The sequence below is a fragment of the Anarhichas minor genome, unplaced genomic scaffold (assembly GCF_050575085.1).
Source record: "Anarhichas minor isolate MPS153535 unplaced genomic scaffold, ASM5057508v1 ptg000040l, whole genome shotgun sequence".
Lineage (NCBI taxonomy): Eukaryota > Metazoa > Chordata > Actinopteri > Perciformes > Anarhichadidae > Anarhichas > Anarhichas minor.
In genome coordinates this window covers 15153787-15442144 of record NW_027466486.1, presented here as the reverse complement: position 1 = coordinate 15442144, position 288358 = coordinate 15153787, and the positions used below count along the sequence as shown (strand labels likewise).

At 42.4% G+C, this 288358-nt stretch overlaps 9 protein-coding genes across 15 annotated transcripts; 6 read left to right on the top strand and 3 right to left on the bottom strand.

Annotated features, from left to right (window-relative positions):
• Nucleotides 1-15902: 15902 nt before the first annotated feature.
• On the top strand, nt 15903-17591 carry LOC142968369 (tripartite motif-containing protein 16-like). Its single transcript, XM_076108203.1, has one exon. The coding sequence runs from the start codon at nt 15912-15914 to the stop codon at nt 17589-17591; it is 1680 nt and encodes a 559-aa protein (XP_075964318.1). The 5' UTR covers nt 15903-15911.
• A 28918-nt stretch (nt 17592-46509) lies between these two features.
• vrk1 (VRK serine/threonine kinase 1) lies at nt 46510-57860 on the bottom strand. 6 transcript variants are annotated; one of them, XR_012959022.1, is made up of 14 exons: nt 57746-57860; nt 56965-57124; nt 56659-56714; nt 56238-56307; nt 55519-55606; nt 54936-55044; nt 53925-54017; nt 53140-53272; nt 52229-52349; nt 51977-52035; nt 50438-50607; nt 47696-47795; nt 47132-47360; nt 46703-46841 (listed from the first exon to the last, which is right to left on the bottom strand). XR_012959022.1 is itself a non-coding variant. In XM_076107852.1 (13 exons), the coding sequence occupies exons 2-13, from the start codon at nt 57122-57124 to the stop codon at nt 46675-46677; spliced, it is 1329 nt and encodes a 442-aa protein (XP_075963967.1). In that variant the 5' UTR covers nt 57746-57859; the 3' UTR covers nt 46510-46674. The 6 variants fall into 6 exon arrangements, 4 of the variants coding, with proteins under 4 accessions (XP_075963967.1, XP_075963970.1, XP_075963968.1 ...); XR_012959021.1 differs by having other exon boundaries at nt 47696-47798; nt 57746-57859; XM_076107852.1 differs by lacking the exon at nt 47132-47360 and having other exon boundaries at nt 46510-46841; nt 47696-47798; nt 57746-57859.
• Nucleotides 57861-57901: 41 nt separating this feature from the next.
• On the top strand, nt 57902-125247 carry LOC142968102 (protein phosphatase 1 regulatory subunit 37). The gene is made up of 12 exons (XM_076107851.1): nt 57902-57966; nt 59670-60085; nt 62554-62654; nt 77563-77608; nt 80858-80958; nt 81152-81271; nt 83908-84055; nt 86980-87135; nt 89147-89259; nt 91864-92005; nt 92348-92514; nt 123921-125247. The coding sequence occupies exons 2-12, from the start codon at nt 59926-59928 to the stop codon at nt 124053-124055; spliced, it is 1389 nt and encodes a 462-aa protein (XP_075963966.1). The 5' UTR covers nt 57902-57966; nt 59670-59925; the 3' UTR covers nt 124056-125247.
• Nucleotides 125248-160948: 35701 nt separating this feature from the next.
• Nucleotides 160949-176165, bottom strand: ism2a (isthmin 2a). Its single transcript, XM_076108662.1, has 6 exons — nt 176034-176165; nt 170712-170954; nt 168308-168608; nt 164650-164784; nt 163160-163228; nt 160949-161466 (listed from the first exon to the last, which is right to left on the bottom strand). Exons 1-6 carry the CDS (start codon nt 176163-176165, stop codon nt 160949-160951), a joined length of 1398 nt encoding a protein of 465 aa, XP_075964777.1.
• Nucleotides 176166-184752: 8587 nt separating this feature from the next.
• apoba (apolipoprotein Ba) lies at nt 184753-208517 on the top strand. Its single transcript, XM_076108390.1, is given in 29 exon segments — nt 184753-184810; nt 185807-185848; nt 186483-186589; nt 186699-186832; nt 188954-189101; nt 189429-189581; nt 190965-191089; nt 191176-191252; nt 191351-191807; nt 192083-192227; nt 192358-192504; nt 192629-192840; nt 193412-193619; nt 193715-193885; nt 194027-194230; nt 194504-194677; nt 194776-194981; nt 195077-195259; nt 195474-195604; nt 196127-196337; nt 196470-196642; nt 196743-196912; nt 197214-197335; nt 197511-197884; nt 198207-205769; nt 205864-205978; nt 206925-206957; nt 207087-207273; nt 207363-208517. Coding segments are annotated over 29 exon segments (13185 nt in total).
• A 1513-nt stretch (nt 208518-210030) lies between these two features.
• Nucleotides 210031-214389, top strand: ldah (lipid droplet associated hydrolase). Its single transcript, XM_076108114.1, has 7 exons — nt 210031-210122; nt 210535-210681; nt 211004-211138; nt 211349-211518; nt 211614-211854; nt 212044-212126; nt 212227-214389. The coding sequence occupies exons 2-7, from the start codon at nt 210543-210545 to the stop codon at nt 212413-212415; spliced, it is 957 nt and encodes a 318-aa protein (XP_075964229.1). The 5' UTR covers nt 210031-210122; nt 210535-210542; the 3' UTR covers nt 212416-214389.
• Nucleotides 214390-215137: 748 nt separating this feature from the next.
• alkbh1 (alkB homolog 1, histone H2A dioxygenase) lies at nt 215138-218690 on the bottom strand. Its single transcript, XM_076108113.1, has 6 exons — nt 218549-218690; nt 218174-218282; nt 217892-218054; nt 217583-217673; nt 216790-216983; nt 215138-216619 (listed from the first exon to the last, which is right to left on the bottom strand). Exons 1-6 carry the CDS (start codon nt 218684-218686, stop codon nt 216160-216162), a joined length of 1155 nt encoding a protein of 384 aa, XP_075964228.1. The 5' UTR covers nt 218687-218690; the 3' UTR covers nt 215138-216159.
• Nucleotides 218691-220040: 1350 nt separating this feature from the next.
• On the top strand, nt 220041-221222 carry slirp (SRA stem-loop interacting RNA binding protein). The gene is made up of 4 exons (XM_076107856.1): nt 220041-220128; nt 220319-220377; nt 220478-220585; nt 220773-221222. The coding sequence occupies exons 1-4, from the start codon at nt 220062-220064 to the stop codon at nt 220839-220841; spliced, it is 303 nt and encodes a 100-aa protein (XP_075963971.1). The 5' UTR covers nt 220041-220061; the 3' UTR covers nt 220842-221222.
• Nucleotides 221223-223633: 2411 nt separating this feature from the next.
• Nucleotides 223634-284065, top strand: adck1 (aarF domain containing kinase 1). Of its 2 annotated transcripts, none has more exons than XM_076108111.1 (11): nt 223634-223971; nt 225985-226124; nt 226620-226703; nt 246534-246737; nt 257734-257892; nt 261365-261523; nt 263226-263342; nt 265580-265729; nt 270885-271082; nt 280878-281071; nt 282819-284065. In XM_076108111.1, exons 2-11 carry the CDS (start codon nt 225993-225995, stop codon nt 282976-282978), a joined length of 1557 nt encoding a protein of 518 aa, XP_075964226.1. In that variant the 5' UTR covers nt 223634-223971; nt 225985-225992; the 3' UTR covers nt 282979-284065. The 2 variants fall into 2 exon arrangements, with proteins under 2 accessions (XP_075964226.1, XP_075964225.1); XM_076108110.1 differs by lacking the exon at nt 223634-223971 and adding an exon at nt 224051-224383.
• The last annotated feature ends 4293 nt before the right edge of the window (nt 284066-288358 follow it).

The following is a 288358-nucleotide window of genomic DNA, read 5'->3' as shown; positions in this document are numbered from 1 at the left end:
CAGGAGACAGGAAGACATCCTGTTCTGAAACACTCCAACAAAACACTATGCAAGTCAGGTCCAAGGTATTCCAGAAGCATTTACAAAAGTCAGCGGAGAGGCCATCAATCCCTTGTGCCCGTCTGATTGACGCTTACAGCTACTGTGTCTGACTCAGAATCATAGTCCATGTCTTCTCCACATGACACCTGGCTATTAGGAACACCCTGTTCATTAGTGGTTACAGTGAGATCTCTGCCTCTAACACTTGTGGAAGCTGCTTCCTCCATGTTCTCTGTTGGCTGGGGTTGTAGTTCAGAGTCTACGGACTGAGAGCTGCTGTTCTCTGCAGCTTGGCTCTGCTCTTCCTCATCCTTGTCCTTATTCTCTATGTGAGCCAGTGGCAGCAGCTGCCGCGCCCGCGGATATTGTGGTAGATTGCAGTATTGTGGGCGCAGCCCACCAGCAGCGGACCCGGCCAAAGGGCTGCCAGCCGCAGCCACGGGCCTGTCCACAGGTCCGTTTGAACACAGCACTGCTGATGGATGAAAAGGAGAGGAGATGAAATAGGAGAAAGAAGGAAAATAAAAGAGGAAAAGAAAGGCAAAGGCATGAGAGCAGAGGAAAGGGGTGAAGAGGAGAGGAAGGGGGAGAAGAGAGGTGAAAAGGAGAGAAGATGGGGGGACTCAATGAGAGGAGAACAGGAGAGGGTAAAAGAACGGCAGCGAAGTATGAAGATATGAACAGAGGAGAAGACAGATAGATGAAGAGGAGAGGAAAAGGGATAGGAGAGAAAATGAAACAGGATGAGGAAGAAACCGGAAAGAAATAGAGAAAGAAACAGGAGAGAAGAAGAAAGAGGAGAGAAGACAAATGAACAAGAGAGGAATACGACAGGAGGAGGAAATAGGAGAAGAAATATGAGGAGAGGAGAGAGGAAACATGGGTAAGAGATGAGAAGATGAGGAAATAGGAGAGGATGAAAAAAAGAAGAGAGGTAAGGAAAGGAAAAGAGAGGGGGGGAGAAGAGAGGAAGGTTAGGAGAGGAGATCTGAGGAGAGATGGATGAAAAGAAGAGGAGTTAGGAAATAAGAGAAAGAAGGAAAATAGGAAATTAAAGGAGACAGGGAAATAAGGGGAGAAGAGGAGAACAGAAGTAGGGAAAAAGAGGGCTTTGAGGAAGGATGATAAGAAGAGAGATGGATGAAGATGAGAAGAGAGGAGGAAAGATGAGAGGAGAACGAGAACAAGAGAGAAAGGAGAGGGGATAGGAGAAAGAAGTAAATTAAGAAATGAAAGGAAAGGAAAGGAGAAGCAAGAGGATGAGAGGAGAGGAAATAAGAAAAGAAGAAATTGAAGGAAGGATAGAAGGGAAAGGGAAAAGAAGAGGAGAACAGAAGAGGGGGAAAGAGGAGTAGTGAGGTAAGGGGAAGTGAGGAAAGATGGATGAAGAGGAGAGGAGTAAACGGGTGAGGAGAGGAGGAGAGAGAAGAGGGGAGAGAAGAGGAGGGAACAGAAAAAGGAAACAAGAGAGGATAGACGATGTGTCAGGGCACAGAGTCAGTCGGCAGAGGGCTTGGACAGGATGCCATGTTGGCCGATGGCTGCTGATCTCCTCTCCCTCGCCCACCAGACAGCCTTTGACACCAATGAAATGTGGCTTCTCTGTCCCTAATGACCACATGGCTGAAGGTGGTGGTGGCAGGGTGAGGTGTGTGTGTGGGGGGGGGGGGAAGGGAGGGGGGGGTCTGATGAGGCCGGAGAGGGAGGATCAGTGAGACAGAGAGGAAGCGGATGAGAAGGGGTTACTTCATTATGCATCAAATTAGAAAAATTTATAATTTATCATTACACCCAGCCCGAAATGCCACCCAACTGAGCCTCACCCCCACGAAAAACATCACACCGAGCGGGGAGAGGGGAGGGAAAAAAAGAAAAAGCAAAAAAAAAACTGTCAGAGCCCCAGCAGCAGCCGATGGGCAAAATTAATATGCAAATATATGCAAGAAATTAAAAAGCAGAATTACACAGGCAAATGAGGTAGCTACACTTGAATTGTTAGGATTATGAATAATTACTGTGAATTTCCTGCTCCTAATATAACTTGTTTTTTGATAAACAAAGACTTAATTATCGAGTTGCGCTGGAGAATTTCCGCGGCACTCATTAATCTTGCAGAAAAAACAAGTCCCCAGTGGCCGCCTGTAATGAAGAGAGCGTGCCCTGAATCGGCGCGAGGATCAGAGCCACGGGGCGCCGGGCGAGCCACCACCAGACGCTGCTCTGCCACTGTCCCTCGCCGTACCCAGGAGGGTCATAACTTCTTCCACTAACTATCAAAGGGACTTATTTATGCTGGCAACCCAGCCATAAGTCCAATTTTATGAGGCCTGGGGCTGGGAAGGGAGGGGAGGGGGATAGGAGGGGGTATCTGTTGATGCACTCTGGAAATGCCACTTTTGTCGCTGCAGCCTGTACACTCCCTCCCTCCCTCCTTCTCTCTTTCCCTCACTGTTTGCTCTCCTCTGATACAGACATGGAGCCTGAGGTGTTTTGGCTGAGTTCTGCCCTCTACAGGGGGCGGGAGGGCACTCAGGGGCAGCCTAGCGCTGTGTGTGTGTGTGTGTGTGTGTGTGTGTGTGTGTGTGTGTGTGTGTGTGCGTGCATGTGTGTCTCTGTAGTCCTATCTTTTTAAAGGGAGGCATAGACCTTCAAAGTAAGTGCATGTTGGCTGGTATTCAGTTCTTAAAAGGGACAGTTTTCAGAGTTGTACGTAATCAGCGCTGGAGAAAGGATCGAGCGGTTGAGGAAAAAATATTTAGATCCTGAAAATGCAACATATAAAAATAAGCTACTCATTTGTTTTTTATGTAAAATGTTAATGCATAAAGTCATTATTTGAATTTAAAAGTAGAATATTTATCTCTGAAATATGTTAATGAAAGAGAGCCACCTAAAATGATGATACTGAAATAAAGTACGATGTATTGTTTCCTTTCCACCAGAGTCCTGATCTTCCAATAAGGTAAAAGTAACTTACAATACGTTCACTCCACCAAGGACACATTGGGCTTAACCAGGTCATAACAGATGTTTGATGTTGTTGACTTACCAAATCAGGTTTGTGTTCATCATATTTATTTCTCATATAGATATAAGTCTGCAAAGTACTTACAACCATCAGGTAGATGTAGTAGAGTAAAAAGTACAACATTCGGCTCAAAAATAAAGTATAAAAATGATAAACATCAGTCCATGGGAAAAGTATCAGTACTTTCCACCTGTGGATTGATATTTGTACTAAAAAAGGAGATTAAGGCCTGGATAGAACTCTGGATTATGGTTATTGACATACTGACAATACACTCATATACTATCTCGTATTCACCTTATTCTTTGCCCGAACAAGCGCCTCCGCATAGATACATTTTTTGTTGTTACTTTTACGTTTTAGAGCAGAAGTTCATGCTCACTTAGATCTCCTCAACAAAGAGCTGTGAAGTCTGCCCCGCCTCCAGAGGACCGCCCACTGTCAGTATCATCAGAGGATGTGAGGAAAACCCCGATGAGAGTGAATATGAGTAAAGCTGCTGGGCCTGATAACATCGCTGGTGGTGTACTAAGAACATGTACCAACCAGCTATCAGATATATGATCTAATATTTTCCCCATATCACTGTCACAGGAGAGCGTTCCCACCTGCTTCAAGACAGACACCATCGTCCCTGTACCTAAAAAGTCTGCAGCGTCCAGTCCGAATGACTATCGCCCTGTGGCACTCACCCCCTTTCTGATGAAGTGCTTTGAGAAACTGGTTCTCCAGCATCAGAAACAACATCCCAGCCAGCCTGGACCTTCACCAGTTTGTATACAGAGCCAACAGATCCACAGAGGATGCTGTCTCCACTGCTCTCCTCTCAGCCATCACACATCTGGAATATAACAACACCTACATCAGAATCTTGTTTGGTGATTTCAGCTCAGCCTTCAACACAATCTCCCCCATGAAACTGATCAGTAACCTATAAGCACTCTGGGTGTGAGTACCTCACTCTGCAACAGGTTATTAGACTTCGTCACAAACAGACTCCAGGCAGTTTGGATTGGGAGCCACACCTCCTCCATTCTCAAATTGAACACCGGAGCCCCCCAGGGCTGTGTGCTCGGCCCCGTTCTGTTCACACTGTACATCCACATCTTCCACCCCAGGAATGAACAGAACTCTGTTGTGAAGTTTGCAGGTGACACTATCGTCGTTCAGACTCCATACAGAGGGGAAATCAACAATCTTGCAGAGGTCTCAGAAAGATTTTCTTTTTTTGAAAGTCGGACATGATCGTTATGACCCCTCTGAGTACAAGACTGGTCTGAAAACTGGTGGATTAGATCCTTATGTTGTGCAGTAGAGAAACAAGACAAACACGTGGTTGAAGTGAGTGAAGAAATTCTTCATCCTCAGTTTCAGGTCCACGAAGGAAAACTCTTCACTCATCTGGAGAGAAAAGGACGACATATTCATTTCCACGACATTTCCACGCATGTTTTCCTATTACAACAACGACCTCTACAACAACAGCTACTACTACTACTACTACTACTACCACTACTACTACTACTACTACTACTACAAGGGTGCCCAACGTTTTCATGACTGAGTGTCAATTTAGGGAACATGCATATGATTGAGGCCTGCAAAGGAAAACTGTGCTATATTCTGACATTTTTTGCATTTTTATGGCACACTGTGGAATGGCTTGTGTTATGACTTGATGAGTTTTTTTAAGGGCAAACTATACTGTGACCTTTTTATGACATTTCTTATGACTTTTTAATGTCATGCTATACTTAAATACTGTTAAAAACTTGCCGAGAATGGCCGTGCTAGCAATGTTTATTTTTGTACTGTGCTTATCTCGAGGTCAATGGTTAATTATTTTGTTATCAATTAAATGTACTTTGTTTTCTGGAGATAACAAAAGGTTGTTTCCTGTTATTACTTGTAATGTTTATCAGAGATCAGGAGTACAGTGCCAGCATGCATAAATGACTGCAGTCAAGCTGTCACTTGGATCTCTGTGGCCAAATTAGTCGATTCTAAAGTTGCCATGAACCCACAAACTGTCACCAGGCGTATCGTTTTTAAAATAAGGTGTTCACAAAGGGTATATACAAAATACATAAATGCTAATAACATTAATTGGATTATAGGTAGAAATAAAATGTTGCTTGATTTGGTGCACAGTCAGATTTGTAGGTCGCTGGAAAAGAATATATTGAATAATTCATGACAATGACTTTGAGTTGAGGACATCTCCAAGAAAAAGATATTTCCCTCACAATTTGGTGATTTGTTTGTAATTCATAAGGGAGAGGTAACATGTTTACTTCAAATTAACCTTATTTCCATATATTTCAAATAACAAATTTACCTTTATGTCGTACTATTTAATGATTTTAAATGAGTGACTTTATTTCATTACATTGTTGAGGCTTCCTATGCTATGATATTTTTACCACATTTCATAGCCTACTATAGCATGATATTTATATGACATTTTTATGACTCGTTTATGGCATACTCTACCTTGTTTTTATGGAATATTTTACTATATTTTTATCACAATTTGAATACAATTTTTGGCATTCTTGTGGCATACTGTACTATAATATTTGTATGTCATACTATGTTATGGTTTTTGTCATAATTGTTTTGAGATGATTCTCATGGGATACTGTACTTTGACCTTTAATGGCATTTCCTGTGATATCTTTTTGGTGTATTTATTACATATTAATGGCATACTATTGTTTGCCATAAAAGACATAAAATATCACAAAAATATACTGGGATACTATAATTTGACTTTTGATTGACATACTTATGGCAGACTTTACTACAGTCATTTTGAAGACATTTCTACAACATACTACACTTTGACTTTCATATGACTTTTGTGACATACTATACTATGATATTGTATGACATTTGCATGGCATTGTCTATGGCATACTATACCTACAGAGAAAGAATATTTAATATCAAGACAATATTTGGTTCTCTGCTTGTCTTAGATCCCATCTCGTGGGCATTGAGCTGCTTCTGATGACCCTCCCTGTGGTTCTCCAGGTGCATATCCAGCGTGTTCTGGAGGATGGACATGGAAAAGAATACAAATAAATAAATAAACACATTACAGACACACAATCACTCAAATATAAAAATCATGTAATTTCACCGTTTCTGTTTTCACCACTTGTTTCAAACTATATTCCTGCCGGATACAGTATTGGAATTATTTAATCAATCAGCCATTAATCCATGGTTATCAATCACAAAATATGTTGTCCCTTGACTAGAGGAAGACCTTATTGGAGAGGACTGGATGTGACTACACCCATATGGGGGTTATTTAACCACTGTAGAAACTATCAATATCCACAATATTCAAATCTCTGAGTAAACTGATTCGCCTTTACAAGCATATTTTAGCTCAGCAAAATTAATTTAAAAAAAATAAATGAATGCAAACATGCAAATACACATGTCCTTGGTAATAGCAAAGGTATGTTTGTATTTCTCCTAACCGAATAATCATAACTGTGGCCAAACAAGTAATAGCATGTTCTTGTCTGATATCCATGTTAATGTTTTGAAACTGGACTGTAAATAATATATTGACATTGTTTACTTAATAGTCTTCATACAATGAGAATTGAATAAAGGCTTTATATGCTGTTCATTCAAAATTATCTTACCAACTCTTTACAAATTATTCGAACATTATATTTTTATATAATAGTATTATTTACTCAGTCAAAAATATCTCCAATGTATATGCTATGTCCACTAACACAAGGTAGAGGACACAAAACATGTTATTATCTTCTTGGTTATAAGGTAAGTAGGTTTATCTGATGAATAGTAACTCAACGTTTCAAAGTTTCTCAATTAAATACTAAAAAGTTGACATATTAGTGGGTATTAATTCAATGCTTTGCAGTATAAATAGAAAAATTAAAATGACTAATAACACACTTACTATCGTATATATTTGTTCTATTATTGGATGCAGCATTAATTGAAGAACAAATTAACTTCTAACTCTAAATTATTGTAATTTGTGCCACTGAAACAATTCACTCAACTTGCACTGTAAGGTTTTCTCATTCAAGTGAATGGCTTCGACAAGGCTACAAATGCTAAATGTTAATATTTGTGATGTTAACATGCGACACAGTTGGTGGTTATATTTAGTGTCATTGGATGGAAAAAAAGTGAGAGGAGATGAGATAAAGCTTCAGGGATCTGAGGTACAGATGGCAGCAACTTGGCCTGAAAGAAGTAGTTATTCTTAAGGGAAATCAGTCATCCCTCCAACACACAGACAGGAACACAGACAGACAGACAGACAGAGGCAGTTTGCATCAAAGGAATTAGGACAGAAAAACTGACTGAAAAGGAATCTTAGATAAAACAGAATCATTCGTATGACCTAACACTAAAAAGAATGCTTTTAAAGTGGACATATTATGCTAATTTTCAGGTTCATACTTGTTTTCTCGTACTGCCTGAATATATCTTTCTTCACGCTCGGTCTGACACACTCAGTTTTAGCGCCTGTCTCGCATCCTTACACCCTGTGCTCAATTTCATCTTGCAAACAAGCAGCAGTAATTTATGAGAAACCCTACAACCAATGCTTGGAAAGAAAGCAGGATACACAGGGTGGCCATCATATGCAACGAGTTGAAAACAAGGATATCAAGCACTAAGGACGAAAGCTTTAAATGAGTTGGTGAAGAGCTGGTTGATATTTCTTGTGTCTCTAAGAAATGCTTGGTCATTGCTGTTTAGTTTTGAGTTTATTTGATTTTATGTTTGGTATTTTTTGCAATTTCTTTTAAATATGTCAACAAATATTGCAACTCAGTCGCTAAGAAAAAGGTTGGCATTGTACATTTTTGCAAACCATGGACGGATATGTTGAATGTGGACGTTTTTGCATTTGGTCAAAGCAATTGACTTAGAACAACAAGCGACGGGCAGAGCGACAGTAAAATCAATACATCCTCGGTTTTCGGAAAAGTACAATGACAACATTTTTCTTCTGCTGACTGGGTAACTTTTCCTATATCACCACGAAGAGGTTGATGGTTATACATGTCAGAAAATACTGGCTGGATTGTCATGTCATTTGGTCCAGGTATTCCCCACTGACAGTTTGACATTTTATACATGGTTCCCAGACGATGTATCATTGCGACTTCCCTCTAGTGCCACCATGAGGTGGAAATGTGTGCCTATTGGCTGGATTTTCATTACATTTAGTGCATTAATGTTTCCCTCAAGGTGAATTTTAAACTTTCTATGTCTTACCTCTGCATCAATTGCAAAGCATTTGAGATTTTGATAAGTTCTAAGTGCAGATATTTCCCTCAAACTACTTTAGCAAACCGTTTCAAAACAAAGACACAGCACCACGAGTGTGTGTGTGAAACACCAGTGTTAGTTGTTTCCCTAACCCTGACCCTGAAATCAATTTTACAAGGGTTGTAAAGCTCAAATAAAAACAAAGCATTATGAGCTGTTGACTGGCTCAATACGTTCCACGCAATGTAAACCATAAAGTGTCCACACGCCACATGGAAAAGTAAACCAGTAAGTAAATCCCGCCACAGCAAGGGCCTGCAATATTACACTCATTTATAGAGTTAGGAGCTGTGCGGGTGAAGCCGATGCAGTGCATCTTGTCAATATTTCACGTTGAGAGCAATTTGATGTATTACATTTTCTCTCTGTGCTCTTTGAGCCAGTGTAGTCATCAGCCTCCTGTCTGATTTTCTTTAAAACATATTTGTGTGGAATATATTTGCTCTATAAGCTCCCACCATGTACCAGAGCTGCCATCTCCTCCCTGCTGGCTCTGCTCAGACTATCCACACACTTCAGCCTTCTGTCAATAAAAGACAGGGTAGCAAAAAAAACACAACCTACAACAAGAATATAGGAATGTGATTAGAAATGCATCTGTTAAAGGAGTTCAAGAGACAGGTTTGTAAAAGGAATGGTCAAAAACAAAGCAGCAGAGGCAGAGATGTCCTGACTTTAACTCTTTAGTATGTGTCGAGCTCTAAAAACACTGGATCCTTCACTTTCCATCATGCAAGTTGATATATTCTTCTTTCAGACCCTCTCCGCCGAGTAAATACCGACCCCGAAATAACGCTTTAAATATCACTGCTCAGTCAGTGCTCCTCGGCCCTGACACGAACGCTCATATAGCATATGCGTCGCAACAACCTGCGGCATTACGGGCAGAGCAATAGATGTAGAATAAAGTGCGAGGTAGACCACTGAGGGTGGGAAGTAGAGGAGGTGGATGGGCCAAACAAATAAAGGACTTTCATCCAGGAGACTGTTCATGTTCCGAGCAAAATTAAAAACTAAATTGACATATTTTGCTACATTGCTTAGTCACGTGAGTCGTTAGTGTCACTAGTCACGTGATTAGTTCGTCACTCGCTAGTCACATGAAACGTCAGTCAGTGAAGTCAATGACAACCGCGCTCTTTCCCTAAACCTGACTTAGTAGTTGTGTTGCCTACACCTAACTTCCTTACTTTGAAAAGACGCTCTGCATGTAGTGAGTGTATATTGATATGGCGTCCCTTACATGTGTATAACTGGCGCTAAAGGGGCACGTGTGTTGTAAATGCAAGTACTTTAACAACACTGTTTCATCAGGAGAGAGATAAATGGACATTTAAAATATGTGTGTTACCTTGCGCAGGACTGCTGCGAAGCAGGACCAGCCCTAAAAAGGCCAAAGTACGAAGTGATGAAGTTACACTATTGGACGGTCGAGTGTTGGAGTTTGCCCATTGTCCGTTGAAGAGGCCCAACAATCATCAAATTGCTGGTTGACACCAATAAACATTATGAGGAGAAAGTGTAAATAAGACACTGATGATTTTGAGCAAAACAGACCTTGTCCTTTAGCTTGCATTAATAATGTGACCACATTTTATTTCCAAAACTCTGATAATTTCAGCAAGATGATTAGTCATCATGTCGAGGATTAACTCTGGAACCGTCCAACCATACTACTGGACCCATTAGAATCTTTTTTGTGCTCATTTATGTCTTCATGCTTAAGGACCTGTCATGGTTGCGTTGATACATTTTATTGACTTTTTTATACAGTCATTGACTGCTGACTCCTCACTCCTCTTATCCAGCCAGTAGGGTTTGTAAGTGATCAGCGACTGCTTTAGTAGTGTTGGGACTTCCCTCTGTGGTTGGAACAAAGGGAGTTGGGCCTACCTCGCAGTTCAACAGCCTGATTTGAGTTAAAATCACACTAAGCCCCAACGGACGTTAAATCTCACCAATTTTTGATCCAGCGTCCTTCTCAGAAGAAGAGAAGGATAACTTCTACGCACCGTTCTCTTCGCATTCAAGTCAACATTTGTCGGTCATAAGGAAGAAAATTCCCTTAACTTCCGAAGAATTCCCGCTGCCATACAGAAGATTTATCGCCACACAGTTTCACCGAACCAGTGAAGCTCCGGATCCCGAATTGAAAACAGACATTCGAAGAACCACATCGACTACTATGAAGCCATCTCAAAGTAAGAGGCTTGTGTCTGGGCAGAGATGTGTTTGTAACCTTGTTTGTTTTGTTTTAAGTTTACTGTAATGGTAACGTGTTATTGTGTATTTTTACGGACCTCCGAGTTCCGTTAATGCTGTATAGAAATGACTGTTGTGTTGTTGCTGTTATAAGGGTGTTATTCCATGCTGCGGTAATAGTGGTGTGTTGAGTCACCACGAGCAAGGTTAGTAACTGTAACTTCATCAGTTAAAAAAACAGTGCCGCGACTTTGCCAGTCAGGTTTCTGTGTGCTAATGTAACAGTTTCTGTATTTTACTGCGGAGGTGAGGATCTGCCTTGTTTTGAGTGTTTTCCTTATTGTTTAACCAGTGGCGGGCCGTGCATTTTATACCTGGGCCTTCACTGCTGTCCTGCAGCTGAAACACAGCTACGGTTATTATTTGTTTCGTGTAAAAATGAAGCCAACACCTATAGATCCACTAACTGCAGAGAATACGCCGAGAGTGCGTCTCCTCTCTGCTCTGACTGCTGCGCGAGGCTGCTGTGAGAGAGTCCGCCTGTGAGTGCTTTGGGGCGGCGGAGGTGCTCAGGGCAGCACCCGCTGCTCGTTCACGACAGTGCAGAACGTACGTGCTTTAACGTCAGAGTCAAAACACCAGAAAATTCTCCAACAACACCAGAACAAGTCGCTAGATTTGTCCCTAGTAACTTTTGATAAAAAAGTCGCCATGAGGGTTTGGAAAGTCGCCAGATTTAGCGAGAAAGTCGCCAAATTGCCAACACTGGCACTGGCTAAATATGTCCCCAGAGCAACATCGGACGTAACAATGGTTCCTATCATATATTAAACCAAACAAAAATCCATCTTCATAAAAACAAGTTGTACAAATAATAATATATAAACAAGCATATTAAAGCTACTGCAGATGTAAAAACAAACGCATTTAACTTACCAGAGCTGCTGTTCACTATTTAAAGATAAAGTCCATCCTCCTTTCTTTGTTAATAAAGAGTTTAATCTCACGGTTGTTCAGTACATCCGTCCGTTTTAGTTCCAGTAAGAAGTCCTTCTCCATTCATGGACGCCAGTGAAGAGAGTCGAGCCTCCCCAGTTATATTTCTTGAATAGGTTTTAATGTGTTTCACGGCTTAAAATGTCCGCTCAACAGAGACATCAGATTTTGGGATTTTCACCGCCCAACATGTCAGGCTAGCCCAGTGACCAATCACGTATGCCAGAAATGAAATCTTTTAGAAAAATCCTCCTCATTCCTGTCCACCAGTTTATGGTTGGTGGAGATTCATGTTGTTCCTGAGGAGTTTTCTCAGTCGTCACTCAACCAGTGAGTGACTCAGCTTTTACAACAGGTGGAATATTTTAACATCAACAACAAATGGAAAATGTGCAGATTATATCAGGTCCTGTCATGAAATGAATATATGTGAATCTTGAAACGCTGCTTTGCATCAGGATATCTTGAAACTCACCTCTTTTGTCAAAATGCTTCAAAGTTTATCATTAAATATGAGAGAAAGGTATTATATGACAATTTAAATGTTTCATATTAGTTTAATTTGATAACTCTTTTGTCAGCTGTTTTTAAGCAGTAAAAGAAAACTGAACAGAATTAGGCTTTTGATGGCTTCATGTTTGTCTATAACTCTTCCTCTGAGGAGACAAGAAATATTTAACAACTAAAGAAATTAAATGTTTTCAAACGTGGAGCAGGTTTTAACCGAGGCTCTGTTTGTAAATGAGGAAACAAAGTTCACATTCACAGCGCTGCTCCTCTTCCTGGAATGAAGCACAGCTTGATAACCCCTCCTTCTTTCATTCATCAACAAGATGGCAGCGCGTGTAGACGCAGCGACCCCTCTCTGTCCCGACCATGTGGTGTTTTGTGCTGTTACTAAATGTTTGTATGAAAGTTGTTCGTCTTCATCTCGTCTGTCTACGTCGGAACGCAAGTACAGTCGCCAGGCTCTGTTAATCATCGGCAGGACCAAGCTATACAACACTCTGGATACTGCACAAGCAGAAACAATCACGGAGCTAGGATTACTCCACCGGCCTGCGACCACACCGAACTCGACTGCTACTCCTCCCCCGGAAAGGAGGCGCCGCAAGCGGTGTGAGAGGAAGCAGAAGAGGGGCAAGCACGGGGGTATCCGAGCTAGGCTAGCGGCTAATCCAACTCGCCCAGCCATACTATCCATTATCATGGCTAATGTGCGATCCTTGGACAATAAAATGGATCACATATGTCTGCTGAGGACGGCGCAGCGAGACATGAGGAACTGCTGTGTGCTTCTTTTCACGGAAACATGGCTAACTGACAACATCCCCAACTCTGCTGTGAAACTGGAGCAGCTAACATGCTACCGAGCAGACAGAGCCCTGGTTACAGGAGGAAAGACTCGCGGCGGCGGGGTATGTGCTTACATCTGTGATGCATGGTGTCGGGACGCTGTTGTGGTATGTAAACACTGCTCACCACTGGCGGAGTTTATGATCATAAAGTGCCGTCCTTTCTATCTGCCGAGGGAATTTATAGCGATTCTGCTAGTCGTTGTTTACATCCCTCCCACCCCCAACAACAGTGACAGAAGTGCGGCACTTTGTAAACTGTATCAGGCCATCAGTGAACAACAGACAGCTCACCCTGATGGCTTCACCATCCTCGCTGGAGATTTCAACCATGCTAACCTTAAGACTGTCCTTCCCAAACTACATCAGCATGTTGATTTCCCAACAAGAGGGGAAAACATTTTGGATCTGGTCTACACTACTCACAAAGGAGCGTACAAGGCCTCACCCCTACCCCACATAGGACTCTCTGACCACATCACCGTCCTGCTAATGCCAGTATACAGACCAAGAGTGAAAGTCTCCAGACCGGTTCTGAAGCAGGTACGGGTGTGGCCAGATGGGGCCTCCTCCGCTCTCCAAGACTGCTTTGACACAACAGACTGGGGAATGTTTAAGCAGGCAGCCACATACAACAATCACACAGACATTGAGGAGTACACAGACACTGTTACTTCTTACATTAGTAAGTGCATTGATGATGTGACTCATATAAAAACCATCATCACTCGGGCTAACCAGAAGCCATGGCTGACAGGGGAAGTGCATTGGCTGCTGAGGGCCAGAAACAACGCCTTCAGAGCCGGGGATGAAACTGGCCTGAGAAGAGCGAGAGCCGACCTGTCCCACGGCATCAGGAAAGCAAAACAGGAATACACGAATAAGATAACCAGTCACTTTAAAGTCAGCAGAGATACACGGAGCCTGTGGCAGGGCATTCAGACCCTTACGGACTACAAACCCGTGCCACAGATCTGCGACAGCAACATCTCTCTGCTAAACAACCTCAACAGCTTCTTTGCACGGTTTGAAACACAAAACAGCACACGCCCACACAAGACTCCGCCCCCTCCCCACGATCAGGCACTGTGCCTGTCTGCTGCCAGTGTGAAGAGGACACTCTCCACTATGAACACCCGCAAGGCAACAGGTCCAGACAACATCCCTGGTCATGTGTTGAAAGACTGCACAGAGGAGCTTAAGGATGTCTTCACGGATGTCTTTAATACTTCTCTGAGACAAGCTGTTGTACCATCATGCTTCAAGGCCACCATCATCATGCCTGTGCCAAAGAAATCCACTCCGTCCTGCTTTAATGACTACCGTCCGGTGGCACTGACCCCCATAATCATGAAGTGCTTTGAACGGCTAGTCATGTCACATATCAAATCCATTCTTCCCCCCACCCTGGACCCTTTCCAGTTTGCATACCGTGCCAAGCGGTCCACGGAGGATGCAATCTGCTCTGCTCTCCACCCAGCCCTCACCCATCTGGACTCAAAAGACTCATATGTGAGAATGCTGTTCATAGACTTTAGTTCAGCATTCAACACCATAATCCCACAAAAACTCATCTTCAAACTTGACCAGCTGGGGCTCAACACCTCGCTGTGTAACTGACTGCTGGACTTCCTCAGTGAGAGACCACAAGCAGTACGTGTCGGCAACAACACCTCGAGCAGCATCACACTGAGCACAGGGGCCCCTCAAGGCTGTGTGCTCAGTCCACTGCTCTTCACCTTGCTGACACACGACTGCACTACAACCTACAGCACCAATCACATGGTCAAGTTTGCAGACGACACAACTCTGGTAGGTCTCATCACCAACGACGATGAGACCCACTATAGGAAGGAGGTCAGCCTTCTGACCACGTGCTGCAGAGACAACAACCTCCTTCTGAATAACAGCAAGACCAAGGAGATTATTGTTGACTTCCGGAGAGGCCACACTCAACACCCACCACTGACCATCAATGGTGCTGATATAGAGAGAGTGAGCAACACCAAATTCCTGGGGGTGGACATCAGTGAGGACCTCTCGTGGACAGCCAACACAACATCACTGGCAAAGAAAGCCCAGAGGCGCCTCTACTTTCTCCGCAAACTGAAGAAGGCAAGAACACCACCACCCATCATGTGCACCTTTTACCGAGGCACCATTGAGAGCATCCTGACAAACTGTATCACTGTGTGGGGCGGAAGCTGCACTGACTACAACAGGAAAGCCCTGCAGCGCATAGTGAACACAGCTGGAAGGATCATTGGTGCCTCACTCCCCTCACTCCCCTCCCTGCAGGACATATACGACACTCGCCTCACCCGCAAAGTGACCATGATTGTGCGCGACTCCAGCCACCCCTCACACAGTCTCTTCAGCCTCCTGCCCTCTGGGAGAAGATACCGGAGCCTCCGTGCTCGCACCACCAGACTCTCAAATAGCTTCGTCCACCAGGCTGTTAGGAAGCTGAACTCTCTGAACTCTCTCCCTCCTCTCTTTTAAGACTCCCCATGTCCAACTGCTGCTAAATACAGATTGATAGTTTTTTTGTTTTTTTCTCTTATTATATATATATATTGTCTAAATGTTTTTTAATCTATTGCACTGTATTCACTTTATATGTTTATATCTTGGACTAGAGAGAAACGTCTTTTCAACTCCCCTGTATGTTCAGTACATTGTGGAATTGACAATAAAGCAAACTTTTGAACTTTGAACTTCTTCCTCCTGCTCTCAAACACAGCCGGTTCATCTCTGTCCACATATTTCCTTGTTCCCTCCCCTTCAGATCTACAGTTTTAAAGATGGGTGTAACCAGCATGGTGGTGAAGCGATAGAGCTGGCAGGCTCCATTCACTGAACAAACACATGTTGTTCAGATCAGAAGTCAAAGCAGAGTCACTTCTAGTGAAGTGAAACTCAGACAGTCGTCATCACTGAGAGGTGAAATGGCGCAGAAAGGAGTTCAGCTGGATTGGGAAACCTTCTCTTGTTCCATCTGTCTGGATCTACTGAAGGATCCGGTGGCTACTCCCTGTGGACACAGCTACTGCATGAACTGTATTAAAACACACTGGGATGCAGAGGATGTGAAGAAACTCCACAGCTGCCCTCAGTGTAGGCAGACCTTCACACCGAGGCCTCTCCTGCTGAAAAACACCATGTTAGCAGTTTTAGTGGAGGAGCTGAAGAAGACTGGACTCCAAGCTGCTCCTGCTGATCACTGCTATGCTGGACCTGAAGATGTGTCCTGTGATGTCTGCACTGGGAGGAAACGGAAAGCCCTCAAGTCCTGTCTCGTCTGTCTGGCCTCTTATTGTGAGAAACACCTTCAGCGTCATTATGATGCGGCGCCATTAACAAAACACAAGCTGGTGGACCCCTCCAAGAAGCTCCAGGAGAACATCTGCTCTCGTCACGATGAGGTAATAAAGATGTTCTGCCGTACTGATCAGCAGTGTATCTGTTACCTCTGCTCTGTGGATGAACACAAAGGCCACGACACAGTCTCAGCTGCAGCAGAAAGGACTGAGAGGCAGAGAGAGCTGGAGGTGAGTCGACTAAACATCCAGCAGAGAATCCAGGACAGAGAGAAAGACGTGAAACTGCTTCAGCAGGAGGTGGAGGCCGTCAATCGCTCTGCCGACGAAGCGGTGAAGGACAGCGAGAAGACCTTCACTGAGCTGATCCGTCTCATGGAGAAAAGAAGCTCCGATGTGAAGCAGCAGGTCAGATCCCAGCAGAAAAGCGAAGTGAGTCGAGTCAAAGAGCTTCAGGAGAAGCTGGAGCAGGAGATCTCTGAGCTGAAGAGGAAAGACGCTGAGCTGAAGCTGCTCTCACACACAGAGGATCACAACCAGTTTCTACACAACTACCCCTCACTGTCACCACTCAGAGAATCTACAGACTCGTCCGGCATCAATATCCGTCCTCTGAGCTACTTTGAGGACGTGACGGCGGCTGTGTCAGAAGTCAGAGATAAACTACAGGACGTTCTGAGAGAGAAGTGGACAAATGTCTCACTGGCAGTAACTAAAGTGGACGTTTTACTGTCACATTCACAAGCAGAGCCCAAGACCAGAGCTGAGTTCTTAAGATATTCAAGTGAAATCACACTGGATCCAAACACAGCACACACAGGTCTGTTATTATCTGAGAGGAACAGAAAAGTAACAGCTATGAGAAAAGAACAGTCTTATTCTAGTCACCTAGACAGATTCACTAGATATTGTCAGGTCCTGAGTAGAGAGAGTCTGACTGGACGTTGTTACTGGGAGGTGGAGTGGAGAGGAGGAGGAGTTACTGTAGTAGTCGCATACAAGAATATCAGCAGAACAGGGAGCTCAGATGAATGTGTGTTTGGATGGAATTACAAATCTTGGGCGTTATATTGTAACAAAAACAGTTTTATATTTTGGTACAACAAGATCCAAACTCGCGTCTCAGGTCCTCAGTCCTCCAGAGTAGGAGTGTACCTGGATCACAGAGCAGGTATTCTGTCTTTCTACAGCGTCTCTGAAACCATGACTCTCCTCCACAGAGTCCAGACCACATTCACTCAGCCTCTCTATGCTGGACTTTGGATTAATTCTTTTGGAGCCACTGCTGAGTTCTGTAAACTAAAATAGACAGAAGTGATTTAAGGAACAGCAAATACATTTTTGTGTTTTAATCCTGAAACTCATTTTGTCTCCATCATTGTCGCTTCATTGCTCATTTTTCATCACCTGTCAATCAAACATTGAGGGCGTTACTTTGACATCTTGTCATTATTGTTGTGTACATGTTTGAGTGTCTTTAGGTGGAGCTCCTTCCTGTGTCTGTTAAACCATGGAGGCTATCACTGCTCATGATGGTCTTTGTTGACCTGAACTGATATTTCTCTTCATGAAAATGTAAACTGCTCTGAGGTTTAAATGTTTGATAAATATTAGTATTGATGTATTTGTTAGTTGTTGTTTCTCTTCCACTGCATGGCTCTTAAAGAGAGAAATCACCAGAGCTTCTTTTATCAAAGAGATTTAGTTCTCAGCACTCTTTGTAAAGATTTCTTTAAGTGAAATTATGTTTATTTTCTATAACAGATTAAATGTTGTTCTTGTTGTTTTCTTAATGGTTATACAAATCAGGTACTATGATGTATTATATAACTAATTATTATAATCATAATCAATAAGTAAATCATTCATTATTCTCTTTCACATAACTGAGATTCTGGTCAAACAAATAGATTATGAGGATGAAGTGAATGTGTTCATGAAATCATTGAACAAGAGTCATTGAACAGACTTTACTGATGGGATGTGAACAAACTGAAGGTTTACATGATGAATAAAGTATTTCTTGATTCAAGAATGAACAAAGTATTTTCTTCTTGTCTTATTTACAGGGTTTCATACAAAGCTGATGGAGAAAATGTGAAACTACTATGAGAGTATAACTGAGTCAGTTTTCCTCCTGAAACACCACAAAGTACAGAGTTCATGTTTAGAGCAGAAGAACATGAGTCAGTCAGTCTCTGTCCTTTAAACTGTCCTCACTAAAACATCTTAGTCACAGAGAAATGAGCAGAGTTTTATATCACGTGTCGCTTCTTACAACCAACATTCTGTTTGTGTACTTAGTCAATAAAGAAGATTTATTACACTGACATGGAAAAATATATAAAAATAGTGAATTAATTTGGTGAAGTTTGGGTGTGAATAAGTTGTATTGAGTCCTCCTCACACACAGGAGACAACAGATACTGATGGAAGTTCAGAATGAGGCTGTCATGTTGGTTCAGTGTTTATCTGTCACCTCACAGCCAGACCATGTTGTAAAGTTTGAATCCAGACTTGACTCAAACTTCTTGTGACTCATTTTGTCCAGGGTGAAATCTGTCGACCCACCAAACAGCCTGCTGAGATCAAGAGTTTCTCTAATTTATCCTCAGTTAGTGTGGCACTGGGTGTTTGAGAAGACAGGGAAGTATTAGCCCCCCCCCTATTGTTTTGAATTCAGTAAGAGCTAAGGTCTCAGAAACCAGTGGCAGGCCGTGCATTTTATACCTGGGCCTTCACTGCTGTCCTGCAGCTGAAACACAGCTACGGTTATTATTTGTTTCGTGTAAAAATGAAGCCAACACCTGTAAATACACTAACTGCAGAGAATACGCCGAGAGTGCGTCTCCTCTCTGCTCTGACTGCTGCGCGAGGCTGCTGTGAGAGAGTCCGCCTGTGAGTGCTTTGGGGCGGCGGAGGTGCTCACGGCAGCACCCGCTGCTCGTTCACGACAGTGCAGAACGTACGTGCTTTAACGTCAGAGTCAAAACACCAGAAAATTCTCCAACAACACCAGAACAAGTCGCTAGATTTGTCGCTAGTAACTTTTGATAAAAAAGTCGCCATGAGGGTTTGGAAAGTCGCCAGATTTAGCGAGAAAGTCGCCAAGTTGCCAACACAGGCACCGGCTAAATATGTCCCCAGAGCAACATCGGACGTAACAATGGTTCCTATCATATATTAAACCAAACAAAAATCCATCTTCATAAAAACAAGTTGTACAAATAATAATATATAAACAAGCATATTAAAGCTACTGCAGATGTAAAAACAAACGCATTTAACTTACCAGAGCTGCTGTTCACTATTTAAAGATAAAGTCCATCCTCCTTTCTTTGTTAATAAAGAGTTTAATCTCACGGTTATTCAGTACATCCGTCCATTTTAGTTCCAGTAAGAAGTGCTTCTGGATTCATGGACGCCAGTGAAGACAGTCGAGTCTCCCCAGTTGTATTTCTTGAAAACATTTAAATGCGTTTGAGGCTGAAAATGTTCGCTCAACAGAGGCAGCAGATATTGGGATTGTCACCGCCCAACATGTCAGGCTAGCCCAGTGACCAATCACGTATGGCTAAGCCAGCTAGCAGGCTCTGGCACGTCAAAGAATACGCCCAACATGTCAAACTAAAGATCTGATTGGTTGAACACTATGACAATCAACAATATCGTCCCCGTTCACTTAAAGTGCAAAGGGATTCACTTGTGAGTCTGCAGGCCTCGGGCCTCTCTTCTTACCTAGAGACACAGAGGTGAGATCTGATTGGATAAAAGCTCTACTTAAAACAAGCTGCACTGGAAGCAGAGCAACTGAGGAAGACAGTAGCTGTGCATTGAGAAAATAAGATAATGGGAAAAATATTTTTATAAATTATAATACATGTAGTGTATTTAAGAAAAAATATTAAATTATAAAATAGCTATAACTTTGTGATTCTGTTTAGGCCAGCAGAGAAGGCTTTGCAGGCCCTGAAGGCCCACCACTGTGTTTAACTAACCCACACTCACACACACACACACGCACACATAACTCATACACACATATAGGCTGTGCTGTTATGTTCATCTCAGACACACGTGGTGTGTAAACGCGGCCTCTATTCTGTGCCTCATTACCCCATTAAATAATCGTGGCATCGCCTCCATTTTTGTAGTTTTGCGTAACGTAATCACATACGAGACTACATTCACCATTTGGGTAGTTTTCTCTCTCTTCCACCATTTTGTAGTCTCGAGTGGTGTGATCACTTACGAGAGGCTTTGGATAAAAGCATCTGCTAAATGATTGTAATGTAATGTACTGCGCTCAAATTCAATACTTCACTGTTCACTACTAGTTCACTAATAGTACCTTGACTACTGACATTCTGAGTGAACACCAACTTTGAGACTCAATTTATTGTTTGGTTATTGGTCCCTGATTTTTCTAATAATCTCATTGATATTAATACATTTATTAATATGAATTATTTACTTTTCATTCTTGCTGATAATCAAACACGCTCCTGCCAGATCCCAACAGTAGCAAAAGACATTTGCAGCAATCGGCTAGACTGAAAACAAACCTTACCTTTTCTGTTGCAGGCCACACACATTTTGGCTTTTGTTGAGGCTAAAAAACTGACATCCAGAGAAAAGTTTGCTCTCATTTTCAACCGGAGCGTCTACAGATTCCATACCTGATATGTTATCATCCAGTAAAGTTACACACCATGCGAGATGAATTTGTGTTATTAGGATGACTTGGGATTGCTCACTATTTAGACCTGTCTCACAAGAACTACAGACACATACTAAATAGACAGATAGAGTCTAATTGAGAGACACAGAGCACTGTAAGTTAGTTATCCTTAAAGATCGGAAGTGTTGGGGCTTCAAACGCATCAAACACAGTGAGGTGGTGAATTGTAAAACTCCTAGCAACCCTTCAAGACTAGAGCCGAAGCACAATGACATCTCTACAAACTTTATGGTCTCATATGTGTGCAACAAAGGTTCAACAGGCATGTGCCTGTTACTATTAAATATGTAATATTAGTGGTCTAATTGCATGAATTAGAAGAAACAACGGTTGATTCACTAGCTGTTTGAGCACACCATAAGTCTCCACTTCTGTCTCCAGTTAGGGCTGAATTCTGCACATGTGAAGGGAGAGTCAACAGCTGCAATCTAAGATGCTAAACTGATTCCACGTCACTGTATGAATAGCAGCCTGCTGACATGACAGCTACTACACAGCGTAACACAGGAATGGCAGATATCCCAGCGTTTGTTTCCATGCTCAGGGCCAGGTTAAAGTACTTCTCTGCAGCGCTGCAGGGTCAACTACAATATATCATTATCTTTGTTAAGAGCAAGCATGGCGAGGATGTGAAGAGGAGAGAGTCTGACAACCTTCATATCAAAATGTGATGGGAGTGACATTCAGCAATGAGGGACGATAACTTTTTAGGTCAACTCCACACACACACACACACACACACACACACACACACACACACATTCAGTCATTAATTAGACAACACCCTGCCATCGGCTCAAGATGTCTGTTTGAAAAATAAAAGAACGGATGGAAGAAAGGGAGGAAGACTATCTGTCTCCTGATGAGGCCCGTACCTATGAGCTGACAGGCCTGCTTTGATGCCGCCATCGCTCCCTCCCTCTTGTTCCACTTTTGCTGATATGTCTGGAGAGAGAGAGAGAGAGAGAGAGAGAGAGACAGCAAGGCCTTTGTCAACATGAAATGGAGGCTTTAAGTGAGCAGAGTCATGCCACATATTGTGATTGAAAATATCATAAGGAAAAAAAAAGCTCTCCACACATGTCAGCAACAAAGGCTGTATTTTTTTGTATTTTCTACTGTTACAGGGGATTCAAATATCTGCTGTATGATGAGCTGCCTCAGTAAACCTGGCAGTGTGTGTGCGTGTGTGTGCGCGTGTGTGTGTGTGTGTGTGTGTGTGCGTGCGGTTCAGCTGAGGTGTGTACTAAAACTTGGGTAATCATTTGTGCCGTTTAGCTGCAAGGTACATATTTTACATATTTTTGTTTGAGGAGTTTAGTGTGTGTATTATTTTCTCAAAGCGAATCAATACATGAACAATTGGTCACATGACGTGTGTAATGTGAAAGGCGTCACTGGTGGTAACGAACCCACTGAGAGTCATCGGCCTCCCCTGCTCAGCTCTGTGGTGCATTTTAGTGTTTCTCAGCTCAGTTTTGGTTTTACAGGTTTTCTATGCTGATTAGCCTCAACACTCTCATCAAGCTGCTTTTACTGAAAAACGCTAAGATAAACCTACTGTACTCTACCTGCAGCAAACAGCAGACAGACTCGCTTAGAGACTAGCTGGTGAACATAGTTGAGCATTCAACAGCTAAAGAGAGAGATAGTTTTCTAGCTAAAACGATAAAGACAATGAATATTGGAGTGGCCACATGGCCACATGTCTCTGAATGAATGCTAATGTTGGCCTGCGTCATGCTGCATGTGTAAATAAGCGGTGTTGCTGAGAAGTTCCTCACGTAATTTTTACAATCACTGTTGCTTTAACTCACTTTGCACAACACATTTTCAAATCATCTCACCAGCAGCATTGTTTTGAACCACATTGGCAGTATAGGAAAGGTAGCGTCAGTCTGTCAGTCCCCTTTGGTCCAGACTCTAGACAGACTTTTGTGTTAAAGGTCCTGTGTATAGGCGAATATGTTAGCAGGAATGGAATAAAGTATTCATAAAGTTTTCATCGTTAAGAATCGTTTTGTTTTCCTTAGCTTAGAAGCTCTCCATATCTACATGGGTACGGGGTCCTGTTTACGGAGTCTGCCATGTTGCACCGCCATCTTTCTACAGTAGCCCAGAGCGGACAAACCAGAAAGAACCTCTGTCATTTTTATGTTACCTGAAGGCCACTGTAGTTTTCCGTCATGCTTGGAAAGGGAGCAACCCAAGAAAGGGAAGGGTGAGCAGAGGGGTATTCAGTTGGTTGCAATCTGCTGCCTCACCACTAGATGAAATGAAATCGTACACAATGATCAGCGTATTTACATTGTTGTACCATCTTTACATTTACTTCGCCATAACTGCAAACATTTTAAAAATACCTAATTTGGACTTCAACTTTTATCCGTCTTAAATGATGTTTTTCCTTACACTGAGCAAACTTAACAAGGGTTGAATTAACATATTTCAGTCAGAGGTTGATTAGGTTTAGCGCATTCTATCAATCTGTTGATTTTTTTTTTAGATCAATCATCTTGTCCATAAAATTGAGAAAAAAAATCCTAGAGCACACTTTTACATCTTCAAATTGTTTTTTTTGTCCAAAACAGTCCAAAACCCAAATACATTTAATTCACAGTTATGTATAACAGAGAATTGTAGCACTAGTTAGGTTTTAGGCCACCTTGACCTTTATGTAAAATCGCCTAGTTCTAAATAGAGTGACTGAGAGCATTTGTTTGCACATAAATAAGTCCAAATTTCCCATGAGATCAGACTTGTCTGTGTGTGATCTTCCGCCTCTCTCTCCCTGATGAGGAGCCTGCTAACTAATGGCCACCGTGTCATCAGGGCAGTTAGTGTGTGTGTGTGTGTGTGTGTGTGTTGTGATGGTCGCTGCACACTGATCTCCATGCTGCCTGGCCGCGACCCAGCGCACCCTTGTCAGTTTAGGTATTGTAAAGTGGCCACAGGAGGTGGCGAAGCTCAGCCAGCGCTACGCCAGCAGCGCTCGCCCTGACCCCAGGGGCCAGGACAGTGGTGCCTCTCTCTCTCTCTCTCTCTCTCTCTCTCTCTCTCTCTCTCTCTCTCTTTGGGGCCTTCATTAAAGACAAGATGCAGAGGATTGATCACCAAGGACACCTCGGACACAAATGTGCAGCACAGCCTGTAAGACACACACTAAATGAACAATGTGTGCAAAGCAGGCTCGGAGCATGAACACATGATTCCATTATGAGGGACAATGAAAGTGCACAGTCGAACATGTGCACGGTGCCCCCCCCCCCCCCCGCACATGGACGCACACAGGATGTAATTAAGCAGCGCAGTAATAACAGCAACACGTTCTGCCGCCAACAAGATTGCATCAGCAAGAGTGGTGTTGAAAGGAAAAAGCAGGGTTGCGTCACAAAAGCAGTGATGATTGGGGGGGGCACAGCCCTGCTTACCTGCAAGCACCAACATGAATATGCACCGTAAGCATTCTTGAACATGACGCAACCACGCCCAATCAGCTGAGCAGTGAGGATGAGCATCATGGCAAAATGTTTGGCCATTTGTTTTCCTTTACATGTCAAACTGCAGTATAATAGTATAATGTACGGAGGCCCTGAGAGCTCAATGCGCAGCAGATGAAAACGCTGAGACACGCTTTTTGATGCCATGTTCTGTGGCTCATGAAGTTATTGAAGTCGACTATCTGTCTGGGTGGGTAGAAAACCTTAGCGAGTGGCCCAATATTTAGCGGCCAGATATAAACATGTACTATAGAAAAACCATGTAACGTTACACCAACGACAAATTGCAAGTGTACAAGTCACAAGATAAACAATCCACGATAACTGAGGTCACGAACATCGAAAACCACGATATCGACTCATAATGAGTTTCAAAATGTGCTCTACAAACATGGCATTTCTGTCCAGTGGTATAGTCAACACGCTTAATAGCTTGCAGCCATTGACACCGCCAGTGTTTCGTTTTATCAAGTGAACTTGTTGACCGGTGACTCTCATTCGAGTGCGTTGTGGTTGCTCGTAGAGACAGAAGCTGTTGAAAACACCAACAGAACACGTAGGTGTAAAAAGCTTTAAAAGGCTTGAACCTATTTTAAATACAGACTCGTGTGTTTATTATCAGTTACTACGAGCAATCACAGATGCTTTTGGCTTAACGTCACCAGTTAACACGGTCACTCGTTAAACTGAAACACTTGTTCTGTAGAATTTGAGTCCGCTGTTGGAATATCAATTCTGAACATTGAACATGCAACAACCAGACATGTTGATGCTGGAAACTGTTTTGATTGAATGTTTAAAGCTTGCTAACTCATCTGGATGGCCACATCTGTTGCTAACAAGTGCACGCATATTTTTGATGACATCGACTGTGAAAGTGTCTATTCGAATTATTTACGTTTTATTTTATTATTGTCTATTTTATGAGACATTATATTTGTATTGTTAATTTATGATACCCCTGAGGCTTTTTTAATTTCTTTTTTTTTCATCTGTTATTCTCTCTGTTTGGATTGTTTAACTTGTCTTAAAAATCTCAAACCTGGAGCTATTTGTTACATCTCTACTAATAACAGTACTTGGTGTTGGGATCAGCAGCAGGATAATTAATTGCAAAATGAACCCCAACAGGTTGAGCAGGACATTTCACAATAATGACCTTTAGCTGTATCCCAGTTATTACTCGGCTACCTACTAAAGAACACCAAATATTGATTTAAAAATAATTGTATTGATTTTAATAATGATTTTATTGCTTCCCCCCCCCCCCCAAAAAAAAGCAGTGTACAGAGATCAGAACTGTGTCCGTAGCAATGGGCTCTTACTCATAGCAGCGGTCCACTATAAAGACATAACAGACTGTAGAATGCCAGAATCGACCAATCCGAATCGAGTATTCAATAAAGCTGTGTAATGACGGTTATCATCAGTGTGTAAACAGACTCACAAATCAGAAGTAAACTATGAAACATCATCAGTCATTATGTTTTTGATATTTGGGCTGGGATTCATAAAGCCTTCCAGTGTGTCCCCAGCTTGACAGGCAGACAGTCGGATCGATACAGACAACCAGGACACTTTGTGTCCCTTGTTCTCCCCCGGCTAACACGCCTCCATGAGGAGAGGCCTGCAGCCACGCCTGGAGGAAGTGCTGGCTCAGCAGCACCCTGACTGTCTGACCAGGACCCAGGGACCAGCACCATAATGTGCTTTTAATTGAGGACTGGGAAGCATGGTGTGAGGCAAGGTTTCTCAACACATGTTCCAGGGTTACTGCTGAATGTGTAGTAAATGGGATTTATGACACGTTGTCCCCCTGGTAGTTGCAGAGGGAGTGATATAAGGTGACGCACAGATGTGGGGATGTCTTGTTTAGCAGAAATTCAAAGCAGGGTCATTTACTGCTTTTTGTTGTGTGTTTTTTATTTGGCATTTGGTGTTTTACAGTTGGCAGATCGACAAGGGTGACAAACTGGTGCTCTGTAACCATGACATACTGTGGACTATAATCCATTCAAGGCAGTGACTGCTGTCCATTTTCATTTGCATACATTTCAAAAAGTAGCGTAACGGTGGCTTAGCTGTCCCGCACCACAAATCATGAAAACCTTCCAGAGAGACACACCCTTGTAATCAAGCTGTTCTTCTTCACGCATCATGAAGACAACCCTAAAGCCCTGCGAGCCGCCCTTACAAACAGTAAATGTTCTTTACACCCCACAATAGGAACGCTGAGATAGAACACAGAAATGCTTCCTTGTTCATTGAGATGGAATCACCCCGTTCACACGGCCGCTCCTTCTGGAGCACGAGAGAGCTCAGCAATCAGCTCTGTAGATTACGTTGTGTGCAAAGTTGTGATTAATTGCAAAATAAATGATTTTCATTTTGTTCCTACCCATTTACTATAACACATAATTCCAGTTAATCACAACTTGTCATCATCTCTAATGATGAGATTGTGCTCACCACTTTACTTGCTGTGATCAGGAAGCACAGCGACATTGCCAGACAGAGTCAGACGGGCAACAGACACGAGCAGTCAGATGATCAGTTTAGGAAAACGACTTTGGAAATGAAGTTGAACAGTGAAATTATTACGCAAATGGCCCGTAGAAAACCTCCATCACAGTTTACCGACCCACTTCCTGCTTCAGCTTGGACTGTAGTCGTCTGTACCGTTGGCTTGTTGATCAGACGATGGTGTGCCTGTTCGTATTTCCTGACCCATCAGATTGTGGGAATTATAGCTGCGTGTATGTTTCATAATACATTTAAGAAATATATAAAAAGTATATTTAGTCAATACTAATGCATCACATTGGGCCTCTTGCAGCAACATTCTCCTAAATGTCCCTCATATTTCCTCTTCATTTTCTGTTCAGAAAAAAAAGGAGAAGTCAACTCCAGATGCACCGAACCCTCTTCACCATCGAACCCCGCTCTGACCCTATGCCGAATGATGAATCCCACTTGATCATAAATTGGAGGCATGTGAAATTGAGGTACTGTTAAATAGAAGAAAAAAAACTTCCACATATTAAAAAAAATGTCCAGAGCGTCAGCACTGGAGCTATAGAGGAAAATGTCAAAGCATCGACGAGCTGTATGCAAGCTGAATGCACGCAATACTGTACAAGAGTGTTATTGTCTGAATCGGAATGAATGGACCAATGGTATTTCTGTAGTAATCCAATCATTATAATTACTAAAACATATAACAATACAAATGTAATAATATTATATATATATATATATATATATATATGTATATGATAATCTTTTATTTTCTTCTAATTTAAACCTATTTGTCCTTGCGTATTGTAGTCTATAAGACAGCTGTTGATCACTTGCTGTTCCGATTGTAAAGCCCCTTGAGGCAAATTTGTGATTTGTGGGGCAATATGACTTGAAATTGACTTGACTTGAGTACTTGAGTAAATGCACCTAGTTGTTTCCCACCACTCATTACACCTCTGTGATTAGTGTTCTCTATGGGTGTGGGTTTGGAGGTTACTGGTATGTCACAGATGACGGTTGGTGACTCCTCCAGTTAACTCTGACACACAGTCAGCCAGTCAGATGCAACACACAACATACAACACACAGATACAAAAGGCACTAAGAGCATGAACACCAAACTCATAACCCATCATGTAAAGCAGGGGTCTCAAACTCCCGGCCCGTGGGCCGAATCCGGCCCGCCACGTCATTTTATGTGGCCCGCGAATCCGCCAGCAAAAAAAAAAGAAGAAAAAAAATTGTTTTTTTAATTTGACTTGATAATAAAAATATCCCCATAGTCGAAATTATGAGATAGAAAGTCGAAGTTATGAGATAGAAAGTCAAAATTATGAGATAGAAAGTCAAAATTATGAGATAGAAAGTCAAAATTATGAGATTGAAAGTCAAAATGATGAGATACTTAAACACACAGTCACAGAAGCAGCTCTTTGGCTGGTTACTGTACACTTGATATGAAATGTATTGTGAGTACATTGAAGACTACTTTAAACGTGTCTTTACAACACATGAAATACTTCACATGGGATTGTGCAAACGCACCCTTGAAAGGATTTTAAGCATTGAACAAAGTTATTGTAATAACTTGTGTTTGATATTTGTCTTTGTTATGTTCTTTAATAGTTTGACATTTGATAGAGTAATGTGGGTTTCTTAACCCTAAATTAAAAGGATTTAAGTTATAATAACAAATGTGCTTAAATATATTTTACATTTATATAACTGCATGACAATATTTTAACACTTGAATAAACAATAATCAAATGCAGAGACAGTTATTTACCAATATGTTAGGGAGTAGTTACATTTACACAACCGGCCCTTTGAGGGCGACCATGATGCTGATGTGGCCCGGAGTGAAAATGAGTTTGAGACCCCTGATGTAAAGTCAATGCTGAACAAACACTCTCACCCATCAAACTGTCACATGACCAGATGACAAAAACACACCCAGTGTGTGTGTGTGTGTGTGTGTGTGTGTGTTTTCTGTTAACCACCAGAGTATTTTGTTCATTTCCATACAGTCAGAAAGACAGCAGAGTGATGGCTCTGCTGTCCCTGAGGATCATCCCTCTAAGACATGTAACGCTCCTGGAGACACTCGACCTATTTCAACATTAACATTTCCTCCTTTTGTTTGCTTTCATTCACCGAGCTCTCGTCACATTGTGAGAGTGAAACGAATAATATTCAGAACATGCTCTCTCATTATCTGTATAAACCTCTATTCTGAACACTGCAAATCACCTCCATCTGAATAAATCATTTTGTCTCAAATATAGTCTTTTATTGTATTTAAATACATAATTTTACCATGATTGGCAGTGGAAGTTCAGAGTAGAGATGATGGATTGCAAAAAATGTTCCAAACTGAGTTGTGACTCGTAACATGAGTATCAATTTCAGGGTAATGATAAAATAAGCATATTTTACAGGTTAATATCTCGAGCTTCTTTGTTATTAAGCTCCAAGTGCCACGTTTCCTATATTAGGTTTTAATAAAGTAAACTGCATCAGTTGACTTCACCAGTAGAACTCCTGGACTTTGGATCAAACTTGCTGCTAAGTTTCTATAATAATTTAAATTGCCCTAGAAGTCATATTTATAGCGTAGACTTGTCTTGAAAAATGGTTTCGTGTCCAAAAGATTGTTTATTTGCATATTTCATTGGATCCCCATTAGCCTCCACCATAAACCACCCTAACACATTGAATATGCCTAAATAACAACAATGAAAGCCAAACAAAAAAACCATCTCATACCCACCTAGAATATATATAACACCAGATAAAATTCATGAAAAGTAAGGCAGTAAAAATGAGTCAGATGCATCCTCCCCTCAGTTCAAATGGAGATACTGGTTTGTGCGAGTGGGATGTCTCACACTGCAGTTTTTGCTCAAGACCCGTGGTCAACAGGTGCAAGGAGTTGATGAGATTCTGCCCCCAACTGGAGAGAACAGACACTGCTACCCCCAGTGGGACTCCTTCATGAGGCTGGACCATCAAAACACAGTCAAAGTCCAACCCATTCTCACTCCCAATTCATCATCTTCCACCAAGGAGTCAACATTGACTAGTAACAAGCATACTTATTTTAACCCAAACCAAGATTTTTGTCCCCAAACCTAACAAAGTACTTTTATTGCATAAGTAAACCTAAAGGCCAAGTAAACCTACGTTTGAAAAGACACTATGCATGTATGGAGTGGGAACTGACACTGCCAAAAGTGACGCTAGAGGAGAACCTAGGCGCGTCTCAGTTTGAAGCGTAGGGCCGCTGCCCAAGCGTCAGTATGTGTGTGTGTGTGTGTGTGTGTGTGTTTAGAGCTCCGGCTGTAGACCACCAGGCCACCGTCTGCTGATACCAAACGGTGCACACAGACACATTTGTTAGTGTACGTGGTGTTAACGCCCTCGCTACGGACACGTTAATGCCTGTGTGCTAGTGTGTACTGCATGTGTGTGAGTGCGTGTCCCTTCTCCCACAGGACGCCCTTCACCACGCTCATAATGAAGTCCCATGGAAAGAATGGTGGGAGGGGGGAGTGTGTATGTGTGTGCTGTTTGTGCATGCGTCCGTGTGTTCCCCTTGTTTTTCTCCCCAGTCGCCTTTTGAGCCGTGGCCTTAATTGGGAGCCCGAGCGTCCAATTAACAGCGAGCCAGCGCAGCCGGTTGGTACGGCAAACATGCGGTGGCCAAATATAATGTTTTCGTCCCGAACCCGGACCCCTCCCCCGACCTCCCAAACCCCCCGCCCAGGGGACCTCCTCTTAGCTAGCAAGACTGCATGGGTTAACAAGTTTCTGCCTGGCGCCTCGTCCACTCCACTTCACACTTCACACTTCGCACCTTGAGAGGGGCAAGTTTCCTTTCCAACCTGTGTCCTTTGTCAACTGTCCTGCATCTGGGTCACAAACAAGGAAGAGCAGTGAGTGAACGGAGGGGGAAGATAGCAGGGGGAGGGTGGTGGAGGAAGAGGACAGGCGGGGAGAGACTAGAGGATGCTGGGGAGTCCCTCGGTCCCTACTTCATTAAAACCAAATAAAAACGGGAGGTCATTTATCTCTTTCCCTGCAAAGCCATAAACACAAATAGGTTCACCGTGGTCCTCCCTCTCGCAGCCTGAGTATATATCACAGCAGATAAAGCCGGCCCGTGATGATAGCTTGTATTCAATTGGAATGTAAGTGAAATTTAAGATGGCTGATATGACTGGAGGGGTGTGGAGCCGCTGTGTTGGTATGTTTGCTGTTTTGTGTGCGTGAGAGAGGGAGATGAACCTGCATCTTTCTTTTCTTATATCCTCGTCGGAGACGACACTAAATCACCACTCCAGTCTGAATGATGAGCGCTGCTGCTTTTCATTCTGCATTCATGTGTATTGAAGTGAATACTGGGGTATAATGTTGGAGATCAAATTACAGTATACTAGGATCAGTGGTGGGGCGTCAGGGCCAGCAAAGCCTTCTCTGCTGGCCTAAACAGAATCACAAAGTTATAGCTATTTTATAATTTAATAATTAGTCGTAAGTAGTCGTCGTGACGTCACCCATTGGTTTATTTTTTTGTTTTTTGTTTGCGGACTGCGGGGGAGTGACGTAGAGATGTATATGGCTCTGATAGCATTAGCAACCTGTCAATCACAGTAGCCCCGCCCTAAAACACACCCTGCTTCATGGTCTATCTGACTCTAAATGGACCATAATCTACTAAATGAACATCATGCTGTATTGAAGAAGACTTGAAACTAGAGATTGAGACCATAAACTCATGTTTACAATGTTTAATGAGGTAATAAATCAAGAGAGAAGTAGAGTAATTTTTTCATAGACTTCTATACAACCAGAGGAGTCGCCCCCTGATGGTCAGTAGAGAGAATGCAAATTTTAAGACACTTCAACATTTGCTTTAATTTTTCAGAACCGGTGGTTGCCGCCTGATCCTTCTCCTGGTCCTTGTAAGTTTTTGTAAAGTTGACAAGTTACGATCAGAGTCTGACTCAAGTCAAAGCCTCATGTGGTTCTTAATTCTGTTCAGTTTTTCGTTTAGTCCGCGAGCTTATCACGATAGAGCTACCAAAAACAAGCTAGTTTTACAGCTCGTTTGCTCTGTTAATATTTGCAGAGTAACAACGTGTAGGACAGGGAAGTGATCCGTCATTGTGCTTGTTGCAATTGCAATTCAATTAACCAGATTTAACCCCTACTAATGGATGATTGGGTGTGACAGGAAACCCCATTCCATACCCTCCTAACCCCCACCCCTCTTTCTCTGGCTCGATCTCCAGACAGAGTGGGAACCATGAGGGAAGCGACAATGAAGAATCATCACTGAACTCCGTTTATTACGTCCTGGCTGGGAGAGAAGAGCAGGGAGAGGAAGAGAAGGACAAGATTACAGGAATTTTTTTTTTTTTTTTTAATGGCATTTGTGCTTGTGCAAACTCCCCCTGCAACCATCAGCCACTGGGGAATACTGCCTTTGATGTCCAGGAAAGCTGGTCCGCTGCGGCGCTGCGTTGGCAATGTGTTGGCGTCGAGTCCAGTGAAAGTGTCCAAGAGAAAAAAAATCACTGTTGCATTCATCCTAAAATAGTGCATTTGAGTAAAGTTGCCACTTCAAAAGCAAATGATTGTACCAGTTCTAGCACAGTTTGTTTCAGCTTTTCTGCACATGGGGAGAAGGTATCAAAGCTGCACTAATGCACAGTGATGGGTCTGTTCCAGATGCTTTTCTCCTCTGTTACTCTTTCAAAATGAAAGCGTAAAACACTGACAGCATTTGAATGTCAAAGGGAAGTTACAGTAAATTCTCAAATTGTTATTCTTACCCATAAACTGTAGGGAGAACCAGGCCTATATTTAAATTATAATATGGACATTTGACCATATTTTAGTTTTCTGATATGGTTCTGTTTTGATTTGTTGTTAATGCACACTCAACACTTCCTCCATGTTCATGTCATTGTCACCCCTCTGTTGCTCTCGTGTTCCTCTCTTTACCACGAACAAACTCATTCACTCATTGTTCACATTTGCTTCAACCTTGCTGTTTTTTTTTTATCTCTGGTAAGCTGTTGTCAATGGAACTCAACAATCCCAGCAGATGTGTCACATGACAAGAACATGAATACTGGTTTGTTTTCTGCAAAACTTTTAAATAATTCTCAAATACTACAATTTGTCTAGGATATGGTTGTGTTAGGCAACTATAACACTAAGTTAAGGTTCGGGAAAGATTGTGGTTACATACAGACAGACTTTAGAGCAGATCTGTGAAAGGACAAGAATCCTGGTCTCACTCTCCACCATCAAATGGGACGTGCCACACCCACCACCTCAACCTCCTCACATTTACTGTCAGCCTGGCTTCATAATGGACACACTACTTCCTGCACTGGCATGAACATTGGCAATAGGTTTACATCATGAGGGGTGGAATCGTCCAATATGGATGGAATTCCTAAGGAGACCGGGTGGTAAAAAATCTTTTATTGTGAAACACCTGAGCGGAAATGTATAGAAGGCCTATAGGCCGAGTGAAAGAGATTGGTGAAAGTTTCTGAATGAAAACAGATGTTTCTGCTCAGTAACTGGGGTCAACAGAGGTAAGTATGACATGACTCTGATGGACACCCCCACCCTACTGATTTTTATGATTTTATGGTGAACAATGGAAGACAATGACGATCATGACATGACGGGGCTGTCACAATGTAAAAAGAATACTTGATAGCACTGAAACTAAATTTGGACCAGCAGTTTGAGTCTAATTAGTGAGGAAGGCTCACTCTCCTCTGTTGCGGCCCCATGCTGTGACTTTGGCTGATGAGACGGCTGGATTTTTTACATGAGCCATTATTCCAATCCATCTTCGTCCTTATCTGCTGTCTGGAGCAGCAGAGGAGTGCAGGTTAGCGGGGGAGAGGCCTGCTACTTCCTGTCCTCTGAGAGCCAGAGACAGGCAGTACGGGGGTGAAGGGGAGCGCTTGTTTAATGGCCTGATGGGTGATAATCCTGAGATGAACACACACACTTGTAGCTCATTTCACTGTACATCCTTCCCATACATCATGGTGAAACACTTGGTAAAATCCCTTCCTACCTCCACATGCTCACTCAGCTCTTACTTACCTTTCCCAAGACGTTGAGTTCAGGGGTCTTCAGGTGTTGTAAAACAATAACGCACACCATCGTTTCTCTTGTAAAAGGTCAGCGGTAATTTGTGTATTAAGCAGTCCAGAGCCTGCATCATTAAATAAGGCAAACTATAAAAATGTGCATATGATGGTATGGGACTTGGAATGACTCCATACCGGAGGACTAGATTAACGAAGGTCTTATCTGTTTTCATAAAGACTTCATACCAAAATGTTCATGTTGTTTTCAAAATCGTATCGTATCCGTGGTTTAACCAATACAATACCAACTTTCTGTTTCTGCTGACTGGGCTGGCTATCCAGACTCAGGTCAGTGTTTAAATCATGCTGCTCATGTCATGGATAGAGTCACTGGCACTGATTATTACGACGTGCATAAAGTTCAGTTAAGTAATGAGATTTCCTTACATGCCAACCTGCACCGTCTGCAAACTCTGATGTGCACATAGTCGCTCTCTATATGCATGAGCTGTGGACACATCTACTCATGATGTATATACCCATGGACTATGTATTATGTAGTATGCGATCTTCTACTATTGTCCTCTTATGGGCCTTTCACACAGAACGCAGATACATCTCCACTGCTCTCTGAAACCCATCATTTATAATGGCTTAATGCACCACAACGCAGAGAGGAGGCTAAAGACTCGGGGTGACTTGAAGCTCTGAAATGATCTGTCTGAGGACACGGCCTTTAAAAACATCTATCTCACCAAGTCCGTTTGGCTCAGACAACCCTGTCCTCACTCCGTCTCCCTGTGACTTTCACTCCACCACCTCATGCTGCGCTCTTGGACAGTCAAACAGAGACTCTAAAATAAAGATGTGTATTTGAATGTCTCTCTCCATAACTCAGCTGCTGGTGACCTGTGCCACACTGTGCAGCCTGGCGATTGAATCTTTTACCTAATCCAGACTGCACTCTCTGGGCCTCGCTCCCACCTTTGCCCCGAACCCCCTACGCCTTTGCATGCCGCTCGCCGTGTTTGTAAGTGAGTTAGCGCTCGGCTTAGCCTACCTGCCTCTCACTTCCATCGGGCTGCGCGAGGTCAGCCGCAGCAGAGGTCTTAGGGAATGTCCTTTTTTGAATGATATCCATATTCTCACCAGCCAGGAGAAGGGGAGGGGACTCTGGGATCAGGAGGGGGTTAAAGGAGGGAGAGAAACAGCACTCCTTTAGATTTGAACTTCAACTTGACCTCTGACCTTCCTCTCCCTGGCTCGGATATCAAAACACAGAACCATCTGCCTCTTACTGCAGGGCTAGCGGGGAGCGTGGGGTTAATATCATACACTTAGGGAGCAGAATACAGACTGCAATTATCTTCTATTCTCAGACAGGATCCTATTATTTGATCCTGGAGTCGCGACAGATGGACGGGGGCCCGTCACATCCTCTCTCTCTCTCTCTCTCTCTCTCTTTGCTGCCATTCCTGTGCAAAGCCAATCTGGAGGGCAGGGCGAGTGAGAACGAGGACATAATGGTGAGAGAGGGTGAGGAAGGGGCGGGGGGGAGGGTGAGAAAGGGCGCGGGGTGAGGCGAGGTTCAGGGCCGTGGCAGAGAGAAGGAGGTGGAGGGGGGAAACCTGAGCCTGGAAGGGCTGGCCTCCTCCTCCCTCCCTCCTTCATCTAGCCATCCATCTCAATGGGGAGAGGGAGCGTTTGAAGGAGACGCAGTTCACAGTAAGAGGAGGAGGAGAGAGGAGCAGCTGGTGGAGTGGGGCAGATTCAGTTTCTTTACCTGATTATGATCTTTTGTAAACTATATCTCCTGAAATAATCTTAAAGCTGCTCTAAATATCTCCATCTTCACAGTGGATCAAATGACAGTGTGTGATGTGAAAGGAGAGGCTTGTATAGTGACTCTGCAGTTCCCCTCGGCTCTACACAGAGATTCAGCCTCTTTCAGCTCATCGTTTTGCTTTTTAAGGCTGTGCTTCACTCTCACAGCTCTCATCAGCCTGGTTCCCAGCAGCAGGCAGCTGTTTTCCGGGAGAACAGCTCTGATAAACCCCCTGTTCTCTACCTGCTCAGCAGCAAGCAGCAGACAGACACAGTTAGAGACAAGCCGGTGACCATCGTGCAGCATTTAGCAGCTACACAGACAGATATATTTCCTGTTTTACTTTAAATAGGATAAACCTGTTTTTGATCCCCAGAAGAGAAATGCAGGTGTTGCAGCAGCACAAGGGCAGGCATCAGTTTCACCCAATATACCTTTATGTAGCAAAGAAATGGATACAATAATATATTATTTTTTTAAATGGGAAGATATTTGTATCTTCTGTCCAGAGTCCTGCATGTTTCCAGTTTTGAAAACCCGCCAAACACCTGCAAAGCTCCACATCAGAATCGACCCATTATCTCAAATTATCTCTAAAACACTCCCGGGCCAGTAGGCCAATCAAATATGCCCCGAGCTGCTGCAGAGCTGCAAAGGTAAAAACTGCAGGGCGCACAACAACAAGGAACTACATAAATGCTGAAATGATGAATACGTAAACAGAAGGCCGTGTAATGCAGGCCGAGGCATCCTCCACTTTGTTCAGATCAACTCGATGACACACACACACACAAACTGTGAGGTCACCATCATTCTCCTGACAGACGGGGCTTTTCTTGTTTACCGTGGACAGAACCAGGCAGTTCCCCCTGGTTCCAGTCTTCGTGCTAAGCTACGCTAACAGCCTTATTATGAATCCTACTGCTCCTCTTCCAAGACCCGCCCTGTAGCAGTCGAGCACACCGATTGGCCAGGCGTCCATGCTCGCACAACGTGCAGGGAGGCAACGCGTTAGAGTTTGACAGCCACAAAGCTTTTTCAGCCGTCGTCCCATCTCAGTAATATGCGCTAACGGCAAATTAACGAAAAATGTAATAGTTTTCTGTCCATCAAACTATTTACTTCCTCAATGTTTTCGTTACTAAAGCCAGCAGGCGACAGATGTCCTTTGTCCTGGCCATCGTCTTTTTCCCTCTCTCAATATGCTTATCGTTACTAAACGCTGGCGCGGGAGAGGGCTTTAACTAGCATTCAGATTGTTGTGGGTAGAACGTTAGCATGGCCCATTTCAGACTATTATATTAATGTCATTGTCTTATAATTATTGATGCATTATGGGATTCAGAGCATTAATACAGTATCAAACAACTGTAATCTATGTACAGATGAGAATGAAGTCCCTCTGCGTGTGTTGTTATCAGAGCTTCTCCTGGCTTCGTGGACAGCCACTCCACCAATAGATATGCACTTCACTTTAATGCAAATAACTTTTTTTTTGCTTCATTTATCAATGCATTCATAATGCAACTCTTTAAAAGTCAATGAGTATGTGGTAAGTACGTCTCCTGAATCTATCCTAAAGCCACATAACACGTCTCAGCGTTCGTCCCTGATGAATGCCCAGATGTTTTTGTTGGGTTTTCTTTTTTTTTCTTCAGATTAATAAATCATGACTATCAGACCGGCGTCTCAAACACAGATCATGATATGCATACATTTGTGGGAGAAAATATTGAGGTTAAAAGATTCATTAAGTGTATTCCCCTAATCCAGCTCTTCCATGTACAAGTGCATGCACACACACACACACACACACACACACACGCACACACACACACACACACACACACTCACACACACTGTGTGCAGGCATGTTTTCCAGGCAGACATCTGAAAGTAGATCCTCAGAGCTGAATTTCCATGTCGTATCGGGCCCAGGAGAGCTGCTTTACAGGGCAAAGAACCAGCCTCGCTCATTTAATTACCGCCTATCAGTGGCATCAGAGTGTGTAGCTACCAGTTTAAATGGAAAGTGGGATGAAGCGGGCGCCGGCATCGAGGGCAGAGAGCGAGCTCGTCGAGCTGCTGTAACAGTTTCCTGCATAAATCTGATACTTTCCTCTCTGGTATAGCTGTTGTTTATCTCACGGACCTCCATGCAAATGTGAAATATGCAGTGATTTAGGGAATAAGGCAGACCACACATGGTATCCACTCTGATGTCTTCTTACGATAACAGAGTTTAAGGCTTTGTTATGCATTAAGTAGAATATCGGTTGGTTTGAAAGCAATATGACTCAAACATAATTAGGATGAGTTATGAGATCTGTTTCTGAAGAAGTAAATGTTTAATACAGTCCCAGAGGAAGAAGTCTTTCCGCACTACGTCTGGCTCTCCACGCACTCAACTCTAACTGGAGGCTGACTGTTGCGATTCCATCATTGCGGATGTGATTTCTTTCCAGACCAGGAAGCAGAGTGTTTTAAGGTAAAGTCTTTGAGGGAGATTCTCCCTTTTCTACCCGGAGACGTCACAGATCAGCGTCTCAGTGTTTGACTACGGCAGCACAGGAATTCCTCAAGGACACTTGAGAAGGACGGAGGCCTCCTGACACAGAAACCACAGCACACCAACTACAGACCCCATGCTGCCCCAAAGATGAACCAAAGATGAACCTCCTTATAACATGCAGTTTATTAATAGCTATTTCCCTCCAGGTGCCCGACCGGCATCACCTATAGAAGCCCATGAGCTCAACACATCTCAATAGATTCCCACTACATTTGGTATTCATAATCATGAACCACGGAGGTTGATTCTCCATCAATGCAAGGACCCCTTCACACGTCCTATCCGCCTTATTCCTAGTCCCATGATACTTTGGTGAATTGTGGAGCAACGTCCGGTTGTCCCCGTCACTGACCCGGTTGTCTGTGAGAGTTGGTGCTGTGCTAAAGGTATAATAAATGATTTGGGGGGAAAAGCCTTAATTCATTTATTCCAATTTTTTTCCAAAATATGAAATGATCCATTCATGTAATTAGTTAAATAGTTACTACGTATAATCATTACTATTTTTAAAAATGTTCTTGAAAAAAGTGTGTTTCGTGGTCGGTCACAATAGCGACCAGTGTGGAGACATTTACAGATGACATTGACATATTTCTCCTATGCAGTCATGAAAATTCTTATATATCACAAACCAGTTATTAGCACATTCAAAACTCTGTCTCTGTCACTTTATATTTATAAATATATATTTACATTATATTCCTTACAAAAACTGAGGACACCTATTGCAAACCCCTTACTCTCTCAGAGTTCAGTCAAAGGAATAACCAGAAGTCCGTCAGAGTCCGATCTTCAGTTTCAGTTTCAGTACTTTGACCAGCTGGGGAAATGTAATTGGTCAAAGCATTTGATACATTTCCTTAATTAATCAGCAATTACTCCAAAACAAACGAAAGCCTTCTGAATACGAGACAGGACAAAAGGGAAGTCATGCAGGATCTGTTCTCCAGCTGACCGCAACTCTGATGTTCCACCACAACATTGTTCTGTGGCCCCGGTGTGGGACGTTGCCCGGGGCTTCCCACCGGCCCTCAGTGTTCGCTGAATGAGCACGACTTCCCCACAGACCGCTGACAAGCTCCTCCACCTCCCAGTTACCGCGGCCCAGCCCTGGTCACAGAGAGCGCTGCCTGGGGCCAGTCTGCCAGCCGGACCCTGTCGCCCCCCCTTCCAGACATCCAGGGCAACAAAACGGGCTCCCCCAGGACTGAGCGCCCCTCCCTCCTGACACACATATTGTCTGTGTCTGAAGAAAGTGGTGTTGCCTCAGAAGGCAGCTATATGAAGGCCTTGTGTGGTGTACAGGATTTTGAGTTGAAGAGTGACAGGAACACAAAGAACATGAAGAAAGATGAAAGATTAAAGGGGAATTCTTATTTTTCAACCTTGGTTGGTTTTCTCTTATGACTGTGGCCATTCTGACTGCAGGTCACTTTGCACCTGCCGGTAAACTGTGGGTAAAGTTACTCCGGCAGGTTCATAGGGGAAAACAGCAAAAGGCACCCTTTAGTGCTGGAATGAGATGCACCAGGCCTTCAACTAACCTAGAATGTAAACCCATCCACCTCACTATTAGACGGCCAGAGCCAATCACGTAGTCTAAAGAGCAAGGAAGTCACATGTGTGGGGTGGGGTGGGGGGGGGGGGGGTTTCACCCAGAAGACCACTGTGTGTGTCCCGTGTGAAACCATAAATGGTGTAAATGTACACCGGAGACAGTGTTTGTAATGATTCATGTTGAGGTTTATCTGGAGAGATTCGGGAGGCTTGTGCTGCTTGACCCGTTATAGGTTATGTCATGTTAACAAAATGTCTAAGGTTAGAATGACCCATAGCCAGAGCGCTATGAGAATAAGACCCAGGTTATTTTTTGTAGAGACACCATAACTGTGCGTCTTTGATCTGATTGAACCACTGTAAGAAATCAAGTGCAGCCCACAAGCTCCCCTGATTAGCCTCTAATAGATGTTTCATGACCCTTGGTGCCAATGACTTAATAACTCTGTCCGCATAGGTTTATTTCCTCTTAATGGCACTCACAGCATGGCATCCATTAGTCGCTGTGACCCAATTTAAGAGTCATCGCTCACACAGCCAAATCAGAGAGGCTGCCTGGATGAGCTGCTGCCCCAACGTGTCCACACGTAGGTGTCCATGCGCTGGCCTGCGTGTCGTCGATAACCTTAAGAAACTATAACTATATTATGAGACTTTGGTCGACTGGTCCCTTTCCAACGTCTGAGAAAAACACTGGAACCATTCATGTCTACAGCTGCAGCACTGGCTTAAGTCACATTGGTGTAGCTTAGCTGGTTAGCTCACGGCCGGCACTCTGCACTGCTCTCAGACTGTTACAGCTGATAACGCCGTCCCGACCGACCGGTGGCACCTTGCATGGTAGCCCCTGTCATCAGCGTATGAATGGGTGTGAAAGCGCTTTGAGTGGTCATAGGACTAGAGAAGAGATATATAAGTACAGTCCATTCACCATTTAACTCCGTCAGCTCTGTTGCTATTGTTTGCTCTGTTAGTTGCGAACTGCTGTCGCAGTCGTCGCCATGTTGAGAACCGCGTGGAGGCAAATTCTCCCAATCTTTAAGGTTAACATGCGTAACGCCAAATTTTTAATTGATTTTAACTGAGTTTTAAGGTAGAGGACAGCGTGTTGAGTTGTGCAATCTGTGAGCCGTTGTACGTGTTCTGGAAATAATTTACAACCCCAGGATTTGTAATTATGTATTTCATTTAATTTTGTCTTTGTGGTCAGCCCACTGCCGTGTTTTCTTTTCTTTTCTTTTTATGCATGTTTTGAACGGGCTACAGTATTGCTACTGCAAGTGTGTGTGTGTGTGTGTGTGTGTGTGTGTGTGTGTGTGTGTGAGGTTTTGATTGAGCGCTGATGAACACGTCTTCTTGATGACCGCTGTGTCCAGCCAGCACCACCGCCAGCACTCGTTCAAATGAAAGCTCTCATTTGGCCTGCGGTCGGTGTGCTCTGGCACTCTTCTTCTCTCCGAGGAGTTGTTGACACCAGTCCTGCTCTTCCTCACTCAACACATACAGCCTCTTACGGACACATTGCATTTAGGAGAACCAACAGTGAGACTTGAAAGAAACTGCTTACTCTTTTCTCCAAGTTCCCAATTTTCTGCTGCTTCTCAGTTCGTTGAAAAAAAAAAAAGAAACCTGAAATTAAATGTGTGTACATTTTATCATGTCTCCTATCGCCTTTTGAAAATTGCAGGTAGCGGAGTGTTTAACATTCTCTTGTCAAGCGTCCTCCTGCTGGGACAATAAATGCCTGTCCAGTTTTGCTCACAGCGGCGGCTGCAGATTACAAACAGCAGGAGCACGCCGGAGTCTGAACACAAAACCGATAAGGACGCCTGTCTTAGTGCCGCCGCTTTGGCTGGCTTCTCCTCACGCCAGGAACCTGCTGCTTTCTAATATTTACACACAACTACAACGGCAAATGTACCGTAACTTCACCCACACACTCCCCCCCCCCCCCCCCCCCCCCCCACACACACACACACACCTGGAACCAGTGTGCACATTGGTGTGTGTGTGTGTGTGTTTTTTGGGAGACAGGGTCTGGGTTTTTTTTGACAAAAAAGGGAGAGGGAGGGCTAAATTACAGCACAAACTGAGTGAAATTTCCATCGCATCTTTTCATCCAGGAGTTCCAGGAGGAGGTATAGGTGTGGATGATTGCAACTGAGTTTTTATTCTACTTTTTTGGGGGGGGGGGTGGAAGTCTGGGTGAAAGACAGAGTTTCTGTTTGACTTTTTCCAAGGCGAGGGTGGAGGGTGAAATGCAGATTTTGCTGTCTGAGCTGTGACAATTGAAGAGCCAGGGAGTGGAGAGGGGAAGACACAGGAGGCCACTGACACAGCATATTATTCACAACGGCAAGACAAAGGAGTCCATACCATTGAGATTAAAACACAATGAAAAGAGAAAGGGCTTCTTCTTACTGGTAATTCTGTGTCATAGCAGGCGACGGAATGCCAAAATACATTTGTTATTTCTTTAGAATGTCAATACTTCGTGGAATGCATCTTAGAAAGTTGCATGATTTACATTTGTACTTTATTTCTTCCTTCAAGTGAAATCAGAAACTTTAAAGCTACGGTAGTTGTTGTTGTTTTTGGCCACACGAGGGCAGCACAACAAGCGGAAAACATCTCAATAAGTTGTTATTGCTAACATTGCTGACATGGAGTACAGGCCGTTAAGTCACCTTAAAATAGATGAGTTCATCAGCATGCAACATTTCAAAACAATATTCAGCACTATTTAAACACTATACTTTCACTGTGTGATGTAATTAGCTGTTTGTTTTAAGTCTGCTGCTTGTTTATTTTGTGTGATTTTTTAAAGTGTTTATATTTAACTCTTTAGCTGTTTTTACAGTCTGTTGTTCGCTCTTTTATGCAACAATTGTTTACTGCCGACCCGTTCTCATCTAAGCCGGGACTCTCTCGTTTCTGAATCTCAATGGGAAATATTCCTGGAAAAATAATGGTTAAATTATTAAACACAAGAACGTAGAGGCTGGAAGTGAATCATTCTGAAGAGCAGCACATTTTTGAAAAGCTCAGCATAAGAACCAATAAGCAGGTCACCAACACGGAGTTACGGAGGCGAGGCACCATCACAACACCTTGTGACTTCAAGCCTTTATGCAAAGAGCCACCAAACAAGCTCTCAACTCCGGCAGTGAGAATGTGCATATATTTTACTGTAGGCGACGTCCTCTCTTGTGTTTGCGTTCTTCTTGTGACCTAAACCCTGAACAGGAACTACAGCAGGTACAAGAACGACAACTTGCGGACACACGCGGTCCTCTGTACACACCCACGTATCCCGTGCATTCACACAAACAACCCAAGAACAAAGAGAAAGGAAAAGGGAATAACAGTGTGACGGCTGCCGAGCTGCGAGGCAGAACACACCCCGGCAGATGTTCAGGCTGCATCCGAGCTCGCATGACGGCGGATACAGCCTCCACACACACACACACACACACACACACTGCAGCATTGTAGAGCCGCATCTCCTTCAAACGCCTCCACTGCCTTTAACGCGGGCACGGTTCCTAAACAGTTTGAAACCCAAAGTTCCACAGTAAACTTCCAGGTTTAGCGATGTTAACTTTCAGTAGGATGCACACATTGTTCGGCCACAAAGAAGTCGAGGGATGCTCCATCGTAACAGTCGCTTGTAACTCTTCTAAATAATGTACACATTCATCAAAACCTTGAAAAACTCATTTTTCTTTTCTAATAAAAAGAAAAAGCTTCAAACTTTGGGAATGCAAATAACACATTATGATGGAATTATTATGGTCTAACAATCTAACAGGCAAATTAGAAATGCTATGTAGATGGCTGTCTTATTAATGCACGAGTGACATCACCTTCACTAATAGAGAAGATACCTAAATGGTGTTTTACACACAAAAAAAGGTCTTTTGATTGATGTGCAATTCTTGTCTTTTTAGTAGAACAATAACTGTAAACCAAGTTATTGATGAGATGTTTTTGTGTGGAAGTGGTTTGTTTCACCCCGAGTAGCGTCTTATATAATAAGTATATGTCCACCAAGCAGCTCAACCAATCAGAGCCTTGGGTCTGAAACCCAGGGCAGTAGAAGTCCACAGACCACTGGCTACATGCTCCTTCAGCTTATTGCTGCCAGCGCACAGCGATTTTGAAGGCACTTTAGATCCTCCCCTCATCTGTTTCTAGAGCTGGACACAGCTCACAGTGAATCAGTCTGAAAGTGCAAAAGTGAGGGGGGGGGGGCAAAAAAAGGATTTTGAAAATTGAGGTTATTTTCAGTCCCAGTGGAAATATCTGCTCTATGTTCAAGTGGTGGGCAGCTTCACATCGGCAACGTAATACTGTTGGCCACGATAACATCATCAGAAGGTGCATCATTCAAGTCGGGCAATTAAGATAAATTGGTTGAATTCAGGGAAAGACTTTAGAGAAACAGTGGAAAACCTTCTCACGTCCTGCGTTGTCCGAGTTGCATGTATCCATCCACCGTATACACCTTTACACCCTCACGTCCTCTCTGCCTTGTGATCCTTTGTGGTTCTGAAATCAAGCATATGTACTTGGTTTCAGAGAGAGGCAGATATAAGCATATATCCAGGAAGTCAAACTGAATGAGCAGTGAAAACAGGTTAAAACGATAAAGATAGAAGCTAAAGCTACAGGTCACAGTGTGAGACCGTCACCTGGTGATCTTCTTTCAACTTCTGTGGGTAAAACCTGCATTTGCCTGCTGGTTTGCACTGACCTTTGTAGTTAGTTGCTGTTGGATTGATTCAAAATATAGCCATTCAGAAAACTGAGGACTTCTTTCCTCGCACACTTCCTTAAAATATGAATGGTAATCTTTGGGCTTGTGGAGGATTCCCCATCAGTCTAAGTCAAAGGGATCAAGTCCAAGTCACTGTGTTTGAGTCAAAGTCGAGTTGCGAGTTGTTTTTAATTTAGTCAGATTTGTCACGTAACTGGAGTCCACACCTCTGTTCTGCACGTCTCCGGTCTCGTCTCGGCTCTTGTGTAACTACATGCATTTGGACGTGTGACACCTGATGGCAGCATACTGAACTTAACACTACGCGTCGGCTTGTCATTCACGTACACGCCTAAAAAACATGAACTGCAAGAACGGAATGGAAGACGTTCCATGTCTGCTTTTCCTGTGTGAACTTTCGGACCCTTCACCAAACCTGTACCTCACTGTGGAGTTTGAACACTTTCGGGTCACCTACCGCCCCGCCCGACCAAAATACTGACAATTGTCACAAACACGGGAAAACCCAGCGGCCCCGGGGGGAAACTGTTATCGAGTTATTGGCCCGGATCACCAGAGCGGTGGTTAGGCCTCTGCTGCGAGGCGTTCACGCTCCGCCGATCAGAGGCCGACCGCAGCCAACAGCTGCCTGCCGGCCGGCCAGTGGAGCACACGTCCACGCTCAATGAAAAAGAAACCTCTCTCTGCAAGCAGAAAAGATGGTAGTGTTGTGTTTAAGTGCTGTCCCTTTCCACCCCACCCCCCCACCCACATCCATTTGCCATCATTATGTACTACTGCCCCCTACTGCGGGACCGTGGCTGAGGCGCCCCCAAGGTCAGTGTCTGTGTGAGGGGGGGGAGGTGGAGAGGAAAGCCATGCAGGGGGGCCCTTTACTCCTGAAGAGGCTGGAGCAATCGATGGCGAGCCACCAGCCGCCACGGGGGCCCCCCGAGGGCCCTCACAACACTGACATTAGTGGAGATGTCTTCCTCCATGGGGACGGTGGGCTGTTGGGAGTTAATGAGGGAGGTGGGGGGTACCGTCGGGGACGGTCCAGAAGGAGGGGGGGGGGGGGGGGGGGGTGGACAGCTCGTCAGCAGCTTCTCATGTGTGAAATGTTCTCCTGTATACTCGCTCTGATGGAAACAACTCGGACCATTTGACGCTGGTTTCACAACTATTTGAAAAAATGTCTGTCATAGCTGTACGCTGAGAAATGTGACATTTCAGCAGCAGGACAGAGATGGACAGGAGGACAAAGAGCTGCACTTATTTGCAAATGCAAGCCCCCCCCCCCCCCCCCCCGATATAAATTTGACCATGTCTATTCAGAAAATGTGCCGTCTGCTCTTAAACATATGCATTAGCTCAGCAGTGGTGCATTTATTCCTTTAAAGGTTGGGGAAAAAAGTCAAACGTGACATTCACGTTCATCTGGCTTGAGTGTTTAAAGTAGTTGCATCTTCAAAAATCCTTTTTTCTTTCAACTCAAGTAAATGCATCACAACTGGGCTTTCCTCACTAAAACCCTTCACAGGTCTTCACTCCAGCAGAGCAGCAGGACGGCATCTTCACTCCTCTTAAAAGGAGGCGGAGTTATTCTGTTAATTAAAACCAGAAGATTGACAGTTTATCATCCTCTTTATTGCAATAGATCAGGCTTCAAATACAATCAAACAACATGTAGCAGTGTGCGACAGACAGAAAACATATAAAAGTTGAAAAGGAGACTCTTAAGAAGCAGAGGAGCGACAGGAGGACTGCTGGAGGAGTGTGGAGGTGGGTCCTTAGGCGCTGGTCTTCTTGGGTCTGCCTCTGGATCTCAGGACCAGTCCAGGTGACGTCTGGGTGCCCATCTCTACCAGTCTGGATTTGGGGTCGCTCGCTTTTCCAGTGCCGGGTACCTTCTTTGGTCTCGCAGTTTTTTTGGGACTTTTCTTCACTCCATTGACTGCTGTGGAGGGAAATCCATCATGTTTAAGCACCGTTCTTCATGTACAATCATTTGACAGCTGCTTGCTGTTACTGATGTCTTTGACTTCTGTCAGTCTAAACCCAGTTAACCGTGGAGACACTGTGACTGGTTACGCATATTGGATTATAGGTTCATTTAAATAAAAGCACAAAGACATTTACACCACTAAACATGGAAAGAGCTCTTTGAACTGCGGCTCACTGAGTCAGTGGAACACTGGAGAGAAAGGAAAAGGCGTCTATTTCATTTCTTGTTGAGTGGTTAGTTACCAGTTGATGGTTGTCAGGCTATCAAATGGGAAAATGAAGGAAGGACGCTGACACCCCTAACACTGATGCACTCCTGCTCTTCCTCGTTAGGAGCTGCCACAGCTGCTCTGGAAGTCTTTTTAATTTGCTCAGATGAAACATCCATCTCGGAGACTTCAACCTCGACTCCGGTGAACAATAGAGACATGAAGGCCGGCGGATCATCATTGCGTCACTAGCGCTCGACGCTCTGCAGAGGAAGAGGTGGGGGGGAGGGGCTTACCTTCATATAGATACCAATGTTTCATCAACCATAGCCACAATAACCACTGTTAATGCTTTGTACATGTTGGGGGAATCCCAGATGCCGATGTGTCCGGGTTCTTAAAGTCATCTGAAGGCACTCGGTAGCTTTCAGCGTGTCTAGCGAGCCACACACATGCTGGCTGGTTCTCCACAGAGGTATGAACCCAAAAGAAAGGAGTCTTTGCAGTGACTATGTATGGAACCACGCGTAAAGTTGGCTTTGCATTTTGGTCACATCTGCTTGACCAATCATGATCGACTAAAGAGGGAAATATTTACCTCTTTTCTTTGTGACTCTCTTTCTCTTGACGAGTCCTCCGTCCGGCTCACTCTCATCTGCTTCTTCTGCTTCATCTGCCACCTTCTTTCTCTTGCTGGTCTTCTGGAAGAAGGAAATGAGGGGGGGGGGGGGGGGGGGACATCAACTTGTTAGTGACGAGAGGACGGGTTGATTAATACGCTGTGTACCTCAGTGTGTGGAAGTCACCAGGCTCTGTAAAACAAAATGTAACTAATATAGATACACATTTATTGAATTGTCATTTATTATTAAAATAATAAACCAGCAACTTCAAAAATCTTCAAAATGAACTTGAATTACAATTAAACTTTAAACCTTTTAAATGAAGCAGCAAATCAGACTTAAACAGGAATTCATATTCCAGATTATAATTGATATAGTATAAACACATGGAGTGACTAGATCAGAGCCATTGTCACCGTCACCCCATCCAGCTATTTGAGTCAGTCTCAGCCAGATATCAGATATCCGCGTCCACAAGTCTTTCAAAATAAGACAACTGCTCAAATGCAAAGTACAACACCGTCCTCTAAATGTTTAATTAAATGAAGACATTTTAGTTTTCAACCCAAATCCAGAAGCAGTGTAAAAGCTCTCACGGTGCCACCAGATAAACACCATCTCACCAGCCACCAGGACCAGATACTAACCCATCAAACTATGTGCTCCGCTGATTAGACCGCATCAAACAGAAACATTAGTGTGATTAAACAGTGGGCTCAACAAAGATGGAGGCCTCTCAGAAGCAGTGCTAGTGCAGCGCAGAGTTCCCCGTCAACTAGGACTGCATGGACTTTTTCTTCTGGTGCACTTAATGAAGGCAATCAACTCCTCCCCCTCCTTCCTGGGCCTCTATAATGAAGCTACGCTACACTGTCACTCACACACACTGCCTGCCTGCCCCCCCCCCCCCCCCCCCCTTTACATTTTCCCCTCCATTTTGACAATTGCTACCCCATGATCACCACACGGCGCCCGCTGAGGTGAACAGATTGGCGGGATAATTATATACAATAACCAGCGCTGGGGCCCGGTAACCTTTCGGCTGAAAACTCCATGTCCCCGGTGACATCTTCCATATGCACCGAGAGAGAGAGAGAGAGAGAGAGACATTTATACACACTATCTATCTATCTCTAGATATATATATATATATATATATATATATATATATATATATATATGAGTGTATGTGAGAGACAGAGAAAGAGAAAGACAGACAGAGAGACAGAGACACACAGACAGAGACAGACAGACAGATGTTATTGTTCATATAAAAATATTGATGAGTGAAGTGAACATTTAAGACCCAAAGTAACATGTCACTGAGAACTGAAGTACATCAGACAACTAACAACTCACTTCAAGACATTTTAATAATTCATAAGCATTTAGATTGATAGGATTGACTGTACCATTGAAAAAAGGACAGATGGGAGGACGTTTTTTAACCAATGCTTAGTAATACAGATAACTACTGCAGTACTATGAAGCACCGGTGGCTGACGGACCGTCACAATTTAGTTTATCTGACATTAAATAAAGATGAATGAAGGGATGTCATCACAGAGGAATGACATTCTCATCGTGTTTGGACCGAGTTGCCCAGAGGACAAGAGATGGAGGGGGAAGAGAAAGGAGCAGGACTGCAGCACATGTACCTTCAGCCATCACATTCTGTTTTATTACCAACGTTCGATGTCTAATTTTACTGGATGATGAAGACATATTCCAACACTTCCTAATTAAAGATGAACAACATTTTTACACAACTGTATTTAAGAACATTCCTGCACCTCAGCCTCTGTTTACTGGATTTGCAGCATGATTTATACACGTTAAATATTATCTAAATATAACCACGAGGTCACACTTAACCTTAAAAAAAGAAGAAGAAAGCTGCATCCACTCCGCACATCACATTCAGAAACATGACATGTTGGGCAGTGGAAAGTAACCGAGAGCATTTACTTTAATACCGGATTCAAGTACTGGTTTGAGATATTTCCATTTTTAGTTACTTTGTAGATTGAGATTATTAGATGAAAATATGATGGGATAAGTGAATATATATATATTATTATAAATGAAGCTAATGTAAAGTTCTTCACATTAGTCCCACCTTTCAAAGCTGCAACCTTAAAGTGACGCTTCCATAATCAAAATCAAAAACAGGCTAGAACATATAATGTTAGAACATCAGAAATTGGCCATTCTGATGATTTTTATAATAAACAAATAGTCTGGAGCCTTGTAGACCAGCTGCTTTAACCAAACAACTAAATAGTATCGATGGCAAAAAAACATGATGAGGGATCTCTCAAAGTTATATTTGCTCCCTTTTTACTTTTGTGCTGTGACTCTGCTGAGCAGGTAGAGAACAGGGGTTTTTAGAGCCGCCTGCTGAGGTTGAAAACAACACAGAGCGATGAGAGTGAATCCAGAGAGTAAAGTTGTGGGCCAGCGAGTTAAACAAGGAGCTGACGCTCACTATGAAGCTATAAAAGAGTACATTTTGCTGATAAAACTTGATTACTTTTACTTCAGTACTATTTGGGATGCAGGACTTCTGCCAACACGTCTGCGGTAGCTTAGCTAAAGGGCTAGCCATAGCTCAACATTAGCCTGTCTACATGGGCCACACGCCTGTGGTGTAAAAGACTGTAGTTAATCAGTGTGTGTGTGTGTGTGTGTGTGTGTGTGTGTGTGTGTGTGTCCACCTGGGCGGGGGGTGAAACAGCTCCACTGACGGGAGTGAACTTCAGCTTGCCGTCATCTTTAGCCTTGATGTCCGCCAGTCCGGCCTGCAGGATGGAGCGCAGCTTCTCGTACGGCGGTTTGTCTTGGTACCCCACAGACTTTACCTCCTCCATGAACTTCTGGATCTCAGCTGCAACACAACAGAGCGACAACGTGGTCATCGTAAACCAAAGCCTGCAACCAGCTCCTTGCCTCTATGCCACCATAAGCGTGTCTCTCATTTCTTATTTGTGTTGTGATCGTCTTAATGTTGTTTGTACACCGCCTACCACCGTTTCGTTTTGTGACATGGCTTGTCTCCATGAAGTGCTTCTGTCCGTGTCTCGTGACGGGGGGGCTACATAAATGACCCTGACTGGACTCGGGCGTCTCTCTCTTCGTCACCATAATGTTCTGCTCCGGTCGCAGCGTCCCGCCTCATTCTGTGCGCTGTGACTTTCCTCAGACTTGACACACGGTCACAAACACACTCACAGATGGAGTTGTAAACAACACTTTGGTTGTGCTCAGCGGAGCAGAAGGAAGGCGGTGTGTGATGCTCCGCGTTCCGTCTCCTCCGCCTGAGCCGACGCGCTGCCTGCAGGTCAAAGTGCCAACAAGAAGATGGCAACTCTTGAGACAACAGACGCCAAAGTCGCCATTTAAAGTCGGAACTCTAAATGTTTACTGCGGCGTGTCGTCGGACTTCTATCCTGATGAGAATCAAGCAGGTCTCAGTCTGGAGGGCTATAGTTGGTGTGAATGAATGTAAATGAAAGACGGCATTCCTTTTGACAGACAGGGATCGTGTCACACACTAATATGTTCCTCTCTGTGGAAGTCTGATTCAAAAGAAGCGCAGTCTATGGCTATGACTTATCTATGAAATCGACTCTCATATGCTTAGAAATGACAAATTATGAGAGAATAACGCAAACACACTTGCAGATGTACATACCGTCACTGTATTGTTGAGCTACTCTGGCTTCTCATTCATTATTGCACAACTTTGAACATAACTTATTGGATGGGCTAATTACAGTCCTGCCAAAGCCACAGATACCTTATTTATAAATTTTTTTTAATTATATATTGGAAGATTATAATCATTGATTGCTGTCGGGACGAAATGTAACAAAAAAAAAGAAAAAAGATGAAAAACATTACTATTTTGTGATATTGGGCTATATTTAAAATCGACTTAAATCTGAGGAAGAAGCAGGGACACTTTTTGTGTGTGTGTGTGTGTGTGTGTGTGTGTGTGTGTGTGTGTGTGTGTGTGTGTACACCTCTGTGCACATGTTGGCTGGGTATGGTGAGGTGCTTTGGTCTGGACCCTTTTCTATTGATGCTCATTGTGTCTAAGGACTGGTTCAATCCTCATCACACACAGCTGGAAGCTACAAACAATGCTGTACTACCGGGCTACAGCTGGAGAAAGTGGAGGGTCATGGGTAATACTAGCCAATTCTTTTACTGGTTTCTATTCTTAATGGCCATGAGAAGTCTGCCTTTCTTACCTGGCTTGTCTTGAGAGGAGAAACACTTGGTCATAAATTCAGAGATATTTTCTTGGCTCCTGTAAGAAAAAAAAAATTAAATAAGCGGCGTGATTATTTTTTTCTTCCATAAAAGTTTAAACATTCTCAGTTTAATACAACTCGCTCTACTTGAAAGGTGAAAATTGCTAAGTTGCAAATTCCAAACGTTTGCCCGCCTAGATGCAGCAGACACGCCCCTGCATTCAGTGACAGAACGCAAGCCCCTCCCACCTGATCTTGGAGTCCCTGACGTAGAGCGGGTCCTGCAGGTTGTCCTCCCAGGGCAGCCGTCCACACAGCCACTGGACCATGCAGTAGCACAGGATCTCCAGGTCGCTCCGCCTACACGCAGCTGGAGCCAAACAAGCACATCAGAGGAGGCAAACACTGGCAGCCGCTCGCACTGCCATGAATAGCAACAGCAGCATTACAAGGGGAAACGCAGCGTTACCACCATTGTGAATGTTTCCGTCTTACACCAAATCCATTATAGGAGTACCGGTAGTTCCACATTTTGGAAAATGATTGAAATGAGGAGATTCCTATCAATCCCATGCGGCTTGGGGAATTATGTTTTGAAATGTATTTTTAAACCAAAATGTGTTATACGAGTAGTATTATGAAACAGATTTACCCTGTAAAACAACGGTAATTATAAGTTATTCTAACAGGTACATACAGTTCATTAAATTAGACTTCTGTATTTCCCCATCCTGAGAGGGTTTAGGAGCAGAGGCCGGCTGTGAAGCTACCGAGGAGCCACTCGGGGTTCAGTGTCTCTCTCGAGGAAAATTGAACGTTCAGACAGGAGGTGGAGAAGTGAATAAAGATGGATTCTTCTTAAGAAGTTGGAAGCCAGTTTTTTAGCACTTGGGAGACTACCTCAAAGTGAGGAAGCACATCTGCTACGAGCTACCGGAAGCAGCCAATGAGGCCTTCTCTTTCTGCCTCGATAGCTAAACCAAACTTATACAGAGCCTTTCAAAAGGCAAAGGTACCTCACATGAATAAGAACACATGTAATGTTCAACATCCCACCTGTCAGTTTATCCTCTCTGTGTGTGAGAACAGATCACAGAATTAAAGCCCTGGCAGTCGGGTTTTAAACGTTACAGAGCTACGAGTAGTGCACGTGTACCTACTTGCTCCTTTGTGGGCGTCGATGCTCGTGAACTCGATGGTACCGTCGTGACATCTCTTGGGGTCCTCTTTGTACTCTTTTATGACACTGTCGGGCGCGTACCTATATGCCAGCCCATAATCTACCAAGTACACCTGGAGAGAGACACTGATTCAGACATGCACAGAGACATTCAACACTATATACATGTGTACTGTTTCCAGGAAGAATTGTAATTCCACCTACATAAACTTTATTGTTATTATTAAGTCTGCATTGTGCATATAAGCCAGAGTTGGTTGTTGAATTTAATTAAGAAACGTGCAGAAATAAGACCAAACATACATCTCAGTGACTCCAGGGGAAAATATGAAAATAACAGATACAAATAAAAAAGAATAAAAAAACAACCGCACCTAATATTAAATCCTGAGGGGCCAGGTTTTTAAATTGTCATTTATAAATAGCTCTTTAATAACACCACCAATGATACATTATTAATCATCAAATTAAATATTTGTCCCTGCCTTGTTTGCTAGAAAAAGCGCTTAGCTGCTGCCATCTAATCTCCCCACACAAACACACACACACCCTCCCCCCCCTCCTCCTCTCCAGGCCTTAATTGAATCTAATGAAGCAGCACAAGCGTGTTACGATCAAAAAAAACAATCACCTCGCTGCTTTAGGCAGCAGTGCTGGGGTCAGAGGAGCACCTTAGATCACCAACATTAACAAATGTTTCAGGCTCTGGAGACTCAAAAGTGAGCGAGATGACTTTAGTCACAGGAGGCTCTAACTTCTACTGACCTGGTTGGGATCGCTGTGGCTCAACATGAGGTTGGATGCCTTGATGTCAGCATGCACATACTCGTGCTCATGGATGTACTCCAGAGTCTCCAGCTAAACAAGAAAAAGAAAAGCAGGTGTTAGTGCAGGAGGGAATGTGACTGTACTGGAGGTGGGCACAGGAAATGAATGATATCTGAGCAGTTTGGACAAAAATTCCCATTTCGACATGTTGCACACAGTTGATTACTTATATTAAGATGATTAGTTTTTTTATTATATTTAAATTAGTGCTGGGCAACGATTAACATTTTTTAATCGCATGATTGTTCTGCGATTAATCGCATTGTAATGCGCAAAATTCAATAATTAATTCAAATGCAGTGTATTGTGCACTTTTATTTTTAAAATACTGCTATATGAACAAAAGGTCAATAACATTTGGTTTGCAAACACTTTAAACAAATCAGGTTCTTTTTAACAGCAGTATTCCCTTTACACAGTAGCAGTTATAACACAGTTATAATGATTCTGATAATAGATATTCAGCCGGTGTTCACAACTTTATCGTCATGTGTGTAAGAGATGCAATTTGAAATACACACCTTGAAAAATGCAAACCTATCTACTTCATGTTTTTTTCCTTTTTTTTAATGTTTGTTAAATTCTCAGTAGCGATAACTAAATGATATGCTTATTATATTATTATAAAGCGCCACATCCATCCAGTTTTAAGGTTTGCGTTTTGTCACCTTGCCTTTAATTTGCTGAAGTTAATTGCTGCATATTGATCTAGTCACAGGTGGCCACCGATGGTTATCAGCTGATATTAATAATAATAAATAATAGTTTGATCTTTAGTCAGAATAAAGGACGATCAGAAGAGTCGATCAGCTTCCGAACTGAAACATTTAAACAGTCCTTTGTCTGCTTTCTTGTCATGTATGAATGCCAGCTGTCTGTGAAAGCCATTGCAGTTCAGCGGAAAACACGAAAAGCGAAATGAAACCATGTGATGATGAAATAACCAACCAGTCGAAGACCGAGCTGCAGGACCAGTTTTCTGGGGAACCTCCTTCCACATTCTTCAAACTTCTTCTGCAGATCTGTGCCGAGCCTGTCGATGACCATGAACCTGTACCTGGAAGACACAAAGAACATACAAGCCCCGTTACTAAACCGCTGGTGTCCCTGTGTTCTCTGCAGTAAAGCAATAGACGTGTGACACAGCACAGCAGCAGAACCTTCCAATGCACCGATCAGGCCGTAGCACCTCATTCATTTCAGATCTGTCAGACAGGGTTCCTGCAGCTTAAGGCACATCAGATGTGAGGCTTTTTGGAATGGCTACATTGCTATTATTGAGTAAATAATCAAATTAATTTCATTTAGAAAATAAGTCTGTACATCCAAAAGCTGTTAAATTAATAAAGACTTTAAATCTTTTCATGAACTACGACTCCCCCTAAGCCTGGAACTGTTCGCTTCCAAAGAAAAGTAAAAATCAGGAGTAGTTTTTGTCTTTTGTGGGACTATAAGTGCTGGACGATGAAACTAAAAGTGACCAGTGACACACGTTCCCCGTGTGAATGGATCCTCCTGGTCAGAGCCTTACCTTTTCCCTCCTCTCTCATGCAGACCTGAGCCCCAGTACCTGGGAACGCCCAGAGTCTTCAACTTGTGAGACTTCATCCAGCTCTGAACTGCAGGACGAGAGGACATTCATCAGAAATCTTTGAGGCACTTTTTCTGGCCAAACTGTTCAGAAAGCATACGTGTAAATCTCTGAAATGTACATCATGTAAATCAAGGACAGCACACAGCTAACTGGAGCTGGTGTAAGTGGGTGATGGTTGTGATGCTCAAAGTAATAAGAGTATGATTCTGTTGGGGGGGGGGGGGGGGGGTTGTCGGGCAGCGTGGCCGCAAGCTAATTTGCTGCTGGGACAAATATTTACCAACAACGTGAGATTCCATCATGAATAAAATATGAGCCTTTGGTTCCTTAGTAATATAATAGTTAATTGTCAGGGGAGATTGACATTTGGATTGTTATTATATAAAATGCAAAGCTGTGGCCTGGGGGCCAATGGAGCTGCCACCAAAAGCCTCCCTTCCTCTGCAGGGCCCCTCCGTGCCTCCGCTACAAGATTGTCTTTTTTAATTAAGAAAGTTGGCTTTCTTTTATTTGTTTGCCCTGGTGGTGAGAGACTGTGTTGTGTTATGATCACACGGCTCCCTTTAGCTTCGTGTCGTACTGCTAGGTGTGTGTGTGTGTGTGTGTGTGTACGTGCGTGCGTGTGTGTGTGTATAAGGAATGATAAGTCGACTTACTCAGGTCAGGCTTAGCAGCTCTCATGTAGAACTTGAGCTCAGAGAACAGCGGTCCATTGTCACTGGGCTCCTGTGGACACAACAACAACTGCATTTATGTCTACACTCAACTCCACCGGTGTGAGTGCTGCAGGAATAGGTGCAGGTCAAATGAGGTGCAGGTTTGTGGACAACTAGTCCCCAAACCTCTACAACTAGTCCCCAGACCTCGACATCTAGTCCCCAGACCTCGACATCTAGTCCCCAGACCTCGACATCTAGTCCCCAGACCTCTACAACTAGTCCCCAGACCTCTACAACTAGTCCCCAGACCTCAACATCTAGTCCCCAGACCTCTACAACTAGTCCCCAGACCTCGACATCTAGTCCCCAGACCTCTACAACTAGTCCAAGACATTTTAGAGGTTGTTTAGAGTCTTACCACTTTGATGACATAAGGAGCTTCAGCACCCACTGGTGTTGCAGAATTCTCATCCGCTGGGGACAAGAAAGGAATCATTTCACAAGTTAGAGGAACGTTAAACACATTGGTGCAATGGCAGGCTTTGCAGGTTCTGTCCTGCACAGCAGAAAGTTGCATTTAAACACATGGAATAGCTACGCATTATAACTTCTGCTGTCTTGATTAAGTTTAGTTTGAGAAAAAGTCTGCAGTCAAATCATCTATAGATGTCTTTTCACATTACACGTTTGACTTTTGAACAGATTCATCTCCATCTATTATTACCCAGATATATGAGACCGAAGCCCCCCTGGCCGATCGGAGCCCCCAACTTCCAGGTCTTCTTCCCGGTGTCTATTAGGACCTCGCCGGGTGGGAACTCCTCTGCCAGCTTCCTCTTAGCCGGAGCTCGGCCTTTCCCTGCCGCCTTGGCTTTAGGAGGCATCTGCAATGCAGTTATTTAGCATTACATGCTACGGTTAACTTACTCCACAGCCGAATTGATCTTGTGCGTAGGTGTTCTACGCGTAATGTTAGTTACATGGAGCTAATAGTTACACTGTTAGCGTATGACCGAATTCAAACGTATCGACAGCTAAACAACAAATGAGAGGTTTCCCTTTCAGTGCTACGTGGGTGTCACGTTCTTCTATTTACCAGTGAAGTTACTAGTGTTAGCTAACCTCTACCTAGCTTCGCACGTTACCCAGTAGTAACGTTCACATTACCTGCTGCTTTCAAGTTGGATAAACATACGTTTAGCTAACACAAATGGCCAGTGTGTGTAGTGCAAAGATAGCAGTCTCCTTTCTTATGACAAAATGGCGTTAAAGGGGAAGAGCAGGTCGAGCAACACTACGTGAGGTGGCGGACAGAATAACGTTACGCTTTTATAAATGTCGGTTAAAGTTAGCTGTGATGCTAACCACGCTGTCTCGTTAGCATCGAAATCTCACGCTAGCTGCTACATGACGTTTAATAAGAACAGCTCCTGGATACCTGTGACGCTGTCCGTTGGACTAAGAATCGCTTACATGTTTTATTAAATGATAGGATGAATACGCACCTTGACTTGGTGTTTATGGTATGTTTAGTCCTGAGCCGTATGAGGACCAAACTTCCCGCAAAACAACCGTTCAGGAAGTAGCGTCACGACGCTCTGCTATTCTATTGGTCGAGAGTCCGCTGCGTGTCTGACGACAGATGCATAGTAAGTGTATGTGCTTAACCTCAGTGATGGGAATATGAGGTGTTATACATATACAGTCTAAGGGGTTTATTCAGCAGGTAAGACGGAAGCCTTTTGCTCTAATTCATAGTTAACGTTACATATTCCACAAATGCATTTCAAAGTCAGTGGTGGTTTGTATTTTATTAATGTGTTATAAACATGCAAATGCGTTTATCAGTTGTGTCTGGGGTTGCGTGCAAAATGCTCTTGAACATAACATCAGTCCACTTTGTGTAGAGGTTGCATTCCTCACATCTCCTGCTGTTGACTTGTCCCTCGTGCTTCAAGAGTTTTTGATAAATGTGATTGTAGCCTCGGGTTCTTTTCTTTGGTTGTCAACAGCTGATAAAAAATAGTGTCTTAATTAGACACTCAGGATGCCGCTATAGCTTAATCTGTGACCTCAGCACTCTTCATTCTGACACATGGTATTAGTGGTAAACACTTGTATTTTTACGGTAAAATATAGAATCAAACTCCAACCTGAACTGTAAAAACTAAAAAATAAATAGCAGAAAAAAATCTTCTGTTGGCTATTTACTAGGGCGAAATTCTGATGTCAACTGCCAGTTTTTACCATTTTTTTATTTACAGTGTGCACTATGCAGTGAAAACCATTTGATCAAGAATGATTAACTGCTATGAGTCAAACAAAGCTTGGGACATAATCATTCTTATACAAGTGCTTCCAAAAAATTCTATTGTAATCCTCTTTTTTTTTACTTTACTCCCCTGATACTGCATTTCATAAATACAATTGTTGTTGTAATGCATTTGAAACATTCAATCAAATTCACTAAATAGCGAAGCTGTCCATTTCATTACTTTATATGTATGTCATCAATATACAAATGTAAATGAGATGGTAATCTGCATAATAAATAAAGAAAAAGAAGAAAAAATGGTTACAATGATCATTTGCTTTAAAAGTGATCTATTTTACTCAGACAGCTGTGATCACAAGAAGAGTTTTCCACTGCAACATAAACATAAAACACCTGTTAAAACTGCATTCATTCATTTCTTGGCCACGTTGGGGCATCTGTCATATCATCCCCTTCTGTAGTTATTATGGCTAATTTGTTAGAAAACAGTTGTCTTTTTACACATCCAGCAGACACAGAGCAGCATTAGCATTCAGTTGAGTCATGTTTGTGTTCAGTTGATGAATGCAAGTCAAATATACGATCTCCTTTTATCTCTGGTTTGGTCTCTACCAACTCCTGAGGGATGTGTCTTTTTTATTGTTAAATGCTCAAATATGTTCAACAACCATTGTCTAAATGTGATGAGAGTGGATTTTGTGGTCCAGAAAACCAAAACAATGAGCTAAAATAGGCTAAAAAGGACATAGTGCTGAGTGAAACTACAAAGTTGGTTCAATGGGTTATAATTATCTGTGAATTAGTCACCATGAGTGATACATTTCATATAGTCATTTGAACTATTGTTAATATGAAAAGTCATGTATATGACATCTTAAATAAGATGTCATATACTTTTCTGGGCCACAGGGAGCAGCCTCATTTTGAACTAGGGAAAATAAACAACGTTTTAAAGATATACCATACCTGCCCATCTCTTTGCATATATTGTCCTGCATGTTGCTGGAATTTGCTACGTTTGTATGGGTATGTAAATGTGCAGAGCCTTACCTATTTTGAATGTGTCATTTGATACAAATATATTGGGTTTCGCTTGCGAGCCGGTGCACAACTCATGAATAAGATATTGATTCTTTAGTGCCTTGTCTTTCCAGGTGATCACAGAGCGGAGAGAGCAGCACTCCACATGCAAGAGGGCAGACGGTACTACTGTTTGTACGTCAACTGTTGCGCACATTTTGTGCTGCCTCTTTATATTATTATTATTATTAATTCAGTAACTGTTGCCCCGTGGCTGCTGGAGGAGATGCGCTGGATGTTGACACGTTGAGTGTTTACTGCTCAAAGTGAACTGACCCTTTGCTTTCAAATCCCAATTGGAAGCTCCGTGGTGGAGTCCTAAACAGAGGGATGACCCACTGTAGTGACAATGATGAGCAGAGTGATGACGGAGCAGAAAAACCCAACAAGGGCCAGAAGAAGAGAAGTAAAGCAGAAAAGCATGTGTCTTTCCCCCCTGATGAACAGATAGTCTCCGGCTTTGCTGAGCACAGGGACACGGACAGAAAGGGTAAGCTGCTGTTGAATGTAAGTCTGATTCAATATCACAATGATGTCATGATGTCATTTTGGTGACCTTTGGTCATCTGCATTAAAGTCACCATTAATGGAAAGGGTTTTTTTCAACTTAAATGCGATTTTAAAAAAAGAAACATCCATATATTCAAAAAATGTCTGCATTGTCCTGTATATAGTATAACAGCTTTTCACTTCAACCTCCTAAAATGTAGCATTTGGTGAATTTCTCAAAGTATACATTCACTATAGTCACTTATTCACCATTATCTCACTGACATAACAGGATATTAGTATGTAGCTTGTTTTAGATCAATATCATGTCAATAAAAGGAATGTTAGTTTCCAAACTATACACAAACTAAAAGCTACTATTCTTCAAGAAAACATTTTGCTATGTTTATAGTTTTTTCGTTATAGTTAAGGCTTTGGTAAAGGCTAAGCTATTCCAAATACAGCTGAGCAGATGGCAAATGGACTGTAGTTGTATATCTCTTTTCTAGTCAAAAGCGCTTTAACACTACATGTCATCATTCACCCATTCACACCCATTCATACACTGATGACAGGGACTACCATGCAAAGGTGCCACCTGCACATGACTATCTACTCATAGATACCCATTCATACCCATTCATACACCGCAGGAACAGTCTACGGGAGCAATTTGGGGTTAGTTGACTTGCCCAAGGACACATCAACATGGCCTAGTGGAGCCCAGGATCAAACCGGTGTGCCTGCGCTGTATCAATGGGTGTGAATAGCTGAATGACATGTTGTGTGAAAGCGCTTTGAGTGGTCGGAATAGAAAAGCACTATATAAGTACAGTCCCTTTAGCATTTAACTGAAAGTGGAACCATCTCTACTGGTTTTGTTAATGGAGTCTTGTGGCTTTGAAGAGAGCATAGATAAGTTTCACTTTTAGTTCAGTTCTCAGTTGAAAGGACTGTCTGACGGAAAGGTAAAGCAGTGAAAATATTCTTTCCGTATATATTCTTTTCGTTTTGCTGCTGCCCCCATCTACAGCAGTGCATTACTTTGCACATGTGCTGGTTCTCCTGTCTGTTTCTCCAAACTGGGGGCGTGCTGACCATCATCTACTGTAGGTAATACTACACTGACTGAGAAGAACCTCATACAAGCCCACGTTAGAAAACCCAAACTATCCCTATAAACCTGACATGATCACTTTTGAGATGGTTGCAGTTAATGCTACCAAATGTTGTTGGTCAAGTTCAAACTGCTTCTTTAAAACAGCAATGCCAGGCTGATTCCCAGTCTGTGTTCTAAGCTAGGCTGCCATGTCCCAGAACTATTATGGATTCACAAATATTAAATCAATGAATCTACTTATCTGAATGGGGAAATTAAAAGCAAGCACTAAATACTATTTCTCTTCCTAGTTTGACATTTTGTAAAATACACGATTCTACGTCAGGATGGGATTAGCTTGACTTAGCATGAAGACTGGTAGCAGGTGGAGACAGCTGCCCTAGCTCTGTCCTAAACTAATAATTTACATATTCATCATTTGTTAAGCTGTACGTAAACATAGATGTAAAACGGCACATTTTTATGCAAAGTCACTTGCTGTAACTATTTAAGTTTGTCACCTTGAGATCTCCAGGCAACGGAAAAATGATTTAAAACCAAGTTACACAACATGGCTCCCTCTAAAGCCACAAATTGTCTTTTTTAAATTTCTGTTTGTGTCCGTATGAACAAACGAGACACAATGTGCTCAGTTGTTTCTGTTTATATTTGAACTTTGGACAGAGCCAGGCTAGCTGTTTCCCCCTACTTCCAGTCTTCATGCTAAGCTAATCACCTCTTAAATGACTCCAAGTCCAGTGAAGAGAATTAGAAATAGAACGTAAAAACAATCCTTAAAACACAACTGATTCTTTTTTTTTTATTGTCACATAAATATATACTGTGATCTACTGTTCATTTAACCCTTTTAGTTATAATTTCAATCACTCGTTTTGACCTCGATTCACAGCTAAAAGCAAGCTGCCTTTATTTACTTTGTTTTATCTTCCCTGAAATGTATTCAACTAAATACATTTTAAAATGCAATCCAGTTTTGAAGGATACACAAGGATCAAAAATGTTTAAGTGTTTCCATCATAAAATCCTCTGTAGTCTCTCACATCTGGAACTTCCTATCCCATAAGGCTGTGGATGATAAACTGAGATGCCTGATTGGTTGATTTATTGCTCAGACAGACATTCATGTCCTTCTCACTTCTCGCTGACTGCCATCTTCCTTGTAGTATACACACACACACACACACACACACACACACACACACACACACACACACACACACACAGTCAGAGCACAGCACAGTTTACCGTATGGCATTTCTTAGCCCCTTAAGCACTTTTGAATGGTTGCTGGTGGCTCACTGGGATGCAGAGACATTAAAGCAGTGAATGAGTGTATTCTTCTATTTTAGTTGACAGCTGCCTCACCTTGATGGAGGTAATGGTGGCGTACCAGCAGAGCTGCAGCAGACACCAGGTCCAACCCAGAGCTCACATCCTGCAGCAGCTCCAGGTACACAGCTTCACACATCACTGCTCGTCTTTGTACAAGTCAGTCAAGCAGCATGAGACAAGTCTTTTTGTTGGGTTTACTGTTTCTGTGGGTTGTGCTCATACTGCAGCGCACTAAGTTACTGTATATCTGTGTCAAACTGTAGGGATGTCACAATACCAGAAATGTTGTTGTCGATACCAATACAAGTGAAATTTCACGATTTTCTAATTCGATACCACGGTAAAAAAACAGATCAATGAACCCTTTGAGCTAGTGTCAGGAAATTTAGTGTCTCTAATATCTATTTAATATTGCTGTGAAAACATCTGCCATGTATTTCTTCAAGTTTCTCGCCAAAAACTACATTTGAACCCAACTTGATACCATTAGAACCAGGCGGCAACTTCCGGTTCTGCCAAGTGAAGCCGATGTGGAAGTGTCTTAAAACTTGCATTGTCTCTACTGACCATCAGGGGGCGACTCCTCCGGCTGCAAAAATAAGTCTGATTGTATAGAAGTCTATGAGAAAATGGTCTCAATCCCTAGTTTCAAGTCTTCTTCAATACAGCATGATGTTCATGTAGTACATTATGGTCCATTTAGAGTCAAATAGACCATAAAGCAGGGTATGCTTTAGGGCGGGCTTACTGTGATTGACAGGTCGCTGCCACTACCAGAGCCGTACACGGCGTCTCTACGTCTTCCAAATATGGTAGTCGGCACGGCAGTCCACAAACCAATGGGTGTCGTCACGATGACTATGTCCACTTCTTGTATACAGTCTATGAATAGAACTTACCATCACCTAATTCTATTTTTTACTGAATAGAGCTGGAACATATCGTAACAAATGTCAACGCAACCTCCATTAACATTAGCTGCTATAGCTCTGCAGGTCTGTGCTGCCCACCGGCTGCTAACAGCTAACGTTGACTAGCTCTCCTCCCATCGATGTCAACACAGATTTGTTGTTCACAATGTGGCATTACTAGGGAAAAAATATGCTGTCTCTCCCCTCTACAAGGGATATTTGTAAAAAAAAACGAATACCGTTCTTGAGACATACCTACCAAACTGTGTATCCCTGAAGGAGTACAGTAATTGCAGGGGAATGTTTTAACTAAATCCCACACACTAAGAGCCAGCACAGAGCAGAAGACATTTTAAATAACAGAACCTCTGTATTACTCATACTATAAGACTTGTTTTAAAATTTTCATCTCACACTGTTATCATGATGACGTGGTGCATAACTTACATAACTGATCTCAGAGAAGCTGTGTGTGTGTGTGTGTGTGTGTGTGTGTGTGTGTGTGTGTGTGTGTGTGTGTGTGTGTGTGTGTGTGTCAGCTGCCTCCTTCCCTCCCACCCCAGTTTCCTGTAGTGCTCTCCTTGGATACAGCTCATGTCCCACTCAGACTAATCTCAAGGTCCTCCATCTATTAGCACGTTTCTGACTACGTCTTCTAACCGTTACTTGAACTAGACGTTGTAGGTTCAGTCCGACATGAAAATTCATTCCTAACCTGAATTCTTTAAATGAAAATTACGCTTCGATTGAAACGCTTACAATTTATAGTCGTCCACCCTCTGGCATGGAGTCGCTATAGGAGATTCAGATTAACGGGTCACAAGCTAAAAGGTTGGAAAGATCAGTATGAACCAATTAGGAAACAATTAGGTACACGGCATCAAAGGTGAACCATGAAGTGGGTCTGTAAACTGTTACAACGCCTGGGTATTCATTTTTTCTGATCGTCTGACTGCTCGTATTTCTTGCGTTGTTGGACCCATTTTCAATGATGTTGCTGCTTTTTAAAGTCTCTCAGTTATTAACTTTGTGAGTACTGCTCTCATCTCCCTCATTACCACCACTGAGGTGCCTTTGAGCAAGGCCCCTGACCCACTTCAGAGGTGCTGCTCAGTGGCCAGCAGATCAGACTGTAGTGGTCGTGGTGTGAATGTGATCAGGTTGCTCCTGGTAGAACCAATGGCTGGATCTGCAAAAAATACAACCATACTAGTAATAAACTATACTCTTCCTTCAAAGCTGGAAGACTATTCAAAGTCTTCCTTCAAAAGAGGTAGTGTTTCCAAGCACTAGAATCCCTTCACAAAACCATTTCACTGCAGCAGGGTCTGACAGTCTGCTCCATGCAGTCCTGGTTCTGGTTCTCCTGTGCCTCCCTTCCCTCCAGCGGGCCCAGAAATAAAGCCTGGGCCTCCAGCAGCGTGTAACAGTTAAAGGTTCCTTGTAACTTTGCGTTTGATTCGAAACATTATGTTTGCCTTAAACCCGAACGTATCACGAGTAAAGAAAACAGATCCTCATGCTAGAGGTCTAAACTCCAGCAGAGATGAAACCTGCAAAGTGAAATATTGCCTTAGAAGAAGTGTGTGTAACTCTGTTCTGCTATGCAACATCAGCAACTCTGCTCATGAAGTAAGTGTACCATGCAGTGATATTACAGCACTGCAGAAAGGATCGATACTAACACCATAACCTGGTGCAACTGGAGCCTCACGTGCTGTCAGAGCATAGCCGACTGCCAACTCAAGCTTTTATTAAAACATGTAGCAGCGCAGGCTTACAGACACACATAAACAGTGAGCGTACGTAGAGTATGCACACTGTGACACAGTGAGTGTGTATATACACACTTACTAAAATCCCTTTGGATAATTCAAATCATTTGCTTCCATCAGCCTCAATCAGGCTTATTGCTGCAGAGCGCTTACAGCGTCTCCACTCAAAGAGGCTAAGAGCAGGTTAACTGCAGCAAGGCTCGAGTTAGTGTGAATGCAAACAATTCACAGCTGTAAACAACGCGTGCAGAGTGCTGTACCACACGTAAGTTAATGTTGAGGCAGAGGAGATAATTGGTTGGCAAATATTTATTGTAGTAGTGATGATATTTTATTTCTCTCTATGAGTCATATTTTGTTTTTCCTTGTTTCAATTGGTTTCGTTCATTTTCCACTTTACACATTCACTGTGTGTATTCATGCAACACATTCTCAGTCCCAACTGGTTAAATACGGACGCTTGGTCAGCGGCCCAACGCTCCAAACTGTGACGCTCTAGGTTCCCCTCTTGCCTCAGTTTTGGACGTGTCAGGAACCGTCAGTTTCTACTCCTTACACATACAGTCTCTGTATTCATATGGAACGTCTATATATATATAAGTGAAGAAATGTTTTTAGTGTTCAACGTTTTGGGTGTTGTTCTTGCATAGATTTAATGACATTTTTTGACTTTACTTAATCAAACATTGACCACTTAGAATAACTTATGATAAATAAAGACTATGATGCTTGCAAAGAGAAACAGTCAGTGAGTGACCGGAAATTGTGAACTATTGTGATACTTGACCTTTACTTATTATAAAAGGATTCATAATGTGTTGTGATTATTGTAATAAAGCAGTATGAATATTTACATGTGTGTGATTATACGGTGCTATAAACAGATTATAATGCATTATAGACACAGGGTCATAGAAAGTGCTACTGAAAAAAGCCCTATGATTGTCTTTAAATGGTAAATGGACTGTACTTGTATAGACTTTTCTAGTCTTTCCGACTACTCAATAACACTACGTGTCATCATTCACCCAATCACACACTGATGGGCTACCATGCAAGGTGCCACCTGACCATCAGGACTATCTACTCATACATACCCATTCATACATGGCAGGAACAGCCTGCGGGAGCAATTCAGGGTTAAGTGTCCTTCCCAAGGACACATTGACATGGACTAGCGGAGCCGGGGATCGAACCGTCGAGCCTCTGATTGAAGGACTATGCTGCTCTACCACTGAGCCACAGTCGCTTTATTGCTTATTCCCCCTTGAAATATAATACACAAAATGAAAGGAAAAGACATCAATGTTTGCAGACGTGTTGCTCTCAGAATGTTGAATTATACATAAGTGGTACTGATGTCAGAAATCCCATTTTGGTGTAGAGACACTTTTACAGCCAACGTCATCAAACGTATGCGTGTGCATGTTGGGAATAGAAGTGTGGTTTTGCTCCAGCCATCCAGAAGAGTTAGCAAGCTTTAATTAAACACTGAATTTAAACTGTTACCAGCAAATCAAAAGGTCTGGTTTTTGCATATTCAGTTGTCAGAATCTATAAGCCAACAGCAAACTCAAGTTCTACATGATTCTGACAGGACCACGACCGTTACAGAGGAACAGGTAATTCAGTTTCAAGAGTGACCATGTTAACTGGTGACTTTCAGCCGAATGAGTCCGTGGTTACTCGTATTAACTTGCGTCAATGGTTGGCGTAAATAATAAACATATATGAGTCTGTATTTAAAATTGATTGAAGGCTGTTTAGAGGAAACCTACATGTTTTCAACCGCATCTATGACAGCAAGCTATTGAACGTGTTGACTACCACGGGACTGATCAGAAATGCTAAACTCAATGAAGTCAAACCTCTGCATTCATGTCATGGTGTTTGACGCTCATGACCACAGATAACATAGTTGGAAGCATCTAGTGACTCGTAGTTTCTCGTTAGTGTAACGTAACACACTCTGCCAAATACATGTTTATATCATGGCCTCAAAATACTGCACCACTTGCTGATGTGTTCTACCCACTCACTGATAGCACATAGATCTGGAAAGACAATTTGTTTAGGTTGCATTCGTGATCTTTGGTGGTGTCCTTCCGTAGCTTGAAAAGCCATCACACTCCACTGTACATCCATTACCAAATTGTGTGCTCACACTTATATACGTCATCATTGTTTACAAACTGTAAAATGGTCCAAAAATGGACTAACATACATCAGAATTACACGTGCATACACCACGAAGTGCAAGCGTACTAAAAACATCTTCCTTACACACATTCGCTCCCTCTCCAACAAAATAAACTAACTTATTCTCTCTTAGCCACACTCGAAACACACAGTCTGCCATTTATAATTCATTTTATGTACATACTTATTTTACTTGGACCAGCCATGTTAAAGCATGCTACTCTCACCCCCCCCCCCCCCCCCCCCCCCCTCCCCCTCACTTGCATAATTTGACTTGAGATCAAGGGGAATTATTTGTGGAAAATTAGAGACTTAGCAGTGCTTACATTAAGCATACAGCCGCCGTATTATCTCCGAGGTGCTAATGGACCCAGATGCATTGGAAACAGTTGTAGGTGGTCTTCCTGAAAGAGTAAAATATGTATGGTTAAGTATTAGCTAAGAGGAGCAATATTTAGACCAAAAGAGCCGCATGCAAATGAATCCATAATAAGACGATGCAAAACGAAAAGAGGAACGCCTAAAGAGCAAATTTATTAAATGAGGTCTTTTCAGGCAAGGGGCGATTCCCCCGAGGACCAGCGATGAAGACTATTTAAAGCTTTTTTTTTTATTGCACCCTTGGGCCCCTTTGCACTCCTTTGAAATATTGTAAGTGGATAAAACCGGATTGCTGTCGGTGACATCTTCATAGGAGTGGTAAACAATAATAGGTTGGAGCCAGCGGGGTCTAAGGCCGCCATGCTTTAACTCTCTGACTTCACTGTGTGTCTCTCCGCTCTGTGTTTCTGTTTGCTTCGCTCTGCGATTACAAAGGTAATTGAGATGATCAAGCCATGGATGGATTACTGAACGGGCCTACCGGGCACAGGACCAGGCACAGGGGCCCAAAATGTCAGGGCCCCCCCTGGCCTTCACCTATTAAAATTGTCCCTCAAAGAGACACGTACCAACCAGGAAGCAACTCAAAACAACTACAAAGAGACACAAAGAGACTACAAAGAGACTAGCACGACTACAAAGAGACACAAAGAGACTACAAAGACACTAACACAACTGCAAAGAGACACAAAGAGACTACAAAGACACTAACACAACTACAAAGAGACACAAAGAGACTACCACATCTACAAAGAGACTACAAAGACACTAACACAACTACAAAGAGACACAAAACACCTACAAAGAGACTACAAAGAGGCTAACACAACTCAAAAGAGACACAAAACAACCACAAAGAGACTACAAAGAGACTAACACAACTCCAAAGAGACACAAAACACAAAGAGACACAAAACAACTACAAAGAGATACAAAGAGACAACACAACTACAAAGAGACGCAAAACACAAAGAGACACAAAACAACTACAAAGAGATACAAAGAGACAACACAACTCCAAAGAGACACAAAACACAAAGAGACACAAAACAACTACAAAGAGATACAAAGAGACAACACAACTCCAAAGAGACACAAAACACAAAGAGACACAAAACAACTACAAAGAGATACAAAGAGACAACACAACTACAAAGAGACGCAAAACAACTACAACAATCTAGATTGTTTTGGTGTGATTTAAAGTTCTGGAGATATCGGCTGTAGAGATGTCTGCCCTCTCTTGAATATAATGGAACTTTATGGTACTTGTGGTAAAAAAATGACCATAAATCATCACCCGGATACTCGAGATAATCCACAGACCTTGTGAGCAGTTTCATGAAGGAACTATTTTCTCTCGCACTGTCAGCACTGTCCTCGACCCTGTGAAGTAAAAGTGGTTACAGGTTGGATTCCAAATTTCCTCTAATTGAGGACAATGCAATTGAAATCTGTCTGTCTGCCTATCTATCATAGGATATGTGACAGAAGTCTCCTTTTATCTGATGAAATCATATAGCTAAAGTACTGTATATGTTTTAACAGAAATCTCCTTATTTTCATAAAACTACAACAAAAATGTATGTTTAATGAGAATGAGTTTTTGCCCAGACACGTTACTTCTCATATCACAGTGTACTCTCCCCCTTCACAAATCCATAGAATGAAATGATCCTCCCACAATGTAGATCACATACATCAGTGTGTGTGAAGTTAAACAGTCCATTCTTCCCCCTTGTGCTGAGGGTGACTTATTGATGGATTTATTAAGTTTACAGTGGTGAAACACTGTTGTTTCTAGGTTTTGGGAGAAGTATTTTCCAAACACAAAAGGATTGTAAATGAAGCCGGCTCCAACTAGGAGTTTGCGTTTGTTCCATGATGTTTGGAGAATAAGCTCGGAATTAGTTGCATGTTGGCAAATCTTCTAATGAATGGCTTAGCGGTTGTTTCCCTTGCAGATTATTCAGTTGAGTGGACTGAAGAGAAATCAATTACTGCAACTTAACTTCCATTATTTATCCCACAGTTGAGGAAAAAAAAACGACCTTACACGACAACGTGCCTCTATTAAATCCATAGGGTCAGATTCAATTCCCAGAAATGTTATTTTTCTGGGCTAAATCTCTCGAGGAGGAGGAGGAGGGGGGGGGGGGGGGGGGGGGGCTCCAGAAATGAAAAGACAAGAGAAAATCTGTTTTTACAGACCACCGCTGCTTTCTCAGCTCCTTTGATTAGCATTAATGTTGCACTGCGGAAGTCTGCCGGCACAACTGTCACAGCTCCTTCCACCCCCCCCCCCCCCCCCCCCACACACACACACCAACACACATACAGAGATATAAAGCTATATCTCCCCCTGCCTGCGTAATTCTAAAGGGAACCTTTTTTTCTTTTAAATTAAATGCACGCTGATTGTTATTGCGCCCTCCCCTCCCCGCGTGGAATATTCGGCAGCGAGGTAAATGTCACTAAATAAGTGCCATACTTTCTTTCCTCGGTGGCTGTTAGGAGGCTTTTTGCATGCAAAATAAAAGCACGGAGAAGGAGAAGGAGGAGGTGGAGGAGTGTTCGTGCATGCGTCTGAGTGCGAGCGCTTATCAGGGCACAGCAGGGGGACCGGACATATGTCGCTCCTCTCATTACAGGCCGAGAGCAGCGATAACGGGGCGGTTAGTGGCGCATTTGAAATGGCGTACAGCGGCAGTCGTGGCGATCACACGGGGGGGGGGGGGGGGGGAAGAGAGAAGCGGGGTCGGGATGAGGATCACCACGGGACCCGCCGCTAACGCACTCCAGTCTGTCATTCAGACGGCCTCCGCACCCACGCACACACTCACACACACACACACACGCACTCGCACACACACGCACAGTGGCAGCAACAACATGCTTTATTTAAAACGCTCTGACTCCGCAGCCTTTCCCATTGTACTTTTACACAGCTCCGCTTTAATGCCGTCTGGGAAACAGCATGCAGAAGTGAAAAGGGGATAAAAGCTCGTCTACGTGTAAAAGAGTCTATTTTACATTCTGTGCCGCTAATTGAATCCGGAGCGGTTGCAGTTAAACTGAATGGCATGTGTGATGTGCACTATTGGTGGTGCACTATTAGGCTGAATTGAATTTGCACGGTCGGCTGGTTGCACAAGTAATATGAGTGCTTTTGTAAGTAGGGATAATATTACAGGTCCGGACTCATTGAGGGTTCACACAGAGGAGACGCTCTGTCACCGAAAACTACCGCGTGTTCAGACAGAGTCACACGTACGCAATGTTTACATGCAGGTGTAAACAATATGTCAATCATGGGATCTTTGCTCACATTGGAATTACGTGTTGTTGCTGTAGATTGCCCCTCTTTACTTCATAACTCCTCCAACAGTGTAGGATTTAAAGGGCCAGTTCAGCCACATTACAGGAAGCTCAGTATCTCTCACATCTGCATCCCAGAACAGCAGAGCGGGGGGGAGGTCAGTTCTCAATATTCTAAGATGTTTAAATAGGAAAAAAACACTTCAGGCTATACTGTTTCTATATTTCATCATTATCACGTGTTAAAAGTGGAAAACTAGAATGTAACAAGCGTGTTACAGAGGCATATCACTGTCAGTGTTAGTTTTTGTAAAAAGTTATGAAAACGAATATTGGACAGGAGGAGAACATTATTATGGCTGTACTTTATGAATCCCTAATCTCTAATACAATACACTCTTATTGTAAAATATAAAATAAAATAAACAAAAAGTTAATTCCATGGTTTGGTCCATCCCAATGTTGACACCATGGCTACGGCCTTGGTGTCATCGTATTACCTAAGTGACCCGGGTCACATGATGTCATCTTAAGTCTCTTTGTGGGATTTCTTAGAAATAAGACAACATGTAGAACGCCATCAGACGTATCCTTTAAATGCAAAGAATAACTTAAGTACACTGGATGTCTGGGAGGAGGCTTGTTAAACGGGAGCTGTCCCAAATTAGCAGTACTTCAGGATCAAAATACAGAATATTATAGTATGGATCTGTCCACTGTAGAGAAAGAGCTTTGAAGAAAAGGAGGCAGAGAAGGAAAAGGCGTTGTGTAAAAGAAGGATGTCATGTGAAGATTTAAGAGTTTGGGTGTTCTCTGCTAATAAAGGACTGAAAAGAGCACTCAAGTTAAAGATCCTTCATCACCAACTGGATGTGCCATTTTAGGATCACTCCACCTGTCCTGTCCTACAGGAAACGGGAGGACATCAAATTCAAAAAAAAGTCCAGCTCATAAATTAAAATTTCCCAGGCCAAACCCCACACCCACCCAAAACGGTCGACGACAATGTTTTTCTATTTCACTCCATAGTGAACCAAATGTGAGACAATGATGCATGTGTGAAATGGCGCGTGAAACTGATGTTTTTACATGTGTCTATATGTATCTACCCATGAAATGCTGCTCCACATGTTGTGCTTTACGATAAATTCACATGCTTTTTTTTGAAAGGCTTAATATCCTATATTTGGTATATACATGTTTACTTGTACGCCCCAGAAAGCACAGAAGACCAGACCTCTGTGTGCAGGGCTGCACAATTAATTGAAATTTAATCAAAATCACAGTTGCCTGCTGCAATTTTCAAAAATCTCAGGAGGCGTGATATTTGTTGCGGGTGACGTGTGTGTCAAAATCTCATTTTAGATTAAATATGGTCGAGCTGATCACACACCATGTTCTATCGACTTAACACAACGTCTGTGTTTGGTGCAGATCTCTGCTAAAAATCACGTGTTCTTCAAAGGAAATGAGAATAATGACGTAGAAATGATCATTCCCTCTTCAGTCAGTCAATATACATGTCTGCATAACCAGCAAGTCAGTCCAGACAAGAAAGACAAGTGTCGTATGTACTTCATGCACTGTGAGAAGAGCACCATTTTGCTCATTGCTATCATCTCTTTTTTAACATTCATTCATTACTGTGTTGCTGTGTAAGCACTTGTATTTCTGTTTTCAGTGTGATTCTAATTCATTTGATCCTAAAGACCAAAATAAAAATGAATCACATTAAAACAAAAGATGGTGCCGACAGAGGATCCCTGAACACAGACGTCCTCCATCAGAACGGCAGAAAAGATTCCCCACATTCAAGAAATGTTGAAAAGGTGATTGTGGTGGCTATAGCCTGTTATTATGTTGACGCCTTATTTTTAAGGGTGATCTTTTAAAAATATACCGTCATAAATAATTCCCACAAGCAACCTGTGCCAAATCCTAAATTGACATAATTCCTATGCTCCGTGTTCTTCTCTCTCCTCTCTCCAGTATTAGCGCTGATAGAATCACATAGTGAGAAACATTCAGCAGAGAGTTAGATGTGCAACACACAGATCAGACGTTCACACTCTCTGAAACACACACACACACACACACACACACATCCTTCCAACCAAGCACTCGCCACTCAGCCTTGAATGTGTACATTATTTTTGACATCAGCCATTTAAGGGGACGGTATATTTTACACAAAGTGGCATTAATTAAGTCGCTAAAGGCAGGCGATCATGTATTTCAAAAGCAGTGCGGACAACAAAGGCAGTGACAGTGGGAAATACTGGAAGTCAATTAGAATTTTATGTACGTTTTTAGATCTCCCTCTTTTTTTTTTAAATGATAAATGAAGTTACTAATTTCGTCTGTGCTCTTTCTAGACACTGCAGCTTTAATTGCTAATTGTTAACAGCGAACGAATACATTTGCATATTAATTAGCTCCCAATTTACATTTTTAATTTGCCGCCTTCAAAGGGTGTGAGATAAAAGGTCGTGTTATTTTAAATAATTTATCCTTTATTGCGGAAAAGATGCTGAAAGGAAAATGTGTACGTGTGTGTGTGTGTGTGTGTGTGGGGGGGGGGGGGGGGTGTTTAACCCCTAAGAGCTCTGAAAATGCATGTTAAAAATACATACAATATATATTTATTCATAGATATATATTTTGTCAGTTAATTAAATGGGCAGAGGATAAAAATGGTGCACTCAAACAGTTTTTAATACAAAGCCACCTGGAGAGGCAGGGCAGCTCTGGACGGTTGAGTGAAGAATCCAGTGAATGCACCAGAGCAGACTTCTGTGGAAGTCAAGTTTGAAAACCAGACCCCCCCCTCTCTCTCTCTTCGTCTTCGTCTCGTCTTCTCCTGCCGCCTGTGTGTGTGTGTGTGTGTGTGTGTGTGTGTTAGAGGAAGGGAACGCTTTTCTTTTTATCACTCCATTTTGTCCTCTCTCCCTCCTGACACATCAATTGATTTGGCAGCCGGCGCCTTCGGTTTCCGTCTTTCACCACGAGGCAGCGGCGAGCGGAGAGGGAACGAAGTTCAGAAATTCATTAAGATGAAAAACAGCCGCCACTGTATTTCTTGTGAGGAGGAAGTGCTGTGCATGTGTGTGTATGTGTGTGTGTGTGTGTGTGTGTGTGTGTGTGTTTGGGAGTGTGATATGTGTAGCCAGCCAGCCAGTTGCTTGCACATTCTTGCCGAGCGTCGTTCATTGGCTCGGTGCCACAAACAAACCGGTTTCACAAGTCGTCGCTAGCCGGCCGCCAGCACACTCTGACAGTGTTTTTAGTTTTTTTTTGCTGTTGCAAAATAACAAATATTCAAAAAATAGGTGACAGCAACGTATACAAAGTCAGTGAAAGAGATGAAGCTGGACTCCCCAAACAGGCCTCTATACTCCAGCTGGAACATTTTGAAACTTTTCTTGTCCTCCTGCTCCGAAGCCAACCAGCTCGAGGTAGTTCTGAAAGGCTCCGCCCCCTGGTTTTACAGAGAGGGGGAGACAGGTGATGTGTGCCCAGCAACACTCACCATTGACAAGTCTGTAAAAACAAGATTCCTTCAAAAGACATAATCAAGCAGTAAAACAGCCCTGTGATGCATATGGTCCTCCTGAGGAAGCAGCATTTAGGCCCTGCTCGTAGTTAAATCAGTCACGTCATTGTAATATCTAATGACATGATTGTGATGAATCAAATAAGGAGCTCGGTGTAAAGTTGCATGTTGGGGTGAGAAGCAGAGCCTCATGCGGCACAGAGCCAGAAAACCTCCCATACATTTGAGTGTTTCACAGCTTTAATCAGGATAACTGATACAAGCATCTGCATGAATCTCTAAAGATGACACGTTATTCATACTGTATGTGTGTGTGTGTGTGTGTGTGTGTGTGTGTTCCTAAACTGCCTGTGCGCTCACAGTACAATAACTCTGCCCAGTGAAGCACACATGCTCTGATGTAAAATGATGGCCCCGGTTATTTGTTTCTGCTATAATACAATAATGGACACCGCTACATGTTACGGTGTGAAGGGGTGGAGGGAACCTGAAGACAGTGACAGCGAGGGAGAAGGGATCCACCAATCAGGTCCGAGAGTCCGAATATGATATATTTGCCATGTAAGTGTAAGTACAAGGACAGAGTAACATTTGTGCAGAAACAAATATCACAGCCAAAACAGCAGCTTTCTAAATTGTATTTTCTTAATGTTTACATGAAGAAGCAAAGGACCGTATGTTTATTAATTGGAACTTTTCTAATGCACATGTTGCTTATTCTTTTTATCATAATTGTTGGAGATTAATTCGATTTTTGTTTCTTATGTGACACATTTTTAGAATACCTCAAATTTCCAAATAAAAGGATGAGATATTAAAGGAAAATAACATAAATCATGCATTGGCCAATCTGTTGTGTGAAAGCTGTAGCACTGTATTCTGTTCTTTATATGAGTGGAGAGATATCATCAACTAGATATCTGTACTGTGTTTTGTAGTTTATTAATACATCTTCAAATTAATGGATGCATTGCTAAAATACAATCCTGCAGTGCAGATTAAATAAAAAGTATAATGTCAAACAGATCCATGGATTGTTGTAATTTGTCAAATTAATACAATTTTAACCAATGAGGTGAAACTCCTTCAGCACTCCTTCCTCTCTGAGCTGACAGTGACAGAAAACCTGCTCTATTTATATAAAAGCACCGCATGTTAAAGCACAGACACACACATACACACACATCCCCGCTCTGTATAATTGTGTATATGAGCATGTAGACACATTTAAGCATGTGTGTGTGTGTGTGTGTGTGTGTGTGTGTGTGTCTCAGTTAAGATGATTACGGGGGGAAATTCAACCACCTCTACCAATTACACACCAGCCTCTTGTATACATAAACAGTGCAATTTATGTCCCATTGATCCGTCTAATTCTTTCAACAGGAGCACATTATGGCCGCCGTCTTTTTGTCTCCCGCCTCGCTCTCCTCTCGGCAGCACGAGAGGCGAGCGAAGAAAGCCTTCCAAGTCCTTTTGTGCTCCCCGTGTCCCTTTGAACAATGAATCATATTTAGCAAGGAGAGAGGAAACAAGGCGCTGCTCGCGAAGAAGAAGGCAGCTGTTCAGTGAGCCAGCCGAGATAAGTCGAGGAGGGGGGGAAGACGGAAGAGCCGGGGTTTGAATGTCGCGAAGGTGGACATGGCCCTGAGCAACATGGGGCACCAAAGACCCTGTTTACTTTCCGTACCTCTTGTTACTGTACACCGCTCACATATTCTGGAATACGTCAGAGAACAGAAAGTAAATCTGCTCTCACATCCATTTCACCGGGACTTTATCGTGACACCCTACAAAACAACTGTTTAACATCTTTAAAATGTGCATTGTATTGTATGAATGTGCAAAACAACAATCAGATTCATACAAAAAACATAACAAACACACAAATACATTCAATAAAACCTAAACAATATGTTAAGTATGACTTCCATCCTGTGAAAAATACACAGAGGAAACCACAGAGACATATTTTTAATTTGTTCACATTTGGGGCCCCCTGGTGGTTAAGGGTGGCCTCTAATTAATGCTTCCACCAAGTGATATTTTCAATTAATATGAAGTTGTTGTTTTTTTTCACATATGACAGTTGTCATGCTAAACATCCAAATATCTCCCAGAAGTGTGTTCTGACGGGACCGTTCTTTCAAACAGCATCACCAGACTGGAGACGTTTTCAGTGCAGCAGCTCACCCTCAACCTGCCCCTCATCAACGATCGTCTGAGTCCCTGATACATTTAAATATCCACATAAATAACTTTCTGGTCGCTGTCAGAGAGAAACCTCTGTCAGGCCAGAGGTGAAACATGCTTCTATAGATTTTGAAAGAAATCGGCTTCATGTATCAGCTCAACCCTTCTCACAGTGATCCCATGTCACAGAATCTCATTTTACCATCATCTATAACAGGAGGCTTTAAAAAAACAAAAAAATAAATCCATCTTCCCTTTCCTTGTTTTGCTTGTCAGTAGAAAAAAAAGAATCTGTGTTTTTCATCATCCGCACAAATCTGCCACCTCCAGTGATTGATGCAGTCAAATTAGATGTATGTGGAACACTGGCTCTGGCAAATGAACACATCAACTGATGACCAGCTGTTTCTAATTATTATACACTGGTTAATTAGGACGCCGTGTCACCATCAACGGCGGCGGTAAACTGTGTGAAATTCATAATTCATGCTCTGGCGTCCAATAAGCCTCCCTGATCAAACCGGTACAGCGTGGCATGGATGGAGAGGCCGTGCGGAAAGAGACTCGGGAGGGTGGATGGTGCACTGCTGTTGCCAAATATCTGTGTGTGTGCGTGTGTGTGTGTGTGTGTGTGTGTGTGTTCACACCTTTCCCTCACACCTCCTGCTTCTGCCCCTCTTTCTGTCTCTCTCTCAGCAGGGTGTGTGTGTAGGTGGCGGTGTGAAATGTCTGGATCTCCAAGGTAAGCCGAACGCCTCACTCCTTCATTATTAAACATGATTGAGGACTTTATGTGACATTCATGATACACCGATTGATTTTGTAATCTTCTACATATTTAACCAACAAGGAATTATAGAGAATATGTAAAAATATATATATATATATATGAGACAATTTGTGCACAAAAGATGATGATCAAATTGACAGTCGATAACATTGTTTTATATTTAAATGTATATTTTTTTACACAATGCCTTAGATTTAGTCCTAAAGCCGATGGCTGGATAATTCTACTCCTTTCTGATGCAGCTTCAGATTTTTGCAAATGTTTTGAAATTCATATGCTTGTGATTATACGATGATATATATATGCAACATAAGGCATATCATTAGTAAGAAAATAACACCAACAAACTCCTTTAAAATATTTCATTCCCTAACCCCCAATTGTAGTCCTAATGCTTTTTTCTGGCCTTAATCCAATATTAATCTCAACCCCAGCACCCACTGAAACCTGAATCGGTGCCTAATCTTGAATTGAATTATGCATAACCATGACTCACATCTGAGCACATCAAATACTAACCCTGAACCCAAACTGAATTGGATTGCAACCTTTACATTCAACCTAATCTTCGTTCAAATCTGAAACCTAAACTAAATCAGATTCTAGTCCTTAAATTAAACCTAATCCCAGATCAACTCCTAAATCCCAACTGGGATCCAAAGTAGTCACAAGTGAACACTGGACGGAATGTCTCAGAAGTATAGAAGTAGCAGCAGCAGACACATCTGCATACAGCAGCAGGGTAAAGTTGTGTGCGATGCCGTGATGGGCGTCACTGTCGTCACGCACTGATGACATCTGACTGCGGGTGTCGCTGCCTTATTATCTTGCCGACGCAGGGCGGATTAGAAAAATGGGATTTCAGATGGCTCTCCCTTCCACCCCACACGCCCTCTGCCATCGCTCAGCTAAGTGATTATTGTTTAAAAAAATCATTTTGGAAATAATTATGATAGTAATTATCATTTCCCCCTTCTTGGCCGGGGAGATAAGAATTAACCCAGCAGAGAGAGAGAGAGAGAGAGAGAGAGAGAGAGAAAGGGGGGGGGGGGGGGAGAGAGAGAGAGAGTCTTAAAAGTCACAAGGATTTGTTTGATCGGTCACAGTTAGAGTTGGAGTGTGACTCCTGATCAGGGTTGGGGAGCGAGAGTAATCAGATTACCAAATCTTCACTGCTCTTCCATCAAAACATTAACAAACACACATCACACGTAAGATGACTTTAAAAAGGAGCGACACATTGCAGTAATCAGATTACAAAAAGGTAACAGTGATCCCTGATAATTACTCCTAAAAACACAATAATAACGTCAGAACAACAGGATTAGGGGGAGGATTACAAAAATGAAATAATGTTGAGGTAACAAAAATATATGAAATGTGGAAGAAACAAAAAGGCTTAAATCAAGAAAAGGCTAATTCTACATATATTTGTACAGATGGCAGATCAGAGGTAAATAGTGGAGGTAACACTGTTCAGATTGTGGGGGGTAGAAGTCTAAATAACATCCCAAAGGACATGTGTGTGTCCATGATACTCTGCAGACACACTGTGGTTAAATATATCGCACAAATAGAGTATATAGAATCCTGGCGTTGGTGCATAACTCACATTTGGGGCCTTTTTTTTGTACAGAAAGGAAAACCAGAACCTCAGAAAATAACATTTTTATCTTTTATTTGGACAAAATGTAAATATTAAATAAACTAACCGTGACGTTGTTTTTACTGTAACCAGTACGGCGCTCAAGCGTTGTCATATGGTTCTTGGTATCTGTGCTCGCCATAACAGCAACATTGGCTACATGAGACCTGCACACTTTAGCTAACAGACAACTGTCCCCGCTGCCTCAGCAGAATACATGGTCAGCTGAAGTTGAAGTAAAACATTGACGTGAGTGATTATTTGGTTGACAGGGACCGAACCAGAGAAAGCCACTTACCAAACTAAACGTCCTGTGTGAACTGGTTCAGGACAAACAGACATAGCACACACACATACACAGCAGAATAAACAGGCCAGTGAAGGGTTAAGTGCTAGGAACAAGAGCAGTGTGTGGCACATGAATAAAAAGGAAAAAGTAATGAACAAACTATACAAACTATTAATTCATATATATATCAAATATAACGGCTGTACAGAAAGATGCATCAGTGATGTAACATGTGCTATAAGGATGGAAAAGTTGAGTAAAAAAATGGAACATTAAAAAGAAGAACTCTGTATGAAGGGCTGCATCACACTGCAGATAGGTATCAAAAGTAAAAATACACATCAGCCCAATGTTCCTGTATATTATGATGCATTCTGGGTTGTTTAATCAATAATAATTCTTCACATTATACATGAGCATCAAATGTTTTGAGGGATAAAATAGCATCAAAGTAACTTACAGCTGTACTTAAGTAAATGTACTTAAATTCTATCTCAGTTCTGGTAAAAAAAAAGAAGTAACAATAACATATATACATATACCTATATATACTGTATATAAAAAATAACATATGTACATGTATACATGTGTATATATATATATATATTATATAACACATATATATGTTATATAAATGTTAAATTGATGAATGTTAAATTGTTAATTCCCTACTCAATGTGATGTGACTTTGTAGGTAAAGTAATCAGACTACATTTTGAGGTTTTGGAAGATTTGTATACAAGTACTGTATTGATTACAGTGTTCTGCCAGTAGTCAGTAATCAATAGACACTGCAGCGCTCACATCGTAGAAGTCCAATCATGAGGAACGGCATCCTATTCTTCTAACTGGAGCTGTCACTATTTCTCTTTCTCTGGTTCTCATTAAGTCTCAGAACTTTATTAAAAGAAAACACACACACACACACACGCACGCACGCACGCACACACACACACACACACACACACATGCACACACACACACACACACACACACACACACACACACACATGCACACACACACACACACACACACACACACATGCACACACACACACACACACACACACACACACACACACACACACACACACACACACGCCAGCAGATCAACTTTTCCCATAAAGGAAGTTGTTTTGGCGTGATTTCTGCTGAAATGTTCATTTCAGAAAGAAAAAGGATAAAGCGCATTTAGAGCCGTGCAATTTTTGCCTGTTAGCAAACAGCCTCCCAATTATCTTCCGTTTGATTGCTTGCCTCTATCAAGGTGAGCGATTAGACCAGCGCTCCTGTGAAGCTCTGGAAGTCGTTCTGAAATCGCTGCACTTTGATTTCATCAATCTGCAAGCAGCCCAACTGGAAGAAAATGTGAGTTTTATGAGCAAAACTTATTTTCCTCATCTTCACTCTTCCAATACAGTTTCATATTCAGGCCTTCCCTGTATCAGATTAGAGGCAATTTTTTTCCTTCCAAAAGAACTTCATAACATTCCTGTCAAATTTGGCGCTTTGCTTTCTTCATTTTTTTTTTCTCTCCCTCCCTATTTTCTCTCTCTTGCAGGGAGCATCGTCCTTGCTGGATATGATTTTGTACTATGAATCTACAACCCATCTTGACATTTCTGACAACAGCAGTATGGGAACATTGTGTTGGAGGGCCCTCGCTCATTTGATAAAGCAGGTTGGCTGACGCAGTGGAATAGTAATCTTTTCTTGTAGGCTTTCTCTGGGGGATAATGTACATCCTAGAAAGTGGGTTTGTTGCACATTACATGGTTTGAAGACGCAGGGCAGAGCAAACAGGGTGAGAAGTTCTCCCACTGCGAACACGATACATAAACACATCAAAACGCAGCCACACGCGGCATCGCTGCAGCATCACAGATAGCATTAGCAGCATAACTGATTAGCTGTGGGGGGAGAAACAGTCGGCCCAAATGTTACCAGCGACTGACTTCCGTGTCTGTGCGATCAAAGCGGGACAGGATGAGGGAACACAATGCAAGGAGTTAGAGCATGACCTCCAGTTAAGATTATTTTCTTCACTAATGTAAGGACTCTCTCTCTCTTTAAATGAACTTACTTTAACAGTTTTCTCCTCACTATTTTGGTACTATTTTGGTTCATCCCTTTGGCATTGTGGAGAACTGACATTTGCTTCATCAAATTGGCAAGCTCAATGTGCTGTCTGACATTTGGAGGGAAACGCACTCTACAACGGAGTACTAGAGCCACTGCAAGTTAAAAATATAATAACTACGGAGCCGGGGGAGGGGGGGGTTATACTCGAAGAAAGAAAACTCAGAGATTAAAGTCGTAAATTTACGAGAAAAAAACTCACAAATTTATGAGATTATAAAGTCATGAATATATGAGGGAAAAAATGGTGGAGTTCAAAAGCGTGGTAACGCCATCTGTCTCAATGTGCATGCTCCTAAAGTAGTGTTCTTATGGTAAGGATGGCCTCTGAGCGAGACAAAGGTCCTGAAAGATACATACACGTGTTTTCTTTCATGTTCTTTCTGTGTTCTTTTGTGAACATAAATTAAAACTAATATTGTAGAAGATACAAGAAATTAAAGATGATCAACTTCTCTCTTTGACTCCGATCACGTTATCATAGTTACACACTGACCGTGCCCAACTGAAGACAACACAGAAAAGACACGTAACATGGCTGCTTGTGTTGAGCACAGATTCTGGTGGATGAATGTCCTCAGAGTTTGATGAGGAGAGAGACATTACCCTGCTGCTCCCGCGGCTGAGAAAAGATGGATGAATGGAGAGTCCGCTACAATATGATATATTTTGCTCTCTGCGGCTCACGCTAGCGCGGTGCTTAACGGTGTGGGGTGATGAGGTTGATGCCACCTTGCAAAGTGAAGCGATCTGGTTTCTTAACAAAAACAACCCAATATAGTTTTTATGAGCAACATTTTTCCGAAAAATAAATACAGCAAAACACAGCGAAAGTAAATCTGCGAAATAGGAGGTGCGGTGGGGCAATCCGGCGTTAATGTAGCTGGCTAGCTAACAGCTATCTGGGTACCTGCCAGTCACATAGCCCTCTCACACCTCCACCGTGAACCAAGAATCCAAACACGGAGAAAAGTCTTGATTGAAGTAAATGTGGCCGTGCTTAATGATTTAAAAGTCCCATATTGTAGAAAGTGGGATTTCCATGTCTTCTTTTTTATCATAAAGCAGGTCTAGGTGCAGTTGACACACACAGAGAGTCCCCGGCTGCAGTGACATTCTGAAGACGCCGACAGCTTCGATGCGGAAGCCCGGAAAACGCTGACCACTCAGAACAGACTGGGCTTTTTTTGGGAGGGGGGGCTTAAAGAGACAGGCGCTAAAACGGAGCGTTTCTGACAGAGCGTGAATAAAGGTTTATTCACACAGACAATACGAGAAAAACAATGAGTCTTTTTAACATTAAAGCATGCCAACATGTTAAAGTAGAAACCCGAAACACAAGTATCAACCTGAAAATGAGCATGATATGCCTCCTTTAAAGTCTCTAATGTCTCATGCTTGCACAGGCGTGCTACTCATCCAAGCGAGTCCAAAGTGTTTTAAATGATCAGGTTTTAGCGTGCATGTGTTCGGGGAGTAGTGAGCATTCTACTGGATTAATGAGACTTGCACGAGCTTTGTGAGAGTCTGTAAACTGATGTTTTCATGTGGTTTGGCTGTTCAATTCATCAAGACTTTTCTCCGGTTTTGGATTTTGGATGCAGCACACAGACAGTTAGTGACTAGCTGGTGAACGTGGTGGAGCTTTTAGCAGCTAAAGAGACAGATATTATGTTTCTCTGGAGTATGTAGAGACCAAGAACAGCCAGAGCTAAATAAAAAAAAAAATAGATTCTTAGATTCGTCGGGTGGACACAAACACGAAATTAAATATAACAAAGCAAATGATAAAACAATATTATTACCCTCCAAATCTCTGCTCAGCTACTTCCAGTATCATTCTACCTACCCAAACCCGTACCTATGACGGCCCATATGTTCCCCGACCAACCCCCCGACAGTATCGACTGGACCTTGCTGTCAGTCAGGCTGGTTTTGTTCTTCCTCATCGTTTCTCCTAAGTGTTTGATGTCAGGGAGGGAGGACAGACAGGCCGGTCCAGTGCGAGAGTGGAACACTCAGAACCGCCTTCTGCACTTTTCTTCTGAGACAGGCCTGAGTGATAGTGAAGCTCTTTCTTCCACCGTACATCGTTCTTTCTCTGAGATTAGACATTCTGATATGTTTTGAACTGTCTCTTTGTGCGTGCGTCTGTTATTCACTGTGTGTCTGTTGCAGAGCGTGCGTCTGTCCAGACTGGACGTGTGTAATGTGCCCGTGGTCGACTACCCTGCCCAGTCTCTATCCAAAGCTCTGCTGACCAGCCGGCTCACAGTGCTGCACCTTCACAACGCCCAGCTCAGCGGCATGCCACTGTACACACTGGGTATGATGTACACACACACAGTTCACTCTCACTGCACATACCTGATCTTTTGCTTTTGTTTGTTTTATAATTTTTTCCTGTGCAAGTGTGGACTGTGAGTGTAAATTCATGCGTGCCTGCATGCATTGGTGAATGAGTGTGTGTATGTGTGTGTGTGTGTGTTTGGGTGTGTCCTGTGGCCAGCAGGACCAGATTTTGACCTGTGACCCTCTCTGCAGGTCTGGACCGGGATTACAGTTCTAATCTCTTACCTGTCACTTTACACACCGCTGCACACATCTATGGCAGCCAGGACACACACACACACACACACACACACACACACAAACACACACACACACACACACACACACACACACACACACACATATTCACTATGCACTTTTTGGAGCCATGTAGAATCTCTCAAACAAAAATATAAATAGATAGATCGATGAATAGATTTGCTTTCATTGTATTTGATCTCTACACACTCCCAGGCATACTACACAGACATGGTACCACAGCCACACTTGTTCACACACACTTACAGCATATAGAAACACTGCAATTGTTTCCTACAAATGATTTAAAGGGTCATTTGACATAAAAGAAGAAAGACAATAAAGCTCATCCACTTCAGCGAGGTCTGTCCTCCCTGACCTTCATTGATTGGTTGTTGTTCTATCTCTGAACGATGGAGAAGGGGAATGGGGGAGTGGGATATTGGAAGGGTCACATGTCCCACACACACATACACAATTACTGGATGTATATACACACATAGAAATACCCTAGCCACGGGCGAACAACACTCAGAGGGGGGTTGAGGGCTGCACATGGATGGACACACACATACAGTACATGGACAGTCGCATGCATTTTCATTATATCATCAAATAAAATCACAATATTATTTAGAATATCACCAGATGTCCTGGTAAAACAATCCCTATTTTTGATTCTGTGTTGGGACAAAAAGATCAGTGAACACCGCCTCTCATCTCCTCTCAGCTGGGAGCAGACAGAGAACCAAATGGATGCAGTATGCTGCCCACTCTTCCCGACAGCAACTTGCTCCTCCAACATTTTCTGCCATTTTCTGGATCTCTTTGATATTTTGGGGTCTCACAACAACTCCCCCCCCGCTCATCTCTCACCCCACCCCATCCTCTCTGCCTTAGCTGAGCCCAGCGCCACCTCCCATCCTTCCCTCCCCGGCGGGGGGTCCCGGCTGAAGATCATTGCCTTCGATCGGTGGGGCCTCTGATTGCGGGATTGGGCGCTCGCGGCGGACTCGACCAGATCAATCCCACCGATTCCACCATTTGAGTCCCACTGTGCCTGATGACAATGTTGGCATTCCACATGCAGCCCAACAGGCTTGATCAAATCTACCGCATCGATCTGGATGCGAGGGGCAGCGAGGGCCCAGGCAACACTGACACATGTGTACCGCAGTACAGTACACATTACACAAATAAATATTAATACAAGATATATCTCCAAAACACAATCAAATATGTGACAAAGTACCAAAGTGACAAGATCCATCTAACTGGCGTACACACTGACATTTGGAAGAGAGGGCCGTGGAAGTTAACTGGTGTTTTGTAAGGTCCCCTGTGCTGGGGAGTCACAACTCTGGCTCCAACAATGGCTTGTTCACGTTAGAATGGTGACAGAGTGCTACTTGATCCTTACCGCAGTAATTGCAGCAGGCGGCGAGTCCTGCTGTGCTTCGTTTTCATGCTCAAGTTCACTCGACATCAATCAGTCTATCACAGTTACAACCTGAAGGCCCCATGTTTGGCTTCTCAGAGGACATTCTACTGGATCATATCTAACATCAATTTACAAAGATCCATACGTCTTAATTTGGGGGTGGGGGGGTGGGGGGGGGGGGGGGGGGGCTGGTTCCATCCAAAGTTAGAGGAGCAAATCTCCGTACACTCCGGTCCTCAGCACTGCTGACTTCTCTGTTGCTGTGAGTTTATAGACAGGCATATGCTTCCGATCATTTTACCTTCCAGCCAGGAGCTTCGACAGCTGTGTGTAACATGTGGGAGCTTCACATTATCCCAGTGACAAGGACCTGGTCCCCAACTGGCTTCCCATCAACAACCACTGCTACTGCTCTGCTCAGAATAACTTCACGAAATAAATTGTGTTTAGCAGTTTTTACTGGTGACCCAATGGTTAAGTTGCATATCTAACCCGTTCTCACTCCCAGCTCGGCAAATAGCGACGCTTAGTCAGTGACCGTCAGCAGCTGATACTAGCGGACCAAGGCTCCATTTAGCGTCTGCATGACGCACTGGGCTTTCAACAAACTCCAATGTAAACCCATCCATTATTAGACGCTCAGAGCAACTGGCATATAAAGAGCAAGGAAGTCTGCTTGGGGAGTAGGGCCAAGGTGGATGGATGTACATTGTGAATTTCCTCTGAAAATTATTTTAAAAAGACACTATGCATAAAACAAGCGGAAACTGACCCATCCAAGGCTGACGCTAGAGGGAAATCTAGAGTGTCATAGTCGGAGGTTTAGGGCCACTGACTGAGCGTTGGTATTTGACGAGTTGGGAGTGAGAGCGTGATGGCGCATCTCAACGTCCATGGTTAGAGTCCTGGCAGGGGGACATTTTTCCCATGTCATGTTAAGACAACCAGAGATTACCGAACTCGCACAACTTGCTGACACCCTGAATCTTCATTGAATATTGATTCTCTCAACAGAGAAGCACTGACAAAGTTGATTTAGCATTTATTAATCAAACAAATTACACAAATCTTAAAGTCACACACATGTCTGCCAGTATTTGTCTTTCAAGCTACGTAATTCAACAGTTTGAGGAGCGTAAATTGTACTTTACGGTAGTAATGTAAATTCTGGATCCAGTTTCTTATCTTTTGTTGATCTTTTCTTTTGCCGCTGCTTGTAGTTGGTGCACTGAAGTCAAACAAGGCTTTGAAAGAGCTCCACCTTACCAACAACCTGCTGAACAGATACCAGGATGCCCTGCATTTAGGAGACCTGCTGCGCTACAACACCACTTTACAGACATTGGAGCTCAGCAGCAATGTTGTAGCAGATGCTGGTAGGATGTTCATCTTTGTTACAGAACAAAAAATGTATATTTATTCAAAGCACTCGGTTTTGTCTAATTGAGAACCCATGGGTTCATCCTATTGATGACATGTATTTAATGGAGGACATGTTTGGTGTGGTGAGTGCTGAATGATAAAATAACAATGAAATAAGGTTTATATAGTAACAAAGAGCACCTGCCTTAAAAGTTGAAAAGGGGTATTTGGAGGTGTTGAAGGCCGTGTTTTTAACCTTGGATAGAGCCAGGCTAGCTGTTTCTCCCTGTGTCCAGTCTTTATGCTAAGTTAAGCTAACCATGTGCTCACCATACACTGTATACGTATATAGATGGACGATGCGTCTCCACTTCATCCCACTGTAAATTAAGCCAAAATATCCCAGATATGGGAGCTGCCATCTTGACATTATTTGGAGCCAGAGTCTGTGCGGTTGTGATCCGGGGGTGATGGAGCCACATTGAGGAAGAATAGAAAGCCTCTTGACTGCAAACATTACAAACTGGTGTGGGATGTGTACGGCACAGGACAGGAGGGCTCTACAGGGGGTATTTAAAACCACCCAGAACATCATTGGTACCATCTACTGAGTCAGAGATTTTGGCGAGAAGAGGAGCCTGAGAAGAGCTGAAGGATATTAAAGACAAAACCCAGCATGTTAGCGTGAGCCACCTAGCTGCTATGCTAGCACCACGGGAGCTGTTTTGCTAAAGGGACAAAATTATTATATCTCTATAACTACATTTATGATCAAATCGACACATGTTGTGTTGCACAGCATAGTGACAGTTATGGATGGTTAGAGTTACATCTCCTCTCTCATACAATTCCAGAGTCTCAGAGTCCACGACTACGTCACTCAGAGCAGCTGTCAATCCCAGCTGTCAATTATGATGTCACCCCCCCTTTTCATAGCATCAAATAACCAATTAAATCATAATTCATCACATCAATTAACAATTTAATATACAACAGCGCGATGAAAACTTCATTGCTGCTGCCATTAGCACGGAGGGAGGGGGTTTATGACCGATACCGCAGCCAGCCACCAGGGGGCGATCTGGATGTTTTGGCTTCACTTTTGGTAGCGGTCATGTCCTCCATCTCTATATACAGTGTCTGGTCCTGACTCTAGTGTTGTGCTTAATGCACAGGACATGAGATTGATGTCAGTCCTGGCATCTAACTCAGAACGAGCTTGAATAAGCATATTTGCCAGATGTCCAACTATTCTTTTGAGCTGCGAATTCACAGGTCAGAGTTCAACATCTTTTGACATTCAGCCAATGGAATCACAGATCTATTTGATATGTCACACACTCAATGTGTGAAGTGCAAATGAATTAATTTACTCTGAATAATTGTTTCTGAAAGGATTTAGTTGAACATTTTGAAAATAAACGATTGGTAAAAAATGTTTCGGGTAAGTTAATGTAAAACAAAAATGTGAAAACAACGACTTATGGTTATAGAAGAAGTCACATGGTTGTTAATCTTCACATCTCACTCTCTGAAAGAAATCGTATAAGCGTAGTTCCCAGAATGTTGCACAACGCCTTTAAACCCGAGGCAAACATTTTTCGCTGCAAAATGGATTCCCACAGTGTCATGATTTACATCGTGTGAATAGGAGGCAGAGCACATGTTCACAGAAGTTGTTTGCAATTGAGACACATAACCTCATTAATCATTAGTAACACTTTGGCTGCCTTTGTTCAGTTTCTGCTAATTACAGAATGACCCTACTAACTTTGTTTGCCAGCAGCTTACAAGAAAACACACCAAAGCAACAGGATAGGTAAACACAGTTTGCAGACATGCACAGTCCAGCTTTAAGATGATCTCACACGTGGAAAGGTTAAGCACATAGCAACCCTCTCCTCTCCATCAGTGCCATTTAGCTTACAAATACAAAGCGGAATTATTAGATGTAATTAATAATTAGCTGAACCTGTTTAGTTACTACAATGGCAAGTTGTTTGGTTGTGTTTTTTCACTTTGCAGGTTTGGAGGAGCTGTGTGATGGTCTGAGGTGGCAGACGGCAGGTGTGAGGGTCTTACTGCTGAGGAACAACCAGATCACCGCAAATGGAATGGTCCATCTGGCCAAGGCTCTGGTGAGGATCATGATACCAGCTTTTAGTTTGGAACAAAATCCATTAATGCCAAAAGTGAGCATTACATATATGTTCCAAGGGCAAAGAACAGACCTTTTCTTTTCTCCACGGACATCCGAAACTTCAGTCTAAGTGCAGCGGTTTCTCCGTAGCGGCCGTAGTTTTCCTCACAATGTAACTTCAAAGGAATACTTCTCCCACAAAAGGACCATTTGTATATCTATTACTCACAGTGTGTTACCTTGAATTCTTGAAGAGAACGTTGTTTTTCTCTCGTGCCTCCACGGTGAACTGAGAATCCAAACACAGAGAAAAGTCTTGATGAATTGAAATAAGTGGAGGCCGCATTTCAAAACATCCGTTTAATAAAAAACTCTCTCACAACTTGTGCAGTATAATCCGAGTCGCTATCCCGCCATTTCTCGTCATTAAAGTAACTTGTACTTGTAATTTTAAGGGGAAATGATTTGTTACAGGGGCTGCTTAACTTTTGTGTTGAACCCTTAAAAGGATTAATAGATTTGTTCCTCGTTACTATTCTAATGTAAGTGATGCGGCACAAAATCCACATCCCTCATTCCATGGTCAACTCATTACAAAGTTTATCTGAAGCTAACATGAGGCTTCAGCAGTCTGAGTTAGACAACTCTAATAGGTCATAACAAAGATACAGTATTTGTGTTACCTCTGCCACAGCTCTGCAAGGAAACATTAACAGGGAAGGAGACAGAAAGAGGGAAGAATCTCAGGATCACATATCCCACAGAATTCCATCTTGTCAGGCTTTAGGTGATGCATTTATGTCCAATGAGTGTGAGTAGCTACTGGCAGCTAGGGGTGTGGCTTAAGTGTGTGTGGGAAACGACACGGGGAGGAGACTGTTCCTAACAACAATGGCGACTCCTGAAGAGATTAGCGCAGATGCTGCAAACTGGAGAGTATTTCTTCATTGATAGAAGAGCAAAGAACGACACTGAAGGCTTTATTCAATGGAAGGGATGTTTTTGCTCTTCTGCTCCTGCAAGAGTTCGGCTTCTCAGATGGTTCTGTGTAACGAACATGTTATGTCTGACCATGAAGTGATCACAGAAACACTCTAAGCTTTGTTAAACCGAGTTAAACTGTCCAACTTATACCTGCTTTCCTTTATATATTGCGGCGGCCTCATCCAGAGAACCCCCCCCACCACCCAAAAGTCCCGCCTCCACACGTTTCACTGTACACTCCTAATAACATGCATTCCTTCCGCCTGATTGGCAGCATAAACTGCACCTTCCTGTCATGTGAGTGGCGACTGTGGAAGTCAAAAGGCTAGAAATTAAAGGCCTGCCACGTACGCTCTCTCTCTCACACACACACACACACACACACACACACTTCCCCTGTCTCCTCCAGTGCTACCAAAAGAAGGAACAGTTTGATTAAATAATAGATGCGCGTTAAGGAGGGGTGCTCATGCAGACTGCCAGTCAAGGAGATAAGTAGATGTCCTTGCAGGCCGTAATGATGATAATTAGACCCGTAGCTGGTCGTGTCGAATATGATGACGAGGAATGCTGTTATTAACCTTTCTGGTTGGTCTGTGTGCTTTTATTCTCTGTCCTCGTGGCTTGTCTTTTGAAAGACTAACTAGGGGAGCAGATGTGGGCCAAAATCCACTTCCTGGTCTAGAATTTGGATGATGATTCTAAATGTACTCTATAAAAAAAAGGTGAGGTGATTATTCCATGCAGGGCTTTTGTTTTCTTTCTACTTTGTGAGTTCCGCTGTTTTTTGTTTAAAGCCAGCATGTCATGTGTGAAAGCATACTGTGTTTTTGGTGGTTTCACACTCTTACCCCCCTCAAACTTCTCACTCCAACCCTCCTGTGGTTTACGTTTGACAGGCTTCAACCATGCTCGACACTCACACACTCTCAACCACGCAGTCGCCTCTTTAATTGTCTGCTATTATCCCTCGTGCATATCCATCCGAGATGCTCTTCCTCCCTCTCCTCCTCCCCTCTTCACCGGAGAAGCTTCTCGCCACGCGTTGGATGTGGCGGTGCCCCTGTGTGTGCCGAGGAGAGAAAGGGGGGGGACCCTCTCAAGTGTGTTTGTTGTCACCGTGGTGCAAATTAACTCCAAAAAGAAGAGGCTCTCCGGGTCTGTCTGTTGCCTTCCTGGCTTCCTTTCCGCCCCCGCGCTCCCTCTCTCTTCAGAACGCTGACCAGAGGAGTTTAACAAGGGTGGCGAGGCGAGGGGGCAACCGAGGAGTGGGTGGCGCGTTCCTCTTCAAGCTGTTGGGCAACATGGGCCTCTTGTGCCCCAGACACCCCCAGCTTTATGCGCCAGCTAATCAACCTTCAACGCTAATGTGACTCTGGAGAGTGGAAACAGAAGTTCTGAGCATTTAACACGAGAGGAAACAGTTTGAAAAGGAATAATAATCACCGCATAATAATAATGATGATTAAAACTTCTCAGCCTTTTCACACTGAAAGCTACACGGAGTCTGAACCAAAGCTTCATTGTCGTGGTAAAGTCAAAGTAAAGCAGTGATGAAAAGTCCTTGGTTCCAGTTGTTTGGTCCGAGGTAAACGTGGAGATGAATGCTGTTTTTCAGCCCGTGCTGAAGGTCCTGCAGGTCCTGGATTTGGGTGAGAACCTCCTGGGGAACGAGGGCATGCAGGTGATCAGGGAGCCTCTGATGGTGAACTGCTCGCTGCTGCAGCTCGGCCTGGCCCAAGCCAACATCACGTGTGAAGGTACAACAATACATGTGCAGTAAGTCTTTTACATGCAGCAACATTCTTGTGATTGTATTTGAATCTACAACTGAAGTACAGATTCGGCCCGTTATAATATATCATTTATAACTATATTTTTTAGGAATAATTGTGTTAAATGTGGTTCACAACTTTGGTTTCATATCAACCACTTGCATGTCTGATTAGTGTTGAATAGGGATAGAAATGCAACTTGCAATCATCACTTTATGATTTATGGTAGCTAGCCAAGAGAGGTTTCCAAGATCAAACTAGCCTTGCAACTACTACTAAGCTGCTAACCCAGCCCCCTCTAACCTTTCAACCTTTTCTCTGGTGAAGGTGCTGTGGCGTTGGCCGAGTTCCTTGCAGAGAGTCGTCAGATTCAGCGGCTGGACCTCCGTCAGAATGAAGTAAAGGTTGGAGGCCTGATGGCCTTGTGTCTGGCCCTGAGGATCAACCGGTCTCTTGCTCGCCTGGATTTGGACCACATCCCTCCACAGGAACAGGTAGGCGCAGCTATCATCGTAGGTACACATCTGAATCCACTGAAAAACAGGTCGCGATGATGTAGAGAGAGAGCTGTACTGTTGGGTACTCAAATGTGGGCCAACTTTTCATAAACAATATCACATAAGGGCCACTGCTGTTCTGGAGCTTCCGATCGAATCACACATCTTCATTGCCAAGTTGTGAGGGTCTGAGAAGCCATCATTGGATACTGTTTGGAAAAGGGCCGGCACTTTAGAAAAATGCTTGGTAGGTAATTGGATGAGTGATCTGTCAATCTAACTCTTGCCGAAGTCAGTCGGGAGAAGAGTGAAAACATCTTTTCTTGATGCTACAGCAGCATCTACGCTAACCTCTTCAGGAGCCGCCATTGGTTGTACGGTCGCCTGTCCGTGTCATTGCGTCTCACACATACGCTCAAATACGCACGGTGCTGCCAGTAGCTTCTCACAGGATGCTGATTGGTCCGTATCACTGGTGGTCCGGACACAAACGCTTTAAGGTCTTCACATGCTGGGGCTTGTTGTTTTTGTCATAAATACTTTAACACAGAACGCAAATATTACACAGTAAAAAATGTCATTTTTTACTGTGTAATACTTGCGTCATCGTATTTCGAGGTTGATTGTTCTAAACTTCCGCTAAGCGAATAAAGTACAACCCAGAGGCTATGTAGTCTGAACCAAGATGGCAAAATGTATTACTCATTTTAACTTTGACAAGGGCAGCGAAGACCAGATCCACTCTTTCCTTTTTTACCTTTCACAATAAAAGCCCTTGACAAATACAATGCGCTCAACTGTGCACTCAGAGCATTTCTCTAAAAGGAATCTTAGAGTCAGTAGTTTAGGTTATCTGCCGGTATAAATAGTTTTAATTTTGACTTTTTGGCGAGTATTTTGCATTTTTGGGTTGTTTATTCGTCAGGTCCCTGGATTGTAAAGGCCTTTACCTGAGGCCTGATACGATGATATCTCGTGGTATCGCAAGAATGCAGCTGCCGTGCAAAGTAATGAACTTCTAATTTCAACTTTTGAACCAGCATGGAGGGGAAGTCCTTGAATTGCTAAGAAAAAAATGGAAATTTGAACATCTATGACATCCATAACAACTCCATCTGCTGCATGTGATACAATTAAAAACGGTCCACTAATTAGACCTTGTGGTGAGATTGTTTCGTCAACAGGATTATTTAAGGCATAAAAAACATGACTTGGTGTTATGAATAGTGATTTGACTTGTGTGAATGGACCTCCGCCCTGCCTGCTATAAACAGCACAGGCTACTGATGGTGCTCTCATATAGTAAAACGGATACACTCTGTGTTTCAGCTCTGCAGGCATTTAAATGACTGTTGGTGCTTTCATTTAAATTTCCCTTCCTAATTTAGAATGAAGGGGTACTGGTGACTGAGGATTACTTATCCTTAACGTCTTGTCTTTTGTGATGTATTCCGACTCACTGAGGTCTCATTTGTCATTTGGAGACACGACTAAGTCATTTGTGTCTCAGTTCATCAGTGATACTTGTTTTTTTTCCCCTCTTCACCATCCATGGCTGCAGAGGCCTGAGGAAAACGATGCCATAACTTTAATACATACCCCTGCTGGATTCACAAAATAATTACCCACACTTGCCATCTGTTTTGTCATGATTTTATCTCTGCTAACTTATTTGCATATTAAAGCATTAATTAAAATCTCCAAGGAACTGAATGCTTACTTTAAAATTAACTCTGAAGGCGATCCGTGCACAGCTTCCAGAGTTGTTTTATTTTTGTTTGCAGTGGTTTTTCTGTTTGTCTGCGTGTTGTTTACACGATTAAGTCAGATTTTTATGAAATGTCTCCTCTGGCTAAAGTCAAGCGGCAAGATGCGACAGATTTTGGAGAAGCAGCTTTTAAGAGCCATGACGCTTCTGTGAATGTGTGTCATTAAAGCTGGGACTTCTTTGTCGCCATCGTCGTCTTCTTCTTCTTCTTCTTCTTCCTCACTTTTGCACACACACCAAAGCCTCCATATTGGCGGCTCTGTTTTCATGCTCCTCTAAGCCGCCGAGAGACGTGATTAGCATTTTCACCATTGTCGGGAGTTAGTGTGGCTGGATATTTTAAGGGAATGGTAATAAGGGAATTTTTAAGCTCTGTCAGGTTTTGGAGTCACACAGCTGGGATTTGTCTTGGCGTGGCATATCCAGGTGGGAGGAGTGACGATTGTATTAAAAAGCAAATCTTTCCATCAGAAAACAGCGGGTGGCCAGATCAAGTGTTCTCGCTCAGTCACATTCCCCGGGTCGCCAAGGAATACGTGAAAATTTCATTCGTGTGAAGGAAAATAAGTGTGGGTATGAATGTGAGTGAGTGATGGAGGGGTTATGGCAGCACTTTGTGTGTGTTTGACAGAGTCGCTGATGTGGAGTTTGTATGTTCATAAGTGTGCCTTTTTGCATGTGTGTGGTTTTATGGCGATGCGGGGGGGCAATTGAAGATGCGCATATTTAAAAGGGGGGAAAAAAGAAGGTGGCAAGAGGGGAGGAAATCTGGGTCCTCTTGTCTTTGTTTACAAGTCAAATTTTTCATGTCTGTTGCCACGCTGCTCCATTTGATCACTGGCCTGTTTGCTGTTAATTATTAATTATTTACCCATCTAAAATATTCATGCTCCCTGGCCCTGGTGGAAAGCAGTCTTTTCTGACGGGCAAGTTCTCTCTGTAGCCACTGCAAGGTGGAGCTGTTTATACATCCTTATCAGTGGACTCGGTCAACCCAGCTAATGCACTAAACTTCCCCTGCCCGGCGCTCTATTAATCGCAGGTCGGGCGAAGCGGTCTCGGCAGCCTGTTTACCTGTTTGATGCTTAAATATTTGGCTTTGGATTTAGCCAACGTGAGCGTCCTGTCAGCCGTCCTCCAGCAGAGGAGTTCAGCGATAACGCTGGAGAGTGTCCTCTCCTGAATGTCGCATGTCAGCAAGGTGGAGCTGCTAGAGGCTGTCTCACTGAGTGATAATTACAGCAGCATGGCAGAGTGTGTGTGTGCGTGTGTGTGTAGGAAGGAGAGGCAACAGGAAGGAGGTTCAGTAGTTTGTTTCTGTGGACCAGTGGAGGGGGGGCGACAGGAGCAGTTGTGGGGTTTTGAAAGGAAGCCAGAGGAACAACAAAGTATCTTAATGCTGAAAGATATTTTTACTAACTTTACTTATGTGGTTAAATAAACCCTTACACTCTGAGGTCATTCTACGCATGTACAATCTGTCACAATGCTACTCTGCCCCAATTTCTACTTTTACGAAGTGTATAATGTGTCGTGTTTGTTGTGAGAAATGTTTAAATTCGATATGTTTATGAGACTATAGTCAAAAGTGGTCCTGTATACAATATATATAGAGAGGTGTGTCTAATGATTTGTTCTTCATATTTACATACATAAGGGGGTCAAAATGTTTGAAACACCGCTGAATAGAGAGCATCTTGTGATGTGATCACACCAATCGCAACACCATACAGGGCCAGAGGTGTAGAGTGGGACTAGATTAGATTGCATTAGATTGTACAGGTGTACCTAATAAAGTGTACCGGCTGTATATGACACCTTTCATATTAGAAATTAGGCGTTTGACTTTGATGCCGTCAAACACTTTGAAACCATGTGTCAATCTCTGTTGTCATCGGTGAACGCCTCACATGGTCATAGTTACAGGTAGAACAGCCCATCAGATGACTGAATAAGAGAATCTATTTTCTTTACTTTCATGAAACTGTGTCTTAAAAACAACAACCAGTCATCGTCGTTGGAACAGTTGCTCCAAGATGCAGGGCCGGACTTAACCCTGAACCACCACGGGGCCAAGGGGCTACAAATTATGGGAAATTAGCAATATAGCAAGGTGAAGGGTGAAATACAGTGAATCCTTTTTTTATTAAACCACACAAAATAAAAATCTATACCATAACGTCAAAGGCTTCCTTCGATCCCTAAAATGCATGCAGCCCTCTTTAAACACATTGTATTTGTGATCTTTACTTGTTAGTACCTTTCCACATAACGGTTGTATTGAATATGTAGCCATAATGAATCATGGCCTTAGAAATCAGATGTCTCACATGTGTTGATGTCCATTAAAGCGATCTGCTGCGGCTATTCTTTATTTCATCCAACAACCTTGACTGTTCACGCCTCAGAGCAGTCTGCTGGCTTTAGATCACATCGCTGTGAATGTGAGAGGTTTCGGGAGTGACATCCGAGAACAGTTACATGTGTTTGTACGGGTCTGTGGAGAGATTGCTGTGGGAAATGCAGTGCACAGAGGGCACCGTCAGAAGGAGTGCGGAGTCTTATTTTAGGAACAGCGTGAAACAAAGAGGTCTCTGGGTATGTTTTCGGGCACCCTTCCTGTCACGGTCAGTCCCAGTAGGGTGGCTGGGTGACAGGATGGCCTGACCATGCATGTAGTCGGCACTCAGGTTTCAGTTGCATCATGATGACACCGGTGCTCTGGGGAACAGAGTACGTAGGCAGACAACAGCAACCAGGCAGAACAAACCTCCAAGCAACGCCTCAGAGGGCAGCGGGGAACGGCTCCGAGCAGGAGGGGGGGGGGGGGGTTCACACTGCTACCTGATCAGTCAGTCACCTACTGGAACCACACCACACAATACAGCTCAGAGAGCATAGAGGAAAGACTGTTTTTACCAAGTGAATCACTGGAGAACGTCTTATTTCTGATGACCAACAGAAATCCATCCTTTAATGGAGAATAAGAAGAGAGTTCTCAGTGAATTAACATTTCCTGTATTGAATCCAGAAGGAGAATATGTACTCTTATAGTAATTTAAAACATTAGACAACAGTATCCGACAAATGTAAAATGAGATATACATATAATGAAGGTGAATGGAATTGAACTTGAATGATGGAAAAAATCCTTTTAATATATTCAAAAGTGGCGTCCGTTTCCAGAAACTGTCCCTGTGATTCGGGAAAATCCATGGAATTGACTGTCAACAGTTTGTATAGGGATTACATGCAGGGCCACAGCAAGGATTAAAAGTGCTCTGGTCATGAGTCTGGGGCCCAGCTCCCTCTGGAAAAAAAAAGATATTTTAAGATTCTTTTAAATTATTTCTACATTTGATTTATTCAATTAACTGTTCAGTTATATTGTCTGTAAATTGTAAGTCCCAACATAGATCAAAACACTGTTCCAAAGCCTTCGTAACACTCGCAGGAATGTAGTTCTGGTTGGTATACCACATCTTAAAAGTGGACATAAACATACAAGTCTAACATTACCTGCCCCGAGTTTTTTCTTTGGGTTTATTAATGTTTCAATTCAAAACAACTTTATTATAGAATATGTACCTTGTGATCACAAAATCACCCAAAATGATTCAGCTCTTAAAACTGAATTTTGACACAGTAGCCATCCTAGTTGATGTTTTACTTTCAAAATTGTTGTGAATCCTTGATTTGCAGTTAGAACGGCCCACATTATTTTGGCATTTTGATTTAAACGTAGCAGATTTGTCAGCTCAACATTCCTTCTGTGAACTTGTGAAATAGTAAAACAAAAATAGCTTTCAACATTAACAATGCTGTTTAGTCAAATCCCTACCCTACCCGTACGTTATGTAACTTAAGAATAGTGACACCAGACTCTCTTTATTCATTTCACTCATTTGTTGTGTTATGGTATCAGAATGATGACGACAGTAACAATTAGATACAACATAGAATATAGGCTCTTGATTTGTGACCTTGGCAACTATCATGTTTTGACAAAATAATATACATTTTTTTTGGCATGTTCTCATCAAATGGGATGAAAATAGTGCATATACGTAGCTGCCGTAAATGGGAAAAAAAATCTCTCCTTGGGAGGATGCCCTCGCATCCCCTTAGGTTTGGGCTGAGCCTCGAATGTTTACAACATCTGGCTCCGCCCCTGGTCTGGAGCCTTGGGGCCTTTACATGCTTTGCAGGGTTGTTATCCAGTGTTGTCTCCAGATTTGTAGAATCACCAATTTTCACGACCTCAGTGTCCCCAATTGCAGCTATAGCCCCAATTACATTACACCAAAGAACTATAGGAAGCCTTTTTCAATGCTTTCAGCCCCAACAACAACATTATATTGACATATTTTGTATTGAGGCAGACACCTCAGTCTTGCATCTTCAACCCTTGACGGATTGAACTATCTGCATGGATGGTTAACACTGTCATTGGTGTTTACTGGGTGAACTGACCCTTTATAGAATAAAAGAATCAATCATTTTGATTTAATTCATAACGTTTGAATACATTGTGACCCATCTACCTAGCCAGCACAGCAGACTAGTGTTTCAAATAAAGAATGCATTTTTGAAAACAGCTGACTATGTAAATAAAATGTGTGAAAATGTGAATGAAAGTGTCACGTCAGGTTTCCCAGTCTGGTACCAAGTCAAAGCTACAGACTCGTTGATGTGAGCTTCATACTGTCAGACGACAGAACGTTCATTTTCAAAGCCACAACACTCCTGTAGTGTCCCTCGTTGTGTCCCTCTCTAAAATGCAACATTACTTGTGCAGAGAGTCGACTTTTCCTCCTGATACCTCTGAAAGGGACAAAGCTGGATGAGTTACTCCAGCAGATGAGGGGAGGGGGGGGGGGGGGGGGGGGGGGGGGGGGGGGGGGGCATGGGTTGCTCAGGGGGGTTCGGGGGTGTGGGTGGGGGGGGCAATCCCCTGTCTCTCTGCAAACACAACAACAACAGCAGCAACACACTCCTCGCTGCACTCCTGATGTATTTTCAGGCAAAAACAGGCATATTTGCCAGCTGTGTAATTTACTGCGGCTCTCATTTGCATATTAAAGCCTTAATTAGCCCCTCTGAGCATGTGTGTGCGCCTGTGTGTGTTTCTGTGTGAGTGAGGGTTGTGTGTGTGTGTGGGGGGGGGGGGGGGGGGGTAGTGTAATCACTTGGACGTGTAGTCAGGGGAAGGGGAAGGGGGGGGGATCAGCATTTCGGGGTCTGGATTGGGGCCGGAGGGGAGCGGATTCACTTCCCGCCCCGGTTCCCCCCTGTGGACCGGCTGGTTCTGATGCGGAGCGAGGTGGAGCTCTTTGATGAATAACACTCGACATGTCTCCTTGTCATTTTTAATCACTCCCACTCTCCCAAACCGAGAGGTGTGACCTGCACTATCACGGGAAGAAGGGATGTGTTTTTCTATCCTCTCAGTGAGTGGAGGTGATGGAGAACAGTCAGGAGAGCAGGTGGGAACAAGGAAACACTACACTCTTTTTAACGTACTCATTGGCAAACTGTAACACAACTTTTAGCACACAGTGTTAACAAGTGTTGATTGGAAATCTCCTGAAACATGATTGGCCCTCAGTTGTTCCCTCAAGTATCTTCAAAGTTACAAAAATGTTTTTTGCACACTGTTCAAAAATGTAACATATACATTGTGTAGCTGCTTGTTCCAGCAATTCACTAAATATAATCCACACTACCAAGTAATTCATTCATTATGAACCTAAAGCTGCACTATTACATCAAATTACATATTATAGATGTCCCTACTTCATCTGAATATTGATTTTAAAATAATAAAAAATACGGTTATGTGTGTTTGAATCATACAGTAAGGAGTAATAGTTCAACATTTTGGGAAATAGACTTATTTGGCTTCTTTGTGAGTGTGACATGAGAAGCTTGATATTTAAAGCTAAAGCCAAGGAGTGATTAGCCTAGCTTACTATTAAGACTGGAAGCAGGTAGAAACAGGTAGCCTCTGTGCTAAGTGAAAAGATATATCTACATAACACCTCTTACGCTCACTAATTGTCTCAATTGTTTAAAATGTGAAAACAACTATTTGGTTTTACTGTAGCGGTGCAAATGATACGGATATTTAATGCTTAAAAGAGATACCTCAGAGAAAAACCTCACTTATCCTTACCTCTAGTGGGATCTAGCTATGCTAACAGCTGTGTGCTACAGTATCTGTCTCTTAGATTTCTCTCTTCACCCCAATACAATGGAAGTCAACAGAATTGTATCTGTGGTGCTCACAACATTGACCAATCATGTTTCAAAAATCAGAGATTTAACAACAGCATCTCTTTCCAGAAACAGTGCCCCGCTTGTAGTCATCCACAGATCTTGCTCTGAACAGTAACACAGCAACTATTATCAGTGGAAGTAAAAGTCACGATAGCAGGGACCAGTACATTCCATTCACCTCCATTGTATTGGAGTTGAGCCACACCATGAAGAGAGGAAACATGTTTTGTGACTGGGGTGAATGAAAACCTTTACTTAAGGATTTTGTTACCCATCAGACCGACTCCTACTTCAGAGGATAAAGTCATTGTCAGCATAATACTGCATAGTTGTATTGTTTATTTTCCTTAGAGTGAGCCCGGCCGGCACGCTGCAGGCCGACACAAAATTCACAGTTTCACTGGTGAAACGAAGTTCCTTTATCAAAACTTTATTCACTTAGCAGCTTTGCAACACAAACAATTTTCAGAAGCCACAAGGTGGTTTTATGCAGAGCAGGCTTTTCTCACTGGTCATAGCCCAGTAAGTCCACATTCCTCATTCAGACATGCAAGACGCTCGCTCAAACAACTTGGCATAATGACCAAAACACTGGAAGTTCTGCAATTGATATGGGCCTCCTCTGCATAAGGGGGCATATGTATATAAGCCCCGCATAAGTGGGGGTATCGGATCGCATCGCCTTTCAACGGGCATGTCCTGAGGCGCCACGCTCAAACAGTCACCCATCAGCAGCTGGCAGCCTCTCATCTGACTACCATGAAGCCCCATGCGTGTCTATCCCTCTCGCTCCCTTCATCCACAAGCCACATCCCTTTCACTTTTGAATGGCGGGCTGACTGCAGAATTTGCCCCTGTCCACCATGCGCGCTGAATATTTAACCATGAATATGAAATATCTTGGCAAGACTTCAACCACCTTCAAGAGTGAGAGCCCCTCCAACTCTCTCTCAGCATACGCTCACCCTCCCAGTGCCCCTCTCCTTTTTTTGCACTCGTGGGTCGATCATCCCATCCCTGTATGGAGGGATGTCAGGAGAGGAAGTGGTGAATGATCTTCTCCGGTTGGGCTCCAAAGTCACCGATTGAAGGCGAAACTCCAGACACCGGAGCTCTGTGGATGATAAGGTGAGGGCTCTGGTGGAAAGAGGAGACTGACAGAGTGAGGGAAAACACAACGGCTGAGGAGTTCTGCTTTGGCGAATTGCCTCCTTTTGCTTTTATCTCCATTCAAGGCCCTCCCTACATCCTCACTGCCAGACAAGTTTCCCCTCTCCTTCACCTCAATCCACAAAGGGGACAGCTGTGCCAATTGCAGATCAATACCGGCCTGCGATGATCAGCACTTAACATGTTCCATCCCAGACCGTCAGTGGGAACCAATTTGTTTATGGAGATTTAATTGAGTTATTGTTTAAAAGTATGATTTGAAAACATGGCCTGTGTTAGCTCATTGGGTTTGTGTTTCGTCAACGTCCACATCCCTCCTGCTTGGTATGGAAATCCAAGGCCACATTCAAGGCCACGTTCAAGGCCACAGTTAGATCACGATTCTCTGCTCTGGGCCAGACATCCTCACCTAATGGATCCTCAAGGAGGGAAATGCTTTTATTTGACAGTGTCTGAATGACTTTCAGGATATTCAAATCGTAATGAATTTGTTTGATGCTAGAATCTAGAATCTAGCTTTGTCAAGCGAGACTTCTTTATTTTTCTTTATATTTCCCACACCAGCCATGTTGCAGAATGTGACACTCATCACTAATTGCCAGCACACATGGATTTACCGAATAGACCGAAGAAGTAGCCCAGGTATGGTAGGCCGAATTTGACAAATGTGTAGAATTTTTGCTTTCCTGCAGAGTTGATACTGGGAAATAGGACAGTGGAATATCCCAAAACACTGTGGTCGTGTATAAAACAATAGGCACAAGTGTCATACTCTCATACGGACACTGTGTCTGTCGACAGTAGAGCTCTGCTACCTGACCCGTACCTGAAAGGGCCTTGACAAAGTATCAGGTCAAGTTTGAGTCATTTTGTGTTCAGTTTTCAACTTGTGCAGAGCTTACACACATTGGTCTATTACAAAATATGTTATGGTGGGTTCAATTCAATGAGCACATTCATGATCAAGAGAGGATGAACCCTTTTCATTGTGGGCACTAATGAGCTTTTGTCTTGTGTCAACCAGATGCACTCTGTACGCAATATACTGTATCTGATGGCTGGATTTTCATTAATTCAAATATTATTTATATTCATAGTCCCCAGAAGATTGACCCTATTGAATTAGGTGATCCTGTGATCTTAAACCCAGCTCCGGCCATACAGTCACGTTTCAAGATCCAAGTTAATCGGCATGATTTAGTCAACATCACACAACTGCCAAGAATTGCTGACCAAATTCATGCTGCTCAGAGGAAAAACTGTCCTTGCGCTGGAGTCCATGTTAAGTCAATTTAGACATTTATTTGTCCTAAATGTGATTCATTACAGAATGAAAAATACAGTAAGCCAGATTTAACAGCCAAAATGAAAGCCTCTACACCACCTCTTGTCCTACGGTCCTGTCTTGCATGTCCCTCATCCTCTATCCTGGCAACATCCTCCACTGTCCCATTGCCCCCCCAAGTCTGGTCCAGGCACCATGGAGGGGAGGTAATTGGATTTGTTGTCACCTCCACTGGCTGGCAGGCCTGGCCTGTCTACTCAGCTTAGTGATGAAGACATCAGTGTGACAGGGACCCTGGGAGAGGATCAGCCAGTGTCCTGGACGCCACTAATAAAGCTGTGGTCATGCCACGGCCATGCCGCCACGGCTGCAGCCAGCTGTTACCTCTGCCACCTCTCCTCCAGTGCCGAGGCCCATTCCACGGCTTAGGGAGTGTGTGTGTGTGTGTGTGTGTGTATGTGTGGGGGGGTTGACATGGTGAATGCAGAGTGGGCAGCTTTATTAAAACAGATGCCAGTCCCCCCTTCGCTCTGTTGGAGAGGTCAGAGAAACACTCCACAAACACTCCTCTGTGGTTCCGGGCAATGCTGGCACAAGGCCCCAGTGTCCTGGTATTCCCTGTGACGTACTGTGTCGCCAGGCATCTTATTAAAGCACTGACAGGAGGCCAGCCAAAGTCAAGGTCTGTAGTTTAGGCTTCACTGCGGTTGTCCCCTGGTTCACCCCATCAGGGATCAACGAGTTATATCCTCAGTGTCCTGCAAAACACGTTGCCTTTAAACAGTCTACTAATTAATGCAAAAATAAATTCTAGTTGATCTTCCAACAGATACTTAGATATAGAGATGGGAAATGTTTTCAAAAAACAAGTCAACCAATCAATTTGAAGTACAAAATGGAAAGTAACCAATATGCATGTCAGTGTTTTTATTATAATTTAATATTACCACAGTATGTGTCGTATTAAAATGTGAGTGTTGTGGATATGAGGCTGACCTGGCACCTGTGCAGTACAGGGTGTGCACTGATTATGTGATATCAGTGATGGCTGAAGCTACGACAGTGAGATGCAGTGATGACAGTGGTGATAATGTGGTTGTAATGGTGGTGTTGGGGCAACGACAGCATGTCAGGATTGAGGCTGTGATAAAGTGACTGGATGCATGATAGCATGGTAGTGATGAAAGTGTAATGTTGATGACACTTGTTTTTGTTTCATTTTTTTTTTACATTTTCTACAAAACACACATTCTTTAGATTGCCACAAATCACGCTCCAAATATGTTTCTGTGGGGAAATTTAGATTTTTCAGCAAAATCTAAAGCCGAGCTCCTTTATGTACCTTCAGAGGCCTTATGGGTAAACGTTTGGCATTATGAGCGGTGATGCGTTCACTTGCTGTTGTAGTTACGTACTGAAGTGTCTTCAAACAGTGATGTGTTCACTGACTCTTGTGGCCACGATTACAGGCAATTTGCACCATTGCATGTGCTCCCAAAGTCTCGGGTTTATATCCAAAAAGGAAGCTGCAGAGCAAGTCATTCCTTAATCGTTTATTTCTCTTCAGTCAGTTCTATCTGAAAATATGTGAATTATCGATGCTTTGACAAAAAAGACACAAACAAACCTTTGAACACCTAAATAGCCAATATAGAGATGAACTAAATCTATATGAAAACCAGATGAGTGCTGCATAAGCAAGGCATGTGCCCTTAAGGAAACAAAAGTGCAGAGTAGTCTGCCATTATTTATTTATCTGCTGCATGTATTACTTTTGTCTCTGCACTATGAATTTAAATATGATTAATAAGGAGACATTTTAGTGGACTTCAATTTTCATACAGCCAAGGAAAGGCTGCTGTCCATTTAATGTTGTAGCTGCTTTATTAGATGCTCCGCAGTGAGCACACAGTCCAACCAAGTAGAAAACAACACAGAGAGCAACTTCCTTTGCCAAATGTTGGTTACAAAGTGTGCTACAAATATACGTATTTTACTTTTTATTTATTATTTTTAGTACTAATATCGTGAAAAATATTTGATAATCAGCCTCTCCACTGTAGTTATTCACATTTTTAGACTATCGATCCTCAAAGTCTCTTTATATCTTATTTCAGCAACGATTTGACCTCTCCTCATGGGGATTAAGTTGAACAGTGCCTCTCACAGCAGGCCAGTCTGTCCCCCTCAAACTGACTGCTGTTCAACAACATAAGACCATAATGCAATATATAAATGCAATACCATTTCCAATGGAACAGTAATAAAGATCGAGAAACACTAACCGTGACATTTTTGGTAGTACCCGCTGAGTTTGAAAATATCGAATTAACGTTAACATTGTGAGAGCTGTTACAATGCTCACAGTATTTTGAATCATTTGAAAGGTGGTCATAGTAAACTGGATGAGCTAGCTAGCTAGCCAGAACGGCCCAGTCACCAGGAAAAAAGGTCGGCATTGTACGATTTATGCAAACGTCGGATAGATTGAATGTCAACGCTTTTAAGTTCGGCAGAGCAAGTGAAGGAGTGTATCAAGCCGGCGTTTTTGAAAGTTCGGTGGTATAATAACTAGTATAACAAGTGATAAAATTCACTTAGGAGGAGAGGGATGGGTCAAACAAACACAGGACGTTCACCCAGGAGACGGCTATTCGTGTCCCACGTGAAACCAAAAGTAAACGATGACTCTGCGCTTATTAGGCAACGTTGTTATGCTTTTTAGGTAACGTTACGTAAGACAGTCCACGAAAGGCAATTATTATTTATTTATCATAGTTAAGTTATGTTATGATTTTAAGACAAACCATGATGTTTTTTCTAACCGTAACCAAGTTGTGTTGCCTAAACCTTTCCAATCTGTTCAACACAATAACCATGTGGCATTGAGTGCTTGTGTAAGTGAGATACGAGGCTGTTATAAAGGCATTTATGAAACTTGTTTTTTGGTTCGGAAATTTTGACATTCAACATATACTGTCGTTTGCAGAAACGTACAATGCCAGCATCTTTTTCTGGGGACTGGGTTTTGAACAACTAAGCCAACATCACTTGTGTTTGAATTTAACATTGAGTGTGTGTGACACCAGACCAGCATCCCCTGAGGTCAAAAGGTCAAAGGTCATCCACCTGGAGTCAGTGGTCAAGGAGGACATTCACCTTGAGGCCAGACATCATCTTCGAACACCCGCCCCCCCCATAAACAAGGACCTGTTACCACATGACCATAGTTTCCATCCCATAGTTTTAGTCATTGTTAAATACTACAGAATAGTGTCTCATTGGGGTTGATTCCATTCCCTGTGGCGGCACAACACTGATTTGCCCCTCTGGAGGTGGACAGAACACGGTCAGGAGTCCACAAATGGAGACAAAACTTTTGCTGCTCAATATCACAAATTTGCCTCAGAAGGTTCTACAATCCGTACAACATACGACATCCTCTGTCTTTGGACCATCGCGTCATAAAAGCAAAAACTGCCCCAAAAAAGGCCTTTAATAACACGAGTAATTAAAAAAAGGAAGAAACCAAATTTTATAAAACACAAAATAACACAGGTCTCTATTTAAGGGCTCGTTCCACCAGGTGGTGTGAGAACAGATCACGACAGATGGCTTGGTGGTTAATAACGGTGATTAAGATGCTCTCTGACAGATGACCTGGCATGACGAAGGTGTAGGTGACCTATATTCCGTCCGCTCACAAACACACCGCACCAACACGGTGACCTCGGAGAACATGTCGGGGGCGACTGCTGTCACCTGAAACATTTCCGTACATATGGCAGCTCAGCTCAATCTGCTGAGATGGCCGGCTCTCCCTCCTCTGCATTTACACACACTCTAGTATACGATATATGGTAGACACCAACATACTCCCATAAGCCGCGAGTACACATGTATGAAAACTATTTGCATATATTTACTAATGACTATATCAGATAATTGCTGTGTGCTGATGAATAACAGCTGCTATCAGCTGATGATACAGATTCCTCACTTGTCATCTCCTCTCGCTCTGTCCAAACAGGAGAAAACATTCACCAAAGTCCTTTGAAAAGTCAACCTTTTATTCCAACCTTCCGTATTCCAATTTTAGCGGGGAACTAAATGCCACGGTGAACAAGATATGGGGGATGGCGATCTGTTTAGCGTGAGAAGTATGACTTTTAAAACAATCTGTAATTCAGCCGCTCTCATAGACAACACAGAGACACAAGTAATGGCGAGGCAGTCGGCAGGGTTTCGCCCTCAGGGAGTCCATTTGGGAAATGTCACAGACCTGGAGGCTTTTTACCGAGCCCCGGATTGCATATTCACCTGTGTAAAGACCCAATCACAGGTAGCGCCACGGCCGCTGTCGTCTCACTCAGAGTCATTAAACGCCTCAGAGAGGTGGCGTTGAGGGAAGAGCTGAAGAGGAGACAAAAACCCAAACAGCTTCGGCAGTGATGGTGAAGGGGATGACCATAGGGGACGAGCCTCGGACATCCTTCAATAAGCTTTGGAAAAAAAACAAGTGCACTTCGTTTTAAATTTGTGGTTCAGAGTTAAATAGTTTTTCAAGTAATTGCAGAAGAATACCTACAAACTCTCTCTGAGGCTGAACTGGCACAATGGTGCTTTGAGCTAAATGCTGCTGTTTAGCATTAATGTTTATCCTTCTCACCATAGCGAAGCGAATAGCCACCTCTCGTCAGTGTTGCAAATCTGATGTGTAATTAGTGTCAATGCCAATGAACACAGTGTGCAGACAGTAGCTGTAAGCCAGCAAGACACAGACTCAGTGTGTGAGAGTTTGCCTGTGTGTGTGTGTGTGTTCAGGGACTCCAGTTATTTGTGTCGTTTCCCTCCAGACTCTCTTCCGTTTTTTCTCGTCCACATAACAATACATTTATGAATCAGATTCACAAAGCTTTCAATCATGATGAGACATTTTCAGCTGGAAACGTCTTAGCCTAAATTAGCTCTGCCTTATCCATGTAATCCCACCACCTCTAAAATGAGCCTCATGTTCTGTCCGGACACAAAACTTGCTAATTAGCACCAAACAGGCAGTATGGTTTGTTGACTGACAACGGTGTAATTAGTTTTGCTGGTCATAAACCAAAGTACTGGACGGACCTGATCACCAGAGCTGTTACAATTCATCCTCAGGGGACCATGAATGTCTGAAACATACAGTATTTCATGACAACCCAGCCAATAACACCAATGTGCACCTCTTGGTGGCACCAGATGAAAAGTCAGGAAATGACCGCAGTTATCATCTTGGGACCATGAATACCAACTTCCATGGCAATACATCCGACAGTTTTTGAGATATCCCAGTCTGGACCAACTGACCATAGAGCCACACCACTCATGTGGGTGGTTACTTCACAAAAATATTCTTCCACATTTCAATTAATTTATATAAAGAAACAGAGAGAAAACATCAACAACATCCAGTTAAAAAAAAAAACTGGAAAAAAATCTCCTGCAGCCACAAGGATCAAATAGAGTTCTACCTGTGTGGAGTTATGGGAAAAGTTAACAGTGTGAAGATCAATTAGGCAGAATTAAAGTGGCGCTGGCTTGGAAGAGCATGGCCGGGGGTCTCTGCGGTGGTCTCTCCAGATAATCAGCAGCCCAGGGCCCTCCGTAATCACACGGAGGAGTGTTAGCTTTCACACACCGCTGCTAAAGAGAGGGATTAGAAAGTCACACAGCCTGATAAGTACAGGGTAGGATGGGGAGAGGAGAGCGAGGAACAGACAGCTTGTAGGTGTGTGTTCTGGTAGCTCGGGCCGTCTAAGGTCAGGGAGTAGCGACGTATACCGGTGGAGCACTTGTCTGTTTTGTTGGAAAGAAACTAATCTGTGACAGACGTTAAGTTAAAAAATAACTCATTTATAAAGATAGTAGTTGCTGGCTTTGATTCCAAAAACGAGCATTCCCATGCTGTGCAAAACAACATTAGTTGGGGAGATGCACGATTGTGAAATTTACGTTGAAACAGATAATTGAGTATCACTATCTGCTACTATCCACCTCTTCAGCAAGATCTCCGAGTAGGACCGAGGATTACCAACCAGCAAAGTGGGCAACTGCTTCGAGACCTCTGACTAGAGGTCGTCATGGGTCCATTTTATACAAGAACTGGGCCGCAGGCCGCATCAAAATAATATACAATCTGTATATTGCTGCAGGTCAATATGTCTAATCGTGTGCTGCATCCTGATTAAATGTCTATTTTGTAGGCAGATGGGGAGTGTTGGCAGGACAAAATCAGGTGGTGCTATTCTTTTTTTACTTCTTTTTTTTCGTCGTTCTCTCTTTGTCTGCTCAGGTTGGCCGTATTTGGGATGATTGTCCTCTGGTTTAATTGTACCGGGTGTGATTGTCTTTGGTTTCCTGTTTGGATTGGAGCTCTTTTGAAAACATTATCATTATTTTGTGCGGGCCAGGTTTGGGGAAGTTTTTACCAGAAGTCACTTTCAAATCTGGTCCACATGAAGAAATGTAACCCACATCCTACGGAGGCCCCAACGTCCCAGGTCTACTGTGTTTATGGGTTGTAATTTAATCAAGTGCAAATTTGTTGGTGAATACGCACCACTAAATTATAATATTAACTGGAACTAACAAGAGCCTTGAACCAGATCCTCCATAATTACCGAGCGATGTGTCAAAGACCAGTTTTGATATCTTTAGTTTATTCATATACAAGTAATTGAATTTGTTTAAATGGATATGATTGCTGTTATTCTATATATTTTATATCCCTCCCTACTTTCTGACATTCACAAATATGTAGTTACATTTTCAGAAAGCGCTCAGTAATTTCCTAAAACAGCTGCTCACTGTATTTTAATCAAACAAACAGGAAGGGGACTATTTCTCCCATCAGCCGAATGAAAGCATTTGAATGGAATTGGGTTCACTGCCCAGAGAATGTTAAAATTTTTAGAATTCTTTATTTCTTGTCATGTCACACTAAAACAATTATAGTCACCGTGTCATTTAGAGATTATTATTGGTTTTGTCAAGTCTTGATTTAGTTGGTTGTGATCTGCAATCTGGTCACTGGTGAGCTGGTCTCCCCGTGGGGAACACAGCTGTGATTTGGGATGAACGTTTTAAGATTTGTCTGTTCAATACATATTTAGATTTTCATTCAAATATCAGTATATCTATCATCAATATCAATGTCTCAATATTCCCTTTGTGCAAGCTCCACATCAACCAGGCTACAAGCCAAGTTGCTGTTGATGAATTCAAATGCTAGACTGGTTTAACCTCTTCCCTGAACATCCGCAGATAAAGTTTATGTAGAAAGCCATCAACCAAACTGCGGTACAAAAACAGAGCAATTTAACAAAAGACGAGGCACACGCAAAATCTGTCTCCAAAGGTAATAAAAAGCCTGTTGAATCTGTTTCCTCACATATAAAATCTACTCAAATACACTGGCAGGAGTGAGTGTGTGTGTGTGTGTGTGTGTGTGTGTGTGTGTGTGTGTGTGTGTGTGTGTGTGTGTGTGTGTGTGTGTGTGTGTGTGTGTGTGTGTGTGTGCGCACAGGGTCACAGGAATACTTTATGTTTTATTCACACACCATTTTTGGAGCGTCTCATGTTCAGCCTCTTGTTTTCATTCCTGTGACTCTTATTTTGACTCTTTCTTTTTTTAATCGTCTCTCTCTCTCTCCCGGTGAACCTCAATATAATTATCAAATCATAACTTCCAAAATATGTTGATGCCGTAATTACCAGAAAGAAAAAAAAGAAAAAAAACAGCCAAACGTGTATATGTACGAAGAAGACTGCAGTGAAGCCAGATAACAATGCATGTGTATGTTAAAACAGAGCGTGGCATCACCTCCCACTCCTCAAACACCAGGCGTCATTTTCATAATTGTTGTAATGAATACTTCAGCACTGGAGTAATACTGGAATCACTATTTTTGTATTTTCATGGGCCATGTTAAATCTGTGTGTACTGCATGCCACACACAAAATAAAAGTCATTTTCAGGAAATGTATTACTAAATAAGGTGCAAAATATTACAAAAAATTTAAAAAGCGACTGGATTCATAGCTTAAAATTACGCTTTTAACCTCATTTATCTTAAATGCTCAACAATCAAATTCAAAAATGTAATTTTGTTGTATTTGTGTTTACAATAATGCATTTATCTCTTATTTAAAGATCAGCCAGCTGGATTCATTCTAATGGATTTCTTTCTTTGTCTGTCGTACCCCCTGCATTGTCAAAACTTCACAGTCAAACGCTTTAAATACGACATAGCTTTGTTTCTCACCGATGAACATGAACACACACACACACACACAGAACTTCAGCGAGCAGATATTTGGTATACAACAGTGACATCTTCAGTCGGAGTGATGGAAGGCTGCAGACAGCAGTGAACAGAGAGGAGGAAGAGGAGGAACAATAGAGGAGCATCTCAGAGCAGTCGACTGGTAATTACTGCCATTTATAGAAAGAGAAGAAGGGCTCTGTGAATATGCTCAAAGTGCATTCATTAGCATTTACTCAGCGCTATTCGGCTAATAAAGGAGAAAGTGAATCCTCGGTTTGTTGTACAGTAAGAGCAGCGGCTGATTGACTTAATGCTGCTATGTGCAGTCTTTGGGAATGCAAAGCATCCCACCACATCACTGGGAGGATTGAACACCTCACCGAGTCAAGGTGGGATTCTCTGTTGTAGGGAAACGTATTGAAGCTTCTCAGCCGATATGAACATCTGTTGTTTTTAATAACCGACATTTCTGACATCAAATTATTTAGGCTTTATTTAATATTTAGGCAACTTTTTAAAAATGTATTATTTCTCTATTCATTTTGTGTATGAATATATTCACAGGTATGTACACGGATACATGCTGAGAAACTGTATGTTTCTTCCTGACCATCAAACGTAAGCCCAACATCCACCCGGTGAACGATTTCTGTCCATTTGACTGAATTATGACGATTGTGGAAAATCGTGTCACGGCAAAAAAGAGAACATAACTGCAAAAATGATGAGTGCGTTCTGAGAGTGTTATCTGTTCATCTGTTTTACAATAATATACTTCCACATAAAGGTCAAAGGTCACGGACAAATGTCTTCTTTGCTCTGTCGGGGATTCAACCCCTGACTTTAACTCCTCTATTTAACATTCATAAAACTCTTAACTACTTTAATGTAGCTGTAAATGAGTATTCATCATATTGAACACATTTATAAAGCTTGCAACCTGCCTGTGAACCAATTGCATGGTTAATAAACGCTTTATAACACAGGATTTGTTGATGTGTGTGATCATATCAGAAGCAGTCATTAACTCTTCATATACCAGTTATTGAAGCTTCATAGGAGGAGTTACAATCATTGATAATGTATGAATACACTGTTGTCCTCATATTTGCATCATTTTAATGTGGTATGAGGTGTGAAGTGTTGTCCTACTGCTTATTAAAGCCAAATGAAATAAAGCGTTGACCTCTGACCTCTGGCCTGAGACACTGGACTTATGCTAATATCTGGAGTTTGATCTTAAAGGATTTCGTAACACATATAGGAAAATAAATTAATGTATTTTTGGGGAAAAAACTGAAACATTGTTGACTCTTCAGACTTGACCCTTGTGTTTGTTTTTTTAGTGACGCTCTGACCAAAACCGTATCAAATGAACCATCATTTTTTGCATAATTAGATTTAATATCTAGTATCTTGTTTTTTTGTAGAACATGTGTGCGTTGTGAAAATTGTTAGTGTGCTCAGCTCTTCAGACCGTAAAGACAGAACACTGCTCTACAAGACACGGGGCCTTCATTTAATACATACAAACTGTGCAATTATCTTTTTGTGTCAATTAATAGTTTATTTAAAGACTTTTCCAGCCTGACAAGAGACGAATTTAGAAAAAGAAAAAAAAAACACAAATCCTGAAATTCATTTGAACTGTATCATATGTGAGCGAGTAAATGTTTATGAGCCAGGGAGGAAATCAATAACTTACACCTCCAAATATAAAGCACTCGCCTCAACAATATGACTTTAAAAAAAAAATAAAAAAGACACAATACGCCACTCGCATAACACTTGAAACTGGCATCTGAGATGTCATTTACATATATTAGCATATAAAGTAATTGGCACAGATGCCAAGGAAGCAGCCGCAAACAGATTAATTGTCATCGAGCAGTCGTGGTGACATAGTTAAAAATGAGCTCCTTTTAAGGCACCAATTATCAGAGAATTTCCAAAGTAACCTTTTTTCATCAGCGACTCCCTTCCCCACTGTTGTCGTCTCTCAATCACACACACACACACACACACACACACACACACACACACACACTCACACAGAGTGGGAGAGAGACATGTAATATGCATAGTATCAGCATCCTAAATGTATAAATATTGTAAATAGCTGTCTGTCGTCTTTCAAGTTGTGCCTTTGAAATCGGGCCGCGCCGCGTCCCGCTCTGAAAATGAGCACATGTGCCTTTGTTTAGCCCGAGACAGAACAAACGGCGAATTCTCACACACACTCATTGTGAGAATGCGTAATGAATTTTCACAGATAGAAATAAGAATGCCTCTGCTGGGACTTCCATATGCTGTTTTCCTCTCTCTTTTTTTTTTTTTTTTTTATGAACACATTTTAATGCTCGGCGAGCCCTGGTTTAGGCTCAGGTATTGTTTTGCTTCACGCGCGTGTGTGTGTTTGTGTGTGTGTGTAAATGTTAAAATTGATCCGCCTTTGAACCTGAACATGTTTTCGCGTTCGACAAAGACCATCTTCTTCCCTCTCTACCGCTTTATCCCCACGCTGATATCAAAATAGGACTTCACTCAGCACACGCCTCCTCATGTAGCAGCCTCCGTCTGACCGTGTTGACTCTGACAGTGTGTGTGTGTGTGTGTGTGTGTGTGTGTGTGTGTGTGTGTGCGTCAGCGTACCGGCCCGTCCTGAGCCGGGGCCAACAGATTGGGGCCGTTGTTTCTTCCCCTCCCAGCTAATAATGATTGGATCGTGGCTCCATTTGCGGGGTCGTCTTCTAGAATGCAGAGCCAACAAATGAGCCAGTTTAAGCCGCCTGCACCTCGGAGAGCTTTAAAAACGCTCGTTCCCGGCAGCCACTGTGCAGCCATCTTAACTAATGTGAGGACTAGAGAGAGAGAGAGAGAGAGAGAGAGAGAGAGAGAGAGAGAGAGAGAGAGAGATCCCACATGGAAACATCAGGCGAGGAGGAAGGGGGCATAATCAGAACCTCCCAGATGTGTTGTAGTTGAATTAGGGTTCACTATTGACCACAGCTGCAGAGAATAAGGCCAGGCGTACCTGACGTGCCATGTCTCACTATCAACACTCACCCGCGTGATCATTGGGCTTCTAGCTGTCTTCTGCTGCCATCTTGTTGTCTGTCAGGAGCAGTCCTCTGCTATTCCTTTCCTTGCGTTTCCTTTTCTTCTTCTTTTTCTAATTAAAGTCCTCGCTCACTGTGGATTGTGACTCACCACCACGTGTTATGCAGTGGAAGGATTTTGAAGTACATTTACTCAAGTACAGTTTTCAGGTACTTGTACTTTACTTGTGTATTTCTATTTCGTGCTGCTTTAAAGAGATATTGTACTTTTTACTGCACTACATGTTTTTGATAACTTTGGTTACTAATTATACTGCATATTAAAAATGCACATAAGCCGCAGAACCTATGATCCATTTATAAATATGATGTGTTGTTAACTACAGATAAAGCAGTAAACATTAGCCCCACCAGAACCAGTTACAACATCAAAATGCTGCATAAAGGACAATGCATCAGTAATGATAATCCAGTAATAACAATAAGAAGAAGAATTATAATAATAATAATTATTATTATTTGTATTGTTAGTATTATTATTTATAATAAAATAAACCAGCAGTCATTTTAGTGTCAAGTGCAGTAAATACCAGCTGAACATGCTGAGGGCTGTCACATGTAACCACTGAGTAGACCGCAGAGGGCCCAAAGAAAAACAGACTGACTCCATATTTGGAGACCGTTGTGGTTCAATGATGATTGAGGGTCACTGACGCTTTTCTGGAGTGGAAAACAGATTCAACATAAAGGTTCAGCAGTATTCTCCCTGTCATGTAACACTGTGGGAACATCGACTGAATGGAGATTTGAATCATTTCATTCTTCTCCTTCTGGGGACAAACGTATTTCACAAGCCTGAATTATACCGTTTTATCACTAAAGTAGTTATTATTGAAGGAAAGAAGAACATCTTTTGAATTATATATGAATATAAAGAGGAGGTTCCACAATGTTGCCCAGAATGTATAAGCAAGCAGGAAGGCAGCAGAAACACACTGAGCACCACCATTCAGAAACTCTCTGATGGGGACACGAGATTCTGGTCGAAGGGGCCACGAGCGTGAAACCTCTCTCCAGAGCTACCGGCAACCACAACTACCAATAGTGATCCTCTAAACGAGGTCATTCTGCTGAACAAGTGCTCATCCTTTTAATATGATGAGTACATCTTCAGAGTTTATTGTTACTATTATCTTTTTGCTGTAGCTTCCCAGTAGTCTTAGTAGTGATTGAATCCAAAAATTCAAATTATGGTTAAAGTACTTATGTTTTAGCATCTAACCAAGCCCTTCTTAAGACGTTTTCCCACGTGACCTGACGCAGGTTTCTGCATGATGATGTTGCTACATATAAACTCCCTATAATCAGTGTATTAACTGTAACTAAGAATACTTTATTAAGTACTTAGTAACAGGTACTTAACGTAAAGTAAACCGACTAACAACATATTTATTTCAACACAATCTTTTTAGTTTGGTTGGCTAAACCTAAGTGACACCAAGGAGATCCGACCAAGCCGCCGTGTGTGACAACGTGGGAATGAGAACGGGTTGTTATATAGTAATATAATGAATGAAAACACACACATACCTATATGTACCAACCAGTCAAATGGAGCCGTTTGACATGGCAGAAAATGGAGGAGGACGTGGATAAAGAAGTAATTGTTTGGTTACAAATGAAAAAGGAGTTCCCCCTGGCATCGGGAAAGAGTTTGTTTGGAATGTCAGCACTGACAGCCAGTGTGGAAGTGTGTGTCTGTGTTTGTGTGTGTGTGTGCGTGTGTGTGTGTGTGTCTGTGTTTGTGTGTGTGTGTGTGTGTGTGTGTGTGTGTGTGTGTGTGTGTGTGTGTGTGTGTGTGTGTGTGTGTGTGCTCCCGTGTGTGTTTATACTCCTTAATGATTTTCTAATTCAGGGCCAGCAGGAACCTGCCTTTATCTCTATTAGTTTAGTAGCCGGGCAAACAAAGAGAGTCTGTGGCCGTGGCACCGAGCCAGAGGAAGACTCAGCTGTAAAAGCACTTGTCCATCTGCGTCTCCTCCTCCTCCTCCTCCTCCTCCTCCCCCTCTCTTATTCCCTCTCTCTGGGTGTGAAAGATGGGGAGGGGTAAAAAAACCAAAACATCTTGATACGAGGCTCAGCAGTCCACCTACTCAGTCTAGAGGTATTGATTGTTCCACTCGCTGATCAAGTGCAACAATAAAAAAAGCAGTGTGGATTAAGCGACGCAGTGTGTGTGTGTTTGTGGGATCAGTGAATGAGTTTTGCTGTGCTGAAAGTCTGGCACCTCTCTCCTGTGTTGTAACATATTACAGCAGCACATTCCCATGAGATGTGGAGCAATTTTACACATCAAAATGTACAAGAAGGAATCAGACACCAAGATATCATTAATAGCAATCCAACATTTTGAGAAAGTGGAACACATAAACAATGACCGGCCGCTTGTCAAATACACTTCTTCATGGAAAAATGTATTATTTTTATTGTCAATAATTTTTTTAATGCGTTTCTCCAGCTGTACTTTTTGCACTGAAAGGCCAAATGAGTTCAGTTGAATTCAGCACTAAATGGATGGTTATAAATTAATTTGTAGATTAGATTAAAACATTTTTTTAAACACAACATGATTAAGAAAAATAAACAGAAAATTAAAAATGACATATATATATATATTTTAAAGATGAATTAATATGCATATTCCCCTTAATAATTCAAACCTTTGCCCTGTAAATATTGCCACACTTAAGCATATTTAAAAAAAAACATGTATTACATGAACCTGACAGTTCAGACTTTGGGAATTTTTTTCGGAACCGATAAGAATTTAGAAATATGCAAAAAAAAAAAAGTCAATTAGTTGTTACATTCCGAGGTTTGAAGTTTATTGACCTCAGAACAGCCGCTGAAAGCAGTCTCACCACAAGGTCCAGTGTCATCATATCACATGATCTACATCAGGCGTATGGAGTTGTAGATATTCAAACAGATCTCCTTTTTTCTCTGCTAGCCATATACATTTTACAAAAACACTGATGAGGAATAGTCAAATTTCCAAATTAAATGATAATATTTATTATTATTATTGTCAACAAATCCTATTCAAACAACTATTAATAATGCGTCAGTCAACAGGTTCCCAATCACAGCATCGAGTAACACTGAGGGTTAAATATGAGGGTTCACAAGTTGATTAAAAGGATAAGAAAAAATATTCACGTTAAATTACTATGTTACACAGTTATTAAAAAATAAAAATACATTATAATTATACAAATTTTTGTCAAATGTTAGCTTTTTTCCTGTGAAATGTGATCACAGAGTGGGAGTAATTAGTGGTTATGGAAGAGGTGGAATGGTGGAAGGCCTTCTTTTACAGTACCAGTTGGCGCTGATGTCACAGAAGGCCAAGTATGTTTACATTGTTTGTGCAAGTATGCATTGTGTGGGAGTGTACTTGTGTACTAATAGCATGAAATTAGTTCACACACATTATGGGGACTCACCTCCCTTTTGAGGACATACCACTGGTCCCCCAGCTTCACCAACCTGTAGGGTTCAGACAGGGTAACATTAGCTTATGCATGTGAGGTTTGGGTTAAGGTTGCAGCAACATTTTAAATAAAATGGTGAGCGGTCTCCTGGATGGATGTCCTGTGTCTTTTGACCCATCCACCCGTACTGAAAGAACTCGATGAAATGTCTCTATATGGTGCTCCATTCATTCCAGTGACAGCTGCTCACCAGATGCGTGTATCCAAAAAGTAATTTGGCCTTCCAAATGTTTGGCCCCTAACATGAGCATTAGAGTCCTTCTCTCAGACTGGTACTTCTAAGAGTCACTTCAGATTATTTCAGGCACTGCGAAAAACGTAGCCGTTGTTTTGTCGGTTTTTAAAAAAATGTTTATAATGATTGTGTAAAGGTATAGGGAAACATCCTTTTGGTCCACTTGGGCCACTACACCAAATCTACCTCACAGCTCCGAGCTATCCCTGGTGGTTTGGTGTGGACAGACCAGGCGGCAACCTCCGGGTCTGAAAAGTGAAGCCAATGCGGTAGTGCCTTTAACCTGCATTCTCTCTAATGTCCATCAGGGGGCGACTCCTCTGGTCGTATAGAAGTCTATGAGAAAATGACTACTTCTCACTTGATTTATTACCTCAGTAAACATTGTAAACATGAGTTTATGGTCTCAATCTCTAGTTTCAAGTCTTCTTCAATACAGCATGATGTTCATTTAGTACATTATGGTCCATTTAGAGTCAAACAGACTGTAAAGCAGGGGATGCTTTAGGGCAGGGCTACATGGTGATTGACAGGTCAGCGTTGTTTGTTCTAGGTGTTGTCTGTGTTTTCATCTTACAACTTTAACCCTTTCACAGTGAGTTTTCACTTCATGAAAGTTAATTGTAACATTTTTGGTGGCCTTAAAATGTCTTAGTATAGCTTTACCTTTTGTGTTTGAAGTGTTGTGGTTACCCACTGTCACTTACCAGTGTACCTGAGTGTGTGCTGGTACAGGATGTAAGTGTATCCTGGTTTTTTTTTGTCGTCTGTGTGTGTGTTTGTACAGTATGCTCACAGATACACAGCAGCATGTGTGTGTGTGTGTGTGTGAGAGAGAGAGAGAGAGAGAGAGAGAGAGAGAGGGACTGTGTGTTCCTGAGTCTCTTTTGACCTCTTTGACTCCCGTGTGTAGTGTCATTGGCATCCCTCTTCCTCTCTCTCCAGAAGGCAGTGGCTGTGAACTCTGACCCCCCCCCCCCCCACCACCACCACCACCACCACCACACCACCACCACAAACACTTCTACACACACACACACACACACACACACACACACACACACACACACACACACTTCCCAACTTCCACCAGCAGAAGGTTGCATTGCTGTTCTCCACATGCCTGCCTCTCACCCATCCAGCCCCCCACATCTTCCTCCTCCACCACCTCATCTACCCCCGGTGTTGGCAAAGGTGTGTGTGTGTATGTGTGTGTGTGTGTGTGTGTGTGTGTGTGTGTGTGCGTGTGTGTGTCAGGCGGGCTGCTGCGTGGTGAGCGTGCCCTCTGTCATTCACGCAGAGCAGCCCTGTCCAACTGTCACTTCCTGACAGGCCGATAATCAATCTCTTTATTAACTGCTCTGCTGCAGAGAGGAGGGAGGGAGGAGGGATTAAGGAGGAAGGGGAGGAGGAGGGGGAGGTGAACAGAAAGGAGGGAGGGAGGAGAAAAGAGAAGATCATGCAGCAGCTTCAAAGTTGATAGTTTGTTTCTTGAGAAGGTTAATTTCAGCTAGAGCGGTTTCATGACTTCTTAGAAATAGTAAATTATTATTAATGACACAAAGGGAATATGGCAGTGTTTTGCAACATGTGGGTCGGGACCCCCACCGAGGTCGCAGAATAAATCTGAGGGGTCACTGGATGCCTTTTTTCTTAGTTTTTATTTTTTTTACTTAAGTCTTCTTCTAAGAAGAATTCAAATTTAATTATTTGAGTGGGTTAGTAATAGACATTGCTTCATTTTATGGCTACACAAGCCAAAAAGGTCGGGAGCCACTATCGTAGAATATGGAATCAATGTTTGTTTGTTTATTGTTTGTTTGTTAGGATCCCCATTAGCAACAACTACTGTTCCTGGGATCCATATTTGAATGCAGCTCCAATTTTTAGAATGTATCTTTTGTTCCTTTAAATTTCCCGTCTTTATGTTTTAATACGGTGAATATTAGTTTGTTTGTTGCAGAGCAAGTTGCAAAGCTGTGGTCCCTCTTCTTCTGTTTCACTTTAAAGCTGCAGGGTGGAGGTTGGTTGTGAGACCAAAGCACAACATTATAACTTTAAGTTATTATAGCCGGTATGTTAGCAAACGCATTTCTATTTCCACATCAAGCTGTAACATGAGCAGTTATTGTGGATTGGGCCTCGGTCCGGTATTCCAATATTCATCTTCCTTTTAGCTTCAGTGTAATATTGTGCTACCATTAGCCTAGTTAGGTTTTGGCTAGGAAATTAACAGTTTTCTCAACATTCAAAGGAATATTCAGATTTAAGTGTTGTGGTTTCTTGAAGTCGATCAATATCAGTCTTTGCAGCTCCATTGATTCCATTTTCGTCTTCTAGCTCTGGCATAGGAAGTCACATCCTGTTCTCATTCTCAGGGCGTCAAATACCGACGTTTTGTCACGGCCCTCTGCGTCTGACGCCGACACACAAGGCACCCTTTAGCGTCTGTATGGGCTTCAACTCCAACGTAAACCCACTATTAGCAACTGCTCCAGGAAGTCAGATGAGGTAGTATACAAAGAGACAAAGTGTGTGTATGGAGGAGGATGGGATGGATGGATGGGTCAAACAAACTGATGGCTGCTGTTGACTTATTTTAAGTTACGTAAGCATGTTACGTAATAACTTAACTTACATAACTCAAAACACAATCTTTTACTTAACCTCACCGAGTAGTTTTGATGCCTAAACCAAGCGATGTGTTTTTGGGGAATGAGAACGGGTTGGAAGTTATTTAAGTTCTTTAATCCTGCCTACAAAACTTGTGACCTCTTTCACGTTATTTTTCTCTTTATTATCATAGAAACTATGATAAATTATATTCTTATATAGAAAATATGGATATAGGAATCATGTTTCAGGCTGCTTTCTTGATTGAAAGGTGTTTCAATGACGGTGGCACTTGTTTTTCACTCCTGAGGCTTCTCTCCTTTTGCTAACAGCATTTTTGACTGTCGTAAATGGATTGTTTTTTAAATTGTTGGTTTTGGCGTCATAATCTATTTCCATGTGTTTAAAAAGACAAAGCAGAGAGTGATGACAGGAGTAACAGAGGCTGGCTGGTTGACTGTTGCTTTTTGGGATGCTGGGTTTTCCTGACAGCATCACACCCGTCATCATAGCGATAATTTATGAGGCGGGAAAGTGCATCAGTGATTCTGGCGACCAGCAGCGAGCCAGGAGTCAGCACACTGTCTGTCCTCTGCTCTGTCCTTTTTATTCTCCACCCTTTCATTCCTTCTGTCACGTCTCCTCTTTTCTTGTACTTCATGCACTGACCCTCTTGTCCTCCTAAATGATGCAGCCTTTCTATGTTATTCGGATGTGTTTATCTTTTCTTGTCTGTGAGTGACTGGAGTGTAAGTTTACACTAAGGGACATTCTGTCAAGCTTTTCCAAATGTATAAATCACTAACTGAAGATGAGCAGGTAAAGCAGGTTGAGGTAAAGAGGGAACCATACAAGTATATTACGACATACAGTCACAAAGGAACTGTTGGAGTGAAATGGGCATCGCGGATTAATGAGGTCCGAGGTGTAAGAAGATCTCAGGGCAGAGTTTTACCCCGTGAGCAGCCACGCATTAGGGTGGCGATGTCAGTCAGACCGTGTGACATTCATGCTCCCCAGAGGATTAGTTATAATGATTTCAATGATTCCACGACCTTTCCTCCAGCACCAGCATCACCAAAATGGTGGGCCACAGTCTTGTTCTGTGTCTGAGACTGTTTACCCTGGTCTAACCAAAGTAGCACTACACGGCCATGTTTGGATCAACTTATAAATGTGAGTTTGTGTGACTTCCTCTGCTATGAACATTGTTAAAACCAAGTACATGAGAGTGGCACTAACTCCAATTAAGGCAACACTGGCAGGGCAGTCACAGGCCCATTTCTCTCTCTAGGAAAGGAAGAAGAAAAAAAGGGGCAAAGCTTTGTTTGCACTTCCTCTGAAAGAGGCACTTTTTATTTATTGTATTCAAACGATTTAGTCTCATTGTAGGTTAATTGTGTGCTCGGACTAATTCAAGTTATGGTAAAGATAGCTATTTGTTTTCCAATAAAGTTTCATACAAGTTCTATGTGTCTGTTGAAAGTATCTTTTGACAATTAATGTTGCTGAAATCATATGGAAATGTGCATTTTTGATTTTAATTGATAGACGCAGGGGTTGGCCATAGGACCCGATTTAGACATTATGAGATCTGCTGGGGGGGAAGATTTTGTAACTTTTGGTGAAAATGTCCAAAAGAACTGACTAAGAAATATAACAAATATAATGGCCAGTACATATAATTCTCACCAGGAGATGAGCCCTTTCATTTTTAGACATTTGATTAGCTTTTCCCAAGTGCCAAAATTTTAAAGAGGATTTATAATGTGATAACAGTTTCTGAGCATATTCATGCTCCCAGTGGGATGAACCTTTGGATTTTAATGACACAATGACCTTTACTAAGAACAACACTTAGGTCTTATTTTCAGAGTTTCTGCCATCATAGCATTTTTGGTAATAATAACATTATACTAAGGGATGCACCAATACCGATTCCAGTATCGGGTATTGTGCTCATGTACTCGTACTCCGATACGACCGCACCTAAACCGTTTATAGCAACGTGAGCTCGTCAGTTGGGCCCAGCTGCAGCGATAACCCGATGCAAAAACAGGTTTAATCCATCATTTAACGCCAGCTGCAGTGAATACACAAAACAGGCAGTCACCAGTTCACCCATAGAGAGAGCGTGTGTGATGATGAGTATGAAGTCAGCAGTAACTATCAGCAGTTAAAGCCGTGAACGTAGCACTGCAGTGTGTACAGTTTATTTTGTCACTGAATAAATACTACAAACTCCTCAAGACTCAAGCCAAGTTCCCATTTGTTGCTTGTCAGCCAGTTGATGATTAGTGCAGGGGTTAGCCCCGGAGTTAGCAACAACTCCGACTCAAACGCACTTAAGGTGGGCTGACCTTTGAGGTGGATCAGTCATTCTCCTTTGAATTGACAAGCCGCTCCTTTGTGTTTCATTCACCTCTTTCATATTCTATTTCTTTTTGCTGCTGAACTGATAGCATGATTACAGGGTTAATTATTACCATCTCTACTTCAGACTGTGCTCTGGCAGATATGCTTTCTTTCTTCAGTGAATATCATTCTACGGTAAATAAATGGAGGAGAAGTGAATCATTTTAGTGAAGGACTGTTCAGGGTTTTACTATCATCCTTATGCCATCATCGTTATCACAGGGCACAGGTTTTGGTTGCTTAGTAACGACAGGCGTGACAGTAGCGCAACCCCGCCGAGCACCTTGGATGAAAGGCCGGCGTTTTCCACCCATTTTTAGACGCAACATGTGAACGACCTCTTAAAAGTGAATTGACTTCTGGGGATAAAAAGTGACATCATCAAGAAACAGTCAGACGATCTGACGTGTTTTTAACAGTAAGACGTTTTACTCTCCCAATACCTATTCTGATCTCTCACCTCGGGCTACCAGTCCAATACCAGTGCCCTTCCTTTTTTCTTATATATATAAAATATGTATACCAAACCGCGTGGGATCATTTTATGTTTTACTGTATAATACAGTTGTGTAATTATGACCTTTAAACATCGATCCCAGTTTACAGACCCACTTCTGGCTTCAACCTCCAACTCCTGCACTTTTCTTGCACAAGTCGGTTTCTTGACATTGATGCTGGTGGCTGGTTGTGATGGTTGTATTTTTGTGTCTGATCAACAGGACGAGTTTCTGATGGAGACTCAGACGAGGCTCCAGTCAGAGATCACCCAGCACTGCCTCGCTAATGCCAGCCGCTCCCTCCTCGCCGCGGACATCTCTGGGCCTTTACGAGCAGACAGCGTGACTACGACCTGAGCTCACACACACACACACACACACACAGGAGGAAAAAAAGCTAACCTTGTACAGATCACCTCAGAAAGCACTCATGGATTCAGTCACACAGACGCTAGGTCCCAGTCTCCCAAACCCAAACAGCTGACTAGCAGATATATGCGAATAATAATTCTATCGCAAATAATGATAACCATAAAACTCCAAATCCGGGTAATAAAGGCGGAGTGGAGCTCCCTAATGAAACGCCGGCCTCCCCGCTGCTTCCCGCCTAATGTTCCCGCCGAGCCGCTCGCCACTTTCCATAAAGCAATTTTGCGAGCCCACTTCAATCGTGAATCACCTAGAAATGAAGAGAACTGCTCCCCCCCTACCCCCACCCCCTACCCCCTGAACTCCCCCTCCTCTCCCTACAACACTCACACTGGAGCTCTACTTGTGTGCGTGTGTCTGTGTGTCTGCGTAGCAAATCCCTGTTTGCTTGTGTTCCATCATCACTTAATGTTCACAGTGATGCATTACGGGACACTCCTCGGAGGTGTGTGTGTGTGTGTGTGTGTGTCGGGATGTAGCGTCATTACTCTGACAGAGGTAGCAGCCATGAACTCAGCCAAGTTCCATCTGCATTAATCAGCTGAGAAGCAGTGGTAGGCAGACGTTCAACAGCAACACAAAGTGAAACAATTGAGCACGGTGCACATAGAGACAGTAAACACAGAGGTCTGTCTGTCAGCAAGTCTGTTCACACTGCTGTGAGACAGGCCGGGCTGTCCACACACAGGATGCATTGTGGGATGTTTTCAGTTATTATCAGTGGTTTGCTGCTTATTGTTGTCCATCTAGTGAAACTATAGGCCTTTTCTCAACACACACTCACGTTTTTAGGAGTTCAAACTTGGCAAGTTGAACTCCTGAGAAGGAGGTCACAGCATTCTTAATGAGACTCAGAGAGAGTACGCTTCAACACAACTGTTACACCTGTTATCTAGTGTTTATGATGAAATTAAACCTCATATGAAACTCTACACTGCCTCTGTGATCATTATGTGAGTCATATGTACATATTGATCCATATAAGGAGCTACTGAAGAAGGTAACTGACCAATAAAAAAAAAAAGAATCATAACTTCAGGTTTAGACAAGCAAATATTGGAGAGAAACTCTAAAACCCTGTGTCTTCCAAAAGGAATTATGTAATGTTTTAAATGCTACTGTGAGATCAGACATACTGCAACTCTGTCTCCTACAGAATTACGTTTTTATACAACTAAAGTGCATTCTTAATGTCGTACATGTTGACGTGTTGTTAACGGTGTAAATTGAAACGAAACAAAAAAAATGCAACAAAACTATACTTGGTCAGGTTTAGAAAACGACACCGTGACTTATTGAAGCTACGGACATGAATTCAAATAAGTGAATGATGACTTTTGGTTTTACACAAGACTCAAATGAAGTCCCGTGTTCATTTGACCCATCCACCCCCCCCCCCCCCCCCCCCCCCCCCCCCCCCCCCCCGTCCTCCACACGGACTTCCACGACCCATCATTATAAACGTATGTGATTGGTCAAACAGAAACGTGATCTGTTTCGTTGAACGGGATGTTCACTGAGAAGATGTCACAGCAAAATAATAGTCAACAAAATAGTTGAACTGATAATGTTGTCGCCTTAAGAAAGTTAACTCACCTTGAATAGAATAGATTAGATTAGATTGAATGTATGGCGTCCAGGCTCTGACCTCGTCACTCCCTGCTTTGCCCTTCATTAGTGTTTCATTGTGCCAAACTTCATTCCAATCTTTAACGATGATACCTTCCCGCCAAAAGGGGACGCTAGAGTCAGAGCCTTGCACTGCAGCCACAAGTGACAGTTAGCTTTCAAGTGAGCAGTGTGCTAGCAGGCAGACTGAGCACCGGCAGATGAAATAAAGTGCCAATAGTATTCCATGTCGACTGCCTGACCTGACCCTGGCAGGCGTCACTTCATTATTATTATAATAGAACAATGTTTATAACAGTTTTGGGTTTGGCTCAGGTCCTCTACAGCAGTGATTTTCAACCGCTGTGCCGCGGCACACCAGTGTGCCGTGAGAGATCGTCTGTGCCGTGGGAAAATGTCCAATTTCACTTAATGAGTCCAATAAAATATTATTTAGTTGTTGCAAATACTTTGCCATTGTTGAGCGTCTGAGCTGCAATATAGTACTCTTCCGTGCCAGTAGGTGGCAGTAGGTAGCGCAATAATGACCTTGTTAATTCAGGGCAGTAGAATGGAATGACGTGCGGGAGAGGTTGCGGTGACAAAACGAACAGCGATGGAGAAATATTTGAAAAGGAAAAGCAAAAATGCAGACTCTGAACTGGGCCCTGGACAAAATAACCCAGATGAAAAGCCTAGTAAGGATCAACACATTTAGAGACATATATCCGGCCCTCGGTACAACGCCCCGCCAGAAAATATCACATATCAAAGCACACCACAGAGCTCCGGGACGAAAAGTGGCGATGTTAGCTGGCTTTTTGGGCAACATAACGAAGCATCTCACTGCGCTAAAACTCCAGCTTCAGGGACGGGGACGTGTGATCACAGACATGTATGAAGCAGTAAAAATCTCCACCGCTGTGTTCCTGACTGCGCAGTTTGCTGATAACTGGGTGCACTTGGCACAGAGTTCACTCGGTGATTTGCCGACTTTGCAGCTCAGAAATGTAAATTTGAACTGCTCAGCAATCCGTTTGCAGTTGAGGTGGAAAGAGCACCTGTGGAGCTGATAGACCTCCAGTGTAATGACACTCAAGGCAAAGTATGACTCTGAGGGCGCTGCACAGTTTCCAAGCTTCACCCCTGAAACGATGCCTTAACTCTGCCTACATGCTGCTCAAATGCTCTGCATGTTTGGAAGCACATACCTGTGTGAGCAGTTTTTCTCTGTGATGAAGATGAACAAAAACCCACACAGGAGTCTCACTGATGCACACCTTCACTCCATCTTAAGGGTTTCCACAGAACCTAACCCCAGATATTAATGAACTGGCAGCCAAGAAAAGATGCCAGACATCTGGCTCTGGTACGTATGCAGAAAATAATGTAGCCTACCTAAACATGTATTCTTTTTGCACTTTGTCCAATATCCCTTCTATCCTGTTTATTAAATGGTGACTCTATTTGGCCCTCAACGTAGTCCCAATTTCTTATTTTGTCCCTCCCTGGGATTGAGTTTGACACCCCTGGCATATATGCTGTATTATGCTAAAAGGTGTCATTTTGTAACGTTTTTGGTTGTTGGTGTGCCGCGGGATCTTTTTAATGTAAAAAATGTGCCGCGGCTCAGAAAAGGTTGAAAACACTGCTCTACAGGCCTATAGTCTGGCAGGTGGAAGCAGTGGCATGGTGCTTTAATCCGCAGGAAAACATTTGTATTAGTAACCAAGACACATCTGTCACCTGTGAGGCGTAGTGTTATGGTAACAGGATGGTTCTTTGTTCAAGTGTGCCAAAGAAAAGTGACTTATTCTCTTCAATGCAGCATCGAACTGTAGGCCTATCAAATAAATCAATGGTTCACCAACCAGGGGAACCAGAGATCAACCTGAAGGGTCACAAGATGGTTAACAGGAGGGGAAAAGAGAACAACAGAAACATTCGGTCATCAAAGTTATGCTTGGTTTCTTTCTGCCTTTGCTCTAATCTTTTTTTGTTCTGGATAATTTGACTTTAGGTCTGGATTTAAGTTATTATTTCACTTGTATGCATTATGATGAAATTAGGCTCATTACATGTACTGTAACTAATAACTATGGATGTGGACTTCTGTACTTCCTGCTGTGGCCTGAAGGCTGCAGGGCATCAAACTAAGCAGTGAGCAGGTAAAGCAGGCCTGTGAGATCTGCTGTGCTGGAGTTGACAATATCAGTTTCATCACTCTCATGACTAACACATCCACAGCACACACACACACACACACACACACACACATAGACATCACTTGTGAAAGATCCAGTGATTGACAGATGAGATCAGAAGGGTGGATTTAGCAGGGGAGCTGAGATTCACACCCCCAGTGCACACACACACACACACACACACACACACACACACACACGCACCAGACACCTTCCCAGATGACACTGTGGATGTGATTTTCCTGTTTCGCGTGGAAGCAGACCGACGGCAGCATGTGGCCGCCAACGTGACTCAACCCCCTCACCTCCGACTTCACCTGATGTCTCAGCTCCTCGCCTTCATCCGCCTCCTTCTCCACCTCCTCCATCATAACCCATGTGGGCATGGCGGCCTCCCAACCTCCCTCTACTGCAGCCAAAGTGGCCCCAGGACTGGTTTCAAGCCTAAACCCAAGCCCCCCCCCCTCCCTCCAGCGCTCCCTGAAGCCCGGGGCGATCTGAACCTGATCCAGTCCTGATGGCAGAGGCAGAGGAAGCAGATGCCTGGGCAGTGGGAGTAGGGCACCGTCCATGATGGGACCGGGCCTACTTTATCATAGTTAGGAAGGAGTGAGGGCAAGGCATGAATATCAGCAAACACACAGAACACACACATGCAATGTGCAGACTAAAGCAACCTGCATCCTCAGATACACTGCAGCCTTTATTTTTCTGTGCTTTCTAACTTCCAAAAGTGTTTTTCAGTTAGTGACAGTCATGATCAATCCTCTCTGTAGGGAGCAAATGTTGAATAATTCCTACCAAGTGAACGCTAACATCAGAGCAAATGATAAGACTACAGGGAAAAAGTCATCGCACGTTCTGCAATGTAGTCAAAGTATTCTGTAAGGTCTCATGAAATGTCATTTCACTGCATGTTTCCACTGAAATGAGACAGAAGTCAAGCTGCATTGTATACTGTTGTTTTCTGTGGTATAAGAGTAGCACACTTCATACCTGGACAGAGGGTTTCTGATGTGCGAGCAGGAATCTGAGCTCTTATTCAGCAGCTTTCTCACAGAGCTGAAAACCCGACGGGCTGCGTTTCACAGCCGGCGCGCTAATGTCCTTCACTCCACCCCACTATATTTACACACCGGGTCTATTTCTTGCTGGAGCAGCTTGCATTTCTGAAGCCTGAAACCTATTGGTGAATGTAGTTTATTACATCCCCCCCAACTAACACTGATGCAGTCTAATGCAACAGTCCTGTAATGAATCCTCCACTTTGTGTTTTAGAGAGGGGTCGATTCACCTTCATGATCATTTTTGAGGTTGCAATTTATACAAACTATATTGCTTTATACACACAGTTGTTTCTGATATTTTGTCCACCCTATGCAGATCAATGAGGGTACTAAATATCAGAAACACATCTCTGGTGACCTCACCTATCTTGGCTTGTTTGAGCAGAAAATGGGACTACTGACTCTTCAATCATTTGAAGAGTCAGTAGTCCCAACCAAGTAAACCTACATTGGGATTTATTTTGAAAAGACACTGTATGCATGTAACAAGCAGAAACTGTGAACACGTGAGTTTATTTTGAAAAGACACTATGCATGTGGAGAATGGAAACTGACACATCGACTCTGACATGTCGAAGATGGACACCTAGAGTGGAACCCAGAGCGTCACAGTTTGAAGAGTAGGGCCGCTGACCAAGCGTTGATATTTGACGAGATTGGAGTGAGAATGTGTGTCCAAATCATGGTGAAGGGAAACGTTTGGCCTGATAGTGACCAACCATGAATACCCATACCAAGTACCATGCCTATCCGGCTGGAAATTGTTGGATGGATTAGTTAATTTATACATCACGTGTAGCCACAAAGGATCAAATTGAAAACGTCGTCATTCACATTTTGCGATGGAGAAAGTGTTTCCACGTCTTCGCGTAAAGACACAGACTAGGATAAGACATACTAAGTATGCACACAGCATGTAGTCCCTCTGGGAGATGATAAGGTGAAGTTTTGCTCAGCACTGATGGAAGGAATAGGTCAGAGCTGGTTGTAATCATTCATCTCAGTCTGACATGAAGGCTGAGCAATTAGGCAGGACAACTGTGTACTTTACTAATGAACAATGGTTGAACGAAGACTCCCTCAACGCCCCCATCCATCACCCAAAAACATCCTTTTCCAAGCTCTCTCACACACACACACACACACACATACACACGGGCCCTGCTGTTGTTGGGTTGTTGGAGGTGTTTCCACCGCTTTGATGAGTTTCTGGCCGATGCTCTCAGCCTCCCTGCTGAACGTGTGGCTGCTTCTCCTCCTCCTCCTCCTCTTCGTCTTTCCCCCTTGTCAACACAATCCCTCCATCCATCCGTCCTGAGGCCCGGGCCCGGCGGGGGCCAATCCACCCCTCGCAGTGTCCTCTGGGTGCTTTCTGCTTCTCCTCTGGTCCCCCTCCCACTGCACGCACACACACGCGCGCACACACACACACACACACACACACACACACACACACACACACACACACACACACATACTTTTGTCGTTGGACACCAGTGAGGTCCTTTGATTTATTGCCTCAGTTCTCTTAACCCACTCCCTACTAAATAGTTATATTTCTCGCTCTCTTACTAGTATCAAAATCTCAACACTATCTACTAAATGAACCCACATCTTTTGTTTGGCCCGTCCAAGTTCGTGATGCTCAGCTAATGTTAGCTGGTCTATTTTGCCATCTTCCAAGCTTTCACATTCTGCAGGACAATACTTCACGTATACGTTGAATGCCAACGTTTTTTTGCATTCGGCAAGAGCAAGTGCCGTAGTAATATGTGACGCATAGAGCAAGTGATGTTTTACAACGAGCAGGTGATATTTAAATTGATGTGGTATATTAAGGGGTATAACAGGTGAGGAAGTCCACTAACAGCAGGAGGATGGGTCAGACAAACAGGACTTTCATACAGGAGACCGCTGTTCATATCCTGCGTGAAACCAAAAGCAATCATATGTTGTTAAGAGCGCACAAAATTCAGCCACATTTTTCTATCCCAGTTGTTTGTCTTGTGTACTGAAAGATTCAAGTTTCCTGTCCATCCAAGTCATTGAAGAGCCCCAACTTCCAACTGCCTCTTGCAACTCTACTGGGACACCCTGTCTACAGCAGACGTGTTTCAGTTCCATGCATGTCTGGCGGAACAGATACACTTCAGATATAATCAATAAAGCTGTCTACATAACCAGAGGCATTCCACTTGGACTTTACACTTTACTGAGACCTGAATCGTTTTTTTACACTTTCTTTTTTCACCAAAGCATGTAACTAAACTGATTATATGTTTGGCTGTGAGTGCTGGAAAAATGATGCTAAGTTCACTGCAGCCCTGTGGATGAACTGTTGACACTGACACAGGACTGCAGATGCTGCTGTAGTATTGCTGGTGTGTTGCTTTCACTATGCGTGACTGTGTACACAAGGTGCTACAGCTTTAACTGTAGCAGGGCTATAAACGTTGGTCCTGAAGGTGCTGGTGGAGGATAGGTCAGGGGAAATCACAAGTGTTTCTTCCCCTCAGCAGCAGGAATATGCACAGCAAATTGCATGGCTATCTGCTTCCTTAAAGGAACAGTGTGTAGCATTAGAAGGGGTTCCTTTGCAGAAATAGCACATGATATTATGTTTTCTTGATTGAATAATTACCTGAATACCTACATACGGAGCTGGCTGCTCTGTCTCTACTGTAACCCAGAACGGACAAACCCAACACTGGCTCTAGATAGGACCATTCCCATTTTCTCGTTTCGCATTGGTCACCGTATTTCTCCTATGCACTTGGCACACGGGAGAAGTTTTTATTTGACAGATTTTAAAATCAGCAGATGGAGTCATTAGTTGTTTAACTTTTCAAATCACTGATATCGTAAAATCCTGTGATTGGTTTGTTGGCTTTCACACCACAAACGCACCAGACCAGAGCCCCCTTGGAAGCGGACTGAGACCCTCCTATTCAAGCGGTCTCAGTTTGGTTGTTTGGTCCCCACCGGGATTCGACTGAGAGCTTTCACACCAGCCTAAACGAACAGCCCTCACCGAGCAAATAGACCTGAGATTGTTTTTAGAGGTAAGTTGTGAAAAAAAAACTTCATTTAAACTAAAGATAGTCCCACCAACATTGTCATCCCTTGTAAACAGGGACATCTTTTGAGGAGCATGAATGTTAGTACATATGATGTCAATCTGAACATTGGATGTTGATATTTTATGTGTAAAATCTTAAAAATCGAATAGTGCCAATTTTGCCCGGATGGTGGCGCTAGATGAAAGGTCAGGTGGTTACCAAAATCTTGTAGACCCTGAATATCTAAAGCAAAAGGGGCCAATTTAATCTAAATGTGCCACTTGCCATGAATCCTTCCTGATCACTCAGTCCCTTCTCTCTCTCTCTGATGAACCATTTCCCAAAACTTTCAACAGTTGACCTGATCATCCCAATAGCCCAACTGCTTCCCATTTCCCTCATTGCCCCAGCAGTATTTATAACGGTCCACTCCGAGCCAGGTGGAGCACCGGGCTTTGAAGCAAACTTGACATAGTGGTCTGTCACTGGGCACTGGGTCACATGTCATCGGGCATATAATGTTTTCCAGAGACATACTCTGGAAAAGAGACGTCTGTAACTCAGCGGATCATTTAAAAAAAAAAAAACATCAACTTCTCAAAACACTTGAAAGCACCAATAGCCAAATCCAGAGTTATTCTCCTTCTTCCATTCATATGAATGAGCCCGAGAACTAGCAGCTGGGAGGCGGGTTAAAGGAAACACCAGTGCTCTTGCTCTATAGACCCTTGGATGCGGAAGATTGACGGAAGATCAGAGTCATTTTATGCTTGCAGTTCAAACTTTGTTTTACTTCTTGCGCCATTAATTAAGCAACTTTCAGAGGAATGTACGGAGCCCCGTCTCCAACACTGTATCCAGTCTCTTTATGCATCAATGGTCCACTCCCACAAGTCATTTACCAGATCGTCTTTTGCCCTATGCTAAGCGTTCAAGTACTCCTTGTATGTTTCCTGTTTATCCTCAAACTGTTTTCCCAGACTCTGATGCCTCACATGCCTGGTTGAGTTTTCCTTCTCTATGTTTGCATGTCTCGTTCTCACCTTTTACCTTTTGTTTGGATCAAAGATTCTGGACTTACTCTAAACTTGCTGTCTCAAGTTGTGCTTTCAGGTTTTTGTCTGTTCTGTGCCAGCCACTGTTACAGTGCAGGTCGAAGGTGGTCAAAATCATTTGGAAACATCCTCTGGGGACCATAAATATAAGAATGACTAACTCTTATATGTCAAGGGCATACTGTATATACATCACGTTGAATAGACAGGGATTCATGTTTCACAGCACTGCGCTTACTGGCTGAAGACTTTCCCCTTTGATAAAAGCCAAGAAGCTGCTGGTACTCATTATTGGAGAGGAGGAAGCAGACTGCTCCTCTTCCTCTCTCAAGTTGGCCTGCTTGTTGGAATGACACATGCCCATTCATTAGTGGGCAAATAGGAAGTGAAGAGGAGGAGGGGATCGCTTCTGCGGGGCTCTTGTGGCTGTGCCAACTTTTGGGAAACAGACGACAGGAGTGGAAGTGGGGAGCGAGCGAGTTGAGGCTCCATGTATTCTCCCAATGAAATCCAAATTTGGCTTGTTCACAAAGGCTGTCGCACTGCCGCCGGATGTGGAGATGTGAGGAAATGTCAGCGCCCTCACTGAGACTCCAGGGGCCAGATGTATAAACAGTTTGCCCACACATGAACTGGTATTTACAGGGGAAGAACGTGAGGATGTGACAGTTTTAGCTGAGCTAACTGTGAGAGATATGGAAGAGGAGGAGAGTGAATATAAATTAAGAGACAGGTAGTCTGACTCACTGGATGTAGACGGGGTATAAGTCCGCCATTGGCCATGTTTTTCAAGCGGCATTCTCCTCCCCTTCTGCTATCTGTGCTATCTATTTTTCAACGACACCGTCGCTGCATCCTGGGCTAAGCACCGCCCAAAAAGATTGTGATTGGTTTAAAGTAATGCAAACCAGCCAGAGCTTTTCCCCCCTTTTTGTGTTATAATGATCATGTGTGGAGCCACACCCCTCTTTATTGCTGAAACAGCATTATGTGGTATCATTTCTACACACAGTTCTATAAAATGTCAATCAAAGGCGCATTTAATATTCACAGTATATTTAATCATTTGAAATTATTTGTGATAAATTGTTCTTTTTATTTACATTCGAGCCATCATCTCATTTAGTTTTATTCTGCATTTGAAGCACTTTCAGTTTCAACATGAGTCCTTGAATGAATCCTTGATTTTCTTTCCGACGTTTAATTACAATAATGATGATTGAGATTTTACCGCCATTGTTTTGTAGGAACGTGTGATGAATTAGTGGTCGGGACGCTACAAATAGCCACAGCCGTGCGTAATGACAGCGTCTCTGGGACCGATGGAGAACCTCGATGATGCGACACAGTTGGTGAAATTGCACTTTCTTTGCCGTATTTGTCCCTGAGAGTTCTAATAGAGAGCGGACACTAATATCGATATGCTAACAGGTGTTTAGAGGTGTGCCCACATCCATTCATGACAAACTGTGGGAGTGGAAATGAGGCTCGTGGATGTGCGCCCAGCTCAACAATGACTCATAAGTCATGACAGGAAGTGACACAGTGGGAGGAAAGGACACAGCTTGATATGTGACACTGATGAACAACTGCAAGAGATGATGTACAGGAAGTGTGTGAGTAAAGTGGGAAGACCTATGGCAGGATGTGATCTCAAACGTAGGCAGCGCTACAAGGGATGCATCAAGTAAGTCCGCTGATTACAAAATTGCAGATAAATATTATTTTACAATCTTTAATTTCTTTAAAAAATGGGCTCAAGATAAGGACATGATGGAAATGTAATGTAACTGGGTAGATTTCTACATGTTGTCCCATAGATTGTCCCGATTACCTTTTGGAAAGTGTAAAGAAAAACTTGCCGAGTGGATGAAACAACCTGCCCCAGTTATGTTGTGTTCACACTACCAGCGACACAGCAACAGTGTGCAATTTATGTTCCATGGAAGCCGGTGACACAAAGCTGCAAACTAACCAGACGCTGCATGATGGACGTGACACAAGTCAAAGTAGAGCTGCTCTGAACTTCATATATGAACCAATCATATGACTTTGTTTCAACCTGTTCCGTTTAATGTAAAAGAAAATGCCGTTAGCCAGTTCCCAGTGCTATTTAACGACATAACTAGGCCAACGAGTGCTTGAGCAACACTTTCACGATTGGCCATTTTGTTGCTTTTGATGCCCGTAGTGTGAACACAGCATACGGGTAAAATCTCTCTACCAACCAGGGCTTACTGACAGAGTTTGGGCTGAGATAACAGCTTTCATTGTAAAGCCACCAGGTTTATTTGGGGTAACTGGAAGAGCTCTCATAGACGTGTGGGTTAAAACCTCTGAAAGTGTGGGATCCACGGTAAACAATGTCCAAAGCAAAACCAGACAAATCTGGGATGCATTTCTGACATTAAGGGAGCAACATGTTCGAGGAGGTTTCAGATTTAAGTTAACAGAACATAAAGTCATATCCAGGCTTTTTAATGGAAATAATGAAATAAAGTTTGTTATATTTGTATTTTTGTTAAATGTAAAAATGTGTGTACATATACGTATATACTGTATATATATAGTTGACAGTTAAATAACCCTAGTTAATCAGCAGAAAACTACTTTCCACTTTGTTTTAACACTATTTGTTGACATTAACTGTAGTTGGTGACAAAAGATATGGAAGTTATTTGTTCACTCAATTCACTCAAATAGTGAAGTTTTCTTCATCACCAAAAATGTTTGCAAATTGCTAATGACAGGACCTGCATTAATCCTGAGGCCTTATTTTGAAGAAGATTCCTTTGTTAAAAAAGAGTTTTAATATCTTCATTACTTAAGTTAATATTGTGTTCACATTGTGTATTGTCCTATATTAATATGTAACTTTTAGGACCTAATGATGTAAATAAGGGCTATTCAAGTTTCCGTACAATAAGAAGGTTACCTGCCGATTTACAGACGATATAACGGTAGAATAATGGGTAGAAAGGGTTTGTACAGATGAGTTTTATCTTTTTGATCCTGTCCACCTCTGTATTATGGCAACTGTGTATTTCCAGGTGAAGGCTCTCAAACAAACCGTACATTCATTTTATCCTAATAACCATCCTTTCCCCCTCCTCAGGCTTCTACCCAAAGCAAAGCAAAACGCTGCCTAACCTTGACACCTGCCACGGCGCCGTGCAGCCGTTTTGATACGTTTACATTAAAAGAGCTGAGGAGTGTGGTGGCGGGATCTGCTTTCCACTGCCTTTAATCAATGAAAACCTTTTTGTGGGCCTCCGGAGAGCGAGTGGAGCCCAAGATAAATATTGGCAGAAAAGAAAAATGTGTCGTCTTTCCCAATCGAGGGGGACATAATGATATTCACAAGGAGACCCCCTGCCGAGATGCAAGGCAAACTGTTCCTAAGCAACAAAACACATTTTCCCTCTCCGAGTGCTCGGAACGAGGCTGGTGGCAGGGTTTTTGGGGAGTGTGTGTGTGTGTGTGTGTGTGTGTGTGTGAGTGTGTGTGAGTGTGTGTGTGTGTGTGTGTAGGTGTGTGTGTGTGTGTGTGTTGGTGTGTGTTTAGGGGCACTGACTACTTCAACCAACAGTTGATTATGTTGGTCATTCTGTCTGTCTCTAAAAAGTGTCTTTGTGTATATTTGGGCATCAGTCTTTGTGTATTTGTCCGTCGGCCAGGTTGACATTGTCTGTCACTTCTGTATAGTATGTGTGAGCATGCATGTGTCTGCTGCTTGATTCTGTGTGTGTGTGTGTGTGTGTGTGTGTGTGTGTGTGTGTGTGTGTGTGTGTGTGTGTGTGTGTGTGTGTGCGTGTGTGTGTGTGTGTGTTATCCCTCCATGGATTAAGGGGTGTTAGGGAACAGTGACCAGCATCAGTGACAGTGGATTCAGTCCAGATGCTGCCACACTCCCAGACACACATGGCTTACTGCAGCTGATGGCTGGTATTAGTTATGATGAAAGAATATATATATATATATATATATATATATATATATATATATAAAGGTTGACACTGCCATGTGATTTGGTGCTGTGGCAGTATAGCCTACTGTGGTCAGTTCACTACTAACAACAGCAGGCTATTCCATATTCCACTAAAGTTCTTCTGTTAACTAATAGCTGTAAAGCTAATGGATGTGAAAGAGCAAAAAGGAAACTACAGAATGTTGAGAAGGTTATCCTGATTACATTTTAGCTGTTCTCAAAGAGTGCAAAGTAACTCCAAAACAGAGTGGTGGAAAGGAACTATGTCTGCATGTACAACACTATACAAGGAGCTGTGACCAGACAAGAAACCCCTCATCTGAAACTCCCCTGGTCTCACAATGAGTCCACTCCTTTACAGAACACATATCTCTGTGAACCACCAAACAGAAAGTGTTGGGAGCCAATCCTCAATGCTTTACTTCATTAAGTAGACAGCAGGTCACAGCACACACACTGCATACGCTTGTTTTTCTTATTATTATTATTATTGTTATTATCATTTGTGTCATTTTTTTTCATTTCACAATTGTTCTTTAATTCTTATATTCCTTTCTTTTATTTTGTGTCATTTTTTTAAATGTTTTTTCATCCCTCTGCCCTTGTTTTCATTGTTGCTATTATTATGATACATAATATTTAGCTGACAGGTGGGAGACGGGTGAACCAGAGGGACAGATCGGGGAAATGTCGGCCATGGATCCACTCGAAGGAAGCCCCTCAGGTCCCAGTGAGACAGGTCACCACTCAGAGTGGATAAATATTAATTAATAGGCAAAAACAAAAAAATATTAAAGTATAAAACATATGTAAATAAATAAATTAAAGAAATCTAATAAAAATATTATGAAATATGATTCAAATATATGAAGGGATCTTGACAGACCGGACATTTCCCACTATCAGTAAAAGGGAATAATAAATATATAGAAGTAAATAATAAAGCTGTTATTAAAAGAGAAATAGTTGTTTGCAATAGGTGCTATGATAACAGCATTAAACATGCAAGAATAAGTGTTTGGGTTAGGGGTTGTGTGTATGTGTGTGTACAGTATATACAGTGTGTATGTGAGTGTATACATTTATTTATTTTCCCCCTTTCTTTTCAAATATGTCCATTATTCTACATTGTCATGAATACTTCCTTCTTTTTCATAATGTTGTTTTACCTCCCCCACTCCACAATCTATATCCTCTATAAATGTATATATATATACATATATATATATACATATATATATATATGTATATATATATGTATATATATACATATATATATATATATATATATGTATATATATATGTATATACATATATATATATATATATATATATACACACTCACAGTCACCACATACTTGTAACTGAGAGCCTGCCCTCCTTTGCTCAGCATCTTTTATCAGCCCAGTCTGAACTAATATACAGTTAGTTTCTCAGACTTGACAAAGATCCTCCAGAGCCACAGAAGACACAATACAACTGTGTTCACAGAGTAATAGCCCTTTGTGACGTATATGTGGAAAACCGGCTGTCGTCACGAACACTGATACCCATCATGACTTAAGCAGAACCAACAGAAACTCAAACTTATAAACACTCAGACTACCCAAGTTCCATTTGGCCAAAGCTCAGTGTGGATTGTAGCTGTCGTACATCCTGAATTTTATATTAAATAAAAAGCAATAACAACATCTCATCCCAAATCATCTAGGGAGTGAGAACACAGACGTATCCCATAATCATCACCTTTTCAGTGAGAGCGACTGGCTCCTGACAGCTAATAGATGATTAAAGACTGCCACCTAGTGGCACTGCACTGGTGGTGAAACACTTTGGTGACTGAGCCATGTTTCAGCTCTGTCCAAACATGCAACCCATGAGGGTCATCTTTGCGACACCACAGCGAGGGCTCTGGCTTGGCTAGTCTCCATGACATGACCCAGGAAGGACTCAGTCAGGCATTCCCCATCTCGTCCGTGATGGACAGCACAGCCCTGCAACACGTGTCTTTCAATTGAATTAAAAACATTGTTTAAAAAAACTAAAAACGAAATCCTACCTTCTACATAGAGTATACAGTAATACTTGTTCTAGACCAGTTGTTGCTGCATTGATGAACAACAAACCTGCCCTCTACGTCCCCCCTCATAATACTTGATTACTTTGGAATTTTGATGCTTTGGCCTGTTTGGTTTGGTTCATTTCAAAATATATAACACTATGAATGGGGCCATTTTGCATAAGGAGTACTTTTTTTTTTTAATTATTGGTGAAGCAATGTGACAAAATAATACATACAGACAGACGTAAAGACAGACATGCAGACAATAATGTAAAGCAATTCCGACGAGGTAATGAAATGATATCAGTCAGTATAGATTACAATTAGATTGGGTTACGTAGAGTTTGTGTGTTGGTATGTGTGTGTGTGTGTGTGTGTGTGTGTGTGTGTGTGTGTGTGTGTGTGTGTGTGTAGAAGAGGCAACAGTATACGTCCGAGTAGTCTATGAGAGGTGTGGAGGAAAGACAAAAGATAAAGTGGAATTGTTGCAGTGGTAATAAATAAATATATGCTTCAACAGCAATATCCTAACAATTATAATAATAATGATAATAATAATATAATGACGTGGTATCATATAATGGTCATATAATAATTATTATTATTTTTACAATTATTATCCTAATTAACATTACTCTGACTCTGGCCCGTTGCAGGTCTTGTGCCCTGTCCTGGATGGGACCCCTCCCAGACAATGTTGGAGAGAGACTGACTGCTGAGGAGGGACTTTTTAGTGTCTTTGATTGTTTATTTGTTGTTGTTGTTTTTGTTGGTATGTTTGTGTTTTTCTGTGGGGGGGGTTTCAAAGAGGGAGGTAGGTCCAAGCTGTCCCATCCCAACCCACCCACACCGGAGCCCCCACCACGCCGCTAGAGGTTCGGCACCCCATCGCTGCTCTCACAACAACTACAATGTTAATATCAGTTTCAGTCAGAAAAACAGAATTGAATTGGAGTATTCTTTCATTGTGGTATTACTTCTGCTTCAGTAAAGGATCTCAGTTCTTCCTCCCCCACTGAACATAGAGGTGCTGTTGCGTGCACCTGCTTATGTTGTCAAATGTATGTTCACTGAGATAGAAAATGAAATATCTGCTCCGTGTTTCAGAACTCATGAGACTATGAAAATATTTCATTACCATATTTTACTTTCCGGAAACTCTCCATGTCGTGTTTGTACCTGGGACCCACAGATGGTGCGGTCCAATCGTCGGCTCGAGTCACAATGTTTCCCAAATAAACTCAACTAATTTCCCCGTGTGGTGATTAAGTATGTACAATGAAATAATTTGGTGTTCTGTCGCAACCAATTATGTACACTTTGGAGTCGCGAGTGGCAACATGAGAGAGAGGCAAATTAGCAGCCATTTGTAACATTTATGCTTCCTGGATATCTGAAGCCAAATCAAAGCAATTATGACCCGAGCGTGTCTACTTTGGAGTTTACCAAGTTCATTACGCAAATTAACTTCCTAATTAGCTTTTGGCTTCATGCACACTTTCATCCGCTTTTTTCGGGGGCTTTTAAGTAATGGCCGGCACACAAGAGCCCAAACAAAGCAGTGTGTAAATACAACAGGGGCAGAAGAATGGGCCACTTACAAATCAGATCTAATCAAAATCCCAGCGTGAACAGAGGGACACTTGGCGTGTGACGGCTGAAATACAGCGACGAGACTCCAGGAGGTTTTCCTCCAACAGAAATGCTGCTTGTAATTGACTTCAGTCTCTAATATACCGAAGGGCTCGGGAAAATTAGGAGAAAAAAACATTTGTTTTTCCAGTTTATGTTGTTTGTTTCGCATCAGGTAGAAGGAGAGGAAATGACCTCCACTTTCAGTAGTTAAAGGGATTGTTCTTCATCAAGAACTCAGCAGGAACCAGACAAACCACAAGAGACAAAACCAAGAAGACAGATGATAAGAATGAGTTACTGCCAGGGCTCAGGGTAATACCAGGAAGTCCACGGGGCCCTGTGGTCGGGCTGTGCAGCATTCCATCAGGCCCTGGGTCAGAGTGGGCATGACGTGCGCCATCAGGTAGTTTCTCATGGGGACCGACTCGGCCTCCAGCACCTCCTCCTCCTGCTGCCTCACCTCCTCCAAACTCTTAGTGTGACACATATTAATGCATCATTAATATACGTAATCTTATATTCAAACATATCAAACATGGTTATCTATCAAACACGTGAATGATACACTGGATTAGTACAATTGAGTCTTCCGTGTTTTGGTAAGGGGAGACCGTGGCTCACTGGGTTAAGAGGGTTTTCTGGTAACCGCAGGGTCAACGGTTCGATCCTCAACTGGGACGTGTCACGTGTCGAAGTGTCCCTGAGCAAGACGCTGAACCCCTAACTGCTCTCCGGGCGCCTGTCATTGGCAGCCCACTGCTCCCTATATACAGGGATGGGTCAATTGCAGAGGTCAAATTTTGTGTATATGACAATAAAAAAATGGTTTAGTTCGTTCGTAAAAAAATGGGACTCCGCTAAAGGAGTAACCTCCTATTTCTGCCCATAAATCCCTCTAAATGCTACACGCTGTTCCTTTAACAAAACAAAGAAAAGTTCAGTTGCAGCCTGTGGTGCACTTAATGTGACACGCACACTGCTGCCGTCTGTCTGATGAATACACATGGTGCACATCTAGACCCGAGTTCACAACAGAGAAAACTCCATCCAATGAGGAAGACCACCTAATAAGTTGAGAGTCTTTTCATACGGCACGCGGCCTGACCTGCATCTAATGCCTGCAGCTTGTGTGTACTATCAGCTTTGGTATGTTTGTGAAGCATCACATAATCCTTCTTCAAACAACATCCCAACAACCAGACCCTAGCTCTCCTCCCAGTACCTACCCACTCCTCCCAGTGTGCAGCCCTGTGTTTGGCCTCCTCTGCCTCCTTCCTCTCCTCCTCAGCTTGCTCCTGGGCCTCTCTCCTCATCTTCTCCTCAGCCTTCCTCCTCTCCTCTTCCTCCACCTCCTGGCTGGCGGGGCCCTAGTTCACAGTGTTGAAGATCTTCTGCATCAGCAGCAGGCAGTCAGGTTCATCACTACTGGTGATCTGTGGAGAGGACGACAAGGAAAACAGTGAGGTTTGATGATATGATGAAAACATCTGTCAGTGAAAGGCTTTTCTGATGACTTACTTCAAACGTGTTATATTTGGCCCTCGTCACGGTTAAGGTCGAGCTGGTCGATATGACTTTTAAACACTATCTTGATATTTCTGAACAATGCTGCGACATCATTCATATCTCAGTACTTTCTCTAAAATGTAACATAATGCGTATGTTCGTACACATTCAGCTGATCTGTGTAGTAAACTCATCTGAATTTAGAGGGAACACAGCATGTGTATGACATTATTTCCTGATATTGTCTGAGTGACTCTCTGAGGTTGTTTGCTATCATTTCAAAGTGAAATTTTGAAATGAGCTGTGTTCACCTCACAGCAGCAGTTGTTGTCACAAGTTCACAAATATATTACTGGAGAATGTCACGCTGCATCTCATCTGTAATTCAAGGCTTCCAAAAAAGCAAAGCGTAGTCATGCGTCATGGATTACCCAGGTACAGAGGGGTGATGTCCAGCTCATCAAAGTAGTTTACAGCAGTTCCATCCTCCTCGTTGTCCCCTCTGCATCTGGCCAGTCGTCGCAGGAAGTGCTCGTGCTCGTAGTTAGGCTCCCGTGCCAGCCTCTCAACGCAGCATCATCAACCGATCCTTCAGGAAGACGTCCGACGCGTCCAGGCACAACACAAACTCTGTGGTACACACGAGGAAACCATTTCAAATACTACTGACATATTCGTAGCTTGTCCTTGCGTTTGCTACATGGTCTACAAGCTTCAATCTCACATTCAACATGGAAAATACCACCACGCATCCATGTTATACTGAGTGTATGCAGCTAGAAGGGCTGATGTTCAATCACATTCTGAATCACACAGAAATGAATCACATTGTATAAATATTTACTTCATATCTAATGTATATCTATATTGATGGGAAATGTGTTCGGTGTAAATTTGTCTTGAATCCAAGCACCTCCATTTGCAAAAATCAACAAAGAGAACAATTTAAGAGACCGGATCTGAAAGGAACCCGCACCTAATTAGATCCCGATCCAAAATAAAGCTGAACAGATAGAGACGAGACCAACACTGGCAGCAACATGAAAGAAAGAGCGGCCGAACACGTTTTCCTGCCTCACAAACATAATCTTTCTTCTGCGATGACGACGTGCTGTGTGATCAGAGTCGCTCAGATCTATTCAGGTAGTTGCCCGTTTGTGTCTCTGATCTACTCTCATTATATTTGAGTCACACAGCTAAGCCCGTTTTTATGAAAAATAAATAGCCAGCAGTATACTGCTGTTCTGAAGACTTCTAACCATCTGAGTAAAGAATATTCTGTCTCTTGCACCATAAGGAAATGTTGTGACTCTAATTCCTAATCAGAACAAAGACGGTAGCCAGAAATGATATATGTCACACTGCTTACCAAAATTGAAAGTTCTATTGTCAGTTATATTTTTCTATATTGTGAAAATGGAAAAATTGCTGCCCTTGAATGAAGGGAATGAAAAGAACAAAAAGGAATGGAGCCATAAGATCCAGCTCCCTTCATAGGGCCGTAGTTCCCATCACTAGTGGCTTATTCATATTAGACATATTGACAACAGACCTGAGGAAATACAACGGGACCCTACTTGACGAGTGTTGAGCCTCGGTTGGGTTATACACCCAAACGGACACGGACAGCTGTGGACACCACGGGCACGTAGTAGTTCTGTTGACACTGTCGGCTTGGTTGCAGGACGTAAATTAAAAACATTAGAAAAATGACACCGAAATGTCACAGACAAAAACTAGACAAAAATGTTGTTGTTGTTGGAGTCTTGAACACATATGCATCAGTCACTGTGTGGAATTACTGAGAAAATACTCAAATATTCAGAAATTAGCTTTTCGAATGTTCAAAAGTAGGACATTGGAAAATTTCTTAATTGGGAGAGTAAAAATTGTTTAATTTTCTGTATATGTGTAGTCAAAGATGTCCTGAACACATATGCATTAGTCATTGTCTGGACTTGGTAAGAAAACTCTTTTTATAGCACCTCGTTATTGAGAAAATACTTTTTATAACACTTAAAATATTCAGAAATTACACGTTTCTCTTTTATTGGTATGACTTCTACTTTGTAAAATATTTTAATTGGTACAGTAAAATTGTTTGATTTTCAGTAGGGTTGGAGTCAAAGATGTCCAGAACACATATGCATCAGCCATCGTCTGGAATTATTAAGACCCCAAATATTCAGTTATTAGATATTTCCTGGAACAAATGTAGGACTTTTACTTTGAAAGATGTCTTAATTGGTAGAGTAAAAATGTTTGATTTTCACCATGGGAGGAGTCAGAGATGTCCTGAACACATATGCATCTGTCATTGTTTGGAATTATTGAGAAAAGTATTTTCATAGCCAGGATCTCAAATAATAGGAAATTAGCTTTTTGAATGTACAAATGTATAACTTTTACTTTAGAAAATCTCTTAATTTGTACAGTAAAAATGTCAGATTTTTAGAATTGGTGGAGTTCAATATGTCCTGAACACATACGCATCAGTCATTGTATGGAATTATTAAGAAAAATATTTTCATAGAACCTAAAAAATGTCAGAAATTAGCTATTTGAAGGCACAATTTCAGTTCACAGTTTTTACTTCATAAAATATCTTAATTGGTACAGTTAAGATGTTTGATTTTTGTTTGGATGTGGTCAGAAATGTTCTGAATGTCAGATTAAGACACTTCACGCACATTTCGGTGTATTTTGCCTTTAACTGACGAGATGCAGGTAACATGTTTTAACATAAACTTTAAAGCTACAAGGAAGTGACATTTTGTGTTGAATTTGGAGGTCATTGTGGTCGAAAGTGGTAGTGTTTCTTAGCACCGGATTCCGTTTAAAAAAAACTTTCACTTTACTGCAGCAGGGTGTGACAGTCTGCTCTAAGCGGTCCTGGTTCTGGTTCTCCTGTGCCTCCCTTCCCTCCAGTGGGCCCAGCAGTACGTCTTGGGTCTCCAGCTGCGAGATGTTGGTTTTGGCCCCCGAGCAGCAACGTGAAGCTCTGCTCCTCCTGCCGAAGATTCTGACTGCAGGTCAAAGGAAGCTGGATCTGGGTCTGTCCATGAAGGGTTGGTCGATGCCAGAGGCCCCTCTAGTGTCTGAGCTGAAGGACTGGTGAGCCTGCATTTCATCTCATTTCACCAGAACCAGAATAAAATATAGAAATAACCAATCTACTCTCTGATGGTCTCGTAGCAAAGAATGTGCTGAAACACACATTAAAGTCCATTACAGTCCATTGGTTTACAAATGAATTAAAATAAATGTGTTATCATTGACATGAATACATGTCTCATGTATAATTTAAAGAGTTAACTTCCCCAAACAAAAGATTAGGGAAGAGTAAGTATATTCACCTTGGACTCATTCTTGACTCAACCCTCTCGTTCCTGCCCCATGTCGACCACATCACCCAAACAGCCTTCTTCCACCTTCGTAACGTAGCCCGCCTCTGACCCTCACCGTCAGTTACTGCTAAGGAAACACTCGTTCATGCATTTGGAACATCCAGATTTGACTACTGCAACAGTATCCTCTAAGGTACCCTTTGACCAAGTCCTTAATAAACTCTTTTATTCTTATTTTTTTTAAATGTTATTGTACAGTATGTAAAGGGTCTTTGAGAACTTTGAAAAGCACTAGATAAATGTGATGTATTATTATTGACTTGTCCTTTAACACTTGAAAGACAAACATATAGTAGGGCGTAAGATCGGGCCAATGAACTCTCAAAAGAAGGGCGCAAGAAGTTGTAGGAATATTCAGTGCTTGCATTATATTGTACAGAAACAAACTGGTGAGAGGTTTGTACAGAAAGCTGGTCTCTGGAAAGTCATGAAAGGACATTCTGAAAGCTGAGACTATAAAACTAAAAACATCTGTAAACTGACCTCAGCTTGGCCATTGACCAATTGCCAGTCCTTTAACCACGAGGTTGGCGGTTTGATCCCCGGCTCTTCCTCTCCATACCTATGTTGAAGTGTGCTTGAGTGAGATACTGATGGCACTTTACAGCAGCCCAGTCCTAATGCTTAGAATGGGTTAAATGCAGAGGTAAAATGTCATGTATGTATTGCATGTGTATGCCAATTGAAAAAAGTTTATATATATATTTTTTTTTTTACTATACTTTATTCATAGTTAAGCTTCTTGTGCACATAGAACAAAGATTGCAGATAGCTCACTCTGTTCAGTTTGAGAAACACCTTAGATTTGGCCGTCTTAAATCCTAGTTAATCCTGGACTGAATCAGGCCTTGATGGTGTTTTTACAGGTCCTCAGACAGCTATCAGCACATTTTACCAGGGTACCATTAGTACTGTATATGTGCACACTCTCTCCCTCAGCCCCAGCACCTCTAATAAGACCCTTCAACCGCTCTAAATACCTTTAAAATATTTGCTTCCTGAAATCTTGACATATGTCTTGCATCGGAGCCAAAGACACAGACGCAGTTCTGTTCGAAGCTCTGGTGTCGTGTCCTGCCTTCACTTGCTTGAATTCGCTCTGGCAGGAGGGTTTTGGCAAGGTTGATAATAAATTAGATCAATTCTGGGAAGTGGCTCAGGAGTAAACAAGTCTCGGCCGCATTAATGTCAAAGTGCACACCCTGATCTGCACTTGAATGAGAGGGAGCTGTGTTTAGGATGAGCGGCAGTTATTAGCAGCTCACACACACACACACAAACACAGACACACACACACACAACTGGCTTAATCAGGAACAGAAAAGCCACAGATATCAGATTGAGTGCTAAAAATCTGTTAGATAAAACCTGTGAGAGATCTTTGTGTGTGTATGTGTGTGTGTTCCTGGCTATACAAGACGTATGTGTATGTGTGTGTGTGTATGTTTGTGTATGTTGTGAACTCAGACATCTGGCCTCATGGTCTCTTTGCACAACAGGCCACTATTTACTGCCCCTCTAAGGCTCATAAAACACATGCCTGAGTGTGTCTGTGTGTAATCATCTCGTCCTTCCACCGCCTCTCTTACTTTTCCTTCTCAGGTTTTTTTGTTTTCTTCTGAAGCAAAGTTCAAAAGATGTGAACACTGGGGAACATTAGAGAACTCCTGTTTGCCTCTTTCATTCTCTATAATCACTTCTCTTTGACTTCCTCTTCCCTCTCGTTTGCTCAGTCCCCAGTGGTCCAGTGAGGCGGTGACAGCATTTCGACACCGACATTTCAAGGGGGAACCCAGTGCCAATATGGTAAATCAATGAGAAACACACTGGAGCTTATTCCCTTAATCAATATTCATGGTGACATTTCAGTGGTGATGGAATGCAAGCAGCTTGATGCAGCTGCTCAATGGAGAAAATTCAGTTTCTGTGAGAATCTGCTTCTCTAGAAATTCACCACAACCTAATCCGCTGTTTTTTGGAGGACAGGAAGTTCCGGTCATGACCACCACCAAGTACCAAGGGTTTCACCTGGACCCTGACCTCAGTGGGGAAACCCACATTGAAGATGTGGTGAGGAAAGCCTTTACGCCTAAAAGCTCCATTTTCTGAGGACCTTGTTACCATCTACACTGCTGTGGTCAGGCCATTTCTGGAGTATGCCAGTGTCTTTGTGGTGGGGGTGAGATTAAAGCCAGGATGCATTGCTGGAAAGGATGCAAAGAAGGTCTGCCCTGAGCAGATAAATCCCCTCATGGAGTCCAGACACTGGTGGTGGTGATGAGGCTGACAGAATGATGAGTTGATGAAGATGATGAATTTGCCAAGATTGGGCGGAGATTGGGAGGTGGAGGGGTGCGTAACAGCAGCATGAACTTACTGAAGGTAGAGAGACAATCATGTTTAAAAGAGACAGCAGTAAGATGATGGGATATGTAATTGTTTCGTTGTGCTATTGGATAAAGGAGACCAGCTGATCTAACCAGCTGATGGCATGATTGACAGCCTTGAACAATGACAGCAAGGAAATTATGAGTGAGCATGCGGGAGGAGTGATTGGCAGATGTATGAAAAATAAACTACGGGCTTAGGCAAGAGTAAAGTCTTCCTGACTGAACTTACGCTAGAGCTTCATAACTTTCATTTTGCAGAGACTGTTTTTTAAGCCACTGTTTCCAGTTTAATTTAGAAATGTAACTAGAAGAAGATAGGAACATGTCAGAAAGCTTGTTGGAGATGTCCTAAATGTCATCAATTTATTTAGTTATGTGTGTGTTTCAATAAAATTTGGGTACACAGCATGAGTTTGAAAAAACTGACCAGCCAGTGGACCAGTTTTAGCTGAAGAGGTAACAGACTTACTGGGAATGAGGGCTTTTAAATATGCAGTGGAGGTGCAGAATCACTGAGGTTAATAGCCTATATTAATGAGCCTATATGTCTTTAGCACAAATATATGGGGGGACACTAATATTATGTCCATGCTAGCACTGCTGACACCACATTGCCACACTGTACTGTCCAGTAGCTGTCACAGTCAGTCACATTGTCTGTGCTTTCTAAATGCAAATAAACTTAACTATCTACATAAACATGAAATAATGACCTTCATTGTTTCTTTCAATCAGCACAATGGTACAGCCACAGTTCATTTTGTGTGCATGTGTTCTGAGCCCACACCAGGTACCCTCAACACCAACACAGCAGTAACTCATCTACGGTATATCACGTCACACAAGCAGCCATAAAGCTGGTTTGTAATGCCTTTGCAGACCTCTTGTTACTAACCCTGTTGACCGACTCTCAAAGCTTTGTTTTCATCTTATCTCCCAGCAGGAAGTAAAGCAAAGGCCTCTGGCCCCACCCCTACTTGTGTTCCTACAATGGTTTGTTTTCAGTCCAAACTAATTCCTGTGTAGGTATCATTATCTTGAACCTAAACCCACGTCCTCCCCGCTGCAGACCTTGAAGTCAACATCATAGGTGTAACCCATTGACTGTGCGGTTGTACTCGTTTTGAACCAAGTGGTGGATGTCACCACTGTTTTGTGTATTTGTGAGAGGGACTGTAAGTTAGTATAGTACTGTGCGTTCTTCAAAGCATCTCTGCTGTGGAAGCTGGCTATGTTGCTTTAGGGATGAATAATATTGTGCGTTACATAAAACTGACGAAAGTATTTACCTAACCCCAGGCACAGAACTGTATGTGAGTATAAGTATACAATCATTTAAAACTAATAGTCATGGTCAAATGAATTAGGTACTATTCAACCTAATCCAAGAACTTTGCATTTGAAAATAAAAACCATGCAGATGCCATAAACCAAAAATTCCGCGGACCCCCTGCAGTAGAACCCCGCGGACCCCCTGCAGTACCCCCTGTTGAAGACCTCTGCCATAGAAGATTGCATCATCTTTTTCCGTTTGGATAAACGTAATTTGACCTTACATTAAATAAAGTGAACTGTAAAACAAGTTTGAAGACACACACACACCCTTGTCTACATCAATAGAGATGAGGTGGAGCATCCACGTGAGATACATAGGTAGCATGTTAGCATGTTAACTGTATTGTAATTCGAGTGACTATCGGTATCATATTAACGGTATATTGATTGTTATGTATACATGACTACACATGTGAATGTTTCAAAGCAGCGAATTATGTTTGAAACTCTTTGAAAATACTGTTGAGAATATTGTATATTCATCTGTCTACTCAAATAAAGTTTGACTCAAACAGATGAATGTGATGTGTTGCTCCCAGTCAGTACTACTGGTTTCTTTAGCCCCTTTGCATGCATCACCTGTTACCTGTTTGAATAGAGTAATTACATAAAGCCTTTTTGACAGAACATGTTATATTTGTCTAATACCACAAGATCATTAATTGTAAATTTGAAAATGACAAAAACCATGCTTAAAAATAAAGCTCTTTGTTCATAGACTGACACTGAAATATACATTGAGTAGGCCTACACATAATGCAAAAAGTAGCGGAGCCATAACTTGTACAATATGTAAACTGTCCAGATCATTTACTGAAGTTGAAATAACTCAAATAATATACAAATGGCTAAACTTACAGCTTCCAGGTTTGAAGTTGGCTCACAGACAGATGGTGCAGATCCATCCAGTACTTCCTTTTTGAAGATGTTACTGACCCTCGTTGAGAAAGACTTTTCCTGTTGTTGTGAGGACATGTCAGCTAAAAATATAGTTAATCCACTGGTAGTTTAAGTCCTCAAGTGATGGAAGTAAGTTACATTAAGACTTTTCTGTTGGTTCATGCACCCAACAACAGAACAAGTAGCTTTCTTTTGCTTTGGGTTGTGTAAGGTCCGTGACAGCTAGAACATCACAATAGCGGACAGCAGTGGATTCTGCAGAGCTCCGTGAGTGGGGTCACCGAGCTGAAAGTGCATCTGCAGAACTACCAAGAAACCAAGAAACCCATAAATGGCTTGGGACTTCTAATGACGTACAAACAGGATTCTGTTTTGATCAGCTCTGTTTTCACGGTTCATCCAATGACTTGCTACATGTTTTTTTGAAAGTGTAAGCCGTTTTCCGAACTGTTTCGAATGACGGCTTCCCAGAACACTGTCAAACCATCTGACGGGTCATGTTAACGGTGGACCTCAGGAACCATAAACACGTGAAAGGCTCTTGCTATATCCAGTGTGTAGTTTGTCTATTCTGGGCTAGAGACATGGCAGTGCAACATATTAGACTCTGTGAAGAGCACCCGCTCCCTCTCTTTAAATGAAGGGCTCATTCTAAGCTAACAAACACATAACAATACAAAGTTTTGGTTTGGCCCTTTATGTCAAAGAGTAACTATTTGTCATAAGGGGTGCTTATGTGCACCTTTTGTGTCGTAGACCCATGATTGTGTTTAAAATGTACTATACAAATTATGCCTGAAACAAATTAACTAAACATTCTTTACCATCCTTTGAAATCAAGTTAAAACAACACTTTATAAGAAGGCTACTTAAACATGATTGAGAAATGCATCTTTCCTGATCACATAATGCCTTGATTCATGCAGGAGTTCATCATGAATTCCTGTTACTTAACATTAACAAACCCAAACGTGTAGGTTGCAACATAGTATTTCTCTACATATCACATTCTATTTGTATACACACTTTAACGATGTGTGCCTCACTATAAAGTTCTCGAAAAACCACAAGTGTCAAAAGTAAAACAAAAGCCTTTGTTCCTGGACTTTTAAGCTTTGAAAAGGTAAACTTTCACAAAGTTTGTAACTGAGAAACGGCACTGAAGTTGGTGCCAAGTCTTACTTGCCAATGAAATATGGTGCCAGCAGTGTAATGCAGAGTGCATTTCCGTGCAAACATGTGAACTCTAAACAGATGTTTTTCTTTATGGAACGGTATCAGAGAAACAATAACTTTTTTTTGTCTCATTAATATGCTTTGCTCTGGTTTTTTATCCCTCTTTTTGCACAGATTGGATTACTCATACTCACTCCTGGGCAAGTGAAAAGGCACATTCCTTACTAGTCCCTGAGCACTAAGCCTGCAGCAGCTCCCTCCTTTGCACATGTCCAAAGAGCCTTGGAATACTTACATAAACTGCAGATGTGTCGATGCACAGTGCTAACGTCTTCCTGTCATTCTGCTGCATCCTGACTTGGTCGAAATTACCTTTTTTTTTTCTTAAATGTTATTACATAAAAAACTTAACTAATGGAAAATACTGAAATAAAAGTCTTCAATTTTACTTCTCACTTTTTATCATTATCATCAATAAGTTTTCTATTTGTGAGGATAGTTGCAGTCATACGCCCCCAGCTGTAACTAGCTGACAGCCAGCTGATTGAATCATAGCTTCCAATCAGCCACACACCAATCACAGCCCACCCTCACTTGAAGGAGGTTCATTGAATAGGACTCCCTCCTCACTGATCCTTTCTACACCAATGCTGTTACAGACCGTACTGCTGGCAAAGCTTTGCCTCCTCCACCCCAGCTTCCACCCTTTCTAGTTCAGAGTTCATTTTGCATAGCAAATGGTTGAAATGGTATTCAGTTTACTTCGGGCTCATTCCTGTGTACCCGGAGGGTTTATGCATGGTGCTCCCTGTTTTGGCTTAGTAGCTGCTTGGCTAATCCAAGGAGCATTTTAAGAGCAGAGCCACCAGCGCCAAGTCTAACTGTATTTCTATTTGTTGAAATAAATGGTTAAAGATCTATGACGAGAGTGTTCCTGACTGAAGAAAGGAAATACTTCCATCTAAGTTTCCGTTAAACTCTTGAATCAAGAGCTTTGATTAAGAAGCCAAGCGTCCAAATTAAGATCCAAATCCCTGAGTAAGGGCTGGCCATAGCTACCGAACCAGTAAGGAAGCTGATGTAGAACTGTGGCAGCCGTCTAGATTGTAAAAGTGTGTTCAGACAAAATGCAAAGCAAATCCTAGACGTGGCATGATTTTCATGCAAAAGACACAAATGGATGCCGATAAACTCAAATTCAGGATGCTGCAAACTGAGGCAAAGGCCCAGCAAAACGCGTGTGGAAGATTTGTGAGGAGTGACACTGCGAGGTAAAAATGGAATGATCCGGAGAACCAAGTTCTGCAGTCAAAAGCGAAGCGTTCACAGAGATGCATTCTGCACACACACGGTCAGCATGTACTTTGCTAGCAAGGAGAGCGGTGTTCTAAATCAGTGTTTGTGTCCCAATGTGTCAATTTATAAGTTTCCTGTTTTCTGTACTATTAGGTTGTTTATGTCTTCACAGACTGCGTAGCCGCTGCAGCGCTCCCTGCTGCCAATTCCTTTCAAAATGGCCATTACATTTATTTTAAAATGTCATTATCTCTGCCAGTGTCCACAGCTGATCTTGCATTCTGCTGCAGCAGACTGCATAATACTTTGGGGGCCCAGTTATGGTGCTTGCTCAAGGTAGTATCGTGGTTGCGGTGACTCACACTTTCTCAAAACACCTTTTATTGCCTGTTTTATACTGCCATTGACTGCCTGCTGACTCCTCAATCACTACTCCACCAGCCTCCAGCCAGTAGGGGCCACTAGTGTTAACACAGCTGAGAGCATCTCCGCCCTCCAACTATTCTGACAGTTTGCGGTGTGTTTGGTAACAGCTAACAGAACTACCAGGACACGCGCTGCGTGTTAAGTTAAAATGAAATAATCACTTTGTTAGATCTATGACATGTTCTACAGATAATGATATTGAAACTGTAGTAATGTTGTATGTATGATATTAATATACTGTCAAAAGAAAATGTTACTGTATTTTTTGCTATGACACAAGGAAAAAATGGGCAAGACCTCAAATCTCTAGAAGACGCAGAGCTCACCTGAGCTCGGGCCACACTGTCTGCATGAGCAGCGTGTGTGCTTCCCGGGAACTTGCTTTTTATTTCGGTGCCCACAATAAGAGGTTAGAGCAGCCATGATGCCTGCTTGACATGCCTGTCACATGTGTCTCGTCTAGAGATTCAAAGTCTTGCCTCTTTCTTCCCTTGCCACACGGTTCACAGTAAAAATACAGTAAAAACAATCTTTATATCGATCGGTTTATTGATCTTCATACCACCAACATTACTTCAGTTTCTATGTCTATAACTGAAGAACATGTCACAGCCATGTAAAAAAGATTCTGTGGACAGAATCTCTTCATTTGTTAGCGCAAGACTTTTATCATTATTGTTATTATATTATTATTATCATTAAATAGACCAACTTACACGGCTCTATGACTCAATAGTAGTACAAGCTTTTAAATGTGGATTATATACAAATGAGTACACGTTTCTTTACTTTTCTTTTATAATAAAATGAAATGAAACATTCCGGCCATAATGAAAGGCAAACTCTATGTAGAAAGAAGGACTAGCAGTAGCTTAGCAGCAGTAGCACTGTTTGTGTGGACATGATGTGGGTGCTGCTGTACCCTTCAAATAAAATTGGTGTGCTGTCTTAGCTGCCTGGACAGACATAATACAGCTGAAAAACAGCGTGCTTTGACAAATGGTCAGCAGTTATGTCAACACATATGTGCTTTGTAGTAAATGGATTCAAATATATAAAAGCACTGGCACATTTGATAATGAGGGTTAGCTAATAATGCATAATGGCTTGTATCTGGAGTCCCCTGATTACAGCGCTTATGGACGAACATTTAGTTCAATTATTACAATCTTTGTCCCACCCAGGGAGTCAGCTCAGAGCAGGGATGATGCATGAAACTTGAGGCTGATTAGACTATCCACTGGGTCCTGGACTTGCTAATGCATAGAAATCCCAGGGTTTATTCAGCTGGAGCAGCTGGAAGATAACCTGCACTAACACAGGGATCCATTACTCATGGCCTTCATCCCCCTACCCAATCCAACCTGAATAAGACTGCTACCAGTCAGCTGGTAATTGCCGAAGAGTGCCAGCTTCTCATTGAGGTTAAAAGTCTGACTATTAATTAAAAGCTGTGTGTATTGATTCCTGGCACTGACCAGCAGGCTTCCAGCTGTTCTTGGTATTGTACCTGTAGCACTAAACACTGCCTGAAGGCAAACAAGATTCATCCCTTTATACCTCTAGGTTTCTGCAAAACACCAATGTGAAAATGGATTAACAGGGAACAAGGGGACATCTTAGATTATTGACATGACATTAACAAATACATTCATATTTCTGTAAATAGAGGAATCAGGTAACAAAATACATGGAACAGCGTTTAAAGCGACATATGGACAATAGGAGCTGGCAACGAAGCTGGAACTGCCAAACTTCTAACCACTGAGCTACAGGCATCCCTCGGGAACGTGCAAACGCATTCCTCCAGTACCAGAAACTCACATTTAGGGATTTTGCAGAGGTCAGCTCTGCCGGAATGCAATGACTCCCCTGCCAGGTAAATGAAAACGAGGATTATTAGCAGGATTCCAATTGTAAAATAAAAAACGAACCATGAACATTTCACCACACAAGTCTCTTAGAATGGCACCTGTTATTGACAGGTATGCTTCCACTGGGTAAGTATTTCATCAATACCAGCAGCGGACTCTCTCACTTGTATATTTCTGTTCTTAACAAACCAAACCACCAAGTTTTCCCACTCTAAAGTCTGCCTACACATTGTCTCTGTTGCTATTTATCTTCTTGCTACTTCAGGTAACGGCAGGGTAAGAATACCTCTTCTTCTCCAACTTCTACTTAGCTTGCTAATCACTAACAGGCATATTTTACATATTTGGTATTGAGGTCATCCAAAGGTAACAGAAAGTAATCAATACTCACGTACTGTATATGACAATGTATGTGTGAGTCACATTTTGTCATGTTTTTTTGTGTTTGTTTTTCTTTTCTTTGCATTTAATGTAACGTGTGATCATCAAAGACAGCCAAGAGGGAATTCCTGCGCCCTGTTCTTAAAACAACATGCTGTCAGTGTCTTCACCCAACATAGTTGAGCAACAGTCCTCAGAACAGCAGGAGGGAAGGAGGAGGAGACTTAAAAAGCCTGGCATGTTTACAGAGAGTCCCTGTTTCCCCTCCAGTGTCGACTACCCCGTACACACATATACTCTAAGAGGAGGCGTGGTTGTTAGGGTCTATCTATCAACTTTCTGTGGCTCCTCCTCACACATTCTTCTTCCCTTCTTCTATTTCATTTAGTATTCTATTTACTGTCAAGTCAAACCTAAAACAGTGAAAATAAAAGGAAAATTGCATTTATTTTTGTCAACTAAACATTTCTGTTACTTCCAAGGCTTTTTTTGTCTCTCTCTCTCACACTCACACACACACACACACACACACACACTCACACACACACACACACACACACACACACACACACACACACACACACACACACACACAAATCAGTCTGATTTTCCTCCATCAACACTGTCTCACTTCTCACCTTCCCCTTCACACTCACCCCAGTATTTCAGAACTTCACTCCAAGCGTCAAAGAACACTCAAGGTTTGCGTATGATGGAATGCAACGACCAAGGGAAAAGGAAAATATTTCAGTATCTTCAACGGAACAACTGAGCCCAAACAAGCACTAATACCAAAGGGGAAGAGGATGAGTTCAAATCAACAATGTAACATTATCGGGTTACCTTGATCCTCGGGCACACTGGGTCCCACACTGGAGATGTGTGGACAATATAGTTTCTAAAGGAGTTGGTCTACACTTGTGCATTAAATCTGGCTGCACTGGCGCTATTATTTTTAAACCGACTAATTCAGAAAGAATGGCATAATGAGAAATGAAGCTCTAGCGTAAGTCCAGTCAGGAAGACTATACTCTTGCATGCCTAAGCCCGTAGTTTATTTCTCATACATCAGCCAATCACTCCTCAGGCATGCTCACTCATTATTTCCAAAATGCATTCAATGACCACATTTTCCAAAATCCATGAACTCTTTTCATACTCCACCACCTCCAAACACTATAGTTGCAGCACATTCTTTCAAATGCTAAATAACAACAAACAAAACACGTTCAAAACTGAATGATGGCAAATTTCATGAATTTCTGCAGTAACTGTTTAAAATATATAAAAAATCTAGATTTTAAAAGAATATTTAGAATAAAATGTAATAATAATCATTCCACTGCTGATTGCAATGTCAGCTGAAAGCCTACCCAGATGTCCGTTTTTTAGACAACAGGGGACGACTTAAGATTGATTTAGTATGAAAACATGGAGGGAGAAGACAGGTTGGTGGGGAAAGAAGAGGGGCAGGGAGAGGGAGAATGTGTGGAGGACAAAGGAGAGGAAGACCAAGAGCGGATGTCTCTGATGAGATAAGGGCCACAATTGTTGACCTTGTTGTAAACCCTGGTCTCTCTTTGAAAGATTTGGAATTTCAGGATTTTGTTTTTTGTTGCAAATCTTTTTTTTTGCACAAGTAAATAACTATATGCTATGAAAAATAAAGTGTATTGAAGCAAATTGCTGCATTTCTGATTAATTCTTGTTACATATACAGTTAATAAAGTGAAAAGGTGTTATTCCTCTTCTATAATGAAATACTGATTCATGTGAAAAGTCATTCAAACTTCAAATATAATAGTGATTTATGTGATGTGTTTGTTGTAGTCAGAGTGTTATGAGTGACAATGTTTCTTTTCTGAGTGCCAGTGTTATGGTCGAAGAAGCTCATTTTGAGACATGTATGAAGTGTGAGTTTTGGAGCTGAGATCAACTGTTTGGCTGAGATGCATGTTGGTAATGCAGACTGGATAAGGCGCTTTGAAAAAGTGTCTTCAGTGTTGACCAATGCTTGTTAGCTATTGACAAAAAGTGTAAAAACAATAAGGAGGATTTCTGTTTACATATTCCATATTAATGAACAAAAGTATTCTTCATTTACCTGTTGTCATCACACCAAAATGCACCATGACTAGTATCTTATTTGAGGTACTTAAACAGCCCAATTACAGCATGGCTGCAAAAGTAAAAATAGTCACAATGACAGGACTCTGATGAAGAGGTATGTAGAATGGTCCCACACATAACCTGCGTGGAAAAAAAAGTTTTTAATTATACAGATGATATATAATGTGTTAAAGCTGGGGTCAGCAACATTAAGAGTAACAGCAAGAGTAAACTATATTTTGAGTATCTCTGAGTATCTATCGGAAAAACCCAGCCCAGTGTTGCCAACTCTTTTCCAGTAAAAGTACAGAGTAAAGATTAGCACCATTAGTATCATGTTATGCTGCTCACGATGCGGGATAGGCTGCTAGCTTTAGCATGTTAACTTGTAGTGTACTGCAGCATGGATCAACAGTAAACATAAAAATGTGTGTGATTTTGGCGATTGGCTTCATGGGCTGTTGCTGTAGTCTAACATTTTAAATTGAGTTTTAAGGCCATTTCACACCTAAATTCCACTACAGAAAGCGAGTGGGTCGACATACAGTTTGGATTGGGAGGAAGTGAATACATCAAAGTGATGTGCAATCAAATAGAGGGTCAAATCATTGTTGTTTGGCACACACACAATGTACAGTATGATACTGTGTAACAAACTTTCATTTTTTGAAGTGATCATAGTCGTTTGTTAAATGTCTTTTCATCAGAAAATGCTCACTGGGTTCCTTTGCTCCCCTCTGGAGAGGAACTCACGTGTTGGGTGAGATGATGTGAGACCTATGATTGATAAATTGTCTGGTTATTGCCCACATGCTGTCCACAGCTCACTGAGATGCAAACTCAATACAAGCCAGGCCACCTCGGCTTTTGCTCTGGCTGATCGTATTTGAATGTGATCAACATCCAATCTTAGAGTGTACATAGTGGACAGTGAATTCGTCACTGGCATGATCGGATGACAAAAGTCACATTAAAAAATACAAGTGTAACCACGGCCTCTATCAACAACAACCATGGCTAAGTTAGTACTCACAGCAGTCAAGCTAGCAGCTTGTGGCAGGATACAATGCAGACTAGGCTCAGGCAGGCAGCATAATAGTCTTGTGACAGCCAGAGATAGCGGATTCTTTTCTTTTTTTTTGTCATGGCATTTGATCTGTTAATTGCTGTTGGGATTGTCATGTACCCTAGTTCAATTTCTTTATTTTTGTCATTTCAGTACTTCCTGTTTTATTTTGTGTTACTTACCTCTCCTCTTATTTCAGATAACTTCACTTCCTGCCTCTTTTGTGTTTTCCCGCCACTGTGATTGTCTGCCCCGCCCCTGATTGATCCCACCTGTGTCTAATCACCTACACATCCCCCGTGTATTTAAACCCTGTGTTCCCCTGTCTCTGTGCCAGTTTGTCTTAGTCCTCTGTGTCACGTGTTCCAGCAATTCTCCTAGTATTATGTTCCCGGTTTTGCTGATCTCTGCCTGCTTTTGGGCGACTACGTTTTTGCCTGATTTGTTTGCCTGTTCTGTCCGAACCTCTGCCTACAAGCAAAGTGTGTTTTATCTTAACCTGTGCTTTTGGTCCTGCATTTGAGTCCTTTTCTCCCTGTGGTTCACCGGTCGTAACAGGGATGTAAAGAGAATTATAAAAATGATTTGTTAAATACATTACCTATCCTAGCTTGAAGTAGTGAGAATACATGCACATGAGTTTCAATTTCCCCCTGCTCCAAACCGCTGCTACCATAGCCGCTACCAGCAGCATCACACGTAGTATTTAAGTTCACATACACAATATCCAGCAATGCTCGTGTCTAATGTCATTACGCAAATTTATTTGTAACTTCTGTTCTCTAAAACATGTTTGTCCTGCCATTGTTACAGCTAATGTCTGGAATAGTTGTTGCCACTGATGAACTTGCTTCGTTTTTTATTGGCTACTAAAAAAGAAATTAGCAATATTTGCTCTTTTGTTTTTGTCTACACAAACTGTCCCCGGCTCCTCCACTCTGTCGATGTGTCCTTGGGCAAGAAACTTAATCCCAAGTTGCTCTCGAAGGCTATGCTTATGGTAAAGGCTAGTTAGTCCTGATTGGCATGTGGCACCTTGCATGGTAGTCCTGCCATTAGTCTATGTACCCATTCATACCCAGTGTATGAATGGTTGAATGACATGTGGTGTTAAAGCTTTGAATGGTCGGAAGACTAGAAAGGCACTATACAAGTACAAGTCCATTTACCATTGTTGAGTATAGTTATGTAATATGGCTGGATTATTAGTAATTTGCGTTATTTCAAATGTCCTTTTGAATTTCATTTTATTACTTTGGGAACAGAATCTGGAAGTTCCAGTGTAGACATGGCTCTATTTTCTCATGCAGTCATCGGACAACAGGCACAAAAAGTTGTGTTAGTGACAAGAGGGTGTAACACATCCCACCCTGCTCCACGCAGGTACCTGAACGGCAGAAGTTATAGAGACATGGATGTGATCCCTCACTGGCTTCCCTCCCACAGACAGTGTTCAGTGGGGTGAAGAGATGTGAACACCTTTTATGTGTTTGGGCATGTGTAGATGGCAAACTTAAAAAATATTTGAAAATGGTATGTGAACAGAATCCAATTTGACTTTTTAGTGTAGTCAAATCCAAATGTTAATGCTGAAGGAATGTTAAATATTTTTACCAAAGGAAATGATACCATACACAACATGGATGTCAATTCAGATGGGGCTACTTACACCAGAATTGTTCCTGGAAGAAAACCCCAGACATGCTCTGACAATAATTCTGTCAGACTTTTAGCAAAGATTAAAAAGTAAAGTATGTATAGTCCAAAGGTCCATTTGACTTCATTCGCTGCTTACCAGCTAGACGGGGATTCCTTTCGCAGGACACTAGATCTGATTAAAATAGTTTAGGGGCCAATAAATAAGCGCATCCTCTGTACACACTCACAAATACTGTACACACACATGCCACTGCCATAAGAACATACAGGAGCAGGGATTGGCTGACAAAGGTTCTAGTAGAACATCCGCACTGATTTTCATTGTCCTTCCAATGGTTCCAACGACAGTGTTATTTCATTTTTGTTGCTCTGAACAAAGTGAAAGTATACAAAGCTTCACCAGTATTGGTTGTCCATGTCTTTCATTCATATTTCCATATCATTTGAAAGGAAGTATTTCGGCAGTCAGGAGTTCATGCATGGCAACAGGACTAAAGAAACCCTGTATTAACATTGCAGTTCAGTTTTTCCTGTGCTTGTGCAGGATGGAGAGAACAAACCAAAGAAATGGGGATTTGTTGTCATTCCTTCTTGTTGTGACTCCAGAGCCCCACACTGTCAGTACTCCCTGGCCTCTTTAAGTTCCATCTGAAACATTTGTTCAGGGGGATTATCTGAACAGTCCAGCCCATTATTGGGCGGCCGTACTGAATGAAACCGACTCCAGTCCCCCTTACAAAGGATCCAGGGCAGTACATCCACCTTGTAATGCAGCTCTGGTGAGAACTCTGTACTAATCAGATTTGGTGCTCCTGCTCCTTTTCCTCGCGTTATCAGTCTCATCTGATCGTCGTAGCAGCAGTGCTGCGCTGCCAATGTTGTGCTGTCATACGACAGCATTGAGCGGATGCAGAATCTGGCTGAAGGTTTGTAGATATCCAGGCGTTCTTTGGGTCCGCTTGCGTCCATCCAGCGAAAGGTCTTGCGATGTTTTCCGTCCTGGATGTTGACGGAACTGTAAACGGCCTCAGAAGGGTAGGAGCATGGGCAGCTGGGAAGCTCTGTGAGCACTTGGTGCAGGTACTTCTGGAGGAAGTCATTCTTGCAGTTTAGCCACTTCTCACAGCTGTCTACGTCTAGGTTGGGGGGGATTTGAAAAAGTTTGAATTTTTCACAGAAAGTCTTAACATTCTTCAGTTAGTTGTGAATTCAATTAGCTTAATTTATTGGCAAAAATGGAAAATAATATTCATAACTATGTTTTAATCAGTTAAATGACCTGAGACTAAGAACTGTTATGTTTTCGAAAAAAGGCATTTCTATGGACATAGGAAGGGGCTCCTCTTCACAGAGTCGGCCATGTTTCTACAGCAGCCCAGAATGGACAACGGCCTCCAGATCCACTTCAAATTTGGTCAGTACAATCTAAAGACCTTTGTGAATAAAAGTTATCAAAAGCTTTACGTTCGATGGAAAGGCGTAGCAGTGGTCTACACTTGATACAAAGCAACATAATGCAAGTTGTGGATACAGTGGATACAGGAAATGGTGGAATATTTCCAATACACAATTTATCCACGCCGGAAAAAAACGTTTAACTCGAGGCGCCTTGTCCGATGGTCACAGACATTTGCGGCCGCGTCGGCCAGCATCTCGCCAGTACCTCCGACACAGCTTCCAGCTTTAATTCAGATTTTACCCTTGGGAGAGGGTCTTGGCTGATAAATCACTTAATCACTCATCATCTCCTCATTATTATATCGTATTTATAATTATTATTATGCATGTATTATTATCATATCATTAAGACCACCAGTCAACCTCTAGTTCACACTACACAACTTTCAAAGTCTTCAGATTGCTGTTCTGCTCACACTACACAAGTTTTTGTGATTGTCACACTACACGATTGACCGGCGAGAGGGAGTCACACTCATTATTTCATCATTTCACCAAGATGAATCCTTAAATCGGCAAGTGGAAAATCTGGGCTAAAGCTGAGTAATGTGAACTAAGCGTTAGTTACGCAATCACTAAAGATTTGTATTGATAAGGGACCATATTCGTGCAGCCAATTATGCAATGCAAATCACATCACACAGCATTTCAGTTTAAAATGATACAAAGCTAAAACTAATTCAAATAAATGCAAACTGACGGGAAGGTAATGGCAAAAACAAAGTAAACTAATAACCCATTTCCCTCTCAGGAACTTTTCCAGGGCTTTAGGGATCCTCTCAGGAACTCTAATTTGCCTAATCTTCATGGTTCTCATGATGCAGTGGAAATACAAGAATGTACAAAATAACTTTCTAGTGTTTCTAGTGTAGTTTCTGAGTTTATTCCTGCAGCTTTATAGTTTCTTTGACTATTTGTTCAAAACAAGGTTACAGATAGATGTGTAATGAAATTACTAAGAAAAATAATAAAAAGATTTTTGGCCATGGTGAAATTAAAAGTGTCTTCCTATAGTAAATGTAGGGTTGAGAGGCAACATGTCAGACGGTGGATTGTGTTCTCCTGTCCTGCTGTTTCCTTTATGTTTGCAGAGTGAAAAGAACTATAGTGTTCTCTGGCCGAGGCTCCGCAGCAGGAGAGCAATAAAATGGAAAGTAAAAAGCAATAAAAACATTTCTGGGAGGTAGGGCCAGTGTTTCATGGTTTCTTTGACAGACGCAGAAGAGCAGCTCTCAACATGCTAGGAAGGGAGATTTCTAAATATCAAAACCAGGCACTCCCAGTGTGATTGATTGTGTGTTACCACTGAATGGAAGATAGTGTTTCATGTACAGGCCACTACCCATTGACAACATGGAGTTTGATACGTACTTGTGTCCAGGGATTCTGTGCTGTTGGTTGTCTGGATGGGTGTTAGGTCAGTCACTGGCGTTGCAGTGTCTACAGGACAGAGGGTAAATGACTTGTCTTAAGGTGCTTAAATTATATCCTGAAAAAACACACTGACGGCATTCTACATACACATTAATGAACAAAATAGGAATAAAAATGACTTTTAACATTTCAATATCTGTTTTACTATGCAATAGTTAAGTGTCTGTTGTAGGATTGTTATAGGATTTTATCTTCTGTGGAACTGCAAGACCAAGTGCAGACCAAGTATTTGATTATATTTGATCTTATGTCTGTTTTAAAATATTATACAAGTAGCAAAGTCCTTACGGTGTGTTCACGCAAAACTTTTCACGTGTTGGGACTTCACCATGCCGTTGAAACAAAGGAATTGGGCCGACCTAGCAGTTCAACAGCCTGATTTGAGTTTAACCACACCAAACCCCACCAGAAGTTAAATCTCATCAATGTGTGAGATTTGGGTCCAAACCCAACACTGGGGTCTCATTAGACGGGGGCCATAAGCACCACGGGGGGTCCCTGTGATACGGCCATGATGTAACTGAGACTATAAACATAAGCGCTAACTTCAGCTCCACGCCATCCCACGCGATTCGTCTCGTACGTAAGGGGGCACAAACAATGTTGATGTTTTCAAGAAAACCTAGGAATAGTTCTACATTTGCTGGTCGAAAAATAAACAGTTTGGATCCCAAAGGAGAAGCGGATAACTTCCCCCCTACTCCGCTAACTTTAATAATAATAATTGTTAATAATCGTATTGATATTAGTAATTGTATTAATGTAAATAATTTAGTTTTCATTTTATTTCATCCAAACACGCTCCTGCCGGATCCCAACACGCAATTACAAATAAAGCCAATGCGAAAACGCAAATAGACGTGTGGACAGCTACAAATGATAACATAGCCTAGCGTTGATCGATCATACTGTAGTTGTTATATGTAGCAGTGTGTGTGTGTGTACAGTTTAGGCCGTTGGTGTATAAATGCGACAACTGCTCAAGAACAAAGCCTGCATCTTGCTTGCCACCTGTTGATTAAAGTGAAGGGGTCAGCCCCAAAGTTAGCGATAACTTTGGCTCAGGTTTGCTGAAGATGATGCATTGTTTACATCAATGTTTACTAGATAGCAGTCGTCTTCATTGACTGTATACTCCTCAAACAAAGTGCCGTCTTGGGCCTGCCACGCTGATTATACCTATAAAGGCAGATGATCATTCCCAAATTAATAAATTAGAGGCCTGCTTGTCTGCTGTGAGATGAGCTTGGTAGCTTTGAAAATGTAGTTTATCCCATCTCCATAAATCTGCAAATATTAGAGAGCTGATTTTCAGGTGATTGATGACTAAGTTTAAAACATTGTTATGCTACTTTTGCTATTAAATACCATCATAAAAAAGTGGTTAATAGCAGCTACACAAGTCAGACAAGGTTTCAACTGCTTACCCGCACAGTTGTCCAGGTCACACGTGCGTGACTCAGTGGCCGTACATGCGTAGCCACAGGAGCGGGTGCGTTTCTGGGTGCCGTGGCCACAGGTGATGCTGCAGGGTTCCCAGTCACTCCACTCCTCCTCGTACTCTGGACACACAGCGCGAGAAGATAGATGAAGAACAGACAGCTTAGAGGGGGGGGAGCAAAACTATGGAGTAATATATTAAGAGTGGCCTTTGAAGTTAAGTAGTGAATTCCTCGCCCAGCTGGTGTATGTGTGTTATGTAATTAAGTAGCGGCTGAAAAGAGCAGGGTAACGACAGCGTGGGACCTCTGAGACGTGCTCCTCTGTATTTAAACAGGGCTTGCAGGAGGGAAGAGAGCAGGGGAGAACTTCAAAAGACTGAGGGGGACGGTGGAGGTGGGGTGAGCAGCCCATATGAATGTCTTCTTGCAGCGTGAGTGATAACGTCTGTATGTTAACAACTCTTCAAAATGGTAGAAAGAGTTCAGAGCCAACATTTTAGGAATGACTGGATCTTAATGCAGAAGCTGAATGCATTGGCCTACTTCCCCTTTCCTTCATTTAGTTCCTTTCTGCAATAAGACACTTAAAAATACATCATCAGATTATATGCTAATAAGAAAATGCAATGTATCAGTGCCCTATAGAAAGGAGAAAAGAGTCAAAGGAATCCTTCTGAAATCAGTCAGTGATACAAAGCTTTGTTACCTGCTCTAACCTGATCTATGGTCTGCAGAAAACCTTTCAAATCAATTATATTTGTAGAGCCCAACATCAGCCTCAAAGATCTGGAACTATTCCTCTCAGACCTGTTTCCACACAGAAGGTAATGATGCACTGTGACCAAATTAAGACTGCATACTTTTGGGGAAAGTCATAAGCACACCAATGATCATGCAGGAAGTACGGCCAGCTGGCGTTTTTGTATGAGAGGGAAAAGAAAGTGAGAGGGTGAGAACATGAAAGTGTGTGTGTGTGTATGTGTCAAACTGAACAACAATGACTTCACTCCCTGTTCAACATCCACTGGCTATAATCCCCATCATCCATATATTAGAGGATCATTTAAGATGTCATGGTATCGACGGGGGTAGCCAAGCTTTCGCTGCAAAGTTTGCTGGTTTGATGCTTGATAGTTCAATGAATAATAATGCATTATGTTTAATCGTTATACTTTGTTAATCAAATGTGAATCTGCAATGTAACCACTAACATTTATCTTTCAGGTAAATCTATAGCTGTTTGGCCCCCAGGTTCCCTACCGTGTTCTAATGACTCTAATGGTAGAGTCTGCCCCTGATGTTTTTTCCCATGAACCAGACTGCATTTCTGTGAATACCACTTGTTTCACCATGACTAAACCGTGCATCGCATCTACCTTACACTTGGTGGGTGTATTGCTGGAGCAATGCTCCACCGGCCCTACCAACGCCAAGTATCCTCCCTTCACCCCAAATTTCAACAGTAAAATCGATCCAAAATGTCACAGCCTATAAAAGCAGGAGCATCATGTGGGAGGTCATGTTGCCAGATGAGATCTCCTCAACAAAGAGTCAGCTGTCAAGTCTGCCCCGCCTCAAGAGGACCGCCCACTGTTAGTATCCACAGAGGATGTGAGGAAAACCCCGATGAGAGTGAATATGAGTAAAGCTGCTGGGCCTGATAACATCGCTGGCCGTGTACTAAGAACATGTACCAACCAGCTATCAGATATATGATCTAATATTTTCCCCATATCACTGTCACAGGAGAGCGTTCCCACCTGCTTCAAGACAGACACCATCGTCCCTGTCCCTAAAAAGTCTGCAGCGTCCAGTCCGAATGACTATCGCCCTGTGGCACTCACCCCCTTTCTGATGAAGTGCTTTGAGAAACTGGTTCTCCAGCATCAGAAACAACATCCCAGCCAGCCTGGACCTTCACCAGTTTGTATACAGAGCCAACAGATCCACAGAGGATGCTGTCTCCACTGCTCTCCTCTCAGCCATCACTCATCTGGAAAATAACAACACCTACATCAGAATCTTGTTTGGTGATTTCAGCTCGGCCTTCAGCACAATTTCACCCATTAAACTGATAGTAAACTTAGCCCTCTAGACTTGAGTACCTAATTCTGCCACTGGTCATTAGACCTCTACACAAACAGACCCCAGGCAGTTCGGATTAGCAGCCAAACCTCCTCCACTCTAGTGTTGAACACTGGAGCCCCCCAGGGCTGTGTGCTCAGCCCCCTCCTGTTCACACTGTACACCCACGACTGCTACCCCAAACATAAAGAGAACTCTGTTGTGAAGTTAGCAGATGACGCTACCGTCATCGGCCGGATTACAAACGACAACGACTTCATAGAGAGAGGAAATCACCAATCTTCAGAGTGGAGCTCAGAGATCAACCTACTGCTCCACGTCAGTAAAACCAAGGAGCTGATTGTTGATTTTAGAAAAAGGGAGGCGAAGACACACTTCCCTGTCTTCATCAATGGAGATGAGGTGGAGCAAGTTAGCAGCTTTAAGTTCCTGAAATCAGCATCACAAACAACCTGACGTGGTCCTCACACATCTCCATCCTGGTGAAGAAAGCTCATAAACGGCTGTATTTCTTCAGGAAACTTAGGAAGGCAAAATTCCAATGCCAGGTTTTTGTCAACTTTTACAGAGTAGCAATAGAAAGTATCCTGACTGCAAAGATTACAAACTGGTATGGGATGTGTACGGTACAGGACAGGAGGGCTCTACAGCGGGTGATTAAAACCACCCAGAACATCGTTGGCACCATCTACAGAGCATCAGTGATATCGGTGAGAAGGGGAGCCTGAGAAGAGCTGAAGGGATATTAAAAGACAAAACCCACCCAGACACAACCTGTTCACCTGCTGCCTGCTGGAAAGAGATGCAGAAGAATCAGCTGCTGAACCACCAGCCTTCAAAACAGCTTCTTTCCTCTGGCTGTGAGACTTAAAAGGGAAAAGGCTATGCCTCAGCCTAACACTGTCATTTCAAAACTATGATGTCATGGACATTTCTGCAGTAATATACAATCAAGTATATATGTTTTTCCACATCATACATTTTATCCATGTGTTTAAATGGAACACAAATCTAAACATTGATTGTCATTCTAACTGATGAGAGCGCGGGTTAGCACCGGCTAAAGAGGAGGAGCTGCTACCTGAATGTTTCATTCTCTGCTCTTTGCTAATAAGTTGCGTCAGAGTTTAGCACATTTGTGCATGTTGCTAACATCTGTGAACTCTGAGTCACTTGTATTGCTGCGGCAAATTATTTCCTCAAATTACAACACTAATTTTGACTTTATATACGGTGGAATGCTGCACTGTAGGCTGCGATACAAGATAGAACACTTGGGTGCATGAAACAGTAGAGTACAGGGAGGATCAGATTTTGATCTGCCTTACTTTAGATACTAATCCATTCAAATATGCCAGAATCGGCCCCAATACTGATCCGTAGGATTGGCATGGTACATCTCTAATGATTGTAATGATAATGAAAATGTTTATTTTACATTAATCAAGGTAGGCCTACTGTCACAATTCATTGTGATTTGACAATATAATTCACATTATCCAGCCTCATATTGAGTGAATGAAAGCTGTACTGTTTTCGTGTCAGAGAGCGTCTTTACCGTAGTCGTCCTTTGCATCCCAATCTTTGTTCCATTTACTGCCCCAGTCTGCCCCCACTCCACTGAGAGAGGGGTCCTCTGGGTCGTAGTTGTAGTCCTCCGATTGTGCTTCCAAACTGTCTCTTTCCAGCCCGTTCTCCAACTGTTCTGGATATTCCCAGAACAGTGGCCAGAACAGCTTCTTGTGGCTATTAGCCCATTCTGAGGATGACACGGACCAGTCATTACGCTGACCCTCCTTGACCAGGTCCATCTCCACCTCCGTCTCAGGCTGTGTGTCATCTACCACCTCGATGGTCACCTGAAGGAAACACCAAATACTTAGAAAAGTATACAGTTAATACTGCAGTGATTGACAGTGACCTCATTATAACTAGATGAAAGTTGTAATTTTCCGGTACAATGTCATATAGACCTGTAATACTAATACATTCATCAACTTGCTTAAATGGCTCAAAGTTGACTGCTGTGACATAACTGTCAAATGGTGACAGAGCAGCATCGCTCACACAAACGCCTCTGTAGAGCAGTCATAGTAAATTCCAACAGCACATAATGAAAAAGTCAACGTAACCTTAAAGGTGCTAAACTAAAAATTCTGAGCATATCTATTGCCTCCGCACAGCTCTCAACATGGCAGCTCGCGGCTTATGGTGCTAACAGTGCTAACAGTGCTAACAACGTCAACAGTGCTGACAGAGCTAACAGTGTTTACCTGAGGGGGAACTGGAGGGTGGGGGCTACACCTCTATGATGAAGCCGTGGGTCGGGGCGGCCTTATCACCTGTACATGCTGTATGAGAGCAGCACAGGGGGGCGTCCGTGAGCTAACCAATGGGGCACGCACACATGCACTAATATGCACTAACATGCACTGAAAGCCATGCGGCCGGCCTGCTATGTCAACAAAGCAAAGAGAAGCTCTGATTACAACACACACGAGACGAGAGACTGTTTGTGTATAGATGCATGAAATTATCTTTTACTACTACCCAAAAGCACAGCCCTGATTGTAACTTGTTGCAGCTACGTTCATTTATCAACACATAGATGTAATTTAAAATGTATATATCACATATTGCTGCAACTAAGGTAGCCAACAGATCTATATATTAATTTAATGTCTAAATTTCTAAATGTAGCAATAAAGTAGCATGTAAATAAACTCTTCTACAAAGATGTATGTTATATATAACAACCTTACACGTTGGTACAAGCTCTCAGACATGATGAGGGCAGTGACGTCACTGCTTCGGGAGAAGACTGTTTATTTACAGATCAGATTAAAAGTCTTCTCTCCTTTTATGAAAGAGAGTTATTGTGCAGTGGGGGAGGGGACTGAGAGAAATGAAAAATATAGTTGGATGGAAAGATGAACTGATAGCATGTTCACTCCTGATTATCTCTGTTTCTCTCTCGCAGTCATACACATGCATATGTGCATACACACATTTACACGCACAGGTCCAGACAAAACCCAGGTTGCCTACGTTTCCAACAGCAGCTGTTTATAAAGACAAAGCAGCACCTGAGGACAGAGATTCCAAAGTGATGCTGAACATCCTTGCCCTTGTGTGCCATACAGAAATCCCAAAAAACATCCTCATCCGAAAAATGTAGTTCATTTGTAGATTTCTCTTGAGTAGTTCTTATCACATGCATTGTTGTTTCATGTATGATACACTTCAGTGTTAATATATTAGTTTGTTAGTTTTGTGCACTTGTGTACACAACACTTCACAATGCAGTGTTTAATTATAATTTCAAATAAACTTGGAATCATGAAGTTCTGCATTAACTGGCTGTTAGTACATCACTTGTACATGTATTGCACTTGATGTGGGGTAAAACGGGCTATATTCTGTCTCTGCTGAATTCAGAATGTTATGTGCATCTCGCTCTGTTGACCAAGCAGTGAATTCCAGAGTCAAATCACCATTTCTGTAAATCAACTCCACACGTCTTAACACTTTTTCCCTTAAAAAACAACTCCACTAGGATTTGGCTTCACAGTCACACTTAAAAATTACCTTTTGACCTTTTAGATTTGGCTCTCATATGTTTTATATTTTCACTTTTCCCCCAAACCCTGTGTCTGAAGTTCATGGACAAGTTGGAGCGCCCCACTGTTAAAGGTCCTGCATATGGTAACTTGAAACGGATCCTGACTCAAACCAGCTGTATGGGATGTATGGAGCGAGAGGGAGATACACGCTGTTGAGAACAGAAACTGAAGAGAAAGTGATGGAAGAGGACTCCCCACCTCCTTTGATCACAGGTTTAATCTGGAACACCTGCACTTGATATGAACCATTCATGCTCTGAGAAAAGTGACCTAAACCTGCATCCAATGATACAATTTGTCCACAACATGTAGACTTTCTTCCACATGCATATTGCCTACTTGTATGTTGGGGTTCTGTGAGCCCATGTCTGCATTGCCCAGCTCTGGGAAGTTCCTCAGGTCCAGGATGAAGAGCTCAGGGTCTTCCTCCGGTTCAGGTGGAGGGAGGACACCTTGGTGGTGGGACCAGCGGTGTCTGGACCTGGGGAGAGATGAGCTGGAGGGAAGAATCTGCAGCAGGTTCTCCTGCTGGAGCTCCTGGAGAGTCTGATGACCGTTGCCATGAATAGGCTCTGCTGTCACCTGAGAGGGGAAAATGACAGTGATCATGCTGTCTACCATATAACATATTAGATGAAATAGAAAGAAATTGAAGAATTTACAAAACAGTTAGTGAAGCTGTCGATCAATGTCTTAATGACCATTTCCTTGTATTGTTTGGTCCACCAGCACCTTGGGCGTAGCATCCAGGGGGGTATGCTCTCTTTTTTACATTAATTTGATGGCAAACTCTGCCGAGCTGATGTGACACTAGCGTACACCAGGGTAGTTAGAACTCAATTGGACTCACTCTGACACTTTGTGACGAGAGTTGTAACGCTGCTTGTTTGAAGGGAGAGATTGAGGAGGTTAAGAAAGAAATGGTCTTTACCATAAATGTTTGGTGAATGGATCTCTGAAAGTTTTCCACCACTGTGTCTCTGACCGCAAAGTAGCGACCGAAAGGTACTCAGCAGAGTGTGTTCTGGTAGTTCCATCAGTTGTTAGCCCAACACATCGTCCAAAACAGTAAAAGTAAGCAAGCTGTTTCCGCCTCTCTGTGTCTCTGGGTGCAGAGTAGCGCCTGGGGGTTGGAGATGCACTCAGCTGTGTTATTACCAGTGGCGCCTATCCGGCCAGGGGCCGGTTTAGAGTAGTGTGTGAGGGGTCAGCAGGCAGCCAGTGGCAGTATAAAACATGCAATTTAAAGTGTGAGTGTGATCTAAGTTTACTGCAGCAGATTGCAAGATTGAGCATGGACAGACTCATAGATGCACACTCACTCACTAAAACATGGACAGACACATGGGAGCGATCGCATTATTCCACTGGCGGAGATAGTAAGTCATTAAATCAAAAGATAATGAGAAGGCACCTAAACAATGTTTTATCCATCCATCCATCCATTATCCAAACCGCTTATCAAAGTATTACATCCTAATTGAAAACATTCTGCATGCAACAGCACATACTGTGCAAGGGCATTTGCCGTATGTGCTCAAAGTAACAAAGAAAAAAGAAGACACTCTGTAGTTATTGTCCAACATATACTCAGATACGATATATCTGCAATGCACTTATGTCAGCTGATGCAGTGTTGAAGCTCTAGCTTGCATTTAGTGTTTCTCACTCAGGCCCAACAAACATGTTGAATGCATTTTCTAACCTTTTCAAACCTTTAATATATTTCACGCAGTCCTTTTCTTATTCTCTTCTATTAGCACATTACGACCTTAAAACGGCAACTCATGGCAACTGCAATTTCGAGTCTCCAAATAACCTAAGCTGCATGTCTTTGGACATGCAGCTTTTTTTTTTTAAAAAGGTGAGAACATATTATCCGAATGTACCCCTCGTAATTAAAAATAACTTGAAAAGACTATTGACAATGTGTGACGTCTTATATTTAGCCATAGATATAGATATCAAATAATTTTTCTCTGGGGGGAGAACCCATAGGCCCCCACTTTTCAAACCTATGTTAGACCCTTAACCAGGCTGGACACACATGGACATGGTGGGTGTCATAATTCCTGGCAACTGACAACTTCGCAGTTGCCATGAGTTGCCGTTTTAAGGTCGTAATGTGCCAATAGAAGAGAATAAGAAAAGGACTGCGTGAAATATATTAAAGGTTTGAAAAGGTTAGAAAATGCATTCAACATGTTTGTTGGGCCTGAGTGAGAAACACTAAATGCAAGCTAGAGCTTCAACACTGCATCAGCTGACATAAGTGCATTGCAGATATATCGTATCTGAGTATATGTTGGACAATAACTACAGAGTGTCTTCTTTTTTCTTTGTTACTTTGAGCACATACGGCAAATGCCCTTGCACAGTATGTGCTGTTGCATGCAGAATGTTTTCAATTAGGATGTAATACTTTGACAGAGACTTTGGCCCTCTTGCTCATATATCCGCTGCGCAAAAGGACTGTGGGTCAGAATAGCCAGAAAAGCCTGCTGGCTTGTATACTGCAAAATACAACCAGATGTTGTAGAACATCCTGGTACTTTTGACATGCTATGTTTTGGGACATACTACATTGTTGTCTGGCATAATAAATAGTGTGATCGTATGGGAACACACAGATAGTCCATCCACCAAAGAGCACTGACAAGTTTTTTTTGTTTTTTTTATAATTTTTGGGCTTCCTGCCCTTAACTGGATGGAACAGCTGAAGAGAGACAGGAAAGAGCAGCAGAGATGACCCAGTTGCTAACATCTCGTCAATTTCAGGAAACTCTAAGTTTATTGTTTCTGCATATCATATTAATATGTTAAGGATTGTATACTGTGTTGCATTGAATGTATGTGTGTGGGCTCTCTTTAGCTGCACACACATTTGTGCAGTGAAAACACTGGCTTATGTTCCGTCACTGGAAACCCCACAGAGGCAAAGAATCCAGCACTTCCACAGGATCATCACGCAAAGCATATATTCTGAAGCATAGATCATGATATACGGTTTCATCTTTACGTCATCTTGGGTGCAGGACATTTGAGAGCTGTCCATCCCACAATAAACAGAAGTTAAACTTGAACTGGCTCAAGAATTTCACGCCCTCCACAAAATGTGGCATCAACTTCAGCAAGCCTTCTTTGGAGGGAGTGGAGACGGATAACTATCCATCCAGAATTATTATTAAAGCAGCAGCAGCACCTTCATGTCCCCTGTGATTGCTTGATGAATGTGCAGCCTGCAAACCACACTCAATAACTAGCTGTTCACATTCATTGTCCCGAGTTTGGTTAAGTCAAGGGGCTATTTGCGTCTAAAATCACAAGTTTATATTGGATGCCCAGACTAAGTCAGGCGTCATGGCTCCCTGTGAGCAACATGAACCCAACTGCTCATTTTAATACAAACACAGAGCCCAGAATGAGTGGAGCTGTGAGACCAGAGAACAGTGGAGCCAGGAAAAGATCTGTGACCCTGGTAGGTGCACGACCTAAAGAGCACATGATGCTACCAACTAGTTTTTCAGTAAATACTTTTGTACTCTCTTCAAGTAGTTCTTTTGATGACTACTTTTACTTCTACTGAAGTTTTTCTTTTTTTTTGCAAAGTAACTGTACTTTTACTTGAGTACAGTTTTTGGCTCCTCTACCAGAGAGGTGGGGCTGGAGCTCGCTGCCCTCCGTATCTCAGATCATACACACACAGACACCTTGCTCTCTCTGTTTCTGCTCGTGTACACAGATAACACGTGAAAAGCTGCTAAAGTATGACAGACAGAAAGATTTTTGAGCGCAATTGCTCAAACAATTGGAGTCAGATTCAGAATTTTGTATTGTAATGTTTTGGATGTAATGAGGTTTACTTAGGTCAGTACTTTGTGTAGATTATTCATTAAAAGGCACCAGTCATTTAAGTTCTTCTCAGTCTGCTATATGTAACTCCAACAGGGTCGGAGGTGACATCCCTTTCTCAATTCTTTATTAGCTAACTTGCTTGATTTTTGGATTAAACCGGCTACTCACAAACGTTCTTTCACCTCTTCACCGTGTGGAGCCATGCTCTCTGCCAAGAGTCCAAACCTAGCCAGTCATTTGGCCATTCATAAGACTTGACTGAGAGTCTCTGTCTGAGCAAAAGGTTACTTCACCTGACTGCATGCAGGCTGCCGCTGCAAGAAATGCTAAATGTGTTTTAGCAGTCGTTGATAACCACCAATACAGCTCAGGTCATCTGTTGTAGCAGAGTAACAGCAGTGCACATTAGAGCAAATGGAAGTATGGAGCCTTATCTGCTGTTAAAGCATCTTGACAAGTCAAATGTATAATTAACCTTAGAGCATCTGAGCAGACCTAACTTCCCACTCCCTCACAGACGAGTATACACAGGAAGTGATGTGACACTATGCCATCTCAATTATGGAAAAGGAAAAAAAGAGCTGAAGTCAGGTCGGTTGGGGTGGTCAGAGAAACGCTTCCGGCCTTGAGTTAGCTGTAGCTTTCTAAAGCTAGTAAGCCAAATGTATTTGTTTTTGGATCTAACATCAGGAAGTACTTTTTATGAACATTACTGACGTTCATGTGAGGCAGGTGTACACTAATAAATGTCATGATATTCATAAGTTAAAGCTGTATTGTAAATTTTTTGGAAAAATGGGGGCAGAACTCCACAACAAGCTATAAATGACACGGCATGGTGAAGTTGATACAGCAATCATTCAACATTAAAGCAATCTATCGTGTGTTTACTCATCCAGATGACACTAGCATCTATTTGGAGTTGTGTTTAGTAGTTAGCTAGAGCTGCAGTCAACCAACCATAGTAAAGTTGCAAGAAATTCACTGTGGCTGATAGAATGACACCATGTTCTACAACCCTAAAGCATGTTGTTTTTGTTTCTAACTTTTAGACATCGGGTGTTTTTATTATTCAATGGTGACACTTAAACTACAGCAACAGCTGATGCTTGAACACCATAGGACACTATGGGAGAATGCATCTTGTTGGATGTCTTTGGTAATTGAAAACAGAATCTTTTCTTATTTTTTTACTTCAAAATAATGAACAAATACAAGACAACAACAAATGTGCCGGCTGCTGCAGCCTTTCTAAACGTAGTGAAGCTCTGAGGCAAACTTTCAACACATTGTGTAGGCGATCAATTATCTAACTGAAGATAAAATATACAGATGTTACAGCATAATCATTGTCTTTAATTGGGTAAGTAAGTAAAGTAAGTCGAAGTGAGTAAGTCTGACTTGAAAGACTTGAATTCCATCTTCCTCACTTCAAACAAGGACATGTTTACAGGACCTATTCTTGTCTGCACTCCTTTAGTGTTTGAAAAGATAATAAGTCTACATATAATTGACAAAAAAAACAAGTAGGCCTACAAGGAAAATAATTTACAATTTATAAGGCTCAATGTTAAGTTGAGTGTAGTTCTAATATATTCAACATCAAAGATTGAAAAACTGAAACGCAATGTGTCCATATTAAATCTCGATATGCAGGAATACTTTCTCATCACTTTAAAGTACAGGCAGAAATTAAAATACAGTACAATATAAATATCACCACTCGCTTGGTCCTTTAAACATGCATTGTATCTCAACGGACTGCAGCCTGCAGTCCGGGCAGCATGCAGTATAGTAAAATAGTACCTCAGTAACAGACGCTGTGGTATTTCTGTCTCTGGCTGAAGTCCGATTTAAGTGCGTGGGAAGTCCGCGGACTGACACCGACACCGCGGTGAGGATCAGCAGCCACAGAGGGGACGCTTCCCCGCGGCGCATCTTTACCATAACGCCGTGCTGATCGAGGCACAGATCCCTCAGTCTGTATCCACAGATGCAAGAGGAGGGATCGTTCAATAACAGTGAGCACGGAGGAAAAATACAAATGAAAGTGGCACACGTGAACGTTTGTCTGTGCACTTCCTCAGCGCTGCCGCTCCGCGTCGAGTTGTTCCACTAATTGTAATAATCCCTAATATTCGCTTTCTAACGTTGGTAGCCTGTGTTCATTTCATGCACGTGTAGGATACAACGATCCAATAAGTTGAGCGTTAATGCGCCGAGCTGAGACATGTCTCAGTAGTCTAGCGCAGCTTCCAGAGCAAACCATGTCCTCTCTCTGCTGAGGTGACACGAGTCATTGGTTCCTCCGCTTGCAGTCCAGCTTGTAGTATTGGCTACAACCCACCTCCGCTACAACCCACCTCCGCCCCGGATGACGCAACGGAGGGAGGTTATACTACTACTACTACTACTACTACTACTATACTACAGCATATAGTTTAGTCAGGCACAGGACAGGAGTAACACATCCTAAGGAATGATCCAGCATAAAATCCTTCTGCTGTATCAATGATGTTGTATTCTTATCAATTAGTAACCTACAATAATTGCAAGCACCATATGTTACTGTCTATTGGTAATAATTGATTATTAGTTGATGACAACAACGATTAGAACATTTCCCTACAAAGATTGTGTTGTATCTTGGAAAAGTTTGGTTAAAGGAGCAGTGTGTAAGATTAAGTGGCATCTAGTGGTGAGGTTGCAGATTACCACAAAATATACAACTGAATGTCTGAGAACTACAGTGGCCTTCAACACTCTCTTCTTCTTCATGACTAAATAATTGTTTTTTTAAAACATGTATATATAAATAAAATTAAAAAATTCAGAACAGGATTATAATTTATTTATAATTAAGATATAACTAAATATTGTTTTCCTAGAGCAGCAACAGCAATGTTTACAACGGCAAGTCACTATATAAAGTCATTAATATCTTACTGGAAACAAATGTAAAATGTCAATAAATTAAATATTCCTGAGTGAAGTTTATAAAGAATGAAGAACACAGACATCTGTCAGTATCACTAATGCCTCCAGTCCTCCTGGCTGCTGGTCTCAGTGGTAGCTGGTAACCACAAGAGCATTGCAAAGGTTAGAGACTGGTGGCTGACTGGGAAGGGTGTTGTGGGTATATTCTGTCCACATGGTTAAGGGTAATTGGAGTTGTATAGCAATTGTATAGTCTTCCGACCACTCAAAGTACTGTAACAATATGTCATTCACCTAACATCATACACTGATGGCAGGGGCAACCACGCAAGGTGCCACCTGCCCACCAGGACTAACTAATCATTCATACCCATTCATACGCTGCAGGCACAACCTTCGCGAGCAATTTGGGGTTTAGTGTCTTGCCCAAGGACACATTGACATGGACTAGTGCAGCCGGGAATCGAACCGCCGATCCTTTGATTTAAAGACGACCTGCTCTACCACAATTGCTTTGAGTAGGGGTTGCCCAAAACAAGATAGGCCAGGGCTTTCTCCATTTCTTGATTCATAAGCTCAGCCTGTTGGACTGGGGGTTGAACCTAGATGACAGACTGACAGTGTTCCCCACCAGCCTGCAAAACTCTGACCAAAGTCTGATGTGAATTGTTGCCCCTGGTCAGAGATCTCATCATTGTCGGACGAAGGTAGGCCAGTGGCGAAATCACAAGAACTGTGGGACCAGGGACGACCAGGAACTGGCAGGGGATGAAGAAAGCCAGAGCAAGCTTGGTGAGTACTCTTATCTTGAGAGGAGACCTGCCAAGCAGCAATGATTCCTTCTATGTCCTCCTCTATGGATGACCACCAGAAGCGTTGGCCTAGCAGTACTAGAGTGTGTCCCACCCCAGGATGGCAAGCCAATAAGAAAGAGTTGCCCCACTAAGGATAGAGACTGGCGGAGACAAACCAACGGTCATCCAGACAAGCGCTGGGAGCAGGGTATTCAGCATGGGAGAGCTTAAACTTGTCCTCCACCTCTCAGGTTATTGCACCGATGACACATGCAGGACAGAGGATTCCTTCAGGATGGGATGGAAAATTCTCTGGCTTGTACTGGTAGAACCTGGTCTCTAAGAAAGTGAGAATTCAAAAAGGTTAAAAAGAGAGCCAACCTAGCTTGACGATAGTTCAGTCCCATGGCCAAACGGATGTTCTCCAGATTTTTATGATCTGTCCAGATCACATGTGGCTGCTCCACTCCCTCCAGCCAGTGTCTTCACTCCTCAAGTGCAAGTTTCACCGCCAGCAGCTCCCCGTTTCCAATGTCATAATTTATTTATGTTGTTGATAGCATCCGGGAGGAGACAGCACATAGGTGAACCACCTAATTCTAAAAGACCGCTGAGAAAGAACCACCCCCACACCAATGTCCGAGGCAACCACCTCAAACATAAATTAGCGAGTGGGATCTGCATGGTGGTGAAACATGATTTTAACTCACCAGAAGCCCCTTCTGCTGCAGAGGACCACCGTAAGGGTGCTTGCTGGGAGGTGATAGCCCAAAAGCCCAGAAAGTGTTGAAGTCCCTTGCATGTCAAAGGAGGAGGTCAATCAGTGACCCCTTTGGTCTTGGTTGGGCCCATCTGGATGTTACCAGCATTGATGATAAAACCCAGGAAGGAGTGTGGAATTCACACTTTTCAGCTTTTAGAAAGATAAAGTTCTTTGGAGGACTTGGCGTACATGTATCACATGCTCATGTTCAAACTTGGAAAAATGAGAATTTCATCCACATACACAAAAACACAGACGTTAAGCAGATACCAGAGAACATCATTGACCAATCCTAGGAAGACGGCAGGGGCATTGGTGAGACCAAATGGTATAATTTAATACTTGTAATTTCCATCCTCCACTCATCCCCCTCTCTGATTCTCACCAAATTGTAAGTGTTGTGAAGGTCGAGTTTGAGAAAATGGTAGCACCTTGTAGCAGCTCAAAAGCAGAGGAAATTAGTAGGAGAGAGTACATGTTTTTGTCAGTGATGTTACTGAGTCCTCTATAGTCAATGAAAGGGCGCAGGGATTTGTACCCTTTACCCTGTTCCAGCTGGAGAAGATGATGGCGTAATGATTCCTGCAGCCTCGGAGTGCTTGATATACTTCTCCATAGCCTTGGTCTTATGAACCGACAGGGAAAAGCGTCAGCCTTTAGGATGAGAGGTACCCCAGGCTTTGTTAAAAACTCCTTCAGATGCACTCTACTCTGGATCCCTAAGAAGACATAATCCTGTGTGTGGTGTATGTATGTCTGCTTAGCCAAGGATACCCCAAACTGACTGCTGTTGTTGTGGTGGATGGATATGATGAAAGGTGAGTATTTTGTTGTAATTTAACCATTTTGACATTATCATTTGAAGAGTAGTCGATTGATGTGTAACCCTGCAAGAGGAGACAGCCATGTAGAGCAGTAGCGTGGATGGACTTCTCCAAAACCTCCCGACTGATTCCAGCTGAGAAGCAAGAGTTATGCACCAGAGGAGGCAAAATTGCCAACCTGGCCGTAGTATTAACACCTGTTTTCCTCCAGGTAGAGCTGTCGTTGTGCTATGGATAGCCGGGTCCGCCACAGCTGCACTGGCCCAGAAGAGACGCAAAAAATGACCCTTGTATGCTTTGTACAGCAGAGACGGCACATAGTAGTTCTTACCGGAGGCTATTGGCTTTCACACTACAAGCTCATCCACTGGTTCTGGAGTGATGCCCTGACCTGGAAACATGTTGTACATTTTGCACTAGACTGTTGTATGTTTTGCAACTATCATGCACTTTAATAAATGATGTTGGAAATTGTTACCAAATAAAACTGTATATAGAATGAGTTGTTTTTGTTTACTTGGGTGTGAGGCCTCTGCCAGGCTTTCTGTTTGCTTGTTCAAGCAAGAGCTTGCTTGCTAACTTTTCACATCTTGAAATTTTTCAAAAGACAAACAATTGTTATTATTGTTATCCCTGCCTCATAAGGTGTCTCTTCGGCCCAGCTGTCTTAAACCCTCCCTCTAGCCTTTAGGCCACGCCTCCTCATACAGCTTAAAATGACAAATGGGAAATAGGGAATAAATCTGAACGAGGTCTGTAAACTACAATTGGCCTACAGATCGGATCTAACAGGAAGTAACTGTTTCTGTGACTTCCTGTTTATTCTTTGAAGGCTGCTGAAAACTGTCCGAGTTGACAGCTGTTTTTTGTCTCCGCCCCCTGCTGCTACCGCCTGCTCTCCTCTACTTTCCAGGCGAGAAACAGTTCATGTGGAACGAGCCTATTTCCTTGTGTAAAGTCTGTTTTTCTGCATGTTCAGGAACAGATGTGCAGAGTGAGACAGACACGAAGTCAATTCATGTGTTGTATATTGTCTTATGCAGGTTTGTGTTTTCCTTTGGTTAATGTTTAATCCTTACTGTCTCTGTTTAGTCACTCCACTCCATGCACCTCTTTACTTTGACCACCCGGTGTCGCTGTTTCTCCGCTTGTAGAACACTTTTCATGGTTTTGAAAATAATTCTTATAATTTATGTTTATTGTTTTCCTGTCCATTTTAATAGCTCTTGACTAGTAATATTACACAGTAATGTGATATATTAAGCTTACTACTGACTGTATTCATTGCAATTTATGCAAAAATAATGAAGTCTTCACTGCACAATGTTGTTTTGCATTGATGAGTTACCTTGCACTTATATATTCTCGTCATGATAAACAGTCAAACCAGCAGTGTTATCTGTGCATGTACTAGTGGAGCCGTAACTATAAGCACATTTACACTGTAAAAGATACAAACCAACTAAAACCTCAAATCAAATTTCGCTTAATATTTGATCTGGCTGCCTGCACCTCATGTGCAGAGGAGAGGGCTGAACCACCGAAACTCGTGGTCAGCTGTGGAGCAGCTGATGTCATTATCATCAGCTGTAAAGATAACGTTAAAGAACTGCAGAACAGGGCAACCATCTTCTAATACTGTGCATATATATATCATCAATTATGATACGAGTTTTCATAAAGTGTTTGTGAGTAAAATCGCTGCAAGGAACACAACTTTATTTATTCATACATGGTTTATTCCATAGTGACAGATACAGCTATCTGATGCAAGTATCAGAGCTCACTGGAGTCACCGTGGTGACAGTCACACCTTCTCCAGTCACCTCACCTTCATCTTCAACACCTGCACATGAGGAGTGTGTACATGAGCAATGTGTGGGAATAAAGCCATGACAGCTCTCATACGATCACTCCATAGCTTCATCATCAGTCCTAATGATAATGCTGTAAAAACATAAGGAAATAAATAAATTGTATTCACCTATCAAACTTCCTTTTTCTTAAATCATATCCAGGATGGTGGATACCACTGATTGTCACGATCAGTCTGATAGCAATCAGTCTGATTGCTCTAAACATAAATACTGCGGTGAGACTCATGGTGTGTTATGTTGCACGATAGATACTCTGGCCTGGGCACTGTTAGGACTGCGTAAATGAAAGAATTAGCGAACAAGTGTTCAGGGATCCCTTTATCCCCAAGCACTTCGATTTCTGTATAAAGAAAAATCCTTTTCTTGGTCTTCCTCTCTGTATTTGCCATGATTCACCGTAAACGACCATTGACGCACATTTACAGGTTGATTTGGGATTTATAAAAGGAAATTGTGCATTGGCAGGTGTACACAAGGTTTTATAGATCTGAATATTTTTTGGCTTACGTGCATTTTCTCCTTTTGAACGTACGCAAACATTTAATGTGGATCCTACGCACTGTTTTATAAATGAAACCCCTGATTCGGTAAAGGGTTTCTTGTAGAATGAAGTTGTGTCAGATGCTGATGGAGCTCTCAGGTCAGAGGTCATCCTGGCTCATCTTCTCCTCTGATGGTTTCTCATTCTGTGAGGAGAGTCCGCTGGGTTCAGGAACACCTGATCAGACAGGAGCTCCAAGACCGAGCATCAGGTCACTGAGACCACCTGTAAAACATGGCAGGATCACTGTTACATTATACTGTCATGTAATAACATCAATGTGTATGACAGGAAGTGTGACATCATCATCTTACATAAGTAGTTATGGCAACAGCTACAAACAGTGTAAAAATACTAAATCTGTTTTATCAAGCATGGAGGAAGAAATTAATTACACAGAACATTTAACTAGGAGTGTAACTGTGTAAACCAAAAGCTTGTAAAAAAGTATAAAGTGCAAATAGCAACCGTGTGAGACTCAGTGAGACTGTGACCGGAGAGACCGACGGCTGCTGACAGAATTATAATATGTATGTTACAATGTTATTACACTGGAACTGCTACTATGGAGCTACAGTGAGTCACTAATATTACAGTGTATCTGTGAATCATAACGGTCAAAGTAACTTTACACTTATAAGTATTATTTAGCCTGGGACAACAATACTAAAACAAGTATTCACGTTGCAAAGTCTTTCAATCGGCTCTCCGTAGCAGCACCGAGAAGACGTCACAGACTTTACTAATAAATGATCCTCCGGTCTGATCAACAGCTTTCTCCTCTCAGCTCACCCACAGCTCTCTCTCTCTCTCTCTCTCTCTCTCCCTGCTCGCCCACTCACTCGCTACGGTAATTGTTTTATAGCCAAGAAACGTTTGCATACAAGGAATTTGTCTCGGTGAATTGCTGCTGAATTGCTGCATTCACCACTTTACTGCTTAGAGGTGCATTTTCAGCTGTTAAGCTCCCAAAAGACTTTTCAGGCTGAGAAGAGGCCAAAAGTAGATTTTGTGAAAGAAAACATAGTTTACAAGATTTTCCTTGAACTGCATCCGAACAGCATATTTTCCACTTTCGTGAACTTTTCATGAACAACTTTCAATCACTTTACTGCCTCAAGGACCATTTGTCCTTGGGCAAGACACTTAACCCCAAATTGCTCCCATAGCTGTGCCTACGGTGTGTGAATGTGAGTTAGTCCTGATGGGCAGGTACATGATAGCCCCTGCCATCAGTGTATGAATGGGTGAATGAAATGATGACATATAGTGTGAAAGCACTTTACCCTCTTACCTTTTTAAACCATAAACATGTTAAACTACCCAGTAAGTCATCAGAGTGACCCATACATGAATTAATAAGAAATAAAAGAGAAGCAAAGTGAATGGGTATATGTCTAGAACAGAAATTACAGCACAACTCCAATATGTTGAAGCCAGAAACAGGACAGAGTCATTTCTGGGCTGTATTCACAAAATGCATTTTTGTACACAACATGTCCAAATATATAAAGTAGGCTTACATCAAATGGTGAAGTGCATCAAAACAGAATTACCTTTATCAGATATGTATTTCATGAAATAATAACAACAAGCGTATCCAAATATATAATTATCAAAAACCATACTCTCCCATTTCATTCATTCATTTCTACTCCACTACTATGACCAAATGAACATATTTGGTGTCATAACTTGGTTTCTAAGCCTTCTTAGCTGTATTGTACACTTAGAAAATGAACTCATATTTACTTTAGGATACGCGAAGACAAGACTATCTCACACGGTGGCACTGCTCTAACAATATGGCGAAACTTCTCTCTATCCTAGCCGAGAGGGGCTAGCATGAGTTAACTTTCTGACATTTATACACATCTTTACATTTAACCAACAGATTTAGCATGACACAACCCATGAAAACATACATATTTGATTGGCTTCTTAATAAACAAATATTACGATGTGCAGGAGCCAGAAAACACCAGGGAAGGCAGTGCTATGCTACCATGTTAGCTTAGCTAGCACTCAACAATCGGCCTCAATACAAAACTGATGTAACAATTTAACTACTGCATGAAACACGTAAATGTTTTCCAAATTTACTGGGTAAACAATGGTCCCCAAGTTATTTATGTGGTGTTTTGTGCACTTTACATGAGAAAACAGGAAAAAAAGGAAGAGGCAGGCAGTGAAAGGTGTCTAGAGCTATGGCAAGACATAGGAGGAGCACATGGTCGCAAGGCGAACCCACAACGCTGCACTGCCTCCTGCTGTCCATAGGTTAACACACTTATAGGGATGTTAGTATTATAGGTCCCTCTATTTAATCTCTGTTCTTTTAAAAGAGACATTGAAACAAATGAATCATATCAATTATTAATCAAATAAACTAAATATACTTTGATATAGTGAACCAAAGCAGTCAAAAAATGCAATGAGTTATTGACCAGTTGATTGTTAAAGCACCACAGTCTGGCTGATTGATTACAACTGCATGTCATTGTGCAATCCTGTATTGACAATAGCAAAACCCTCTGTGTCTGTTGTCTAAAGACACATTGCTATTGCTATTTACCTAACATTAACCTTCTGTGCTAGTCAGAGGTTGTACTTTGAAACGACCACCCAGGCTTTGCCGTGCCTGTGTCTGTATACCTCTGGTAATCACCTGGGTCGGTTTAAGGAGGGACAGGGAAGAGGGACCCTATAAAAGATCTGAGTAGAGGGTTGCAGTATTAGTCAAGACTGAGAGGGCTGAAAAACACAGAAGAACCCCTTTTCTTTAGCCCATGATGGGTTACAGCAAGCTTTGTCTGTTACTGCTGCTGAGCAGCTACACGTGGGCTCGTAAGTAGGAATCCATTTTGATTCAAAATAACTGCATCGCGATACAATTTGTACAAAATATGATAGCATTTTTAGGCATAATTTGTCATTTGGAACCAACTCTTATGAAGTTTTAAGTGTAAAGACCTTTTCCTCAGCAGACATTTTGAGCTGTCATCATTGCGCAGGCGTTACTAATGATGGCTCTGTTCTATTCAAGTAAACCAGGATAGTGACCCAACATGAACAATACCAGGACCCTGACACTAAAAGTGGAATTCAGCCATTGTTTACTATCTACACCTGTGCTCTTCATGTTGAAATGTCTTCAGTGTAAAAGGCCTATATAGGTGGGATAGCTCCAGGGTCCTACAATTTTGCATGCCGAGTAAATGGAAAATAACCATTAATAGTGTAATGCCTGTGATTTTCCTGACAAGTCAAGGCATTGAGTCCATTACAAATATTTTTACTTAATCTTTGAATCTAAATTCCGATACTACCCTTACATACATAAATTAAGTCCTTGGTTAAAAAAGCAGTGTGTGACAATGTACAGATATTGTTTCAAACAAAATGTTTTTATTGAATAGCTTACAGTAACAAATAATATCAATAAAAAATAGGAGAGAAAAAAGAAAATATAGAAAAGAAAGTAAGAAGGAGCGTAGATAATCCCACCCAATTCTCCTGTACATCTTTTACACTGTATACTGTGTATATATTACCAACCAGTCACAGCCATTCATTGCAAGTTGCAAAATGGATAAATGAATTCTTCTTGCTAAAGTTTGTAATGACCTCCATGTTGTTTTGCTCAGTTTGATTTCCTTGCCACTGTTGATTATTTAAAGGGACATGACACCAAAGATATTCTCTTGCCATTGTCTTCAGAAGGCAGTTAACCATTTTGTTCACTTCATCCCCTGAATATGTATTTATCATTAGAATAAATAATGTCTTTAACTTATGCTGATAATTCTTTTTTATGACCCTTCACTCTTTTTTGTTTTCCAGAGGAAGGCAATGATGGTAATGAACTAACCTCAACGTGTCTGTGTAAGTTTCTATCTACACATTATCACATTCAATGTACATTACTCAATCAACAAAACCTTCAAAATCCTTTTCTGCAGACATTGTAATAACTATCCTGTAGCATTGTGATAAAATGGAAAGATGAGAATGATGAAAAGAGCTTACATACTATATAAAAGGTTGGTAAGGCCCCGAATTTATATAACTTTAACACCCTGGACTTTGTCAGTTCCTCTGAGGCTTGACAGTGTGTGCAGCTGGATTTGTGTGTACGTCCATAGGGTGGATAAAGGGGGGTAAGTGCTATGTTGTCTCAAACAGACACATTGACCAGCAGATCGATGGTGGCTGTGCTAAACTAATAAACAAATGACCCTTTTTCTGGAGATAAAAGCAGGAGCTCATGGACTCTTGCTCCTGTGCTGTTTATGATTTACTGCAGTAGCAGTTGTTCACTGTCGGAAACATCATGTGGCTGCTACTGGGTCCAAAAGTATGTTACCATGTGATGATGTGGAAGCTTGATTGTGAAGAGAATGATCCTATAGGTGTAATGACGTCATCGTTAAAGGCAGTGATGGCTTGAAATGATTTGACCAGCACTTAGATCTTAGACTCAATTTTCCATTATTGTGATACCATTATCTCATTGCAGTGGCATCCAGATTCAAGAGCTATAAGAAATATGTGTACCAGTACACCACAGAGAGCAGAAATGGAGTGGTGGGAAACCTGAAGAACGGCCCACAAGTCTCCTGTCAGGTACATGCCTGTTTATGCGTCCGTCTCTCTGCCTTGACAACAAAATGTTTTTATCTGAGCTCCCTGTTGGCTCTCCATTGACCCTGTGTCTGCTGTCACATATCTTTAGGTAGTGATTGAAATCCCCCAGACGTGCAGATTCATCATGCACACCAGAGACTGTGCTCTCAGGGAGGTCTCTGCCATGGATCCCCGGGGCCAGCCGAGTCCCGGCTCTGAGGCCTTCCAGGCCGCCATGGAAAGGTTAGTGCAAAACATTCTTCATGGGATCTGTTACACATGCAATAGTACAGAGTATGGGAGGTGACATGGACCATTTGTTTTTATAATGCGTGCATACGTAAGTTACACACACGCTTTACGAAAGCACGCACACACTTTAGAAAACGGCCCCCATGATTCTGATGTGTCAGTTTGTGCTGCTCTGGTATCGGTGCTTGGAGCAGCCAAAAAGGATGAAAGACTCTCATTGCAGCAATCACGTCACATATTATATTCACATAAGTCTTGTTGAGTATGTGACTTCATCAGAGCAGTCCAAATGTGATTAAAGAAAAAAAAGTTTCCAAAACAGGTTTGTTTAGAAGTGCAACGGATTTCTGCTCAAAATGTTCCTTATTATGACCTGAAGAAGTTTCAGTATATATTACTGCACATGGAAAATAACTTCACAATGCCTGATAGCGCATCATTTCCTAATATTTGAGCTCTCGTAAATAATGTTTGCTGACAATATCAGGAAATTATAAATGTAACACTGTCTCAATGCCAGTTTGATCAAATATCTTATTAATCTTAATGAAAGGGCGTGTTCAACTTACTAAGGTGTACACTTGCTTTCGTAAAAACATTTCATCCATGTACAATAAGGTGACTCTTTTGTAAGTTAATATGAAAAATGATTGAATGTCTTTGTCCATGTTGGGCCTTGACAAAGCAAAATGTCAAAAGAATAGAAAGTCAAAACTTTAAATTCATTACAAGTTTAATTTCTGCCGCACAATGCTGTTAGCTGCTCCAGGCGTTTCCCATCATGCTTTGGGTTCATGCAGTCGGTGGAGAGCAACTGCGGCGCTTGGCTCTAAAATCTGCGGCACACCTCGCTTTCTTGAGGTCATCGTTGCCCACGTGTTCATGACATCAGAGCAAGTCGGGATCAAGTCAGACACAAATCTACCCAGCATGCATTGTGCTACTAGAAAGATTTTGTCTTTTCATGATCTGATATTTCCCTCAATAACTTTTATTATGGATACGATTAAAGTCAGAGAGAGCTGGAGAGACCAAACACTTTTTACATCATTTATCATCATTTCCATTCAGTCACGTGAGGCTGATAAGTAATATGAATATGTTGGTTTGATGAGTTATGTCATTTCAATTTCCCCCGAAACATGGAGCCAAATAAATTAATTCCAGTGTTCAAGAGAAACCATAATCATATTCTGGGTTATTTAATAATTATGTCACAATCAGAATTTCAAAACATACAGACAAATAATTAATAAATATGACAAACGTATTCTGCCGGTAGAAATCGGTCCTGCGCTTATAAACAGGACACAGAACACAGTATAAATACTACAGAACACAGTATAAATACCACAGACTAAGTATAAATACTCAATGCAGTTTGTTAAAGAGGTAAGATGCTACAGAGAGAACACACCTCTACTCTGACAGTGATAAATGTGTGTCTTTATTAGTTACTAGTATTATTAGTTACTATTATTAAGTACAGTGATCATGTGAACAGACACAAACTTATCAAAAGTCTCTCCAGCTGTTAAAGCCGACTGACAGCTGATCCAGCTGTGATCAGCTGATCCACCGACATCAGAAACAGACGTTGCTTCACGTGACGCAACTGAGGAAAGGACGTCTCATTTCTCTTAAAACACATTTCCTCGTTTCCTCTCTCTTCGCATGGTTTCCTTGTGTTGGAAAAGACGCAAGTGAGGGAAACGGGGATACAATTAAGAGACTTGGGATGTACCCACAGACCTCATCTCCCGCTCCGATCTATCCATGTTCTCCCCCGCCAATCTTGCCTCAGCTATAACACCTGTACTCTAGTAACCAGTTGTGTAATTCCATGTAGTGAAACGTCAGAGTAAGGCTACATTCAAAATGTAGAAAGTGATGTGAATACCTCGCTCCTTTGCACGTCACAGATTTGTACAAATTAGGACAAATTCAAAGTAAATCTGATGCAGACCTAACAGATAATTGCAGTGATGCTTTGGCACAAGTACAACCAGTCAGGTCAAGGTCTCTAACTGGCAATATTGGAAATGACCATAAATCCTTCTTGTATGAACACAGTGTGAGCCTATACTGAGTTTATGTCTTTTCTTCACCCAGGAACCCTCTGAAGTTCACTGTGCAGGAAGTCACCCATGTCCAACTTTACCCCGAGACGGACGAGCCAGTCCACATCCTGAACATTAAGAGAGGAATCGTTTCAGCTCTCATTGTGCCTGGCATGGAGGATGAACAGAATACTCTCATGGTTGGCATCTTCTCACAACCTAAAGTGGCTTCTCTAAAAATGTACCAGAGAAAGCACACCAAGGCTATTGCATTAGGGTCTGTAGAACACATTCTATTAGATGTATATTGCATCATCTCCCTTGTGGGTAAACTGGGTTGTTGCATCAGCAAATGAGCAAACAGAACATAACACAAAAGCTAATATGAGAGGTGAGAGGAGAGGTGAAAAATGAAATGGCTGAAAAATAAAGATCACGTTCTGGTGTGTAAAAATTTGCATTTGTATTTGAGAGCTAAAATTCATGAGCTAGATCTTTCATCTGCGTTTTTTTCCTTTCTTTTTCAGAGCACAGTGCACGGCCAGTGTTTTACAGACTATCTGGTGCATGCCAGAGGGGATGTCGCCACAGAGGTGACACTGTCCAGAGATCTGTCCCAGTGTGACCAGTTCCACAGCAGGGGCCGTGTCAACAGCCCCCTTGCCCTGCTGCAAAAACTGGTAAGATGTTAGCACCTGCCTTTATAGCCACTGGTTACTGTCTTTAATACCATTTATTGTGTGATGAATATCATGCCTGGTTATAAATAGAGGTTGCTTTGAAAAAGAGTTCTACAGAGACATGACTTTGTTCAGCCAATTAGGTATCATGTCTCTGTGGAACTCTTCTAAAAGGAGCATTCTCTTTGCTTTCTCCTAGAGGTCAAAGGTCATAAGACTCCAATAGATAATGAATGAGTGTAACTTTATTGGAACTTTAATCTTTGCAAACCTTAAATTGGAAAGCAATGTTTATAAAATCTTACAGTTTGCTCATCAGAGACCATACTGTTTTGTGGAAGCTCATTTAGTGCATTTTTATATATTTAGGTCATTTGGCTCTTGAATTGTAAACCTTTGGCTTTTGTTTTTGTGTTGTTTTATTTATGGTATTTTCTCTATTTTATTGTGTTTGATTTCGATATTTGTGTGCTGTGTTGAATGTTTTCCTTTTGTTCCTGCTCTATGAGATCACTAAGACAAGTTCCTAACATCTGTTGTAATGGCTATTTCAAGTTAACTCAATTATTACACTCTTGATACATTGAAGGACAGTGACCATCTGTATATCAGTTACTCCCCCGTGTTACCTTGAATTCTCGACAGAAATTGTATTTTTTTCTCTCTTGCCTCCAGAATCAGAAAACAGAGAAAAGTCTTGATGAATTGAAGTAAATGTTGGTTGCATTTAACAACAGCAAAACTACCAAAACATTCGTTTACGAACTCTCACATAACTCATGCAGAATCAGAATCAGAAATGGCTTATTGCCAAATATGTTACACATACAAGGAGTTTGACTTGGTGATTGGTGCGTGACAATAAACATAGTGCAATAGTAAAAGACATCATTTAAAAATAGAAACTATAAAAATTTACAATGAAATATGATAAACAAACAAACAATAGTACTTTAAGTTTTAAGTATTAAAGTGACAAGTGTGTATTTAGTTGTGCAATAATTGTGGAAAAAATGAAATAAGTCACCGCGTGTCACATATTACACAAGTTTTCTTCAAGAATACAAGCTAACACTGGGTGATTAATTGCTATATGAATAGTTGTGGGTGAAGTATTATTTTAAGATGGATACACCGATATGGCATTGTTCATCTATGTGAAACGAAAAATAACTGGTTCCATCCCTTTAAACTGCCAATCATTGTACATAAAGTGGTTTAGATTATGTCAAAATACTTTCCATTGTCGGTATAAAATACATTTTGCTGAAACAAGTTTTCAAAAATGTTAATAATATGAAGTCTTCTCAAAGCAAAATGTTCTTGTGACTTGAAAGTATGTATGAACATTAACGCACAAACATTGTGGGATTTTGTTTCCAGCATCGGCCCTTGTCTGAACTGATTACAAGCACTCAAGACTGCAACTACCAGGTTGATAACAAGGGAAAGCACTTAATGGCAGCCACGTGCACAGAAAAACACGTCTATCTGCCATTTTCCAATGCGTAAGTCATCATCTGAGTGCAGATATATGTGTGTGTATATAGTGCAATGCTCTGCATTTTGCATCATCTTCTAATCTGCCTTGCAGGGCCAACGGAATATCATCGGAGGTGACCCAGCATCTCAGCTTTCAAAGCTCCAAAAGGATCAACAACAAAGTATTTGGTTAGTGATCATCTCAGGCGTGTCTGCTGTGCCTGACATGCATCATTTTAGTTCACATCTCTTTTTGGGAAATGTATGTATAATATGTGTGTACACAGACATGGACCCCACCCAGAGCAAGCCACTCCACTTTGAAGACCCTGACGATAAAGCTCCAGTCCAGTCGAAGGACGCTGCTCTGAGCGCCCTACAGGACCTCGTGGCTTTGGCAGGCACAGACCAGGGTCAGAAGAGGACCAGCCTTTTCCATAAGCTGGTGTCGAGCCTGCGCGTCCTGAAGAACGAGACCCTGAGCCAGACGGTCACTGAGATGCTGGATGTGTCAGGCTGGCTCACCTGGCAGGCGCTGTTCCAGTGTGGAACCACAGAGTGCACCAGCGCCATCTTCCAGGCTATCAGGACCATTGATGGGTTGTCACCGGAGGTGGACGCTCTAGTCTATGGGCTGAGTCTACAGGCTAACCCTGATGCCTCACGTGTCCGAGATATGCTCAGCATGGCTCAGTATAGACAGAGCAGGGTAATCATGTATGCTCTAGCCAACACAGTCAAAAAGTAAGTCAAATATTGTTTCTGCCTTCATAAAACTGATAGTTATGACACACGATCCTTTTTTCAATATTACTATATTTATGTTTATATATTTAAACTGTAGAAAACCTGTTAAATTTGAATGAAGCTAAACAGGACATACACATTTTTTTAATGTCCTATTTTAGCCAACTTTGTAAGTGCTACAGGTGACCACAAGAAATAGAACCTTTTAACACAATTTTCACCCAAACCAGAGCATCTGATTAGCATATATCTTCCCTGTCTCTGGTCCACAGGTTCCATAAAGCAGAGGTTACTCCAGTGGTCACAGATGTGTCAAAGTTCATGGAAACACTCTTAAATGGCTGCTTGGGAGAAACCCTTGATGAAGATTCTGACTCTCCTGCTGATCCCAAAGAGATTGCCTTCCTTGTACTGAAGGTACTAATGATTAGTATGTGTGAATGATTCAAGAATCTAACTGACTGTATTTCTGGATTTAGTCAGCTCGTGTCAGGGAATCTGGCTCAGGGCTTTCCCTCGAATGAATATCTTTTTGTCTCATCTCCAGGTTGTCGGTGTCATGGGTCAAGCCATGCAAGCTGTGAGTCCCAGCCTGATTTCTTCCATTTTGCAGTGTGCTAAGAAAACAGACATTCCATTATCAAACCAAAAGGCAGCTGTACAGGCCTTTCGGTTGATGGATAATAATAATGAGGTACAACGACTTCCCACTAACACATTTATTACAACTTGTCATTGTAGGGTGATGATGACCACAGCATATCTTATGCCGTTTTATACAGTATGGATGTTGTAATTTAACATTTGGTCAACCACAGGTCAGAAACATTTTTATGGAGGTGTTCAAGGATGCTCACAGCCCTGTTGAAAAACGTGTAGCAGCCTACCTGATTCTGATGAAGAACCCAGACCAAGCCCTGGTTAGAGACATTCTGAACCATTTGGAGAATGTGAGGGACGAGCACCTCAAGAGCTTTGTGGTCTCCCACCTGAAAAACATCCGCAACTCCGGCGAGCCACAAATGGATCAGTGAGTATTTGGCCAGCAACCGTAGATAGTTAAATAACTGTGCAGTATAATTTGTAGCTTCTTCTCACAGGCAAAAGTCTACTGTTGTGATAGAATATTACATTTATTAGGTGGCCACGAAAACAAGTGAATGCTAATGTTGCTATGTTTCTGCTAGACATGGGCAATTTCTTGCTAACCTGTTAGCAATAGCAATCCTATAAGTTAATAAAATGATAGCGTAGAGTGTTTCTTCTGCCCCCACGTGATCATGTTTGTGAGTGTAGGGATCATGGTATATGTGTGATGGCAGATATGTGTGTGTGTGAATGATGGTGTGCATCTTTATTGTGGATGGTGGACAGGCAAAAAGAGTGAAGTGGGTGAAATATATTTTTCTTTAATTTTAGGGATTTAAATTGATGCCAACGTAAGCATGTACAGTGGAATAAGACGATGGTGTTTCAAACATTATGGAGCATGGAAAACAAGGGGACAGAAACCTTTTGCCTACAGCTTCTTGATCTGAGAGACAAAATAAAAATATGTTTGTCTTGTCATCTTACTACAACCTTCTTCTTTTCTCCTAAAGACTTAAGGATTACATTGAGTTGGCCTTGAGAGACCAGCTATCACCCACAAACAAGGTATTTGATGGCATGTCAAGCAACTACAAAATAGACTCTCCTTTGGGCTCCGTGCAGAGTAACATCATCTTTGATGTCACTGACACGATGCCTAAAGAGGTGATGCTGGAGACCACTCTCAAAGTTTTTAACTACAACTATGACATCTTTGAGGTACGTTTTTAATGGCATATTTGTTATATGTGGTGAAAATACACAATCTAGCTTTGCTGAGATTTTTTAAACATTTAAAATCTCCCGCATTTAAGGTTGGCGTTGAGGGAACAGGATTTGAACCAACAATCGATGCTCTCTTCGGAGAACAGGGTTTCTTCCCTGACTCCGTCTCTAAAGTCATGTACTGGGCAGATGACAAAGCCAAGATGCTCAGGAAGGTTCTGGATAGATTTGCTCCAGAAAGAGACAGAATGAAGAGACAGGTGAAATGATTTTTGTACACATCATACATATTGTGCTTGTCTGCACTACAACATGAATAAAACCTTGCCTTTCCAACTACCTTTTACTTGTTTTGAGCATGCACGGCCAGAAACTTACATACACTTGTAATATCTCTCCAGGTCCCACAGGAGCTCTTGAAAGACATCACAAACAGTGTCCAGAAGCTCATAAATGACGTGCGTTTCTCTCCAGCCCCTGAGGCCACTGCCTATCTTCGGCTTCTGGGAGCTGAGATAGGATACATGAAGACCAGTGACATGAGAAAGATGGCTGAAACTCTGTTCATGTACTACCATACTTTCATCAAGGTGCTACCTGCCAAGGTCAGATGCGTTGTTTCCTAACATGAATGTTGCAAAAAAAAGAACAAAAGTGAAAAACCTACGCATTAGTATGTCCACAAAATAGGGAATGTATCGACCACACACCAATCTTCCTCAGGGTGGCAGGTCTCTCAAAAAGCCTTGTACCTCTGTTTGATTTTTTTTTTTTTTTCAAATTATCCATAACTCCTCGATAAACCCTCTGCTTTCCCTTTGGGTAACCTACTCAGAAGCTACAGTTCATATGTAGCATGTTTGTTTACTTTCCAACAGGCCATTTCTGCATTGACATCTAGCACTGAAAATGAAGTCTTTGCCCACTACATCTTCATGGAGGATGCCTTTTCTTTACCCACTGCTGCTGGCTTTCCTCTGAGGTTCTCTTTGGCTGGTGTGTTTGCACCTGGTGCTAAAGGAGGCATGACTCACTCATCTGCTAGCAGAATGGTAACTTAGCTTATCTTCTTTGTAGTTTATATGTTAAATAAAATTATAATTTTGCACGTGACCCCTGAGAATACTCTGTTGTATCCTTCACTTTGCAGAGTGACTTGTCCTTCATGCCTTCAGTTGGGCTAGAATTCATCACCCAAATGGGTGTGCACATTCCAGACTATGGGGAGGCTGGATTTGAGATGCACACTAATATGTACCACGAGAGTTCCCTCAATGCTAAGGTCACCATGAGCAGAAACCAGATGAGACTGTCCATAGCTGCTCCCAAGTCAAACACTCAGTTGTTCAGCATTAGGTCAGTGGCACATGTGCCAAATGAAACAAAACACTTTCAATGGTTACCAGTGTCATCTTGTTCTCTCTCACCACTTCTCTCTTTTTGAAATACAGCAACAAGTTGCAGTCAGTGTCCTCCAGTCAAACACAAATAGTACCACCCCTGTTGGAGGAGCAGTCTGAATCAACTGACTGCCAGCCCCTTTTCAGTGGTCTGAGATTGTGCTCATTAGTGAGTTTCTCCAATGCTACTTCAATAGACCAGGCCCCATATAACCCCCTGAGTGGAGACAGCAGGTAAGAGGAAGCCACTTTAGCAAATCTAACTTGAAACCCATTGGTCTTTCGATTTGAGTTTTTTTGATTTATTTTAGTAGTTTCTATTTGAGGAGCTAATATGTAGATAGTTACTGTAATTGGCTGATAATTGAATGCAGTACTCTATGATTTTAACTAACCAGATAGTTAACAGACTTAACCACAGAGTTTCATGAAAGCTGTGTTTTCTCAGGTTTGCAGTTGAAATCCAGCCGACAGGGGAAGTTTCAGAGTACACTGCCACCATCACTAATGAAGTACTCAGAGAGGGTAAAAAGGGTCGTCATAAAGTGGACTCACTGAAGCTAACCCTGAGGGCAGAAGGTACTGTTAAAAACAATGTGTGTGTGTGTGTGTGTGTGTGTGTGTGTGTGTGTGTGTGTGTGTGTGTGTGTGTATTCCACACATCACAATTTACATCCAGTGCCAACGTTAAGTGCCAATGAAGAAAGCAGCATGTCTTACTTTCATGCAACAGACCTGCAAATAACGTTAAGGGTTTTAGTTGTCTATACCATAATCATATCTTAACCAAAGTTTAACTACCATTACCACAGTCCCCCCTAAACTTAATCATACCATAGCATATTTTATTTACATTTATGCCAAATGTTTGTCATTGAACTTAATCCTGGGTTTTGCGTAACTTCCCCAGGTTAGTAAGGGCATCTACTGGAACTATGGTCCAGAATGAATGAATGTGTGTCATAAGATTAGGCCCTTATTTGTCAATTCATTCTTTTATATGTAACCATCACTTATAGCATTAATATGGGCAATGTTGTAATATATTGTGAACCCACCATTAAATAGAAATTGATGGAGTTTAATTTCTGCTGCTACTAGGGCACGATTCATCAGAGGTCACTGCATCTCTGAAATACAACCACAACAAGAACACTCTCACCACTGAGGTTGTCATTCCCGACTACGATGTGAAAGCTGGCATCAAGCTGGCTGTAACTGACAGTGAAGCCAAAGGAAATAAGATGAGAGGGATCACTGTTGATGTCACCAACAAGAACATCCCACAGCTGACTCTTGTTGGACACACAAGGTACATTGTTCTTTAAATAATCCTTCAATCCTTCCGAATGATGTATAACGTGGAAATTTCAGCTGTACTGTCTGTAATTAAGAAATCGAGTTACAGTCTTACCTACCTATATGCCCTTTGTTTTAAATGTAGACTTGACATGATGAAGGATGCCATGCTGCAACTCCAGATGGTCATTCCCTTTCTGAAAACTGATGCCTCTGTCACTGCAACCCTAAAGAGGGATGAGAATGTGGTCATGGATTTAGAGACAGTCATCAACCTCCCTGAGACATCCTATCAACAGAAAGCTTCCTTCAAATACGGTAACTGTCTACCATCACTCACAGCTTTAGCACAGAAGACAGATGTATATTCTTCATTAATTTGTATATTTGTGGGTGTATTTGTATTTTCTCTTTGTAGATGTTGACAAGTTTGAAGTGGAACTGAAATCAGACCTGAATTCAGAGATTCAGAAACTAAATGTCGAAGAGCATCAAAGGCGGCTGCAACAACTCATTGATCATATCCTGGACCAGAAAGTGACAAAGACTGATATGAAACTGCGTCACATAGTCATGAAAGGAATTGAGGTAGCGCTTTTTTGACACTATATTTATTGACTTCTTCAATCCCAATTGGTCGTTCTGTTAGTTAGTTATCATCAAAAACTCAAGAATTTTGGTGAAAAGCTAGCCCATGGGTGAATTACATACTGACTAGTTTTTGGTGTGGATAGTGCGACCATGTTATCAAACTTCATGTTGTGCATCAAATTTTAAAGTATTGCAGAAACAGAGATATCATCTTTTTATGACATGTTTCTTGAGTGCTTTCACACTATACAGTTTTTATTGTAAATGAAACATAATTTATCTTCATGTCACCCTGAAGGCAGGTGATATATGGTTAGATAAATTGACAGCACGCATCCCCTATCTTGCAAACCTGAAAAGTAAGAGGAGCATCTCAGATGTCACCCTGGCAGGACTGCCTGAGAAGCTGTTTCTGCAGTCGTAAGTGTTTACTTTAGAGTGTAAGAGTATTACTTGCTTTCAGGTATTACTTAAACATAAACCCTAACTCAACAGTTCAGCTGTACTAGTTGGTCTGTCTTATGGTCTGTATTATCGATGTAGTTGGTCCAAAATTGGAACAATATTGATTATGTATTTTCTTTTACCTCAACAGTGACAGCTTGTTCAGATACGAGTTCAACAAGGATAAGATGGCTATCTCGCTTCCTCTTCCACATGGAGGCAAAAAGTCCCAAGAACTGAACATTCCAACCACTCTGTCTACTCCCCTTATAGATATACCAGAGATAGGCCTATATATCCCTGCCAACAACTATCCACTACCATCATTCACTATACCACCTTCTTTGGATTTTACTGTTCCCCTTCTCGGTCTGGCTGAAGCATCCACCAAGATCAACAGCAACTTCTACGGCTGGGAAGGCTCCATCTCTGGGGGCAACAACACTGTTGATGTCCCGAGCTACATTGTACAGTACAAGGCTATGGCCCAATCACCGTTCAAACTACTGTCATACAAGCTTGAAGGTAAACACATTCTTCAAATGCCAATTCTTAATAGTTACTGAATGATGGTGTGGGCTTTTGTTGTGTTCACTAAGAGAATGTGGCATGAAGGATATGATTTGTAAAAATGTTCGGCATGTGTAGTTACTGATAGTTGGTAGAAAAACAATGTTTTTGTGAAACTGAGCTTCTTCTATCTGTAAAGATGAGATCTGGAGAACTTTTAATAAGGTGCAGCAACTAACATTCCAGCACAGAGCAATTTATTCATGGGAACTTATTCTACATCTTTGCCTGTGCTGTTACAGGTACTAATAATACTATCTTTTCTATCTGTTTCAAGGAACCGGCATGATGTCAGGAAGAGCTGATAATGTCAAGTATCATCTGAATAGTTCCTTCAGCCATAGCCTCATTGACACAAGCTTTAGTGTGTTAGAAACATTAAGTGTAACCAACAAATTGAATGCAAGAGCCAACTATAAGATCAAAGCCTCTAGTCCAGTGGGCCTGCAAGCCTCCCTCTACTACTCTGCTCAGTCAACGTCGACTCTGGATTCAGATCAAGTCTCAGGAGATGGCACCGTCGATGGATCACTTCAATTAGGTTCATTCTATACCAATACCTCCTACGCCCACAGCTACAACCTGCGTCCAATAGATGGAGAAGGAAGAGGAGAGTCCACCCTGCACTTAAACTCGCCATTCTTTGATGTTCACAACATGATCCATGGAGTCTACGCAAACTCTGAGTTAAATATGGTGTCCAAAACCAATGCCCTGAAGGATGTCGTCAAGCATGTAGCAGAGCTCAAGTATAAAGATGCTCAACTGACCCTAAAGTGCAACACCGTTGCCACAGCCATGGGTCAATCACTCAATAACAAAGTTGAGCTTGGTGTGTCCGGCCATATGGCCATCCTCAGAATTGAGTCACAGGCAGATGATGACACAAATAGGGCATACTCACTGATATCAGGATCCCTGGATTCAAATGGGCTTGAGTTAAACTCTGAAGGTTCCATCACCTTTCACACAGGTCGTGGATTGCACAAAGCTTTTGTTATGGTGGGCAGAAATGGTCTGACCACAAGTGGAACTAACAGCATTCAGTGCAGCCCTGTCATGGTGGAGAATATCTTCAGTGGTGCCATAGACAACAATGGAGCATCCCTGTCCTCCAAGACGAAAGCGATGGCTGAGGAAAGCAGAGGAGAGCTGAACGTTGAGGGTAAAATCACAGCTGCAGAAGCCTCTTTGAATGGTGTCCTCAAAGGCCATGCATACGATGCAATCACGAGAAACAATATGGATATTGTACTAAACCGTAGGGCTCTGACCTTTACGAGCAATACCATGGGAACATTGAAGCAGATGAAAACAGAAAATAGCCATGCCCTGACCCTCACTATGTGGACCCTAGCCCTCCACTCAAAGACTGACAACTTCATCTGTGAAGATATTTACTACAAGCAAGACACCAAGGTTGATATGAAGCCATTTGTTACGTCACTTGACATGACAAATGACCTCAAGTTTTATGATGTTAGTTTGAACAATGAAGGCCACATGAAGCTTGAGCCAATTAAGATGGATCTGAGTGGAAGTACGAATGGAGCTTATGGAGAACACAACATTAAACATGCCTATGAACTCAATTATGACGATATGGCTGGTACAATGAAATATAGCACATCTGGAAATGTAATGGACGCCCAGCTAAGTCACAACTGTGAACTGGAGTTTGCTGGACTTTCCTTTAAGTCAAACTGTGAGGCACTAATAAATTCTGAGCCTCTACATTTTGACAGCACCATTCGCACCATGGCACTGCCTTTCAGCCTCACTGTTAATGCTCTTGTCAACAGTGATGGACAAATTAATCTATATGGGAAGCACACCGGACAGCTGTTTAGCAAGTTGTTGGTTAAAGCCGAGCCCCTAGCTCTTGCATACTCACATGACAGCCGGGTATCAACTACACATATGTTTCCAATTGGGAAGTCTTCCACTAATTTAGACAATAAATTTGATGGCCTCTTGACACCAATGAACCAATCTCTGACCTGGAAAGTAAAATCTAACCTCAACAACATTGCCTATAACCAGGATATTATTGCTTTCCATAATCCTGAGATGGTTGGATTTGAGTTTTCGGGAGTAATGTTAACAGACATTTTCAGCAAATTGAGCAAAGACGAGACATCAGAAATGCAAGAATTTAGTATAGCTGGTTTCCTTAAGTATGACAAGAACAGTGACTGTCATATTATTGACATCCCATTCATTGAGAGCTTTCCTGTTGCTTTTGAGCAGCTCAAGAACAAACTTGTACAAGCCTTAGAATCGATTCAACAGTTCATCAACAATTTAGATATCGATCAGACAATCACTGACTTTAGAGCCAAGTTAGATCGTCTACCTATGCAAGTGAGTGACTTCATCCACGAAATGGACTTGGAGAACAAAGTGAATCAAGTAAAAGCAAAACTTGATTATTTGATCAATGAGTTTGCTGTAACAATGGATGACTTGGAGGTTGCGATGAACAACTTGAGAGAGAACATGGAAAATACGATAATGGACATTGTTACCAAAATTAGTGACAACATCCTCGCAATCAAAGACTATTTCAAGGCCGGCCACTTTGCCAAAAAGATAACAAATGTGCTTTCACAAATTGGAAATCAGCTTTCGACCTTTGATAAGAAGTATGAAATCAAGCAGTCACTCATCAAAGCACTGGATACCATCGAGGATATCATCAGACAGATAGATTTACAGAAGCTCACAGAAAGCAGTGCTGCATGGCTGCGTGAACTTGATTCTAAATATGGAATCTTGGAGAAAATAAAAGACAAACTGTCTGAAATGAAACAAGCCATTGAGAACTTTGACATCAACGTGTTTTTCCAAGATGTAAAGGATTACCTTCTCTCAATTGATTTAGACATTTATGTTGAGCGGCTATCATATAAAATCTCCTCTTCAGAGATAGCAAAAGTGTTGGAATCTATGAATGATGTTATTGTCAACTGGATTGACGAATATGAAATCCCCAATAAAATCAATACGGTGTATTCTTACATTAGGGATACACTTTTAAAATACAATCTTGATGATACAGTTAAAGAATTAATGGATCAATTATTAATTCTCATCAAGGAATTCAAAATTAAAGAGACAGTGCAGTCAATGGCCGATGCTCTGAAATCTATCAACTTTGAATTTGTTCATGATAGAATTATGCTACTTCTGCACAGTGTAACAAGCCGGCTCAGGGCCATTGAATTTAGGAAAAGCATTGCTGACCTTAATGAGCACATTTCTTCAATGGTTAACTCATTGAAAGAATTTGACTACAGTGCATTTGTTCATGAGACCAACAACAGAATTTCTGTATTGACAAACTATATCAACGAGCAGATTAAAACATATGAGATTGTAGAAAAAATTGAGGCAGTAAGGGAATTTTTCAGAGAGATCCAAAGTTCTATCTTCACATATTTGGACGAACTCAAAAACACAAAGGTGGCTGACGCTCTGAAGAAACTAAAAGATGTGATTGACACTACATTTTACAATGACATCAAGTTGAAAGTGCAGGATATCCTTGAGGACATGCGACAACGGATCCTTGACATGGATATCAGAAATGAAATGTACATTTACCTCCAAAGAGCAAGTGAATCCTACAGCAATGTGGTTACCTACATTTCTGCACAGTTTAACCAACTGATAGAGAAGATCGCCAAACTAACCAATGACAACGAGATCACCACCCAGATGAAGCAAACTGCTGATGGAGTTCTGAATGCACTGAAAAGAGCTGAGATTGAAGTTCCAACGTTTACTGTACCTCTCACTGACCTTATCATTTCAGCATTTACGATCAACCTGAACAAACTGCAGGAGATTAGCATCCCAGCTCAAATTTTAGTCCCCGAGTTCACCATCCTCAACTCCTACATAATTCCTGCCTTTACCGTAGACTTTGAGGAGATCAAAGCACATATAGTTGCACTTATAGACGACATCAGAAGATTTGAGATCCAAATGCCTGACCCTGAGGACATTTTTGGTGACCTAAAAGTTCTTTACCTTTCTGAACTACCAGATCTCACCGTCCCAGAAATAACTCTTTCAGAAATAAAATTTCCAGCCATCAAAATCCCCAAATTAAATCTGGAGGATTTTGAAATTACAATGCTTCCAATTCCAGATATCAAATTTCCTGAGGTTTCCAGTGACATTTGCATGCCAGTTTTTGGCAAACTTCATGGTGGATTTAGAGTGAGCTCCCCACAGTACAATCTGGAAACTATAGGGAAGATTGAGAACTCGACGTCCACACCAAAAAACCCACAGTTGACAGCCACTATTACTTCTCATGCCAAATCACCCATCGAACCCCTTGAATACACCTTTGAAGCCACTGCTCAGTTGGAAGCTCCCAGAATGAAGAAGTTGCTATTCACAGAAACCGTGAAAGCTACACATGTGGCCTTCTCCATTGATCATGAGGGATCCTTGACACTCACTGGCTCTTCTGCTGAGGCCTCTGCTAAGACCACTAGCAAGGCCACAACCCAAATGTACATGGCAGATTTGGTCAACAATATGGCACTTACATTGAAGAAAGGAATCTCTGCAGCCATAGACACAACCTACAACCACAACTTGGACGTCCCATCAATTGAAACTTCAAGTCAGGCATCAATGAAACAGAATATAGCAGCCTCCATGGAATCAGGCAGAGTAACTGTGACCGGTGAAACTACTGGTAATGGAAAGTGGTCCATTCAAGACTACTCTGATGAAGGTACACACACAAGTAATGTAGAATTCAGCATACATTTTGGAACTGCCAAGTTAACTTTAGCAGGAGAAACAGACTGTAAGGCCATGAAATCGAAGCAAACACTGACTGCTGAATCTGTGATCTTAAGCCATATTACTGTTGAAGCTAGATGTGAAAATGAAGTTCCATCTGTCAAGAAGAGTGTTATGGTTTTAAATGGAGAGGCTCATATTGGGGACTTGAAAGTTGCAGTGACAGCCTCTCATGATGCTGAATTCACTGGAGATCTGACTGGATTCATGGCCAACTCGCTGGAATTCAATGCCCATCCATTTGAAATTGTGCTTGATGTTAAGAATAGAGTAAACTCGAAGATGTTTTTCCCATTGAAACTTACTGGTAAGGTCGATCTGCAGCATGATTATGGTGTCATACTAAACTCGGAGAAGCAGCGTGCTTCTTGCTTTACTTTGGCAAGATTCAACCAGTACAAGTACAATCACAACTTCACAGCAGAAAACAATGAAATGAACATCTTCTTTCAATCATCAGCTAATGGAGAGGCAAATCTGGAATTTTTGACTGTTCCTTTATCTATCCCAGCAATAACTGTACCTTATCTTGAGATTGAAATCCCTGAGGTCAGAGACCTGTCTCTGTGGGAAAACGCTGGATTCAAAACCTTGCTAACGAATCCTCAACAATCATTCGAAACAAACCTGAAGCTTCATTACGACAAGAACCCTGATACACACAGCTTTGAATTACACCTTGAACCAATTTATAATACAATTATTGGCAACGCCAACATCATTCAGGCTCAATTTGAACAATGTAGAGACAAAGTAGTTGCACTTCTAAAAGATTCGTACAACCAAGCAAAGGCCCATTATATCAAACACAAAATTGACACCTCTAGTCTGCCTCCTAGAATCTTCACTATCCCTCGATACAAAATACCATTATTGAATATTGAGGTTTCTGCTTTCAGCGCTGAGATGCCGGCCTTTAGCTACTTTGTTCCCAAGGAGGTCAGTACACCAAGCTTCAAAGTTCCAGCACTGGGTTTCTCTGTGCCATCCTATACCGTCGTGCTACCATCTTTGGAATTACCTGTCATCCATGTTCCAGAAACATTAAGTGAAATAAAGCTGCCCACTTTCACACTACCAGCCATTCAGAACAACATTTTGATCCCAGCTCTTGGAAACATAACTTGTGACTTCTCCTTCAAATCCACTGTGATTACCTTAAGTGCTAATGTTGGTCTTTTCAACCAGTCTGACATTGTTGCTCGGTTTGACTCTTCCTCAACATCCGTGTTTGAAATTTTGAATGGAAAAATTGATGGCACCACCAGTTTGTCAAGAAAGAGAGGACTAAAACTGGCCACCACTGTGTCCCTGGAGCATAACAATGTGGAAGCAAGCCATGAATGTGCTATTAATCTCATCAAAAGGAGCATGGATGCGTCTGTAGCCAACACTGCAAAAATGAATCTGCCCTTCCTCAATCTTGAATTGAATCAAGAACTCACAGGAAATACCAAGACCAAGCCAAATGTTGCTTCCAAGAATAAACTAAAATACATGTTTAACATTCCTCTGATTGAGACTGTAGGCAAAGGAAACCTTGATATGACCTGGGCACTGGAAGCACTTTCTTCCTATGTGTCACTGGACACCTCTACCCGAGGGAAGTCTGACATAACAATAATAGACAGTTTTAACTTTAATGGAGATCTAGAAAATGAGGCCAGTTTCTACCTTAATTCCAATGGCCTCCGTTCAACTTCCAGGACTGTTTTGAATTCAAACATTGACAAACAGGAGAAACACAAACGAAGCTTAAACAATAACATCTTCCATTTTGACGTGACTAACAACATGGCTCTTGAGGCCTCTTTGAGGAGAATCTTTGCAACAGCTGATTACACCAGCAATAATAAAGTTGAATCTGCATCTTTCAACACGAATGGAAAGCACAGTGTTACAGGAGAACTAGATTTTGTTCCTTTAACAACCTTCAAGACTACACTGAACATTGAGGCAAGTCAGCCAAATAGTTTGGGTCATGCTGGACTTATTCAGAGTATCAACCTTGCCATCAGCTCAGAGAAGCAGTCTTTCACTTGGAGTGGTAAGGAACAACTGGCATCTCTCGTCCATGCTTGTGATTTTCTTGTGTCTAATGATGAATCTGAAGTACGCATGGACTTGACAGGATCAGTGGAAGGCCACCTAGCCTTCTTGAAAACTGTTAGGCTTCCTGTATATCATAAGACCATCTGGGATGTTCTCAAGTTTGATCAAGTCACAAATATGGATGAGTTACAATTCCTTAACATCTCTTCCAGCATTGTGTACACAAAGAGCATGGATGGCCAGGAGTATGCAATACCATTTAAACTATTTGAAGACGGCATCACTTTAAGCATCCCTGAGATTAGCATTGCACTGCCTTCTTGGGTAAAAGAAATTCCACACTCAATAAGGAACATGGACATGCGATTTGAAAACCTGGATGTCCCTGATCATCTTACTCTTCCCTTTGCAATCTTGGTTCCAGCCTTTGATGTGCCATTTACCAACTTGCATGTTGAGCCCTTAACAATTGATCTCAAGAACCTTAACATCCCCAAGGTGATCTCCACAACAGCCTTTGAAATCATGCTGCCAGGCTTGCCAATAATGTCAGTGCCCAGTTACGACATTGAAACAGAGTATCTACAGGGAAAAATGTCATTCCTTTCAGTTAAAATACCACAATATGAAATCACTGTCTCATCTTTCACATTACCAAAATCCTTGAACATCGGAAAGCACAGCATCAGCCCAAATGAAATCATAACCCAGATTTTAAACTTTGAACTTCCAACCATCGTCATCCCAGAGCAAAACATTGAAATCCCTGACATTGCCTTACATCTGCCTTCAAGTGTGTTTATTCCAGCTTTTGGAGCCATCAGTGCCACTCTGAAGGTTTCCTTTCCTATTTATAATGTTTCAACAACTGCCAACCTGGAGAAAAAGGACTCTAGCCTTGTAACTTTGCTGAAATCCATCTGTACTTCTACCATGATCTTCTTGGAATATGACCTCCATGGTAAGACAGACACACATTCTACTCTACTTGATTGAATTATTAGATCTAATACATTGTAATATATATATATATATATATACTTATGTCCCTTCAGAAAGTGCAACCCTTACATTTGATAAGGGAGCAATCAATCTAAATGGGCAGGGCAGCTTGATTCACAGTGATGTAAATGTGGACTGGCAACATGGCATTTTGGCACAAAACCCAAGGTAAGTGTATGGAATATACTTTTTGATTCCTTAATTTCTAATTTGATTAGAAATCTATATTTATTTGCTTAATTTAATCTCAATGGAAGCCCAGAAAAAAAAGAACAGTTGAAAATTTGATACTTACTCTGAGCGCTGCTTTGTCATATTTTCTAGTAAGCATACCTAAACGTTGTGGGACAACCAAGGCATCAATACCGTCCAAGTAGTTGTTGCATGTGGATTGAAAATATAAGTTAACTTACAGTGTTCAATGTGGTCACAATGTTCAGCTGCATCTGCATTTAGTCCGGAAATTTGACAATTGAAATAAAAAATGAGGCCGCAGAGACATCTTATCTTAGGTTTGAAATGATGAGCCATGGTTAGGAGAGCTGTCAGAGCTACTCTGAGGAAGACATCAAGAATCCTTATCTTGGGTAGGAGGTCTAATTGGTGTTTTTTCTAGATGATAACCTTGGTTGTGTCACGATCAGGCTTTGCCCTGTGTGTTCTGTGTCTTTGTTTCTTTCTGTAGCTCCTCACTCACCTAATCAGTTCATTCAGTGCACCTGCCAGTCACACTCACCTCATCACCTCATTACTCTCACCTGTTCACTCTGCCTAGTCACTATTTAAACCCCGGTCTTTCACTCACTCACTGCCAGATCATTGTGTTTGTTTCCCGTCCAACCCGCCCGTTTTGCTCGTCCTGTTCCCGGTTTTCCAGTCTGCCTGTTCTGCCTTTTCCTGCCGGATTTTCCCCCTCGTCTTTTGTCTTGTCCCTGGATTCCCTGTTTTTGGTTCATTAAAAACCTTTTTTTCTCTACACCTGACTGTCTGCGTCTGAGTCCTCATCATGCCCCGTGACAGGTTGAGCAAGTTTTTGGATAGTATCCCCCCTTTATGGCCACTGGGTATTTCGCACAATGGACTTACTGCAATATAGAACGGATGTTTTTCTTAGGATGAAGCACCAAACCCCTTTGTCTGAATAAATGTAATTTGTTTTCTTCCAAAGGCTGATTTTCTGCATAGTTTAACAGTTCACCAAAGTCTTCTCTTTCACGGGTTGACCAAAGATGCACTAGATAATACCTCTCCTAACAACTGTTTCTCTGTTTTAAAGGGTGTCTCGTAATACTGTCAATGTTGACATCAGTAGCCGAACATTTGCGGATGCAAACTTTCGCTTTGCTTCCCGCAAAGATGGCATCACTGCATCTATGTCTTCTCCATCAGCTGGTTTCCTTGGATTGCAGTTTCAGCGGAAATCTCCATCACAGTTGTATGGGAAACTGTTTAGTCGCTACCTGGTAAGATCTATATATGGATTAATGTTATATGTAGGGCAATTGACACTGTTTTAACAATTATTATTCTCAATTTCTTCCCTCAACTTCAGTCTAATCTTGAAAAGGATACTGATATTATCACTGCCGTAGCCATGCTGAGAAACTCCCAGAAGTTGAATTTACACACGTCATGGAATTTGGATTTCCTCTATGATGTGATGGAGGGTACCAAGGACAAGATTCCTTTTATGACCGATGCTGTGCTCAAGTTCATTAACAAGTACCACACCGCTCACTTTGGCTTTGATCTCAACCGTGGCGGCATGAAGCTGAAAAACACAGTTTCTAATGTCATAGAGAGAGCATATCACGAGGTACTTATGTCTTTTAACACACTGCAGAATTCAATCAAACACCTCAGTGATCAAGGAAAAGACATGTACAGGAAGGGTTCTGACGGCTTGATGTCCATGCGTTTGCAGGATATTGTAGACAGGTTGGCTAAAGAGATTAGACAAGTCTTGAAACGCAGTGAAGACAAGATTGATGACTTGCTAGATGCAGTCACACAGTTCTTGAGTGACACAGAGTTGACATTGCCTGGATCTGAAGAGAAGCTCTCGAGCCTGGAGGTGTTCCAGCGAGCTCGTCGGTCTGTATCAAGAGTCATCGACAGGGCAATCCTATGGTTTCTCCGCATCTTTGGGAATACTATTAGATTAATCAGTGGAATAAGGTTCACCATACCTGGAACTGATACTGTTGTAAAAGGAAGTAAAATCATCCATAAAATGGAGTCTTTTACGATATCTGTATATGATCAGCTAAGACATTCTGTGCCCAGGGGGTTCGATTTGCTTCAGAACACAGCTAATGACCTCCTCAATATGATTGATAAAAAAACAGACAGTTTGATCATGTACTTACAAGATGAAAACATGGAAATTGCTGCTCAAGTTGATGCCATCTATGCAGAAGTTCTGCAGTCTTCAAACCAACATACTGAGGGGGCAAAGAGAGATATGGCTGAGTATAAAGACCATGCCAAACGGATTATTCAAGAGGCTTATAATGGTCTAAGTATGGAGCGGGTAAATAACGATACCAAGGAGTTTATCAGTATTTTGCAGTCACATCTCTTTGGAGGACCTAATGAAAGCATAGATCGAATTAGAAGCACAGCACCATACATTAGAGAGATGGACATTCCTTTACCCTTTCTTTGGAAGTCTTTCAGCGAATGGCCTACGCAATCCAATCAGTGAGTCACGGCTCTCTTGATAGTGATGCCATTATGATTGACTGAATTTATGTGTTTGTGAAAAATGGACATTGTTTGATGCCAATAAAATGTGTTTTACGGTGTTTTAACTGACATGAAAAATATACAAGTTCTTCTTGTGTGAGATTGCTCTACATTTGAGGATTTAGGCAATTATGACCTACCAGTGTTTTGCACACAAGTTAATGTTTGATAATGTTCAATTAAACAATTTTGAATACAGATGTTGGTGTTTGTCATACTGTCCCTACATGTTCTTATTAAATCAACAGAGTAGGAATTTTTGGACGTCTATGACATCCCAATTATTTGCAGCAGAGGGAGATTTTGCTTCAAGTTACTGTAAGGAACTCAATTAAATTTGAATGCCTCTATATGACCTACATAAGTAAATGAGATGATTGTCTATTTCTATATAGTTATTAATGCTTGGTATCTGTGCAACCAGATGGGACTTTTCCCCTCTAAAGTTTTATACGGTTTCATTTAAATAAGGCCAAAAGAATTCACCAAACAACAAAAAAAAACTGTCCGAACATGTTATTATAGTGTTTTTTCCCTCTCCCATTAACCATTCAACTGCTGCTCTGTCCTTTTCTCCACAAAGGCTAATTCATTATATTCATTATGTTAGATGCTTTATCACTTGACCACTGACATTTCAATTTCAATATATTTTGTATAGCCCAAAATCACAAATTTGCCTCAGAGGGCTTTACTAGATTGTACAGGGAGCCAGTGCAGAGAAGCTGATACAGGAGTAATATGATGTCTTTTTTTAGTTTTTGTTAGTACACGTGCTGCAGCATTCTGAATCAGCTGGAGAGATTTAAGAGACGTATTAGAGCAGCCTCATAATAAGGAATTGCAGTAATCTAGTCTAGAGGTAACAGATGCATGATCTAAATTTTCTGCTTCACTTTGAGACAGGATGTGCCTGATTTTTTAAATGTTACGTAGGTGAAAGGTAGTCTTTGAAATTAGTTTTACGTGGGAGTTAATGGACATATCCTGATCAAAGATAACTGTTTACGGTGATGCTGGATGCCAGGGCAATCTAGAGAAACTCAATCCTTAGATATTTAATTTCGGAGGTGTTCTGGGCCATGTAGAAGAACTTAGTTTAGTCTGAGTTTAACATCAGGAAGTTGCAGGTCATCCAGGTTTTTATTTCCTTAAGGCTGCTTGAAATTTAGTCAACTGCTTATGTTTTCTGATAATATTGCCTAAAGGAAGCATATATAAGGTAAGCGGAATAGGTCCAAGGACAGAACCTTGTGGAATTCCATGACTAACGTTGGTTGGTTTTCTCTGGTGACCATCATGGTTTTTTAAACGTATTTTCTCTGGTACAATAATAACAAACACCACATCATTCTTACATGACCTTTCCTTCGTGCACCTTCTGTCTATCTACCCTCCGGCAGTACAGGGGGCAGTAGCGTGGCTGTGAGTTGGATAATAAGCACGCTTTAACAAAGAGAAGAAGGTCCGGCTGACCAATCAGCATCCAGCAGGAAGTCCTCACATTGAGCAAAAACAGAGAGAGACGCAGATGAATGGGAGGACGTCATCTTATTCTTATTAGGTAAACCATATTTTGGTACAAATTACACTTGTCTGCTAGCGTCGGAAAACCAGTTCCCTAGGATGCTAGCTTAAGTGAACGTCAGTCAGTAGCGTTAGCATGTAGCATTCATATGAACTCATTTCAGCTACTGTCACTGTCGCACCAACCCACTGGCTAAATCCTGTCACTTTAACACCTCATATTGTTAGAGCGAGTTGCATATATTATACTGTAAATACCGATTGTATCTCACAACACAAACGCATCACATGCACGACTCGCTTTTTAACCTTTGACGTGGAAGGAACGCGTCACCTTTGGACCCTGCTGATAAACTAACGGTATATCAGCTCACGTTATTCTGTGTGCGGATGAACCAGGAGCTTGAACTCTGTGTTCCTGTTCTTCTCCCCCCCGTCTCTCCTCACAGCTAGTGCGATGGACGACACGGTGACAGACGGGAGGGACGAACCGCAGACGGACTTCAGCTACTGTTGTGGAGCCATCACTGAGGTTCTGAAGTTTGGCTGCTGTCGGTTACACTCGGGACACAAGGTGCTGTTTCTCATCATTCCAGGTGAGCGTATTCCGGAAGTACAATGTTAACAAAGAAAGGTCTCCCATTAGCAACTACTGTTTGACTCTGCACCAACATCTAGATTCAGGACCTTCCATATTGAGATGATACTGTGCTTGCACGGTTCATACTGACCACAAACTAACTAGCTAATGTGCAGAAACATTGGGACTAGTAGTACAAATGTATAGTGCCATTGATGTGATTGTCTCCATTCAGCTGCACTTGATGTTGAATTTCAACAGTTTTTAAACATTTTACTCTCTGATATGACGTTGACATGATGCCATCATGTGCTGATCTTCTGCTGTCTTCCATGCAGGTAACCCAGGCGTAGTGGGCTTCTACAGGACCTTCATGCAAACTCTCCACCGTATGTTTGGCTACCACCACCCAGTGTGGGCCGTGAGCCACGCTGGCCACTGTGTGCTACCGGACTCCATGGACATGGTTGAAGGTACGGAATATTAATTTCCGCACGCTAATCTCAGTACACTGGAAGAGAAGAGAGCGTGAATAATGATGCTACTTGAAATAGGAATGTTCCTCACATATTTTGAAACATGGAAGTGGTTTTAATGAGTCATTCAGGGCGAGTTGAACATGGACAGCAAAGTAAGCATAGAGACATTTGATGGATTCTGAATATTTTACTTCTTTCATACAGATGTCTCCTCGGCAGCGGAGCGGGACGTGTTTGGTCTGAGCGGGCAGATCGAACACAAGCTGGCCTTCCTCCGGAGACATGTTCCCAAAGAGACCAGCGTGGTGCTGGTGGGACACTCCATCGGCTGCTACATCATCCTGGACATCATGAAGAGAAATCCTGACCTCAAGGTTGGTTGCAATAAGCCAGGGTGGCTCATTAAAGAGACAGTGTCAAGGTCTTAAACAGAGCACTGAGTCAGATTCTGTGTTGTTTCCCCATGCAGATTCTAAAAGCCGTCATGCTGTTTCCCACCATTGAGCGCATGGCGGAGACTCCTCAGGGGAGGGTCATGACCCCTGTGCTGTGTCACATGCGCTACGTGGCCTACCTGCCTCTCTTCCTGCTCTCTCTGCTGCCCGAGGCACTCAAAGCCAGCCTCATCAAACTGGTGTTCGGCGGCATCCGGTCCCTGGACCACTCCGTAGTCCAACCCACTTTAGGTCTGCTCAGTGGAGACTGTGCAGGTGGGCTGTTGTATTTGTTCACCTTTTTCAGTTTTACACACAACACACATTTTTGTCACAAATAGGAATCTGCTTCATATCGACTCTGACTCGTATTCTACGGAGGTTTGAAAGTGCACGCCTGTGTGTCATGTCATACTTGTGATGTAAAGCAATGATGAAAGCAGTGTGATCTGTTCCTCTCTGTAGTTAACGCCATGTACATGGGGGGTCAGGAAATGACGACGGTTCTGGAGAGGGACAACATCACCATCAAGAAGAACCTGGCAAAGGTACGAAAGGGGCCTCGACACATTGTTCCAATGGTGTTATCGTGTGTTAAATCTAGAAGTCAACCTCAGCAGTAAACCGTCTGTGTGTTCCCATTTCCAGCTTATATTCTATTATGGAGCATCGGACCACTGGTGCCCTGTTCAGTATTACCATGACATCAAGCAGGACTTCCCACGTGGACATTTCCGACTGTGTGAGAGCGGGTTCCGCCACGCCTTCGTCCTGGATGCAGGAGAACCAGTCGGCAGGATGGTGTTTGACTGGATCAGTGGAGATTTGAGGACATGAGCTCATCGTTGTCTTTCTCTCTGCTGACGTGGACTCTGCCGACCCCCCCCCCCCCCCCCCCCCTGCATCCAGACCAGGAGCTTTCGGATCGGCACACGTCATGGAGTTGAACTGAGAATACAGGCTCAGTGCTGAAGATGTCAAATATGAATGTGTCGTTGATTTAATGGCGTACGGTGGTTCATATTCATCTTATCTACTGTTCATTGGTTTACTTGTGTCAGTGCTACTGTGCTGTGAAACACCATCAGACTGTAATGGAATGTGATGAGACATTTAGCCACAAAGGGTTCCGAGCACACCTCGAAGCGTTCACATCTAAGTCCATGTCGTATCGTACAGTGATGATAACCAGAGCGAGTGAGGCCAAGACTCCAATTATTCGTTTAAATCCATTTATAACTGATTTCATTCCAAACTTGTTACAGTGGACAAATGCTGTAACTTTGATGATGCACTCTCAAAATGCAATGGTCCATTGAAAGACCTGAAGCAAGTCATGACTCAGCTGTAACGTGTCCACTCACAAGTGGTTACCGTACAAGTATTGAGCTCTGCTATAGAGGCTGTGTAATGTGCACCTCTAACATGACCTCACTGGTCTTGGTACTTTGTTGGATGAACATCTGGAGTATGTGCCACAGCAACACGCTCCCAGTCCAACTGGTCACATAGGGGTGCTTGGTCAGGACCCTCGGGTCACTTTCTAACACACTGGGTAGCTCCACAGTAAACACGCTGTGAATTCAAACTAAATCACTTGCTGAGTTTTAGATGGCAAAACCACAAAGTTAAGTTTAGGACATACATCATGGTCGGGCTTAAAATAACTAGAAAAACAAAGTAGGAATGCAACGTAAGTACAGAAAGCCTGTCACAAACATTACTAACGGAACTTCGACATAAATCTGAACGCTTTGGGACTCGAACAGCGGACTCCTGGGTGATAGTCCTGTGTTTGTCTCATACAGATACTGAAGGGGGCCTTGTGCGTCAGTATTTGACACTCTGGGACCGATAACGACATATCAAAATCAGACAGTGTAGAGCTGCGGCTCTTTACACCAACATACATTTATTACACAATTCTTTTTAGTATTTTCGGTCAAAACTGTTCCATACTGGAAAACTTCAAATTCCGGTATGTAATGTAGTTTATAAACATAGAATTGAATTGAATAGATCATCCCCCCGCTGTCACTGAAACATGGTATCGGCCTGACATTGGTATCGGTGCATTAAGAATAAACTAGATATATATTTACAGCGTGCCACTAATGAAACTGCCAAAGACTCTCGATGATAGTGTTTATCACATCAGTGTGCAGTTGGCAAGTGAAAATAACTATTTATTTGGTGTTTGTGTGTAAAGTTGTGACGCAAAAATACTATTTTAGAAGAGTTTATATAGTTTTGAATCATGAATTGTCGGCTATTACAAGAGATGTGAGATAGTGTGTATGTTTTTGTGTGTCAATCACCTGCTAAGTACTAGTACACTGGAACAAACCCTCTGGCGGTCCAGTGGAACAAACCATCTGGTGGTTCACTGGAATAAACCATCTGGTGGTCCACTGGAATAAACCATCTGGTGGTCCACTGAAACAAACCATCTGGTGGTCCACTGGAACAAACCATCTGGTGGTCCACTGGAACAAACCATCTGGTGGTTCACTGGAACAAACCATCTGGTGGTCAGGTTAACCGGATTTTTAAATAGAACTTTTGTTTCAAGATTAACTTCAAATGACACATTAAGTTACTAAAACAAGTGTCAACTCATACAAAAGATATACAAACTTACAATGATGTCAGTATATGTTGAATATTTAACTTAAGACTTACAAAATATCTTCAATGATAAATAATTTAAAACATGCTTGTTGACCACAGAGCTTCATTACGGTGTAAAACGTGACACAGACGTGTATGGAGTGACTTTTGTCTCGAAAATAAAAATACGATTTACAAATGCGTACAATGAATAATGTGTACTTTTTGATACTCATAACTGCTAATCTACACACAAATACCAAGCAATGAACACATGTAACAGTTTTGCAAATGCAAACATCACAATCTGATGACTATATGATGTAATACATATCTGGCCAACTTGATTTCCCTCCACAGGCTTGAGTGTGGCATGTGTGCTTCTAATGATAGAGATGGAATCTGTGCTCTTTACAGTCTGTTCAGTGTTCTTTGCGCTAGCGACACCCACATCTCTCCACCACTATGTATTGGTGCTGCTTATGGACCACGTCATGCACAGAATGCCGATGGGACTGAACTTGGAGGGAACCCCTCACATCTGGGTCCATGGAGTTCATGAGGGTCTGGCATTTTCTGTAAGTTTTATCTCCCAAAATGATAAGTCTTTGTGACTTTTCTTTTCATGGAAAGCATGTAATGAAAGCTAAATGTGAACGCTTTGCCAAGTCCAGATACTCAGAATGGAAACCACTGTTTTATTTTATAGTTTTGTATAATAATACCTTTTTGTTAGGCTGCCTATTTTTTTTGCATGAAAACAATCTCAATCAAACCACGAAGAGTCAAAAATCCCAGGGATATTCATAATAATATAACTTAACATGAAGCTCACCTTTGAACCGGTCCGCCCCCTCCGACACAGAGAGCCAACAGAGCAGGCTGCACACTGTTCTACAATACACAGGGCTTTACTGAAGGGAGAGCTACTTGGATTCAATGCCAACACTGGATATTGATTCATTTAATTAATTCATCATTTCATGAATTTGCATACATTTCCAGAAAAGAAGTCAGAACATTGGATGAAGCCAGGTTCAAAATCCTCGTCTCATCTTGTTGACACAGTCAAAGGTTTAGGATATGTTATGTTTGGATTATGCATATCATGAAACAAGTTCAATGTGTTGTTTTGTTTAAATATGCAAATGAGGTAAACTTCATTCTGTAGAAATCACACAGACACCAATGGACAAAGTATAAACACCTAAATGTGTATTTGGGATGTAATGCTGTCCATCGGTTTGTTCAGTCAGACTTGCTTGCGTTAGCAGGAAGAGGCGGTTAGGTACCTTTCAACTGGCTGGAGTCTTTAGAAGAATGTGCTCACGCTGTATGGATTGCATTCACAAAAAAACTCCAAATATGGTATCATACTTTGCTTATTGATTCAGGGAACATCAAAGATGAAGATTGCTATCTGGGTATGATACCTGTAGATTGATAACAGGTGTAAACGGGCCTTAGTCAAGCTGCTCTGAATCACACACAGCTGGTTCACAACGCAGCTGCCAGTTTTATTAATTGGAACCGCATAATCAGCCGCTCTTAATGTCCTGTGTTTTATATTGTAATCTATTTTTACTTCATTCATTTATATTTTCTGTGTGTGTGTGTGTGTGTGTGTGTGTAGCACCTGGTAACTGTGTGCTGTAAAAAGAGCGATATAAATAAAGTTTTACTTCCTCCCATCTTTATACATCTTTAACTTATTTCAGCAGCCCGAAATATATCAAACTGATAATGCATGACTTTAGACATTCCTCTACAGAAAGCAATGCTTTTCTGTTTCACTTGTGAATTGTTTGTACGTTTCACTTGTGAATTGTTTGTACATTTCACAGAACTCTGGATTCAGACCATCAAACAGTCCCAACAGCATGTCGATCCATGCATGTGGTGCTCTGACTGATGGGCCTGGAACGCAGCCGTCTTCATTTCTTTAGTCTGGTCCTCAGCAGGTGGTCTGTGTCATGTCTCTGCAGTATCAACAGAGTCACAGCTCCTGCTCCTCCTCCTCCTCTTCCCTCTCTCTCCGTCTGCCGGTCGGTCGTGGCGCCCCTCCGTCTGCTCTGCGTCGGTCCTTTGGTGAGAAGAGGGTGTTTCTGGGAAGCTCTGTCCGGGCCCCAGCACCTGTCTGACGGTCACGTTCACCCTGGAGCTGTGGGTGTACCTGGAGCACGCGGCCCGGTCCTGCTCCGACAGCGGCTCCACCACAGAGCCGTCCTCCTGTAGGGGCGAGGGCGGGCCGCAGCCGTCCGTCTCCGACACCGGACCGCCCTGGGGTGCCGCTACGATGCGTGGGACAGCATGGTAGAGGAGGCGGCTCTGTCCCGACATCACCATCACGTCCCCGCTGTGCATGTACATAGCGGTGGGGGGGTCCTGTCTGCGGGTGCCTCCCAAAAGGAAGATAGCCGACGTCCCGAAACTATCAGAAAAGACAAGATGCTCGGTGAGGGTGTTGGGAGTATTTCCTGTAGTTAACCTGGCAATGAAGTCCTTTTCTGTCTCATATGGCAACGTCCAATAAAACATCACAAAACAAATGTGCTTGGCATTCTAAAAATCCTCTCCGCAGTGTTTGTTCTCCCCTCTTACCTGAAGGACAGCAGCGGTCGGCTGTGATCTAGCTCCGATTCGTCCACGTGGATTCCCAGAGACGAGTCGGATCGGTAGTAGTTGAGGATTCCCGCCTCTGCGTTGAAGCCCGGGAATCCACAGGCCGACGCTATCTGAGAGGACAGCGAGTGGAGGTCGGCTGGGAAAGGAGTGTGGTGGTTGGCGGAGTAAGTCTGTGAACGGAACAACAAAAGGAAACAGTTGAAAAGCAGCATGAGGAGATATGTTGGAACAGGCGGGGTCTATTATCTTTTACCAATGTGTCCCTCTTTGCAACAACTACAAGACTTTTGGCCAAATGTAAAAAAATAAATAAAAGCATCATCTCAAAAAGTGTAAGGGACAAAAACATCCTTAAATTTGCCAGAGTTTATGTGTCTATTTACTCCTGGTGGCCTTCATCACATGAACCTTCATGGCTTTTGACAATGACAGTGCTTAAACATAATTAGTTTGTTAAGAATTAAACTGTACAGGATAGAGCTGACTTTAAAAGTCTGTATTTCTTTACATTTCAGACTATTCTCTGCTTTTATTTTGAAGGCCAGTATTAGACAGATGAGATAATGAGAGAGAGATGCAACAGAAGTCATGGGTCATGGTCACCAGCTTAACCACTAAGCCAAATCAGTGCATTCCCTCACAAAGGAATTAGAATTTTTGTGATAAAAGGTCAAATGTAAATAATATGCTGATAAACTGTGTTTGTGATCAGAATATTGGTATTCATTTCTGCTCCTCTCACAGAGCAGGGGGGGGGGGGGTTGATTACCTTGGTATCCCAGTTGTAATGGTATCCCAGAGTGACCCAGCGCAGCCTGTCAAGTAGAGTCTTCGGTTGAGTCTTTCCAGAGGGAGGACAGCTGTGGGGATCAAACACAGCACACTTACAGAGACGGACTACACGGAGCCTTTGAGCTGCACCCGTTCAGTAGTGCACTTCGCGGACATTGTCTCAGTGTGGTGGACAGATTAATTTCTGGAACACAACTACAAATATCTCTTTATGTTACATCTCAACACAACAACAGCTAAGTGGCCCAGGCTTCAGGTCAGACAGATTCAGTCAGGAACGTCTCACCTGAGGCCATGAATGCTCTTGTCCCAGATGTCCTGGGTGTCAGAGGGAGACATGTGCATGTCCAGGTTGCAGACGTTGGGCTTCCGAGGGTAGATCTTCAGACACTGTCTGACCCAGGAGGGTTGGGAGCCCGGCAGGAACGGGTTGGAAATGAACATGAACCCTGAACAACACACAGCAGTGCAGTACTGGGTCAAAGACTAAACTCATTATCATACATGCTGTCTCACTGGAGCACTGTGGTGGGACAGCTGCCCGTCTCTCCTCCTGTCCTGCGTGTACCTGGGTAGCCCTGCAGGCCGAAGGCTCTCCAGTCTCTGACGGGCTGCAATCCAACCCTGGCAGCCTCCACGTCACTCACTCCACCAGGGTCCAGTGCAGCCGGGACTACCTGTCAATCACACGGACACGTGTACACACTGAAGTGGCAGCTTAAACAGAGACCCCTGTGAAATGTAATGCAACCCACTACAACCATGGTACCACAAATGCTTCATTTCCAAAAAAAAAAACGTGAAAACTTGCAGAGTCTGTGTCAGGGATGCTGATTAATTCCACTCTGTTACACTTCTATTTATAACCGTGTTTTTAAAATGCACTAAACTAACGTTCACAGTTCCGGGTTTCCGGTTAAACATTGGTCGGACGTGTCCTCACCTGGTCACTCGGTGCTCTTTTGGAGAAGTCGATGACATCGCTGAAATCTGGCGGAGGGTTTCTTCTCTTGTAAAACTTGAATATTTTTCGAAATGCATCTTCACCACCCTCCACCATGGAGGCCGCCATCTTGGCCATGACGTCATCGTCTTCTTCTTCTTTTTTTGGTGAGTCAACAACTCTATGGCGCATTACCGCCACCAGCTGGTACAGCGTGTTTCACTCATTCTAATGATAATAAAGAAGTAAAGAAAAGAATGGCCACCCACCTCCACCTCTTTAAGACTAAAAGCAGGGCCCTTCTCTCAGCCCTCAGTCAAACCCACACAGTGTGGAGGAGAAGATACTAAGTCATAATTATGAGAAAGTTTCTCATTATAATGACTTCCAGGATCTTTATTATTTTCATCACACTGGCAGAAATGGGCTTCCATGCATTCTTCTACTTTAACAAAAGCCTCTTGTATTTTCTTCACAGTAAATTCAAAATTATTTCCACTATTCCAAATTGCCCCGTCAGTCACATATACTACCTTGAGGTGGTCCATTGTTAGACAAAAGAAAATGACTTGAATGACTCTTCCATGTTAAAAATCCTTGATCCGTTTGTACATCGGGCCTCTAACCCCTCGTTCTATTAATAATCCCTCCTTCCACATCATATTATAAGCCTTCTTTATGTCAAAAAAGATGGTTTCTACTAAGGCTGGCAAGCACCTCACGATACGATATCTGATCAATCAGGTCAAACAGTTCAAGAGGATTTTTTAAACTGAAATGTATATCATTATTGAAGTTACAACGTTAGGATTAGATGTACATTTTGGTTGTGTACCGGCACATGTTGGAACAGAGGGAAACAAGGTTGCAGATAAACTTGCAAAAAGCATATTAAACCAAAATGATATTTTAAAAATTTGTTTTGGGAGATTAGAAGCAGAATCAGTAATACAGCACGGAATAATGGCATCCTGGCAGGAAATCCGAAATAATGACTCTAAAAGGGTAGAAATTGTAACAAAACTGAGACGTGAGTCAGAATCAGAAGTGATGGAGGTAAATGTAGAAAAGAAGATGTTACCTTGTTTATGATAAGCTCAGGACATCATTAAAAAAAGACAGTATGGGATAAATGTGAGATATACAACTGTAAAGAAACGGTTGAACATGTACTGATAGGTTCAGTGTGGAAGGAGGAAGGCTGAAGGGCAGAGTGGTAGATGAGGGAGGACAGTGGAGCATCAAAGGACTGTTAGAGACAGGGGACAAACAAGTTCAGGTTAAAAGGGCTTTACTTAAACACTGGAATGAAACGGGTTTAATATCCAGAATATAACTTCTATATGAAAACAGGGTTTTTATTTATAAGTAATACATTTAATATCGTGTTTAAATTACAATTGTCATAAAGTCATGATGTTACACACTTCGGTACACTAGGTGGCGACATGCATCTTAAACGGTGGTTTGTATACCGCCATTAAATCAAAGAAGAAGAAGACAAGGGCAAAACATGGCGGCGCCGACCAAGAAAGTGTTCGAGGTCTTCGTGTCTAAAGTACCATGGACTATAGCCGGCAGTAAGTCTATTTAATGGTTCAAATACGCATTGATATGTAGTGGCAGCGTGGTGTGCCAGCCTCAGTATTTGTACAAGGTTTGGCCTCTGTATGCAGCCTTGCCTTGCTACCACTGTCACCTTAGCTAGCTGTTAGCCTCTGCATGGGACGTGAATGCAGATAGCATAACGTGTTCCTGTTTGTTTCGCAGAGGAGATGAGGGAGTACTTTACACAGTTCGGCCCCGTGAAGAAGTGTCTGCTTCCATTTGTAAGTTGTTGTCACAGCATTAGAATGACTGAAGGACTCTTTATTTTCTTCTTCTGCCAAACCTGCTCATTCGTTGCTTTGTGTTTGTGTGTCGCTCCAGGATAAAGACTCCGGCTTCCACAGAGGCTTCTGCTGGGTGGGCTTCTCTACAGAGGAAGGGCTGAACAACGCGCTGCAGAAAGACCCGCACGTGCTGGAGGGAGCTAAGGTAAACCTACATGATGGTCAAAATGCAACAGCATCTCAATAAATTGAAGCATGTGAGGCTGGCAAGTATGTTCTTAGACACCATACTAAACATGACATGGTTCCAGTATGAGGCAGAACCTGAAACTCTTCACATTATCACACCATGTCTCATGTCCTTTTGCATTCCCCCGTTTGTTTGTTTTCAGCTGCAGGTTCAGAGGAACAGACGTCCGTTTGCAGGGCAGAGGTCAAACAGAGACGGAGAACAGGACTGAAGCTCCGTGATCCTGCTGTGCGGACGAGACCGACACACTCATGCTGCTGCTGTTGCCCGGCCCCAGCTCACTAAGACTGCGTTTGCTCCTGCTGCCTCAGCTGCTGGATATATGTGGGACATTTGGACCAGTACACCTGGGTTGGTGTATAGATCTCCATTCTGAAGAATGACCCAAGTGTGTTCCTCCTTCACCTTCAGTGACTGTGGGCCTGACCATGATTGCCATTGTTTGAATGTGCTGTGTAGTAGTAGTAGTAGTAGTAGTAATAATAATAATAGTCCTTATTGTCGTTGATAGTGTTGTACTTCCTGTAAGCATCCTGTCACAGTAAATAGCAGGTTAATGCCAACTTTATAAAACACCATTCACTGATCTCCAGTGTTGGAATCTACTGTGTCTTCTGTTGTGAGATAACCTGTACCGTAGTATTTCATTTAGTGGTTTTACTCGAGTACTTCCTTCACTACTGCCTTTTGGACACGACCAAACCATGGACAGTAGCTGGTGGAGCAGGTTGAGTGCTTGGCCACCAGGGGGCAGTAAACTCCTGCAGCGGTGGGGGAAGTACTCCAATCCCGAATTGAAAGTACTAATACCGTAGAAATACTCCATTACACTCCAAAGTAAAGGTCCTGCATTCCAAATCCTACTTAAAACATAAAAGTAAGTTTAATCAGGAAGAAGCAGAAGTAGTTGTGCAATGACAGATAAATATGATGAGGACATTATTACGGATGCAGTAATGTGTAAATGGCATCGGTGAAGGTGGAGCTAATTTACACGTTTTCTATTGGACAGCACCTATTGGTAGTTTAGATTATGGATTAGTCTGATGATTATGTTCTCGATTCATGAGAAATGATGTCACAAATTACCCAGAGCCCAAAGTGATGCGTTCACAATGCTTTGTCCAAACAAGTCTAAACATCAAAAGTCATCATGAAAAGATGACGAGATGTTCTGTCAATCGACTTATTGATGAACAGAATCTGTCGGGTAGTGTTCTTTTTAACAAAGCAGGTTTTATATGCACATCATATATTTTTATGCAAATGTATAGTTTGTTCAGTAAAAAGTAGGCAATGGATATCTGAACTGTGTAGAGTAGAAGTAGGCCTACAGTATACAAAATACTAAAGTCAAGTACTGTAGTAAATGTACTTGGTTACATTATATACTGCCAAACAGGCATTTAAATGTGTACATTTGAGCATTCCTCCCATGGTGCTCTGGTGTTGCCCACTGGTCTGGCTTCGAGAGAAAATCGTTTGACGTCAAGGTTTTGATGAGAAAATGAATATGTAGTATGTTCTTCGGTGGCGTCGGCTGCCGTGCAAGCTGCTGATTATCGTGGACCACAAACACCCTCTGCACGACGAGCTGATCAGGAGCACCTTGATCAGAGTCACCAGCTCCTCTACCTCACCAGAGACCGTCTGAGCCTGCTACAGTAGAAATGGTAGGTGGCCCAGAGGTTGGAGTAGTGGATTAGCAGCTTGAAGGTTGCTGGTTTCAATCCCTAGCCAGATAGCACAAAGATCTGGTAAAATAACAGTAATATTAGATGCAGGCTTGTGCTGTTGTGCCCTCATTTCTTTACAGTTTCTGGCAGTGTGTTGTGTTTGAGTGGGTTCACCCATGGGGATTAATGAGGTCATATTCTGTAAAAAAATATATCTTTTTGTGGAATTTAGCACAAGGATATAGAAAGTATGTATAGAGATGTCTAGAGAAAGATTACAAAAGCAATGGAAGGGGACATCTCACTTCTTTATCTCCATTGTCTTCTAATGAAAATACCTCATACTCTAGATATGTTCTTGTTATATATTATACTATAACATATGTTAACATATTGTGTTTGATATCCTATTCAATTATATCTTATATTGCCGTACTTCACAACATATATTAAGTTAAATCTTAAACTGTTATACGATAACTTTTTATTATGTACTGTATACTTGGTAAACTCAAAGCTTTAACACTACATGTCGTCATTCATCCATTCACACACATTCATACACTGATGACAGGGGCTACCATGCAAGGTTCACACACCACAGGCACACCTGCTCTACCTGTAGCATATGTTACTACACTACTGCACCTTATATGTCTCATATCCCACATCATAATGTAACATATTGTACTATATAATGTCAATATGTTACATTGAGACTATATGAATACAGACAAACACAGAGTACCATTGCTTAATCATATTATATATGACCTGATGTACATTGTTTACATAGACGTGTTGACTTTGCTGCTATCAATCACACCACCTCACTTTTATACATTTTGGTTTGTCCCCAAATGCTCTTCTATGATTTCTATATTTATTCTATTCTCATTTTAGCTTGTGTGGCATCTAATATTTATATATGTTACGTGCCATAGTTATATGTATTGATTTATGTCTTGGTGCTGCTGTAAATGCCATGGGGTCAAGAAAAGATGTGAAGGAGAGTTCATGAGGAGTTAGGAAAAGGTCTGCCAATGAAACTACAACGAATAAGGACTACAAAAAGAGCAACTAAAGCATGACCCCATTGGCACTGTCTGTTCATATTCATCACCATGAATCCCATTACTTTATGACTGCATGAGTATGATTGTTAAACCTGTGTAACATAAGCATATCGTTTGTTTTCATGGACGGCCGAAAGGGGCGTCACTTTAAATGCTGCCGCCGCATGGAATTGTGGGGCGGAATTATCTACTTTCCTTTCGTAAAGGAAGGTCCAGTGTTTCCTATGCTAAAGGAGCTAATAAAGGAAGCATTGAAGCACCTTTCCTTAGCATGTGGGTACATCCCAAGTCTCTTGGAAATGACAAATCAGAGACTTGGGATGTACCCTTAGTCCCTCCCACCAGACCAGGGATGCATGGAGAGAGGAAACGAAGAAATATGTTTTTTAGAGAAAAGTGACACCCTTTCCTTTTTTATCGTCACGTGAAGCGACGTCTGTTTCTGATGACCGCGGATCAGCTGATCACAGCTGGATCAGCTGTCAGCCGGCTTTAACAGCTGGAGAGACTTTGGAGAGTACAGAGTTTCTTGTCACCGCCCCCTGCTGCTGCCGCCTGCTCTCGTCCACTCAGTGTTGCTAACTCCTCGGTAAGGAAAGTAGCTATTGGCTGTCCTAAAAGTAGACGGTATAGTTTCCAGGCGAGAAGCATCTCGAACGAGCCCAATGTGGGTGACGCGTGTGAAAAACGTCATCGGGGTCCGCGGTTGACCGAAGTGTAGTTTTCTATCTATCATAAACAGCGACAATAGAGGTAGATATTGACACTATATCAGCGCATACACGCTGGCTGCACTGACGGACAACTTAAAGGCAACCTCTCTACACGTCAAAGTCTCGTGAGAGTGTCGGTATTAACTGTGAACGCAGCAGCCTTCGTCTCTCGCGGCACTACGTTAACCAGAATTCTTCGCGCTCAGGTCAAAAAGCTCTGAGGTCATAGCAGAAGGTAAATTGAAGACAGCGCGCGCGGTTCTCTGAATGAACCCCATGGGCACACAGGTAGGGTAACGTTCACGAGCTGTTTCACATGAAGCTGTTGCATAATGTGACATTGTGACTGCTAGTAGTTGCGTCCACTTCACCACGCGTGTTACCAAACGTACCGGTCTGTGCATGTGACGTTATACAAGTTGTCTTTGACTGATTCACTTCACAGGAACGGCTTTCATTTACTGTTTAATGTGCACGCCGAGTTGAAGAGGCGCTTCTGCTGATGTCTGACATGTATTCGGTACAATGTAACAACATACAGGTGTGTCTTCGCAAACAAGAAAAATTTCAATTGCCACATTTCTGAATGCAATATGGCGAACTGGTTTAAAGGGGCGTTCCACCACTTTGCACAGAAGTTTAGTGTACTCGTCATCACGGCTACGTGCTTCTCAAGTAAAACGGACCTCTGTGATGTCATTGGGACCCCCACAGCTTGGGTTTGAAGACCAGAACTTTATTACAGCAAGCTCGCATTACAAACAGGAGGTGTGGAGTTTGAAGGATAGAGAGGAAGGTTCTATTCAAGTGTAGGAATCAGTGCTTTTGGAACAAGTGATTTAAAGTCAGATGATACAGATGTGACACCGCTGCATGGATTTTCCACCATTCCTTTTTTTCCATTTTGTATCTTAAGTGTCGACCAACTTTGTGGAAATTACTCTTTAATTACAGGGGATGAGAAATGTGTCATATTATTTTTCACATGTCTTTCAAAACATTGTCAGGTGTGACAGACAGACATTTCGACAAAGATGCTTGACAAGAGGCTGTGACGTTAAACAGCAGATGAATGTGTGCACACGTGAATCATTAGGCTGGTTCGAGGTGAGCCGGTCCTGATCAGAACCGATCACCGGCGATCGGCACACAATGCATGCTGGGTAGATTTGTGTCCAACTTGATCCCGACTTGCTCTGACGCCATGAACCCGTGGTCAACGATGACCTCACGAGAGCGAGGCAGCCGCAGATGTTAGAGCCAGGCGCTGCAGTTGCTCTAAAATCTTGTGTCATTAATAATAACATTAATAATGAAGCTTATTTATAAAAAGACATCAAAGACAACAATGTAGAACAGAGAAACTAAGCATAAACATTTAACTATGTACAATATAAATGAACAGTTGGAGGAGTTGGAACAGCTTGTGTCCAGGGTGTGAAGGGTCTGCAGTGATCTTTCCTGCCCGTTTCCTCCTGAAGTCCACTGTCATCTCCACAGTTTTGAGCTTGTTCAGCTTACACGCACATTTCCACATAAATATATATTTTCAAACACAAATAAATCGTAACGAGGTCTGTAAACTACAAGTAGCCTACAGATCGGATCGAACAGGAAGTAACTGTTCCTGTTCCGATCGCCGGTGATCGATTCTGATCAGGACCGGCTCATCTTGAACCGGCCTATTAGATTAGCTGACACCAAAACGTTAAAAAGTTGTTTTCCCCTCCAGTGTGGGTGGGACATCATTTAGCTCTGTCTCGGGAGAGAAGCACCTGCACAAAATTCTCAAGTCCTACAAGTCTGGTCGGCAGACAGCAAAGTGAGATCCACAGTTTATATTTGTCTGTGTTTTTGTTAAAGCTCCATGTTCATTCTTCTTCCCATAGTTGCTCTGATGGCTGGTCACCTCCTCAAAGTCTCCTCTCTGGCCACAGCAGTGTTCGCCTCCTCCGGGTTCTACCTCTACAACAGACAGCTGAACCTCAATGACCTGAGTGTCGTCCGCTTTGGACGAGCCGCAGCCACCGTGAGTCACTGCACACCAGAATAGATCTTGTAACTAACAATTAGTTTAGCACACTCGGACCAATAAATGGCGATTCTATCTACATGTCAGCCATACATACAAGCCTAACTGAGCACTTTGTTAAAGTCCAGTGAAACAGAAGTTTTCCTTAGTGAAACAATATTTTCAAGTTAATATTTGTACAGTTACGAGAGATTTAGATCAAATCTTTTATTATTTCATTGGACCGTTAAAAAGTGGGCGGGCTTGTAGCGTGACACGGAGCTACAGAGGACTGACTGTTGACAAACACCTACCGTGTCTCTAAGAGTTGCAGATTGATTGGTGGATGTCATGATGTTATTGGTAAAAACCGGTTGGTCATGTTTTGTTTTACAGGAGGAAAATAAATAGATTTTTTTTTTTAGCTTTATTAATAATTTAGCTTTATTTTGATATAGAAGTGTACCTGTTGACTCCTCACTTCTTTACATGTCACTGCTCTGTTGTCTGCAGACGGTGGTCATCAGTTTGGACTATATGACTGCTTTCAGACATGTGGAATACGACACGGAGGAGTACTGGGCGCTCAGGTCCAAGGTAGGAGAACACTTTGTCATCGAGGTGGGGACACTTGCACTCAATCAACCGACTACAGCACAGCGTGGCGGCTGCACAAACTGCAGCTCGAAGAGCTCACTGGGGATGTTTCTTCTAACATTCTTCCCTGTTTACCAAGTAGCAAGGAACATTTTCAATTGTATTTGTATAGCCTATTCTCACAAATTTGCCTTATGGGGCTTTACAAACGAGACATTAGACATCCTCTGTCATTGGACCCCCCCCCTCCCCCAAAAAAACCCTATAACGGGGATAAAACAGTCAGCAGTAGTAGGAATGGTTGGGTTTGCGTAAGCAGTGAATGAACACAGCCGGTATGATCAGAGGGTGACCAGCTAACAGTGAGGCTGGCATCTGAAAGCACCAAACTAAACTATGAAAGTACTGAGAGCTGAACGCAGGGCCACACGTGTTGAACCAATCAGTTTAGATGAGGCTTGCTTTTAGGGAGGAGTCTATCTCTTGATGCGTGGCTATGCCTCCTATTTTGTGTTTTCTGATTTGTTAAGTACTCCAGCTGTTGTGTCGTCATGCTGGGTTTTAAATCCGAGCTCAGACCGATAGTTCACGACACCTCACAACTCGATCCCAACTGTGGGGAAACACTTGCAGCAGAATGGAGCTGTAAACACAACATTAACATATCGCCTCCAAATTGATGATTGAATTTGTTAGCATGCCGTTGCTTCATTAGACGTCCAGCAGACACAGAGAAACGCTTTGATTATTGTCGAGATGTGTTCGTGTCCGCCTGATGAAGGTAAGTCCAAACTTTCTTTTAGAAAATCTGTCTTTTGAGCTGCTAAATATTCTGCTGTGTTCTCTATCTCCAACTGTGTGTTAGACAGGGCTGTATGTAGAAAGCTATAGATTACATAAGCTATTGCTGACTCTGTTGACTGATATTGTGGCCAATTTGTACAACAGGACGTGTTATTTGGTTTTAACTCTCGATTATAAAATGGATGTGGCAAATACGGCTCGCTCAAAAATGTTGAGGTGTTGCTCTCCAGTTCTGTGGGTTATCAGTGAAGTGTATGAACTACACTGCAGAGGGAAGTCTCTTTTCACAGAGACCAATAGAGTGACAGCTGACTCGTGAACGGGTCTAACGTGCATCAGCAGGTCTGCGTTGTATACGTCTGTCGTATCAAAGGTCTATGATAATCTGCTCATGGGGCCCGTCTCCCGCGTCTCACTGCCTCTCGTTCTCCGCCACACGTTATCAGCAGAAACACTGATTCTTAATTGCGAGACAGTCTTCAACTACCAAGTGGAATAAGCGGCGCACTATCGTTCACCAAACACAAACACCTGCAGCAGCTGGAAGCGTGGTTGAGAGCGCTGAGAATAAACTCAAAACGGTAAAAGTGTCATGCCAGGAAATCCAAACAGAGATGGAGATTAACCTCGAGTAGACGTGAGATTGTCAGCGGCAGACATATTGTTAGAACATCCGTTTGTATAATTACTCATAGTCAAATCAACCAAACGGGATCATATTTTATAGGGGTAATCTCATTAGTAGGATGAAGGTAATAACGGTAAATGTCAGCTGGTGTGCATTGAGTGATCTGTGCTGGCGTTCGTTAAAAGGCCACAGCTCGGTCAGGTCCCCTCAGGAGACGGCTGCTGAAAGGTCAGAGACCAACTGCTCCCACCAAGATCTCCTCTGCAGCCAGAGAGCTGCGGTGAACCTTGAAGAGCAGGGTTCAGCATGGCTGGCAACACACACACACACACACACACACACACACACACACACACACACACACACACACACTAGGTGCAGCCCCCGGCGCCCTGCTGGTCAAGAGGACCCGTACATGCTGATTAGAATGAATGCATGGTGCGGCTTTAATCCAGAGAGGAGGCTCTCCTCCTCATTATTCTGAAGTCCTAGAGGTGAGGCCACCGTACAGCAGCTCCACTCTGGTTTAGTGTCTTTTCCCTGCGGTGTATTCTTCTGTCTGAACAGAGGAGGGAGATGACTGAGTCCAGCTCTTTACATATGATGGATGCTGGGATGAAGAGTTATGTGTTACACCAGAGGCCTTCAACAGGTGGTCCGCGACCCCTAGGGGGTCCGCGGAGGTACTGCAGGGGGGTCGTGAACTTTTTGGTTGATTAGACAATTTTTCTGAATATTTATTTCCCCCAATTTTTTTTTCCACAAATTTAAATGTCTTGAAATATACATTAACATCAATCCAACATATTGTAGCAAATAGATAAATGGAGGCAGAAGATGTTGTCTTTCAGTCAGAAATGCACACATTCAGCAACACACAGGAGCTCTCTCAAGCTGGCCACCGGTTCACTCACAGCACGAGACTAGCACACTAAGAGGACCCGCCTGAAAAACGTTGAAGACCGCTGTGTTACACCATCCATAACTTGCATGTGTAGCCATGGTAGCAGCTGAACCAGTGTCAACACATTACTGAGTAACATGCTGCAGTGGTGTAATAACTTTTCTGTTATGAGTTATGTAAGGGATACGAATTTAAAATTCCATGAACGGCATGTTTGTTGTCTTACCGCGAGTTAGATTTGAGATTGATATCAATTATTGATTCGTCAATACATCTTATTCTTAATAGAATTAACATCTCTCTAAAATCAAACCCTCATCACGGTCGTATCTATTGCAGAGCTGTTGTGTTACAGCAAATCCATTCATTCATTATATTGCCACACAATTAGATCTTTCTGATGAAAACATATGCATACATCGTACAACACAGAATTTAGAAAATGAAGAATTTGGGAAAAAATAAAAGGATATACAATCAATGTGTGGCAGTCAGTGTTGACATTGTGGCGGGCCCCCACAAATGCATCGACGTCCGGGAAACACTGCAGTGTTTGTGTCACCAGGGGCACGTTTGACTGCACAGTAAATGAGCTCTTGGTTGTGCGTCTCATCTTCCTGCTAGAGTGTCTCCCCGTGTTCGTCTCTCAGCAGAGCAGCCGAGCTGCTATTCAGCCTCTCATGAAGAGCTTCACTCAAAAGCCACTTAAGCAGCCAGTCTTCCAAGCTCATCAAAGGCTGCCCCGAGTGAACCGAGGGGCCATTCACAGCCAATTAGAACATGGGAGCACTCTCAAGTCTGCCAAATGAGTGGAGGAACATGCCCTGCAATGAGAGAACAGATGGACTGCTTTTTGTCCTCTGCACTAGCTAAGCTCTGCTGTGGGAAACGCTGTAGTAAACATTTGATAACCAGTAAGTGTGTGTGTGTGTGTTCTAGTTTTCCTTTTTTCTGTGCTCGTACATCTTTTTCAGTTTATTACTACTGACAATAGTATATTCAATTTACTCTTTATACTTTCCCCAGTGTTATAATTACTGTAGATATTTACAGTATTATTATTACTATAATTATTACTGATATAATTATTATTAGAAAATATTGTTAAAAACAAACTTTTAATTCACCACTTCCCCAAACCTGACAACCTCCCATCTGCCCATCAACAATATGTTTGTTAGCTTTTTTGTCATGACCATTATATCTTCTGCTTTTGTTCTCTTTTTGTTTATGTAATTGTTTTTTTATAATCACCCCCTCACACATCATCACTCTTTTCTCTCTTTTTTAGTATTTTTCTTTCTGTCGAAAACTCCTCTGCCAACAAAACATTGTGTGGATGGGAACTCTTTATGGTGACTCGAACTCTATTTAGGGCACTCTGTCGGTTCCCTCTGGAGGGGCGGCATGGGGAACAAAAGGCCGGGGCTGACTAAATATTTTGAATTGGCCTGTTTTCATTATTGTTATTGTCTGTTCTGTGAAATATATTATCTTTTATCTTGCAATAAGACAAAAAAGAGAAAAGAAGGAAAGACCATCATCTGACCATTTCTCCTAACAAAATAGTGAGCTGAGCTGAGTGCGTTAAAGTTTTACTGTCACTGTTTGTATCCAGCGTTAGCTTAGCTGGCTGATGTTAGCTTAGCTATATGTTGCCAAGTGATATGGCAGCATGTGTTTGTGTTTGTCAGCTGAGTGAGGCTGGCATACTGTGTATAACGTTTTCGTTTTGGTGTCAAAGTTGAGGGAAGCAGCACTGTAGCATTCATGGCAAAGTCACAAATATCACCTGAAACACAAACATAGCTAGCATTAGCAACTCAACGTAGCTAATGTCAAATAGTAACATGCCGAGTGCCGATGTATTCCTTCAACAACAATGTAACCTTAAAATCCAGTCTCTCTATCCCTTTGTTGGGATTATTTTTGGGAAGACCTTCGTGTCAAGAGAGTATTCAGATTGGAGCTGAAGTCATTCGTCTTCATTAATGTATAAAAATTGTGGAATATTTGAATTTTTTATTTTTTTTTTAAAGCTGACGCTACACTGCATTGCTCACTCATACATGAATTCAGGTCAAAACTTGGGGAAATCCCTGCTCTTTTATACAATGTTGCTACGAAAGCAAACATAAAATGTGCAGTACCTGATCCGTCCCAATTGCTCGATCCGTTTCGCGCATGTGTGGGCGCTTCTACCCAGTATGCCTTGCGTGAGGACCCGGACAAATTAACAAATGTTAATATTAGTGCATGGGGCACCACCCTGAGATCAGGGACCAATAACCAAACTATAAATTAAATCTCAAAATTGGTGTTCACTCAAAATGGGAATAGTACTATTATAGTAAGGTACTATTCCACATTCAGAGTGGGGGGGTGTCCATGTCCAGTTTCTATTATTATGTCCACCGGAGACAAAAAAATGTGCTCGCAGCAGTTAGCAGCTAACCTTCAGCAACCGAGAATGGCGGCGAATTGGGGGGACAAGGTCCAGGAGCCCTTTATACTTTGAGCAGAGAATGAGATCAACCGTCACATAACAGGGACCGTATGAACGGATGCAAGTTGCTGCCCAATGCGTATATTAGACGCCGACGCTGTTGTTTTACACGTCCGGCCTCTTTTGCCCCGGTAATGCCGGCGTGCTCTCTGAAACCACAGACTAGGGCAGCAATATGCTGATGTGTTTCAGTGTGAACAAGCAAATCCAGCGCAACCGTGGATCTTCTTTGCGGCAGTGTGAAAGGGGCTTTTGTCTTACCAGATGCCCTCTGCAGTCCAGTGCTGATGTTGCAGATTAAAAGACAAAAGAATGAGAGAAAATGATATGCACACAAATAGAAGCCAAACAAGAGCAAAGACATGAGCGAGCGCTGGGTGATGGAGATAGGTCCTTATCTCTGGGTTGATCATGCAATCCTAAACGCCTTTCGTCATTTTTCTCCCTCCTTCTCTCCCCCTTTACGTGAGTTTAGGCTTCTCCGCTATTAGCATCTCATTACAAGCCATGCCAACAGATGATTGGGAAATTAAATGTAGCTTATTTAGCTCATATGAATAATGCATGTTTGCCCCGGCTGAGGCCTATGGGCAAAGTTGGTAGGTAGGTAGGGAGGGAGGGGGGGTTGAGGGTTGGGTGCCACACTTATAGAGATTTAAAATGCCTCATGTAAACATAGTAACATTTCATCAAATAACGATGTAGAGATGACCTTGATATATTAGCTCTAGCTATCTAAATTCAGTAACGAGCATGTCAATTTGTTCTCTCATTAATTCAGACAGAACCCGTCCAATCACATACAAAGTAGAGTCCAATTGCTCCTATAAACTCCCCCTCACATTTGTCTCTGCTCGTGTTATCGGTACATCTTTTCTCCATGTATTTTCCCATTAATGTGCATTGCACGCCCGTCAATCTCCCTAGTGATATGCACTTAGAGATAGGTGATGCAGTGCCCTCTTGGTACTTGATCTGTAATTTGCAACATATTTGCCAGTACCTGCTAGCAAGCCGCTTGTAACTGGGGGGGCTAGATGGGCCAGTACCGCGGTAACATGTCAGAATCTATATTTAATGTTTTTCATGAGTCTCGCTGAGTAGCTAGCCAGTACTTTGTCAAAACAGTGAGAGTCATGGTTTGAGGACTTCTGCATGCCAATATTAACTCATAGTCATAGCGCCACCTACTGGCAACCATGGCCGTAAGCAGGATGTTTGGAGAGCAAAAATTGGACAACAATCGATCTTTACAGGCTTACATTTATGATTGTTTTCGGAGCTACACTCAAAACATTCGAGGCTTCAGATCTGGGAAAATGACTACGCCGCTGGTACACGCAGGAAATACCGACTAACTCGTGCACGCAGTGTCTGATGGTCAGAGAAATGAACGGCCACGTCAACCAGAGTCCTGCCAGCACCCTCGACATATGCGAAGGTGCGAGCTTTAATTGGATGTGTAGTTTATTTGTAGTTCAATTATATAATTGGATATTTAATGGATGGGGTTTTTGTTAAACAGAGTTTAACACTGATATTGGTATTTATCTTGTTTGGTAAAGGATGCCATCAATAACATCTGGATCACCTCAGTATTTTGGGCAAAGGCTGTGATGGCATATAAAGAGATTTCTCGTCTCTGATTGAAAGCAGCCTCGTGAGAGTGCACTACAAGTCACGAGGTGGTTTTAGGGGACTGGGTGGAAAGAGGATGATATTGGGGAGGAGGAGATGAAATGGTGATTGTGAGAACACACACATACTGATGTCTAATTATCCCCTTGCTTCCTCAGCTGCATGAGAAAAAAGGCAGGAGCAAAGCGTTGATTGGGGGAAGCAGCCATTTTGAAGGTGTCTTTTCACGACTCGGATGAAGCGGAGAACAAAACGCTGATTCACTCGGCACATCTGCATCCGTATCATACAAATTCTCTTTCAACACCACCCGTATGTTAGACACAAAGAGGCTAAATAACTAAAGAACAAAAGAAATATTATTGGTGATGACACAGCAGAAAAAATCACACCCACAGAGCATGGTAAACGAGACCGGGTCTGTGTTTCAAGTCGGGTGGTTTGCTAACATCACTGCAGTTGCACTGAGGACAGTCCGCCCTGGTTGACAGTCAGTGGGAGCAGGGGGCCGTCCCTTCCTGAATCCCTGGGCAGACTGCATTATGTAACTCTGGCAGCCTGCCGCAGTCTAGGTAATTAATGGGAATCATTGAATGAGATGACGGATTCAAGTGGCCAAAATTAGTCCCTCTGTTTGGGCTCACACTAAGGTCAGACAAAACTTGGTAACAAACTGCTTCAAAAAAAAGCCCTTTGAGATGCATCTGATGGGGAACAGGTCAGATTTTTGTTAGGGGTTTTGGTAGGCCCTGGGACAGATTCAATCCAGGCACATTGCTGTTATCATAGCGGTATCATCTTTGGCCACACTGTGATGCCACAAACTTAATGTGTCTTACATTATTACACTTCAATTCATTTACAAAAGATGAATAAGTGATAACTGTGGTTTGAGTGCAGTCGAAGCTGCTGATTGTGGTCCATCATCTGCATATTTTAGGGCAGAAACAATATAGCTTCACCAGACATAAAGTACAACCCCCCCCCCCTTCCAGAGCCCATGTTGCAAGGGAGATCTTGCAAAAGTTATGTGGGATCTCGCATAAGATGTCAGGTTTGGCACCATGAAAACAACCACAACAACAGAGCGTACACTAGGGCTGGGCGGTATGACCAAAAATGCATATCACAGTATTTTTTAAGATTCTGGCGGTTTCACGGTATATCACAGTATTTTTTTTTTCCGCGTTAAAGCATTAATTAATTAATGCCGAAAAGAACCGTCCGGTCAACCGGCCAGCGAGCGGTGAACAGCTGTTTGTGTGGCGTGTCTTCCGTTCCGTCACTTCCTGTTTCCTTCACCTACATTCCCCTAGGTCGTAAGCCCCTCCATGTACAGCTTCTTATCACCCTCTATGTACCAATGTACATTTATAATAAATACCACACATATTACACGGTAATCAGCGTTGCATATGTGTCTGACCTAAATACTTTTTGTTGTTCATCCTGCATCGCTCTTTTCTGTTCTTTAATGTAACGTTACTGGAGCGACAGAGCCTCTCCCAGCTGTTAGCAGACTGTTGTTAGCGAGCTTTACCCAGCATGCAGTTCGGCAGAGAAATTTTATAAATGTACAATTATTAGTGTTACAAATTGTTTGTCACAAACTGTTGTGTCGTGGTGTTTTGCCCTGTTAAAGAGCGTTAGTTGTGGGTTGTTAATTGTTGTTCTAAAGTTATAACCATGACTAGGGTTCCCTCTCAATACACTTAAGACAACTAGCTCCGACCGTAGCGCTCTTAGCGGCGAACAATATATTTTTCTGCCTGTTGAAAAGCAACAGAAGTTGTTTCGGCTGTGCACCGGTATGACGGTATATGAAAAATTCATATCATACGGGAAATTAAAACCAGTTGAATGTTTTCTCATAGACTTCTATACAACCAGAGGAGTCGCCCCCTGCTGGACATTAGAGAGAATGCAGGTTCAAGGCACTTCCGCATTGACTTCCCTTTTCAGAACCGGTGAACCACCTGGTCTCGTTGCTTATCGGAACAGCATCACATGAGATGATTTAAAATGCATGCAGATAGGGCTGCACGATTATGGCCAAAATCATAATCACGATTATTTTGATCAATATTGAGATCACGATTATTTATCACGATTATTCATTAATTTTAGGGACAACATCTTTTTATTACACTTTCACGTTTAAATGAACAAGAACACTGCTTCCACTTCCATTGTTGTGCTACAGTCTGGCTAATGCATCAGGCACAGTGCATCTTGTAGAAGGAAAATATAAATAAAATAGTATCAACACTTTTCACCCAAAATTAAATCAACAGAGCACTGCTTTCACTTCCATGTTGTGCTACATTCCAGCTAATGTCCACGTCTTTGCATCAAAATAAAACTTATACGGTTCTTATTCACCTGAAGAAAATTTTTACCCAAAATAAAGGGCTAACTAAAAATAAATATGCCATCACAGAAATAATTGCGCGAGGGGATCACGTATCTCTTGTCTAGTGTCTTGGCCATTTTTCTGAAGCCTTCATTGCACACAGTATTTATTGGACATGTCTTTGGCCAAATGAAATGCAATTGCATCCGTTATTTCAGTGTGTCTTTGGGAGGTGGATGGATACGCTGTCGCGCTATGCAGGGTCACCCTAAATCCAAAAAACTTCCAGACAACGGATGAAGATCCTTTTCGAGGGGCTAGCTCCTCTCCTTCTGCTCCTGACATTTGATTTACCTTTCACACGACACCCGTGACCGTCTGCTCTCTGTTCTGTTGTCTGTCTGTCTACTCTTCTACTAATACCGGAGTCGACAGAACTTTTTTTGAGGCTGCCGCTGCAGGGTGCGCGCATGACACCTCCCATCTCGTTCTCCCCCTTTTTTTTATTTTTTTCAACCGTTGTTTTTTTTTTTCCACCATGTCCCTTCCTGGGCTCCGCACCCTGTCTACATGGTTCAGCTGCCTTTTTCATTGTCTGTTTCTCGGGTCTAACCAAACATTTAACTGACCCAGGATGAGGAAATGATCACTGCTGTCAAATATACGCAGTAGAGTACAATAAAAGTACAATATTTTCTCTGAAATCTAAAATGTCAAGTTTAAAAAGTGAAAGTAAAAAAATCTATACTTGCGTAAAGTGGTAGTAATAAAAGTAAATGGACTGTACTTGTATATCTCTTTTCTAGTCTTCCGACCACTCAAAGCGCTTTAACACTACATGTCGTCATTCACCCATTCACACCCATTCATACACTGAGGACAGGGCTACCATGCAAGGTGCCACCTGCCCATCAGGACTAACCAGCATTCATACAACATAGGCACAGCTAGGGGAGAAACTTGGGGTTAAGTGTCTTGCCCAAGGACACATAGACATGGACTAGTGCAGTGATTCTCAACTGGTGGGTCGCAACCCAAAAGTGGGTCGCGGGCCTTTAACCTTTTTTATGCAGTGGAGTTATTCACACTCCGTACAGTATTTGGCATTAATGCCTTGTAATGCTAATAGACACCCGCCATTTCACAGTATAGAAGAACACCCACAAAGTTTGTTTTCATGCTAATTGAGCGAAACGCAAGTACGACACCGACTACATGAGATATGGATTTTCTTACATTGAGGACAAAAGAGGGCAAAAACATCAGTGTTTTGTGCAGCGAGGTTCTGGCACAAGAAAGCATGAAGCCGTCAAAACTGAAGCGGCATTTGTTGGATCAATCCGCAGCGGATAAACTGAAAACTATACCTCTGTCAAATGACACTAAGTAGGTGAATTGAAGACATGTCGGATGACATCAAACAACAGACCACAGCTCAAATTTAGGCAAGTGGACATTTTGCATTACAAATGGACGAATCTACAGACATAAACAAAACAGTTTTACTCGTTTACGTGAAACTGACAGGAACAATTTCTCTGCACAAGAGAGCTCCCTACTACTACGACGGCAGAGGAGATTTTCAGCTCAGGTTCAAACTGCACCATCTTTTCCTTAAATACATTTGAGAAGGGGTGATGGTGGGTCCCGCAGCCAGACCAGTTGAGAACCACTGGACTAGTGGAGCCGGGGATCGAACCACCAGTAATCTGAAATGTGCTGAAGTAATCCTTAGCATGCATGAACTCAACTATTCTCCAGATTGTAACGTTAGACAGGGATGCACTTCACCTTTCCACCAGCAGATGTCAGCATTGACCACATCCTTCACATCCTTCAGTACATCAGCACTGGGAGGGCGCTCGGCTCGTGTAAGTGCCGACCACTCCTTCAGCCCAGGCTCTTCTGAGGCACCCGCTATGTAAATACTGGGGTGGGGCTAAATATCTGCTGACCTTGGACAAGCTCCAGGCAACTTATCAGCCAAACAAGTCTGAGGTGGGAGAATCCTGAAGGGACATGGGGAGCGTTTAACATTTGCTTCCCAGCTGCCTGCTGTAGTTAGATCATCGCTGACACGCAGATCACCAGCAGCAGAAATCCTCCATTTCTCACTGCCGCTGTCATTGTGCCACCCAGAGCAAAGGAGTCCAACAGCAGCTGGCACAGCGCCTCAGAGCATGACATTTGAACGTTGTGTGTTGTACTCAAACGCGATAAAACGTCATGACAACAAAACGGAGCCGCTTTTATTATTTCAGTCTGCAATTATTTCACGTCCATGTAGCTCCTTCAACATGTTTAGCTGTCAAAGTTTAGACTGTTTACTTGAATGTTTTTGAAATTGTAGACCAAATATTCAGTATGGCACAGCTGGTTTACATTTTACATTATCTCATTATCATATTGTGCACTGAAAATCTCCAAAAACCACATCTAGGCGCCTCAGTCCTACATTTGTGTCCAGACCAGATCTCTCTACATGACTGTAGTTGATGTGGACACACACACACACACACACACACACACACACACACACACACACACACACACACACACACACACACACACACACACTGAACAAAAATACAAATACCCAACACTCCAAACATTCATGTTCATTACATCTGATGTGTATTGGTGATGCAGCTGCTGACATGCCTGCACTGCCAGTTGTAGTTTATGACCTTTTTTTTTTTTTACCCAACAGGGGAAAAAAAATCAATTCATCAGAATTCACAGACTCAGGATCAGCCCCTTATCATTCCCAGGGCATCAAATACTGATGCTTTGTCATGCAGCAGCCTCTGGTGTCATTGTGTACATGCAGTTCCTCAAATGGCCACTTGAGGCTGACTCCAAGACCGAGTCAATCATCATAGACCCCATGTTAAAGACATTTACAGTTTAACTGTAAATTACAATAAATTACCGTTCAACTTTTTTATTAGATGTTGGTCTCTATAGCTTATATTGCTGTTCATGACAACTGTATGGAGTGTAAACCTTTCTACAACGAACCAGTTTATATTATATTAGGGCTTAAAGTTATGTGGAAATGAGGGGCGTGGCCTCTTTGAGTGACAGGTGGGTGTTGTCTCAGGTCGTCTGCTCTGCTGCATCCCCTGCCTCAGCTCCACCTACGATCCACCTCTTTGTCCATTGTTAGAGTTAAGCTGTGTCATCACTGCCAAGATGGAGACGTCTGGCTCCGCCCACTTTGAGCTTCACAAACCTCAGAACCCTTTCGGCGACGTCAGGGGGGCGACGTCCATATCTGATACAGTCTAGGGTCCCGCCCCCCAGCGTGTGATACCGATGCACAAGGCACCCTCCAGTGTACCTGAGGATCCACCAACTCGTTCATGTCACACTGAGGCACAACTACCGAAGTATAACAGTAAAATGCAGAGGATTAAATTAAGCCCCCACACACACACACACACACACACAAACACACAAACACCACTTTTCTTTTTGTCATCCTTTCATTCTTTTCCCAGCATTTGACATGAATACCACCTCTTCTTCCTCCCTCTTCCTCAGCACCATCACAGGAGCGCACTGAGGGCTTATGTGAACGCTCGGCTGTGAGAGATAACCAATAGCTTGTGTTTTTCCCCACCTTGTTGTAGTGCCGCGTTGAAATAAATGACAATTTTAATACGCGAAACAGCAGAGAGGCCCGGGCTGAGCCTCGGTGTATTTAGATATCACACCTTGTGTGTGGTTGTAATGAATGCTGGAGGCTTTCTTTTGAATGGCTTTGTTAACTCCTCAGGCTTCGCGGCTGTAATACTTGTCGACCAGGCCTATTGACTACACAGGCTTAAATGTGCACACACAGCCCCCCCCCTCTCCCGTGACAGGCGGCTAGATGAGCCTCAGTGAGCTGAGTAACGAGCTAATCATGAGCATCCCAGTAATAAATAGGCCTTGTTCATAGTCCACTAATCCCAGTCATTTAGCCCTGGTGTGGCGGCAGAAATCAATTACTGCAGCTGGGCTCCCAGTATAGGCCCCTGGTCTCTGCTGTCCAGCTGCACACAACACACACACACACACACCTTGATTCCTGTTACACAATAACACTTTAGTATTTATCTACAGTTGTATGTTTGCTCAGTATTTGCAATGAGACAATAAATAAACCAGAACAGCCTAAATGTTTTGACCTCATGCTGTAGATTCAGACGTAGTACTGAACAGACTTGTCAAGGTTAGTACTCCTCAATCAGTAACAGCGCTTGTATAACATCTCCTGTAGCTCTGTGAAAATGACTCTCATGGTGTCACTGGGATGTCATCGGGGTTTTAAATCCAGTGTCCTTTCCAAGTAACATGTATTTCGAAGTTTATCTGAAACTAATGTGAGGCTTCAGCCATGAGTTGGCTAAAACGAGTGGGTATCTTCCAAAGTAAATCTTTTAAACACAACAATGTCCTGCTTTTGTTACTGTCTCTCCACTGCACATTGTCAAGAAGATGCTCTCTAATTCTCTAATTTCACTAATGTTTCGTTCACATGGAATAAGGCAGACGATGGACGGCAAACTACATATTGTAGTGAATGAGAACCTTTTTTTAAACATTTCCATTGTGACTTTTATGAAACTGTTCCAGCTTTACAAAAGAAAGCTTCTTTAGTGACACTAAAGCTTTGTTTATGCTCGTGAGCCTCTGGTTGGTGGCGAGCTCGGAGTACGTACGGAGGTGTTTTTTTGCTCTCTGCGCTGTTCGCTACACTATTGTCCAAAGTGCCAGAGAGCGTACAAACACAATGAACTGTGAAGAAGGAAAAAGACAATGAGTGTAACCCAGAGACATGCCCATAGACTGAAGGTGGAACCGGCCAAAAGCCATTAACCAACCGCCACGATGCAGAGGAGGGATTTTTATTGTCTGTAAACTCATATCTCATATGTGCCGTGGTTGGGTCATTTTGTGGCGTGCGCGCCTCGTGCCGGCTTCACAAGGACGAGTATAAACTCAGCTTTAGTGCTTGATGGGTACAGGTGCAGCAACAACAACATCAATCATGACATATACTGATTCATTATGAATTAGATAATGCCGAGTAATAATTGCCCACCCCTTACTGTGACGATGATGTTGAGGGATCACAGGTGTATTGTAAAATTAATGAATAATGATGCAAAAATTAATACAATTTAGTTGTGTGCCTAAAAAAAGTATTTAATTTGAGCTTATTGAACCCGTCTGCAGTGAGGAATTGATTTAACTATTGTGTGTATTGCTGGCTTTGTGGCTCTGCTTCTCGCTGCAACACTAGCGCACAATGAGAGGTTGGGGGGGGAGTGATTCCTAGAAATCAATTTGCCATCTGTGCTTAATGGCATCGGAAGGCTGTCCACCGACCTGCACTACAGGGAACTGGCCTTAAGGCCAATGTTTTAATTACATACGTAAAGAGTCCGAGTTCAAAGGGAACACAAAGAGCAAGAAGCCAAGCACTGCCTTGAAACGGTCCTCATCAAACGATAGCACTTTTTCAAAACTGCAGTGGATAATAATCTTTAATCTTTACCAGCCGGGACAGCTACATGGAAGACAGTAATGGTCCGATGAAGGGCACTGGAGGTATGGGGGTAGGATGTGGGGTAGGGGCCATTTTATGCCTTTTGCCCGATTTGGTGTGATGGTCTAGTTACTCCTCCCATCGTGTAACTATGTCCGTAAACAGTGGAGATAGCCACTCACTGTGTGATTATCTCGATACATCCATGGTCCGTCCCAGGGCCCTTTTTCCTCTATGAATTCAATTCACATCATGATAATGATTATCATGATGTGTTCACATGTAATCTTGTAAAATGTAGTTTTTGTGAGAAACCGTTTGTTACGACTGGTGAACCACAGGGAAAAAACAGGACTCGATTGCACGAGCAGGTCCCAGGATACGGTGTAGTCACAACAGTCTTTACTCAACAGCAGCGGTTCGGTCAGAACAGGCAAACAAATCTGGAATCAAATCACTGTTAAACTTGACGCGGAGGACTAAGACGAACTAGCACAGAGACGGGGGAACACAGGGTTTCAATCCACTGGGGAGGTGTAGGTGATGAGACACAGGTGGGATCAATCAGGGGCAGGGCGGTTAGTCTGTTAGTCTGGAGCCTTGCTCTCAATTATAGTTCTTAGAAAGTAAATCGGCAGACTTCAAAAAAATCGGAAGTCAAAATCGGACAAGAAAATTTCAATCGATGCATCTACTTAAAATACTATGTGAGGAATTCAACGGTAGAATTTGTGCAAATGAGACCTTATTAACATCTCCTGCAACCCACCGGTGGGTCCCAACCCAGAGTTCTGAAATGACTGGGCTGGATTTCTCCACTGTAGGTGAGCCTTTGGGCGCCTTTTGGATTCAAAAATAAGAACACAGAAGAAGTATCCTGTCATCATTCTCATAGAGGCAGAGGACTGTAAAATGTTTGCAATTGATGGCAGCTCTTCTCCTCTTTATTTCTTTCTTTATTCAGTCAGAAAGTGACCTTCTGTTTCATAATGCAATTCAGAAAGTCATGGTGCCTTGCAGGGTTCTTGGGAGAGTGGGGGACTGTGCAGAGAGCTTGTTTCTAAAGAGCACCGTAGCAACAGGCTGCGATGTGAACGTTAACACTAGTTGGATCGCCACAGACACTCAAATTGTAACAAAGCAGGTAGCTGAGTGTGAAGGCTGATCTTTTGCCCAGCAGACGTTTCTGTCTCAATAATGATTTGCTATCGTCTAGAATGGCTCACTGACTTTATTCATGTGTCCTTTATCTTTATTTGCAGCTCATCCATTAGCCTTCAGCCAGTGGCTCACAAATTACAATTTTTGTGACGGTGCGGGACCTTTGCGACCCCACACACAGTAAAAGAGACGGACGCGCTCAAAAGCTACTTTTCCCCAATGTTAATAGAGCCGCAAAATAGTACGTACCCCTTTCCTTTCATCAAATTGTGCCACCGATAATTGAAATCAAGATCCCCCCCCTGAACTGACAGAACTTCTCTTTACATACCTCTCATCACACACAACTGCAGCTCTTAATGTTAACTACAAACTGCCATTTTAGCATGAAAGGTAAATGAAAGAAACGTTGGTCCAGACTTAGTTCCTTCTTTGTTTTCTTCCCATCTTTTCTGCTTCCTCCACTCCTCACTCCATTTTGTCTTTCCCCCCCCCCCCCCCCCACACTCTCTCCTTGTTTTAACTTTCTCCTGTCTTTCTAGCCTTAGCTTCCTTTTCTTTCACCCTTTCTCATCATCCCACCACCCTCCAGACACACACACACACACACACCTCTAGCATTTTATTTACTGCCCTTGCCAACTGTGTGAAGAGGATGAGTATAGATATACCCAGAGGCATTCTGTACCCGGCTCCTGTGTCTCTGTGTTGTGCCACAAATTAACCTGTGTGTCCAATTCGCTAGCAGCCCGTTTGATTGGACAGCGCATTGTGTGGAGATGGTGGGCGGAGGCCAGCGTGAGCCTATCACAGAGCAGCACACCCCTCGGGCTGACAGCGAGCAGTATTGCCATGGTGATGTCATCCTCAAGCTGTGAGCCCGCCTCCTTCAGACAAAGCACACTGATTACTGGAAGAGGGTGGAGAGGGGAGTGATGGGGAATCTGATGATTAGGCTACGAGCCGTGGGCAGACCGATGGCACAATTGATTCTGATCAGCTTCCACACACACACACACACACACACACACACACACACGGCTGTGACGTGACTTCGGGAGGTCTGGCTGTTTGGTGCTCAGCCTGAGATAACACATCATTATTGATGAGGATATCTTTTTGTCATTGATTTATTTAGTAGAGCGTAGCTACTCAAACAATCCCTTCATTTCATTCAAAGCCTGAAGACTGAGATGATTCCTCTGCAGTTGGAGACAAAACCTATAACAGGCTGGATACGGCTGCCTCTTTAAAGATCACCACCATTTCAATAAAGAGCTCAGTGTTTTCTGTTTAGTATGTCTTTCAAACAGATGACAGTGTTAACAATCTATTCATAATAGTAATCATAGTTGGGCCTCATTCAACAATATCTTAAATTTGTTCTTATATTTGTTACATGTCAGATTCATGAAATCCCCGTGTTCTTAGAAAGATGATGAAGCACTATTTATTATCTGTCATCCTTTTAAAATGGTGCGATGTAGTTGGGTTAGGGTAATGTATGAAGCACAAACTCATTTGCTTCCTGACTGCATTCAGAAGTTCTTTGAAATTAGACAGCCGGTATGAATTAAGGGGAACAGGTATGTTTAATACAAGGAATTAAAAATGTGTAGTTCACTATGCAAATAAAAGAAATGTCTCAGAATTAGTGGATCAACACATATAAAGCTGAGGAATTAGTGTGAAATGTTTGGAACTCTCTAGTTTCTCTGTTGTGTTCTTGTCTATTGGGTCGGTTTAACAAGCTAGATCTTCAGCCTGCCCCCTTTTTTATTGTCAACAAGGACCAAAATAATTTACAACTACCACTGTTCCCCTATTCCCAACATAAAACCCCCCAAAAGCCTTCAGCAGTTGTGAAGAGGAGAAGGTACTTCTGTAGGAAGTGAACGTGACACGAGAAGTCATCTTCGGTAGCGTCAATAGTGGATTTAAAAATACACAAATCAAAAAATGCTCGTACTCATTCAGTGTTGAAGCGTGCGTGTTTATTTGTTTAAAAATACCATAATGCTTTGTACGATAATGAAAATAATTATTAAAAATATTGAAAATTGAATTAATAATAAACATAATTTTCATTTGAATCCTGTCATACAACTCTAAAATTGACAAAATACAATAAGCAGTTATTTCTGCATTGCCCATTATTTGTAATATCAACTCTTGGGCCTTGAGCAATAAACTGTTTTACTGTTTTATATTACTTTAAAAAGACCAAAAAAACAACTAACAGAACACATTCAGTTAGTTTTAATAATAGTCTACTTTCATTCATTTGCACACAATATGAATAACCGATCAAAAATGAGTTTCAGGTCAAAACATGTTTTCAGATCAAAAGTTGGAATGATTTCACTTATTTAATTGTAAAATGTGAGGATGAGAACACAGCTTGGATAAAAGGACTCGTGTTGAATTGATGTACAGAAATGATTAAAGCCAGAGAAACATGTTAGACAATCTATTCTCATGTAAATCAGTCAAACAGGAAGGAATGAGGAGTCTACTTTATGAATTACATTTTGCTTGCTTACCCTCAGAACGATCTTTAGAAGATCTAAATCAGAATGTTTCTTTTCCTATTATCTGACTTTGATTCTTTCTCAGATTCAATTGATATTCCCAGCATTGTGAGATTATCACAGTTCATTATCTCAGAAGTATCTTAATCCTCACGTAGCCCTCATAGAAAAAACGTTTTTATTGATTTATCTTTCAAAGATATGGATTGACTTTGTATAGAATAGTTTTGTTTTAAGAGCTATTTATTGGAAATCTAATTTGTATAAATGACTGCACAATTTTCTGTGTGATAATGGTTCTACCAAACCGCTACGGTTCCTTACGGTCAGACATGAGTGTCTTTATAAAACGGGTTCCTGCTGCATCTTCAAGCAGAAAGGCTCATCTGCTGGTCTCTGGTGACTTGTTTCTGCCATTGCTTTGTCATCATTGCCCAGATGACACTCTGTCAAATGGTCCAGTGGGACCATTGTGTGTGTGTGTGTGTGTGTGTGTGCTGGGGGGTATTCATGGTGTGTGTAGATGGGGTTACAGAGGTTAAGGGGAGCTAATTTCACGGCTTTTTATTTGCACTGGTCTCAGGAGATGAGCTCTCTATAAGCATTATCGCTTCCAGCTGGTTGTAATGGGACAGACGGGACGGGGCCACCACACACACAAACACACACACACACACACACACACACACACACACACACACTCCAAGGCCCAAGGCCCATAATCAAAAAAGTCTGTCATTTGATTATGTCCCTCTCATACATACAGACATAATTCATTTTGCAGTTGTGCTTTCGTTCGAGCAGTTATTCGCCTTATAGAACATGAATAGTTTATTCTGTTAATGTTCCAACGTACAAAGATATGTCGCACAATAGTGTTTATTGCCAACCAAGAGTTTGTGTTGGTCCCTTCCTGACTTACCAGACTGAACCAGGCCTCATGAGCCATCAGACCGCCCTCTCACTGCTCCTGGTCTCCTGGACCATACCCTGTTATTTGAGATTACTGTTATTTCGATTTAACTTCCTCAGTCCTGTAACACAAGTTGCATGAAATCAGGAAATCCCCACAGGATTCACAGGACTGTTTGTAGACCAGGTTCTAGAGTCTTCCCAAGCTCTCAAAGCCCACATCCATCCTTGATCTTCTCCCTCATCTTTTCACTCTTTAATTAGAACAATCAACTATCTCCTGCTTTGTATCTGTGTGCAACAGCAAGTTGCTTTAAAGGTCACATATTATGCAAAATGCCCCTTTTCCATGGCTTTTAAACATACAGTGGATCCCCAGCTGCATGGTGCCATGTAGACAGTCATAGACAGGGCAGCCCCTAGAAATGCTGACCAATCAGAGCAGACTGGTCTTTTTGGGGACGGGGGGCTTCAAGAGACGGGTGCTGAACCAGAGCTTTTGAGCCAGAGGCTAAATACAGGCATATGCATACGGACGATATGAGAAGAATGAAGTATTTTTTGAACATTACAGCATGCAGACATGTTCTAGTAGAAAATCAAATACATATATGAAGCTGAAAATTGAGCAAGATATGCGTCCTTTAAGCTGGTTGTACAAACCAGTGCTGGTTGTTTTTCAGAGGGCTGTCTCAGTGAAGCATGGTCTAAGATCATGAATAGTTTTATAGACACCATAGACAGCCAAAGTTAAAATTGCATGTCGGACATCTCCTGTCGGAATGCCAACAGAAAGAACCATTTTGATTTTCCCTGCAGTCCTTGAGCCTCTGTATCCTCTCTCTGGCCTGCAGGTGCACCGGCGATCCGCGGAGCGTCTGCGAGACTTGTGCTGTGCCAACCGGGGCACTTTCATCAAGGTGGGCCAGCACATCGGTGCTCTGGACTTCCTGCTGCCCGAGGAGTACACCTCCACGCTGAAGGTGCTCCACAGCCGAGCTCCTCAAAGCAGTATAGAGGAGATCCAGCAAGTCATCAGAGAAGACCTCGGCAAGGAGGTAAGTTCAGATAGTCTGGGTCTATAACAACTCTGATTCTGAAATGAATCAGGGGAGCACAAGACCGACTCTTCATCATCTTTATTTCTTCCTCACTCACAGTGCTGTCTTGTTCTGTATGTAATAACTTGCAGGTTGCCGTTGTCGCGCCTTCAGTGTTTCCTATGATTACTTGGACAGTCTAGAACAGGCTGATCAGTAGATGCCTTTATTTGCTGTGCGAGAGCTCAGAAAAATCAAGCTAATTTTAAAAAACGTTGCTTTGTTTCCGTGTAATATTTGTGTCTGCGTGAAAGCATTTATGACTAAAACAATTGTTTGAAAAATATGTTTAATTATTCAAATAAAATATATTTAATAGGTTAATCACCTTAGCCCACAGTGTGTAAAGGTCCTAAAACTGAAGTAGATCTCATGTGACATGAACATATCTCCTAGTTGTCAAACAACTATTAGTTTTATTCGGCCTATTTGTTGTTATAAGTTAATTAGCTCAAATCAGTACAGCTGTGCTGAAGCGGGTTTGGTTATTAGCAAGAATACAAAATTAATGATTGCTATTAATAAGATGATTCATATCAATCGGATTATTAACATAGATTAATAATAAAGGGGTACTATTCCACATTCAGAGTGAACAGTGAAGGGTTGAATCTGAGCCCTTGACCATCAAAAAAAAGCTACCACAACACATGCACAAAATAATCACAGAAGCTGCTCCTTAAAACTACAACAGGGTGTATTTATCATAATAGTATTGTGAATCAACAAACGTCTATGATACAATTACAAGCACACTATATCTAAAAGCAACAAGCAAGCAGGTGACTAGAGGAGTGTGTGTGTGGATATCGGAGGGGCAGGAGGGGAAAAGAGAGACAGAGAACAAGATGGCGGACGTAGTCATGTGAGTGGTTAGGCCACGCAAGGCTCCAAAATGGCAGCGTGGCTGCAATTATTTAAAGGAGGAATCGGACACACAATGGAGACTGCGCTCAACACACTGTGTGTGTGTGTGTGTGTGTGTGTGTGTGTGTGTGTGTGTGTGTGTGTGTGTGTGTGTGTGTGTGTGTGTGTGTGTGTGTGTGTGTGTGTGTGTGTGTGTGTGTGTGTGTGTGTGTGTGTGTGTGTGTGTGTGTGTGTGTGTGTGTGTGTGTGTGTGTGTGTGTGTGTGTGTGTGTATGAAAAGAAGAGGAAAGCAGTCGATCCTCACCGCCGCAATAAAGTACAGTAACTGCAACTTTATCACCCAGAAACCCAACTGGCAAACTTAGAGTTCAGCGGGCGCGGCACTGGACCTTTCACCGGTAGTAAACACAGTAAAGCCCAGCGGTGAGGGGTGACACTATTGCTTACAGCAGCAACAATTAGGTTCACAGCAGTGAACGGGACACGGCGGACTGTAATATACACATATTCTAGGCTTTCCTTTTACATGTAGGCCTCTCTCTCTCTGACAAGACATAGCAGTAATGTTAAATGTATGCTTTTTTATTTTGTATTTATTGAATTCATTTATCTTTGTATTTCTTTGGGGTTTTAGTTTGAGTGTTGTTTATGGCAGACTCCGGTCTTTCTCTCTGAAGGTAAGAGCATGTGCTCTTTACAGGAAGCAGACGAAAGGGCAAATAAAAACAGAAGTAGGTATGTCTGACATTCTGTCCTCATTTCATTTTATAACCAAGCCATACTCCTGATGTAGCTCTTAACGCTGCTGTTAGTGCAGAGCGCACTTCTTACGGCAGCCTTTTAGAGCCTGCTGGAGGCCAGGCAATTGTTCTGTCACTCAGACACAGTACATTGGTCTTCTCCCTCTGCTACACACTCCCCAGTGAACATGTTGCTCCCCACATGACGCAGACCCAGTCTGCAATTTTGCCCTGCACTTTATACCAAGGTAGCTAAACCTTTACTGTCTGGGTGTGTTGGTCATTGTGGCTGGTGTTGCAAATCACTGATTTTGTTGTAGATGTTTTATTTAGATGGCACTAGAGTTAAGTTCATCTGTGTGCAACTGGAGGGGCATACACAGGAGATACTGATCAAAGCAGGAAGTGGCCAGACCCATACATTTGTTCTCAAGACATGCATTCACCACTGAGGCTGAGCAGCCTTCCAGAATAGTACAATTGTGTGACTCCACACTTTTTTTTTTTTCGTTTTCTTCCTTTGTTTCTAGTGCATTTCTTCTCATCGACGTACAGAGAACACACTCAGGACATTTGATTGTGTGTCACACTACACTGGTTTTGAAGTCTTCACTAACGTCGAAAACGCCAAATTCGTAACATGTTTCTGCCGGGAGAGGAGTCGGTGATTCTAAAGGAATAAAACCTGCGACCGCGAGTCCAATTCCGTTTGGAGCCGTTTGTGTCTGTGACTTCTGTACGTCTCCGCCCCACTATGAAGGGCCACCTTCAACACTTTGGATTGGTTCGGTTTTTTAAAACTCTACAACCGTGTCGTCCAGTTTTAGCAACAAAACCAGGGAGATAGTCTTCAGTCTGTATAGAGTTTAGAGACGTACTGGTGAGTCTACACCATAGACAACCCATTTCACAATGGCTGCTTTATGTGGAATAACCCAGGTCAATATAGATATTAAGGTGATATTCAGCGTTCAGCGTGCACCATGAATATATTGAAAAGTACTTAACTAACTAACTAACGTTTGGCCAACAGAAAGCATCCAGTATTACCGAGACACGCCTTGGCTACAGCATTACTGGGGAGATGGTGGTAATGATAGAAACAACACATACTGACATGTGAAACACTTCTCTAGGGAAGTTAGGCAGTAATGGAAGGCATACATGATCTTAGGTCTCATATAAAACAATTAGAAAGCGGTGGAATGTGCTAATAAGATGAATCTAATCTGCAATCCCATTCAACTCAAATTGCTCCCCTGTAACTCAAAGCCACTTCGATAGAATGTTCTCCTCTTTCTTCCTCGTGTATTTCAGATTAAGGTGTGCATTCAGCATGATTTCTTCCTGTATCTGTGCGGGATGTCATTATCCTTGAAAAAGACGGTAATATAGTTCCTCTGTCTACAAAGAGGGGCAGCAGAGTGAATCAGCCCTCCTCCCCTCTGGAGTGGCAGGAGAAGAAGTGACACTGATGAGCAGTGCCAGGCAGCTCTGGAGTCAGGAGAGCAGCTTCAGCATCATTTCCGTTTGCCTCTTTTTTTCCCACATGTGTATGCATTCTCATGTCTGCTGGATATTCTCATATATACGAGTAGCGAGCAGTGAGTAGTGGCGTGCTGTTTTCAGCACCGTTTGTGGTGGTATATCCATCCCCACTGTGCATGGATTTGGAGCTTTGCCTGAGTTCTGGCTGTCATTTCCCCTCTGCAGTGAGACTGCTGAAAGGACAGCTTGTTTTACCAAAAATCTGTTTCCAGGCCAAATATTGCACTTATTTGCTGCTGACACATTCCAACAGAAAACACGAGTGCATCATGGGGACATCTGTACATGTACATGTACATGGGTGTACATGATGCAGGAAGTGGCAGTACGTTTCTCCACGATAAGCCAACAAATGAAGCATGGAACGGAACTTTTCCACTGATGGTGTTATGTCTTGTAACCACATGGGTCAGACTGGATTCTCCTGCTTAAATTATCAGTGCTGTTTTAATTAGAGCTTTTTAATTGACTCTTTATGTAAGATCATGATAAGAACAAACCTGCAGCCTTGCTTTGTGTCAAGGACATTTAGAAATAAGATCATGTTCTGTTGTCTTTCACATAGTTGTCAGTGTATATAGTGTATACAGTGTTTATATACTATATAAATCAGTGGCGGGCCGTGTGTTTTATTCCTGGGCCTTCAGTGCCGTCCTACTGCAGTTGAACCACCTCCTAATAACCTCATTATGACGCCACAGCTGCGGGTTATTATTGGTTTTGTGTAAAAACCTCATTCACATAACACTGCAACATTTGACAAGTGACATAAAATGTTACATGAAGCTCAACACCTATGAGCGCTACAAATACACTAACTGCAGAGTGCAGATACATGAATACGCGCAAAACTATAAAGGACGCATTGATAAAGGCCAGGTACAATATAATCAAAATCAAAAAGCTGTTGGAATGGAGGTGAAGGGATGGATGTACCAGTGCTATAGCTCACATGGTGCATTGTGCTTAACCTACATCTCCATCCATTCCTCGCTCCGTATGAAACATTTGTGCAGGAAGTGTTGAGTTCCAGTGAGGGTAGCAATACATGTTCAATACATGGCAAAAAGGAATGATTTGAAATAATTAGTAATTAGGGGCGACTGTGGCTCAGAGGGAGAGCAGGATCGGATTTACCATTTTACCATTGTGGATGAAAACAGTACTTCAGGGAGTGTGACATGACTCTTCATCAACAACATCAAATCAAAACTGATCCGAATATCCAAAAACAAGGATGTTTGGGACACGGACCGCAGACGTGTTTTTTATTGTAACGGGGATAAGGATGAGGGTGGAAGGGAATGAAGATCCAGCAGCAGCAGGGGTAATGGTGCTGGAGCTGGAGTGTTGGGCTGGGTTGCAGGCAGGCCGAGCACGAAGACTGGCAGGTGGGCGATGATCCTCTTATCTGGCGAGGAGTGAATGAGGGGCAGCAGAAGATGCTGCAGATGAGCTGAAGGGAGGCAGGTGTGTAGACTGGGAGGGATGATGAGCCGATTGCAGGCAGAGGGAACAGGAACCAGGAAAGAAGACCAGACATAGACAGACTGGGGAGAACTAGAAACACAGGGAGGGGCAAACCACACAGAAACACAAATATAGAACAGGAGGAATTAGGAGTGAAGGTCTGCTACCAGACCCTGAGACGGATATTTAGATAGTTAGACGGGGACGTTAGAGTGGAGACTTTGATTTCCTCTTCTCAATAAAGCAATCGCTCCTATTTCTTCTCTTCTGTGCTGTAATGATTAATGTGTCTTCACCCAGCTGGGGCTGTGGCCGGCTGCCAGCAGCCAAAATGGCCACCTTGCCGCACGGATACAGACACCGATGTGTTGCAATCCGACTGTGAGGCCTCGGGGGCCGTTTTATTTGTGCCATAACTCATTTCAGGGAACGTATTTCACTGCGTGTCTACGTTCTGGGAGCCAGGCCCACGTGCATACATTACCATGTTTATTAACTCCACTGCTGAGATTAGCATAAGCAGTGATTGGGTGGTATGAACCAGAGGCTACAGGCCAGGCACGGGTTACTACAGGAGTACAAACACTGCTAACATGACCGTGCCAACCTTCCTTTTTTTTTTTTTTTTTTTTTTTTTTTTTTTTTTTTACTGTGTCTGAAAGTTATCCAAATAATCAAGAATGTTCATGTTTAGATTTCACGCTGCTGCTTAAAGTGACAAGCCCACCTGAGAAATGACACATTTCCTTAACCGGTGAGAGCTCATTGCATGTCAGATCCTATTGGATGCTCTTCGTTGTAGCAGGTAGACGCTGCTGGCTGCAGACAATTTCATTCCATTTAGCATATTTGCATAATGAATAACTCAGCTGTTCCCACACAGGGTCCCATGCTGCTTGCATAATTCATCATCCGATGGCATCTTCTACAGGGCGCATGTTCAGCCTCTACACCCGATGGGCCAACATCGTGTTCAAATTAGCCTCTTTTTATGTTTCACTAGGTGCAAACAGCAGGGGAATTCCCCCCACGGTACAGTAGTATGAATATGAAGGAAGTCCTTCTCCCAGCCAAAAGCAACACTAGCTAAGCATGCTACAGACTAGACTGTGCTAGATGAGGCAGTAAGAGGCCTTAGTCTTTATATTGTGATATGATTGCCATACCTCTGGTGAACTGTTCCCCATCTGTATAAAATATTCCAGGGGTCCAGAGTTATAAATGTAGTCACCAGTAGATACTACGTGGTATTTGCTGCATGGAGCAGATGTTTGCAGTCTGTGGGCTGATAACTTCAAAGATCAAGTTGCATATGAAAAATGGAGTAAGATAATACTAATAACATTATAACCATTTCTTACAAACTGAGTAAAAGACAAATGGTTGAAGCTCTGACCTTCTCTGGCTTTTTCCCGCTCTTCTGTTCATATGCATTTCTTTTTACTGATCAAAGGTGTGTGCTCCAGATTGTTACACGAACCAAGTCACCCTCGGCAGATTTCTTTTTTGTGACGGCACAACATCCTCACTGCTGCTCTCCTGGTATCTCTCCCTAAGTAGAGTGCATTAGTGGTTCATCCTGAGCCAGATCCATCCTCCTGTTGGTTTGTCTGGTGAAAGCCAGAATCAGCAGTGCTGAAAATAACTCCACATACTTAAAGTACATAAAGGTGATGCACTGTGTGGGAATAGAGGCTGCAGGCTGTAAAGCAGCCAACGAATACTGCTCTATTGGTCTAATGACTCCAGGTCCTTAGGGAAGCCTCTTTAACCTTCAAACCCACACACCTAGTTATGTGTGTGTGTGTGTGTGTTCTGTGTGTCCACAGAGATAAGTGGAGGCTAATGAGGGACTACCTATGCTCAAAGGGCACACTGGGGGCTTAATGCTCAGTCCTGTGATAGAGCTTTGTGGGTGGGCAGCATCTTTACATCGGCCAGTATGTTAAGGTTACAATAAATACAGATTGCCTCTGACAGCACCAAGGCGGATCACATTAAAGCTTTTAAAAACGGCACATTGTCCTTGTGGTCGGTATCAGGGTCCAGAGTATTTTTCTGACTCCCACTCTTCCCAGTATACTCGTTTTATTCCCATTTCTGTCACTGTCGGGGCTTTGCTTTGTTTGCTACGATGGCTTGTTCCCGTTGTTAATGTATAGTGTGGAACAAACTAGTAGACCGTGTTTGCTCCTGTGTTAGGAGTAAGAAAGAAGACACAGCAGCATTTGTTGTAACAGTCGTGAACGAAGCCACCTAAACTTCAGTCTTTAACTTGACTGCTAGGTCGACACTAACGAATGACGGGACAAAATGTCAACGGTTGCTTTTTGTTTGGCAATGGGAAAGAACACCAAACTCCTGGACGTAAGTCCTGTGTGTGCACTGACCAAGCTGCGTTACCTCACACATTGGGAGTGAGAATGGGTCGGCAGCTGGCGGCTCATCTAAGGTTTCGGCATGGGTCACCTAGTTTTTCTCAGCAAAAACAGACAATGAAAAAATGCCGTGTTGAGGCCAGGCAGTAGCAGCAGTGCTGTCTGTGTGACACCATGTCCGCAGCGGAGGTGTATGGCACAGAGGAAGAAGATATATCAGGCTTTGATACACACACACAGTCCTTGTTACTGGATACATCCCCACGGTTTGGGTCAGCAGTATTGCCAGACTTAGCATTTAACTTGTGTTCAGGAATAGTAAGAGATGCTTGAGTGTAATGACACATCAACAGGACTCCATTGATCCCAACACTCTTTTCAAAGTGTTCCTTTGATCCCACTGGGAGCCTCTGCCTTTCTCAGCTTAATGATCTTTCAAACCTCCTCCTCTGTCACCAGAATTGCTTTTCCACTATCTGACTGCTGCCTGACAAAACTGGATCCAACAGAAGGGTCACTCTGCTGGCAGCACAAATCAACTCGTTACTTTTTTGATATTGGAAACTACAAATTCATGGAGAAATTCACCTAAACACAGGGAGAAATGCTAAATCAAACGCGAGACCTTGTTGCTATGATGTGACGGTAGTAACTCCTGAGACTGCTGAAACAAAAATGGTTGCACATGCTGAACATTCTCACTTTAAGAACTGTGTCTGAGTCTTAGGATGAATGACTTGTTAAGATCAATCTTTTGAAAAGACAATGGTGAGAGATCATACAAAATGAAAGACCTTCATGTCCTATTCTATGATGTTTTTTATGCCGATTTCAAACCGTTTAAACCTTTCTATACAAGGGAGGTATTTTGCTTATCAATTCTAACTTTTAACTCTCCCAATGGTTTCCAAATTAAAGCATTTTAAGTTTAGGATAAGGTTAGGTTACGACAACAAAACCACTTGGTTAGGTTCAGGGAACAAACCCGTTTAGTTATGTTAAGGTTAGGTTCAGGCAACAAAACCTCTTGGTTCAGTAGAAACTAGTGGTGTCCGTGATCCGTTCGGATCACCCCTCACGGTTCGGATCACTCGTGAACCGCGGATCAATTGAGTATTTCTTTCCTTTTCTTTTTATAATTTAATCATCATAGTGTGTAATAAAGTTTTACTGCTGCTGTTCCTTTTCAAGTAACAAGTCCCCGAATATCAATGCAGAATGTCAGTGAACAGGTATGAAACAGTCGTGTGTTCACGTGAACGGAGCAGGTTAAAAGCATTTAACGGCGGAAGTCATGGCGAGCGGAGGAACTTGAGAAGCCCCAGGCGTCATTTAAGTCGCAAGTTTGGGAGCATTTTGTCTTAACCTGTAACTTATGACGGATAAGGGTGGTGGACGAAAGCGTTACGGTATGTAGGCGTTATTTAAAGAGAAAGACACACGACACCCGCAATACATCGGCATGTCCACACATATGAGGACATATGTGGGCGATTGTGGCTAAGTGGATAGCAGGGCTGTCTTTCAATCAGAGGGTCGGCGGTTCGAACCCCGGCTCCGGCTCCGCTAGTCGCATGTCGATGTGTCCTTGAGCAAAACACTTAACCCCAAAATTGCTCCCGTAGCTGTGCCTACGGTGTAGAAATGTGATAGACTCTGAATTGTAAGTCGCTTTGGATAAAAGCGTCTGCTAAATGACTGTAATGTAATGTAATATGAAGAGACCATCCCGTCTGTCAGCGACGGGGGACACTCCGGTGTGGAAAACAAAGGATTTCAAAATCTGTCAAGTTGTTGCCGAGCAGTTCAGTTCAGTGTAAACAGTGTAAGCTAGCTCACTGGCTGTTTCTTTCTTTCAATATTGATCAAAGGACGAGGGTATCAACATACCTCATGTTGCACTTAAACTTAACAGAATTGAGTATATTTGAATGTTTTATTTATTTATTTCATTTTGTTTCAAATTGGACTTTTTTTTTTGAATATTTTTGTTTATATGCAAGATTATAGCCCAAACTTCTTTTCTTTAAGTGTTCTTTAATTAATAAATGGAAAGCAAAGTTATATTTGTCTCCTCCCCTTTACTTTGTTGATCCGAAAAATGATCCGAACCGAACCGTGAGGTTTGTGATCCGTTGCACCCCTAGTAGAAACCTACATAGCCTTCAGCAGTATACACATACACATATATCTATTGTATCCTCGGGCCGGGTGCAAATAGCATTGTTGTCTTCTGACACTTGGTTGCTAATAGCATCTGCCTAATCTCAAACCATGGCACGACTTTACAAATGAACTGTTCTTTTTGTATTCATAAGTTGTAGTTATTTAATATGATCAAACTTTCTGCCCTTCAAAGTTCGTTACGTGCCTGTAAGGCTCTTTTCTAACCGCATGCCTTAATGGCATTTCATCTTGATAGTACTTGCCTCACTGTCGAGATCTCTATCGTTCTGTTGCTTTGCTTTTTAATGTCAAAGCACTTTGTAAACTCTGTTTTTGAAGGTGATTTATAAATAGTTATTATTATAGTGTTTTTTTTAATTATGTACATCCAATTCAACTGTTGTAATGGTGACATGATGTTTACAAGTTTGAACAGCTGCTGCTCAATCAAAACGTTCTCTCTCTCAATTGACGTCTCTTTAAAATGATGGCTTTGAGGCAACGATGTCTCGTTTGTTTAATGCCTGTTGCCTCAATTCCTCTCTCCTCGCGTCTCTTCCTAGCTTCCTGTGCTCGCATCTCTCATGGAAGGGTCTAAGATGGGGGGGGGGGGGGGGGGCAGAAGCTGAGGAAAGGAATCGAAGATATGCAAAATGGGAAATGAGAAAGGCCTAATGTGTGTCACGATTAACAAGGTAGCTTACCTGCCATTCAACAGAGCTTCTCTCTCTCTATACTGTACCCAAATGTCCCCTGTGTTTACAGGAGTACCTCAAGAAGTCAGTGCCTTGGTCGTATTAATGAGCAATGCGTTATTTTCTTCACAGAGCTACGTTTCTTCTTTCAAATTTACATTGCAAATTCTCAAATAAAAGCCGGTACAATGAAACAAAGAAAGGTTGAAAGTAGTTTCCACTGTGCTGTTTTTCAATCACTGTCAAGCTACCGTCGGTAAAGAGTCATGAATTCCTGAACGTATGTTTTACATTAAAAGCCTCCCGGCAACTCAAAGAGCATTAGCTCTCCGGTTCCTTGCTGACTTAATTGTAATAAAAACTGAAGTAAAGAGCAGCAGCATGTTGAGTACAACATGACTTGTTGTTGTACTGATGAATATGTATATTATACTGAAATACATTATACAAGAAGACATGGCGGTAGTGTTGAGTTTCTTTTTACAGCAAATTAAAAAGGATGAGAACAACAAACAGGAAGGCCTCTTCCTAAATGATGATAGAGGATACTAATAAGAGTGGAAGGCGTGTCCCTCTAATAATATCTCTACTGTTAAACAAGGACCACTATTTTAGAAGACACAGTATTCAAAGTGTATTGAAAAAAAAAACGATATTCATCTGGTTTGTTAACTCGGTTTCAGTCGCCCTCACCTTGGTCTCAGTCAGTTTGGTTTCAGGTCAGTAGTCTCAAAAACAAGCCTCATACAACCATTATCATTGCAGCATTGTATATCAATCGGTTCACCTTGTTGCAGTTGATTTGGTGTATTATTGTCATAACATAACAAATCCATACTTGGCCAAAGCAGAATGGAGAGAATGAATCACATTTATAACCACATGTACACCTCTGTCTGTAATTTCTATAGTTTCCTTTGGTTGTACAGTATCTCATAATAGCTTTGTAAATTGAGATGATCAGATTGATGACCCCACCACTATCCCACTATCTACTCCATACCACTTTCCCATCCATCTTTTTTATCATTCTGTTTACCCTCTGCTCCCTCCCACTCTTTACTTTTTCATCCCTATCTCTCTCCTGCAGCTGTCAGAGTTATTTGTTTCCTTTGAGGAGGAGCCTCAGGGTGCAGCCTCTTTAGCCCAGGTCCACAAGGCAGTGCTGCATAATGGGAGGACAGTGGCCATCAAGGTCCAACACCCCAAAGTCCAGAGACAGAGCTCCAAGGACATTGCGATGATTGAGGTGAGTCTGTGTCTGTTATTCTACTTTTAAATAATTGAAGTGTTTGGTTGTCTGAGAGACAGACTTCTGATACTCTGGCCACAAATATGATGTATGTTATTCTATCTCTACAACATGCTACTGGCAAAAAATGGAATTTTTGCTAACATGTCCAACAGATTGAACGGACAAGTCAAGACACTAATCCCAGTGAACAAAGCTGCTGACACTGGCACAAAGTGGGCAAAGGAGATGTAACTTTGCCTTCCTTTCCCCCGCATGGGTTGGAAGACAAAAAAAAACATCCAACTATATACCCATTGACCTTAAAGAATTCCTTAAGTTCCTGGGAACGTTGGAGGGTAGCCCCACTATGGTTACCAAGGAGCAACAAAGCTTCTCAAGACGGTGGCCAAAGACCAGTCTGTCTCTAAAGCCCTCGTGGCTGGAAAGAATCGCTGCTGCATACACTTCATCAATGGAATGAGCCCTCTATCAACCAAACACTGCAGAAAGGAGAGAATAGACAACTGCACAGGACAGGGGATCCAGCCTCCTTTTCTCGCACCAGCGCTGGAACCCTGACTACTTTGCCTTGTAACAGGCAATGGTAGATCCCGCTGTAGCTGCCTGGATGGTCTGCACAACCTGTACAGACAAACAAACATTCCTCAGACAGTCTCTCTCAGGAGTCAAACCTAGAAAGGATGTCCCATATCGGGCAGTGCGCCTATTGCCCCCACCTCTTGAAACAAATGGGTCTACGCCCAGGGGTGTATTCCCTTGCTGTGACAGGGAGTACCATAGCAGGCAGTGGGTGTTGCATCGGTTGGTGAACAACTTCCATTTTTCCAAACCGGGTCCAAATCTGCTTCACCACCTCGGACTGAAGCCTCCACTCGTCTGGTAGGGGTCCACCTCTGGACTTGAGGTCAGCACCTCTGTTCTCCATACATGCATGTATGGTTAAGGTGTCTGGTCCACACATGAACCTCCTTGAGATATAGGCAGTGTATGAGCCATACACCTTAACCATACTTGTGGGCGACTGTGGCTAAGTGGTAGAGCTTCAGAGCACCTGTTGTCTCTGAAGGCTCTTCACATTCTAGGACTGGAGAACAGTGGTGCTTAACTCATGTCCAGAGGCGGACACCTGCCAGACGAGTGGAGGCTTCACTCCGAGGTGGTAAAGCAGATTTGGACCCGGTGTGGTAGGTGCTTGCTCTTGACCCAGTTGATTGTGAAACCCAACTTGGTTAGGTGTAATATCAATTGGGCCATGTGAAACAAAGCCCATTTTCTGGACTTGGCTATGACGATCAGGTTGTTGAGATAAAAGAAAATCCTCATGCTACGGTGATGTAGTGACTGCAGGGCCGTGTAGACACCCTCTGCCGAGGGTGCGGGGGCCCAAGAAATAGCCGAATGGCAGCCTGAGGTTATCCCCTGGAAGGTGTAACGCAATAGTTTTCTGTGTTTCTGAGCCACTTCGACATGAAAGTATGTGTCCTTTAAGTCGACAATGGTAAACCAATCGCCTGGCTGAACCAATTCTAGCAACTGCCTGATGGTCACCATATGTAACGTCTTGCAGGCATTTCTTCTTTTTAGGACGTGGAGATCTAAAATGGGTCTAAATTACTGCATCTTCTTGGGAACCAGGAAGTACACAGAGGAAAACTCCCGCTGTTTATCGGGAGTGAGGACAACAGACACAACCTCTTTTTGGAACAAGGCCCAGATCTCTGCTGAGGTAATCTATCTCCTCCTGGGCGGATAGATTCACCTACTTGACCTCCTTGAAAGGGGGAAGGATGCTGCAAAACTGGAGGCAATAAAGCGGTTCAGCGTCCTGTGCATCCATTGTGTTAAAACGCAGTTGCGTCGCCACTACACATGAAACTGTTGGAAGACGAGCAACCAGCTGTGGCTCAGAAAACTGATATCCTGTCTCCCACCAACAGACCCGCCATAAACAGGAGACTTGCCCATCGGGGGCCGACATAGAAAGGGCTGAGCCGGCAATGAGGTCTGTGAACGCACCACCTGCTCTCTCGAACATGCAGCAGCATGTGACTTTGTGTCACTGTGTGTCATCCCTGCTGTCTGGAGATCAGTCAAGGATGAACAGACACATGTTTCAAGGGCTTTGATCTGGCTCTCATTGCAGTGTAGCGTCAAAAGTGATATGTCGGAAGTTAACCCACAGCTGCTGGCTTCAAATTTTGGGCAGAGCCCGGTAGGCCAGGCAGGCTGGTGGCTGTTGAACACGCTCTCTGTGTGGTCCATGCCAAGGCACTCAAAGCAAGCATGACGAAGATCCATCCCAGCAATGAGGCCGGGACATGAGTTCTTTAAGCGATGACTCAATCAGTGGAGGTAGGCAGTCATTGGAAGAAAAGGATGGCTCAGCAGCGGGGGTCTGCTGCCTTTATATACTGTGGTGTTTTGCACATATTTTCTTTGTTAACATAGCCGGCCAGCAGCGCGTGGTTTTAGTGCATGTGAGCGTGTCCCACTGGCTAGCTCGCAACTACCGTTCTGCGCTGCTGTCATAGGGCGGATACAGCTGATAAGACCAATCCGAGCACCCACCATCCGGTTCCCCCTCAGGTAAACACTGTTAGAGGCAATCAAAATTCTCCCAATTTCGTATCTTGCACCTTTTAAGGAGATCAGACCGGTTTGAAAGGGACTGCCCATTTACAATATTTGAAGTCATCAGAAGTCTGATCCGGCATGGATAGAGAGCCAATGAGAAGAAGCTGAAATTTGACTGGTGTGGTCCAGCATCTCAGTCAGTAATTGCATGACATCTTTTTTTCACAACAGACAAGAAGTATAAAAAGAATAGATGTTCTGATGAGCTGACAAGTACAGTATTTACTTATAATATATTCTATAATAAATATATTCAAAGTTTATCTGAAATTGATATGAGGTTTCAGCAGTTTGATCCGTGAACTGTAGATCTTGTCCCACACTGTGTTTTTTATTGACCAGTATGAGCAGGAGGGATGATTACCACAAGCCAAACCTGTTTATGGGCTCCTGACTGTCACTGTAAAACAGGCATTGTTAACTTAACCTTCAAACATACTGCGTTTGCCATGTACAGATATTGGGTTTTTGCAGAATCATCCAAAATTAACATTATTGTCTGGCAATGTGGCTTCTCTAAGCCCAAGCTGAGATAACCCTGGAAACATCATCATTCTACAGCTGTTGCCACAGCCAGAGTGGTATTTACCATGACTGATGAACTGATCCAGATGTGTGCCTCTTCCACACGTGATGGAACAGATTGGCCAGAAACACAATTGAAGGTGTTAATGGACTGGACGTAGTGCCGTTTCATAGCAGTTTTCTGTCACCCAGTAATGAACATGATGATGTCCTGATATATACTGACATAACACGTTGGTAGGACATCACTGTATATGTGCCTTTATTGTACTTGACAGTGAGACTGATAGTGATTTGTAATTTGAAGGTGATGTTGAAGACGGTCCATTGGCTCTTCCCAAACTTCGCCTTCATGTGGTTGGTGGAGGAGGCCAAGAAGAACATGCCACTAGAGCTGGACTTCCTTAACGAGGGACACAATGCTGAGAAGGTGGCCAACATGCTGGCCCACTTCTCTTTTCTCAAGGTACACACACAATTACAGTGCAACCATTTTCTACAAGGCTTACTTCTATAAAGGAAGAAGTCCACAATGGGATTTAGCTTTTAGTTTTAGTTTGCACCCTTTTGGCCACACATCCAAGTAAACAGCTGGTAATAAGAATACAATAGAATAATATGAGACAGTCTGTTTCAATTTAATGTCCTCGTTTTTCAAATTGTCCTCGATACAGTTAATAGAGCTCAGACCTTTACACTGTGTGTGACAGCTTTCTCTGTGCTGCCCGTCAGCTCTTCTAATTTCTAACCGAGCAGGGTTACCAGAACGCCGTAAATCATATTTCCTTCACTATACAGAGCTGGACTTCATGTCCATTATCATTTAATTTCCTGGTGTCCTTTTTCTTCATCCGTCTGTTTAAGAACTTTCATTAGCTCTGGTAAATGCGAATCAGACTTCTTTTTACAGCTGTCCTTCTTTGTTCGATGTTCAAAGCCACAGAGCAAAAACTTCTTTGGTTTTGTCTTCTTTTCTGTCATTTGCTTTTTCAATTATATAAGTTGGCATGTGATTAAGACATAAAACCGAGCAGAATGAAAGATAATTATGTGCAAATGCCCTCCGATACATCCATTAAAACTCCAGCTTGGCCCGAGTGGTGGTCTAAAATGAACAACTTTGGCTTTTGACAGGCCATAACTGGAAGAAAAACATTTGCTTCCTTTAAACATTTCTTTAGCATTCAATGACCTTCGATTTTTGAATTCCTTTGTAATTTCTGATCAGCCAGCAATATATTGAGTACGTTTTCAAAGGAATAAAGAAGGGCCCTTGATATATCAGTGCTGTATAGATGGTATGGCCATTGAGTAATGAACTGGACAAAGGAGGATGCTTCACATAAAATAGTGAGATAGTGACAAACTAAACTGCACATGCATACAGGAAATGAGTCAAACATTTGGCCCATTTTACAGCTCTTACTGCTGTATTGAATAGAGGCATTTGTTCCTGCTTACATTTCAATCAATGATACATTGTTTAATTAATGAAGATGTTTAGGTTGCTTTTTCCAATTTAGTTTATAGTTTCCAATTTTAGATTTAAGTCCTGCTTTCGAAGATATATAAAAGAAAATCTATACTTTTTAACATCGTCAAAAGCAGAAACAATGGACTTGCTGAAGCAACGAAATGGGAAAAATAGCTAGTAGTGTTAATGCTGTGTCATCTGAGGGTCGTACCGTCACTGGAATAAAGAGGAAAGTGGATATGGTTCCATATGAAAAACGTCTCGCTGCAGCAAGTTGATCTGTGAGTGCAATGGGAGAGGGTCGAGGGGAAGTCTCTATCATGGTGATGGATGACAAGAATACGTGCCATAATAAGTGACACTGTCAGGCATAACAACTGAGGATATTCCCCTGGACAGCGACTTGCATAAACCTGCATGTGAAGATGCATGGGAAGAACCATCCGTCTGTCTCTGCCAATAACAGGACGCTGTGTAGACATGCTCTCTTCCAAAAGAAGTAAGTCAGCCATGACTAGGGCTGTCGGGATTAACCGCTTTTGCCATAACTGGGGTGATGTACATCGCTTTGAAACTGGCTATTTTAACTCAAACCTATAATCTAATTCACACCTGTAAGAGGGGATGCACAGGAGAATAACATCTAGTGAGAAAGTGGTGGAAAGAAAATCCACATGTTGGTCTCTTTCTACAGGTTCCCATGATCCATTGGGATCTGTCCACAAAGAGGATCCTCACCATGGAGTTTGTTGAGGGGGGGCAGATCAATGACAAGGACTACATGAAGGAACACAGCATCAATGTTAACGAGGTACTGCCTGCTGCCCTGACAGCTCTCTGTAAGTGTGTGTGTGTGTGTGTGTGTGTGTGTGTGTGTGTGTGTGTGTGTGTGTGTGTGTGTGTGTGTGTGTGTGTGTGTGTGTGTGTGTGTGTGTGTGTGTGTGTGTGTGTGTGTGTGTGTGTGTGTGTGTGTGTGTGTGTGTGTGTGTGTGTGTGTGTGTGTGTGTGTGTGTGTGTGTGTGTGTGTGTGTGTGTGTGTGAGAGAGAGGCATTAAAGTGAGAGTAGTAGTTTTAACCTAGTTGGAGTCGCTGTGATGTCTGATATTACATGAAGTGATCGATTTACTGATGATTGGCTCTCATGGTTCTTTGTTTACAGCTTTAATTCTTTCCACGGTGACAGAAAAGTGTTGCTTTTACTGAAAAACGGAAAAACGGAACTTAACCTGTGATTTAACCCTTCCTGAGCTTTAGGAGGAACAACATGGGGTTCAGTACGTCTCTCAAGGACACTTAGTAACACTAGTTCTGTAACGCATCAACTAAAATTGATTTTAAGATTGTACAAAAGCAGTTGACGCTATGCTGTTGAATGTCAATCAATTAATTAGCAATCAATCAAGGTAACAATTATGAAATTATTATTTTTTTTAAAGGTGATGTCTGAGATTTTGTTTTGTTTGAACATCGGCCCAGTATCCAATCCTTGACTTCAACTATTGATCAAACATCCAAATTGTTATGTTTGCTATAAATTGTGCTGTACATGATGAATCAACTAATCGTTTCACCTGCAGCATTAAAAACATCCGTCTGTGTTCAACACTCTCATACTCTTACTTACAGTATTATGTCAAATATCCAACATTAGAAAATACAGACATAATGAATGCTTTGTTCCAATATCGGCACCCACAATATCTAAAAAAAACTAAAACTTCAATTAAAGTCATTCAAATGGAAGTCGCATCAAAATTGTTCCACCAAAAACTGTCCCACTATTATTCACATTTTTTCTAAAAGTTTTTATTGATGAAGTAACTAGTACAGTTAATATTGGTATTACACACATTTATGGTCATCAAATCTGAAATTGTGTGGGGGATTCCTTGAATCACACACACACACACACACACACACACACAGTCTCATAAGGAGCACAGCTAGAGAAGACAATGACAAATACACAAGACACAATAAATGATTTATTGGCCTTTTCATGAACACATACATTCCAACACACACGCATAAAGAGACAGAGACACACTATCTGAGCATTAGGCAATGATAATGAGTCAGCTGATGAGATAGAATAGAGTCGGCTGCATAATAATACACACACACACACACACACACACAAAGCGACAGCATGGACAGAGTTATTAGGTGGCAGTGGTGCATCCTGGACCCTGTGTCTGTAATCACAAGATGGATGTGGGCCCACACAGTCTTTCCTCTGAACTCGGCCCTTGTGGTGACCAGAATGGGACGGTGCTTTGCTGATTTTCTTGCCTTCTTCCCCATATTGGTGAGATTTAATATATGACTGCGTCCACTGATTGGACAACATTCCTAAAACCCAGTGGTCCAAGAGCCTTTGAACATTTGTGACACATTATTTTAAGCTGGTTAAAATATTTCTAATGTTATCTCAGTGTTGTCTAATGCAGCAAAATCACAGTCCCTTTGGTTCTTTGTCAGCTGTTGCTGAAAGCAACATGCTAATGAGGTCGCCCATATGCCAACATTTGAACGGCTGCTGATAGTATATATGTGATAACCACACTTCACTGGTGTGTATGTGGACATTTCTTATGTAATTCTGTCTCATTGCCCACAATGGCTTACTAACCCAGAGAGCTTAAATGGATAGATAACAAGGTGTGATACTATTCATTCTGTCTCATCTCAAGTCCTATCTGTGCGAATTAACTTTTTTTCTTCGGACTGGGATAAATTGTCTATCCTAATCATTCATCCTTAGTTCTGATATGATGTAGGTTTTACAGAAGATGGTGACTTAATTTAGAATGAATAGATGTATGAATTATTCTTATTCTTATATTTTCTGCACACAGAATAATACAGAGGTCTGTATTTAAACTAAACTACTATTGTCACACTTACTGAAGGTGAGAACATAGAAGAGAACAACATTTTAAAAAAAGGAATAAATCATGATACGTTCCGAATGGTTGAGCTATTTTCTAAGTGTCATTTTTTGTATCTTTTTCACCTTTTCCTTTTCCTCCGTCGTGTCCCCAACAGATCTCAGAGAACCTGGGTAAGATGTACAGTGAAATGATCTTCGTCCATGGCTTTGTTCACTGTGACCCGCACCCGGGCAACGTGTTGGTCCGAAAGTGTCCCCGGAGCAAGAAGACCGAGATCGCCCTGCTCGATCACGGCCTTTATCAGGTGAGAAATCTCCAGGCTGCCTGCGCACGGAGAAAATACCATTTGTCCTCAAATTGCTGTCCATTTTTCATGCTGCTGGCTTAGACCTTCAGTTCATGGCTAGAGCAGCAAAACACACAGTCAACATGCCTCCAAAAGACATAGATGCAACACACACTTCCACAGGCGGACACACACTTTCATTAGAGCTTCTGCAGGATAAAAGCTTTTTGATAAACAACTCATTTGATGTTGTTCTAAGCAAAGTGCAGTATGTTGTGTTTGGATTGGTGCACCACAGCCGTAATCACACAGGCGCATATATGCACTCTCATGTTCTACACACACACACACACACACACACTTTGATTGTTAACACACTTACTCCTACAAACACCTGCAGGCTGACACATCCACATATCTGACATGTGCTTGTTTATTGCTTGTTCCTCTTTTCATGAAGAGACTTCAGTGACAAATATGCTCCTTTATCTCTGGCACACACATAATACACACACACACACACTTCCCTCGGACCATAATGGCACCAATTTATTCCTAATGACTTCTGATTTCAGATGTCATTTTTGAGTGGACATACACACACACACATTTATATACACACACACACACACACTCGTTTTCTCAATCTCTCACACACACACATCCAGTTGAGCACTACATGTTGCATGTGTTTGTGAGGTGCTCTAGTTTGTCTGGAAGTGGCAGAGCTTTCTTAGCTGAGGGATTAAATGTGTCTCAAGGAAGCAATGTAAAAAAGGACCAACTAGTTCAATGTTTTACAGCATCAACATACTGTGTACGACTGATAATATGACTTATCACAAAGAATACATGAACTCACTCTGGGTATTGACAGGATGTTATTGATACTACTACTAAGACAGCCTGGAACAACACTAAAGATATGTGGCAGCATACTTCTGTAACGTTAGCATCTAGCCATACGTTTACAGTTTATGCATGAATATTAAGTTAATATGTGACAGAGATATATAAATAGCAGTATTTAACATATTTAACAGACTGACCGATCAGAGCAGACTGTCTGAAACACCAAGTTGAGAGGATCAATATAGCTATATGGAGAGAGACAGAATGAGAAGAAATTATGTATTTTTTAACATTAAAGCATGTAAACATGTTTTAGTCGAAACCACAAATACAAGTATGAACCTGAAAATGTGCATAATATATAATTTAAAAGATGATACCCACCCAGTTCCAGCCTGTTCACCCTGCTGCCGTCTGGCAAGAGATACAGAATTACCACGGCTGTAGCACCAGACTCTAGAGCAGCTTCTTTCCTCGGGCTGTGAGACTCCTCCACTCATCCTCTGTGCTCCACCGTAACAAATGGTTTTGTTTTAGTTTTTTCTCTTGTGTAGCATAAAGGGACTACAACTTGCATTTAGTTGTGCATCCCTGTTTTTTGTAGAATACCAATAAATGAAGCTTGAACCGTGAAACAAAAACAGTTCTAGACAGTGTCTCTCTGTGTTGGTTTCCTCCAGGTGCTCTGGTTTCCACCCACAGTCCACAGACTGGCAGGTTAGGTTAAATACAAACTCCGGAGCAGTCTTTGGATGAGTGGGTCCTCGTGTTGTTTGTATTGTGCATGAGGATCGGCACAAGCACGTGTGTTGGTTTCACGCTGTTCCGCTGAACTGATGGTGGCGGTAACACACCAACAGAGACCGCTAGCGTTAGGAGAATCCATGGATCATTCCTTCTTTGGTTTTTCAGTTTCAAAGTTGAAAGAGGGTTTTTTTTATCTTTAGTTTTAGAAAATTCAAAAAATTGGAGCAGTGTAGTGAATCAGAACCCAGCTTGGTTTGAGATAGAGATATTCAGCACAGTGGATGATATTGTGAAAAGTAGGCTAGGGATGTCGGAATTAACCAATTTTGACATAACCGCAGTTATATAATGTCACAGCAAGAATTGACGAAGCTGCAATGTCTGGTGTCCTGATTGTTGCAGTGTTGCCCTGTGAAAACGTGTCTCGGGAGGAACTTGTTTTGCGTGTGAGAGAGTCGTGCCACTCACCTGAAGCGTTGAGAAGAAGAGCTGTAAAAATGTCAGAGGGAACCGGCATTCCAGACTTGTAACTGTCAAAATGGGCAGCGTGGGAGCATTTTAGATACAGAAAATGACCCGGGAGTCATTGATTACACATTTTAACCATCATAGTGTGAGAAAAAGTTTTACTGACAATCATCAGCTGACATTCAGTAAAATGATGCAATCTGGAAATCATTATTGATGCTTCACTTATAATCTTATAATGTTACACTATGAACAATAAATCTGTGTTGAACTCGGCAGGAGGCGAGCTAGTAACGTTAGCAGCACCGGAGCTAACGTACGGAGGGTCCATTTAGTCCCACTGATACGTTCATGCTCTATTTAGTAAAGATAAAATATAACCTCATCATGATGTGTTCAAATGTAATCTTGTACAATGTAGTTTTGGTGAGAAGCCTATATATAATTAATAAATAATAATAATGAATCCAGTTGTTTGAAGATGTTTTCACAGTTACATAAAATAGATATTAGAGAGGGAATTATGACCAGTTTAACTTCCTAACACTAGCTCTAAGCAGCTTATTATACAAAATACATTCCCTAGTCACTTGAGTTGTGTTTGTGCAAATAACCACTATAGATGACTTTAAACAAATAAAAGGAGTTGATGATGATATTTTGAAAAACATGATATATCCTCAAACAGTAATTGTGAAATCAAAATGTAATATGGTGTCATCCTTAAAGTAGGCTGAGTAACAAGGATTTTAAAATGCATGGGGCTTTAGGATACCAAAGGATGGACGAGTCCGCCCCTCTGAGGGTCAATTCTCATTGATCAGTGATTCCCATCAATTAGGCCTGGATTGTAACACTGAAGTATGGAAAGTGCCGTCTAAGAGCTGTTGCTATTTGGTTCATCCCCCAAGCAGTCATGACGATTTTTTTCGTACCCTAGGCCTTGCATGAGCCTCTCTTACATACGCACTTGCGACATGTAACAGCCGTGGGACCAAAGATCTGCATAGTTCAAATGCTGTTTTAACACAGCCATGTCTTGCAAGTGCCCTCTATATTGAGCAAACAAGCAGCTGTGTCCACCTTATATTTACCATACGTCAGTGTGCGAAATACCCTGTGGCAATCGGGGGTCCCGTCTCTACGTTCTTAAGAATGGCACAGGATCAAATTTGTCCAAAGGGGGTCCAATTAGGTCCGCAAACAGTCGTGAAGACAGGCTTGCTTCTCGCAACCAGGTCTTTATCAGTGAACATATCCCCCCACACAACCACTTGCTGAGTCTTGAATTCGGAGGGTCGCAGGACAGAGCGGCTATGAAAAGCCACTGGGCTTGAAGTGCACCGCACATATCTCAAAGATCTCCGAGTTTATATTAATGCTGTAGTAAAGGAAGCTAGAACTGCTTACTTTGCTAACTTAATTTCTTCCTTAAAGAGAAATCTTAAGATTTAGTTTGACACAATTATTTCAATTGTTTTACCGTCTGTCTCTACATTACCATGCTTTATTGATACTATTACAGCAGCAACAAGCACAACAGTTATGTTACACAACACTGACCGGGACTCAGCGCTCCGTAAAATACACACCAACACGCTAAATAGTACAGTTAACTTAAAACAAAACAAACAAGGTTACAAACACACTTTGACCTATCTCTGCCCAGACAACAGCCTCTTACTTGAGATCGCTTCGTGGTAATTGGTGTGTTCTTCGGACTTGTAGGCGGAATTTCTCCAAGCCTAGTATCGGTGAGCGTGACTGCACTCTGTTGGCAAATCATGCAGCTAACGAATCCTCCGTATGACAGCGGGCATTTGTACTTTGGACTTAAAGGCAGAATTTCTCCAATCCTTGGTGACCGACCTGCTCTATATTGGCGGGTTAAACGGCAAGCTGGTTCTCGTCTGGCAGCGGAGAGAACAGCGAATGTCAACTTGGAAGAATCCGTGAATTCCGTGATCTTCCTTCTGCAGGTGCAAGTGTGGCAGCACGGGGCAAGTTATCTATTCCTCCCTTTACACTTAAAAGGTTCAAACCAGCTACACTGAAATACCTCTCAATCATCACTTCTGGCGCTCTGCCTGTATTTACTCTTTCTGCATCGAGATGTTATTTTGCGCTGGTTCAAGGGTTCGATCAGTCAGTGAGGCGATCAAAAAGTCTGGTCCAGAGGAGAAGGCGGTATGGGTTTACGACCTTCCAGTGGGAGCAGGATGGATGCCAGGCTTTCTTTCCAGCAGCAGGACTGCAGGTAACCCCTTTTCAGTGTCACAGTGGACTCTGGTGAAGGGCTCATAGCGATATACCGGTGCTCTTAGCTTTCCCCTTTTTTCCGCAAAGGGCCAGTGCCCTGGGGATCGAGGCCACAGAGCAAGACGTCTAGCCGACGGCTCCTGCTGGTTGACGTCTAATCTTAAGAGGCCGAGAGCAGGCACAGGTTGGTCTGCTGGCATCACGATGCCTCTCAGATCTGCAGCTGTTTTTCTGATGCCTAGCAGGTTCTGAAAAAGTGCATTAGTAGTAGGCAAATAATGTGGAGAAGGAGAAAGTCGCTGCTGCTGAGCTCCTGGCCATGTTGGCGATGGAGAAAGCTGCGAGTGCAAGACTTTTCCTCCCTCAATATCGTCAGCCTCCAGTGCCCCCAACGGGATGAGGGAGAGCCAGGATGAGAAGCTGGTGCCTCAAACTAGTACACCTGAAACTATGCTTCATGTGTTTGTGCCTCCTAATCTTTGAATTTGCCAGTGATGACCTTCACCAGAAGGGTGTGACGTAGAAAATGCAGGAGCCCTGACCAACAACCAGTAAGACAGTCAAGGATGGAAACTCGAGCAGGTTTTCCACCAACAAACTCTGCCAGCTGTGTTCAATGCTTTACTGGTTGTGTGCATTCACACAGCCACATGTGCAGTTGATAGCTTGGATGTTGAGAGGATTTAATAAAAGACAGATATAGAATGCAATCGAAAATAAACATATATAAGGTACAAAAATACAGTAGTTTGGAATACAAATACAATCTACTGTTTACAGATTACCATAAATGATCAATCAAGTAGACACAATCCTAACAAAAGACTTCTAATCCCCTCCCTTCCAGGTCCTTCAGCCAGGCTTTAGGTTGGACTATTGTCGGCTGTGGCAGGCTCTGATAAAAGGGGACATGTCCGGGGTGGAACGTTACAGCCTCAGACTGGGAGCTGGAGATCTGTACGCCCTGTTTGCCTGCGTGGTCACCTCTCGCTCCTGGACCTCCGTCAATGCCGGCATCAGTTCTGTTCCTGTCACACGCTCTGAGGTACTGTATGAGCTCACACACACACACTGACATTTACATTGTGGAGTACATAAGTTGGAGTAAAGATACACTTTGAATTGGAGTTACACGTGCAAATCGCAAATGAAGCACAAGCCGTTAAAGGACTGGTTTTGATAGCTGTGCTGATTCAAGCTGCGTACCAGTTCCATCATGACAAATGAAACGCTGAAATGCTTATTAGCGAGTATGAAAATTAAACTATTGATATTAATATAATTATTAATATCATATATTAATTAAGTTGTTAAATTAATAAAAACGGGGCACCACCCTGGGATCAGGGACCAATTGTGTGTGTGTGTGTGTGTGTGTGTGTGTGTGTGTGTGTGTGTGTGTGTGTGTGTGTGTGTGTGTGTGTGTGTGTGTGTGTGTGTGTGTGTGTGTGTGTGTGTGTGTGTGTGTGTGTGTGTGTGTGTGTGTGTGTGTGTGTGTGTGTGTGTGTGTGTGTGTGTGTGTGTGTAAAGGAGAGAGAAAAAGATGGCGGATGTAGTCTCGTGAGTGATTACGCTACGCGAGACTTAACAATGGCGGAGGAGAGAGGAAAAGAAGAGGGGGGGGGAACAAGAAGACGGACGTATTCACATAAAGTAATCACGTCATGAAATACTCCACAATGGTGCCGAGGCCGCAATTATTTAACGGGGAAATAAGACGCACAATGGAATAATAAAGTACAGTTTACCAACTTTACTCGTGGGGGTGGATTTAAACACCTTAAACACAATGAGGCTCCAGTGTTGTGGTTTGAACCAGATCTCACACACAGGGGACATTGTGACGCCTGATTCACAATGTAGGCTTTCAACAGGACATGTAGGCCTCTGTCTCTGTTTTGACCACATGGTGAAGTCCCAACAACAGGCTTTTAGAGCTGGATATCTAGTGGACGTTATCATCCATACTGGTCATAAGTACGAACTGAACCTGGTCTGGCATTGTGTATATATGGTATATCATTTGTATTGCAACTGCTGCACAGCAATTTACCCCAGGATATAGTTTTATTTTATCTTAGCTTTCCTTTTTCAACTTCTACCTGTGCACAGTCTATGCCATCTCCAGAGAGAAAGGGTTCTCACAGTTTGGTGTGAAAGAACTTTACTAAGCCCAACCTCATTCAACACCAGTAGGATGAACTGTAAAGCCAACTGTGAGCCAGGTGTTATCATCCGACATCAGTGTTGGACTCACTAATGCTTCTGTGGCTGAATAGAAGCCCAACACGAGGCAATTTGTATAAACATGTAACAACATCTCAACATGGTTTTGATGAAAATGTCCTTTCCTTTTTAACACACACATTTGTGGATTTCTATTTCATTTAAAACAAGAAATATTTGTGTGCATCCGAAATATATAATTTTTTTTATATGTGGAGTTTTTACATTTTTTGAGGGTCATTTTCATATAAATCAATTATAAATCAATTGTGAATCTTTGTGCATTCTAATATTTTGACTGATCTAACCCCAAAGATATTTCACAACAAATAACATTTCACAAAACGCAACACGAAACGATTCTCAAAACACACATTTTCACAAAGGACAACATGTCCCTCTTCAGTCTGCGGGTGTTGGTAGCTCGGCAGGTACTGCTGCCTCTCCTCTCCAGAAGCAAACTGGGAGACTGCTGCATGTTTTAACTGCATGTTTCTGGTAATGGGCATCTTGGCGAGCGGACAAAACATTAAAACAAAGGAACTGTCACATCTTATGATCCGTAGTGAATTTGTTCATACTTAGTCATTCCGATGTGGGGAAACCGCTCTTACGCTTGTGTGCGTTCACGCCTCTCATCACCGCACACAATTTGTCCGGGGAATCATGCTGCACTCCTTGATTCCTGAAGTCAGCACATCCTATACACTAATGTTCTGATTTTAGGCGCTATGAATGTCATAGTCAGAGAGCTATCCCAGTACTTATGAACCGGGGTAACTCCATCCCAGACCTACAGGCCCTGGGCAATCAGCTGTTTCCCACCGGCCCGGGACTAAGAGACCCACCTTTACCAAGCTCTCCACCTTTCTACTTTGTACTGCAACTGTTTCGAATCAATTTCCATAAGGATAAATAGTTTTATTTTATCATCCCATCAACCTGTGAGAGGCAGTTATTTGCCACAAGCATCCATTCTGCAGGAAATCCAATAGAAGAAGTACTTTCTTTGTTGCAGACTGACGGTGCATCCAATCAGCGACAAGGAATCCTTGTCCAATGCACCAAATGCCGTTGTGTATTCTCTGTTGTTGTTGTTGTGTGCTGTTGTCAACACTGGAATCTAATTCACGAATAGTATAATGCTGCTAAAACAGTAAATAGACGTGCTGAAAAGACAATGAATAGATTGGGATTTCAACTGTCGACGTTCTGAATGAACTAGGTACCAGGTACAGCCCAAGGTGTTAGGTTGTTAGAATACACTGGTTTGTGTGTCCCATTACCCACAGGGGTTCCATGTTGTCATCTGTGCTCCAGAGAGAATTTATTTATACCTTCCTTATGCAACATCTTAGAGTTGGCAAAGTACGACACTACAGTCTGCTGCAGCGTGCCACCCCCTCACACATGACGGGCAATAACAGGCAGACCATTGCATGAATAGCTCCCCGTGTCTTCTCTTGTATTTATAAAAATTAAATTAATCACAAAGTAGAGCTGACAGAAATAAAAATGTATTGATGATATTCTTTTGTTAAGTGTCTCTGAACATGTTGCGCAATTCAACATTAGCCCAGTAAACCTTGTAGACAGTACAGAGTATCACACCTTCTGCCTGAACACATAACAAACTGATGATGTAGCGACTCTGAGAGCATTAAGGCTTAAGTGAAGAGAGATAGCTCATGGAGTCATTTCAATTATAATCAATAGGGTTCATCCTCTGGAGAGCAGGAATGTGATCAGGCACATTGCATTGCCAGCTGCCAACTACATTGCAATTTTTTTAATCCATTTTGTATGACAAATTACATTTTAACTTCTTTTTTTTAATGGTCATGTTTGAGGGTTAACAAAGTGACAATAATAAAACTCAACATCAGCATCAGTGTACGCTAAAGAATAACACTATCCATGTGTTTTTTCACTTTAATTTTGAAATCGGCAAACTATGCAAGCTCAACTTCAAAATGACATTTGAAACTGGACTTTTCATAAAGGCAGGATTCTCCCAGCCGGTCACATGCGATCTTAAAAACCACTGGGTGGGATTTAACAAAAGTATACAGATTTATATATGGTGGAAAAGACAAGAGAAAAGAGTGTTCAGCTCCCAAACTTCCTCGTCACTTAGCTCCATCCACACAGTGAATCCATATGTTTGTGTGTGTGTGTGTGTGTGTGTGTGTGTGTGTGTGTGTGTGTGTGTGTGTGTGTGTGTGTGTGTGTGTGTGTGTGTGTGTGTGTGTGTGTGTGTGTGTGTGTGTGTGTGTGTGTGTGTGTGTGTGTGTGTGTGTGTGTGTGTGTGTGTGTGTGTGTGTGTGTGTGTGTGTGTGTGTGTGTGTCTGTGCGCGCGCGCGTGCGTGCGTTATGGCCGCCTTGCTCTCCCCCATCTGTATAACCGTTTTGGTGTGTTCTTGCATATGCTAAGAAGGATGTGTGGTTCCCCATCTGTGATTGGTTCCCAGATGCCTATCCCACTTCCTGGTTGGTTCCTGAAGGAGCCTAATTGGAGCAGGACCGGTCCTCCAATCCGGGAGCAGAACACCTGTGTTTAAAAAGCAGGCCAGATTGCTGGTTTTGGCAGCTGTGATTCCCTTTGAGGAGCTCTCCACCGTGATTGTGTGCTAAACGTGTTGAGCCCATTAGTTGTGTGAGCGCTTTTGGAGGCCAAGAATTGAGGCATTTGTAATTAGCTGGAAACTGGGCCATGTATGTCCTTGTTTGTGTTTTGTCAAAGTTCCTTGTAAATATAATTACTTTATTTTACCAATTCCAACTGGTTTTATGTTGCCTCCCCTCGTGTGTGTGTGTGTGTGGTGAGATAGAGAGCAATTTAGTGTGTTTGAGAGATGAAAACGGTGACGTCGTGATTTACCTCGCACCTCAGGGATTTTTCTTTATTCCATCGTTTCCTGTCTACTTTTCAACTTTCTTCTTTTCATCCCTTGATGATGTTCTTACCACATTATGAAGATACAGGACCATCTGTCAACTTTGATGAAATGGGCGTGACAAGTATTTTCTTTTGGTGTTGACAGAAACGCAACACTGAGGAGCTTTCTTGTGATTGGTTGTGATTATTGACAGTTGTTGTGCAGCTTGTATTCTTTTGTGACTCTTGTATCTGTAATAAATTGTGGTCATAATTTAGAAAAAAAAGCAAATCGGAAGGATAACAACTCACTGGCGAGACAAAGTGATCAGCGTTCATGTTCAAGTGACAGCATCCTCTGGTAGAGGAAAGGGGGGGGGGGATGCCATAACCAAGCGCTGATTGTTTTAAACACAACCATGAAGATTGCCTAACCTTAAGATAATATGAATAATAATAAATTAGGAAGGAGACTACGCCTGTGTGCATTTTTATGCATTCATCACCATAATAGCTGTATTCCAATGTGTGTAACTAAAACATGCTTTTCTCCCTCCGTCGGTCTCCCACTTTAGCTGAGATGAAAGCCCTCCTATCAATCTAGACCACACACACACACACACACACACACACAGCATTAGGCAGACTCCACTCTAGTGCCCTCTACTTGAACACACTTGTTGATTGTGTAGTACTCTGGAGCTAAGAAGACATGTTGAGACGTCTCTGTGGCCACAAGCACTCATCTGCTTTGCTTTGTCTTTGTTATCTCTTGTGATAGCTCCTCTCGTCTGTTCTTTGTTGTCCTCGCTCCCCTCTTTTCACTCTCTTATGCATGGACCATTTTGAAGTCCCGATGATGCATTCCATTAGCGTTAATGCAATCCCATGCACTAAGCAAATGTTGAGTGCTTTTAGAACTGTGGCTTTTTGCGCACACGGGGGACATTTATCTTTTTTAATGAATGTTTCTCGACTAAACATTGAAAACAAAGTCATTAGTCAGAAATGTAACAAGTCGAGCAATATTTTGTCATATATTTCTCTCCGTGCTCCTTTGTTGTGAATCCAGGCTAAACATGTCCTCCATGTTTACCTGTTGTCTTGATATATCAGTATACGTTAACATGTACACGTCCTGCACAGGCATTTTAGTATTAAAAGCAATATTCCAGCAGTTTGGAGGGTAACATTCCTGTCCTCTAGGAGGGCGTTTAATGGGACACATCTGCAGGAAGTGTTGAGTTTCATTGACGGTAGCGAATTATTGATAAGAAACGAGCCAAATTGAAGTGATAAGAATTGATTAGTAACTGTTAAAACTCCAAGAAGCAGAGTTTCTGTAATTACCAACTTCCAATTTGTAAACACTGTTTCTGTCATAATCAGATTGTAAAGCCCTCTGAGGCAGATTTGTGATTTGTGATTTTGGGCTGTACAAAATAAAATGAATTGAATAACTACAACTGGGAAACCGATTTCTCTGAAGGCTCCTATATATGTGGCTTGCCGCTAAATAATGACGGGCCTGAAAATATAAACAAACATGGAAACTTAATTTCAGCCAAAGTCTGTAATATACGGTAATTAAATACAGATTTATAGTGCTACTTTTACCACATGCACTGTTTTGTAACCCTCACATAACCGGCTGCCTTAAGAGGTCCAATGGTACAAACACTTGATGGTCATGAACATGGGAATTTCTCCCATCGCTACCATCCATCCCAGACTTTACCGTGTGAGCCATGATAGTATAACAGATACCGGTCTGTGCTCCAACAGATCTCAGTGTAGACATCCCACTCTGGCAGCCTGGCGTCAGGACGAGGCCCCAATGACGTCTGAAATCAGACTGCATGTGGTTTTTCTGTTGTCTGCAAGGCGTCTCACTCGTGTTTGTATCCCCGCCGAGCTTCAGGCCGTGTTCAATAAAGTGAGTGACAGCATGTCTGGCGATGACATCCAGGTAGCAAAACCTCAGAAACTGACCACCTATAGTCGTCAACATGCGCATTTGTTTAGCCTCATTTATTCCCTGCCCTGAGTACAGTTTCTTCTGCCTACTCTGCAGAGTGAAGATGACCTTGTTGATAGCATATCTTCTAGTAGATTCTGACATTCTCCCTCAGCCACTGCCCACCATTTTCTACTGTCTGCTGGCTGCTGTCTGAACTCCTCCTGCAGACTCTCTAATACACTGGGGAGAAAAGAAAATCACCAGCACAGATCCCCCCCATCCCCCTCCAACTGCATTTCCTTTGCCTTTTGCGCGGCTTATTATCGCACCACTTACAATACAATATGTCCTTATTGAAGCTTTCAGATGCAAATGAGAGCACCGTCGCCTTCTCTGTGTCCTGCTGACAGCTGTGAGGCCTGCTAACCAACCTCCTATAATTGCTACTAATTGTTATTCCCCCAGCAGGACTCGGCAGAGCACCCAGACCCCAGTCATTTGGACTGGGGGGAGCTGGAGTATTATGTTGGTTTATGTCTTTACCTATTGGTTTAGTTTTTTTAAGTAAATAAAGAAGAGATAGGAAGTGACCAAGGGGGTGTGCAATTATTCCAGGAAAAATAAACGAGGAAGGATTTATGCTACTTCCCAATCTCCTACATGTGCCTCCTCAGGGCAATGCTCAATACCTATAGAGGAAGTAGTGTCCCGTGTATAGTGAGCCGTGTACAGTAAGACCCAAGCCACAGCTGGAGGATGAAGTACTATAATGTCCCATACTACCCACGGCTGTTAGATGCTGGCTCCAACAAATCCCAACTCCTATTGACTAAGTCAATACATGTTTTACGATGGTCTCAATCGCAGGTGGTCGTTTTTTGGAAATGATTCCTCCGTTAATAACGTAACGAGGCCAGGGTCATTGATGGACAGCTGTGACTGACAGTCGGCTCACCTGCCCGCTCTGTCCGGCTTCAGGAATCCCCACTGACTGACTTTCTGAGCTTCTAGATTCTGTTTATTTGCTGCATCAGTTTTGTTTGTTCACATTACTTCCCGTGGGTATGAGACGGGGAGCAGAGCGAGGGTTTATCTGTGTCAGGATGTTGACTAGCTGTCTTGTCTCTCTCTCTCTGTGCCTGTCAACTCTCTGTTTATCTGGACTGACAGCTCTGACAGTGCTGCTGTCACACACGCATACACACACTTACAGTATGCAGGAATTCATAAACGGGGCTATGACAACGTTGCGTTCTTTTACAAAATACAATAAAAAAAAATAAAAAAATTTAATTATTGGATTTTCATCACTAACAGCAGATTGAGTTCGTTGTCATGGTGTCATCCCGTCACCTTATTATGGAAGTTGATCATATTTGATGATAGCAGCTTATGTATGGAGGGAGACGGTAACCCTGTCTCTGGTGTCAGATGTGAATGTCCTCCGTGCTCGGCCTCAGGCTGTCCTCTGACTCCTGGTGCATGAAGACGGCCCTCCTCCCAGTGGGTGCTGTGACTGGTTTTTGGTTTTCCTCTCGGGGTTCTGGTCTTTAGGGTGATCCAGCAGAGATTGGGGGCCCGTGTACACCAAAGCGTTTCTTCCCATCTGAAAAACACCAGACTTTTTCCCGGGGATGTCACCACAGACACCCAGTTCGAATTATTGTAAATATATAAATATTGCAATACTTTCATCAGTGGGCTCATCACCGTTGTGTTACCTCCTTCAGCTGAAGACTCTGGTTAGATGTTCTGATAAAAAACAGATCAAAACAGATCAAACTGCACTGAGCTTTACCAACGGGCAAAGATAAACCTGCATGTTGTTTGTGCTTCTATTCAGTGTTGTGGCTGTTATGAAAAATGTTTCCAATTAGCTTGTGATTTCACAGTTGTTCAGTTCACTTCTGTAACGTCCTGCACTTGTAAAGAGTCTGGACCTCCTGATTTGACTTTCTGTCTAAAGACAGCTAAATGACCAAGTGTTTGTACGTTTGCGGTCCACTTTGTTCCATGACTAATAGTGTAATTTAGGCCTGTTGATGTGCAGCAGGGAGAGGCCTTTGAAGTAGAGTAGAGCAGGACAGTGACGCTGACATGGAGACTCTCGCAGCCATCTTCAACATCAAAGAGAACAAGTAGTCATCATGGAGGCCAACGTCATTCCTCCGTCTCTCCATTTCTTCCTTCATCATTTCTTATTTCTATGCTCAGTCATTTACACTATGTTGTTATTTCTGCTCAGTACTATTCTTGCTTTAATCCCCTCATGCTTCCCCTCTATTACTTTGCCTGGAATTTGTGACATTTAAACACCTTGTAGCCCACGGCAATGAGCACTAGATCTCTCTTACAAATAGATGGATCATTGTTATTGTCCCAGGAGGGAAATGAGTTTCATCGATCTGCACATGTTCTTTTTCTGACAAGTGTATATGTTGTATATATATATCTATATATATAATGTGCTTATTATTACTTTTAACTCTTCTGGTCTCCCATTCGATCGATCGATATAACCCGGCTCAAAGGCTGCAACATGAATGGGAGACCAGAAGAGTTAAAAGTAATAATAAGCACATTTATTTTAGGAATACATAAACTAAACTAAACAAAGATGGATAGTCAGTAATGTGTCAGCCAAAGAAGAGACAGTCAATGATCAGGTTGATATATATATATATATATATATATATATTTATTTATACACACACACACACACACACACACACACACACACACACACACACACACACACACACAAACATCTGTATGCAGTACTCAAGTATTTCCTTTTGGGCTGCCATGACAGAAGGGACAAAGCTGCTAATGCGACTCTCCATCTTGACATCCTGTATCTGTGTAGATTGCTATGAGGAGTGTTACAGCCCTGTTGTTAAGGTCTCAGAGTTCAGATAGTAAGACTAATGATTTTGGAGTCAGTATTTTGGAACAGTCAGCATAGTGCAGAAACTGGGAACAATAGAATCTATGCTGTTGTAGAGTGACGAACAGAAGGTGTTGGGCAACAGACAGACATGAGCTTTGGCTGGCATTGTTCAAAGGTACTAAACTCTTTCTTTCACTATGCTCTGTATGATTAAAACCCACCATGTCCTACTTAAACCATGGAAATATAATAATGGGCTTCTTTTCAGTCAATTTCTACTTGGGTGTTTGCGTATGTTTTCCTCAACCTCAGGTTCCTGTCGAGACATCAAACAGACATGGTGACATCGCTTCCCACAGAGGCAACACGAACACTACCTGCTCTTTAAAACGCCTACGTCACAGCATGTTCTCAAATCATTTTTAGCCTGGTGTCAGACCTCATCACCGCCTTTCATCCCCCACATCTCTGATTTGTTCAGTGAATCAAATAGTGTTGGTGTTGTACTTATTGACGATTGTCTCCCTGGTGGGAAAACAACCGTCAATTAGAGCTTTACAGCCAAACATAAATAACCAAAGAGCCAGGCAGTTCCTGCAGGCTGTTCCTGTGGTGTATGACTGTTTCGATAGTCCTGATGGGCAGGTGGCACCTTGCATGGTAGCCCCTATCATCAGTGTATGAATGGGTGAATGATGACATGTTGTGTTAAAGCGCTTTAAATGGTCGGAAGACTAGAGAGCTATACAAGTACGGTCCATTTAGCATTTACAATGAAACTGGGCCTGTGCATCCACAGACCCAGTCACTGGGTGAAGGCATCAGTGTGGGTGGACAGGGCCTTTGACTTGTACGTAATGCTCTTCCTGTCTGTCTCCCTTGGCAGGACGTTGAGATTCAGACCAATGCAGCCCAATACCTGCCCCAGATCAGCGAGCTGCTGAATCGACTGCCCCGTCCGATGTTGCTGCTGCTGAAGACCAATGACCTGCTGAGGGGCATTGAGACCACCTTACAGACCAGAGCCTCCTCCTCGTCCTTCATCAACATGTCCCGCTGCTGCATACGTGCCATGGCCAGGTCCGAAAGATTGTAATCTTAGTAGTACATTTATTTTCTGTTAAAAATGTATCTGTTGTGGGGCCTCTACATTTTCTAATAGATAAATAACCTTTGTGTCCACATGAAACACTCAATGTACCATATGCATACTGAGTCATCAGAGCCAGGTGACATGTGTAGGCTGCACTGTGTGCAGGTGTTGTGAGTCTCATTTTAGTGTACAGTAGTTTATATCAGGTGAGGTAAACTCTGTATTTTGTATTGAACAAATTGCAGTTTGGAGTTATGGGACATTGAGAAGATGTTATTGCAGATGTTCTTCCAGGAGTTGATATCGTTGGCTCACAGCATCAAGGTCAGCAAGATCTTTTTCCTAGTCATGGACTGGTAGAAGGAGATTTTTTTTTTTGTGTGACTGGCTATGTCACGAGGGGACGATTTCAATTGTGAGTATTGCAGGAAGCTGTTACCACTGATATCATATCAGTGAGTTTACTACGTTACTTGTGGAGTTTACCTTTTATTTCAATGTGAAAACAATTCTGCCTCATTCTCTGCCCGAGGAGTTGGATATATTGACATATTTTATCCTCAAGCTGAGATTTTCTGTGTCTCGTTTCAGGTTTGCACATTCAGGGAGTGTTAATATTGTGAGTTCAGATGTTCGTAAAAGCATTAATGGTGATATTTCATTCAGTTCAATGAAAGGATGTCTGTCGAGTCTCTAGAAAGGAAATTGTTTAAATCTTTGGTTTGAAAAATGTAACGTTGGTGGATTTGGGTGAACTTAAAGTTTCTTGTAAATTAGACCGGCTGTAGGTGAAAAAGTGTAACAACCAAACTGCTATTGTGCAGTGGTTCCCCATGTGTTGCCAACCGTTTTTATTCCAACCAAACACCCCCGCAACTTGTGTCACTGATTGGCAGACCTGCAGCCACAGAAGAGCAGCTAATCAGTTAAGCCAATACCATCAATGGTGGCTCTGTTCCATATATGGTTTACAAGTCAACATGCACAATACCAAATCTATTGAACTGCAATACCTAAATGGATTGCACCAAATTTGAATTGTATTAGTCAGAGTATACCGCTGCCCTGAACCTAAATACTGGAGGAAACCGCCATACTTTCTCACACTTTCATCCTTAGCAAGATATCACAACAACTAGATTGACATGACATGTTGTTTGCATATTCACAGTGACTAGATGATGGAGTTTGACCCTGATCAGTATCTCGGTGCATGACGAGACTAAGAGTCTACAACGCGCTCTGTGAGGCTGTACGAGGCACAGAGGAGCGCTGAGCTAACTGCTAACATGTTCTCAATGACGAAGCTAACAAGCTGATGGTTAGCATGGTAGCATGCTAACGTTTGCATCTTGGCACATAACCCAAAGCACAGCTCAGGCTTATGGGAATGTCATTTATTTGCAGGTCTTTGGTGATCCTCTGACTTTTTCTCTTGCACCACCCACAGGTTGACTTTCTTCTAAATAGTTTGTTTTGTGTTTTATGCATGTTATTGAAAACATATACACACACATGAGCCTAATACAATGTGCTGCAACCTGTGGGTCCCGACCCAGAGTTTGTGAATGACTGGGCTAGAGGAGGAACCCTCTCATTAATGTCCTGGTGAAGTTGTGAATGTCTTTTGATTGTATAAGAACTCAACAGCATCTGTAAAAGCATTTGTGATGATTCAACCCAACAGCTTCAAAATGTTGCCCGACCCTTGACCTTTCCTTCTCTGGCTGACAGGCACAAGAGGAGTAAGGCTCACTCCAGGACGAGGCGTCTCCAGATCACACTCACAGAATCCCTCAACCTGGGGAGGCTCACTATGTATGAACTCTTTCTGTGGGTGAGCGGCTCGCCGCTGGGACACTGGCTCACTGCTCTGCTGGCTTTTCTGCACTGAGACGCATGTGGACGTCACACTGGGACATTATCAACATACTGGACGTTAGTTTATAACACACTGTGAACACATTTTGAATATGTGCTCATACACACACACATGAGCTCCACTCATCTTAACGATACGGTTTGTAACTGTATTTCTTTCACTCAAGATGAATTGTACTTTTAAGATGATTATTGTCTGAGAATATTTCTCATAAACTTTACTTGAACTTATATCTTACATACAGTGTACAGTACCTGTGCTCACTGAGCGTATGTGGAGACGCTGCAGAGAACTTCTAGGCCATCAGACAAGAAACAGTTCCTCCACATACTCCTGTTGCTTGTGTCAAAGCTCTATTTTCTTTTATTCGCTGTACTACAGTTATGATGGTGACATGTTACAACTTCCGTTGTTCATGGTTTGATGTTTCTTAATTTATGATGAATAAAGTCAAAGGAAGCAGAAATGTAAGAATTCAAGTGTACAATGTCGTTAGTTGGACCCGTGTGTCACTTCTCTGGTGACGTGTTTCATCATCTTTCACAAGTTCTCACCCTTTTTGTAAGCACACCTTCTTGTTTGCTGAATACCAAAACAGAATAGTTGAATAGATTGTGTGCATGTTATATATTGAGTATGTAGTGTGTAATTGTGATGTGGCACAAAGGAACGAGAATAAGCCGTTGAAAGGACAGGGCGTTGATAAACCTGTATGAGAGGCAGAAAGAATGAAAAACAGAATGAAGCCTAAACATGAAATATCCGTTCATGTACATTTACATTCTGAAAGTAAAGTAGTAAGCACATAAGAGAGAGACGGAGTTAGAGAGGCAGCTTGATTTCCTGATTCCATTATCATTAGGACTGATGATGAAGCTATGGAGTGATCGTATGAGAGCTGTCATGGCTTTATTCCCACACATTGCTCATGTACACACTCCTCATGTGCAGGTGATGAAGATGAAGGTGAGGTGACTGGAGAAGGTGTGACTGTCACCACGGTGACTCCAGTGAGCTCTGATACTTGCATCAGATAGCTGTATCTGTCACTATGGCATAAACCATGTATGAATAAATAAAGTCGTGTTCGCTGCAGCGATTTTACTCACAAACACTTTATGAAAACTCGTATCATAATTGGTGATATATATATATATATATATATATATATGCACAGTGTTGGAAGATTGTTGCCCTGTTCTGCAGTTCTTTAATGCGAGTCAACGGTATTTTACAGATGATGAAAATGTCATGTTTTAACACTTTGTATTATTTTCAGTTGTGTAGGTATTTGGTCAAAAAGGTAGTGGACACACATCTTGACCTGATAGGAGGGAGGGAGAGAGAGAGAGAGAGAGAGAGAGAGAGAGAGAGAGAGAGAGAGAGAGAGAGAAGAGAGAGAGAGAGAGAGAGAGAGAGAGAGAGAGAGAGAGAGAGAGAGAGAGAGAGAGAGAGAGAGAGAGAGAGAGAGAGAGAGAGAGAGAGAGAGAGAAGAGAGAAGAGAGAGAGAGAGAGAGAGAGAGAGAGAGAGAGAGAGAGAGAGATTCATCTGAGGGAAACATGAATGTCTGTACCACATTGAATCTGAAAAAGAAGGCAGAAATGATGATGCTCTAGAAGAGACGAGTGTTTTACCCGTCTTGTGGGGACGTAAATCTATTTACAGTCACATTGGAAGGACTTTCCTTTTTTTCCCCACAGAATGCAAGTCTCCATGAGGTAAGTGGTTTTAGTTTAGGGTAAGGTGAGGATCAGGCTGGTAGTGGTTATGGTTAGCTTTAGGGTAAGTCTCTAAAAAAAAAGGAATGTAATGTCCCTCAAAGTCATGAAAACACGACCGTGTGTGTATTTTACATACATTTCACGGCAGGCCATCACATTGTTGATATGCTCAGTCTGGACCCAAGTGCTGGACCAACCATACGGTCTGATAAAGAGACTCCGGGATAGGCCAAGGCAGCAAAGAGACTCCGGGATAGGCCAAGGCAGCACGTGATGTGGTCTCAATCTCTGGAGAAACATAAATGGCGTTTAAACTGTATTATTTCATTTATTTCTTAAATTCATCCCACAGCCTGAATATCAGCCTCACATGTTCTAATCCCTACAGCAGCCAATCTCGCAGACACACTCACTACTCGGGCTTCTGATAATTTGCCTCTCTGTGCAGTTCATCCAGCCAAAGTGCATAATTGAAAAAAAATGTCCTTGAGGAGGAAAGTATTTCTCAACCACACGTTGGCCGTCCAAGCCCGTGTAAGAGGTATTAGTGGCTGCTCTTATTTAGAATGCCCCACCAGGTGAATTGAAATGAGTTTCAGTATTGTAAGCATATCCTCGACATGTCGGAGACACATTGCTACAGCCATGCTGGGGATTTGTGATTTGGATTTGATGAGCTTCATGCACACCCAAAATACACACTGTTGCTATTTTCTTCCACCTGTTCTGGTGATAAAATAACATTTTTACCATCAACACACAACCTGCTGCCACTGCTCCCGGAGTAGTAGTGTGTGTGTGTGTGTGCGTGTGCGTGTGCGTGTGCGTGTGCGCGTGTGCGCGCCCGTGAGCCATAGGAGGACCATCCATTTCTATCACTCACAGCCGCCCAGGCCTGCCACGGCTAATAGGAGCGCTCTCTCTCCTTCTCCCTCCCTCTCTCGGTGGAAGTGGTCTGAGGAGGATGAAAGGTCATACATCTATGGTGCTCAGTAGGTCTTACGAACAATCTGCAAGTGAATTCCTGCTCCATTGGGCCCTAAAGTCGTGGGGCGACTGTGGCTCAGTGGTAGAGCGGGTCCATGTCGATGTGTCCTTGGGCAAGACACTTAACCCCAAGTTCTTCCCGTAGCTGTGTCTACGGTGTATGAATTAATTTCGTACGGTTCTTATTAAAAGAGTTACTTTACATCGAGGTGTGTCTTGACTTCCAAATAACGCATCTAGACAGTCATTGTGGTTTAGCTTAGTTCCATAATCAAAGACAACCCATTTGTACAAAGTCACAAACGGATTGTAATCTTGGTTCTCCCCTGAATGGGGTTAAGGGAGCAGCAAGGAGAGCGCGGGCCTCCCTCTGTGCCGCTTGATATTTTGAGGCTATCCATAAAAGAAGAATTAGTTCTAGAGCTTCCAAAGAAATGCAAGGGTGAACAGCATTTCCCCAATCTGATCATGGAAAAAAAATCCCAATTCTTTTAGGATTGTTGCCTTCAACATAGAGTATAACATTACAGAGCATGCAGAATACAGCACAGGCTTGGGGCAGAACCTGGAGGGGTGTCTTTATACATGTTGTTCATCGCCAATTTCATCTTTTTGGCTAAACAAATAAAATTATAGGGCGAGTAGATCTAAATACAAAATCAGACCACACTGTTTGATTTTTATGCATCTCATAGTTCTATCATAAATACTAGATTACACAAGATTATGGCAAAATGTATAGTCTGGTGTGCTTGGTGGTCATTCAGGCAAGGCAGGCCTTCCTACTTTGACTATGAACAATGGCACATTAACAGTAATGTTGATCAATGCACATTGTCCCCAAAAAATATTTAGGACATTTTTTTATGAGAAGAAACCAACTTTTTAATATTTTCTCATTTCTTTCATCACATTGGCTTGTTTGGGATATCAAGGCAGAATTCACTAGAATTCACTCTCTACTGTATATCCACTACTAATATCCACTATTCTATCTTTTTTTTTTTTTGTCTTTTCCTGTTTCATCCAGAACCGGTTGAAGAGTTCTTTGGATATCTCTCTTCTCCACTTGTCAAATGAATCAAAACAACCAAAACAACATTGACTTAATATGAATTACAGTCAGAAAAGCAATCGGGCAACAAGTAAAGGCTCTTCTCCACGCTTTATTCTTCTGTGACGGTGTGTCTGTCAAAGTGCCTTGCTGCATTTCCTGTTAGCCATCACGTCTGTGGAGGGTGGTTGATCTAATTTCACAGCTGACAGTTGGCAACCATACAGGCTCACATACCGTGGCAAGGAAAAGTGTGTGTGTTTGTGCTTGTGTCTGCATGTGTTCACAACCATTTTAGCAACTCAGTTTCAAGCTGCCAATACGCTTCATCTGAAATTGCTTGTGGGATGGTCAAAGAGATTCAGACCCACCTGTCGAGGGTCCATTTAGAGACTATAAACACATTTGATTTATGACATGATAGGACAACACATTGTATAAAGTAGTTCTAGCATCTCCTGGCCCTCAGTCGGTATCACACTGCCAAACAATGAGTAGTGTAAGCAGTTACTGTGAGACCACAGAGGAAGAATCCCAATATTCAGGTTTCACAACGAGACTTTGACACAATAACAAATGGACTGTATCAGATAAAAGGTTCTATTTCTCTGTAGGGTTCTTTCCATACTGTTGTCAGACAGTTCCCTCACACGTATTTATCCACACAAGAGCACCATTCAAATATTATTCACATCAGAGGGAACAATATTAACCATATCAAAAAAAAAACGACACCATAGACAAATGAACACAGTAGTAACGTTACTGCAGATGTAAAAGCACTTCACTTCCCACAGCTGCTGTTCACTTAAAGACAAAGTCCATCCTCCTTTCTTTGTTTGCAAAGAGTTCTATGACGCGGTTGTACAGAACATCAGTGCGGTTATGGATGTAGATCATTTCGAAAAAACGATGCTGAAACGCCCGTGTGGACGGAGATCGTTTTCGTTTTAAAGCGTGTTTAGCTCTCGTCTACCTGGATTATTCTGGTGCGTGATGTAATCGAGGCAACTCTGAGAGATGTCTCTTTGGTCGGTTGAAGTTGATCTTCTTCAGTTTTTGTGGCTCAATACTTTCTCTTGACATATCTTTCCACTGGTTTTGGTTTGGACGGACCACCTCGTCAGTGCGTCTCCGCCCTGACAGCTCAACCTGGCACATGATGGCTGCAGCAAGCAAGGCTAGAGCGATGGATAGGTTTTTAGCAAAAGTGAGTGAATTCATGATCTTATATTATCTGCTGTTTGATACTTACCCAGCCATGCATGTGCAGTTAGCTGTTAGGATATACCGAAGGTCCTTATGCATGTAAACCCAGGCATCGTGAGGTTTAGTTTTTAGGCCTTGTCTTTGGCTCGGTAGGACAAATGCCCTCAAAATGCAACACTCTGATCCCGTGTCATTAAACTTTATCTCTTGCACATGACCACAAAGTACATAATAATATGCATCTAAGGATTTGTATGCACGCAGATTGTCCTTGGTATAAACACTGGGCTTCTCTATGAGATAGTTGTATGTATCAGGCCATATGATTGCTGGCCACTTGGACATATCTCAAATTAATTTTTCACAGAATGTTATATTATGTGAAACATTACCGCAGTCACCTTTCTAAACAAAGAAGTG

Excerpts from the sequence above, each read along its gene's own strand:
- vrk1 (XM_076107852.1), bottom strand. The coding sequence starts at position 57,124 with ATGCCTCCTAAAGCCAAGGCGGCAGGGAAAGGCCGAGCTCCGGCTAAG. Across the intron at positions 53,273-53,924 it reads GCCACAGCGATCCCAACCAG|GTGTACTTGGTAGATTATGG; the intron begins GTCAGTAGAAGT and ends GTCTCTCTCCAG. Across the intron at positions 52,036-52,228 it reads GTCAGGGACTCCAAGATCAG|GAGCCAAGAAAATATCTCTG; the intron begins GTGGGAGGGGCT and ends TTTTTCTTACAG.
- alkbh1 (XM_076108113.1), bottom strand. The coding sequence starts at position 218,686 with ATGGCCAAGATGGCGGCCTCCATGGTGGAGGGTGGTGAAGATGCATTT. Across the intron at positions 218,055-218,173 it reads CGGCCTGCAGGGCTACCCAG|GGTTCATGTTCATTTCCAAC; the intron begins GTACACGCAGGA and ends TGTGTTGTTCAG. Across the intron at positions 217,674-217,891 it reads AAGAGCATTCATGGCCTCAG|CTGTCCTCCCTCTGGAAAGA; the intron begins GTGAGACGTTCC and ends TGATCCCCACAG.
- slirp (XM_076107856.1), top strand. The coding sequence starts at position 220,062 with ATGGCGGCGCCGACCAAGAAAGTGTTCGAGGTCTTCGTGTCTAAAGTA. Across the intron at positions 220,378-220,477 it reads AGAAGTGTCTGCTTCCATTT|GATAAAGACTCCGGCTTCCA; the intron begins GTAAGTTGTTGT and ends GTGTCGCTCCAG. Across the intron at positions 220,586-220,772 it reads ACGTGCTGGAGGGAGCTAAG|CTGCAGGTTCAGAGGAACAG; the intron begins GTAAACCTACAT and ends GTTTGTTTTCAG.
- LOC142968102 (XM_076107851.1), top strand. The coding sequence starts at position 59,926 with ATGACCCACTGTAGTGACAATGATGAGCAGAGTGATGACGGAGCAGAA. Across the intron at positions 80,959-81,151 it reads CAGCCCAACTGGAAGAAAAT|GGAGCATCGTCCTTGCTGGA; the intron begins GTGAGTTTTATG and ends TCTCTCTTGCAG. Across the intron at positions 81,272-83,907 it reads TCGCTCATTTGATAAAGCAG|AGCGTGCGTCTGTCCAGACT; the intron begins GTTGGCTGACGC and ends TGTCTGTTGCAG.
- adck1 (XM_076108111.1), top strand. The coding sequence starts at position 225,993 with ATGGCTGGTCACCTCCTCAAAGTCTCCTCTCTGGCCACAGCAGTGTTC. Across the intron at positions 257,893-261,364 it reads AGGACATTGCGATGATTGAG|GTGATGTTGAAGACGGTCCA; the intron begins GTGAGTCTGTGT and ends TGTAATTTGAAG. Across the intron at positions 265,730-270,884 it reads TCGATCACGGCCTTTATCAG|GTCCTTCAGCCAGGCTTTAG; the intron begins GTGAGAAATCTC and ends CCTCCCTTCCAG.
- ism2a (XM_076108662.1), bottom strand. The coding sequence starts at position 176,165 with ATGCGCCGCGGGGAAGCGTCCCCTCTGTGGCTGCTGATCCTCACCGCG. Across the intron at positions 170,955-176,033 it reads CCACAGCGTCTGTTACTGAG|GTGACAGCAGAGCCTATTCA; the intron begins GTACTATTTTAC and ends TTCCCCTCTCAG. Across the intron at positions 168,609-170,711 it reads CACAGAACCCCAACATACAA|GTGACCATCGAGGTGGTAGA; the intron begins GTAGGCAATATG and ends TGTTTCCTTCAG.
- LOC142968369 (XM_076108203.1), top strand. The coding sequence starts at position 15,912 with ATGGCGCAGAAAGGAGTTCAGCTGGATTGGGAAACCTTCTCTTGTTCC.
- ldah (XM_076108114.1), top strand. The coding sequence starts at position 210,543 with ATGGACGACACGGTGACAGACGGGAGGGACGAACCGCAGACGGACTTC. Across the intron at positions 210,682-211,003 it reads GCTGTTTCTCATCATTCCAG|GTAACCCAGGCGTAGTGGGC; the intron begins GTGAGCGTATTC and ends TCTTCCATGCAG. Across the intron at positions 211,519-211,613 it reads AGAGAAATCCTGACCTCAAG|ATTCTAAAAGCCGTCATGCT; the intron begins GTTGGTTGCAAT and ends TTCCCCATGCAG.